The sequence below is a fragment of the Suncus etruscus genome, chromosome 1 (genome assembly GCF_024139225.1).
Source record: "Suncus etruscus isolate mSunEtr1 chromosome 1, mSunEtr1.pri.cur, whole genome shotgun sequence".
Taxonomy (NCBI): Eukaryota; Metazoa; Chordata; class Mammalia; order Eulipotyphla; family Soricidae; genus Suncus; species Suncus etruscus.
The window spans coordinates 104,839,660-105,128,017 of record NC_064848.1 but is presented as its reverse complement, the minus strand read 5'-3'; the positions used below and the strand labels follow the sequence as shown (position 1 = coordinate 105,128,017).

The window sequence follows — 288,358 nt, the reverse complement described above, 5'->3', positions numbered from 1 at the left end:
TCCTTTCTGCTGAGCTGAGATGTACCACAAAATTTTGCTTCCTTTGTCAAACCATTTATTTTCAGGACTGCATAAGTGTGATTACTAAGTTTTCTTTTCTTTCTGCATCCTAATATAACTGATCATTTTCAATGCATTATATTATTAAGGATGAATGTTAAATTATATAGCTTTTAATTTTATAATTTTCTTCATATTTTACTGAGCAAGATTTTAACCTAGTGTTTTAAAGATAGGAAGCACATTTATTATTTAAATTGTATTACTAAAAATTCTTAAGTAAAAATACATGCTTTTAAAGGTACTTTTAAAATAAAGTAAAACATTTTATTGAAATGACAATTGTGGGGTGTTTCTGTATTGTGGTCAAGAAAAATACATTTTTGATGGGAAGAACTTCCAAATGTAAAGTCTTCATGAGTTAATCCATATTATAGGGCCTACTTTTTTGTTTCCACAATAAATTTTAGAGTAATAAAAACAAATAGATACATGGATGTGAATAGACAGTTTAAATGAAAAGCACATATAGTATTTTTTTAAATCAAATCTTGCCTGTTTTACAACTGTTTCTTCTGTAAACTCTGAAACAAGCATGAACATAAAATGCAATATTTTCTACTGAAAAATTTACATAACAACAACCCTCAATTTGTTTCAATTTTTGGTCTTTTGTAAATATTTATATTACAAGTGCAAATCAAGAAGCTCTAATTCTCTTTTTTTAGATTAGTGTTAAATCTGAGAATACATGACAGCACAATTGTTAGAAAAGAGCATCGTGATAGCTGCAATTGCTTGACAAAGAACAGTCTTCAGGCTCCTCACTAAAATGTTTCCAGGAAGGATGCTTCTAGTTTAGAGTAATGAGAGCAGCTGACTTCTTTTCTTAGCCATCCTTGGGAGGAGAATTTTAACATAGTTGTATGGACAACCTTATATTTTTTCAAACCTTATATGTGATGATATTCATATGAAGATGTTAGAGATTGAGATTTTTTTCACTTTTAAGAACTTATTAATTGAAACAGTTATATATTGTCATAATAATATTATTGGTTATAAACACTTGAAGAAAATGAATGTGTTTTTAATTCTGCATAATCAATTTTATCAGATTTTAGTAAGGTTCATACTTTTTTCTTTGTTATTTAATAAGATTTTACTAAATACGTTCCTGAACGTCACTAAATAAGTGTTCTTGCCCCCAAATCCCCACAAGTAATTGGATTTGTTGTATTGCTATTTCTATTTTCCCAGTAGAAGTAATAACTTCTCTTCAAGAGTCTATGATTCATCAAAAATTTTATCTTTTTGTCAAACTGTATTATCTTTATGACTAATTAAGAGAAATATAAGTTAATATTACTAGAGGAAAAATTAAGTATAATGTAATATAATTAGAATTTACTGACTCAGTTTATTTACAAATAAAGAACAAACATTATATTTGGTGTTTTTACTGCCTCATCATAGAGCACATGCCAATCACAATATTTAGGGTGGTAAATTAGAATTTATTCTATTGATATGAATCATTGAAGTGTATCATTGAAGTATGTGTGGAATTTTCAGGATAATTTTTGATTGTTTCATTAGTTGTGTATTTCCAAAATGTCATGGCAAGTTTATTATTTATTTACAAAATTAGAAAAGCAAATTAAACATGCCCCTTAAGACATTTGATCTACCTTTGACACTCATCTTTCAATTATAATGTAAAATATTTTTCAAAGATGAGTTATGTAGCACACGTTGAGTAATAAGCTAAGTCCTAAACTCACAGCTTCACAATTTCATGTTCTTTTAATAAGAGCTTCTCAGAAATCTTATCTCAGGAGCAAGCCTAGAAAGATCTAGTTTGACTTTTTTTTTTTTTTTTTTTTTTTTAGTTTGGCTTTTTAATCCCAGAGACAAAGATGATGACGGAGTTTGGAAGTCAGATTTAGGCCTGGGGCTAGAGGAGTTAGTACAATGGGTAGGACAAATCCTCATATCCCATATGGTCTCCATAACACCTTCAGGAGAAATTTCTGAATGCATAATCAGGAGTAACCCATGAGCATTACTGAATGTGACCCCAAAACCAAAAAAAGCATTTAAGCCACATAAAAATAATTTACACACTACTTTATACTACATATTTTAGAAAAACAATAATTCTATTGATTATGAAATATATAGGGTAGTGTGTCCATTTTCCAAGTAGAATGTTGACAGTCATATTAGTTTGAAATATTTATGATATTAAAGTTTATCACAACAAATAGAGAATTTTCCCCTGGTTTTAAAACATTGTAATATACCAGCTTGATAGCTAATCAAGACTTAGTGCAGTTAGATCATGATAAGATATTGCCAGTCATTACTTGCCCTCAATAAAACTACATCATATTATAAGCATTTCAAAGATTTTTTCTTCTAAATCTTATTTCAATTTAAGATAGTCCTTGCTTGCTCTGTCTTCTATGAGACTTGTTCTTTTTTCCTTATTACTCCAAGTCATTATGCCTCAGTTCAAATCACCTTAGAGCCAGAACACAGCTAGACATCACTGGGGTGAAAATTAGTTCACAATATTATGCAATTTAGCTAATTTGTAGTGAATATGAGGAGACTTGCTAATTCTAAACTACTGCTTTAAATCAGTTTCTTTGGTTTCTTCTCAGATATAGTCACTATATGGCCCAACTTTCTGTACTTTTGCAGCCATAAATGATAAAAACGCTTTAGACTGTATAATAGTATGCTATGTTCTATTAAAATGTTTCCATCTTATAAACACATGAACCCCTAAAATCATGTGCCTCAATAAAAACATCTATTTTAAAATGATCATTTCTGACTTTAACCCAATACTTTTTCCTTGAACTTGAAATCAACAAATATATCTGCACAAAAAAATAATTTCCTTGGAGTAAAAAGAGAAAATCTAGTCCTTATTTATAAATTTATGATGTCCCTATGCTATCGATGATGCCAGTTTTCCTTCTTTGTCTTATATATGTACATGCTTAATATAACAAAAAATGTGAACTAATTGAGTTGATGATAAAGTACTAGATAAACACTTAATTTGTTTTAGGCTGATCTTTATAAAAATAATTTTTAGTATTTTAATCTTGTGAATAATTTATCAATATTATATAATATATATATACATTTAATATGTATTTATATTTAATATAACTTTATATTTAATATATAATTTTACTTATTTAAATATATATTATATGTATTAAAGTTGTCAAATGAAAAATTATAAGTTCAAAAAAATAAAACAAAATATAATTGAATCTATCAGCATAAGTGTTATCATTTCACATTAAACTAGTATTCAACTAGTATCCTTAAGAAATTTTCTCCAACATCTGCTAAAATTATTCTATAGGTTGTATCACATCCTAAAAATTGGCAGACACATAAGAGAGAACATATTTTCCTTACTCCCCTCACAACCCTTTGATTGGAAAGTTCCACTACTTATTTGGACATTTTCCATTCTACCTCTTATAGCATCCATATGCTAACTTTTTATGCCTATTAATGTTTTCTGTATATTGGGCATACTTCCAAAGACACACTTTGAAGTATAGAGCCCCTTATTTAGTTTATATAGTCAATATCTAAAAACCTCAACTAAGAAAATATTTCCGCCAGAAAGTCCTGTTAAGATCAATCAAGGCAGCTACTCCATGATTGTGGAAGAGTCTTTAATCAGAATAGGAAACCACCTTATAAAGACTGCCACAGAAGACAGGGACTACAAACCACTATAAGAGAAAACTGTAATCAAAGTCAACAGTAAAAGCAGGAGGAGAAACACACTTATTGATTAACTTCCTTGAGAGGCAGCATTTATGTCTCTACTTATTAGGTGCAGATAATTTTTATGCCAATATTAAATGCTATTGATTTAATACATGTAACACCACTTTAAATGTAGGGGAGAGAAAAGAAACTGGTGTTCTTTTTTCTAAGATACAGAAGATAACCTACAGACATTCAGATACTTTTGCTTAAGACTCATGAGGGACTGGAGAGATAGCACAGCGGTGTTTGCCTTGCTAGCAGCCAATCCAGGATCTAAGGTGGTTGGTTTGAACCCTGGCATCCCATATGGTCTCCCGTGCCTGTCAGAAGCTATTTCTGAGCAGATAGCTAGGAGTAATCCCTGAGCACCTCCCACTGTGGGCCAAAAATTAAAAACCAAATAAAGAAAGACTCATGACTAAGAGGAAGTAGTATTGTCTTTTGGGGGAAAAATGTATAAACAAAAAGAATTTGTTTGGGAATAGTAATAATGCTGCTTAGCCAGCCACATGTCTAATTTTCTTGCCAGAAATTTCAAAGATTCATTTAAAAAATTGTTTAAAAAACCAGTGCTTTGTAAAAGGAAAAGCAAATCACATAGAAACTTCATCATCTCTGAGTGAATCATAAGGAGCCAGATAATGCATTATTATTGAGAATATATGAGTTTAGGAAAAGTAGAGATCAAGGCTCTCTGGCCATTGGCAAAAGTCATGCTGGCTCACATAGGCAGAATATTTGATTTAGTTATGAATTTGCTTCTTTGTGATGATGACATTACATTGCCAGCATATTTCAAAGTAACTGGTTATGTCATTTGAAAATCAAACCTCATAGATTCTGGCAGGATGCCAGGAAGTTACTCCCAGATGCATAAGAAAGTGGTTGCAACCTATAATTAGGTTAATGCTGGACTAGACCCTGTTTTTGATAAGTTGGCAACTCCCAAGACTGCTTAAGTGGGTTGGTGGTTGGAAGAAAAATATACCTAAGGGACTTAACAGGAGACAAGCACTAGAAAGCTATTAAAAGACTAAGATTTCACAAACCTTTCAAATAATGAAATCAGAGAATAGAAAGTGTGATTGTTCGAGCTCCAGACACCATAGATTTTTAAGTCTGAACAATAAAATCAGGTCTACTTTTTCATTTAGCTTTCCTAAAAGAATGCCCCTAAGTTTTACTGGTGAAAGTTTTAGGCTATTATGTCAAAGGATTCTTTCTTAAAACAATCTTATTGTAGTTAAGTCTCAGTAAATATTTTTTCTTATATTTTCTTAATTACATATTTGGCTCTTTCATGTTAACTCTTCCATTGTCTAAATTATCTGAATGTTTTCCAAGGGTCAATTTTCATCTTCTGAAGTTTAATTTTTAGTGCCTTAAAGTAAATATGATTTTAATTCCAAATAATAACATCTAAATATTATTTTATTCATTTTTGGTCTGTAATTCACAATTGAAGACTAACTTAGCAACTAGCTTAATTCTTACATTAATTTTAATAGCCTGTGGGAACAATACTATTGTAATAGGAAAGGTCAAGTGGGAGCCAATGGAATAAACCCTATCTCACAAACAACTGATTTTGTAAAGGGATTTCAGGAAATTAATGTCCATCATTGGACATGACGGTTACAGAGGGGTTTAATCCTGTCACAGTCTTATGCAATTTACAAGCTTAAATCATGTAGAAAAAAGAGGGATCATTGAGACTGAGCTCGGATTATCATAATTGAAATTAGGTAGTGATTTTATTTCTAGTGTGATACCAAATATTTTTTTTCATTGCTTGAACACATTTAAGTATCTTCAGCTATCTGGTGTGCAGCTATTGGCCAAACTCATGTTATTTTTTTTTATTTTACCTATGAATATAGATCAGGCAGATCTATATTTAGTTCAGTTTGCTTGCAGCTAACCAGCCAGTCTATGTAGCTGCACTTTCCTAGTAAAGGCATATGCCACTCTGCAGCTCTATGTTATAATTTAATTAGTATTGTTAGCACAGTAGTGGATTTTCCTGTTCTGGTGGGTTTCTGAGAATTGTCTGAATTATTGCACACAAGACTCGGAAGGGTAAAGAAATTAGGGTTAACATACACTGCATCAAATCCTGTCCCTGGGCTTTTTCCTAGGTAGTACCCCAATGGTTTCCTGAAGTCTTTTCTTGGTTTTCCTTAAATATCCAGCCTGTTAGCCTCATGTTCAGTGGTCGAGATCCCTATGCTGTCTCTCTCTTAACTTTACTCCAGCAGTTCCTATTTTCCTAACACAGCTTTCCTTAGTGTTTGGACACACATGTAGGTGAGACTCCTGTATTTTAGGTTCTGTCCCCGTCCTGAATGAATATGTCATCTGTCCTGGTGAAGGGCCCTACCTGATCCTGAAGTCTGCCTAAGTCATCAGAAGAGAAAGACAGAAAAGGAGCATCCTTTGTTTGCTCCCATCTTCCAACCGTCAACTGCTTTCTATTTTGATTAGTCACCTATTCAGTGGGACGAGATTTAAAGTGTCCGACTACCCAGAGACAATAGAGCTGAGGGCTGAAAGGATGGTCTAATAATATGAAGCTCACCACAAACAGTGGTGAATGTAGTTAGAGAAAAACTACACTAACAACTACCATGATAATGGTAGTGAGTGAGAGAAATAGAGTGCCTGTCTTGAGAAACAGGCAGGGGTGTCGGGTAGGAGGGAGTTGGGGGAAATGGTGGTGGGAATGTTGCACTGGTGAAGGAGGGTTTTCTTTTATGTTTGGGGCCTAACTACAATCATGTTTGTAATCATGGTGCTTAAATATATTATTTTAAAAACTAAATAATTAAATTATAAAAAAAATAAAGTGACCAACTAAATTCATGTGGATCTTTACCTTTGCATTTCCACTTGCACAAGCATCATGAGTGTCTTTCTCTTCTATAATTTATCACATTAATCAAAAATATTTTGATATCCTGAGATATTTTGATATCCTGAGATATTTTGATATCCTGAGATATCAAGGAGAAATTGCTACCTAAGTTTAGGTAAAATAATCTGTGTCAGAGTGTAAAATTATTTATAAAAATGACCTTCAAGGTCAAGAAAGAACAATTACTTTCCTTGAACTTGGAGAGTAGAAACTCCTTAAACACTGCTTGGCCTGGTCTCAAACCATCTCCCTTTCAAATTCAGGGGTTTCAGTCAAAGATCAGACTTCAGTGGTCAGGAACACATTGAGAGTTACATTCTAAATTAAAGGCTATGTTGTCAAATTTAGTCATTCACACAACCTAAAAATAGGTACAACCCTTAGAGATTCACTTTGCATTTGGAAACAACTCACTTCCCTTAGAATACCTCTCTAGTTTAGATCATTTACATAGTAAAACAAAAGTTATCAGTTTTAGTGTATAATAAAAAAAATATGCTGATAGAGGGAAAAATGCATTGATGAAAGTAGGAGATCCAAACTTTCTTTTTGATGAGAGCATTGGCACCTTTCTCATAATAAATATTTTGAATATCATAAATGAATTATAAATGAAATGATAGGTTATACCAATTATTTATGCTAATGCTAAATCAATTTAATTTGGGCGGGGGAGGGCTAGAATAGAAAGAGATAAAACTAGCCAACATTTAGGCTGTTGGATTATTGTGAGAGCTATCCCATGTTTGAGTGGGACCCACTGTTCCTCCATCAGTCAGGAATCCTGTTGAAAATTTTTAACAGGCCGCCGATATGTAAATCATAACATAGAACATCAAGATTTGGGACCAGTGACCTACCATTATATTTTCCTCCTCGGAAACACTTTGTGGCATGTTAGTGAACCTGGCTAAGTTAATTAAAGTCTAATCATGAATTTGTATATTTTTTTAATTTTTGTCTTTAGTTGTTGCTTATGGGATCATACCTGACTGAGATCAGGGCTTACTCTGGCTCTGTATTTAGAAATTACACCTGAGGAAGCTCCGAGGAGAGTGTGTAACTCCAGAAACCAAACCTGTGTTGGTCAATGAGAAGGTATGCATAGAATAATTATTCAAATGGATTATTTTTCATAACTAAAGATACTACATTGTGTGATAGATATGAATCATTGTCAATTACTGCTCTTACTGCTACAACATAAAATCAAATACTTTTAAAAATATTCAAGACAATTAAACATGATTGTACTATATATCTGGGTAATAATCAATGTCTGTTTTATAATCAAATTCACTTTTAAGAGTTTCAACAATTATATAAAGTGTCACTTCATACATAGGAGTTTTTGCCATAAGTAGCTTTTAAAACTCATAACTTTGACGTTCTTATAAACCAAACTACTACCATGGTAGCAGAAATACTGTTTTAGTATTTCGCCACAATTGTGTTCTTTATTTTGGTCATAAATATTCTTGACAACTGAGTTTTACACTAAAGAGGGAGTCTGGTACTTATTATAAAATCTTAAGTGTGTTTTTAAATTTTTTAAAGTGAAAAATGAGTACAGTTGAAATGTAAAAATATATTTAAGAATTATAAAGCCCTTTTTGCTATTTTAATTGTAATTTAGACAGAAGATTTTAGTAATTGATCAAATGAGAACACTCTTAGAAATTATTGACTTGGGCATATTCAAAGTATACTTAATTTTATTACCTTAAAATTTATTTATTAAAAATATAAAAATATTCAGATAATATTGAAGTATAATACTAAAAATGAGGGGCAACCGGTGTCCCCTGCCACCAGAAAATCCAGCTGCCCTCACTCACACCTCCATCTAATCAGCAGAATAATGGCCCAGTTCTGCTTTGTTCCAAAAGAAAATGAGGGCTGCTTACTTCCCAGTTAGTCTGTTCGTGGTTGAAATCTCTGGGACCATTTAGGAATGGGGCCAGGCAGATTCCTATTTTTGCCTGAACAAACAGTAGCACGAAGTCAAAGCTAACACCCTCTGACAGTAGTGGTCCAGCTCCAAGACTAAACTCAAATAATATGAGTTGTAGAATTCTCAGTTGAGACCAGACTATGGGATAAAAAAATTTGAGCTACTCCTGAAATTGGGTGGGCCAAGTTTCCACAAACATCCTACCATAAGAAAATCCAGTAGCCCCACCCAAACTCATTATCTCCCCAGGAAAAAAATGGCTCATCTACTCATCATGTAGTAAGTGATGGTCATCAGATCATTCCAGGTAGTCTAGAGTAGGCTGAAAATTTAGGGCCTTCTCAGAATGGGGTGGGTATATTCTCCTTTCTACCTGAAAGAGAGCAGCTCATAGCCAAGCATGACACTCTCTGACCAAAAGAAAAGTATACCTTATCAAACTACCAAGCCACCAAATTTGCTTCAGATCCACCATGCATGGCACCTCAAAATTTCATAATAGGAGTCGCAGTGGTGGCGCAAGCAGTAAGATGTCTGCCTTGCATACACTAACTTAGTACAGACAGTGGTTCGATTCCCAGCATCCCATATGTCCCCCAAGCCAAGAGCGATTTCTGAGCATAGCCAGGAATAACCCCTGAGAGTCATTGGGTGTGGCCCTAAAACCAGTATTACAGCAATTCTAATGGCAAAATTGCATAGAAGTCCACCAAGTTCAATGAGCCCTACATAGTAACACAGAAGCCTAAACTAGAAACAACCATATACTAGTAAATCCTTAGACAATGACTGTAGTCATACCATTAAAACTATAATAATTACTACAAATTGACCCTTATTGATCTAAATTTTGATAATTTCATTTTCCTTTGTGTTGTTCAAACAATATGAAGTAAATTGATGCATGCAAGGATGGTGAGATGGAAACTTGGGATAGTGATAGAGGAAAGTTCACAATAGTGGTAGGATTGATGTTTGAACATTTAATGACTGAAGCAACTGCATTGTGAACAACTTGGTAAATCATAGTATTATAAATTAAAAAATTAAAAGAAAGCTATAAATTATAGGGTCTTAAATTAACATTAGTTAAAATCATTTCAGTAATGAAGTAAATTGCAACAAAACCTTTTAAATGTCAACAATGAACCTTTTGGAAGTGAAAGAGATAAAATCTAAGTTTAAGTATGTAAAAGCACTTTGATGATCTAATGATAAAGTTTTCTGAAAAGAATGATTCACATGAATACATACAATTATTCTGGTGGATTTTATTCTTCTCTAGGCAAATCATTAGACCTCCTATGCTCTCTGAGTTTATTTACAAAATTCCAGTCTACACAGTTTTGTATATGTAAAACAGCACACATTTTACTTTTCTAATGATCTAAAAAAGTAACTATTCTTAAATGTCTCACTATTCCTTCATAAATATTTATCTGCTGCATATAATTTACATATGCTAAATACAGGATAAGTATTTCCTGTGCTAGTTTACTATTGACATTGGTGCTAATTACCAATATCTTATAATTTAAATAACAAATATATATTATTTTCTGATTTTAATGTATTGCAATTTAGACACTATGTAGTCCAGTTGGTCTTTTTTTCTGGGATTTACAAGGGCAAGATTATAGTGCTGCCCACATTTCTTTATGGAGGGTAATAAGTCCAATAACAATCTCATTCAGGTTGGGCATATACGTTTTTAATCTCATTTCCAATTTATTTTATTTCTATAGAATTATCCTATTTGTATTTGAAAGAGATACACTAAAAGTTTCTGAAACAAATAGATCAAAAAGGTGAATAACACATTATATCATGCCTAATATAATTTTAAAATAAATAGAATTTTATTAATTTTAATTTTTTTTATCCCCTACTTCCCATCATTTTCTTTGGTATAATTTTTTTATTTAAGGATCACATACATGCATTCCTAAATGTAGTGTTTGTAGATATTAGTTGTGAAGGGGTTGCATCAAGATGCAGTTCTTGCACATTTGACCAGAGTTTTCACTTCATAAATTATGGGACTTACACAAAGTTTTCTGGTTGCACTCTTTAATTGAAGTGTTCTTGTGCATTCTGGTTGTAATACTTACCAAGGCATCTTGCACCATTTTGTTTTTCTATGAGCAGACACCTGGACTTTGTATGACTAGAAATTACTTGTAGTGACTGATACCATGGTGTGGCAATATACCACACTAAAGCCAATCAGATGGGCAACTTGAAGCTCTATTCATCTGTGGTAGGTCACAGAAAATGAAACAAGCACAGACAGAGACAAAGACACAAGGATTGTTCAAACATTGGGGTTGCCAGTGCAGTTATCAGTGGTTAATAGTCTCATCATTTAGTTGATGCACACTGGATCCCTGAAGTAAGCCAATGTAAGTTGACACAGGCAGGAAGGACAGTTAATCAGAATTCAATGAGCACATTAAGAGCAGAGACTGAGATATTCCATATACCAGATATTAGGCACTAGGGGCTGAATATACCACCTTATGATTACAAGACAGATATTCTTAGTCGCTCTTCTAATTATCCAAGCATAATATACTTTTGATTTTATGGATACCTGTGGGTTCCCAGAAAGCAATTTGAGAGCCACATGTTATTCTATGAAGCAACAGATAAAATGAGTAAAATATTATTTAAAAGAATAACAGGTAAAGAAAATAATCATGTAACATGTTTGCTTATAGCTAAGAACCAGATTATGTCATAGAGGGCATCTTTCTTAATTGTTAAATTGTCTTTCTCAATTCTGAACATAAGATGAAGGATTGTTAATAAAAGTAAGCTGGGTTTTAGACTATTTTAATAAAATTCCAATTCTTTAATGGATAATTGTGTGAAAAAGCACAATATTTTATTTTCTTATCTTACAGAAATTTATTCTTTAGGCTCTGACTTCTAGTTTGGGATATCTGGTGTTTTAATTTTCAGGGTATAAAATAATTTTTCCTCACTTAAATTCAAACCAGAAACTAGGTTATCCACTAGTAGTTGTTTGAAGCTAGTTTAACCTTCTGTTTTTAATAATTTTTCTTAACTTTCTTTGAGAAGATTTTTTTTCTCTACAAAAATAAAAAATATTGGACACCATATTATTGGGATAAGCACCTAAATTACTTTTCTCAATAATTTTGGACAAACTGTTTCTAGTCTCATTTCTAAATATTCCTATTAGAGTATTTATTTTCTGAAAATTTTCCCCTAAATCCTAAGGGAAAATTAATAAACTATCTAATATTTACATATATCTTTTCAATAGCTTTTTACTCACATTGCCAGAGTCTGTACTTCACAACTGATTTGTTCATTTTGCTACAATCAAATTTGCTATGGATTATTTGTTTACCTGACCTAACACTATATTCTATGGTTCATGTAATCCATTTTCAACTAACATCGTTTGTGAATCATTTTAAAAAATGTTTTTTTCTCATTTAGGGCAGATGGTAAAAGAGCAACACTTATTAGAAAATGTGGACAAATTCAGCACATGCTGTTGGATAAAATGTGTTCCGAATGGAAATAAAATTAATTATAGTAAAGTATTTTCACATTCATTTTCCTTTGCGCACCAGTTATTTACTTATTTACTTATAAACCCTTCATGCTGGGTCACATACTGTACTGAAAACTCATTAAATTGGTGAAAATAAAATGATTATGTCTTTCTAATAATCCCTTGTTGAGGGGCTTTCAAGCTAGTAGCCAGCACGCTTATATCCAGGGATATATTAAATAGTGTTTCATTTTTGAAAGTTTTAAAAAAAATTCATTTATTTGGAACAGTTATAGATTCACAAAAAGATTAATTAAAATTTTCTTTATTTCCCATATAGTCTCTACAATGAAGTATTTTGTTTGCTACCACTTTGCCATGATCACATTTTATAATGGACTAATGTATATTTGTAGCTATAACTATTACATTTTTTAGTGTACATTAAGGATTATCCTTGATATTACATGTTCTATGTATTAGGACAAATCTCTGCCATCTATTTATCATTATAAAAATAGAGATTAATTTTTATTGCCCTCAACATTTTCTTTGCTGTTCATTCACTTCTAAATTTGTTCCTAATACCAGGAAGTGGCTGATATTTTTACTGTTCTCAAAGGTTTTTGTCTTTTTCCATATGTCATGTAGTTGGAATTATACAGTCAATGACCTTTCAGATTAGATCTTCTCATTTGCCAAATTATATTTAAATCTCTTCCAAGACTTTTTTTGCAGCTCGCTAACTCATTTCTTTTTAACGGTAAATTATATCTCATTGTCTACATGTAAAATGTTTATCCATTCACTTACTAAAAGATAACTTAATTACTTCCAAGATTTTACAAACAAAATAAGTTAAATGTACATATGTGAAAGTAAGCATGCCCGCTTTCCTTTCCATTAAAATATGTCCTCTTCACTAGCAGCTTTTGCATTAGCTAGTAAAACGTTACCAGGACAGAATCTTAGATCTCAAACTAATGGATTGAATCAAATTTTTATAAAGTATTTTTCAAATGATTTTTATATTATAAATTTGTGGGGATGAGGAGAACATATGGAGATGACCAAGAATTATTCTTTGCACTGCACTCAGAAATAACTCCTGGTGGAATTTAGGATGCTCTGGATGGAAGTCAAACTGACCATATTCAAGGCAAGTGCCTTACCTGATGTGCTATCCCTCCAGCCCCTACATATTTCATTTAAGAAGCACTAAGGTAAAAATAACAGAAAAGAATCACTGAGGTAGTTTACTGTGAGCATATAACCTAAAAAATGTTATCACTGACCTATACCACATATATCTGACTAAACAAGGAAAATATTTTTAGTTGGTGAATCAGGCACATCATTGTAAAAATAGTCTGTGAATATATTCATTTTACTGAGGTAAGTATATATGCCAAAAACAATGTAAAGGGAAAGGTATACTTCTGTAAGCTTGCTGTCTATGGAGACATTAATTCTGTGTGTGTGTGTGTTTGTGTGTGTGTGTGTGTGTGTGTGTGCAAAGTTGAATAATATTTTAAAAGGGTAACATAAAATAGAAGTCAAAGTACTTCCTGGGCAAGAGTAGAGAAATATTACAGATAATGGAAGATTTGAAAGTATGCCAAATAATATAATAAAATTGAGAGAATATAGAATAGAATCATCAGAAATAAAAGTTAGAGGTATAGTTTAGGATCATACCAATATATTCCTGGCAATTGAGAAGGTTATAAGAAAAAAATGTGAACCTAATAATGACATTAGATTTGAACTTTCAGTAAAATAAATGGACATAACTTTAAGTCTGTGGATGACTTATATTACACATGAATAAATTAATATCTTGAGTAGTCTTCAAATTCTAATTAGTGGACAGACAAACAAAATCCCAAGCTTGGTTTGGTCTACAAGTATTAATTCACAGCTACAAGTCATTGACACCAAGCATTAAATATGAGCAAGAACCCAGTTCTATTCTTATTCATTTTTAGTATTAAAAAACAGATAATTATTCTACACTTCAATGTTTTAGAAAAGTTCCCACTTACTAAGTGCTGTTTAAAAATATTATCGCATTTGGCTAGATCTCACATAAAATAGAAACTCCAAATTCAGATGCAGTGTTAAGTAAGCTATGTAAAAATAATTTAATAAAGTGAGAATTTTAATAGAATATAGGGCTATACATTGATATAGTAGATTGTATTTACTTAGCATTAATTATTATTTCAATTGTTGAGTAATTTTTTAGGAAATTTCGATGGATCATGGAATTATCATTTGCTTAGAATATTCATCACTGAAATTCTTACAAACTTTTTTTTTACTAAACTTAACCTGTTATCATAATAAAATTCTATTAGATTCTTCTTCATATTTCAGTTTGAGACTCAAATATACTATATTTCTGTTTAATAATAAACCCAAATATATTCTATTTAGTATGATGCATTATAATGGCTGTTTATAATTCTAAAATAATAATATGAAATAACAGTTGAGCAGCAGGAGCAGTAAGATCAATGGATTAGGGCATTTGCCTTGCACACAGTCTACCTGGGGATGATCCGTGGCATCCCATATGGTCCACTGAGCCTGCCAGGAGTAATTTCTGAGCACAGAGTCTAGAATAACCTCTGACTGCCATGGGATGTGGCCCTCAAACAAACAAAAACACACAGTGGCTTATTGATTTTAGTTCTCTTCCATCTGGAAATAAAATAGAAGCACATTTCTTTTGTAGTAATGCATAGTATAATCAAATGGTATATTAACAGAATAATAACAGAGTTATATTAATAATTTTTACATGCAGAACATTTTTCTTTTTAGTTTTCATTAATATTTTTCACCAGGTCGCTCATTTTTTAATACCCATGCTGACTCAATAAAGTAAAATGAAAGTAATGCATCTTCACTGATCTGAGACACTATAGAACTTTTATGAAAATACAATCTCCACTCTCATAATCAGCAATATTTTTATAATAAACTTTGCATTAAAGAAACAACAAGTAATCATGCTTCCATAATATTATGTCAACAAAATAGCAGGAGTTACATTTTAGTGCAACCACAATATCCTGTCTTGAACTTCACATTTTACTGTACAAAAACACCTTATTAAAGAAAAATAATCACACCAATGTTTATTGCAGCATAATTTATAATAGATCAAGAATGGAGTAATACCTAAATTCCCATCAATTGAGGAATGTTATTGCAATACTCTTCAGCTATAAAAGTGAAACTCTGTATTTTGTACAATGTGATTGAGCCTAGAGACTATTATGCTGAGTGAAATACATGAGACAAAACATTGATTTCATTCCTATGTATTTTTTAAAAGAATAGATAGGACAAGGAGATTAGTAAAGTGGATTGGCCTTATATGCAACTGATTCATGTTTGAGTCATGGCACTACATGTGGTTCCCAATCTCCACCAAGAGTGGCATACAGAGCAAGGGTAATCACTGAGCTTGTACTACCACAAACCAAAATCAACATAACACATAGTTTAACTAAATAAAACAAAAGCTTAAAAAAATTGGGCCACACTCCTGGCTCTGCAATCAGGGATCACTCCAGGGAGGGGGGATGACGGGTAGTGTCTCCTCATTTGGGATGCATGCAAGCAATGCCCTGACTGCTGTACTGCTGTATCTCTCTAGCCCAAAACAAAAACTTTTTCAAATGTAAAACCAATTAGTGGTCAACAGAAATGGAGTAAATCAGGCCAGAGTGGAAAATTGAATGGTAAAAGATAGATTTGAACTTTCATTGTTGAACTTGATGTATTATATTCATGTGTAAATTTTCAATGGTTCATATCTGAAACATAATTTATAATACACTGTTACTTCAAGTTAAAACACACACACATAAAAAGTCAAAGAAGTGTTAGAGAGTTTTGCAATGTGAAGGAGCAATTTGTGAGCCACAAGTTGGTTTAATAAATATAGATAGTATGTTACATCTAATTCTGGAACAAAACTTACAGGCAAAATAATAAAATAAAATAAAATTAAAAAAACCTATCATGAATAAAGACAACGATTTTTATAAGACCTTAAAGATTTTCTTACTTTGACCAACACTCAGCTAGTTGCTAATATTGTAGGGATCCTTATGAGATTTAAAATCTAAATCAATGAGATTGAGAGTATCTGATTTTTGTCCTACTGTAAACATATTTACAAATCTCTTACTTACTCTTTATTATTTGGGGGGGCACACCTGTCCGGTGCTCAAAGGTTGCTCCTTTAAGAAACTCTGGTCTCTGTGTCCAGCTAGAGGGACCTACAATATGGGCTGCCGGGGGTTCCATCCTGGGTTGGCCACATGCAACTAATTGCTATGCTATTTCTCCAGCCCCAGATATTTCTTTTATAATCGAATACGTACCATCTATTACTAATATATCACTTATTTACTCTTCTTTAGTATTTTTAATAACGAAAAATTACTAAATAAAAATTTAAATGTCATGCTTATGAATCAGTATATTTCTTTATAATCGGTCTGCTAGCTTGGATTTGAAATTTTCCTTTCATAAACTCACATGTCCAAATTTTTAAAACAAAAAAAGGAAACAAAAATAACTATATTTAACCAATGAACTGTAAATCAGGAGGTTAAAACTTTCTGAAGCATTAAGTAAAATAATTCAGACATATTTTTTTTATCTAGAATCTTGTTTATTTCTTTTATTTTTTTACACTAAAAGTATATTTAGTTTATATTTAAAACTTTTGGGGCCGGCAAGGTGGCACTAGAGGTAAGGTGTCTGCCTTGCAATTGCTAGCCAAGGAAGGACCGCGGTTTGATCCCCCGGCGTCCCATATAGTCACCCAAACCAGGGGCAATTTCTGAGCCAGGACTAACCCCTGAGCATCAGGGTGTGGCCTGAAAAACCAAAATAAATAAAACTTTACACATTATTAGGAGCATATGAGATAAATATATTACTGAATATTTTTTATTAATAATTGCATCAGGTTGAATAGCACCTACATGAAAGACACTTAATAACAGTCGAAATTTTAAAAATAAAAGAAATAATTTATATTTGTACCTGCCACTAGAGGGCATTTTCCTTCCATCTTAAAATCCTAGCTCTTATTCTTAATTTGTTTAAAATTTATTTTCTTAAACGGAAGGTTTTGAATATATTCTATTAATTTGTAAAGATAAAACATTTTTGATTAAATATTTAAAGTAATTAAGCACATATCATCTTAACATTTTTGTTTTAAACATTCATACTCTATTTATACTAGCTAAAAAATAAAACAACGCAATGTCCAATAAACTACCAGTGGTCCTCAAACTAGGCCCCACGGGCCACATATTGTATTTGTATCTGTTTTGTTTCTTCATTGCAAAATAAGATATATGCAGTCTGCATAAGAATTTGTTCATAAGTTTTGTTTTTACTATAGTCAGACCCTCCAATTGTCTGAGGGACAGTGAACTGGCCCCCTGTTTAAAAAGTTTGAGGACCCCTGATTTAAGCTTTTTAGTTTTGATAAACTTATCAGTGTAGCAGCACATGCATACATGCATGCATACATAGAACTAAATAAACTGTCTCAATCGTACAAAATACACAAGTAGATGTATATACACATATTTTGTAGCATTTAAGTAACTAAACAAATACTGCACATTTTTTAAAATTTATAAAAATATCTTGTTCTATAAAAATGGACCCAATTAAGTGATTTACTACAATGAAACCACCCTTCAGCTTGAGTTACAGTTTTCCCCTGAAAAAGTTATTTTACAGAGGTTTATTAGGGAGTATCACTGGGATTAACACCTGTGCTAGGGAAGTTAAGAAAACAAGATTAGACAAAACACAATTGAAGCTATGAAGTTTGTATAAAGAATGAATCCTTACACGTACGTAGATTGCATGGAACCTAGTTTAAAGTACACTCAAATAGTTCAAACTTAAGTTAAAAGATTGTCTATCACTTATTCATTGTGGGTAGGCTACCAGGAAAATATGTAGTTGGAATAGGCAGTAGGCATAAATTGAGACATTACTATCAGAAGCTGAGAGCTGAAATATGGAACAAGTCTTTCTTTGAAGGGGGATCTGGGAAGTGTTTGGCTGTGTGTAAAATGGCTTAGTTTTATGGGAAATTTATGTCAGCTGCTAGCTAGTTAAGTAGGACTCTGCAGTTGGTAACTGTAGCCCAAGAATATGGTAAATTTAGCCAGGAACAAAGTAAATTTTGTAGACCAAATAGAAATCTTTCAATGTAATTATTTTTTAAAATAACAGAAATGTTTAAAAGAACATTGTTAAAATTTTAGGTCAAAATTTGAGAGAAAAGAGTAAAGTTACTCTGCGTGAGTGATCCTTTACATTGGACAAAGAAGTTATTGAAATAATTTAAAATTAATAATGGTATTAAGCTTTGCTATATGATGATATGTAAGCTATCAAAATATACTTACTCTAGCTATTTGGTATTAATTCGTGAGTAGAGATCATTGTGTTCTAAGCATCAAAAAATTTCAGATTATTTAATATGTAATTTACATTAAAAATTTTACAAAATATACCTGAAATAAAATCTTTTTTTTTTTTTAAACTGGAACAACTCGTCTCTTGTTAATTTTCTGTCAATGATATCCTTTTTCTCCTTTATACACTTTTTAGGCACTTAACAAAGTTTTAAATTTGTTTCTTATTTTTAGGTGATATATAGTGGGATAAACTTTTGAGGAAGAAATTCTATTTTCAATATACCCATAATCACTTTCAAAGAAATGATATTTTTGTCTAATATAACTTTTACTTATTATGTTGAAGGCTATTTGGTCCCATTGCGTTTACCAGAAGATGGCGCTCTAACTCCTCGGCAGCAAAAATCGAAATGTTTAAACTTGTTACTGTTCTTTAGATAACTCTTTAAATTAGACTAACAAAAAAAAAGGAGCATTCTCGGCCTGTTTATTTGAACTGATTGAGTTCTTTATGTGTAGGTGCAACTAATCCTTTCAAGATGTAATAAGTCTCGATAAATCCTCCTTTTGCAATGTCTTCACTAGTCTTTGAGGCTGAATTTTGCCTATTGTAAGAGAGAAAGTGCAGAATGACTTTCGCAAAATGTATGTTTAAGCAATAAGGAGACTGCCCCATAGTCTCAGTGTCAAACTGACTGGGATGCAATTTCCTTTTTCCTGTTCTCAAAATTAGCTGATGAGAGTAAGTTCCCCAGGTGAGTATAAATTCTCCTGGTTCTTTTCTCCCATAAAGTAAGTGACCAAAGAATCTTGCATTCTGAACCCTTTGTTAGAAATTCACTGGAGCATGATTTATTACCCTTCTATATCTCTAACACCATGATATATCTGATACTCATTTTTTTCTTAGATTATATGAAATCTAAGACTAAACTATATAACTTTTGAAATCATCATACATAGTATCATTAGCGTGCATGCACACTTAAATATGCATATGTGTTCAAATAAACATGTGTCTGTAAACACACAGATACATTTACAGCAGGTGAGATACGATATTGTAATAAAAAATACCTTACTCTTGTACAGGGAAGATAATTCAAAGGACTGGAATGTATGCTTTGCATTTAAGAAACTCCTAGCACTGCAAGATTTTCTGCACATCCACTACTGGAAACAAACTCAGAATAACAAACCAGGAGTCTCTGAGCATTGAGAGTTGTGGTCTCACTCTTCCCTCAAATAAAGGAATGAAAAGTAACAAAGGAGGGACACTATCACAACAATAAAAACAACAACAACAGGGTTCCTTTAAAAAAGTAACTCTTTAATTGAATCACTATCAGACTGTTACAAAGTTATTAATGATTAAATTTCAAAAAGGCATACAATGCTAAGCACCCTTCACCAGTGCACATTTTCTACAATCAACATCCCCAGTTTTTCCCTCCTGCACTCCTTCCACCTTCCTCTGCGGCAGACATTCTCTCTCTCTCTCTCCCTCTCTCTCTCCCTCTCTCTCTCTCTCTCTCTCTCTCTCTCTCTCTCTCTCTCTCTCTCTCTCTCTCTTTCTCTCTCCCCTCTCTGTCTCTCCTTTCTCCCCCCTCTCTCTCCCTCCTCTGTTTCTCCCCTCTCTCTCTCTTTCTCTCTCTCTTTCTCTCTCTCTCCCCTCTGTCTCTCCTCTCTCCTCTCTCTCTCTCTCCCCTCTGTCTCTCCTCTCTCTCCCCTCTGTCTCTCCTCTCTCTCTCTCGTTTGAAATATTGCTTGTTAAGGGGTATCAAACAGCACTCCCCTCCTTTATTGGAGCAAGCTTCATACCATGAACTGGTCCTCATGGCCCTTGTCTCTACTGCCTTTAGGTATTATTACCATACTATATTTTGTTTTTATATCTCACAAAAGAAAGTGATCATTCTATGTCTACATGTCTCCCTCTGATTTATTTTACTCTGCATAGTACTCTCCATATCCATCTATGTTAAAAAAAACTTTAATGACTTTATTTTTCCTAACAGCTTTGTACTATTCTTTTGTATAGAGGTACCACTGTTTATTTATTCACTCACCTGTTCTCAGGCACTCCCCCCCCCCCCAATTTGGGCTATTGTTAATAGTGGTGCAATGAACATAGACGCAGAGGGTTTTTCTAAATTGTATTTTGGGGCCTCTAGGGTATATTTCAAGAAAAAGTGTATGGAAGCTCAATTTCTAGTTTTTTGTTTTGTTTTGAGAAATATCCATGTTGTTTACCAGACTCTTTGGAAATCTACTGTATTTCCAAATCTCTCTGTAATGTCTATTTCCATTAGACATTTCCACCAGCAATGAATGAGTGTAAAATTTTCCCTGCATTTATGCCAGCATTGGTTGTTCTTGGACTGGATATATAGTTTCATTTTTAACTGGAGTTGTTGTTTTATGCTATTAGAAAACTTCATATTCCTATATTTAACTAATTAAATCTTTACTAGCACTATGTAGTTATATTTTCCTATAAGAAATAGTGTACTTAGCAAAGGAATGGAAACTTTTTAAAATTATTCTTAATATAAGTTACAATGGCAGTTAATAAGATTTGGTCTGAGCCCTCTTTTCTACAGTACTCAAGTAGCTGTTAATGTGTGAACAACAACAACAAAAAGCTTACTGGATGGTTTCTAATCATGTCAATTATTTATTTATTTTTTTTTTTTGGTTTTTCAGCCACACCCGGTGATGCTCAGGGGTTACTCCTAGATATGTACTCAGAAATCGCTCCTGGCTTGAGGTATCATATGGGACACTGGGGAATCAAACCTCTGTTCGCCCTAGGCTATCGCATGCAAGGCCTTACCTCTTTGTGCCACTGCTTTGAACCCTTATGTCAAATAAAGTATTGTTACTTTCCTTTAATGTTTAACTGATACAAAATATGCCTTAAAGTGGCTAAAATGAGAGATTTAGAAATGATGTGGTTTGAATTGATACTTTTTCAATGTATGCTCATAGTTTCCAGTATTTTCAAATTGACTTGAAAATAAAATCTATATAAATGCCACACATTTGGAATTGTTCTCTGGTCCTGTACTCATTCTAAACAGAAACAGCATGGCCTGATCTTGATTCCTGGAATGTACAATGTCTGCTATGTCTTCACTTTTCATCCTTTATTAAGCTTTCTTACTGATGTTCATTTATTCATAATAATTTTCACTGAAATTCCCAAATCAATGCCACTGAACTTATAAAGTTTGAAGGCTACATTAACTTTCTTGGGATAACCACATGATAAGAAAACATTTGATAATAACTGTAGGTATTGTGTTCCGAAGAAAGAAGACTTAAAACCAAAATATTAAGAGAGATGCTTTTGAACATTTTCAAAAAAAGTTTTTCTGATGTCTCCGCATATTCTTTCCACAATTCTTTTAGTAAAATTCTTTTAGTAAAAGGCTAATAAAGCCTCTTTTAAAAAATTTTATTGAGACCATTTTGAATTGCAAGTCTGTCACAGTTATATTTAAGGTACATAGTGACAGTGAATTAGGAAAAGTTCCACAACCAGTGTCAGCCTTCCTCCACCCCTGTTCCCAGCATGCTTCCCTTACCTCCACCCATTGCCCCTAGACTTCCAGCATAACAGGTCCCTTTTGTATATAGTTGTAGTTTGGGACCTTGATTCCATTGTTGTTGACTTAGGGCTGTGTATTTAGGTCTGATCTTTTTTTTTTTTTATTTCCACTCAATGTTCATGGGACTGTTTGCTCCTGGTACCTACCATTCACTTTTTTTCTTAATTTATGAGGCAGAACAAAATGATTCATGTTCTAGGTTCTGTTGAAGAAAAAGAAAAGTGGAAAGGAGCCTCTGTCATAAAGCCATAAATATAAATTTAAAAGACGAAGGAAAAAAAAACAGAATTAAAAGGAAGGGCGACTGGAATGGCAAACTTTTATTTTAAATTTGCATAGGTACTATAAGTATTGGGAAAAATTAAGAAGGAAATTCCTTTGACCTAAGAAATACAGTTTCTCCACCCTTAAACCATACTGTCATGGGATCATCCACAGGCTCCAGCCTTGTTCATTGTTGAATCCTGAGGTCTGTTTACTATTTATGTTTCCAGAGAATGTTCTGCTCAATTGTTATTGTCAAAGTCAGTCTTCTGTAATTAGAGATCTTGGTTTTTGTACAGGTCCTAGAATGAAGTTTAGGAGAGAGTCTTTCTTTATGTTCCAGAAGTTCTGCACAGTCACAGTTGTTGCAGTCAGGCTTCTGAATTTAGTGATTTTGGTTTTTGCACAGACAAAGGATGGAGTGTCTTCAAATTTCATCTCACCATTAGATGATGAGATAGGACAACTTGCCTTTAAATCAAGTTGTTGCTGTTTCCTCCTCGACAGGACATCATATGTACATACCCTGGCACAAGTTAGTGCCAGAACTATATTAGAGACTCCTCTTGGGAGAGTTTGATTCCTGGTGCTGTTTCGAGGAACTGTGTCAGTTTTAAAGTTGGGATCCAGGGTTCGGGAATGGATGATTGATGTCCAATTATGTGAGGTCTAAGCCAAGTTCCAAAGACAAAGCCACATCTTTCTTTACATGATCTTCTCTGTGTGCTTCTCTGTACATGTTTCTCATTTTATAAATACACTTAGTCATTTGATTTAGTATATATCTCAAACCAGTATGACATTGATGAATTTCTATTGTCAAATAAGGTCCCATTCATGTGCTATAATGATGATAAAATTATTGAATTTACCATAATATCTTGATACACTTGGCATAGCTGAACTAATGTGAATTAAAATATCATGGGATAGGTTTATTCCATATTTAGTTTTTTACCAAGTATTAATTATCTAGCTAAAGGCAAATATATAACTGGCTAAGTTATATATTTATATATATATATATAAATGAGTAAGAAACACAATATATTTCAAATAAAATACCTCATGTAAATTTAATATATTTAAAACATCATTTTTGATATCTGAAATAAAGTCTTTTACAAGTTAGTTTTATGCTTTTTAAAGTTTCTCTTGTTTTAAATATGAGGTGCTATAATGATACATAATTAAGATTAATAGTTTCATTTCCAAAGAAGAGGAATTAAAGTTCTTTTATAAATATACCTCTCATTTGAAACCACAGCAGTTTGGAGAACTTATAAAATATCAGTTTTCTCAATTAACAAAGAATTTGGAAAGAATCAATCCAAATGAGAAACATGATCATCTACTCTATTGGGATTTCAGTCTTAAGAGATAGTGACAAGAAAGTTATATTATTAAAAATGTTCCAAATAAGTAGTTTTAACCACACTTCTTTATGTGAATAACTCATTTTTCCTCTAAAATTTGTATTATTTTTCCCATGTTCTACCAGGCTTTGTTCTCTATAGCTTATGAAAAGAATTAGAGAGAAAGTATGCTTGATCATTGTATGATGTGGCTTAAGAAATTCTGGGGGCACAGATACTGGGTACAATAATTATTCAATATTGCAAAATATCAGTATTGTTTATTTTGACTCACCAGCAGAGGAGGATAATAATTTTGTGAGTTATGGCACCTACTACATTTTAATAAAAATAGGTGAACATAGTAAATAAACTAAATTTGAGTATGAAATCTACACATGTCAAACACTTTGACTCTATTCACATAATTACAACCTCACATAACATTAAGTCTTACCAACTGACACTGATTGAAACTATTATAGATTTACAATGTGTCATTTCCCCCTCCTCCCTTGAATGTTTTTAATTTGAAGAAGGACAGATGTTGAAATTCAAATTGTGTGGGCAATTTCTCCATTAAGTGGTTTTCATTTGATTCTCCACGTATGACATAATATATGTAAGCAAAAATTTTATATGGTCGGATGATGGGGATTAATCTAAATAAATCTGTAAGGCTCAGTTAAGTGATGAATTTACATATAATAAAATTAAGTTGTTTGTCTCATGTTAAATATTTCTGTTGATACTCTTATTTAAAGTATACAAACATTTTTTGCACAATATAGAGATTATAATAGAGTAATAAAATAAGGTATAGTTTGAAATAAAATAATCAGAACATATGGGAAGTATATATTAGTATTAGTAGAAATACAATTATATTGTTATCTATTTTAGCATTTGTAATGCATTTTATTTTTGTCCTTGATACTGTTCTGAATACTTTCACCATTTCAGTTTAAATATTAAAGCCATATGGAGAAGGCTAATTTTCAGCCACAGGTGTGGAACTGCCTGGTTAACCATAATAGCCTTCACACCAGTGCTGACCTATTTCATATTTTAAAAAGCAATCATCTCCTTGCTTGTGTGACTGATTAAAAATATAAATGAAATCTCTCATTCCTTGTATGTATTCTTTACAACTGGCAAGTGTGGTGCCATCCTTGAGAGTGAGGACAGTGTATAATATCTTTATATAATCATTTATGATGCATTCAGGCATTCAGGTCCAGTCAACATTGTTTAGTTGAATCCAACCACATACCAAATCATCAGTAGTTCTGTGCCATAAATTTCTATAATCTTACAATATACCTGTACTGCTCATAATATTGTTATAAACTGAAGCTTTCACCTACATTTTACATATAAGCTTTTGCAATCTATTAAATACATATATTTTAGTTTTTACAAAAGTCCTAAACATAGTGCCATTCTTTTTCAGCAAAGATGGATAGTTTTCAAGAGATTATAGATAGTTTTCTAGTATTTATCACAGTAAAACAACATTTTTAATTACATCAACTAACTATTGAGTGGTTGCTATCTATTAATCACATTACTTGGTGCTAAAAAAAGTAAAGCTCTAGATTTTGTTGATGGAGCAGTAAGAGCACAGGGATAGGGTACTTACCTTACACATGGATGACTTGTGTTCAATACCTTGCATTCTATATGATACCTAAAGCCTGCCAAGAGTGAGTCAAGAGCACAGAACCAGGAATAAACCCTGAGGACCACTGGGTATGACCTCCCAAGGAAATATTAAACATATAATCCCCATTATCTTAGATAGATTTAATTATCCGAAGCATTAATATTGTTACCAAACCCCAAACAATATATATAAAACATGCCATGATTATTTTTATATTTCAATACCTATGATAAAATTAAATTTACAACTTAGATATAATAAAGATCAGCAATAATAACTAATAACAAAACAACAATTAAAATGATGTTCTTTAGTAACATTTATGTGAATGTGATCTTTCTCCAGAAATGTTTGTACTTCTTTGTCACCAATGAAAAAAGATCATATGTAGGCAATTTACATAGATAAATGGTACACTATGATGATTATGTCTGAATAGGATGAATCAAGGGTATCATGCAATTTCACTGCAAAACACAGAATAGTTTTCAGTTGTAAATTTTTAAACTGCATGTACCTGATATTCTCCAGTTAATATTTGTAAGGCTTACTTGATCATTGAAAGCAAAAACTGTAGAAATCATCTTTTCTTCAATCAAAACCACATAACTAAAACTATCTAGCTCCACCTCTCAAATAGAGGGGGAAATAATGGAGGGTACCACGACCAAACAGCTGTATGATCACTAAGTAGACACAGAGGGTACCACTTATACTAGCAACCCGGGGGGTGAGGGTGGGGGATATGAGATGGACAACTTTGGTGATGGGAATTCCCCTGATTCAATGTTAATATGTACCTAAAATGTTACTGAAAGATATGCAAGCCACTTTGGTCAAAATAAAAATTATTTAAAAAAATAATTAAAATTAAACTTCAATCCTGAAAAGAACCCTGTAGAAATCAAAACATTAGATGGGGGTATATGTGTCATCTATTATCAACATTTTAAAATCTAATCTATATTTGTAATAAATATTTTTATTCTTCTGTGATGCTTAGCAATCTATAACTATTCTATTCTTTTGTTTGTTAAACCCTCCCAAATGGTGCTCACGGGACCTGGGGGTGGGTGGGTGGGGAACTCAGGGAACCTGGGAGTACTCCAAGTGATTCTTAGCCAATTGTTCAATATGATTCAATGTTAGGGCCTGAGGATGTGGTGCTACTTATACCTTTTTGTTCTAATCATACACTGGGATGTCCATGGCATACTTAAGGTCTATCATGGTCATATTCAATGGTGCTCAGTGGTCTCCAGTGTTAAACCTGATAATGCTTGTGGGAGCCTGTGTTGCAGGGGATTGAACCAGTGTCAGATGGTGAACCATGCACCATTTGATCTCTGTCTTTCTACCCTTGTTTATCTTATTATTATACTTTCATTCCTAGTTTTTTTATTTCCTTAAACACAGAGCTAGGAACACCAACAGGTATGTCTCCTTCAAAAAAAGAGTGATAATTTTCTTATCTGTTATTTCATGCTAGTTATGAGTTTATACTTTGTGTAGAAATAACATATTATGTAAAATCCCTTTAGTTTTTCTAAAATGTCTCTGGTGGAAGACAAGAGCAAACAATGAAATGTTTTCCCTATTCATAAATCAGGAGTCATTGAAGTATTATATGTAAACACTTTCTTTTCAGGGCCTGAGCAATAGCACATTCGGTAGGGTTTTTGTCTTACATGTGGCTGACCCAGGTTTGATTGATCCCCAGCATCCTAGGGTTTCTTAAGCCTGCCAGGAGAAATTTCTGAGCCAGCCAGGTGTAACCCCTGAGCTCTTCTGGGTGTGTCCCAAAAAACAACCAAAACAAAACAAACAATAAAAGCCCACTTTCTTTTCACATCGTGACAGAACAGTTGATCTCCAGAGAATACGTAAGGTGCAGGTTGACTAAAATTCTCATTTTTGTTAGTGTCTGAATTTAACTGCATACACGAATCATTACATTTAAGGTATTAAAACATTGAGATGTCTTTAAATTTAAAATCATATAAATATCAAAAATAAACTTTGCACAGAAATTCAGATTAAGATATTTTATGACCTAAAATAACATTTTATTCCTAGAGCCAACAATAATTACATTTTTAGCATAAATCTACATTAAAAATTGGTATTTAGGAGCCAGAGTGGTGGCACTAGAGGTAAATTGTTCCCCCAAGCCAGGAGCAATTTCTTTTTCTTTTTTTCTTTTTTTACATTTTTATTGTGGTAAAAGTGAATTACAAATCTTTCACAGTAATTTTAAGTCAATAGTGACAAATGAAGGCGGGACATTCCCACCACCAGTGTTGTCCTCCCTCCGTCCCTGTTCCCAGCATGCATCCCTCATCTCCCTCCTTTACCCTCCCCCCCTTAATGCTAGAGGAACTGTTTTCACTCGTACAGCTTGTTGTAGATTGGGTATCGTTTCTGTTGTCGTTGACTTTGGTTTTGGTATTCAAGTATGATCATTTTTAATTTCCACTTAATGAACATATGACTATCTTGTGCCAGGAACAATTTCTGAGCGCATAGCCAGGTGTAACCCCTGATCGTCAAATGGGTGTGGCCCCCCAAAATTGGTATTTAGTGTGAAAATTACTCTAAGTGAAGAGAAAAATCTATATCAAAGCTTTAAATTACTTGTTAATTTCTTCAGAAAACAGGAATAATAAGAGTATTAGATGTCCCTGAGCCCAATCATTCAAAGTCAAAGGCCCAAGGACCAAAGCTATTTGGGGGCCTGGGACCAAGGTCAGCTACATACTAGGCATGCATTTTAATCTCTGCACTAAATCTTTGGTCCCTAAGAAACTGTTAACACTATGTGATCTATGAATTACTATAGCAGGTAACCCCTTTTCTCTCTTAAGATATTCATCACTTTCTTATATATTTCAAAATGAACTCTTAACTCAGTCTGTAAGTTATACTCTCCTAGATGTCAGTTTTATAAGCTCTATATTAATTATTTTAAATTAGTAAATTAGATATATCAATTTCATTCAGCCTTTCTTAACCCCATGTCAATTATTTCATATGGTATTTTTCATTATGATTAATACATAGCCTAAACATGTGATAGTTGAATATCTGTCAAAAGCATTTATGTTAGTCTGAAAAAGTTTGTGGGACAGAGAAGATACTCTAAGGGTTGGGACACATGCAAGTGTTTAACCCAAGTTTGCTCCCTGGAATACATGGCCCCCATACACCACAAGGGTGGTCTAGGTTGTCCCTTACACTACAAGTCCTGAGCAGCCCCACATCTTCCAGCCATTGGACTGAATAACAGCAGACCTAGTAAGCCAAGAGTTTCCAGGAGTGATTTCCAGGTCTCCTAAACACCACTTGGGAGCACCATTGCCCATGCTCTGTCCTAATTAAAAATGCTAATTAAAAACATATATAATAAAAATATAATATATATGTCACCTGAAGAAACTTAAGAGCAAGTTTTGTTTTGGAGGGCCAAATCTAGGCTTATTCCGGGATCTGTGTTCAGGGCATGCCTGGGTCAGGGGGTCCATATGGTATGCTGGGGATTGAACCCAGATTAGCCTCATGCAAGGCAAGTGTATTAACCACTGTATTATTTTCTAGCTTCAATAGAATAATGTTTTTAAATTAGTTTGGATAACCTATCATTTTTGGAATACAGCAGGTAGAACATTTGCCTTGCATGTGGACTCCCTGGGTTCTATCCCATGCAACCCATATCTTTCGCCAAGACTGCCAGTAACCTCTGAGTACAGTCAGGTGTACACTCTGAGCACCACCATTGGTGACCGCTAAACTTAAGCAAACAAATTGTCTTCTCAGAGCAGAACCACACAACTCGAATCATCTTGTTCTGCCTAATAAATTGAGGGGGGGAAATAAAAATGAATGGTACCAGGATCAAACAGCCATATGAACATTGGTCAGACAAACACCAAATTCAAAGTCAACAACAACAGAATCAATACCCCATCTACAGCAAGCTATACACAGAGGGGAACAGTTACACTAGCACTCCAGAGTGCAAAGGAGGAAATATGGAACACATGCTGGGAAAAGGGGTGGAGAGAGGACAACCCTGGTGGTGGGAATGGCCCTGATCAATTGTCACTATGTACCTCAAATATTTCTTTGAAAGATTTGTTATTCACTTTTGGTCACAATAAAAATTATTTAAAAAACTGGCCAGAGAGATAGCATGGAGGTAAGGCAAAGTTTGCCTTTCATGCAGAAGGTCATTGGTTCGAATCCCAGCATCCCACATGCCTGCCAGGAGCAATTTCTGAGTATGAAGCCAGGACTAACCCCTGAGCACTGCCAGTGTGACTCAAAAACCACACACACACACACACACACACACACACACACACACACACACACACACACACACAGTACGTCATAATTTTGGGGCCGGCGAGGTGGCACTAGAGGTAAGGTGTCTGCCTTGCAAGCACTAGCCAAGGAAGGACCGCGGTTCTATCCCCCGGTGTCCCATATGGTCCCCCCAAGCCAGGGGCAATTTCTGAGCGGTTAGCCAGGAGTAACCCCTGAGCATCAATGGGTGTGGCCCAAAAAATTAAAAAAAATTATTTAAAAAACTGAATAGCCTTATGATAAATGTGGCATAGCCTGAAGGATTACTTTGGTTTATGTTCTTCCTTTTGGAATTTATGAAAGGAGTTTGAAAAAGAAACTTTTAGACCTATGTACAAGTATTTTTTAGCAGGGTAGGTATAATTTACATTATTCATGTTATATAAAAACATACTAAAGTTAGGTTCTCTAGACTTATTCTCCTTTTTAGGGGAAATTGTTGAGATCAGAAGATTTTCAATGTGTTGAATGAGTGGAAGAACAATTCCCCAGTACTTGAGGCTTCTTCTTCTTATGCTTTTATTGTGACAATGGGGATACTCAATTTGCAGGCCAGGAACACCGTCAGTTCCACTATCTTGCTCTTGCAGCCAAACTCACTAGTTTCCAGAAAATCAACTTGACCAAGTGCTTGAGAAAGTGAGGACAATATCAGTCCCAGAATGGTGGAGAAGTGAGTGTCAATATTAAGTTTCAGGAGACAACCTGGCTCACTGTGTAGACTTGAGGGTTTGCCTGGTAGATTTGTGCTTCTGTGTGTGTGTGTGTGTGTGTGTGTGTGAGAGAGAGAGAGAGAGAGAGAGAGAGAGAGAGAGAGAGAGAGAGAGAGAGAGAGAGAGGAGGGGGTGGGTGGGAGAGAAACACACCCAGTAGTGCTAAGTCTATGACTGCATCCACTTCTGCTTTCTTTTTGATATCTCTTCCTATTTCAGATTTGTACTATAGCCTCTGAACTCTCAAGAACAATGAAGCTTGTTTTCTCTAACTCTGGAAGACATTCTTTTCTGAAAGTAGTGATGACCTTAGATTCTTGTCTTCTATTTTTATTTTATTTCCATAGTCATCTCATCACCATACAATGGAAATGATAAAGTCTCTATGTATATATTCTGCTATGATGAAAATTTTTCTAACACTTCTGCCTAATTAAAGCTTGATACCTTTACATGCTATTTATAATTCACAAGGTTAGAGTCCTCTAAACCACAGCAGTCAGATCAGAGCTTGCCTGGTAAAGGAACATAAATCACTAGGTGAGTAAAACAGCTCTTGAAGCCTAATTTTTACTCCAAGAATCTGTAATAAAAATACTTCTTAATAACACACCTGACAATACATACCTAAGACCAAAGTGGATTATTTCTTATCAGTGGAGAGTAAAGCAAATTCTATTTTTCTTGTTGGTTAAAATTGAAACACCGTGATTACAAAGTTGATCATAACTGAGTTTCAGTCTTACAATGTATACCATCCTTCACCCATAAATATTTCCCACTACAAATGTCCCCAGTTTTCCTTTCCCCTTGCCACTGCCTGTCTCTGGAACAGGCATTTTGCTCTCTGTCTCTGTCTCTCTCTGTCTCTTTCTCTCCTTTATTCCTTTTAGACATTGTGGTTTACACTACTGTTAATGAAGAGATACTGTATATATCATTTTATATTCATTCAACATTCAATTAATGTTCTGAGTAAACAGTTTCAATTACCATTGTCATAGTGGTCCCATCTTTTCCCTATCTGCACTGCTTCATTATTTGCATCAAGCTTCTTGCTATGTACTGGTCCTCCTGGTCCAATTCTGTTGTCTCTGGATATTATTATCACAATATCTTTTATTTTTCTTATATCCCAAAAAGGAGTGAGATTATTATTATGAGAGTCCTTTCCTCTTCCTCTGACTTACTTCATCCAGCATTATACTCTCCATATCCATAACAAACTTTATGACTTCATTTTTCCTAGCAGCTGCATAGTATTCCATTATGTAGATGCATGATAGTTTCTTTAGCCACTATCTGTTCTCCGATACTTGGGTTGTTTCCAGATTCATGTTATTTTAAATAGTGCCACGATGAACTTAGGAATGCAAATGGCAATTTTGTATTTTGTTTTTGAGTTTCTAGGCTATATCCCTGATGCTTTGGTGTCTATTTGCCAATGGTATAACTCTTGATTTCATGTGGAATTTTATTCAAATGCTATCTTTTATGTTAAAAGTAATAAAGTAATGGGCCAGAGCGGTGGAGCAAGCGGTAGGGCATCTGCCATGCATGCACTAACCTAGGACGGACCGCAGTTCAATCCCCCGCCGTCCCATATGGTCTCCCAATTCGGGAGAGATTTCTAAACACACAGCCATAACCCCTGAGCATCACCGGGTGTGCCCCCCTCAAATAATAAAGTATGTAAAATAAATAAATAAAATAAGTAAAAAATATGACTTGTTTTGCTTTATATGAAAAAACTGATATTAGGTTGTACAAAATGAAATGCTTATGTTTCTTGATTTGGGTTAAGTAATATGGCACCTGTTTGTTACTGACTTGATTTTGTCTTTTGAACTGCTCAATTAGTGTATAGTATCTGCTTCGGAAACATTCCTTTACTTAAAAGTGCCCACAAACTCTCATTCCCTTTGCTTTCAATTTATCCCCTTTCTCCAACAAAAATTTAGGAGTCTGGAATCACATTAGCAAATCAGCAGTATTATAAAATGATTTACAAAGAGTTTGAGAAAAAAATGCACTTTTCAAACTCCATGGCTATAAACTCCTTTGAGCTTTAATTTAAAGTTGATGCTTCCTAAAATCTCATTGACATAAAACCCAGGTACAGTTATAATTTAATAAAGTGTTTTAATAGTAATCTATGCTGTTTTAATAGTAATCTATTTCATAAAAGCTGTAACATCTAGATTTTTTTATATTTTTGTCAATAAAAATTCCTATATCTTAATTGAGAGTCTAAAAGTGGTTCACTGGGCTGATTAAAGCAGACACTATCTAATGCTTTGATGTTCAATACTGAGTGTGGCATAAATAATTTTATTATTCTTTTTCAGTTGTGTTTGCATTTTTTAATTTTTTATTTTTAATTATGAGAACAAAAATGCAAAGAAAAAGGACAAGGTAAAGTTACAGTGGAAGGACAAGCACCCATAAACAGAATTCTCAGAAGTCCCCTTGCTGATATCTTAACTTTGAACTTTCAGCCAAAGAACATTAAGAAAAATAAAACAGAACCCATGTACAATCACTTTGTCTCTCAAGTCGCCAGATTGTAATACAGAATATTTCTTAGCAGCACATCAAGCAATCTAAAGCCATAAAACTTATGTAACTCCTTAAACATTGAGGGCATAGTATTTTTTTACATTTCCATGCACATGCATATTAGTTTAAGTTAACCTCAAAAGTGGGTTTTTCTTTTTAAGGATAAGAGTCAAAGAAGCACAGTAAAAATGGTATTAGAGTGGCAATAATTGTTTGCATAGGCTCACCAAAATATGGGGGACATGGAAAGGAAAAGTCTTGGCCTAAATATAAGGAGACCCTATCCCTGAAGTTTCCTGGCATAAGACCAACTCTAGGCTCCAGGCAAACTAGTTTGCCCAATCCAAGTCATTGTCTGTAGTGCCAACACACTTTTATTTTTCACACAGTCTCTGTTGTTGGTATCATGTTTCTGTATTAAAGATTCTGGAATCTGCATATCCTACATTGAAGTCAGGATGTGGAGCATCCTCTAGTTTCACCTCACAATTAAAGGGCAATGCAGAAAGCCCTGTCCAGTACGAGGGTCATTGATGTTCTTAAGTTGTCTCAGTGTTAAGGGAAGTCTCTTTTGAGTAGATAGATGTCAGAGCAGCAGTAGGGTCTTCCCTGGTAGAGGATTGCTTCCAGGTGTTGTTATAAAAATCCTTGGATGTTTCGTAGATAGCTTCTCTGATTCAGGGGTGAATGGAGAATTCCCATTCTTCTGAGGCCTGTGCCAAATCATTATGTCAATGTTCAGGGTGTAAGGTCCCATTGCACTACAAGATTTGTGTGTTCTAATCTCTATTAGATAAGAACTTATTTGTGTGTATAGTATTTTCCCATTTTAATGTGCCTATGCAAACAAGGAACAATGCCACATGACGTTATAGGCCCATATGGGAGCTGCAAGAACAAGTCCAAAACTCCCCATGACATGGTTAAACATAAGCATTAAACTGAGGGTCTCTTTCACCAAATATTTCTTATTGAACAGCTCACAGAGAGAAGAAAAGATAAAAAGTGGGGAAAATCTTCACTGAATAAGAAAATATTTAGTAAGAGTTAGCTGTCAAAGAAAATAGATATAAAATATTCAAAGCCATACGTGTCCATTTTATGTCTTTTGAAATAGTTGGGGGTTAAATCCAGTGCACCACGTTGGTGTGTGATTAGGACTGTGCAGTACTGAAGTTAAAAAGGGTAAATGGGGGGTTCTGATGGTTGGGGGTGATAGAGTTAAAAAGTGAAAATGAGCTTTACAGATGTGTGCGAAAGAGCAGAATACCATTTGGATATTCTACATACACAAACATAACTTAAGAATAGGATATATTATTAATATATACTGTGTGTGTTTTGAACATGTAGATTGATAAGAAATTGCCAGAGACTGCCTTAGTAAAAATGAGCAGCTCTCAGCACCCCAAATTTGGACCCACCATTTCTGGCCGCCTGGGCTGGGTCCCAGGGAAGGCCTGGAGGCGGGGGGCAGAAGAGGGGCCGGCTGGGGGCCTACCAAGGATCCCAGCACGCCCAAGCTAGGGAGAAAGCCTTCGACATTTGGGTCTCCCCAGACCCCATGCTGGCTAGAGCTAGCCTCCAGATCAAGAAAGGATTCGGTAGAGAACTGGAAGCCAGGATCTACCCGCCCTCCTCCGGGTGCCCTCCCCACCTCTTCACAGGGGAAGGGTGGGGAAAGTTTCGAATCCCCTCCAGGAGGACTACCCGACACCCACCTTTTCTGGCTGCCTGGGCTCGGGTCCCAGGGAAGGCCTGGAGGCCGGAGGGGGGGGGCAGGAGAGGGGATGACTGGGGGCCTACCAAGGCTCCCAGCATGCCCAAGCTAGGGAGAAAGCCTTCGACATTGGGGTCTCCCCAAACCCCATGCTGGCTACCGCTAGCCTCCAGATCAAGAAAGGTGTTTGCATTTTTAAGCAAAGATTATCACAGTGAAGTCAACATTACTAAAAAATTTGATTGTACAGTGGCTTTAGTCAGAAAATTTGCTGAAACCGTTAAAAATATCTTTTACTTAAATAATTCACACATGAATTTTATTTATAATGTTTTTCAATAACTTTGAATTTTCAAATTAATTGTTTTGGTGTAAAAAGCAGTTGTCGACCACCAAGGACAGTAACAAATCTTACAACTATATAGCATGTACATGTATGTACCTTGTTAATGTTAGTTGTGCTTTTAAATGTTGTTTCTACATACTATTTGTATTTAATGCACCAAAATAGTCTAAGGAAATAGTCTTTGACTATTGTTTTTGTTGAATTGCATATCAAATAAAAAGTTTCTGTATTGGTAATCTGAGTTATTCTATTTTTAGAACATATTTAACTTACTTGTTCATATAATTACTATGTTTAAGTCTTACTGAAAAATTATTGGGAAATTAAAACAGTCATTTTTATGCAGTTGTTTAATTTCAGTAAGGCTAATACTGGTATATTTCAATAAAATGTGTACTTTTATTATTTTAAGAAACATTAAAGAATTGAGACAACATATTATTCATTAAAATTATACTTTTACTATATTACATTCCATTTATTAATATTATTTAAAATTATATTATATTAATTCTATACTTGAGATTTTCAATATTATCTTTAATATGAATTATGAAATATTCAAATATAACATTTCTTTAAGACCACTAACTAATAGAAATAAATTTTAGTGAAATAAATTCTTCCCCATGTAGCTTGTATCATTGTTAGGTAAATATAATCCCCAACACAACTTTCTGCTAATTTTTATACAATAATTCTTGAAATATATACTACTTTTTCATCAGGGTTATAATATTTCAGTTCCCTGAAATATTTGAATCTAATCTTGTGTCCGATGGCCAAGCAACTTATGAGTCAGATAAGCCTGCTTATAGCTCAAAGGATAGAAAGTTTATAGGGTCCATCAACCAGTGAAATATAGAAAATTACTTATAAAATACAGTGAGAATGTCCTAAACCTATATCTTTAGAAAAGAATGAGATCTATAAAAACAGTCACTTACACTTAACATTAATATGTACATATAACTATTGGCTAAATGAGTTTTAAAAAGTCAGTTATGTTTTAGACATATTTCTCATAACCATCAGAGTAATACTGAGGATTTTACTCCATTTACACTCTGACCACATGTTTGGTTTTAGAAGTTTTGTTGACCAGTGCAGAAAAAATGAAGAGATATTAAAAATAGAATGCAATATTGAGATCTGTAGGTTAAAATTCAAAAGTAGGAACAAAATTATTCGAACATTTTAATGACAACGTAGCATTGCTATACATTATTGCACATATTTCAGAAATGCTCTTTTATTTCTCTTTAAAGGTGAGTTGTTAAAAAAAAGCACAAAACATTGTTTACTTTTTATATATTATTTTTTACCTTCATTTATTATTATTATTATTTTTACTTACCTAACTATTTTTGGTCGATTTCTCAGTTTAGGTGTGGTTATTGAAGCTGTTGTCCCCAGTTATACCTATTTTTTTCTCTTCTTTTCTTTTCTTTCTTTATGGGCTATGCCATGTTTCTTATCTCAAGACCATGGCGGTTTTTTTTTTTTTTTTTTTTTTTTTTGTGCCTGTGTGGTGCTTACCATTATTGTTGGAGTCCTCACTGGATATTGGACACTTTTTTTTTGTACTGATGGAATGTTTCATTTTCTTTTTTTCCTTCATCCCTCAAATCGATGATAAGAGCCTCTAGAAGGACTCCGCCCACTTTCGGAGTATTAGACTTTTACCCCAGTTTACTACTTTTCTCTTCCTCAAACAAAACCACGCAAATTGAACTAGCTAGGCCTGCCTCCCAGTTAGAGGGGGAAATTAGGGAGGCACCTAGACCAATCAGGTGCAAGACTACTCTGTAGTAGGATAGGTACATAGGGGACCACATATTCTAGCAGCCCTATGGGTGAGGGAAGAGGATACAGGAGATAGGACAAAAACGGAGGTGTAGGGAGGACAATTTGGTGATGGGAATCCACCATGATGTTATGTAAATATTTAACTAAAATATTATTGTCAACGACATGTAAATCACTATGATCAAAATAAAAATTATATTTAAAAACAAAAGTGAGTTGTTGGAGCCAGAGAGATAGAACAGTCAGAGGTAAGGCTTTTTGCCTTGCAAGCAGCTGACCAAAGACCGGTGTTGATCCGAAACCCAGCATCTGATATGGGCCCCTGTGCCTGCAAGGAGCAATTTCTGAGCCCTGAGCCAGTAGTAACCCCTGAGTGCCACCGGGTGTGGCCCAAAACCAAAAACAAAAGAAACAAGCAAACAAAAAAAAGTGAGTTTTTATGCAAACACCACCACAAATGAGCCAAAAACACTTCCACAACCACGTATTTCAATTCCTTCATTCTTTGTAGTCCATTTATTTTCCTTAACTTTACCCAAGGGTTGTTTCTGACTGTGTTCTCAGGGATCACTCCTGCTCATGCTGGAGAGACCATTGAAATGCTTAGGAACAATCCAGGATTGGCAGCCAGTAGGAAGTCACTTACTTCTTATACTTTCTCTAGCACTTACCTTTGTATTCTTTGGGCATGGTACTTTGCTTTTCTTTGTGTACCACATATGAGTGACGTCATATAGTATTTGTCTTTCTTTTTTTTTGATCTCACTCATAATTTCATTCTACAATTTTCTTCCATGTTTTCAAATAGCAAGATTTCTTACAGATGAGTGCATATTCTTTATCTATTAATCTTTTATAGGGCCAGATTTATTTCTATATTTTGGCCACTATAAAATGCTACTTCACTGAACACAGGAACTCATATGTCTATTTGATGTGTTTTTATATTATTAAAAAGTATAGCTGTTCTATAGTGTAATTGTTGGATAGAAGAAAGCATGTGTTTTGAGTATACTTAGAAATTTCAAGCCTGATTTCTAATGTGGTTGCACAAATTTACATTTTCAACAATAGTATTTGAGGAATCTTTTATCTTTTACTCTGAATTTGTTTCCAGTCTTTTGTGATATGTAACATTTTATAGAGGTTAGAGAATCAGAATTTACTATAGATTTGAATTGCAATATCCTGATTATTAGTGAAGGTTACAAATTTCCCCAATGTGTCTGTTAGCCATCTTTATGTTTTTTAGTGAAGTTGGATGTACAAATATCTTACCTCATTTTGTAGAGTATTTTTAATTTTATTAAATTTCTTTTACTGTGAAGAGGTTGCTTAGGTTTATGTAATCACAGATGGTTATTTATTTATTTATTTATCTATTTATTTTTATTGCTATTAGAGTCAAGTTCCTACATGTGTCATTGAAGTCAATCTCATGAGAGTTTTGCCTCTGTATTTGTTTCTTACATCAAAATCTTTATTTTTAAAGTAATACTTGATTGGTATGAGATGTTGTCTCTAATGTGATATGATATATTATTATTATTTTGATTTGCATTTTATTACGATTACTATTGACTGTATGTACATCTATTTTGGGGATGTATCTACTTATTTTTTTCTTTTATTTTTGGTTTTGGGGCCACACGTGGCAGCATTCAGTGGTTACTCTTGGTTCTGCACTCAGAAATCACTCCTAAAGGGTTTGGGGGACCATACGGGACGTCAGGGGGTAGAATCCGGGTTCATCACTGGTCGGCCACGTGCAATATGTGCTCTACTGCTGTGCTATAACTCTGGTCCTATTTCTTCATTTCTTATGGGAATAGTTATCTTCTTGTTTTTAAATTTTTTTTTGTAAATTTGGGGTATTAGCATTTTATCAGAAGTATGGATAGTGAATATTTCCTTCCAAACAGAGGGTGTCTTATTCTAGACAGTATTTGTTTAACAGTGCAAAAACATTTTAGTTAAACTTTGCTGTTTTTCACTTTTGAAACATATTTTTATTTCTTTTCTAAGTCAAAAGCATCAAAAGATTGAATAAACCCCTGAATTTAATACCAAGGAGAGTTTTGCTTATGAATTTTTATTTACCCTAAAGCACATAAAGGAAAACAGGCAAAAACACTCCATGATTTTGACACTAGAGGCAACCATCTTCAGGGAGTAAATGCTACTGACCAGAAAGTGGAAGCAAATATAAACAAATGGGACTACATTGAACTGAGATGCTTCTGCACTTCAAAAGAAACAATGACTAGGTTACAAAAATGACCTTGGAATAAACTATTTACTCAATACCCATCTGATAAGGGCTTAATATCTAATATATACAAGGTACTAATATAATTTAGCAAGAAAAAAACATATAACCCCATCCAAAAATGGAGAGAAGAAATGAACAGACATTTCCTCAAAGAATAAATACAGATGGCCAAAAGGCACATGAGAAAATGCTCCACATCATCAGAGATGCATCAAAGCAAAAATGAGATACCATCTCACAACACAGAGACTGGAACACAATCAACCAGTGCTGGTGTGGATGCAGGGAGAAAGGGACTCTTATTCACTATTGGTGGGAATATTATCTGCAATGTATCTTCGCTGTTAACTTTGCTGGGTATTTGTGAATCCAAGAACAGTCCCCAGAATGAGAAATTACTTCCCATCCCCTTGTCTCCTTACGGGGGAAGACCTTGGTAATATTTATCCACAGCAAATAATAATCCACACAGACAAGAAGGATAGGGTTTAAAAGATCGGGCAAGGAGAGCCAGAGAATCCTCCTGCAGCCAGCAGCTTTCACAGAAGGCCCTCTCTCCCCTGTCCATCAAGCTATTTTCATAGTTAATATTTTCAGTCAGAATTACAAAAGGGTCTTTATATTTCAGAAAAGGGGGAAATGTTGGTGTACCTATCTGAGACCCTGGATTTGGGTGTAGCTACCTAAGACCCACCCATTTCTGGGAGGGGTCTTGGGAACCAGATATTAGGTGTAACCTTACCTGCAAAACTCCGCCCATTCCTGGGAGGGGTCTTGGAATAGGTAGATAACCCTGGAGCCAGGGGATTAGGGTCTCTGCCCTGCTGCGCTCGCTGGCTTTAGGTTCTTTGCCTCTTTTGGTCTTGGACCAGGATGGAGGCCAAAGGGAAGATGGCTGAAAGGGTTAAGACGCAGGGTAGCCTAGAATGGCTGAATGCTTAAAAGGTTATGAGATAGGCCAAACACATGTGGTGAATAGGGCATGAGTAAAGCTGATGCTTCCTGAAGCCTGCCTGTGAGTGAGTGATTTCGCCTTTCACCTGGGCCTGGGACCCAACGGCTGGATGGGAGCCAGGAGCCACGTGGCCTGGGATGGCAAAGAGAAATCCATTGCCATCCATCGCCATCCAGTCCCATCCTTAATTATTTAATGCAACAATTATCTAGTACAGCCTTTTTGGAAAACAATAATATTAAAAACAACCCCCCCAAAAAAACACAAGAAATTTAGCTCCATATGATCCAGCAGTACCACTCTCAGAGATAAACTTTAGTAACTCAAAAACACAATACAAAAATGCCCTCTGCACTCCTATGTTCATCACAGAACTATTTACAATGGCCAGAATCTGAGAGCAACCCAGGTTCCCCAAAAACAAATGTGTGTTTAAAGAAACTGTGGTAGATCTACACAATGGAATACTATGTACCTGATAGAAAAATTAAGTCATGAAATTTGCTTATTCATTGATGCACATGGAGATTATTATGTTGAGTGAAATGAGTTAGAGGGAGAAGGATATACATAAAATAATCTCAATCATTTGTGGGATATAAAAAAAATAAAAACCAGTACCATAAAACTAGTCAGAGACAATAGTGATGGCATACAGGGTGACCAGTCCATGGTAGAAAGATTGTCACTAAAAGTGGTGCATGCAGTTAGAGTAGAGAAAGGACCACTATGACAATGATAGTTGGAACTTACCACTCTGGACAAAACTGGGTTCTGAATGGGGATAAGGTGACATGTGTGGTACTCTTTACTTAATGATAGTGCAAAATATAGTGTAAAAATAGAGAGAAAAGAAAAAAGAGAAAGGAGAGAGAGGAAAGAGAGAGAAGAAAGAGAAAGAAAGGGAGAACCAACATGTCTATCCCAGAGATAGGTGGGAGGTGGATATAAGGGAAACTGGGGATATTGGTGACAAAAAGTGCACTAGTGAAGGGTTCTGTACATTCATTGAATAAAACTGAAGAACAATTTTGTAACCATAGTGCTTAAATAAAGAATTTACTAATTGAAAAAAGAATAGGAAATTTTTTCTAATTAAAATTAACTAATTCAACCGTTACTTGTTTCAACTTTCTCTCTTTCCTACAACTCTGACTGCTAAATTTTTTAAGTGCAAGATATTAAGACACTTAAATGTAGAAGTACTGAAAAATATGGAGCCAAAAAGATATCTACATAAGAGTACTACACTTAAATCAACTAGATCATTGGGTGGGAATTGTAATAGTGTATGCACAGATGCCAAATATACCTATAACAAATCAAAACAGAAGAAAGCAAATAAAACAAGACAAAAAATCTTGATTTTTGAGAATGAAGTTATTTATTGTGAGAATGAAATGATAGTTACCAATGGAAAATAGACATCTGTTAAGAGTGAAATGGTGGTACATCAGATGTAACTTTATAATGCTATATACCTAAAACATATATGGGAGTATAAAGTATGTTACTTCAATGAATTTTGTTTGTTTATTGAGATATACTTGAAAGTTCTTCGGATATTTATTACTAGCTCTGTGCTCAGGGACCACTTCTGGTGGGGCTGGGAAAACTATATAAGGTGTGAAGGATCAAACCTAAGTGTGTGCAAGGCAAATACACCTGCCTGCACTATTATCTTTCTAGCCCCTACAATTTTAATTTTCAAGATTTAATTTATTGCCCTCATGCTTACATTTTGTAAGTCTAGAATTTTAAACATTGAAATTTTCAATGTGAATCATAAAAATACATGCAAGAGAGAAAGAGAGAGATAGAGCTTGCTTTCTTTCCAGAGAAACAACCCAAATGGCCTCTTAAAGTTCCTATGAATGGAATTATTCTACTTCAAAGCCTATGTTGTTATTTCATCTCTTTATGCTGCTTTTTATCAATTTCCAAGATAGTTAAAACTGAAAGATGACAATACTTCAAAAAAAAGCAATTATTTTAAAAGAATTACCAAATAATTGGAGCAGAGCAGTATTCACAGTTTAGTAACTTTTATCCTTTTGTACTAGACCTTGGAATCTGTCAGATTTGTTGAGACCTTCATATTAGTGAACATCTGGTTCATGTAATAGCTTGGTCTTATTTTTGTCTAACAGTTTCTTTGTGGATTTGCCTCCTACAACACATATGGTTTGTTTCGTATGTTTATCCTTAACTTGGCAGGGGTTTGAGGTGTCATGTCTCTTTTCATCTCTACTTTTTAAAAGGAGTCATTTTGCATAAATTATTATCTTTCTAGGTGTGAATTATGATAGTGCTCTTTTCCATGTGTTATTTAAGAACTATGAGTAAATGCCTGTCTTACATTTATCCTGTAAATTATATCTTATTTTAAAAGATATAATTTCTTTTGTAAGGTCCCACCCCCATTTGAGAATAAAATTTCTATGAAAGCTTTTGTTAACCACAGGCATAAAGCTAAGAAGCAATTACCATTAGTTTATACTAAAAACTTTTAAATGTTCCCAGGCCCTCCAAAAAAACCTACTAAATAACACATAAAAACTAAAATAATATCAGCATATAGTAAAAGCTAAAATGATGTGATAGTATACACTTCTTTAATGCAGTTCTGAGGGAAGGCTTTGGCAGTGTGTGTGTGTGTGTGTGTGTGTGTGTGTGTGTGTGTGTGTGTGTGTTCTGCTCACAGAAGACACTTTTCCTTTACAATACCTGCAGCAAAACCATCTCTGCTCCTCCTCCCCCACTTTTTCCTTTTATTCTTTGTTTTGTTTTAGGACCACAGCTGGATGTGTACAAGTCTTATTCATTGCTCTGTGCTCTGGGATCATATTTTGTGGACTCAGAGAATCTTATGGAGTGCTGGGGATCAAACCTGTGTTTGGCCACATGCAAGGCAAACAACCTACCCTGTGTACTATCATCTCAGCCCATGTTTTACACATTTTTTTAAATAAAATTCCTCTTTAGATTTCTTTACTTACAACAGGTTCTGTGTGGGACATTTCTGAAAATAAGGTGATATAATGCTGACATGTAAAAATACATGTCCTAAAATTTTTCAACTTTAATTCAAGTTTTTATTTTTTTTTTATCAAATCTGTAATTGAGTAGGATATGCCTCAAAAATTTTGCATGTATTACTAAACTAGTGTAATTTAATTCTTTGGAACCATATGTAATAATTTTTTTTCTGAATGATACCTTATGAAATAAAATTATAGAGAAATAGGGATCAGAGAGACAGTACAGTGGGCAGGGATCTTGCCTTCCCTGGCAGACTGGGTTCAAATCCTGACATCCCATATTACTCCAGCTCTCCAGGACTGGTCTCTGAGTAGAGTCAGTAATAAGACCAGAGCTCTGCAGGGTGTGACCCTCCCAAAAATAAAACAGGAAAATATATTTTATTTCTAGTTTAAAAAACCTTGAATTCTTTACATGAATTACCCAATCACTTAATTTCAAGCAATCCTATGTATTTTAATTATATGTGCATATTTGTATATGAAATATTCTAAATATATAGTATGTCTTTAGAATATGGATGTAAAAATAGCCCAACAATTTAGTTTAGCTGGAAATTAAATATATTGGTGTCTTTCTTTATTAGGAACTTCAAAGAAGATAAAAATATAATAAATAAATTTTATCTTACATTGAGCATGCATTATAATTTATTTTGAGGATTTTTCTAGGAAATGACAAATATAAAAATAGTCTTGATGGCAGTCAATACTTTCTGAGTAGTTTGATTTGGGCTGATACCTCTGTGGCATTCCCAGAAAGGGGATGTGGATTGTAACATAGATTCCCTTTCTGTACAAAGTACAGGAGCACAATGCCACATCTTACACCCTCCATCAGATATGGCACAACTCTATGACTGAAATTAGATAATATGAATAGCTAAAGGTTTTCAGAACAGATCAAACTACAGGGCTAAAAATTCTGAGAATTATTGGAAGTAGTATATTTAAAAGTGTATTTAGTTATGCAATTTTATTAAAATACAATCATTAAAATTTTTCCATATAGTTCATATTTGTTATATAAAATTATTCATAAAGTATTCATTTCAAATTATAACAAAAATGATTCAAATTTTTTTCACTTATAAGAGAAAACTTTGTGAAAACTAAATGGCTTTTATATGATGTATTTTCTCATTTGGGTCAAATATAACAGTGAAAAATATCTTATTTTATAAATATTAATACTTTTGGACTTAAATTGTTTAATAGAAAAATTATCAAGTTTGTTTTGTATTTTCCTTTGGAGATGGAAAGTATAAACATGGTTTATACATGGTTTGTGTGTTTTATAAATCAACTGTTATTGTCTTTGGTTTATCTTCTATATTATTTAATATTTTAAACATAGATTAATTATGTATCCTCAAATGATTTTTCAGTGATACTTTGCTAAGTAAAATTACTCAGTTTGACTATCTGCTGCAATGTTGTGCTATGCTAAAAATTACATTTTAATTGAGGAAAATAAGGATCATATTATAAAGATTGTAAAATCGGATATTAATTTTTAAAGTTATTCCCAAAACAAGCCAGTTTATTTTCTTTCCTTAAAAAGGAATATTATAAAGTTATAGATTTGTTAATTTCTAAATAGGATCAAGTAATGTTATGAAAACATTTTGAAACTTATAAAGCGATATCAAACATTCAATTACTACCACACAGACTAAAATTTATTAAGCGTTTAATTAATAATTAATTATTTTACCTAACTCTATAATATTAATTATATAATACAATTCAATAAATTATAAATTTTTATTTTAGATTTAATATGCAATGATACAATTTTATATGCATATATAATATACTTAATAAAGCTTAAAATACTACTTTTTAGAATGAATTTATAACTACCAAAGACAGTATAATTTTAATAACATCATCAAACAAAAAATTTGGCTTAGAAATTGGAGTAGACAAGTTGACCATGACAAGTTATTCACTTGTCTTGAGTGATTTTGTTTTTATTATTTGGGGGGATTTAAGGCCACACCTGGCAGTGGTCAGGGGTTACTCCTGGCTCTGTGCTCAGAAATCACTCCTGGCAGGCTCAGGGGAATATATGGGATACTGGTGATCTAACACAAGTCAGTCTCAGGTTGGCCTTGTGCAAGGCAAATGTATTACCTGCTGTGCTATTGCTCCAGCCCATCTTGAATATTTTAATGTTAATGACAAGACTAGTGTTTGTGTCAAAATAGAACAATACTAGGAAGAGAATTTCCTAATACTTTTTCCTAATACTTTTTCTAAATTAATGTATTTAGTGTGTAAGAATCCAACATTTTCTTTGATATTATACTTTGTTATATGAATAGCAAATTTATTTCTAATGCTGCCCAATAATACAAATTAATAACAACCTTTTTATGAGCTGAATGAAAAATAATCAGTTTCAACAAATATATTATTAAAGTAAAAATAACAAAGAGAAATAAAGAATAATGTATCCAGTATTAGTAGATAAGATACCAAAAATACTTTGAAACCTAAGTATGCCATTAACAGTTTATATTGAAATTCAAGAAGAAGTTATTAAATGGCACAGAGGTATCTATATTGATTTTTTATATTTTAGAAATTTGAAACATTGCATGAATAAACAAAGGCATATGAGGATAAATGAATTATTGAAAAATAGCAGTAGAACTTTTTAAACATTGAGGTAAATTGTGGCTTAAGAGATAGGACAGCAATCTCTGGGAATGTAAATGGTCCTTCATATCATACCAAATGTGAGTACAGAATGAGAAGTTTCTCAGGTGTAATCCAGTTGAAAAATAAATTGAACACTGATCCAAAAGAAAAAAAATTGAGTTAAACAAAACAAATCCTAAGCTATAAAATTTGTTATATTTCAGATATAAAATTTGCTTACAAAATTTAAGTCTCTTGACTTAAATTACTCGATGTAGTAATCAAAAGAGTAAGAACTAAGTTAAACATGTGTACTTAAAAGTTATCTAGTTGAAATTTAATAGTATAATAAAAAGAATTTTATTTTAAGTCTGAAGAATGAAATTTGTGATTTCACAATAAAATTGTGATTACTTGAACACATTTATGAAATCTTTACTTCGGTATTATGTTTATATAGTATATCTATAAATCTGTAGTTTGGATTAAGACTATTAAAATACTTTGTTATATGAGGAGACAGTTTTACACAATGCTACAAAATTGACAGATTCAATTGGTCGCTTTTTGTTTTGGGCCACATCCAGCTCTTCTCAGGGACTTCAATTGGCTGTCTTGTTCCTCCAGACCCAGATTTATTTTCCATAAAAAAAAGTAAAGCCAAAAAGTTAAAAGTTCTGCTTATGACAGAAACCCAACTACAATTATGCTTGTAATCATATTGCTTAAATAAATATTTTATATATTATAAAAAAGTTAAAAAATTACGAGTCTTTGTTCACTATGACAGCTGAAGCTGAGTATCTTAGCAGTGTGTGATTGTCTCAGCATATAAAATATGAGGAAATAAATTTGACCTGAAGTAACAATGATAGGATCAATCTGATGACGCTACTTGCTCCCAACCATTCATTTGTAGAGCTCCAGATACCACACAAAGCTTGGAAGAGTATGGAACTAGGACGAAAATTGTAAGGACAAGATCATTCTGATAATGGCTACACCAATTCTGTGACTCTAGCTGAATGAGTCAGACAAAGATCAAAATTAGGACACAAATAATGGAAAGAAAAAGGGGTGGGGGAGTCAGAGAGAATGAGATCATGTGCCAGTTATGAAAATGTAGAATTCAGAGTGAGGTCAACAGATGAAAATTCAAGAAAAATGAACAAATGCACCATTAAATTCATAGAAGTGGGACATGTTGCTGTTCTTTATTAACCATTTGGAACACTGTTCTCATAGTACAAAGGTTCGGGCATCTGTTTTACTCTCCTGAGCTAAATTTGATATTCCCAGTACCCCGTATGGTTGGTTCCCCCGCTGAGAATGATCATTGAGTTAAGGGCAAATGATAAGACCTGTTTGGGGGTCACTCCTGGTAGTGTGGCTCCCAAACAAAAAGCAAGAGACAGAAGCATTTCTTATATTTCTCCATTTATTTCCTTATTTCTTCTACCCAGGTTGTCCTTCTTTTGCCTCATCTTGGGGAAAATGTGGTTTATATTTCAGTTCACATCTTGCTTTCACTTATTTATAACTTTTTTATTTAAAAAATCTCTTTCCAAAACCTTAACTCCTCCATTTTATTGCTATCGAGTCTTACTGGAGACATTTCACTTGACACTTAATATCATATTTGAATATGATTCTTTGCAAAATAGCCTCTTTGTTGAGCTTTTTTATTCAGTAGAAAGCATCATGCTAGGCACTGAGGACAGAGATAAAAAGAGACGCAAACACTGACCTCAAGGAACACTCAATATAGGGGCAGGAGTGAGAGAAGAAAGGTTAAGGCGTTTGCTTGCATGCAGCCAAACTAAGTTAGATCCTTAGCACCCCCATATGGTCCCCCTAACCTGCCAGCAGTCACAGGAGTAACCAGCCTCTGAAAAACCCTTGGTGTGGCCATCCCCTCCCCAGCACCTCAAAAAAGAAGGGGAGAACACACAATATAGGAAGGCAGAGAGGTTGCAAAAGTAGGAATTATTCCTTTGTGAAAAGTGTGTCAATAAAACGAAAGTATATACAAGGCACAGATTTACCACAGAGAGGTTGGTTATCTCAATCTCTGGTTATGAGAATCAGGCCCAAGTCTGATTTAAGATGATGAGAAGTCATGTAAGTACCTGTTTTCCTTATCTTATTATGAACTCTGAGAAAAGAAGTACTGTTTCATTCAACTTTGTAGCCTCATTTCTTAACAGTACTCCACTAATAGTTCATTTAAAAAACTTAGAATGAGAATTTAGCCAAACAGGTAGAAATTTAGTTCTAAAAGGTTTTGTTTTCAAAATAATTTATTTATTTTAGTCTGACACTTCAGCCTTTGTGTGCCTTCATGTTTGAAATAAAAATGAATCTGTTTTGGTAGAATATATTGGTGTGAAAATTGCCATAATAAATGAGAAGGACCATTTCTGGGACTTCATTACTTAAGTTTGTAGGAGCTGAGAAAATATTATTTTACACAAAATATGTTTAATTAAAGTAGGAAAATTGTCTAAGTAAAATAAACTAAGATTTTGCAATTATTTAAAAATAGTATTTTTATGAAAACACCCTTTTTGCAGACAATTAACATTAAATTCATGTAATTATTACAGACAAATAAAAAGCATGGATGTCTTTGGCATTAGGTCAATTTATACCTAATACATTATTAAGAGAAAAGTGAATCCTATTTGCTAAATGTGTCTGAAGCTATAAAGCCTTATAGATTACATTAAAATGGATGTAGACTTTTTAGAAAGTGAGTTTCTAGAACAGATTTTGAGATGTTAAGTCATGTGTCCATATTAATCAAAAGTTTGCTTGTGATCAAAATATGCGATTTCAGTAACAATGGTTGAAAATTGTTATATATCCGGAATGAAGTCAAACTGCTTATGATAACAATATACTGTAAATTTTCACCCCCGTATTTACTTTTTTTAGGAATGGCATAGAGTATTTAATTAAAAGGCAAACATATTCTCAGTATCACCATAAATATAGAGCCCAGTTTGCAAATAACTACAATGAAGAAATCTGTGAGCTGATTATGCAATAACCTGCCTCTGGTTTTCAACATCTTCTAAAGATATGTTCCTTGATACCATATGCTACAGGGGACAGTAAAGACATCTGAATTCAAATATTTTGAAGACGTGTATTTAGCAGCTGAATACATGCTAAAATGAATAATTTACAGCAGCAGTTTTATTACATTTTACTCTCCAGTTTTTAGTTCCCATCTGAAATGCAACGATAAATACAGATATGGAACATATTTATTACCTGGCCAAAAAGAAACACCCATGCTTTTTAAATGGACACACACCTTCTGCCCTAAAATAGCACATAAGCCACCTTGTCACTTGTCAGGGATAAATCTTGCATTTTAGGTTTGATTTTGAGCACAGTAAGTGGAGTACCTATAAAAAGTTGCAATGTACAATGTTCTTCCACTTCTTTTCAAAATTATTTACATCTCTTTGAGTAATGTAAAGATAGCAAAAATATTAAACACATACCATCGAAAAATCACCAGATAATACAAAAAAGTAACAATAAATGTGCATTTACATGCATTTACATTTTACATTTGATTTCATTAGGCCAGAATTTCTTTGCTTTGAAATACCTTTTCTCCTACCTTAAGATTGCTGTCATAATTTGCTTATGGTTAGTCACCTAAGTCCTGTAACAAATTTTCAACTCTGATAATACATGCATATGCCAAAGTCTATTAGAACTAAATTAAATAAGATGATAATTACTTTTCGTGCAACTGTCCCCTTTCAATACATGTTGGCAGAAGTTTATGATTGTAATAATTTATTTACCTGCAAGTTATATCAATAACCTTTTGAAAATATAGACCCAATGATTTATAAAAACATGCTACTAGATTCATTTTTTCCTTTCTTCTAAAGTCAACTCTCTATTGGTTATTTCATAATAATAAAAAGCATATTAGAAGATATCCTTGAAGTTATACATTCTCTATGCCTTTAAATATTTTATTTTTGAGATTCAATAAGAAGAAATACAATAATTCCATTATCACAAATATATTTGTTTCAGTGGCAAGTTTAGAATGAAATGCAACACTGAATTTTAGCAATTAATATATTTTATGAAAATAAAAGAATGACCTATTTTTGGAGCACTCTGTTCTTTGATCTCTATGTCAATTTCTTTTTTCTTTACAGGAGTGTGCCATTCAAATAGTTTAACATTTCAACTATCCTTTAATAATGTGCTTCAAAACTAACATCATACAAATCAATGGAGACCCAATTTAAATGTAAAATACATTTATGCTTTCATTTGTAGCAATATGTATTCACAAATTGTTTATTCAAAATAATCATTAGAACTAAAACATGAGCTTCTGTTTGTGAATATTTTAGCTGACAAAGTATTTTTTTAAATTCAATGTAGTCTAAGGTGAGAAAATAATGCTTAATTCTGAGTTAATTAGAATCTCAAGATAGCTAGAGATAGAAATTCAGTACTGTTTTATTAATTAGCATTTAGTTGTTTTGAGTACTTTTGTGCATAATGAAGAATCTAGGAAGAGATTCTTAGAAAGGTAAATGCAGTGCAAAACAAATGATTGTGATGTTACAGATTTTATACATCTTTGAGTCAATGATTCTCAAAGAATAATTATAGGACAGCAAAGAGGGCAACACTCAATTAATAACCTTTAATTTTATTTTGTAAGTTGCTGCCCTCCAAAAAGGGTTTGCATGATTAACATGCAGGCTATTTTCTGGAAAATGAATACAAATCATTTCTCATAGCATGATGAGTCAGGTGTTTTGTATGCTTTGATAAGACAGATAATTGCCTTAAAGGAGGATCAAAGTAAAATGATACAGAGTTGATATTTTTTCAAATGTTTTGTATATTTCTAATTTGCCTTTATTTAAGTGAAGAAGATGTAATTCTAATCGAATCATAAGAGATTTCTTATGTCTCAACGATGCAGGAATTTAAGCAAGAATTGAAACATTTTCTATTAGCACTATTTTTATGACAATGCTTATGATATTCATTAAATATCCACTCCTTTCTCTACAGTGATCCATTAGTTACCAAAAATGCATTCAACAAATCATTTTTCCCTTTTATTCCAGTCAAATGTTATATATGTCTAAGGACATTATGCAGGTTAAAATAAATTTATAATACTTAAAAAGGGGGAAGTGTTATTTGTTTTAATTTCTCAGAGAAATAAGGAATAATTTGAATCCATGTTTTAGTAATCAGTTGTTATTGTTCTTAATATGTCTCTAAAATAATGATCTTTGTCCCTCTTGTAGAACTGAAAAACAAAATGTTGGGGCTAAAATAGAGCAGCGAACAACCGGAAACTTTAAAACATAAACTACATAGCACAATAATTGTAAGACAAAGAAAAAAAAACTACTCTAGCTTAGAAAAGAGCTAATATTTTACTGTGTATTTATCATGGTACATTTAAATTATAGCTTTAATAAAATACATATTTAGATCAAAGCTGAAAGAAGACATCAGTAGTAGATCAGTGTATTCCATTTTTCTTCTGGATGATGGATGGTTTATGTTTTTTTTTTTATTTCCACAGGCCATTTCATTTTCAGTCAGAATCATTTTACTCCTCCAGTACATAAAAACATGATTGCTGGTAGACAAAAAATATCCTTGAATCCAACCACCTTTTGGAATTTTCATCAGCATAGTAAATCCATGCAGTTTATTTTAATCTTTTAGTTCAATAAAATGGCCTTGGCTGATGCAGTTTTTATTCTTTTGATGGTAATATGTTAAGTGACATCTTTATTTCTCAAGCAAAAACAGAAGTGAAACCTGTACAATGAAATCTCATAGGAAAAATCAAGTCTGCTAAGCGAACATCTGTGTTCACATGGCCTCTGTTAGGTGTTGGGATTCGGAAGAAAAGCCTGTTAGATTAGTTGCTTATGGACTCAATTTGTAATTGGTGGAATTCAGTTGCTTACCCACCATTGTAAACATCCACATAATGCCATGAAAAAAGTTCATGTATATTGCATTTTTCCAGTTATTGTCTAGGCAAGTTCTTGCTTGTTTGAGGTTTCTAGAGGTATAGCAGCTCAGACACTTCTGGGTGCCCTCTCAAATTCGTGGGTCCTCCTGTTTCTACCTTTCTTATTTTCCTGTAAGTGCTTCCATTTGTTACTGTTCCCTTGGGCATGTCCTGGCCTTTGCCGACGTTGCTTTCGGTCCCTTTTCCAGACTTGTTCACAGAACTCATCCATGGTATTAAGGTTGGGGTGGTTGATAAGCTGCATGAAGTCTCTGTACCAGACTTTCTGGCTAGGTGTCATGCTGTTGGATAATTCTTTGGTCTTGGAGCCATCGCCATCATCATCTTTATGTAGAAGTTCTTCCAAGTGCTCTGTGTCAATGACTTCCAGAGTCACCTTTAGAAGAGTTTGCATGAATCCGTGTTCCACAGCATGACAGAGGTAATTGCCAGAATTCTTCTGCTGTAAACTACGTAGCAGAAGCCCTTGTTCTGTCCTGATAATATGATCATCCACTCTGATCTAGCAGAAAAAAGTATATATTAAAAACATGTATTTTAAAAAGAATTGAAAGTGCTGAAACTATTTTAACCAAAAACTATAGTAAGTATCGAGGCTTTTGTAAGTTAGTATTAAGTTTAGCATAAGAAAAACAGTAGCATTTTTTTTTTATCAGATGCAAGTTATAGGCTTTGTGAATTCTTTTAATAATACACAGTATTTGATCATCTCTATTTTTACTTGTTTTTGTTTGGGAGGTTTACCCATTAGTTTTCTGGACTTATTTCTGACTGTATAGTGCAAAGATCAATTCTCATGGGCTTTGGGAACCCTATTAATGTTGGGGATCAGGTTAGGTTTGCTGCATAAAGAAAAGCATCTCTCTGGCCCTTGGTGTTTTCATTTTTATTATACTTTTTTCTTTCATATTTAGAACTCTCAAGAAATAGAAACAAAGGACAAATAATCAATGAATGTGTATAAAGGCAATATTTAATGTGATATTGAAATTAGAAATGGTACTAGACAATAATGCAGCATTTAAAGAACTTGTAATAATATATGAAAAATAAAACAGCAGTTTAGGGAAGAAAAAAATGGATTTGGGGCCTGAGAGATCGCACAGAGGTAGTGCATTTGCCTTACATGCAGAAGGCCAGTTGTTGGAATCCCGGCATCCCATATGGTCCCCCAAGCCTGCCAGGAGCAATTTCTTTTTTTTTTCTTTGTGAGTGTGTGTTTGTGTGTTAAATGTTTTTTTTTTTATAATTGTCTTTATTTAAACACCGTTATTACAAATATGATTATAGTTCTACGAGTACAGTCATGTAAAGAACATTCCACTTAACCAGTGCAACATTCCCACAACCAATTTCCCAGATCTCCCTCCTCCCCACTCCCCCACACCTGTACTCAAGACAGGCTTTCTACTTTCCTCATTCATTCACATTGTTATGATAGTTTTCAGTGTAGTCATCTCTCCAACTGCACTCATCACTCTATGTGCTGAGCTTCATGTCATAAGCTGCACTTACCAGTCCTCATCTCTCTTGTCTCTGAGATACTGTTAAAAATGTCTTTCATTTTTCTCAAAACCCATAGATAAGTGAAACCATTCTGCATCTTTCTCTCTCCTCTGACTTACTTCACTCAGCATAATAGATTACATGTACATCCATGTTTAGGAAAATTTCATGACTTCATCTTTCCTGATGGCTGCATAGTATTCCATTGTGTATATGTACCACAGTTTCTTTAGCTACTCATCTGTTGAAGGGCATATTGGTTGTTTCCAGAGTCTGGCTATTGTAAATACAATACAAAAATCCCTCCCTTGTACCTATATTCATTGCAGTGCTATTTACAATAGCCAGGAGCAATTTCTGACCATAGAGCCAAGAATAACCCCTGTCGCTGCGGGGTGTGACCCAAAAACAAAAACAAAGACAAAAAAAAAAACCAAAAGAACATGGAATTGCCTATTCAATTATTATTCATTTTGCTCTCTCTTCTATGTGATATAAGATATGTTATAGACAATGAGGATCTATCCTGAATCGGCCATGGACAGAGCAAGTGCCCTAATTTCTATTTTATCACTCTGCCCTTTGTATAACATAAAAATAGTTCTAATCTGAGGTGACTTTACATGCCCAGAAAGGGGAAGCTGCTGAACTCTGCTGGAACTCAGATGCCAGCACCCCTATCTGCCTGTCCTCTATGCTGTGCTGCATTTTTGACCTAATTTCATCCTGTGTGTGGCTCATCTGTGGATGTCTAGCCTTCCCTGGAGGTGAGTTCACAGTCCCAGAAAGGGAGGAACCAGAGGAGCACAGCCGCGTAGAGAATCGGAGTGGCAGCACATATCATTTAGCCAATGAATACAACACAACACGTAGAAAAACCCACAATACAAGTGTGACAATGGGGAAACAACGCAGGCCAGTGCCAGACATAGAGAATGAAGATGGCATTTTAGATGACCAGAACATGGCCAACTGACTAGTCAGTCTCTCAGATAAGGAGTTTACAGTTGAAATATGGAAGATGTTCAAAGATACAAAGAAAGTATAGAAGAGAACACTAATAAGAACCAAGATAATATGAAGATAGAAATGAGAAAACTCCAAACTAAAATTTTAGGTCAAATAACAGGTCTGAAAATCTCAGTAGATAAATTGAAGAAAAACATGGATGAGCTTTCCCACGGGTTAACAGCAGCTGAGGATAGAATTAGTATACTGGAAAATGAGATGAATAACAACTCCATACAGCAGAAGAGACTGGAAAAAATCCTTAAAACAAATGATCAAACAATGGAAAAATTACTCAAAGAATGGGAACAGAGGAAAATAGAAGTCTATGATAACCTCAACAGAAACAACTTAAGAATCATTGGATTCCAAGAGACTGAGGAAAAAAATCTCCAGGAAGAATCAATGGTCAAGAACATCATTAAAGAGAAATTAACAGAGCTAAAGAATACAGGCCATCAAATCCTGCGTGCCTGAAGAGTACCAACTAAAAGAGACCCCAGAAAAAACACCCTAAGACACATCCTAGTCACAATGACGAACCCCATAGTTAGAGACAGAATTCTGAATGCAGCAAGATCAAAAAGAGAAATTACATTCAAGGGAACATCCTTGAGATTTACCGCAGGCCTGTAACAAGAAATACTCAAGGCCAGAAGGCAGTGGTAGGACATAGTGACAAAAACTCAATGAAATAAATGCTTCACCTAGAATACTGACCCAGCAAAACTCACTTTCAGGTTTGAAGGAATAATACATGGTTTCACAGACAAACAACAGCTCAGAAACTTTACAGACTCAAAACCAGTCTTAAAAGAAAACTGAAATACCTTCTTTAAGACAAGACTGACCAACAGAGACACCAAACTTCGATAGAAAAATGGCACTAAATCCCAGGACAATTCTTTCTCTCAATGTCAGTGGACTAAATCCACCAGTTAAGAGATACAGAGTGGCTAAGTGGATCAAAAAACTCAATCCAACCTTCTGCTGCCTATAAGAAATGCACCTGAATAGTCAGAACAAGCATAGACTCAAAATAAAAGGCTGGAGGAAAATCATCCAAGCAAACGAAACCCACAAAAAAGCTGGAGTGGCCATATTAATATCAGATGATGCAAACTTTATACTCAGGAAAGTTATAAGGGACAAAGATGAACATTTTGTATTAATCAAGGGATTTGTACAGCAGGAAGAAATCACTCTCCTAAACATATATGCACCGAATGTCGGGCCAGCAAAATGTTTAATACCATTGTTGACAAATTTGAAAAATAGTATCAATAACAAAACAATAATTGTGGGAGATCTCAACACATTGTCAACACTTGATAGGTCAACCAGACCGAAACCCTATAAGAATGTATTAGACCTGAAAAGAGAAATGGGAGAAAGAGGCCTAGTAGATATATATAGGACACTCCACCCCCAGAAACCTGGATACACATTCTTCTCTAATGTACATGTGACATTCTCCAGGATAGACTACATGCCAGCACATAAAGATACCTCCATAATATCAAGAGGATAGAAATTTTGCAGGCTACCTTCACTGACCACAAGGCCCTGAAATTATATGTGAACTACAAAGGGACACAGAAGAAAAAATTTTAATACCTGGAAGTTAAACAGCCTAATCTTAAATAACCAGTGGGTCCAAGATGAAATCAAAGACGAAATCAAAACCTTCCTAGAAACAAATGACAATAGAGACACAAACTATCAGAACTTATGGGACACAGCAAAAGTGGTACTGAGAGAAAAATTAATAGCTTTGCAAGCACACATGAAGAAAGAAGAAGAGGCAAACCTGAATAGCTTAATGACGCAACTTATAGAATTAGAAAGAGCTCAACAAAAGGAACCAAAAATAGGAAGAAAGAAATAACAAAGCTGAGAGCAGAAATAAATGAAGTGAAAACCCAAAAAAACAATCCAAAAGATCAAGGAAAGCAGAAGGTGGTTCTTTGAAAAAAATAAACAAGATTGATAGACTACTGGCAAAACTAACAAAGAAAGAGAGAGAAACTTGATAACTTGTATTAGGAATGAAAAAGGAGAGATCACTACTGATATGACAGAGATTCAAAGGGTAATCAGAAACTACTTTGAGAAACTCTATGTCACTAAAAATGAGAACCTGGAAGAAATTAATAAATTATTGGACTCTTATGATCTTCAATGGTTGAATGAAGAGGATGTAGCATATATAAACAACTCCATCACTACTGAGGAAATTAAGGCAGTAATCAAATGTCTGCCCAAAAACAAAAGCCCAGGCCCAGATGGATTCACTAATGAATTCTTTCAAACCTTTCAAGAGGAACTATTACCATTCCTGGCAAGACTCTTTCATGAAATCAAAGAAACAGGAACACTTCCAAATAGCTTTTATGAAGCCACCATCACCTTGATACCTAAACCAGACAGAGATGCTACCAAAACAGAAAATTACAGATGAATATTGCTGATGAGCACAGATGCAAAGATCCTCAATAAAATCCTGGCAAATAGGATTTAATACCTCATTAAGAAGATCATCCACTATGACCAAGTAGATTTCATCCCAGGAAAGCAAGGCTGGATTAACATCCATAAATCTATCAACATCATACACAAAATCAACAAAAATAAAAATAAAAATCACATGATCATATCAATAGATACAGAGAAAGCATATGATAACGTCCAACACCCATTCTTGATCAAAACTCTCAGCAAGATGGGAATGAAAGGAACCTTTCTGAATATAGTTCAGGCCAGCTACCACAAGCCAGTGGCAAATATTATCCTCAATGGAAAAAAAACTAAAAGCTTTCCCTCTAAATTCTGGCACAAGACAATGCTGTCCTCTCTCACTACTCCTATTCAACATAGCACTGGAAGTACTTGCTATAGCGATTAGGCAAGAAAAAGATATCAATGGAATCCAGATAGGAAAGGAAGAAATCAAGCTCTTGCTGTTTGCTGATGACATGATACTCTACTTAGAAAACCCTAAAGACTCTACCAAAAAGCTTCTAGAAACAATACTCATATAGCAAGGTAGCAGGTACATATTTAACACAAAATAATCAATGGCCTTTCTATACACCAATAGTAATAAGGAAGAAATGGACATTAAGAAAACAACCCCATTCACAATAGGGCCACACAAACTCAAATATCTTGGAATCAACTTGACTAAAAATGTGAAGGACCTATACAAAGAAAACTATAAAATTCTGCTCCAAGAAATACGAGAGGACAAGTGGAAATGGAAACACATACCCTGCTCATAGATTGGCAGAATTAACATCATTAAAATGGCAATACTTCCCAAAGCATTGTACAGATTTAATGTTATCCCTTTAAAGTTACTGGTGACCTTCTTCAAAGAAGTGAGCCACTTTTGAAATTCAAATGGAACAATAAACACCCAAGAATAGCTAAAGCAATTATTGGGAAAAAGAATATGGGAGAAATTACTTTCTCCAACTTTAAACTTTACTACAAAGTGATAGTTATCAAAACAGCATGGTATTTGGATAAAGTCAGGACCTCAGATCAGTGGAATAGGCTTGAATACTCTGAGAATGTTCCACAGACATACAATAAACTAATTTTTTGATAAAGGAGCAAGAAGTCCTAAATGGAGCAAAGAAAGCCTCTTCAACAAGTGGTGTTGGCATACTGGCTAGCCACTTGCAAAAAAATTGAACTTAGACCCCCAGTTAACCTCATGTATGAAGGTAAAACCGAAATGGATTAAAGACCTTGATATCAGACCCGAAACCATAGGATATATAGAACAACACATAGGCAAAACACTCCAGGACATTGAGATAACAGGCATCTTCAAGGAGGAAACTGCACTCTCCAAGCAAGTGAAAGCAGAGATTAACAGATGGGAATATATTAAGCTGAGAAGCTCTTGATCCTCAAAGGAAATAGCGTTCAGGATACAAGAGCCACCCACTGAGTGGGAGAAACTATTCACCAATTCCCATCAGATAAGGGGCTAATCTCCAAATTATACAAGGCACTGACAGAACTTTACAAGAAAAAAACATCTAATCCCATCAAAAAATGGAGAGAAGAAAGGGACAGACACTTTGACAAAAAAGAAATACAAATGGCCAAAAGACACATGAAAAAATGCTCCACATCACTGTTCATCAGGGAGATGCAAATCAAAACAAGTATGAGGTACCACCTCACACCACAGAGATTGGCGCACATCACAAAGAATGAGAACAAGCAGTATTGGCGGGGATGTGGAGAGAAAGGAACTCTTATCCACTGCTGGTGGGAATGTCATCTAGTTCAACCTTTATCGAAAGCTGTATGGTGATTCCTCCAAAAAATGGAAATTGAGCTCCCATACGATCCTGCTATACCACTCCTAGGCATTTACCCTAGGAACACAAAAATACAATACAAAAACCCCTTCCTTACACCTATATTCATTGCAGCACTATTTACCATAGCAAGACTCTGGAAACAACCAGATACCCTTCAACAGACAATGGCTAAAGAAACTGTGGTACATATACACAATGGAATATTACGCAGCTGTAATGATAGATGAAGTCATGAAATTTTCCTATACATGGATGTATATGGAATCTATTATGCTGAGTGAAATAAGTCAGAGAGAGAAAAAACGCAGAATGGCCTCACTCATCTATGGGTTTTAAGAAAAATGAAAGACACTCTTGCAATAATAATTGTTAGACACAATAGAAAAAAAGAGCTGGAAGTTACAACTCACCTCATGAAGCTCACCACAAACAGGGATGAATTTTTTTAGAGAAATAACTACATTTTGAACTATCCTAATAATGAGAATGTATGAAGGAAATAGAAAGCCTGTCTAGAGTACAGGTGGGGGTTGGGTGGGGAGCAGGGAAACTTGGGACATTGGTGATGGGAATGTTGCACTGGTGATGGGTGGTGTTCTTTACATGACTGAAACCCAAACAACACAGTCATGTATGTAATCAAGGTGTTTAAATAAAAAATATATTAAAATTAGTTCTAATCTAAGCTAAATTTATTATGATTAAAATAATGTTTTATTTGCATGCCTATTTATATTTATATAACCAGAATTATATAAAAACATATGGGACAAAAGGTGTCTTGCTCTAGACATGAATGGGCTTGTGGAATTGATTGGAAGAAATAGATTTTATAACTCATATTTAACCCACATATCTCATCAATTGTTCATTACATTGTTCTGAATTTTTGTTGATCAACTTTCTTTCAGTCATTTTTTCTCATAATAGTGTTATGAAAAAATATGTACTATATAAATAATGATTTTAGAAGCTGACATGTTTGTTGAAATACTATCAGGAATGTAAAATTAAGTAATTTAATTAAAATATATGTTATAGATAATATCTAGCTTCATTTTTATTTTAAATAGTTTACATTAAAATCTCTGAAATTTGAGGTCAAACATTCATGAAGTCAAAATGACAATTGTTTCAAATAATTTCATAATTAAAGATTTTAAAACTATGTGACCAGAGCAATACTACAGTGTGCAGGGCATTTGTTTTGCTTGTTACTATTCTGGGTTTGAACTCTGGCCCTCCTTATAGCTCCCAAATGCTTCCAAGAGTGATCACAGAGCAGAGAGTCACCCCTGAGCACATGTGGTGCCAAAAGCAAAAAAAAAAAAAAAAAAAAAAAAAAAGAAACATAAAAGATTTGTAAATTATAAAAAAAGACATTGGGAGTATTTTCACCATTACATTCAGAATGTGTTATGAAAAACTGTAGACAAAAAAAAATACAAATCACCTAACTATCGTTGTTATTCTTATTTAATGTATTTAAGGCATATGTACTCATTGAGGCTTTCTGTTTATGATTTTTTTAATTTTATGGAGAAACAAATATATTTTTGGCTTATTTTATTTATATTTGTTCAAATTAAAATTTCAGATATTTATACAAAATGTACTACTCTCCTTTTCAAAAACTTTCTCTTTATGTTAGAAGGCAGTTACTAGAATAAGGAAATTAGTAATTAATTGAACAAAGGTTAAATTAAAAGGATATTAGTTTTTACACAAATAAAGATAATATAATTGCTTTGTAGATATCCAAACAAGGACAAAGGATACTTAAATATAAATTCTTAAGTGACTTCTGTGACAAAACTTTACCACTTTAAAAAATGTTTCTATATCTCATGGCAAAAAGCCCATCATATCATCAACTTTTTTTTTGAGTACTTGTTTGATGAGTGAGCTCTTAATGAGTTCAGAAAAGGGAAAAGAATAATAGTACTTCCCAAAGCTCATAGGAATCAAATATCCTATCATTTAATGGTATACGTTACACAGAAATAATCTAGTTAATTTTATTCCTTATACCTCCTCTTTTCGCTCTTCATTTCGCCTCTGGAATTGCCAGTACACGAGGGCTCGTTGTGATTTTGGACTGCATTCCAAGAATGTGCTACTATTTTCTACTCCATAGATGATTCTTTCTTCAAGGCTGTGGCTGTGGTGATTATCTGGCCGGTGATGAAATAAATTGAGAAAATGTTAGAGAAGCAAACTCAAATTTCCCAAGTATCTATTTGAAATTCGGGAGATCCATTCCTTGCCAAGTTGGAAGTCTTTCCAAATTGATTGAGGATGGCAGAAATGTCAAGGATGTAAAATTTCAGAAACCAAATGCTTACCTAAATAGATGAATTCATTTGGTATGAATTATATAAAGCATATGCAGAAATTTGTCCACCAGAAAATAGCATTACATTAACAAAATCAGTCATGTGTGCAATATAACCCTATATCATTATATGCTATGATAACATTCTTTAATAAATTATTTTCACTGTAAAATTCCATGCTTTAGCTAATAGGGCCAGTTCTCATTGTATTCTAACAGAAAAGTTATTCAACTGGGCTTTGGAAATAAGAGCCTATTCATGGGAAATGATTTATCCTCTTTGTCTTTGTTTCCCAGTTATAAAATTAAAAACACTAACCAATAATATTTATCTAGTATTTTTAAGAATGTATATTTTAGAAAATTTATGGTTTCCACCAATATTTCTTAGATATTTCAAAATATTTTTCTGAAGGCCAACTGGTGCAAAATGTTTGGAATCACTCAAAAGAAAGATGTAAAATTTTTAATGCAATGTGGTTTCTATTGTCCTTATTTTAAAATGACATATTTTTTATTTTCAGGAATTAGGTTAAAAATAAGGCAAGAGTATATAATAAAATACAGTAATAAGAAATCCTGTTTCCTGATTAAATTTCTATTATCTTACCCTTTATGTAACCTCCTTCAATGTGGTAAATGAAACACAGTTAAGGATCAAAAGTATGAAACAGGGAGTCTAAGTAAAACTAATTTAGAGAAAAAATATCCTTGTTATCTTGTATAATCCTGTTTCCATTATCATATCCTGTAAATCTGGAATTCATTAAGTTAATTTAGAAAATAATATATATTTTTCACATGTACAAAGAAATGACAGTGCAGACAGAAGAAAAAATTTTCTCTTCTTCAAACTTAGCTTGACTTTTAATTTAAAAATGCACCCCCCTCACCTTTTGGCATTGCTGTGACAGTTTTACTCTTGTTATAATCAACAAAGTGGTTTGGTCTGTCAATAACAATAAGATTTGCTCTTATGACATTTAAACGTTCCCCAAATCCTTCTTCCATTACACAACCAACCTATCATCTTCATTCCTTGTTCTCACTCTTGCTGCAGTTGACCTTTTTCCTAAATCTGCTTTCCCCAAAAGATCTCAACCTTAATGATTTTTTTTTTCTTTATTGCTTAGGTGAGAAACAAAAATCTTCAAATAAGTGGAAGTATTTGTATCTTCCTATTTAAAAGATAAATCCCTGAAAGTTAGTTTAAAAATCAAACAAACAAGAGTTGAATGCAATCTGAATAAATAGATTCCAGGTATTATTTTTTCATAATAGAGATATGCATCTTTATGTGTTAACATATACATTGATTATAGAACTATTTCTAACTGAAATTATTAACACAGCTTAGAATTGGATATATGTGGTAGATATTGCTTAGCTAGTTTATAAGTCTTCTGCTATTACTGATAGAAATAAATTGAATCATTGTACAAAATAGAAGATAGAAAATTCTCTGCAATTCAATAACTAATGAGAATGATTAAACTTCCTGTCATAGAGGTCCAAATATTTACAAAGGTAAATATATATTATTATTTATATAATAATCATATATTCATATATCATATATTTATATTAAATATAAATCATATTTATGTTACATATTCATATTTATTTATCAAGATATATATACAAATTATTTTGAAATATGATGTATTTATATTATGTATTATTTATAAGTATATATAAATATTATATATTATTTGCCTTTAGCAAACATATTGTGCTTGTTTTATAATGACTAGGAGTATACTTTAGTCTTAAAAATAAGATTGGCAGTAGTATATAATAGGATACAAACTTAAATTAAAGGGAATCATTTTCCTAACTGAAATACATGCAGCTATAGAAGAATAAATATTATTTTGTTATGGGAAATAACGCAGTGCCTGAAATGTTTCTCTTTCATGTGGAACATCTTGTTTATATCCCAAGCACCATACATGGTCACCTGAGCACTACCAGCAGTGAATCCTGAGGATACAGTCAAGAGTATTTCTTAAGCACTGCTGGGTGTTGTCCAAAGCAAAACACAAAAGAAAAGCTACAAAAACATACATCAAAATTACATATCCAAGACCATGAGTTTGATTTTCAGCACTGGAAGACTTCCTGAACACCACCAGTTGTGGCCTTGATGCTTTCTGAAAATCTCCAAGTCAATAGAACTATCAAGTACACAAGCCTTAACACTTTTACCACTCTCTGCTCCATGATAATTTATTTTATTTGCTGTATGTGACTAGATCTCTCTCTACAATGTCAAGGGAGCCTTTAGCAGTACTTAGTAAATTTTTTTCACTTTGTGATTTGCTCAATGTGGCAACATTGTTTATAATGTTCATTAAGAATATTCACTGCACTGAAAATAAACTTATTTTTCTGTAGTAATGCTTAGATAATTTTACTTCCACTCTTAATTTTTAGGAATTACTGATCTTGTATTGAGAAGCTGATTTTTCTTTTAATGAATTGGTGACTAATCATACATTAGTCACTAATCACTAACAACTAATCAATTAATTATCACCTTTATATTATTTGAGAAAACATGAGATAAATTTTTGCCTTATATCTTCTTGGTAAATATTTTATTGCACACCTTATTTTGTGTCTCAGTCTGTTTCATTTGTGTAAAATTATTGTTTGTCTTTCCTTATATTTAATTTAACTGATACCATTTCAAATTTTCTTAAATATATCTATCAGTAATTATAAACAACCCATTATTTATAACATTTTACATATATCTTTTGTTGTTAAAATAATAATATAATTTCTGGGTATAGTGGTAATCATATATATAAAATGATACTTTTTACTGTTATTCTTTTGATTATTTAAACTGTAATTCAAAGTCAAGGTTCATTAATGAAGATTTATATTAGATGAATTAAAGACTTCTCAACATAATAGATTCATCTATCATTATCAATGAAATTATTTCTTTTCCACTTCTGAAAGCCCTTTGTAGATCTTTCTAAAGCATGTGTAGTTTTAGATGTTTTAAAAATTTGTTAATTTGTTATTTTTCTTTTTCTTTTCTTTTCTTTTTTTTTTTTTTTTTTTTTTGGTTTTTCGGGCCACACCTGTTTGATGCTCAGGGGTTACTCCTGGCTAAGCGCTCAGGAATTGCCCCTGGCTTGGGGGTACCATATGGATGCTGAGGAATCGAACCGTGGTCCTTCCTTGGCTAGTGCTTGCAAGGCAGACACCTTACCTCTAGCACCACCTTGCTGGCCCCAAATCTAGTCATTTTTCTTCATCTCATGTGTTCTCTAAACCTGACATAGCAGGTACAATCCTTGTTTAATACTTGCTGAACAGAACATAACATTGCATTTTAAACTGAAATATTAGGTAAATTGTGTTCCTTAAAACAAGTATCAATATAAATTACTTAAGTATTAGTCTATAATATGGATGAATGCTTATAAACTGTATTATGACAGAATAAATACAATATCTAAAGTTCTTTATTTGTTATAAGAGTATAGTAAGAAGATGATGATAGACACATTATTGCATTATAATAAGGGAGGGAGATTCGGGAAATACTATAGCTATATATACAGAATATATAGTATTATATCTTAAATATATAACACAGAAGCATATAAGAATATAATATAGGTATATACTATATCTATAAATGATGCTTGTACCAAAAAGGAATCTTACAATTTTCCTAAAATAAAGAAATTTAATTTTAACTCATTGCTAAAAGTCACCTCAGAAAACAACTGTTTTTAATACACATTTTCCTTCTGAAAACTATGAACTGACAAAAATAGTATAGTTGTTAAACTGGCAGAATGATTTTTCATGTGTGGAATACTCTGAATAGCTAAGATAAAAATAATTAAGAGCAAAAACATTAAAATTATTTTAATATCACTACAGTGTTTTAATAATAATGATGCAGCTGTTAATGACATGAAATGTTTTTAAGGAAGTAATCTTTAATTAATCATTTCCTATTTTAGTGGTGTAATTTATAGAAATGAAACAAGGCTAATAAACCAGAAAAAATGGGAGGAAAGAAATAAGTTAAATAAATTGCTTCCTTTTGTAACAACAAGAAGTCATGATATCCATCATTTGGCCAGAAATATCATGTTGCTAAAGAGCTTATTTAACATTTGATTCTGTTCCAATATAACAGAAACAGAAGGCATCAAATTTCAGCTTTCCATTTATTTAATGTTACATTTTAACCCCATAAATGTCTTACAAGATTGAAATATTAATGACATAAGTATTTTAGGAAATTTCATGTCACATAGAAAAGGAAGATATAGGTTCCGTGGTGAATGATAACTTATTGAACTATTTTATGTTACTTCCATTCAGGTTATTAAAAAGTTAAATTTAAAACAAAGACAATTTGAAAGAGAGACTTAATTCTTGAAAGTTATTTTTAATATTTAGCCAAGATAATATGTGGAGCTATGTAAGGATAAATATAAATTGAGTTGTTTCCATCACATTATAGTGTTTATATTTTACTACATTTAAATTATTATTAAAATTAAGTAAAGCAAAGGAAAAGATATTCTTATCAATTCTTGGTGATGTAGAAAAATTTAGATATACATTTCTTATGGAAAAATAAACTTTTGTTTCCTAATTATATTATTTTCTCCAGGAATTCAATAGTCTATCAATAAAACAGTAATTCAACTTCAATCAAATGAATTTATTTGTAATAGCAATTACTAAAAGAGATAAATCAGTAACTCTTGGGAAGATATAAAATTAGGTTAGTTAAATAATTAAGACTAAAAATATCATTTATCCTTAACATCATCATTCTTATTATGGTGTAACTAGAGTACAGGGGTTAGGGCACATGCTCTGAATACTTTCAAACATATTCCCAGCAACATATGGCCCCTAATCATAGCAGTACCACATCCTCAGTGTCCTCACCCCTGAAAAAACTAGAGATGACATGTATATATAGAAAAAAATATATAACCATAGTCATATATGCAGTATTGGACATAAATTCTCTGAACACATGGAATTATTACCTCTGAGAGGAGAGAATATGCTGATTCTACCAAAATTATAAATGACAACCTGATGCCTTTGCTTGTCCTAAAAAAGGAAGATGGATGACTTCCTACCAATAAATGGATACATTATACAATATGTGAAGAATTGTTTTTTAGAAAGTTAATAAATAATTTATTTTTCCATTAGATTTTTGTTTTGAAATTAGAAAAAATAAACTGTATACTACTAATAATAGAGATAGTGTGCATTTATCAAAAATGACTAATTTTAGAATACCACTAGAATAATATTTGACTATGTATTTAGAAATGTTTATGAACATATGAACGACCTTTTACTGAGAATAAAGAACAAAGTTAAAACCTTAGAGACTATTTAAACATAATTATTTCGCTAACTGCTAACATTTAAATTTTAATGAATTGCTGATAATATAAATTAGATATATCTTGGTGTTCGGACATAATTATATAAAATGTAGCATTTACAATTTTACAATTCCATTTATTGCCAATCTTCCCTAAATCTGCAAATTTCTATGAGTTTGTGTTTTAAAACAAATATATGGATAGTTTGTTCAGTCCAGGGTTTTATAGTTGTATTATTTTTACTAATTATCATAGATAATATAGAAATATTATTTCTATATATCAATGTTTTACTATAATATATAGCTTCTTATGATTGTATAATGATTATATTATAAACATAATATATAATTATTGTATTAATGTTCCATGATGAAAATGATAATACACTAAATTATATTTAAAAATGTTTTTAATATCTTGTGCATCAAGATTATCCATGCTTCTCAGTACAGGATAATTCCTTAAAAGGCAACACCAATAAGCAGATGCCTTCTCATACATTAGATACTCTATACTGATCATCTCATAAGTCTTATTTTTATGATCCTATGTAAAATGAGTTACATTGAGGAAAAATATATAAGCCATATGCTAGAGTGAGTATATTTTTTTTTTTTCTATTTGTTTGTTCTGAGGTGACACTCAGCAGTTTCAGGGCTTAATTTTAGCTCTGTGCTCAGGTATAACTTCTGGCAGTGTTCAGGGAACCTTAAGTGATGTTAGGATTAGAAATGGAGTTAACTGCATGCAAAGCAAAAACATGACCCCTATGTTAACTTTACAGTTCGAAATATAGGATTTTTACATTATAAATCAGAGAACATAGAATTTAATGTTTAGGTACTTTTTGATAAGAAACAGAAAAATCTCATATGCTGGGCTGGAGATAAAGAAAAGTGGACAGGTGTTTCCTTGTATGTTACCAATGCCAGTTTGATCCCTGAATCACATGTAATTTTCCAGACTTGCCAGGAATAATTCCTGAGTGTAGAGTCAGGAATAAATCCTGAGCACCACCAAGAGTAGTTCAACCCCCCCTAAAAAACTGTGGGGGTGAGAAAGTAAAGAATCTCATACTGAAAGATTACCCTTCCATAGACAAGATTTAGAGTATTATCTTAAATTTTACTCATTCTTTATGTTTTAGAATTTAAAAATATAGTTTATGTGGTACATATACAAAGTGGAATATTATGCAGCCATCAGGAGATGAAGTCCTGAAATTTTCCTATACATGGATGCGCATGAATCTATTTTTTTTTTCTTTTTTAAGCCTACAGCACCTGATATTCCCAGGCGGCCTCCCATCCAAGTACTAACCAGGCCCGACCCTGCTTAGCTTCTGAGATCAGACGAGATTGGGTGCATTCAGGGTGGTATGGCCGTAGACACATGAATCTATCATGCTTAGTGAAGTAAGTCAGAGGGAGAGAGATAGACACAGAATAGCATCTCTCATCTATGGGTTTTAAGAAAAAAATAAAAGACAGTTTTGTAATAATTCTCATCTCTATTGAGATGAGAGCTGGAAGGTCCAGCTCACGATATGAAGCTCACCACAAAGAGTGGTGAGTGCAGTTAGAGAAATGACTACACTGACAACTATCATAACGATGTGAATGAATGAGGGAAGTAGAAAGCCTGTCTCAAATAAAGGCGTGGGGTTAGGGAGGTGGAAGATTTGGGGCATTGGTAATGGGAATGTTGCATTGGTGAAGGGGGTGTTCTTTATATGATTTAAACTCAACCACAATCATGTTTGTAATCAAATTGTATAAATAAAGATATTAAATGAAAAATATACAACTTAATGTAAAAGATACAACTTACATCAGTTACACTCTATGTGTATAATAGGTGTTTCTGATGGGATATTTTAAAACTATAGGAGACTGGAGAGATAATACAGTAGGTAGGGCACTGCCTTAACACCAGGCTGATATAGGAGTGCTCCCTGAACCAGGAGTAAGCACAGCCAGGTTGGAACCAAAATCCACATTTCAAAAGACAAACAAACCAAAACAAAAACCCCACTACAACTGTAATAAAGATCCATGATAGCACAAAATATTTCAATTGTTTTTGTATTTAAACTGTGTGCCATGCATGCCTCTTGTATGTAATATGAATGATTCAATTGCTTGCTTCAGGTAATATCAGAGGACGACTGTGATGGCCATCTTCTGTGAAATGCTTTTCTTTTTCTTTTTTTCAAAGAAGATGCTATAATCATTTTGTTATTTATTGGGCACATACTTTTTTTTTTTGCATTTTAACAGCTTTATATTAGAATGTATCTAAATAGCACAAAGGTGTACCAAAACACAAAACAGATTAATCTAGTCTCAAACTGCTATTATAATACTTGCAAAGGCTATTATGATGATACTGCCCCAGATAATGCTTAAAATTTGACAATTACTTTAATATAGGTCCTGGCATTACTAAAGATCAGAGAATTGTAGTGATAATTAAAAAGACCAAAATCAGGGCTGGCATGGTAGCACAGTGATAGGGCGTTTGATTGCATGTGGCTGACCCAGGACAGACACAGGTTCGATCCCCAGAATCCCATATGATCCCCCTAGCCAGGAGTGATTTATGAGCTCTGAGCCTGCAGTAACTCATGAGGGCTGCCGGATGTGCCCTTGCATCCCAAAAGATAAAAGACTAAAATCCTTAAAAGCTTAACTGTGACATGTTAGAATTTAGCACATTTATGTAGAACAGTCATGAGAACTATTATTTTTTAATTGTATTTTTTTATTGAAAACTTTGTGATTTATCAATTCTTTCATAGTTGGATTTCAGACATACAATGAATCAGGGCCAATACCACCAATCTCTCCAGGGTCAACTTCCCTCAACTAAAGTTCCGTGAATATATCCCTTACTACCCACTCTGCCCCTGCCTGCCAATGTAACAGGCCCATTTTAAGTTTAGATTGTTAATGCTTGAGTCTCCTGATTCAATTGCTTTGACTTGGATATTTAATTCTATCATTTAATTTTTTATTTTTTATTTTATTTTTTTTGTATTTGGTTCACACTAGGTGATGCTCAGGGATTACTCCTGGCTATGCACTCAGAAATCGCTCCTGGCTTGGAGGACCATATGGGACGCTGGGGGATGGAACCGAGGGATAGAACCGTGGTCTGTTCTAGGCTAGTGCAGGTAAGGCAGGCGCCTTACTGCTGTGACACCCCTCCGGTTCATAGTTTTCTCATTTTAATACCACCAATACAACTGAGACCACTTGGACCCTGGCCCCCATCCTTTCATAATTGTTTTTATCCCCCTCCACTCAATTTCTTTCCTCCTTCTTGCTATACTCTAGGGCCAAGGGTGTTTGAGACTCCTCCCATTTAAACCATTACATTTCTTCATGAAACTGCATTCTAAATACCATATATAAGTTATATCATTCTACATTTATCCTTCTCCTGGCTTACTTCATTTTACATAATATTTTCCAGTTCATCCATGTTGCAGCAAATTGCATGGTTGCATCATTCTTTATAGCTATGCAGTATACCATTGTATATAGGTACCATATCTAGTATTAAGTAAAATTCAGCTAGAATTCAATGAATTAAATATAGAAAGGTTAAAAAATAAAGATAATATTAAATAGTTTCAAATATTATTTTTGTGGCTTTTTACCTATTCCTAATTATGCTCATCAGAATAGCTCATTTCTTATTAAAAAAAAAAAGAGAACAAAAGAAATTTAAAGAGAAATTGTCTCAGCCATTTATGTTCTTCTTAAATGTAGTAACACAGGCTTCAACTTTGTACACATTAGTTATTTGTGTGAAGGAGCACACATTGGAAACAACTGGAGGTTTCTCTTTAGCATATTATATATGAGGTGTGGGGGAAAAAAGACTTGCCAACACATCTGTATTTAGGGTTTCATACTAAAGGTTCCCTCAGATAAATGGCCATCTGTGAGGGAGGAAAACATGCTGGATCAATGTAAGTGGAACTGGAACTTTCAAATGTTTCACCTACACCCATTCCTTTAGTGCTGTCTCCACATGATAGGATATGAGTGCTAAGTGAGTGTTAAAGGTTTCATTGAGAGTAGAATCCTTTCCACTTTAATTTTGAGCTATTTCATATTTAGTCTCTCTAAATTAAAACCTCAGAATATGTAAAATATAGAGTGCTAGATACTATGTTTACCAGTACAGCTGGAACTTATCCTGAAGTGTACAATTTGGCATTGAGTTGTTTATCAGCTGTTTTTTTTGGGTGCAAATATCTCATATATTTTTGTTTCCATATGAGCATATATATTTTATTACATGTGAGAAGTGACATTAGAAAGACAACACATGTGACTTAACAGGTTTGATACCTGGAGTTTTGCCCATTTTACTTTCAAATATTGACATGACCTATTCATTTAGAAAATAATTCAGTGATTTCTAACGTTAGGCTCAGCCTAGGCATATGGAAATAACTGACTTTGTTTCCAAACATTTAAAATTTACCGTAACATATGATGGATATTTGTTATGCATGGTCAAAAACAAGAGACAAGGAATAGAGAAACTTAAAGAAAAAAATGTTTTACTAGCTGAACTTCTTGGATTATTTTACCATTTTCTCCCATATATCACTATCATCTTTGAGAAATTTATATAAACACAGACTTAGTAAAACAAGGCAGAATGGGTCCTTTTTATAGTATTAATGCAATTGAATAATTATTCATGGTTTATTCACTTTTAATTAGATATGAATACTATATTTCCATTTTGACCAACTTTTGCTACTCTAATTTCATAGAAAAACAAAACACATCTTTAAAATCTGAAGCATATTGCAAAGTTGGTATATTCAATATTTAATATGCATTTGGTTAGCTTTTTAAAAATATATACACACATATAATTCTAGGACTTAAATAATTTTTAAATATTAACTATGAGGAAATAAATTTCTATAAAAATGTTTCAGTTGTATTATATACACATAAATTATAAATATTCAAATCTAATAGTGCATCACACAACGTTTATGGAATATGGCATTACTATTTGATTTGTTGATAATGTTCCTTAAGACAATTTTATACCTGAATATGATGCTTATAAAAATGCTAGATTAAGATCACTTTTTATTTTGTTTTTTTGGCCACACCCGGTGACACTCAGGGGTTATTCCTAGTTATGTGCTCAGACATAACTCCTGGTTTGGGGGACCTTATGGAATCCTGGATGATCAAACCCCTTCCATCCGAGGGTAGTGTGTCCAAGTCAGACGCCTTACCACTTGTGCCACTACCTTTCCCTAAGATCACTTTCTTGATAAATAACATAGTATTATTTATATTTCTATTGAAAAATAAAGACAGTATTTATTTTATAGCTAGATTTTTTGTTTAAGCAGCACTGAGGGGTTACTCCTGAATCTGCACTCAGAAACCTCACTTGGCGGCTCAGGGGACGATATGGGACGCTCAGAATTGAACCTGGGTTTGTTTCAGGATGGCAGTGAGCAAGGCGACCATCTTACCTCTATGCTATCTTCCAGGCCCCTATTTTATAACTTAAAATATATAAATCATTGACTAAATATATTTTATATTTATATTGTATAAATTTTAAAATAAGAATTATCAGAACAACTGGTTTCATATTAATAGGGATTTTAAAGTCTCATTGAAAATAAGCTTTATTTTTTAGTTCATTATTCATTTTTATTCCAATTATTTTCATTATCTATTTATAAAGCAGCTATTTTCTTCAACACAATATTTTACGATATCACTTGCTTTAATGGTGCTGACCGTAAGTAAATATTTTTACATAAATTGCTTAGTGAAAGGCAACCGTGTTTTTGTTTACTTAAAGTATATAATTTAAATATTTAAAAAACAATGCTAACACAATACTACTTTGTACAAAAGAAACACAAATAATGTTTCCTTCTACTCAGTGGCACCATTTTTTTCTTTAAATAATGAAAATAATAGAAGGCAAAAAATGCACGAGAAAAATGGTTGCAAGGATAATCTATCCAAAACAGAAACTTTGTTTTGGCTTTGTAATCCCCCAGGATATCTTTATGATTTTTGCAAAGTAGAAATCAATAATTAGATCACCTAACAGAGGGGATCTAACTACTAGAGAGGTGGCTTCATTTTGTATTGAGCTGAGTTGTTATTTGTGTTTTGTACTTCTTTTTTTTAACATTTCTGAAACAATATCCTACACACATATTGGTAGATCAAATTAAATCATTAGATATTTTTGGATAACTATAAAAGACAGTACAAAATTAATAGGACAACTATCAACTATCTATGTCACATTATTACTAACTTGCCATTTTAAACTAAGCATATTGATAGTAGTGGTGTCATTGAAAGGAGTCCCCAGCAGAGGGAAGCATAGCATCATTATTATTTTTTGTGTTTGGTTAAAATGAAGTGCAGTATAATACAATTTCATTATTTAAAGTACCTTTTTATATTTCATATATTTTATATTATTTTTATTATATATACTTTATATATTTATAGAATTAGCGAATTAAAATTAAATAACACCAGCTTCTAGAAAGCATAAAACAAAAAGAATATCCTACTGTTAAATCACTTTGTGACTTCTGGATCATTTATTTCATTTGCATGTTCAATATGTTAGATTAATATTGACATGTTAGTGAATAATTTACAGGACTTAATTAGGACTACACTCTCATTTGACATAATATCTGTTTGCCCACTAGTCTCTGGTTGCTGCTAATATGAAATCATGAATCTAAACCTGGCTTCTTTTTATCCATCTAAGAAAATTTGCTTCAATTTTTAAGATTATAATTCTTGGTAGCCAGGAAGGTGGAGCTAGAGGTAGGGTGTTTGCCTTGCAAGTGCTAGCATAGGACGAACTGGGGTTCGAACCCTGGGCGTCCCATATGGTCCCCCAAAGCCAGGAGCGACTTCTGAGCGCATAGCCAGGAGTAACCCCTGAGCATTAAATGGGTGTGGCCCAAAAACCAAAAAAAAATACAATAATTGAATTTATAATTTATAAATAATATAAAACAATTTTTATTTGTGTTATGTATAACTTTCTTACATTTTTCCTTGCAATTCTTTGATTATTCTTAGAGAAATGTGTGTTCTATTTGCCAGTATGTTTATTGAAATTGCTTGATTTTATCCTGCTGTGGGATAGCTGCTGGAAAGACAAAAGTATTGCAACTTACCATGATGTTGTAAGTCTGAACAATGAGTCAGTGGGTCACCATTTCTTATATCTTGTCGTCTTGTACGTCTAAAAAGAGCAAATTTAAAACTATTATTATATCTCTAGGATATTTCTCATAATAATAAAGAAATAAAATTCAAAATCTCCATGAGCTTACAAGAGGAAATGCACTTTATATTGAATAAAAGATTTTCTGAAAGCTGATTACTATACCTATTGAGTAATATTTAAGGAAATAAAATGGGAGTATACAAATGTGCACAGTATTTCAAAAGTATTTTAAATATTTAATAATAAAAATTTATAGAATCTGTAGCTGAATATCAATCAAGAAGAATCTGATGATGGGAAGGGGGCTTGAGGGTAACTGGGAACATTGGTGCAAGGAAGTGGACACGGAAAGGGATGGGAGCTCAAATATTACTTGACTAAAACTCAACCATGAACAACTTTGTAACTTTGCATCACTCAGAGATTCAATTTAAAAAAACTGGGGAAAACACAGATTATAGAATATCATCAATTTATTTCTTATTAAATATTATTCCAATTTATAAAAAGTAATGTTGAATATTAAAAAGCATTTGAATTTTTCTTTCTATTAATAATTATAATTTTCAAAGATATTTATCAATTTTAAAAATATTACAATTAGGCATTATGGTTTAATTTAATTTTAGTTTTAAGTGTCTTATTTGGATGGCATAACAGCTTTCCCATAGATAAATCATTTCTTTTTATGATCACATAGCACATGACTACAAATCAATTCACCTATGAAATGAATATGGGGAGAAAAACAAATAAATATTTATATTGGGAGGATAGCATTTTTGTTGGAAATGGAAAAGAGGAAAAATAGTTATCAGTAACAGTCAAATTTGCTTAAAAATTCAAAATCAAGTTCTATACTCTATCATTCAGATCTTCATATTTGTAATATATAATTCTGCTCTCTCTATACTTTGCCAGTAACTGGCTGGAAAAGATAGGTTGGTTTTAACTATTGTAGTAAAAAGAAATGTGTCATTTCATAAAGAAGTTAAAAGTGGAATTTGCTTATGTGGGCAAACTGAAAATTGGAGAAACCTGTCCAAAGTAGTATGCATTGATTTTAATGGTTTAGCATTGACGCAAAATAAGTTATCCTTTTGGAAAAGAGATCTCACAAACTCTATTGAAAACTGAAAATATGGAATTTATTATTGTATTTATAAATTTAGAACTCCAAAGTATTTATAGATTTCTATTTGTAGAATTGATGAGACTACCAAACAGATGTTGCACATTTAATAATTGAGCCAACAAGAACATTTGTGAAATATGAACCACAAAGAATTTGGGAAGGGTTTTCTTCTTTCTTCCTTTCTTTGTTTCTTCCTTTTTTCTTCCTTCCTTCTTCAATTCTTCCCTCCCTTTTTTGTTCCTTCCTTCCTTCCTTCCTTCCTTCCTTCCTTCCTTCCTTCCTTCCTTCCTTCCTTCCTTCCTTCCTTCCTTCCTTCCTTCCTTCCTTCCTTCCTTCCTTCCATTATTTCTTTCATTCTTTCTCACTTAAATTTTTAAATATGCTATCATAAGAAATACATAAATTGTAAAGGCTCTAAACATTCTTTACAAAACCCATGAAATTGAATTGAGTAAAATCTATGGTAGTAAGTTAATGGTAATTTTTTCTGTCTTGGCTGTATGTATACAATAACACATTTTAAATAGAAATTCAGGTTTTTAAGTCATTACTGATATATGTTATATTAGACTACAAATTAAGAAAGTCTTAAACTTTCTAAATTGATTTTTTTCAAAATTAGTCAATACTCCCCTTTCACTAAAGGAAATTATACTCAATTTTATTTGAAACATAGTTCCACATTTTGGTGGAATTTGAAATATAATATAATATGTTCTATAAAATTTGGGCAGAATGATAGCACAGAGATAGGGCATTTGCCTTCATGTGGCTGACCCAAGATGAACCTAGTTCAATCCCTGGCATCCTGTATGGTCCCAGAAGCCAGGAGCAATTTTTGAGCGCATATCCAGTAGTAACCCAGCATCACCAGGTGTGGCCCCAAATCCAAAAACAAAAACAAAAAATAGAAAAGAAAAAATTAAATAATTTAATTTTATTCTGGAAAAGATGTCTAGAGACTTTAATATCCAAATACATATATTTATTTTTTTCTTCAGTTTTTGGGTCACACCTGGTGCACTCAGGGGATATTCCTGGCTTTACACTCAGAAATCACTCCTCGCAGACTCGGGGGACCATATGGGATTTTGGGATTCAAACTACTGTCCTTCTGCATGCAATGCAAACGCCTTACCTCCATGCTATCGCTCCGGCCTCCACAAATACATACCTTTTTTTTTTTTTTTTTTGAAAATTTAAAACCAAAAAAGTGCTTTTGGTTTTTTAATGAAAAAAAAAAAAAGGATATGGATAAAGAAGCCGAGTATTTTGGACAGAACATCTTTATCAAAGGCACAAATCTATTTGCTACTTTATTTGTGGTTTTGTTTATCATTTATTGTCTTATGTAAAAATGAAGTTAAAACTTTTCAAAATTCTTTGTATAACATTAAAGGAAATCAGTGTTGATTTTTATTTTTCTCATAATTTATTGAAATCATATGTTCGCTTGCCCAGTCTCCTATTAAATACTTTCTGTTTTGACTAATGTAAAATATGTAGACAACCACTATGCATTTTTTCATAAGAAAAATATGAGGTAGTAATTCAAAAAGAGTTGTCCCAAATATGAAACAAGAAAAACTAAAGGACAAACATTTGTATTTGCTTCTAAGATGTTTCCTACCTCTTTGCAGTAGGAAAGTAACGAGAGCATGAAGACCCGTCCCAGGCACAGTAAGGATCTCTGGCAAGGCAACATTCAGCGCAGGCTTTCCCATACACATCGCAGCGATGTAAAGGGAGCTGGGCCACTCCAGCAGTGGAACCGATATATAGTTGTTGCTGTGGAAAGAATTTACTGTTGTGACAAAAATGTATTGTTTCTCAATTGTTTGGGGAACTTATGTGGTATTACCAACAGAGCCATGTTGGCATAGTGTTAGGCAAGAATCTTACCTTCTGTATTATCGAATTGGACTCATAAGATTTATTCTTTTTACTTACAAATTGAGCTTGGGACTATAATTTAAATACTCATCTAAATAAAATATTTTATGATTCCTTTGTCCTCAATGAATTAGGAGTTACCAAATTTGGAAAAATATTAAAACTTTTTAGTATTCACATATTAAGGATTTCTTTTTTTTATATTAAGGATTTCTATATAAGAAATAAAACCTTTGACAAAGTTGAACTAATGTTACATAATATCTTCACATTTTGGTACACACAAAATGAAATACAAATAAAATTAACATTTAAATTATTCAGTTCATTATAATTGGTGTTATAGCTCTCTTGCTTTCAAAAAGGAATTACATAATTATAATTAATCAAAAATAAAAAGTAAAACTTTTAAAGCATGTAATAACATATTGATAGCTCTTAAAAGTATATTTTATTTTTTGATTATATAGTGAAACATTAAATCATATAAATCTAATCCCAGAATCACAATACACATTTAGTGTTATAAATAACTACCAGTCAAAAATACATAATAAAATATTTTTCCAAGAGACTTTCAAAAACAGATTACTCAGTAAATAGACAAGGTGAGTAAAAATTGATATACCATTAAAATTTAAAAAGCATTCAGTTTTTACAGAGCAATTTTATAGAAACAAATTTTGTACTTATGACTAGTAAATTTAATTATATCTCTGACAAAGAACTACATGTAGAAATAAAGTAAAATAATCATTTTAAAAGCAGCTTTACTGATAACTATAACAATTTTTTAATAAATTGAGAATATTTATTGAACATAATATTCTGATGGAGTATACTTATAAGTAAATATTATAATGTATCCAAGTTTTACTATGTTCACTTTTCTTACTAAATTGAAAGATTCTATAAAATTATAGCATATTAATAAACAATAAAATCTGTCAGAGAAAGCAGAAATTATGCTAAACATTTTATGAGAAAATTAATTTGTTAAACCTGTATGTAATAGCAATATAACATAATTTGGAATATTTAGCAAAATATAGACACAGGTTGAATGTTTTTAAAGTATTGCAAAATTTGTAGAAGACAAAAAATTAAAATTATAAAATATATAATATTAAAATTTTAATTAATTAAAATTGCACTGGTATAGCCAGAAGCATTGTTCAACATTGGTGAATAAGGACACAATCAACTATACACTATAAAACAATTTAAAAGCTACTGATCAAGTTGTCTATATCTTATTTTTAATAAGCAACTATATGGCCATTAATTTGTGAAAGCATGAGAAAAAATAGTATTTGTAAAATATAAGAATATGACATTTGAATAGAAAAGAGTTTTTATTATCTAAATAATAATACATAAAATATGCAATCTAGGGAGTAATTTTAGCAATATGCAGAAGAACAGAAAACTAAAAATTTATCAACTGAATTTATTGCATTCAAAACTTAAATTTTGATGAGATACTAAACTTAAAAACAAGACAAAAATTGAGTTGAATTTATAATCAGTCTGTAAAACTATTAATTATTTGCAAACTAATTATACCATCTACATGAAATATAAGGGAGACTCTGTAAGCACCATTGAGCATAATCCAGTCACTAGCAAGCAACCTGATGTGCTTTTTCTGCCCAATTTAACATCACTGCAGGCTTTCTCACTCTCCTCCTTAACAAGTTTCGGGTCATAAACAGGAGATGAGTCCATTTATCTAGAAAATTAGTCCCAACACTACTGTCTCTTTTTAAATGACTGCCTCACTTTTAAATTTCCCATGAACAGAAATGAAAGAGTCTTTCAAAATGAAGAATGAAGGCTAGGAACATTTTCTTCTGTCATGGAATTTTAAATTGAATAGTTTTGCTGGTCAGTGCAATGCATTGAATTTAATTTTGGAAGTAATTCTTAAGAAAAGTTTTTACTGTTATAAAAAAAGTATTTTACAAAATGAGATCTGGTGTAATTAAGATGGATAATAAAGCTTAGCACAGAATAAATACCTTGAAAATCATTACAGAAAAGAATATCTTAGTTTCATTTCTATTCTGGAAATCCCCGGATTTTCCTGCCAACATATGACAAATTTTAGATTACCGGAACAGGTGAATACATATTTTTGAGGTACAAGATAACATGATCATGCCAGTAATATCTGTGTTCTCAGTAACTGTAAATACTTTGGGGATTATCAATCTATTTTGACAGTTATGTGGAGAGGATATATACTAGTTCTACTGGCACTGTATTTTCATGCCTAATATAGGAGTAATTTATGGCCAGAAATAAAATACAACAGTTAGGAATAAATTATCAAATAATTTTCACATTTCGCTTTTTATTATAAGGAATAAGAGGCTTCTTCCTTTAATCTTGCTTTTTATTAGACCATTTAATAATTGATTTCAACTCAATATCCAAGCTGTTTTGTGTGTAGATATATTTTGCAAAGATTTTCAAACACTTTCTTAATGGGAAAGATAATTTGTTAGAAGTTAAAACAATATTTGAATACATATACCAGTTTAGAAGTATTTGTACTTAATTATTACCAAAAGCATGCAATTAATGTGAAGGGGAACTATTGATATGCTGTCCTTATGTAGTTTAATGACTGATTATTTGGCAAACAATTTTAGCTTTCCTTTTATATTAAGCCAAACTAAATATTTTCTCTAGGATAAAGTATTACTAAAAATGTAAATTTAGTGGTCAGTGTAATAGTACAGTGGGTAGGGAATTTGTGTTGTGTAAAGTTAACCTGGGTTGGATCCCTGGACATCTTATGGTTTACTAAGCCTATCAACAATTATCTCTGAGTACAGAACCAGCAGTAAGTCATGAGCACTGCTGGGTATTGTCCAAAACTTTAAAAAAGTGAATTTAGGGGCCAGAGCGTTGGCACAAGTGATAAGGCATCTGCCTTGTCTGCTCTAGCCTAGGACAGACAGCAGGGGTACGATGCCCTGGTGCCCCATATGGTCCTCAAGCCAGGAGCGATTTCTGAGCGCATAACCAGGAATTATGAGCATCACTGGGTGTGGCCCAAAATGAAAAGAAAAATAAAGTGAACTTAAATCAAGATTAGTAAACATATATAATATATGATTAATTTATAAAATATATTTGTATGGTCAAACATTAAATTAAAAATAATATTTAAATATCCACCAATGTTTAAAGGGAAAATGTAAGTGAATTTAATTATTTAGTGAATATTAGTAGTCTGTGAAAATTTACAATGACTGGAACTAAAATTTTATAAATATATATTTATATATTATTTATTTATATATGTGTATATATTTATACTTATTTAAATATATATTTATATTATATGGATATATAATATAAATATATTCTCTATATATGTACATAATATAGATTGTAGCAAAAAATTTACCTTTAGTTTTTGTTCTTCAATACATTAAAATAATGTTCTTTTCTTAATGGATCAAGATTATTATCATAATTATTTGAAACACAAAATTAATAATGATAGGATTTTATTCAAAGGCATACTTATAATACCTGCTTTGTGGAAAGTTCCATTGCTGAAATAGTAGTTGGTTCCTAAAAAAATAAATAAAGATATGAACTGTTTAGTAAGCAAAAAAGAAAGTCAAACATTGACTAATGTTGAACAAAACATGTTTTAAAATATAGTCATTAAATATATAAAAAGCAATATAATAGAGAAATAATAATTTGAAAGAAATTTCTGTGATTCTAGCACTTTTATCTGCTCTTAGAGAAGTCCTGACTTTGAAAGTGAAAGTGATATAGAACTGGTATTAAACATATAAGATGAAAAAGATGGGTAGAAGGAGCAAATCACATTCTGAATTACGCCCACATATACATACACCTTCCACTCTAACAAGTAGAGCTTCGACTATTAATCCACTGTTAAGTCCATTAAAGCACTAAAGTGGTTCCTGCCATTTATAATCCATTTGTAAGTTACTGATAAATGTGTATAAAGTGAATAATTGAATGTGTAGATGAATGGATAACTTTTTCAACCATTTTCTTGTTTTCTTCTTCTATCATCCAATTGTGTCCTAATTTTCCTTACATTTGTTTACAAGATGATAAAGGTAATCATAAGGCTTTAAAAAGTCTTTTGGTTCTTTTTCAAGTTTAAAGAAAAGTTATTCCCAGTTTTCTAAATATTGTATTCCTCTTTTTTTGATTCCTTCTGTCTCATCCATCAGTTTGTCCCAGGTATAAAATTACTTAACAAGGTAACTCAATATGCTCTTAAGCATAAGCTTCCAATGAGCTGTAATGACACATATTATTATTCCTGAACCTAATTTTTTAATGCCACTATTAACAACCTACTTATTCTTGACAGCCTCCTCTATTAGCTTTCATCATGCTGTGAAAATCTTTGCTGACTATTCTTATCCTTCTTTAACATGTTCTCATTCTTCAGCCTTTCCTTATATGATTATTTTCCTTACTGATTTCTTTCCTCTTGCCTTTAGATGATGCTACATTCTTTTCCAATTGAGCTCATCTATTCTTGTGGTTTTAATTACTACCTATGTGTTAGAGAAAAAAATGAATATTCTATTTCAACACTGAAAATTTGAGCAAAGGATTTACTTTACAAATTAGAACAACCTTCTTGAGGAACATAAAAGAACATGATTTATTAGAGTGTTCGTTAATTAAATGTTATGATTAAGAGTATGCCTATAGTTCACATTTTTATATCTCAGATCATGATATTTGATATATTTTATAAGAGCAATCATAAAGCCACAGTGAAAATAATTTTCTTCACTCAGATATCTATCCATATTTAAAATATAGTAACAGCAAGCCACAAAAAATGGGATATTCGTCAGAGAATTTTAGCTTCAAAAAACAAAGTTGACTATTGTACAATTTTGTAATCAGTGAACCCAAACAGAGAATTCAGAGTTAGAAAGCTTTTCCACAGTAACTTATTCCATTCCAACAGTCACAGAGGAGAAATAGTTATGTAACTATGTAAGCAACTAACTTCATGCAGAAATTTATGTAATAAATTTTACAGACAGTGTGCAAGGAAAATATTTCTTAGAGAATTACCTGTCACAATTTATAAGTTAACTATCATTAGGTTCTTAAAATTCCCAAGTGATGCTATAGAAAAGTGAAGCTAACCAATAGTCATATACTTCATCTTAACTGACAATAAAAAATGTTTTTATTGAACACAAATATTTAAATAAGGTGAACACAGTATACATCAAACTCCATTGCATCATTAGATGAGTATTCCAAAATTAATATCCTCAAATCTCTTAATTAAGTGAATATTATTTTTTCCAGGCAATTAATAATAGCTTGAAATAGAATGTGTTATATGCTGCCTGTGGTTGGATTTTAATAGAAAATATATTAAGATGACTTCCATTTAAATAAGCTATATTTTTTCCTGAGAAATATCTGGTGGTGAACATAACTTCCATTTAAAACAGATGTAGCTTCATAAGCATTTTTTGAAACTGGTTTCAATTGCATATTTAATTAGGGTTCAAATAAAACTGAAATAAAAACAGAATCTTTTCAAGATTTCTATGTCTCTAATTTACTATATGTTGTTTTAGATATTTTAATCTCATCCTTATTAAACTTTTGCACTTGCAGAGCTTTTTAACCTGCTGATCCCAGGAGAATCTAACACAGCTCCCTGGATGCTAGTCACGTGACCTTTCCTTTTGAATGAGTTAATAGACTCAGTTTTGGAAAGCATCAATTATGTTTTACATTTCAATGAAAATTAAAGTCTTACATTTGTTTGCTCAGCTGTTCATAGAATATTGCATAAATTGTGTAAATTGTGCTTAAAATGTAAGAGTTATCTATGTAACTGCCTTGTACTCCTTTGCAATAAATAGGACTATAAATAAAATACATTTTATTTAATGCACTGTAATTTGGTACAATACTTTACACTTCAAAAGTAAAACCAACTAACTATATCTCAACAAATATCATACATCAAAAAAATAAAATCAGCATATGTCTGGCTTTTTTATTTCTAAAATTACTTTTAACAAGATGTAGATGTGGTATCTTAAAAGCAAGTTCTTTACTACAACTAGTATGAGGCCATTTACAAGTAAGAATATTTTGTATGTGATATAATTTTATTATTACTGATAAAGTGGATGGTTTACTAGATTGCATATATTTTAAGAATATGATTTCCTTATTGAAAAACTTTAAAAAGTGTTAAGACTACAATCATTGTACTGAAATGGAAAAACCAAAACTCAAATTGCTGTAACCAAGTTGTTAAGCATCACATGTTAAAGATGACTGAATTTCAGACTTATTAGTAACACTTGAAATTTAAACAGCAATTTAACAACAATTCAAATATTTATTCACAATCTAAAGTCATATCTGGAATTAATGTCGGTGCCAAATTCATTGAGTTTGTGTTATTCATTAAAATTTTTACTTTTTGAGCAAGAGAAAACAATTTTGCTAGAAACAATTTTGCTAGAGCGCAAAACTGACATCCTGGTTGTGATCCTGGCACCAACATGGTTTCCTGAGATCCATTGGGAGCAATCCCTGATCACCAGGCCTAGATATATCCTATATGGTTTTTAATGATGACCACTTTTATTTTTATAATCTCATGCATGCTTTATTTTAACCAGAATAAATATATAATGGATATAAACTAAACCATGAATATTTAACATGACTAATAAAAAAGTGTTATTCTAAAACCATTCTTAGTATGGTAATTGGCATTATGCTAACTTTATTTCATGTTTATATATGATGTAAAGTTGCTCAATGCAGTGGAAGAATGAAGTAAATGTGGTTTCATAGAGATAACATTATGGTAAAATTAGCCAGTTTAGTGACATGAAATGTCTTTCATTTTATAACCTGAGATTATCATGTTGTCACGCCACCAAATCCATTTCTTGTCTATTTATTTTGCCATCCTACACTATGCTTTAAATTTTGATTTTATGTTAAATAGAATGACTTCCAAGATTCAACTAGAAGCATTGAAACTGTGACATTTCTCTGCTTGTTTCACTATGCATAGCAATTACTTTAATGTGTTGTGTGTTTTTTTTCTTTCACTGCAAAATTAAACAAAGTTTGACAGTGAAATATTCCAATTGCTGCACCACAATATATGTATGAACTTTGTCTGATAGAATAGAATGTTTAAAGTAAATATTTCTCTAAGCCCTGCCCAAATATGTTTTGTCTACTTAACTGCCAGAGAAGTAATAGTGACAATAATGCATAACAGAGAATATGGGAAAAACTGGAACATTTATCTATGCAAGGAAATGTGTTCCAGGTTGCAACCAAACTTTTTATATTCTAAAATTGTAATTGTAAATACAATCATTTCCATACAAGTCCATGCATTCTTATCTGCACTTAATTTTTAGAAATTAATAAGTAAAATTTCTCATGATATCTTAAAACATAATCATATGTGTAAGTTAACAAAATTATTAATCTGAAAAACCCTAATGATTTATGACAAATACTTAAATATTTTTGTTCACCAGATTGTTGATATCCATTTGCAGGTTGTTTCTTAAGTCATATAATAGGTCAGCTTAAATTAATATAGGTTTTATAATTTGGATAATTTATTTTTGAAATTTCAGGCTAAAATAATAAATTCTAAAAATAAATTAGAAATAGTGAATGATGAGAATCAGTCATCACTGTGACAAAATAAATAAAAGTAGTCCAAAACTAAATTCAAATAATCAGAATTATAATTTTAATACTCTAAAGACTTAAATGAGTACCTTTAGAAAAGTCTACTAAGAATATATTTTTTGCTAAAATAAACAATAGGAATATATTAATAATAAAGTTGATCATGTTACCTAGCATTTTCCTCTATACTTTATATATAATGTCTAATTCTTCTGATCCCCTAGTGAAGGAGCTATTTGAATTTACTGATAGGAAACCGTGGGGGTATCAAATTGTGTTTCAAGCAAAATTGTCATGTAGATATGACTGAAGAGACATACATATATAAAATTTCCACTAGAAAATTATTTAATTGTTCTTATTTAGTTATATGTCATGATTTACTATTGATCTTTTTTATTGGGGGGATGCCATAACCTGCTATTCTCAGAGTTTACTCCTGGCTCTGCTCTAAGGAATCAGACCTGGCAGGTTTGATCAAGGTATTGTATATTTTGTCTGCTATGCTATCAATCAGGCCCAACATTTGCCTATTTTAAGACTAATTATATTTTAATTGAATGAGTGTTAAATCTTGTCATATTATACTTCAAAATGTTTTCTTCAAATATTAAGGGAATAGTAAGAAGGAACTTAAATGAGAATATATACATCAGAAATATAAGGTAGGAGAAATCTTGCGGAGTCTTTTTTAAAAGTAATAATAGAAAATATACTTTAAGTAAAAAATTTAACCAAGGTTTTATTTTACAGATAAAATATCTGAGACACCAGAGACTAAAGATTATAATTTTTGAGACTAGATTAGGTTAGGAAATTTGCAATGAATGTTTACTGGAAGTTTGCTGGTAGTTTGCAATGAATGTTTACACTATTTACACTATTTTAGTCATCTTATCTAAAATTAACTGTTAAAATTTATATAAAAAAAGATATTTTTACTTTTTAGTCACAAATGTCTTCTAACTCCAGATTATTTTGCAAGTAATGTCTCTTTTGCATTTCATAATATTAAACAAATTGAAATTATTTCCTTTAAAGTTTTTTACTTTTCTGACAGATTTCATAAATTATTAAGATCACAGATTATTTCAATTCAAACACTTCCTTTAGTTAATCTTCCAAAAGGAACCATTGACATTTTGAAGTATATATTACTTTAATTTCCATCTTCTCTGCTATGCATATCCTGTTGCCTCTATCCCTACACTATATAAATTTTCTAGGAGTCTATGTTTCAGGGCAAATTACAAGTATCTGCAAATTTCCTAATCATTTATAATAAAAATCCATAACAATTTCCATTAATAATATAAAACCCACGAACTTCTCTTTTTCTTTCTAACAAATGGCCTGTTTAAGAAAATATGCTAAACCAGACAAAAAGAGATATCAGAAAAAATAGTTAATGATGAAATCCTTTGAACTTTGATAGCAGAACTGAGTTTACAAAGCAGTGTAGGATGAAAAGGAGAATAGGACTAGAGGAGAAATGAGGTCTATAGTGGAGGGTTTTAGGAATTTTTGTTTGATTGTTTGATTGTTTTGGGTTGTTTTATTGTACCACATCCAGCTATACTCAGGACTTACTCCTGTGCTCAAGGATACAAATGCTCTGAGTACAATTATGCTGATTGAGGTGAGGGATTATTTGGGATGTTGGTAATCAAACTCAAATTGGCAGCAATGCAAAACAAGGGGCTTATTTATTGTACACATAATCTATTAGGCAGTTTTGTAGTGTGATGAAGGTGCAGTAACTATACACCAAGACCATAAAAGTTAACAACACTTTAGCTGTGTTACCTAAACAACTATACACACACACACACACACACACACACACACACACACACACACACACATTTGGTTTTTGGGTCACACCTGGCGGTACTCAGGCGTTACTCCTGGCTCTGAGCTCAGACATCGCCCCTGGTAGGCTCAGGGGAACCATATAAAATGTCAGGAATCAAACCACTGTCCATCCTGGGTTGGCCACATTCAAGGCAAACGACCTACCACTGTGCTATCACTCCGGCCTCAGCAACGATAATTTTTTAAAAAATAAATGTGATAAAAACTATTCATGAACAACTTGACAATAGGTTTCAATTCTTTATTCAATATATTTCCTTTAATATCACCATAAAGGTTATTTTCAACTTAGTTACAACATAAAGTGTGAAAGAAGACATGGAGAATGGGGACATTATAGGGTTTACTCATGAAAACAAATTATAGAAGTAAAGTAAAATGTAAATCATACTTTTATAATTAAGAAAACAAAATATGAGCCAAGAATATATTTCTTAATATTTTTATGTTTAACTAGCATTGAAAGTTCCGGGCTTTATTTTGACTAGTGTCTGGATTTCTAATTGACAGGCTAATTAGAAGGGTATGCTAGACTACTTGTCCATACCAAGTTCAGTGTACAGCTGTCCTGGGGGAAGACACAAAAGTGAACTTGTTGACACTTGAAATTAAGCAGCACTCACCCGAAAAACTGTCATTTCTTCTAGCAGAACTTCTTCCAAATCATGCCATGTCTCCTTTGGAATTGAAACTACTTTAAGAACAGTTCCAATATCTTTGAAAGAAAATGTAGAAAGAGATCACAATTTAGATTGGTCTAAGCTAGTTAGGGTTAATAATTGAAATCAACATTTGATCATAAAGAATTTTGATCTTTGCTTACCTGTTTCAGTTATTATATCATATAATTGGTAAACTACATGCATTAGGAAGTAAACAATGAATTTTGCCACAAAATTAAAAAAAATTAGAAATGCAAAAAACTTTATATTCATTGTATCCTGAGGCAACATAATTAAGATTTTATAATTTCTTAAAATTAATTATATTATTTTTTAGATCTCAACTTTCAGTAGTCTCAGTTAAAAAATACAAAATGTGAAGTAGTATCTGTTTGACATGACAGGTTTTTCTACTTTTATTATGAAATCAGGGACAACTCTGAAGACTAAACATCAAACCAAAATGCAAGGAATGTTGTCAAGCAAAGAATTTTGAACATCAGAGCCTAGTAGCTCATCATTCTGTCATTGGAAAGCCTTTAGTACTTGGAAGGGCTTAAAGACAGATCAATGACGATTAAGTGATGAATGATAATAACCTGACTTCTCAAAATAATGAACTTGAAATACTTACTGCAGAGACTTTTTTTCTTAATTTTGGATGAATTGTGTAATTAAAATATTAAACAAATATAAAAATAGAATAAGTTAATTTAGGTGCATTATGTCACTAAAAACTGTTAAATTGAATACTCTGTATAAAGATTCAAGCCCTGTTTACCTCATTTTTATTGTTTTAATAATAACAGCTACCACAAATACATCCTGTTGGTTTATAAGATATTAACTTAAATGATTAATTTAAGTGATATTAATCACTTACAGGGATCACATATTCCTTGTTGAATGAAGCAGGTCTGATTATATGTTTAAAAATTCACTCTTTTACATTCCTGTTCTAATATGTTGATCAATTATTTTAAGTTCCTTCTGGTTGGTTTTAATTGAGTTTAGCAAACAAGTCATTTGAGAAAAAAGTGTTGCTAATAAAGTATAAATTACATCTGAAAAAACCTCAACTTCTTCCACTAATAGTTACCATTTCTAGGGATTCAATATGATGTGCTATGTGAGATAAACAAATGGCTGCTTCTTTTTTAAAAGAAAACTTTTAAGTGATCGTTTCATGTCTATGGAACTTAGACTACTCAAAGTATAAAGGATTAAAGGTAAATTATGATCAATCTACTCGTAGTCTCTGATCTGGTTCCAATCTCTAAACATAACTTTATCTATGTTCCAGATCAAGTTTTACAGAGTAGTATTTCAAACAATTTCACACAAATTGAATCAGATTACTCAACTAGGATCAATATGCATTGATGTGCAACTTAGTTAAAAAGGTAAAATTACTGTAATCAATTTATATGGCTGACAGTTGACCTGTAGTTTGTGCTGACCGATAGTCATCCACACTGTCAGACTTTCAAAATACACATGAACTTGTCTCCTTTAAAAACTGTTCTGTATAATTGGGTTTCTGTGGCCAAATAGCTAGAAGTAAGTTTCTGTTATCTTGACAATGACTGAGGGGATTCTCAACATGCTTATGCCAGAGGAGAAAAGAAAGGTAAGTGTCATTATTGAACAAGCTTAGTTACTCAGAAAGACCTACTTTTGATCAGACAGAAAATAATGAAGTTTTTTATTGCCATGAAATCTATCATTTTATACTTTCAAAATATTATTTTATAACTAAGTTTATGCTTGTTATGTTGACAGTTAAAGATCCTTACTGGAGTATTTTTGGAAGAAATATTCTTACTCATATAAGTAAACTGGAACATATTACTTAGAATCTCACCCTTTTAAAAATATCTGATAACATATGTATTTCACAATTTTGTTATGAAATATTCCTTCTAGCACTTACTGCAAAGTTACCATATGCCTGTACCTAATGTAATGATTCCCTCTATTTTTCAACTAGGGATAATAGATGTTGTAATGAAGTTTCAGTAGAACCTTGACACTGTTCCCCATTGATTATTTCAGTTAACTATGTTAATGAGATTGGAATTAATAAACTTGGATATGACCCCCAAAAAGCAAGTGCTAGATTTGCACTTTCTTTTTTTTTTTTTTTTTTTTTTTTTTGGTTTTTTGGGCCACACCCGTTTGACGCTCAGGGGTTTCTCCTGGCTATGTGCTCAGAAATCGCCCCTGGCTTGGGGGGACCATATGGGACGCCGGGGGATCGAACCACGGTCCTTCCTTGGCTAGCGCTTGCAAGGCAGACACCTTACCTCCAGCGCCACCTACCCGGCCCCTAGATTTGCACTTTCAAAATAATAATGTAATTAAAGAAAGTAGGAATAAAATGAGAAATATGATGGAATTCATCCTAAAATGATACAAGTAGAGTTTTTTTAAAATATAATAATGGCTATAATTAAAAAAAAAACTTATAGGTATGCACAGAATTTAATCTAAACTAAAACTGATAACTTTTTAGGTAAATTTTCTTGTTTTATAATGGCTATTTTTCTCCAGTTATGGCAAAAACACTGAACACATTTGTTGTCAGAAATATATATTGCAAATTTGTACCTTACAGTAGTATTAAAAATACAATAATTTAATTTTACATTAATTTACTATGGATCATTAATTAAGGTTTTAGATATGCATTGAACAATTCATCTTTAGAAGCCACTGATCAGGTATTATAATTTAAAAATGTACTTTGATTATTTACCTAGTTATTAATTTTCCTGCTTACTTCTATGAACTTTATTAAAAGAAAATATATTTTAAACTAATATGAAAAGTTTTTTAAATGCATTTATTTGTGAAGATTAAATTTTTATGTTTTTTATGTTATTTACTAGAGTATATACCTTGTGATTGAGTATAAAACTGCTTTGAGTCTTAGTATCTTAATTAAGCATATTACTCTGAAATAAAATTTAGACTTAAAGTTAAAATATTTACCTGTTCCAATAAACATGACATCATATTGGCCATCTTCTGCATCCACTCGATCTACAACAATTTGTGTAAACTGATAATTTACATCTGTTTTGATCATTATTGGACGGTTATTAATAGGATATACTGGATTGTACATGGCAGGGTGACTTCTTGCAAATGTTATAACATCATCAGGAAGATCCTTTGTAGAATCAAATCCACCAAATGTTTTACTAGGACACTGTTAGGGTAAAGAAAATATCTTTTGATTAAAATTTAACTTATTTGATTATAAATTATATAACTACTCAATGGTCTGAAAACACTAAATATTTTCAGTAAAGTAACTGATACAAAGGAATGTCAATAGGGGCCAGAGCGGTGCCGCTAGAGGTAAGGTGTCTTCCTTGAAAGCGCTAGCCTAGGAACAACCGTGATTTGAACCCAGGGTGTTCTATATGGTCCCCCCAAGCCAGGAGTGCTTTCTGAGCACATAGCCAGGAGTAACGCCTGAGCGTCAAGGGTTTGGCCCAAAAACAAAAACAAAAAAGAAATGTTAATAATACCTCAAATGATTAAATGTATATGTAGCAAAATATTCTGAAAAAAAATCAGTGTCATACTTAGATTTAATTATGCCACTTCCTCTAATCAGAAAATATAAATGCATCTGTGAATTCAGTGTCCAGAAGGAGTCTGAAGGACTTACTTTATTAAAGGTAATGTCACATATTTTGTTTACATATGCGATAAATTTAAAACTAATAGGACTTGTTACAATTGAAGGCAAAGTTCTGAAAATTTATCTTTTCACAAAAAATGACAAATCATATAAACCAGATTAAATGTTGAGCAGAAAAATTCAGAATGTACTGTAGTTCAGTGATATAGTATTATATATGGATGGATGCAAAGAGGCCAGACAAAGCAACAAAATGAAAATAAATTAATTTAGATTTTACATTTCTCATTTCATTATACTTAATGATATGATCAAGCATGCAAAATAGGACAAATACATATATATATATATATATATATATATATATATATATATATATATAGTCTTTGGCTTTTTGTGTTGTATGTCACGAATTTCTTTTATTTATATAAGACCTTAGAACCTAAAATGTAATGGTTCATTACATGTAAAAAGAATGGTTCATAGAAGAGGCTTAGAAGAAAAATCAATTGTCATTGTCATTATTTGATATAGATCATTAATAATTCTTAATGAATAATATAAAATGACATATGTATGGGTGAGAAACATGTATTGGATGTATAATAGATATGTACATATATTCATATAATACACTACTATTATAGTTTTATAATTTAAAAATTAAATTAAATATATTAATTTAATAATTTAAGAATTCATTTAAGGCAAATTGTAAAATTACTTCAATTTGATAAATATCACATTATACAGAATTATAAAAGAAACAACAAGACCTATTTTATGGCATTAAATTAAACTTTTTGCATTACTAGTTATATTACAGTTAAAGTTCAAAAACATATAAATGTACAATTAAATATTTAAGCAAGGGATAGTAATTTTAATGTTTTATCTCAAATTTATATATCTATTTTGACATACTGTCCTTTAAAATTTCAACAAACAAAGAAAATGACATTCTTCTACATTGGAAATTATTTCACATGTTTTTCCACTAGTGTTGATTGGATGATACTATCACTTGTTGCTGTCTTTGCAACTAAACTCACACAAGTGAATGTTTCCATAAACTTTAGTATATATCTGCCTGATAAACCTTATCTAATTCTTAAGATAATACTTTCTGTTATTTGGTTCTAACTTGATATATATTAATGAATTAATGTAATGTGTTACTACTCTCTATAATTAATAATTGAGAATGTCATTTACCGAACCAAACTGTCTGGACTAAATTTCACTTTTTGTCTCAAAGTACTCACCTGTGACATGGAAATAATCATTGGGTTATTGCATGTTATATATATATTGTTATAATATGCATATAAATTTTAGAAAGATATATGCTAAATAATGACATCTCCATATAATTTATATTTAAAAATATATTCAAAATGTAAATTCTTTGTTATAATCCCCAAAGTGGTACTATATAAAATATTGAAGGAACTCTACCAAATTTGTTTAAATCCTCACAAATTGGTTTAAGAAAATAGTGAATGGGGCCAGAGAGAGATAAAAGGGGAAAGTCTCTTTTCTTGCATGCAGCTGATCTTGGTTTGTCCATGGTACCACATATTGTCCCTTGAGCACCACAACAGTGATGCATGAGCATAAAATCAATAGGATACACAGAATTCTGGCCTTCTAAAGTTAAAGTTAAATAAAGACAAGATGGTCAAACAATAGTACTTGTTAAAATATCTAGATCCTAAATTCTCTGTTTTTTTGTTTTTTTTTGCATATGCTCTACTGACTTGAAGTGTATATCTCATATTTAGGGAAGGTAATATATATTTTAATGCTGTTCCTTAAAAACATGTTTTAAAAATGTATTTCTATGATATTTCTAAGTATATCGAAGGTAATATATATTTTAATGCTGTTCCTTAAAAACATGTTTTACAAATGTATTTCTATGATATTTCTAAGTATATCACAATGCTTTAATTGATAATCATAATTTTTTAAATGAAAGATGTATTGCATACTTGTTTGTGGTTGCTTTAATTATACTTTCAGCAGAAATTAATTAATTTCAAATTTTAAATATCGAAGCCACTTACAGTTCCAGGACGTGGATAGGGAACTCTTCCTTGATAGGGTACCCATTGATAATTGGGACCATCTCTGTGAGCATATGGACCAAGAAACACCCTTCTCACATCACTCATGCTATACATACACACAGCTGAACCCTTAAAGATGTTACTAGAAAAGAAAAATAGAATAAAAGTAGGCTTTCACCTTTATATAATTAAAGACAATTGTTTATACTGAGTTTCTAAATTTTAGGTGCCAGTTATCAAAACTTGATCATAAATTCTTAGCAATCCAAAATAATATTTAGTATTTTCTATTTATATGAGTATTATTGTGTGCTTGTTAATTATATGAGTATCAAAATGTGGCTTTTCGTTTGTTTTATTTAGTATAGCAGTTTCCAGTAATGGGAAACATTGTCCTGAATGTTAAGGAAAATAACTGCTGTATCATTGACAGAAAGAGCCATGGTGTGATGGAAAAATGGGGTAAGGTGCAGAATGCAAGAAGAACAGAAAGAAGGTGAAAGGAGAAAGGGAGTGTAGGGAACAAACAAGAGGACAAGGGAGGAAGGCAGATAAAGAAAAAGAAAAAGTTCAGGGAAGGGTCAAATATACTTTAGTCCTTTAATTTATATTGGTAAAATTCTAATTAAGCCATACTTCTGTTTTTATAATGTATTTCATTTCATTCCAATGTTTAAGTCAAAACTATACATAAAACAGTATTCAAAGTCTTTTACTATGTCTATAGAAATCATACTTTTTCCCCTAAAGTTTCTTTTAAAATGTTCTACTCATATCATAATTTATTTCAGTCAATAAATATAAAAACAATCTTAAACGTATGTCAAAATACAAGCTCAAAGATTAAATCCAGAGCATCATTTGACAATACATTGTTACAAATGATGCATATTTGGAATACATTTAAAGAGATGATTTTCAAATGATATTAAAATTTTTACCTGGAAGTTGTAAACACTCCATAAACAACAGGATTTTTAGGATCTTTAGAATTCATTAGAAAAACATCTTCTGTTGGAAACAAAATTGAAAAAAAATTTTATTTTTGTTGGTTCTAGTAAATTCTGAAAAATATTCTCATGTTAGCACCATTAGCTACTTACGCAACTCATCAAAATGAGTGTCAATGCCATTTGGTCCTGGTACTGAGCAAATCAGACGAGCTTTGAGGAAAGTTGTCCATTTATTCACCAAACTTCTATGTCCCCCAAAGTCATTCTGAAAAGTGAGAACATTGATCTTAAAAACACATGCAAATGATAATTTCAAATTGTTCTCCCCTTTTTGTTTCATTTTGAACACACTTGGCAACCATATGTGTCTAAAGTTATAAAGGTATTTTCATAAATTTAGATGGATAAAAATGGATTTTTTTATTTTCTACGAACATTTTACGTGATTAGTTTGAAGTAACTACAACTACTTAATATATTATTGCTCAAGTAAAAAACTCATTTTAATCAAAGATTTATAAAAATATTTCTTAACGTTTAAATATCATTTAACTTTCTTCATTCTGGCCACAATGCAATATAGCTCTCATATTAGTTTTACTTTATGGCTGTCTACAGGAATTCATAGTCAGTGCTTTGTACATAGCAGAAAATCAATAAACACCTATTGAAAACAAACACATTCATTATAATTTGTAAAAAAATTCTCAAATTAAAAACATACTAGCATATATATACTTTGTATATTCAAATTTTAAACCATTTTTCCAAATAGCATATTGAATATATATTTGCATAAATATAAAGTTTTACAAAAGAAAATTTTGAAAAACTATCTTTTACTGAAAATAAAACTAAATTTTACAAATCTAGAAATAAATTATATTATTATGGTTTGTATTTACTGGTTACATACAATTTTTAAAAATAAATAGAAACATTTTTTATGGAACAAAATATTTCTCTAAAACACACAACATTGATTTATCCTTTATATAATTTTAATACTATAAAATTTTCTTAATATTGTTAGTAGCAATTTTAAATATTGTCGTTATTTTGTGGAGAAACATACTTATATATTCATTTATTATTTATTTATAAGTGTGCTAAATTTTTCAATTATTCTGTATTAAATGAACTAGAAATTAAACAATGTTAATCTGATTTAACAATAAGTTCAGTTTAGAGTAGTAAAGTAATATAAAAAGAAATTATAAGCAAAGCAAAAAGAATTCAGTGATATTTGAAAAATTTACACTACTTTGTTAAAAAAAATTATTTTCTAGACATTGGAAATTGTTGTTTGTCTTTATTAATGTAATATAATTTGATTTAACATTATTTATGCTGAATTATACAACATATATAAAATGATATTATATAATTATAAATTCATACAAATAACTTAATCTGTATTTATTAAAAATTGAAGTTTTATAATATAATACCATATTAGATCTAATTTAGGCAGTAAATATAACATCAAAAATATATCTAAGTGGTTCAAAATTAAGCTTTTTGATGTTTCCAAAATTCATATACATTTAGGCTTTTATTAGACATTTATGAAAACAGGTCTTAATGCTTTATTTATATTAATATTTCCATAATTTTAGGTATAAATATGTCAAGTTTATAGCCTGTAGGAACTATGTTACATTTAAAAATACAAAGAACAGGGTTGTGTACTTATTGTTTTAAAAAAAAAGAATACAAAGAACATAATACTCAAAGTAAATTCACTTATTTATTAGAAATTTAGATTATGAACCTATAATCTAAATTTTAATTTATATCTAACAACCTGTACTTGTAATTTATACAGCAAAGCTAGTCATAACCTGAAATAACTACTCAACTAATTCGACTAATTTTTACTATTTAAATATTTGTTGTGATCAATTGTTTAGGCTTTTATATTTTTACTGAATTTATATATTTGAACAAGAAAAAATAAATATATAATTGTAACTCAGTAACTATATTTTCCTAAACACATTTTACATTACCTCACCTTGCATATCTGTCCTATTCGAGCATGCGTGGCTTTTCCATTGTGTTCTCCATCTATAGCATTTTCACGGAAGAAGAAATATACTTTGTCATCTTCAGGATTGTCACTCTCTGGGATAAGGTGTGCACTTATAAACCTTGGATCTGAGAATCAAATTACAGTATATATATGGATTGCAAGTTGAATAAATAATTCCATTCCTACAGTAATGTTTCACATTCTCTTAATCATAATTAATTTATATAAAACATATACTTCCTTGTTAACTGTTTTGTACATATAAAATTTTATATCTTAAATATCAAGCTCACAAAATACTTAAATATTTCTTTTATAATAAGGATAATTATAAAAATATAGTCTGACTACATATTGACTACATACATTTTACATATTGTAAAATGTAATACATACTACATTTTGTGTGAATTTACTGATGTGTACTACATGCAAGATATATTACACTTGTGCTATTGTATATTCAATATCTTGCAAAATATGATAATATCAGATATTACTTATATTAGCATATTACAATTTTTTACTTCCAGTATAAGAGTGTAAATCAAACTAACATCTTTTTCTACTCTACCTACTAGAATATGTGCAGAGAGATGGATTCTATGTAAAAGCTTAGAGACACTCCTCTGTTGTTTCTGTCTTAAGAAACAAAGATGAAATTTTTCTAGATTTCCAAGTTAAAATCATAGAAACTTGAACTGTAAATATGTTTTTATTTATAGGAGTTATTAAAAATACCTGTTAAATAGGTTTTTGTTTGTTTGTTTGTTTTTTGGGTCACACCCGGCGGTGCTCAGGGGTTACTCCTGGCTGTCTGCTCAGAAATAACTCCTGGCAGGCATGGGGGACCATATGGGACACCGGGATTCGAACCAACCACCTTTGGTCCTGGATCGGCTGCTTGCAAGGCAAATGCCACTGTGCTATCTCTCTGGGCCCAAATATAGGTATTTTTATGTGACAATTTATACTTGATCTTAAATGCTTTTTTTCCAAAGTCCTATTTTAAAACTGAGTATGCTTTTTGCATGTTCAAATGTTGCATTTTATAAATAACAAAATTGTGTGTCTTTTATGTTGGTGACTCCCCACATTTTACCAGAATATTAATTTTCTTCAATGCTGAGGTATAATGATAGATAGTAACACTAATAATGATATTTTAGTCATGCATTACTCTATCAAACCTACCATTTTCATGTCAATATTCATTACTACTGTCCTTGGGTCTCTGTCATCATCACCACCCCCCAGTTATCTGTACACTCCTTGTCACTTAGCTGATTTAATTCTGTAGGTAAAATATTAGGGTAGATTACATTGGTCACTATCTATTCATTCAGAATGTTTTCATTCATTATTATAAGCAATAAGTAGATTTAGAGTCCAATTTGTAATAAGGTGGTGCTTACTATCTGCACAGGAATATTGAATTAAATGTATAAATTATTAAGTTGTGTAAAAAAGCACAAATGAGAGTTGGCAAAGAATAGAGTGAGATAGCATCTGCCAATAAAACTGAATTTACTTATAGGGAATGGATTGGTGATGGGGTATTTAGATGGGTATAAAAGATAAATATTTTATCAAGGTACCTTGAGACTGTGATGAAAAGATCTTGGAAATTTGGTATAGACATGTCAAGTAGCAATATAAACTTAAATATAAATTTTAGTACTATTACCATGTAACTGCATTAAAAATAAAATATAAGTTGAACTAACTGATTTCTCCCTGTGTGACAGAAACAAAACAGACATCTTGGGTCTTTTCTGCTTTCCTGTGGCCTGAGAATTTGATCCTCTTCTGCAATCTTCCCTGAGGGCTTGCCTTCTTCAGAGGATAGTCATCCCACCCACAAAGGGTGGAGCCAGAGAAGACGCATGCGTCATCTAGTCAATGAATACCACCATAACATATAGAAAAATCCACAATACAAGCATGACAATGGGGGAAACAATGCAGGCCAATACCAGGCATAGAGAATTAAGATGGCAACTCTGATGGCCCCAAAATGGCCAACCACATAGTTCGACTCTCAGTTATGGAGTTTAGAGAAGAAATATAGAGAATGTTCATACAACTCAAAGAAACATAGATTGAGTTGAACAGAACACTAGTAAGGATCAAGAGAATATGAAAATAAAAATCAGAAAACTCCAAACTGAAATAACATGTCTGAAAAACTCAGTAGATGAATTGTAAACCTCAATAGAAAGCCTCTCCAACAGGGTAACAGTAGCTGAGGATAGAATCAATGAGCTGGAAGATGAGATGCATAGCAAATCCTGACAATAGAAGAGATTGTAAAAAAGCCTTAAAGCAAATGATCAGACAATGGAAAAATTACTCATAGAATGTGAACAGATTAAAATAGAATTCTTTGATAAGATCAACATAAACAATATGAGAATCAATTAAGTCCCCAAAACACAGAAGAATCAACAGTCCAGGACATCATGACAGAGAAATTACCAGAGCTAAAGACTACATACAACCAAATTCTGCATGCCCAAAAAGTACCAGCTAAAAGAGACCCAAGAAAAAGCACCCCAAGACACATCTTAGTCAAAAAGACAAATCACACAGATATAGAATACTGAAAACAGCTAGATCAAATAGGGAAAATACATTCAAAGTAGCATCCAGTAGCATCCTTAAGATTTAGAACAGACCTGTCACAAGTAATTCTCATGACCAGAAGGCAGTGGTGGGATTAGTGAAAAACTCAATGAAATAAATGCTTTGCCTAACGCACTGATGGCTAAAATGGCTAACCGTTTTGAGCCCAAGTGCCCAAACTGCCACACAAAACTAAAGAATTTCCTCAAAAGTGCGAGCATGTCAATTAAACCTTAATAACAAGATTTTAGTTTCTAAAAACTATGCAGCATGATCCGCATATCTTAATTGTGGTCCTAATCGCATGCCAACTGCCAGACCTTCGTGTGCCAATGCTGGCAAGCATGCCTTAGGTTCACCATCGCGGTTCTAGAGTACTGCACCCAACAAGACTCACTTTCAGATTTGAAGGAGTATTCATAGCTTCACAGATAAACAATAATTCAAAACTTTTGCAGACTCAAAGCCAGCCTTAAAAGAAAAATGGAAAGGTTTACTTTAAGACAAGACTGGCCAACACTCCAAACTTCTATACAAAGATGGCACTAAATCCCATGACGATTATCTCTCTCAATGTCAATAGACTAAATGCATCAGTTAAGAGACACAGAGTGGCTAAATGGATCAAAAAACTGAATCCATCCTTCTGCTATCTACAAGAAACACACCAGAATAACCAGAACAAACATACTCTAAATCAAAGGCTGGAGGAAAACAAACAACAACAAAACAAAGAAACAACAGCTTTAAAAAAGTTGGAGTGGCCATACTAATATCAGGTGACACAAACTTTAGACTCAGAAAAGTTGTAAGGGACAAAGATGGACATTTTGTACTAATCAAGGGATATGTGCAACAGGAAGAAATCACACTCCTAAACAGATACACACCCAATGAGGAACCAGCAAAATACTTAATATAATTGTTGACAAATCTGAAAGAAGATATCAATAGCGACACAATAATTGTGGGAGACCTCAGCACTGCCCTGTCACCCCTGATAGGTCAACCAAACCAAAACCAACAAAAATTTACTAGCTCTAAAAAGGTAAATGGAAGAAAGTGAACTAGTATATATATATATATATATAGCACTCCATCCCCAGAAAACTGGATACACACTCTTCACCAATGTACATGGACATCCATATGCTGGCCCATAAAACATATCTCCATATAATCAAGAAGATAGAAATCATCGTACCAACTACCTTTGCTGAAGGTACTAAAATTAGATGTGAACTACAAAGGGACACAGAAGAAAAACTTTAAAACCTGAAAATTAAACAGCCTGTTACTGAACAACCAGTGGGTCCAAGATGAAATCAAAGGGAAATCAAAATCTTCTTGGAAACAAATGACAATAAAGACACAAATTATCAGAGTTTATAGGCCACAGAAAAAGCTGTAATGAAAGGAAAATTTTAGCTTTGCAAGCACACACCAGGAAGGAAGAAGGGGTCTACATGAATAGCTTAATGACACAGCTTATATAATTAGAAAAATATCAACATATGGAACCAAAAATAGGTAGGCAGAAGGAAATAACAAAGCTTAGAGCAGAAATCAATAAATTGGAAATCCAAAACAAAACAATCTGAAAGAACAACAAAAGCAAAATAAACAAGATAAAATAAACAAGATTTATAGACCATTGGCAAAACTCACAAAGAAAGAAACTTGATAAACCGGATGAGAACTGAAAAGGGGTGTTCATTACAGATATTGCAGAAATTCAAAGGGCAATCAGAAACTACTTTGAGAAATTCTATGCTGCGAAACATGAGACCTAGAAGAAATGGATAAAATCTTGGACTCTTAAACCTTCTATGGTTGAATAAGGATAAGGTAGCATATCTAAGCAGCTCTATCACTTTAATTGATTTAAATTTTAATTGAGAAAATTAAAATGATGATCAAAAATATTCCCCAAAACAAAAGCCCAGATGGGTTCACTAATAAATTCTTTCAAAACTTTCTAAAGAAATTTCTACCAATCCTTTTTATAAAATTGAAGAAACAGGAATACTTCCAAATAGTTTCTATGAAGCCAACATCACCTTGATACCAAAATCAGACAGAGATGCTGCCAAAAAATAAAATTACAGACCTATATCCCTGATGAATACAAATGTAAAGATACTCAACAAAATCCTGGCAAATAGAATTCACTGCAGCATCAAGTAGGTCATTCACCACGACCAAATAGGTTTCATCCCAGGAATGCAAGGATGATTTAACATCTGTAAATCACTCAACATAATATACCACATCAACAAAAAGGAAAGCAAAAATCATATGATAATATCAATACATGCAGAGAAAGCATTCTATAAGGTCCAACACCCCTTCTTGATAAAAACCCTCATCAAGATGGGAATGAAAGGAACTTTTCTCAATATAATCAAAGCCATCTACCACAGCCAATGGCAAATATTATTACCAGTGGACAGAAACTAAAATCCTTTCCCCTAAAATTTGGTAGAAGAAAAGGACGCCCTTTCTCACCAGTCCTATTCAACATAAAACTATAAGTATTTGCCACAGTGTTAGGCAAAAAAAGATATCAAAGGCATCAAGATAGGTAAGGAAGAAGTCAAGCTTTCACTCTTTGCAGATGATATGATACTATACTTAGAAAACCCTAAGGATTCTGCCAAAAAGCTTCTAGAAACAATAGATTCATATAGCAGAGTGCCAGGCTACAAAATTAACATGCAAAAGTCAATGACCTTATTATACACCAATAATGATAGAGAAGAAATGGACATTAAAAATCCCATTTACACTAGTGACTAGTTCCCCACAGACTCAGATTTCTTGGGGTCAGCTTAACTAAGAGGTGAAACACTCCTGAAATTCATTTGAAACAATAAACATTCGAAACAATAAACATGAATAGCTAAAGAAATCCTTGGAAAAATGAATATGGGAGCCATGTCTTTCCCATATTTAAACTGTATTATAAAGCAATAGTTATCAAAAAAGCTTGGTACTGGAGTAAAGACAGACCCTCTCATTAATAAAGTGGACTTGAGTATACAGAGAATGTTCCCCAGACATACAATCAATTAATCTCTGATAAGTGGGTAAGAAATTCAAAATGGAGCAAGGATAACCTCTTCAACAAGTGGTGATGGCACAACTGGTTAGCCACTTGCATAAAAATGAAATCAAATCCCCATCTAACACAGTGCACAAAGATCAATCCAAATGGATTAAAGACCTTGCTATCAAGCTGGAAACCATAAGATATATAGAACAACATGTGGGTAAAACACTTTATGACATTGAGTCTAAAGTCATCTTCAAGGAGAAAACAGCACTCTCCAAACAAGTGGAAGCAGAGATAAACAGATGGGAATACATTAAGCTGAAAAGCTTTTGCACCTCAAAGGAAATAGTGCCTAAGACACAATAGTCACCCGCAGAATGGGAGAAACTATTTACCCAGTACCCATCAGACAAGGGGCTAATATTGAAATATACAAGGTACTGATAGAACTTAATAGGAAAACAACATATAGCCCCATCAAAAATGAGGAGAAGAAATGAACAGATACTTCCTCAAAGAAGAAATACAAATGTCCTAAAGACACATGAAAAAATGATCTACATCACTAATCATCAGGGAGATCAAATTAAAACTACAATGAGGTACTATCTCATACCACAGAAACTGGCACACATCACAAAGAACAAGAACAAGCAGTGCTGGCGGGAATATAGAGAGAAAGGAACTCTTATCCACTGCCGTCTACTACAACCTTTATGGAAACGATATGGAGATTCCTCCTAAACCTAAAAATTGAGCTCCCATACAATCCAGCTATACCACTCCGAAGGATAAACCCTAGGAACACAAAAAATACAATACAAAACCCCCTTTCTCGCACCTATATTTATTGCAGCACTATTTCCAATAGTCAGACTCTGTAAACAACCAAGTTACCCTTCAACAGATGAATAGCTAAAGAAACTGGTATATTTACACAATGAAATATTATGCAGCCGTCAGGAGAGTTGAAGTCATGAAATTTTCCTATACATGGATGTACATGGAATCTATTATGCTAAGTGAAATAAGTCAGAAGGAGAGAGCTAGACATAGAATAGTATAACTCATCCATGGGTTTTAAGAAAAATAAAAGAACATTTTTTAATAATTTTCAGACAATAGAGATGAGGGCTGGAAAGTCCAGCTCACGATGTGAAGCTCACCACAAAAGAGTGGTGAGTGCAGTTAGAGACACTGACAACTATCATAACAATGTGAATGAATGAGGGAAGTAGAAAGCCTATCTCAAATACAGGTAGAGGAGTGGAGAGGAGGGATATTTGGGGCATTGGTTATGAAAATGTTTAACTGGTGATGGTACAACGTTTATATGATTGAAACTCAACTGCAATCATGTTTGTAATCAACATGTTTAAATAAATATTTTAGAATATAATATATGTATTAGAATCATTAATCTTGCCTTTGTTTAAAGAAACAAAATGTTTTTTTTCAGGGAGAAATAGTAAAATATTTTTTTTCAGAAATGAGTACACTATTAAGTCCTAAATAATAAGATGGCATGCCCAAAATAGAAAAATCATAGAAATAACAGAATATGCTGTATACAGGGGCAGCCAAAATAGAAGCTTTTAATATAAGACAGAAATGAAATGACTTTTGTTCAAAAGTTTATATATTAATGATTATTAAGTATACCAATAAAATATTTTAACATTATAAATGAATACCAATATTCAATTTATATTTTAGATGATCAGCTGGAGTGATATAAAGAAAAAATAATATAGTCAGGTAAGAATGGAGACAGAAGGAACAGTATAGATGGAAGCTGCCTAAGAAATACAAGGGGGAAATAATTTTGTCCTGGAACTCTATGATACAGAAGATATTCAGAAATCATTCAAAATTTAAATGTGTTAACTATATACATTCATAAAATGTTGAATATAAAGAATATTGGAAAAGTTAAACTACATTTGAGATTAGGAGTATTTGATGAAGGATAGATATTGGCAATTGGAAGTAAAAAATTCAGGTTAGTGTATCTTTAGAGTTAATAATTGTGAACTATAATGGCAAATGAATGCTAAAACTCGAAAATAAAATTTGGATTGAAATATATAAATCATTTGAAAGTGAAGGCTAGGGGTTAACTACATAGAGAATAGAGATAAGGAAATTTAAAACTATGGAGCTAAAAGAAAACAAAACAAAACAATGAAAAACAGGAAGAAATCTACCATGTGGGTAAAAAATAGTCTTGAATTTTAATCTTTCTCATTATACTTGTGTATATCACTATGAATTTTTGCATCAATTAAAATCATAGAAATAAAGGGGCCAGAGCAGTGGCACAGTGATAGGGCTTTTGCTTTCCATGCAGTTATCCCAGGACAGACCGTGGTTGGATTCCCCAGCATCCCATAAGGTTGGCCAAGCAGAGAGATTTCTGAGCCCATAACCCTGAGCATCACTGTGTGGCCCAAAAACGAAAAAAAAAAATCAAACTTAAAGGAATAGCCTTATCTCCTACCCCACATACTGCTATCTTTTCAATTATTTAGTATTTAGCTTTTGGCAACAATGGTCAGTTATACTATTCTACTTATAATCAAAAAGAATCATTAAAATAATGATATTTACCTTATTTGGTTGTTATTAGCCAATGCACAATAAAATATTTATATTCTTCTAGAAACTTTTATGCTTTATCTGGCATGTGACTTTTGAAACTCTGAATCTGAGTTGGAAATTATTTAATTTGTATTATCTGTTTTTGACTTCCTCTTTTATAGCTTTCTTTTCTTTTACCTAAATTCCTAAAAATTAAAATTCCTAAATTACTTTTTGAGTATATTTATGCCTTTGCCATAACCATTAATTCATTAATTACCAAAAATATCTTTAATATAAAAATATTCTTAGGTGTATATCAAAACATATTATCAAATTTATTACTACTACCACTACTTTTAGATCCTCTTCCTGCTTTATTGTAAGCAAAATAACTTATCTTTTAGATTTTAATCATATGTTTTGTTCTATTTAACTTACTATTTACATTTTTCTTTCTAAGCCATGCATACATGCTACAAAAAAGAAGTAGGAAGGTATTTATATCACATATTTTCCAGAACAGATTTTTGATGTCATATGATATGCCAAAATTGTGCCAATTAAGATGAAACAAGTGGAAAGAACAATGAGTCTGTTGTGACTTCAATCCAATAATGAAACAAAAACTTAAAAGTTATAATACATTTGTCATTACATTTACTTAAGATGAACCCTATTTTAGCTCAATGTTTTCTAACAAAAGGAAAAAAATGGGTGCATCATATTTTACATTGATTGGTGTTTTTAAATAAAATGATAAACAGGATAATCAGTGTCATGAATCAACTGATCATGAGTTAATTTTCCAGCAGAACTTAGTATAGTTTCTTGTCTTTAATCCCATAGTTGAACTTCTCCCTCAAGAAAACTTAATATTTAATCTCTTCAAGGAAAGATTTCACAGAACATACAATTTCTTTCTATCTCCTTTAATAACATTTGATTCTTTTAAAATTATTTTATTTTCACATTTTCAGGCATTTGTTTTCTATTTTTTGTTTTCTATTTCATTCTTAAAGAAGTTACCTCAAGCTTTTATAAATAGCAAAATATTCTCTTGCCCCTATTTTGAGTATGTCCCATAGCAAGCATTTAAATGTAGAATGTAGACCCTTATATCCTTTATCTTGCCTTTATCATTTAAGTAATTTATCCCTGGCTCTGATCATACCTTAAGCATCATCTTTCAATACACAAATGATTTCTTAACAATTGGTGCATATGTCTCACTTCAAATTTACAAAAAATATATTTTAGTGACTATTTTATTCCTTTCCTTGTGAAACTACCTCTACTTATTTCAATCTATTCCCAGATAAGCATAATTTATGAAACATAGATTCAAACATTCAAAGTTTCTGAAATATAGCTTGAAAATGTGAATTAGTAAATGAATTAAATTGAAATAAAATGCTCACTTACTTTTAAAATTTAATAAAAATATATACTTGCTTTTGACATAGCTTATTTATTAGACCTTTAAAGATGAGCTGAACACGTCAATGCTTTTTGGGGAGTTGTAGATTCCTTCTATATGCTTCTTTACATTTTTAACTATTTCAAAGAGTTATTGTATAAGAGAAAATTTTAATATGTTTTAGAATTTTATAAATGTTCTCTTAATGGATAGAAAGGTCTTTTTTTATTTGCAAACTTTCATGTTAGATACTTAGGATTGATTATATATTTGAAACTTTTAAAAACAAGATTCCTTCTATAAATTTAGGAAACAGAAAACCTAGTATTAGCATTTTATAAAAATTGAAACAATGCATATGTGGCAAGTCAAATATTTTATGTTGCCCTGAGAAAATACAAGCAATTCAATAACTTTCCTTGTCATCAAAAATTCCCTATAGAAAACTTTTACCAAATTTATTCAGATTGACTTATGTTATTAACTCTCTTTAGAAACTGACAAGGTCATGTCATTCACAAAGGAAGATATTTTACTTATAATTGCTCCCATCAAATGGTAAACTGAAATAAAAAAGCCAAACCAAATAGTCTTTAAGAAAAAAAAAATCTATGTTCTGCAATCCATTAAAGTAGAAATGCCTGTTGTCAGACTTCACAAATGAATTCCTGATTTCAGTGCGGTCAAGAATATTGAAACTAATAAACAAAAATATACATATTTTAATAATGTAAGTAGTTGTAAATGCCCCTGGCTATTGTTTCACATTACAGTGTTCTCCAGCCTATAAAACTCACAATATTCCAAGAGAAAGTGATTTAACAATAGCTTTGAACTTTTACAATTTGAAAATATTTATTGTGATGTGAAGTGGGAAGTCAATGTGGCTCTGTATTTAGAAGTGAAACATCAAAAGAAAATTGCAAAAATCTATTTAAACATGATCAAAGTGCATTTAATCTCACTAGCATAAAACTACAATGTAAACACTTTGAAAGGTAAATAGAATGAGAAAGGTTCTCTCATCTGAATAGCTTAAATTGTTTGCCTTTGGGGAAGCAACCCTGTCTTTACAGGTACCCTGGTACTTTTGCAATGCCTTGAGCCACACAATGGAAGCTGAACAATAATCATATTTAATAAACTTGAGCAAATGCTATCATGTGAAGCATGGAATTTTTAGTCATGATAATAGCAATAAACACTGAGTAAATATACCTCTCTTTTATTTTCCCCTTTATCTCTTTTAACACCCCCTTGACATTCTTCCACACCTCATCCCACAGATGGCATTTCTTGCAAAATTCACGTTCAGGCACCACCTGCCACTTGTAACAGTACCACTCTGTCGAAATATTTTTAGCAGCTGCAAATTAAACTGTCCTTCAGGTGCAATCTCACACTTAATGAAAATGACACCTTGGCACAGGACATGCGGCTGCTTTTATGATTCATTTGGCACCTCAAACTTATTTAAATAATGAACATATTTTGCTGTTCTCAGCATCACAATCAGTCTAAAGCTCTAATATAGTAATATTTGAGTATACTTTGGCTAGACTTACCCCTTCTACCAATTTTCACCCCCAGCAAGAGTATTCAACTAATATTAAAATTTGTTTTTCTAACAAATGAATTAAATTTATGATATGATTTTATTTCTCTACTTATAAAACTAAAAAATTTGGTATGTGCTAGTTTCCTAAAACCTAATTTAGAGTTACCTTGAGAGGATAAAAATCATACTTATTATTATCCCTTGTTTTCAATTTCTAACAGATCTGTTATTTTCATACCACGAAATATTGTGTCAATCTTCTTATGGCATATGAAGAGGTTACAGTGAAATATAAAAGGTTAAATTCTACAGAAAAACAAGCCCATTTATCAAAATCTCTAAATATATAACAATGCCATCTTTGAAAAGAAAACCAAGATATGAAAATGCATATATTTTGATAAAATTGTGAGATGGATACATGAAAACAAGCTCTTTAATGAATTATTAGCTCAATAGTTTATAGCCTTATATATGTATATACATACACATTATATACGTATAATCTGGGTGAGTGGAGTATAGAATCGGAAAAGGAATAAGTCAATGAAGTCATCAAGGTTGTCTTATGCAATAGCAGTCATTACTACTATCCATAGAACAGATGCAACTAGAGAGGAGAAAGACAGTAGAAAAACATTTCAAGAAATTGGTGACCTTCAGTCCAGGGTGAAAAACATCATTGCTCCCAGAAACAGATTGTTGGGACAAGGAAATAACTGAGTCCTGATGTCTTAAATAAAAGGCAGACTGGTGAATCCTTCCTGCACTTTTTGAGGAAATAAGGAAAAAAATATATAGCCTAGAGATTAAGAAATGCTATGAAGACTTTGGGAGTGAATAGAGTTCATGAGTGGCTGTGGGAATTGAGCCTCAGTTTATATGTCTTTCTATGAGCTGTTCTTGCATATCTTTTAGCAGCAATAGTATGATCAAGATGGCTTTCAATTTTCTCAAAGACATTGTTTTTATTTCCCTATCACAGCCAAAGAAACAAAGAGTATTTTCAACATCAAAGTTACAGCACTACATATCATATATATATTTATATGCAATTTAAAAACATCTATAACTGAGATATACAAGTGGAAGAAATACCAGACAATATTTATGAGAATTAGATGTGATTTCTCAACAATAATCTAGAGTGATGTCTCTAGAGAGTAAACTTAAAAACACAGACTTGAAGGAGTTTCTACACAAATAATTAAGAACACAAATAACAAAATATAATAAAATTTTTTTTAAAAATCTCAATTAAACATAGAAAGTCAGGTCCAAAGACATTGAAATGAACAAAGACATAAACATGAATTTTCCAACAGTGACCAAAGATATTTAACATTTTCAATTCGTGACACTGGATATGAAGAGCATATTGGATAAAATTAATTTAGCTTTTATAACAAGAAAGCTCAATCTTTAAGAAAAAATAATATCAGTGGCTTATAGCACAACCAGTAGGATGTTTGCATTGCACACAGCCAACTCAGGTTTGATTACTGGCATTTCCTATGTACCTGCCAGGAGTGATTTCTGAGCACAGAGACAGGAGTAAACCATGAGTGACACTGGGTTTGAAAATTTAAAAAAAATTAAGAAAAATGTTAAGAACATTTAACATTTTTTTTGAAATTAAAAAAAATCAAAGTTCCATGTCGTATGATCCAGCATTGTCACTCCAGGCATAAAAATAAAGGAAATACAAGCACATATTTGGAAGAATATTTTCAGGTGTTTTCATGGCAGAATAATTTCAGAATAATTTTCAATGATCAGAGCTAGGAGCAAACCTAAAGCAGCACTACTGCGACCTTAAAAAACAAAAAATGATAATGTTTAATAATAACTTTTATTGCAATTATGAAATATAGAGTGTATTTACGTTAGTAGTAAAATAAATTGGGATAATTTTTGTTTTTGTTAATAAGCCAAAAATGGTGATGCCCAGGGATTACTTCCTGGTTCTGTGAGCAGGAATCATTTGGGCAGGCTCTGGGAGCCATATAGGATGTCGGGGATTGAATCCATGTCAGCCACATGCAAGACAACAGCCCTATTTGCTGTGCTATTATTGCTCCTACCCCTAAACTTGAATATTTAATGAAAAGAGGATAAATTGGATGTCAGCATTAGGTAAATCATGTAAGTCTTCCGGAGAAGTGAGATGAACATAGAAAGTTATGAATAATTTAGATTTAAAAATTCCCAATTGTGTTACATTTCCAATTTAAAAGACTTCTTCCAAAATACAAGTTCATTGGCAGGGAAATTGGTTATGGAGAAAAATCATCACCAGATGACTGCCAGTATTCTGGGATGGCAGCCACGATTACTGGTTTCTTGCCCTTTTAGTTTTGCCACAACTTATGGGGAGAAAAGCCCAAAAAATCAAAGAACCGTGAATGACAAGTTCCAGAACTTTGAGAATGTAGGGAATGCAGTATAAGGTCATCTCACATTCTTAACTAACAGCCTAAGCAGAATGGATATATCATCATTGGCTCTGGGATAGACAGACCTCAGACTGACAAGAAACAGGCCTAGAAAAACTTTTGATACTTAGCTGAGAAATTATAAGCAGCCTTTGGGATAGTTTAACCTAAAGAAAGGTTTAAGATGAATCAAACAAGAAAGGAGAAAGGACTGATTAGAATGGAATATTGGGCAACTGGTAAGTGAAAACTATAAGTACAACTTTGAACTTTTTATACATTATTTCAATCCAAAGTAGTACTCAAAAACAATACACACACACACACACACACACACACACACACACACACACACACACACCACACACCAATCCCCAAAACCCTAAAATTAAGATTTAGCAAACTAACAAAGTTACAACTATTAACTAGCAAAGCTAAGTCTTGGCAAAGCACTAGGTTCTTGAAACTTTGTCATGCAAATTCAAGTATTTATAATTATATATTTCACAATATGTGTATACTTAAATACTAATTGCTTTTTTCTTAATATCTTAATAAATATATTTTAACATCAATTAGAATTATAGTATAAAACTATAATATTAAAATATTGTATAAAGTATACTTCATCCTTTGAACACTATTGTACATATAGAAAACAGTTTAAAAGTGTTGTCATAGTAATTGTGGCAATAACATGTAGTTTGCAACATACTGCTTAGCTGAATCATTTACTATGTTAGTAAGTGTAATGTTTGTAATGTTAATTATATACATATTATTTAAGGTTTCTGTATTCAAGCTCTCCTTTTAATGTGAAAACAGAGTGATGTTATAAAGATAAAATGACCTAAGAGTGACAACACTTATGGCTTAGAACTACATGTTAATAAAATATGAACTATCTTTCTTATTCCACTTTTGGTACTTTAGCTTCATTGCCCAACCATATGTTTTTTTTTATCAAAAATAACTTTAGAAGAAAAAATTGAAGACAACAAAAAACTAACACCTGAAAAAATAGTGTTGGCAACAACAATAATGAAAAGAAACAAAACAAGCCAAAGATCCTTTTATTCAGATCAGGAAGGTATAATGGAGCCAAAGATAAAAATGAAGTAGAAAATAGAAAATAGGAAGATTAGAAGCAACAATAACCTTTCTTTGACTTTCACCTGAATTTTAAAGATTCATAGGGGGTTTTATGATCAATGTTGGGATTTGAATACCTATTTTTTTAGTCAATTTTAATTAACTGTATTGCGAAGTTTATTTCAAAATGTTTCTTTACACTATACTCTGGGTATTTTTGCATCTTTTCACTATTTAAATTAATAGTTACTAATTATATTAAGTATACTATTATATAAGAATGCATTTCTCATAATATATTAAAGTACCCTTTTTGATATTTTATTAAGGTAATACAAAGTATAGAGGGGATATACCTAAAATACCTCTTAGTTACAGTTCTGTCATAAAAAATTTTCTTTATAAAATCTTTTTCCTGAGACCAGAGTGATAGCACAGTGAAAGTGCTTTTGCCTTGCATGAGGCTAACCTGGGACAGACCTGGGTTCGATTCCCAGTGCATCACATATGGTCCCCTGAGCCTGCTAGGAGCTATTTCTGAGCACAGAGCCAGGAGTAACCCAAGTGCATTGGTGTGGCCCAAAACACACACGAAAATATTTTTCCTCATAAGATTTTCTGATTATCCTAATCAATAAAATATCTGATTTTCCATCAGCAATTTTTGTGTATTACTTTGCCAATCTTTGCATTGCAAGTTTAGTATTTTAAAAGTCACATCTTATTTATTGTTTCAACTTAACCTTTCTTTCCGTGTCCCCATATGTATTCCTCAAATTAATTTTGGTATTTATTTACTTATTTATTTTTGGTTTTTGGGCCACACCCGGAGACACTCATGAGTTACTCCTGGCTATGTGCTCAGAAATCTCCCCTGGCTTGGGGGACCATATGGGATGCCTGGGGATCGAACCAAAGTCTGTCCTAGGCTAGCTCAGGCAAGGCAAGACGCCTTACTGCTTGCACCACTGCTCCGGCCCCATTGGTGTTTATTTTCTTATCATAGATTTTAGTCAATCAAGTTTTATTACAATTTATAACTGAAATGCCTTTAATATTTACCTTTATAGATCATGAATTAATTTATTTCATTTAATATTTCCACTTTTTCAAGTGCTTAATTTTTAACCTTGCAACAATTTTATTCTATTTAATCAAATCAGAATTGTTTATGTCAATCCTTTTGCTAACATCCTTCTTTATATAGTTTTTGGCAGGAAGGTAAAATCATCTGGTATTCTTTTATAAAATATAATTAATAGTCATTATATGATATTATTATTCAAATGTCTGTCCACAATAACTTTGATAATGTATTTTATAGTATTATTATTATGGATAATAGAAAACCCAATGGTGCTCTAGGTTTATTCCTGACTCTCTGATTAGGAGTAACCCCTGATGGTACTTGAGAAATTATCGTGCTTGAGCAGTGCTGGGGACTGAACTAAGATTGGCTGTATGCATGTCAAGCCAAGCACTTTTACCCCTGTACTACACTCTAGCCTCCATAAGTAACATAAATAATATCAGTTATTTATTAATAGGTGTATGAATAATACACCAATATGGTTAATTTTGAAATTAAATGCTACTCATAAATTTAAAAATAAATAATAAATAATATAATAACATGGAACAATATACAAACTACCAAAGAGAAATATATATATAGTATAATATAATTATATCATATTGTATGAGTTCTAGAACAACCAAGAATATTCTGCTATTGGAAGTTGAAAACAAAATTATTTGGGAGCAAAGGTGTGAAAACTGATTGATAAATTGCATGAAAACTTTTGTTGAGTTTTATAACTTTGAATTACAGAAGTATTTTATTTTTGAAACTCATTTCACTTAGATGACAATGTTTAGTATTTACAAATTTTATATAAACAGAATGCATAAATGTTAAATTGCTAGTCATAACCATATAAATATGCAATATGATAGCAGTTTTATTTTGAAGTAAAATAATTATGATAAGATGAAAATACAGGCAAGGGGCTGGAGAGATAGCATGGAGGTAAGGCATTTGCCTTTCATGCAGGAGGTCATCGGTTCGAATCCCAGCGCCCCATATGGTCCCCTGTGCCTGCCAGGAGCAATTTCTGAGCCTGGAGCCAGAAATAACCCCTGAGCACTGCCGGGTGTGACCCAAAAAACCACAAAAAAAAAAAATACAGGCAATATACTCATTGTCACTGATATAAGGGACATCGTTGGGAATTCATCTTCAAGGTCATGCAAATGAAAACAATATTATATTAAACTAAAACTGTTATCTACAATGAAAAAACTTGCCAAAAAAGTTACAAAAGCAGGTGCTGGAACACCTGCTATGCTGGAACATAGCAGGTATAGACATGCCTTGCATGTGGCTGAATGATGTCTGATCTCTGGCATCTCATAATGTCCTCTGAGCCTGCCACAAATATTTCTGTGTAAAGTGAATAGTATCCTCTGAGTGCTACCAGATGTGCCTCTCGCCCAAAAAATATCTTTAAAGCAATCTTTCATTTGCAGAGAATATCTGCAACTCACAAATCCAACAAGGGTTGAATACCCAAAATATATAATGAACTCAAAACTCAACTACACAAAACCTGATTTAAAAAATATGAGCAGAGAACCTGACTAGACACTTTTCCAAAGAAGATACAAATAGCCAACAGGCATATGAATAACAATGTTCATAATTGGGGAAATGTGAATTCAAACCACTATGGATTATCACCTCAGACCTGTGAAAAGGTCTATCTTAAAAAGAAAAGAAACAAGCTCTGGCAAGGTATAGAGATAAGAAAGCCTCCAATATGATCATGTGAATGCAAATTTGTAGTCACTATGGAGTACAATATGGCATTTCTCAAAAAATGTCAAAACAAACTACTAAAGATATAGTGATTCTACTTCTAGGTATATACCACTTTGAAAAGTTATGCTCATCCTTATGATCATTGCAGCATAGTCCCTGAAATCATGATGTAAAATTATCTTGTGTTCCTGATGGATACATGGATAAAGAAAATATAGTTTACAGAGTAAGAACCTTAGCTAGTGTACTATTTCTAAATTCTAAATTACCATAATTTTATTATTGCTTACATTGTTTGATGGGTACTCCAAAGCTTTGGTCAGGAAGTGCAAGGCCTCTTTTGGTGATTCTTGGCCAAACAAGCTCGTGGCTTGTTTGTAAGTTCCTTGACCCATGTGCTATCTGTTGCCCCCAGGATTTACATTTTTAACAATAATGTTTATCTTTGTGCTTCATTCTTTCCTTCTAACTGCAGCCAAATAAGACATTCAAATAATGAAATGAACTCAAACCATGACTTAGGTCTTCATTGAAATACAAATCTAGTATGATAAAATCTTCAGCATGTAGTTAGCATTCTGTATCAGAAAAGCATGATTCTTTCTTTTTATTGAAATATTGTATGAAATATCTGTCTTCACTTGTACTTAAGAACATTTTATAATATAATTGCTAGATATGTAGAATATAGTTAGAGATGGAAATATTTTCCTTTAAAATAAAGTATAAAAAATAAAATAAAAATAAGGTGTATCTTGACCTTTTTTATGTTGTTGACTGATTCATTTTTATCTTTTCTTTTATATTAATTTCCTATTTTTGAAAATACAACAAGTTTCAGACACAGTGCTGAACACAAAAGTAGGTTTTAATTCAAAACACTGGAATATATCATTTTATATAAACAAATTTTATATATAATTTATAATATATAATTAAATATTCATGTAAGTGGATACTTATAAGGTATTATGACTGTTGTTTTTACTTTCAATTTGGAATTATCAATATGTAATGTTCCTACTCTATGATTTTAAGTGCTCTAAATTTTAATGTGGTAACAATATAATTATAACTTCAACTGTTAATATACTGAGGGATTTCTGCTATTCCAGATTTGAGGAATTGCAGAAATATCCTGATCTTTACAAAAATTCTCTGCGTGATGATTTAGAAGTTTATGTTTTAATATGTAAACATGATTCAGAAATAACTTTTATAAACTTATACTTAATTCAATCATTACATTAAAATGCTTTAAGCAGTTATTTAATTTTAGATTATTTAGTCTTTAATGGCTACAGCATTCATATATACATATTTGCATTAATTTTTAATAAAAATGCTATAAATGTACTCATGTACAATTAAAAAGTATCTTTTCATTATTTATAGTATTATATTTTTGAATTAAATAAAAACTTCTATATAACTTGATGACTTGATTAGCTATTTGAGAAAATTAGATTCAGTTTCACGAGGAAAATGATCTCCAGAATTTTTTAATTTTATAAAGGCTAAGTATATGTATATCCATATGTAATTGGTAATAATTAGATTATAGACTACTGAATACTGATTTGAATTATATTTAATTTCATTAAGGAATTAATATACATTTTTCCAATGAATTTCTATAAAATTGAAAATGTTTGGGAAAATGGCAATCATTGTTCCATATTTTAATAACAACACAGAAAAATAAATGGAATAAGCAAAATTCAAACTGTGCTTAACAAAAATAAATTATGCTATCAATAAAATATGTACATATAACTTAAAGTATTTTTCATATGTGCAAGTTAAAATAATTTTAACATGAACGAAGAAAACCAAGCAGCAAACTTACTTTATTACAATCAAAATAAAATAGATCATTCTAACTTAAAAATCTTTTCACCTCAATAGCAAGTGATTATTACAGTTTTATTTAGTTGGTGAGGTAACACTGAGTTCCCCTTAAAGAGAAAATTGGTTGATATTCAAGAAAATGCTATTTTATAACTTACTTCATTTTAAATTAAAGTGTTTTTCTTGTCAATGCCATACATTTCATAATTTTTTATTAGACAGCATACTTACTCTGCTTTATTGAATGACATAAATTAACTGCATTTAACTAAATGTAATTTATTTTATTTTATTATTTAAGTTTGAGGTCTTTAGTAAGAAACTAAATTTGTCAATATAGAGAAGAGATAGGGTACAACATAATTTAAACTCTTGAAAAGAAAAACATACAAGTTCTCATTTCAAAATATTCTTTAACCATAGCCATTTTTCACTCATCAGTATCTTTCAAGTTAACTTTCTTTTAATTTTTCTTTATGGGCTATATCATTTTATAATGCACTTCACAGAAAATATTTTATTTGAAAAATTATATAGGGAGAAAGAAAACAATAAAATATATTTTCAAGAGACACATTTGTTAAAGAATGAAGTATCATGCAAACTATAATGGATATACAAAAATTTAATAACACATAATATAAAAGAAAGGCTAGAGAACAAAACAATTTCACTGAAGACATGCAGATGTACACAAATACATGAATAGATACTCAACATGGGGACTGGAGCTACATTACAGTTTTAGAATATTTGTTTTAATGAAGACAACTTGGGTTCAATCCTGGTACCATATATAGTCTCCTGATTTCTGAACCAGGTATAAACCCTGAGTACAACTGGGTGAGGCCCTCCAAAATAAACAAAAATAAAAATTCTATTCCCATATCATATATTACTAGACAAATAAACTACTTTGTATTTAATACTGAGTATATGCTATTATACATTTATCCAAACTAAAAATATCGGTTGAGACTTAATGTAAATTAAATGCTTAGAGTGTTGAAAATGTGTGATTCAGCTATGATATATATATATATATATATATATATATATATACATATATACATATATATACACTATTCTGGTGAGATCATGTTGATAAGTGGGATACACTGGAAGAGAGATAAGGTTATATGAAACATCTCTGTGCATTAGCTCAATTTCATGTGAACCATATTAAATAATATAGTTCACAACAAAAATATAGTCTTTTATTTCAATTACTTATATTTAAAACATTATGTCTTTTGACAGATGTTCAACTCTTTTAATCATGTTTAAAAAGAATTTTATTCTGCTTGCATATTTAAAAACATTTAAAAAAACAGTCTAATTTCATGGTTTTGTTTTGATTTTGTTTTAGATTTTTATTCACATCTGGCAGTGCTCAGGAGTTACTCTTGGCTCTGTGCTCAGAAATTACTACTGGCTCAGAGGACCATATGGGATGCCGGGAATCAATCAGGCTTCATCTGGTGTTAGCCACATGGATGGAAAATGCCCTACCACTGTGCTTGTCCGACCCCTCTGCTTGCATGTTTTAATTAACAAGAAATATTTGAATTTATTATTTTTACATTAAATTAGAGTATATATGATGATCCTGGTAAGTTCTCTTAAAAACGTTTGTCAAATATTTGCTGATTTTTTCTTATAAATAAATAGCTCAGAATCAGGGATAATATTTAAGAGAAGCATAACTGGATTTAGCCTCCATAATAAGGCAATGTATAATAATAACTATGTAGCTTAAATTCTACAGTTATAAAACAGGTATTTGTAAATTCTCTTAACATTTCACTCAAAATAAAACTACTTTCATATGATAGAAATATTTACATTTCCCTGACTATTGAAATTCATAAGTATTTTACTGTTCCTACATCAAGATAATTGAAGCTCTCATTCAAAGGGTGGACTGGCTATAGAATTTGCCTCCAACTTTTTCTATTAGACTTGAATTCATAGGAAAGGGGCTATTTTATAAGACTATGGCATGATTCGTAAAAATAATGATTTATGGACTTGGAAATTTAGAGAAACTTTCATTTGATCTTGGAATCTTGGAAATTTTTTAAATGAGTATTATGCACGGTATTTAATGATCTCAATTGCAACACTAGTGAACTTTTTGCATTTCTCTCATTCTTTGGCTGGAAAATTTTCTTAAAAATACTGGAAATTGGCCAGTGATATTATGCAAAGAGCTCAAGTGCTTATTTTGTATTAAAGACCTTGGAATTTATCTCTGGTATCTCACAGTTTCAAAAACAAAACTGTTTATTCTAAATTTGAAAGGTTTGGATATTGATGTGTGGCCTGTAGAAAGTATTGACAAATAAATATATAACACATTTGTACTATATCAAAATGAATAAAATTACCAAAACAATAATGAAGTTAGTAGCTGTATTACAAATCACTATGATATAGAAATCTTCATTGGTGATGAGATATCTTTACTAAATATTATCTGCATTGCAAAGCATCAAACCTCATAATATGATTAGATACTAATACTAATAACATAAATAAAACCCAAACACATATATAAAACATATTAAAATATGTAATATAAATATAAATATTCATATAAAATATATAAGTTTATATGTAAACATATATATAGAAGTTACTATAAACTACTACTTTAAAAAAGTTTAAATATCTAAACTGTAATACAGCAAAGTAAATTATTTTCTTAGTGTCATTCATGCTGTCAATCATTTTTTGGGGGACAACACCCAGTGATGCTCAAGGGTTACTCAGAAATCACTCATGGCTTGGAGGAGCATATGGGACTCCAGGGATTGAACCTCTATCCATATTGGGTCAGCTGCATGCAAGGCAAATGCCCTACCTTTGCACCATAGCTCCATAGCTCTGGCCCCAATCCTGCCAATCATTTGTAAGCATTTTATCATAAATACTTCAATAAAGAATAAAACTAATTATTTCTGTAGTTAAATGATAATTATGTTACTTAATAAAGTAGGTTAAAACTTTATTAAACATTTATTCAAATTTAACCTTGGGTCAAAAGTTTCTTGTCTGTTAATTTAATTAAGTTAAATTTAACTCAATTATTATTTACTACTTACTATAAAACCTAAACATTTTATATATTTTTAATGTACTAAGTATCTCTGATAACAAAGGTAGTTACAAAATAATATAAATTATTATTAAACCTATTTTATAATATAATGTTGAAGACAACAATAAGTAAATTACACCCTACAGTTACATAGGCAGTTGATAGAAAACTTGTACTGATTCACACATTTAGCCTTCATCATAAAAATCAGATTTACTGAAGAATTTATTTTTTGATATCTTTCAGTATAAGGCAAAGTGATAAACCTATAGCAAATACAAATATGTGTCACAGTGCTCTTGAGATCCAAAGGAGTAAAATTTTGATGTTCATTGGGATTTTGACACATTAAAAAAAGACAAGGTTGACAGTATATATTATACTATATATAAATATATTATATTATATGTCTAATTTTTTAAATATTGGTGTAGTCATTTATGATTAGATGTTAGAGAAAATGACAGGCTGCAAAACCCGGACTTAGTTTACATGTAAATTGAAAGACAAGTGACATTTGAATGGGAAACTATTTGGACAGTTATCAAAATTGTATTTAAGGAGAGACAATAGTCAGTGCTAGCTAAAAAGAAAAAGAAAACTTTTTTTGATCTTGTGTAAACAATAATTTACTGATTAAATAGAATTTCAATCACCAAAAGCTGCATCTATAAATTTTGTATTATACTTAACAGCCATTTCTTGGCAAGAATACCTAATTTAATATATATAAAAACAAATAACAGGATTTATTATCACTCTTGATTTTTTATTTGATAAAGCATTTATTTCATCAGACATCAAAGTGAAGTAAATATATGAAAAATATTTTGTCAATATAAAGGCAAATTATAAGTATTGTAATATTTAGGGGTTATCATATTGTTTTTGAAGCATAATTACAAACTTTCAGTGTGAAGACTCCTAAAATCAGCTCTGTAAATATTTTATTCGAGCCAACATTGACTAATATTGTAAACATATTCCTTTCACAAATAGTGATTTTAAAATAACAAGTGGATTAACAATATTTTTGTTGTTAAAACTATAGATGCAATTAAAATTTAATGGCATCAATTTTGATCATTCAACTTTATCTGGCTTAAACCCTTAAATTCCCCAGCTCCTGCTGTTGGGGAACACTAGTCTCATCACACTTAACCTTTGCCTAGGCTTCTCAGAAAAGAATTTGTTTCAGTCCATTCATGGCTTCAATAGTTGAGCAAGCCACACGCAACTGCACACTGGTCTTTTACCCTGAGCACACTAATCTGATTGTTTTTCCACTCTACAAACTCTGGGTCAACAATCAAGCTGCCGCCAGAAACTAATTAATTTGCAAACAGACTTCTGTTTTCACAGAGGGAAAGCTTTTGAGAGCCATGTCAGAGAGGCCAGTCACACCATGGTTACACGCATTGTCATGGCATCCACTTCTTTGGGTAAATCTCTTGCTTGTAGTCACTGCACACATGAACCCAGATTACCCAGTCAGTAGTAAATCCCTATTGAGGCTCACTGCTCTCTGAATGTAGTGACTCTTGAAGAGGAAATTGGTATGGACAGGCTCTGTATTCATTAAATTGACAGTGAGGCAAGAGAAAGAAAAATGTGTGACTTTTCTAAGGAAGAAACTAATGTGTACATTTATTTAAGGACTGTTCTATGATATCATCTTATTTTCACACATTTTAATCAATTTTAAACAAAAATAAAAACTATCTTAAATAAATACTATAATACTCTCAAATATTTTATACTTTTATTATCCAACTAAATTCCCAATACGGTAAATTGTTCAAAAATTGTGACTAATATGCCATATTAGAAAATTGTAAATTTAGTCGTCCATTAAAAATTTAGGACAATAGCTTAATAATTACCTGAATATACTTTCTCAGAGATTTGTAAAATGTCAACTTTCAATTATATTACTTTTGATGAGTTACTTTTTTCCCCAAAGTTATATTTACTTTTGCTCTGTATTTAAATATTATTTCAAACAAAACCAGATAGACATGATTGTGTTTCTTAGACAAAATTGTAGCACCAAAACAAACAAACAAAAAACAAAGCAACCAGTATCTTCAGCAAAGAAAATCAAGCAAGAGTATATTTGGTAAATTTTAGCTCTTTATTAAATTATGTTATCATTAATGTAATAAAAATGAATGCATAATCAATGAAAGTATTACAATTTAGAGATTAAATAATTCTCAAGCACTTATATTATTTAAAGCTATGGTTTTTTATGCTTTTTTTTTTTTTTTTGGTTTTTGGGTCACACTCGGCAATGTTCAGGGGTTACTCCTGGCACTATGCTCAGAAATCGCTCCTGGCAGGCTCAGGGGACCATATAGGATGCTGGGATTCGAATCACTGTCCTTCTGCATGCAAGGCAAACACCTTACCTCCATGCTATCTCTCCGGCCCCAAGCTATGCATTCTAAAGTAGAATAATTTTTTTAGGTAACAGGCTCATAACAAGAATAGCTGATTATGATTACTCAGTTGTATTCAGGTATAGTTATTAACATATTCAAATGATTAGATATCAATGATTTAATATAATTTTAGAAAAACCACAAAAATATATTCAATTTGATTTGTGTAACTATATACATTGACTCCTTAGAATTTACAGTGGGGTGGAAGGTCATATTGATAGTACAAGAAGTAGGGGACTTGCCTTGCATGAGCCCCATCCAGTTAGATACCTGGCACCCTAACTGGTCCCCAGAGCCTACCAGGAGTGATTGTTAAATCCAGAGTGAGGCATAAGCCCTGAGCACTGCTTATGTGACACCTCTACCCTCAAATAAAAAAATAAAAAAGTAAAAAATAGATACATAATTTATAGAAGAGTTTATTAAAAGGTTTAAAAAATTGAATCTTTTTATAAGCATATATATCAAATAAAATTCTAATAATTTTTCCTCTTAGGTCAGGGAATTTTTTAAAATGTAATCCATGAAAGTTTTGATTAGAAAACTAGATTATTTATTGAAAATAATCTAACTGGATACTTTTGATTTAAGGAATGGCTACAAAGAAAAAAATTACTGTGTAGAGACTAATAAGAATTTAGAAGTCTTATGTAAGTGATTTGATATTAGATATCTAGTACCATGTAATATAAATTTGTGCTTTTGTAATTTGTGGTCATCTCTTTTGGTTCTATTTCCACAAAAATCTCTTGTGGAGAAATCTGAATCTTTAGAGAGCATAAAATATATGAGGAGTGCATGACCAACCACAGTGGAAGCCATGCTGATTCCAATAAGGGGAGGCCATCCTAGAATGAGTGTTACAAGGAAGAGGAAGTGGAATGATGACTTGCATACCATTTCAATTACAGGAAAAAAGTAAGTGGGCTGTTCTATCCACAAGCATGATCCTTTTAGGAAATTCCACTAAAAGAAAACAGGTCTTCCTGAAATGAGAGGGAAGGCCTCACACTCTGGGCACTGTAATTAGGTCTGTTTGTGTTCACTGGGCCTTGGCTCTCAAGGATCCATGTGGTTTAATATATTAAACCTGACTCTGACTGCCCTTTCACCCTGACTCAAATATAATCACTTACAGAATGAGCCTGAAAACGTTTCCTCAGCAGGCTTCATTCAATGCAAGTTGGATAAAGAATAAAGAGACATGCACATTCATTAAGTTCTTAACACGTTATCATGTAGTCAGTTAAAAAATAAATCTACAAGAACTAATCTGTATTATAAAATTACTAAAAGAGCCCACGTCAGGTAGACTTTGTCTCACTCCAAAGTTTTTCACCCAATTTATAGATAACATTCCTATATCAGGGCAAGAATTAATAGTATTGACAACAGTGTATAATATATGCACGTATATATATAGGACTAGTCATCCATCTGCTCTACTCAATGGCTAGTCAATGTACAAACTTGATAGTAGTACTTATGTTTTAAGTACAAAGAAATCCTTAAAACAGAAGGTACATTTGTGTTCTTATAGTACTATATAGAGAAAAAATCTACTTGGTTATTAGTATACCAAAATTAGAGTTATTTATAATAAGATAATATAGAAATAAGTTATGAAATACAAGGAGAAAGTGAATTTGGGCACAAAGGAAACTTAGTTTTGATAGAGAGCGACCTTAAATAAGCAGTTCTTATTGATGTTAATTAAAATATTTAGAAAATAAATTATAGCACCTTATCTAAAATACATAAAAACAAAAATAAAATCTTATTTAGACATCATGACTTAATAGTTGTTTAAAATGAATTTTTAGTCAAATAGTTTTTCTCATCTCCAATTTTTTCCTCATGTTCTCTTTTCTCATTGTTTACACAATTTTCCTTCCTGTACTCCTTTTCAGTTACATTTTTAAGTTTAATTGTTTAAGTTTGGGCTCCATGATTACAGTAGTGTTGAATCTAATTACTTTAGCTAGATGATAGGTGCTAGACAGATACGTAGATAGATGATAGAGATAGATAGATAATTTTATGTCTACAGAACAGAGGGACCCAAGCCTCCTGATTCTTGCCCCTATATTATATTTTTTGAGCCTCAACTTCGAGTGATACTAGCTTTAAAAGGTTGGCAATCCAGTGATAAGGCCAAGACTAAAGTGGTTGGCAATTCAGTGATAGGGACAAGACTAAAGTGGTGCTCAAACCCAGGGGCCACCATAGCCTTCCCAACAGTGTGTAGGACTTCCAGGACTGTAGATAATCACATAAGCACACAGCCTGTTTAAACACAGCAAAATCTCTGCTTTCCCTAATCCCCTATAACCTATTTTCCCTAAACACAGAAGAACACACCCTGCTTTAATCCTCTCTCACACTCTACTTGATTGGCTGGCACAGAGTCCACACCCTACTTTTACCTGATATAAATATCCCTTTCCAACAATAATAAATTGCTTTATTCTCTGGAAGTGACTCATGGATGCTTCTTTGTGAGTGCCCTGCTTGCCGGGATCTGATCTCACTAGCGAATTCTACATCTCTGGATCTGACCTCACCAATGACTATTACACAGGACCGACCATACGTAGGGAAACAAAGTAGGCCATGTGGTGACAGGGATCATGCACCCTTAATCCTGTACTATCTACTGACCTCTGTACATGATTTTATTTATGTATTTATTTATGTTTTTTCTTTGAATGTGTGGGGAGTGGGCACAACTAGTGATGCTCATGGGTTATTTCTGGTTCTGTGCTTATGAATGACTTTAGGTGGAGATAGGGAACACTATATGATGCTAGAATCAAATCTGGGTAGATGATATGCAAGGGAAGCACTCTACTCACTATACTATTGCTTTAGCTTCTCTAGAAGATATTTTTGAAATATAATAATAAAAAATCATTTACATTTCTTCATCCAAAATATTATTTATTCCTAACATTTCTTGCGAAAAATAAAACTAACTTTAAGACATTTTTGACACTATTATATATATGTAAATTTGGCAATTATGTAAACCAGTGAAATTCATTCAAATATTTTGTTCCAATTTTAGGAAACTATTTTTTGTTTTTAATTTCCTTACTAGGAAAAAGTCTAAAATTTATCTAAAATAGGTCAACTGCTTCATGTAAAATAATTGAATTGGTTTGAATTTATCTGAGAAACAGAAAGCCCTCCTGTGCCAAATTAATTTTAGCAAATCTTAGAATGTCTCAAAAGAACCATGCAAGATAATTTATTACTTTAGGCAACAAAAATAATTGTGTAGTCTATTTCAATGCTTCAAAACACTTTCATTTTATCCATGGATGTGTAAACATTTTGTTCTCAAGTTTTTTTTTTTTTGAAGAGTATCTAATTGCATGAGGCATGTGATCAATACAGTCCCTTGATTCAGTTTCAAATGTGATGGTATTCTCCATCTTGAAATGGTTCTGGCTTCTGCACTCTGCCAAATGGAATTTTGGTGCTAATTTGTTAAAGTCCATGCTCAGGTTTAATACTAAGAGAGGCAAGTGAACTTTCATATGCAGTATACTTTTACAGAGATGAAGTATAGAGCTGTAGTCAGTGACAATTTTCCCACATACTAAGCTGTCAACATGTGATGGTATATTAGGAAAGCAGCTTCATTTGATGAGATTTTCCACTCAATGTTAATAAAAATGAAACAACTATTCTACTATCCCCTATGCTAGTTCATTTGCTAATTATATTTAATTCCTCATGAATAGTGGAAACCTTTATGCCTTTTAGAGTTCTTAGAGAAATCTAACTTTCTTGCTGATTAAAGCACAAGTTTTTTTCTCTCCTACATTAACATTTCAGTTTGAAAATTAACAAGACAGTAGCACTGTTAGAAATTTTTTCTCCTACCAAATGGCTCAGGTTTTATAACTGATAGTGGGGACTACAATATTGTCATCTGAAATTTTGCAGTTTGGGAGTATTTCCTCTTTTATAGATAGCTTTCCCATCAAGTGAAAGCAGTGCTTCTCTGTTGGAGAGTATCACATTTTGATTATAATAATGATATTGCACAACCATTAATCATTGTGAACATTATTGAATTTTAAGGAGCAACAATATGGAAGTAATGTCAAAATTATTGGAAGCTTGGGAATAAAGAAAATAAAATAGAAATGTTACAAAAAGTTTCCCAATCTCCAAAGAGAAAAGACTTATTAATGGTAAGAAATAATGAAATAAGGATGTCTAAATAAAGATTATAAAAATCTTATGGATAACTCTCCATAAAAAACTTTGGAGAAATACTATTACTGGATCAAATTTAGGTTAACAGTGGCTAAAAGGCAAAAATGTGGAGAAAAGTTCATAATCAAGTAATGCACTTGACAATATAGGATTCTCGTGGAAAATTATCATTACACAAATATTTTACATACTATAGATGAGAAAGTTTTCCATTTTGAGGAAGAAATTAATGGAAAAAAAAAGAGAATAGAGACCAAAATAAATGTCAGTTCATCAGATTTATGAAAGAAAATCAAAGAAATTAAGAAAAAAATAGAGGGGCCGGCGAGGTGGCACTAGAGGTAGGGTATCTGCCTTGCTAGCACTAGCCAAGGAAGGACTACCGTTCTATTTCCCTGGCATCCCATATGGTCCTGCCAAGCCAGGGGCAATTTCTGAGCGCTTAGCCAGGAGTAAGCCCTGAGCATCAAACGAGTGTGGCCCGAAAAACCAAAAAAAAAAAAAAAAAAAAAGAAAAGAAAAAATAGAAATATCAAGCTTAGAAAGCACACCATTCTAATTCATAGAAAAATAGAAGAATTAAATGTTGTTGCCAGAATGAAGATATTGCTTATAAAGAAACATGCATTGCATTTTCAATTTCATAGTATTGTTTATATCAAAACACATGTAATTTTAATACATCATAACTTAATCTGACAAAATCTCAATCAGACCCAGAATTATGATTTTTATGTAGCAAACTAATACTGGATAAAAGTGATATAATGAACTTTGGATTATTCTAGAAGAGTAGTTAAAACAAGTGGCAGACATATAAAGACTAAATAAACCAAGAATCTTCCAGAAACAATGACTAAAAATCATTAGCTTCATCCTTATTAATGAGACATGTGAATCAATCCAAGTAAAAGGCTATGGATAAGATATTAGTGTTAATTAATAGAATTATGACAGATATTAAAGTGAGTATTGTATTAAAAACTATTATGACAAAATGGTAGAACTATTTTAAAAATCTTTAATACATCAATAATGTAATAAAAATATCAAATTCTACATAGAATACAATATGTTTCAAAATACAATTTGTTTCAAAATTTGAGTAAAAGTAAAATTATTTACTTTGGGCATATACATTTTCTAGGTTTTGTTCCAGGATACATTTCTTTACATATTGAAAAAGTAAGAGAGAAAAGAAACAGCTAGTTGAATATGTAGAGAAGTCAGTGTCTAAAGCTCAGGAAGCTGGCTTCCTGTTCCAATCTCCTATTGAATAATATTTTATTGTAGATAAGTTATTGACCTGAATTTCCTCAGATATAAAATGGGAGAGATGATTTTACAAATATCAAAAGAATATTAGTTTAAGTGATATAAAAATCCCTTTAAAATTTGAAATATTTTCAATGTGCTGCTATACCATATTTTGTTTTAAGCAGTTCAATTGTATTATGCTCTCAAGGCAATATAAGAAGCGTGAAGGAAAAATACCACTATGTTCTGAGATTTGCCATGAGGTTTCTGTAAGACAAGACTGGTAAATCAGCTTATCTTTTTCCATTGCCTCCCTTCCTTAGCTTCAGTGTGGATCTATTTCTTTCCGTAATTAATGACCAAGAAGCTTTAATTTTGGCACAAAACAAATACTTTCCAGAATTTTTAATCTCCCCTTTTTGTCCAACTTTCTCACACAGTCACGAGGTCATCCTTACGGACTAAACTGCATGCTAAATCTCAACTCATTCTGATCGTATTACACCATTCAATTCTCACTGACTTCGTACAATTATATCTCTACTTTTCCCCTCATATCACCTACCATTGAGCCACCTGGAATCATGTTGTTCTGTTCTGATAGGGTGGTGGTGCCCAAGAGTTCGGAAGATGGCAAAGTCTCGCCCCATAAAATCAGCTGCTGTTCCAGAATATAGTTCTCCATCTGTTATGAAAAAATATGACCACATGCACATACTTTAATTACACTTACAAACAAAAATAACCCACAAATACTCAAGAAACCCAAGTAATAGAGACTGTAGAAGTATCCGAGTCTACACTATTGAAGAAATCCACTAATACTTTTTGATAACTTGGCTAAAGGAATTACTTTAATAAAGATCATTCGCTAAATAAATACCTGATGGTCCAGTGATAAATAGTAGAATATCAAACCACATTCTTCTAAACTATGACCAGAGACAATATGACCAGAGACTATTATACATTTTAATGATTCTGAACAAAATTATTTTTTCACAACACAAATGACAAACATTTTATTTTCCATTTTTTTCTTTATTAAAATTAAGTAGAAGAGATTTTTTAAATTTAGTTTTAATTGCCACACATGTAAAAATGTATTCACCATGTATCTTCATATATAATACAAAGTTCATGGAGAAGAGAAAATTTTGATGGTTATAATTCTATAGTTCAAAATTCTATTGTGTTTTAGTTTCTTCCTACTAAATTTCATCAATTTTTTTTTAGTAATAAAGATTCCCAATCAGAAAACAAAGAATTAGAAGTAAGAGGAGAGGAATGTTAATATTTACTGAATACAATTTTTGAACTTGTTGGGAAATGGAGCTCCAATTTGGCTACTTAAAATGATCTCATTTATGTTATGCCAATTTCAATTTTTTTACTTTGGAATAGCTGTCATAGGATGTCTTATAGTACCCTTCACCTTTGAATATAAGTTAGCAGTAATTATTCTTTAAACCATATCACCTCCTAAATCACATATTAGGAGATGAAATTCTAGAAGGGTTTAAATAAAACAAAAATGTCAAAAGTGCAAAATACCTTAATTAAAGTGTAGTCAGACAGATTATGCCAAGAAGGGTATAATTAGAAATGAAACAAGAAAGTGCTTTTAATAATTTTTTAAAAACCTTCTTTAAATGTGAATACAATTCATAGGCAATGTTGCTATAACATGCAAACATTTTCAGAAGAGTGGAATAATAAAAAATATTTTTGTTAGATATAAGTAATCATGTATTTTGCATTTTCATTTAGTTAATTGTTTCAGACTATACTTGTTTTTGTTATCCACACTCAAAGAAGAAAGAGCAATATAAAGACAAAGGCAGTAAGACTTTGTTTCTTTTTTGAGAATAATAGGTTATTTGGAGAAATTAGAAATGCTGCTCAGTATTAACTCAGTATTTTTGACTAAGAAAATTAACTCAGTATTTCTGACTAAGAAATAAAAATGTAGCTAAAATTAAAAAAATGGTTTATATATCAAGGGAGTTTTGAGGATTAGGCATATAATGATTCACATATAGGAAATATGTCTTCTAACCAAAGTATTATATTTGGTAAAAGTAAGAATGGTTTTGAGAATAAAAGCACCAATTAACTGATCATGAAATGTTCTTTTTTTATTGTTTATAGTCAAAATCATGAAATAGTTATTATTCTCAGGCTTTCTTTTTTAGATTTTATATTCAACTATCCATATCATTTATATTAGAGGTGATTATTTCAGAAAATATACGATAATATGATATTTTATATCCAATGAATATTGGATAAATTGCCCTCTTTCATTCTATGAGAATATTCATATCAAATGATAGCATATTTCATTGACATACATGTACATTTCTACTAAGTATTAAAATATTGGTTATTGATTATCTAAAATGAGTTAAGTAGTGCGAAGTATTAAAGTATTCTATACCTCAAATTATTTTTGAGAACATTAAATTTATTTAGAAAGTATATTTAATGTCTAATCTATTTAGGATATTATCCAACTGCATAGTTATTATTGGCACAGTTTTAATTTATCAGTTGTTTACTTAATTATCAGTCTTGTTGAAAAATTAAAGCATATTAGAAAATGGTTTTCTACAGTGATTGAAATGACATTATAATTAAGATAAATGTCTTTATATATATATATATGGGTACTGTTGAAATAAAACCAATATTAGTCCAATATTGACATGAGTAATAGACTTAAAAGTTTATATGTTCATGTGTATATATTACATTAAAAGTAATGAATATCCTATTCAACAATATTTGAAATATCTACAAAAGTATATACATAGATAACTTAATGCCTCTGGACTAAGTGAAATGAACATAAATTCTTCTATTGATCAACATTATTATTATTTTATTATTATTTTTATGGGACACACCTAGTGATGCTCAGGGATAACTTTTAACAGTTCTTGGAGACCATCTGCAATGCAAGGAATCAGACTGAATTTAGCTACAAAGGAGGCAAGCAACCTACCTCCTATATTATGAGTTCAGCCCTATTTTCATTTTTTTATCTATAAACTACCATGTTTCTAAGGAGAGAATTCTTTGCTAAGATGAGTAAAAGTAAGTGCAATGCTTTTCCATCAAGGCTGAATTACCTGAGAAGCAAGTGTTAAAAAGAAAAGCTCATATGTACTCTGGACTTTCTTTTCAGAGCCATAATGAAGTAAAAGTGTAACTTAGATCAGGTAATGTATTAGATTACAATTCCTAAGAAGGGTGTGGTGAAGAGAAACTAAGTTAAAAAAACATTTCCTGGTGAAATCACAGCATTACTAATACAGGTGTAAACTGTGACATGCATATGAGCAGAATTTAAACAAACCCAAAGACCAAGTCATTATGTTGTTAACACTTTAAGAATTCAAAGAGGGTAGCAAAGAAATTAGAAACAGAATAAAAAAATTCTCCTTCTCTTTTTTCTATTTCTCATGTATTAAGCATGAATGAATTATTTCCATCCCCAAGAGTAGTGTGTTTGAATATATTTACATTCTTATTTTGAGCATCTCTACCCATAAGGAGAATAAAATAATAAGTATATTTAAGTTGTGCTTTAAAACTGTCTCGAGCAGTTAATATGTACATGTGGCACAAAATCAAAATACTAATATTTAAAAGTATAACATTTTTTTCTAATCTCCTTTAGTTTTGCCAATATTATTTCCTTCCTCCTTTTCTCATATATTCCAGAAATATGTAAGCATACAACTAGTAGTATGCTGTTATATTATTTTATTAAATTCTTACAGCAAACTAATGGAATTAGCATAATCATGTCATTTTACATAGAAATATATTGAGTCTTTTAATCATATAATTTTCTCAGTCTAGTCTACTATTCTAGACAGTGCCTTATTTGTTTTAATACAAAATGAGAGCATTTTCTTATGGTACATTATGTTCTTTTCTGAGGCAAGACAGACTTTCAGTATGAAGGGAAAATAATTAAATTTGAAAGCCCAGTACCTTTTAAAGGTAGATTAGTTATATCTGCTAGTGATGACTATTTCTAAGTGATTAACATTGCAATTTCTGTGAAAAAAATTAAAGTAGAAAGTTTCAAATTAATTATTTCTTTTATATCATAAAGACATGCAAAGATAGTCTAGTTATAGTATATATTATTCATATAATATCTATTTCTCTATTGCAGTAGATCTCTCATACAATGCTTCTTACTAAATTTTTTGTCTTTCAGGCTAGAGATTTGGCTAGAGAGTAAGGTTATGGGTGCTCTATACTCAGATTTGGTGTGCCACAGTTTACTTTGACACACAGTGGTTCTAAAGTGTTTCCAGAGTCAAACCCTTTGGTGCTTGGAGGGTTCAAAACTTCAATATATAAATGTCTTGGGCTCATGATGTGCTTGGGATGGAATATGGTGGTCACATAAAAGGTTTAAGTCTAGGTAACCATGACAACAAACACAGCCACCAAGTTCACATTGGGCCAGCTCTATAGACTCACTTAGCTTGAATGAGATGTGAATCCAGCTGTGAAAATCCATTGGTACCACCATCTTGGTAGAAGAGAATGGGCCAAACCACAACCCTGCTGAAGCCACTTCTGCTGCATTTATCACCCAGAATTTTATTTTGTTGGTGGCCCTGGCTCTGCCTCATTGCCGCTTTACAATTCTCTTTGAGGACACAAACCTGATTAAATTTGAGGTATACTGGTATTTGGGCTGATATCAACAAGATTTTTTTTAGCAAGTGCAGGCAACATCCTCCTGCATACTCTTTAGGAATGCCTGGCAGCTGAGAACACATCCCTAAAAGCTGCAGTATCAGTAATAGTGCTTTGAATTTCTAGACAATTACATTTGTTTGATGTTTTCTTCCCAATAGGAACATGCCAATCTAACAAAACTGATAGTTAAAAAACAAGAGCTTATTAAATCTTGTGTTAATGATTCATTATTTTAATGATTTATTGGAGATACAATATTATTCATAAATGTGCTTGTTGCTATACTTTTTCTTTCTTTTATAAAAATCTTTCTTCCTTTTTCTATTCTTTTTTTTTAAAATAACTTTGATCTCACTTATCAGAGAACAAATGTATTATGTTTAAATCTGTCAACTGTGTGATACATTTTCTTTATATAAAGGGAAAATAAAAGGGGGTCAGAGTGATACCACAGTGGTAGGGCATCTGCCTTGAATGCTGCTGACCCAGGATGAACCTGAATATGATCCCCATCATCCTATATCATCCCAGAGCCTGCAAGGAGCAAAGGAGCCTGCTGAGCAAAGAGCCAAGAGTAACCCCTGAGCTGCTGGGTGTGGCCCCCAAACAAAAATAAACAAACAAACAAAGAACTGTATTATGGTCAACTATGTCAATTATTCAATTATTTGGTGCATTTTCTTTAAGAAAATGTGAAAATAAAAAAACTATGTAAAGTCTTTTGAAAGATAGGTTAATAAATACTACAATCTGTATATATTTCAGATATAAATATTTCTACCCAGAGAAGTGCTGAAGAAAATATTTATTATTTAACTCCACTAATGCAGTGAACTTGCTTTTTAAAGTTGAAAAAAAAAAAACCTTCCATGAAAGGAATATTTAAGATGAACACTTTATTTATTTATTTATTTATTTATTTATTTATTTAGTTAGTTAGTTAGTTAGTTAGTTAGTTAGTTAGTTAGTTAGTTTTTGGGCCACACCCGGCATTGCTCAGGGGTTACTCCTGGCTGTCTGCTCAGAAATAGCTCCTGGCAGGCACGGAGGACCATATGGGACACCGGGATTCGAACCAACCACCCTTGGTCTTGGATCGGCTGCTTGCAAGGCAAACACCGCTGTGCTATCTCTCCGGGTCCAGATGAACACTTTATTGCATGATTACTAAAAAGCAAATAATCAAAATAGGAGAACTCATATCTCTTGAATTAAAACAGAATTAGAAATATTTTGAAGGACTTGTCAAATCTATAAGAAATAATCTGTTCTTTAATTTGTCATGTCATAAATTTAATTCAGAAATAAATGTATGTTACCATTAATAATCTTTCTTGCCACTAAGTAGTAAATACTACTAAAAGTTATTTAAGTATTTTAACATGTTTTATAGGATAGTTCTGAATTTCCATTTTGAAGCTTCTTACATAAAATATATCACATTCATTTTAGTTACCCAGTCTTTCCTTCACTGAAGATATTCCCTTGTTCACTTTTTTCTTTCACAATCTATGCTGTTTTGTCAAAGAAAAATTTTGACTGTAAAACCAAAACTGTGGAGTACTATATTCTTTGTGGACTTAGTGCGGTTGCATACCATATGAACTATGTAATTCTTGCTTGTCATCATCCTTTCTCAGTAGGATATTAAAATAAATAATCAAGCAAATCCCCACTGAGGAACATACCACAAATTAAGGCTGCTTTAGGCACAATTCGAGTACTGTTTTTTGAATACTAGCCATCCCTTTTTTCAGTGTGCAATTTAAATAAGTATAGGCTGCAAGTTTGAACGAGGTAGACTCCTCCCCTTTGTTTAAGACAACTGTAAAATTCTGTGTTTGTACTTAAAGGAGATATCCACATGTAATCACTTGGGCATCTATGAATAGGAAAATTATAAGTGTGCTAAATTTGTTGCATTCCTTCAGGTCTTACACTTTTATTAAAATGTGCCATAAATGAATCAGATAGACAGAAATTGTCTATATTTGAAAAGCAATAGTAATGATTTTCTTCTTACTAGAAGGGATGTTAAAAGAGTGTTTAACATTAGAAAACACTTGCAGATATATTTTTAACATTATTGCTACAGTCAATAAAAGTAAAATTCTTTTATGCTAAGTAAAAATATTTTTAAAGAAACTCATAAAAATTAAAAAAAATAGAATCCATTAACTAGTACACATTTACTTTTTAAAATCTAGTCATTAATTAAAACTAGACTAAATATTTTATATTTGAAAACTTTCTTATTTTTCAAGTGTTCCCCCAAATAATTTCTATATTCATAAAAAAAGAAAATGAGGGCCTGGAGCAATAATACAGCTGGTTAAGCCCTTTTCCTAGCATGTAACTGACATATGGTTGGCTGAGCCCATCCATGAGTGGTCCTTGAGTGCAGAGCCTGAAGTGAGTCTTAAGGACCTGGGTGTTCCCCACAAGAGAAAATGAAATCATGTATTATTTCATGTGATCAATACCCATAATCTTGTATTTTATGATTTTTAATCAAAATATTGCCCAGAGAGATAGCATGGAGGTAGGGCATTTGCCTTTCATGCAGAAGATCGGTGGTTCGAATCCCAGTATCCCATGTGGTCCCCCAAGCCTGCCAGGAGAGATTTCTGAGTGTAGAGCCAGGAGTAACCCCTGAGCGCTCCTGCGTGTCACCCAAACAACAACAACAACAACACAAAAATAAAAATAAAATAAAAATTTGTTTAATTAAAAAAAAATTAAACTCAAGGCAGAGCTTAAACTCAATGAGATTGTTATCCTATTTGCTATTTTGCTACTTGCTATTTTGAAAGGGCTGAGAAAAAAGTAAAAGAAAAGAAAAATGAGAAGTACTTAAAATATTTTTTTAAATTAAAACAAAGATAGACCTAAATATCACAAGTGATGATTAAAAGCTTCTGATCATTCAGGTTAATACAAGGTGTTCTCTGCCAATTGTACCACTATGAGGAATGATTGCCTTGATTAAATTTTCTAAATGCTGACAACATGAAAAATATTGGAGCTAATGTTAAAATAGCCCTCACTTTTTCTGACATACTGAACTTCTTCATATAAATATTCTCTTAAAATAAAAATTAAAAGTATTTGACAAAATTAAATTTAATTATAAGTGGATGAGTATGGAGCAGGTAACTACAAAGACACTAATAAACATTTTCATTCAAAAGAATCACCAACTACATAGGAGAATAATTAGAAGTAATGTTTAGTGTTTCTTCATCCTTTTCAAATTTTGTCAACTGACATTTCTCCTAAAATAGTTTGTGATGCATAGTTAAAAATTGGATTGTAAGAAAGGAACAATTAATCTCATTATTATCTATAGAAACTCTACAAGTGTTTAATTGATAGTAAGCTACGCACCTATTAAAAGAGATGCTGTCAGCAGTTTAGGATCATATGGACTCTTCCCACGGCCATTTTCAAAATGTGAGTCTTCCAGCCTAAAAACATTGTCCTGAAAATAAGGAAAAAATATTTAATTTTGTTTTTCTTTCTGATCCACGCCCTTCTGTGCTCATAGATCATTCAGTTTGTGCTCAGAGATTGCTGAAGTTCAAACCTGTGGTGAATATAAGTGAACTTTGTATTATCTCTACAGTCCATAATAATTTACAATATGAGGATTTCTGTTAAATGTCAATCATAGAGAGGATGGCCTAGTCATGCCCACCGTCTAGAAGCATTATTATTGTGCAAACTTTAGAGATGAGGAAATAACTTATGTGGATTAAAACCTAGCTATTGGAAGAAAATACCTGCTTTAGTAATTTTTAGCAGGATTTAACATATTTCAAGTAATATATATATGCAGTATATATATGCAGTAATATGGATATATACATATATATGTATATATGTATATATATTACTGCATCCCATATGGTCCCCCAAGCTTCCCAGGAGTAATCTCTGAGTGTTTACAGAATAAACCCCTGACCAATCCTGGGTGTGGCCCAATATAAAAAAAAAAAATAGGGGCCGGAGAGATAGCATGGAGGTAAGGCGTTTGCCTTCCATGCAGGAGGTCATCGGTTCAAATCCCGGCGCCCCACATGGTCCCCTGTGCCTGCCAGGAGCAATTTCTGAGCCTGGAGCCAGAAATAACCCCTGAGCACTGCCGGGTGTGACCCAAAAAACCACAAAAAAACAAAAACAAAAACAAAAACAAATAATAATATATAAACAAATAAAAATGCCATAGTAAGAAGAAGAAATTTATCACATAGATATGACCAAATTTTTCAAATAGCTCTTGAAGAAAATCATTAAATTCAAAATGTAAATAATTGTTTTGACTTAATGAAGGAGATAAAAACAGTCATGCAGATAATTTTCTCATTCTTAAAACTGTAACTTTGCATTTTTTGTGTTTCTAATTAAGCATTTTAAATTACATTGCAAGTTGGAGATACCTGAAGTCATCCTTATCATTTTTTTGCAAAGTGGGAAATAGCAAATTGTATCTGAGCAGAGGTATGCTAGGAAGTAGTCATTAAACTGCAAACACAAAGATGATTAAGGTACTGGGAAGTTTGCACAGATGAGGATCAATGAGCTGGAAACTGGAGTGGATATTTCACTATTTCAGATACATATAGAAGTCCTGAAGTAGAAAGTATGTCCCAAAAGAACTAAAACACAAATCTTACTCAGAAGGTAGCCATATACTTCATATCCAGAATGTGTCTAGATAATGAAATTTCTATGATTCTAAATTCAGGACCAGCAGTATTTTTGAAAATTACTTTCACAATATGCTATCTTAGGTTTAAGTTGGTCAGAAAACATATGCTTTTTCCAGACTGAGAGTAACTTGCCCACAGACTATAAAATAGCTCTCTCTCTTTCTCTTTCTCTGAATCTCTCTCTGTCTCTCTTTGTCTCTGTCTCTCTCTGTCTCTCTGTCTCTCTCTCATGGCAATATTTCTACTATTACCATGTAAAATACATTTCTATCTTTTTTGAGATAAGTGATGTTCATTTTATGACCAGCAAGGAACACTTTATTTAGGATTTAATATTTCTGATGGAGTTAATGGCATGGTTTCAAATTATGACTCTGAAAATACATTTCCTTTAAAGAAAAAAAAGGAAGCAAAGTTAAATGTTCTCTTTATTACTGTGAATGACAATTACCAATTTTATTCTTTTTGAACATTGACACTGTGTTTAACCTAGCTTCTGAGATGCAATGCCAGTTCTTTAACTGAGTTCTAAAATTGACACAGTGCAATAATTGATGGACTTTCTCAGAAAATGCTAAATTGTAGTGGGAAGGACCATTAAATCAGGAGACAGGTTAGGATGGAAAAAGGATTAAGTCTGGGTCTTTGTTCACTATTAAATAATATCTCTGAGGATTTTATCCCTGTTAGTCAATTTTGAGAGTGATATTTCACTTCACTAATTTATTAAGCTGTTTCAGTAATTTACGTATTTTGTTTAAAATGCTTTAAAATCATTATACTACAAATTTGTTTCTATATTATTGTCAGTTAATTATTAAAATAGCGATGGGAAACATTGGCATGCTTACATAAGAATCATAACTAACATTGATACATTTTGGTAAAAACAGGAAGTAATCCAAAAAGAATATGCTTCTCATAAGATATATACTTTACTTCTGAAATCATATAGGATGCTACTAAAATTTTTTCATAAAATTATTTCTAAGACGCTGATAAAGCAATAAAACATTGGGATGGTATTGATGAAAATATTGGTATAGAAATTAGATAGACAATGCAGTGTGCACTTGCCTTACACATAGCCAACCCAATAAGATATAGTGCCCTGAGCCTTGCCAGGAATGATCTTTTATTGTGGAGATAGATTAAGCCCTAAACACATCAGAGCATGACTCCTCAAAAAATAGGAAAGGAGAATAAAAAATATTGTTATAAATATTTCTCTAAATACTTCATCTTCATGAGATATTTTAAATTATAACAAAAGTTAGTTGTCAACCCATAAAGTATGATAAAATTTGATTTTGAAATCATGAATTGAATACATTAATAAGAATACCAAGAGAAATAAGAAGCATCTCAAGCTTGTGATGAATGTTTGATTTACATGGACAGAGGATTAGACTTCAGATAAATAGAGGTTAAATATTTCTGCTCTGGTTCAAGACATGATGAAAAACTATCCTTTTACATCGTATTCAGTGTTGTGCTCAAAGCTGGCCATTCTCTTTTTTTCTCTTTCTTCCTTTTTTCTTTAAATGTCACTCTTACCAAAGTTGTGTATATCTACCATGTAATACTTCTATATCCTTATATCCTTTACCAAAGGTCAACTTTGAATTTTCTTTTCAATCTAGTGTGAGGCACTGGTATAATTTAATTTGTGGATTGGAAAGTAAAATATTTTCTTTTACATACAAATGTTTGTAATGTAAATTTATGCCTATTAAACATACTAATAGAGTCCAATGAACTTGAATAATACAGGCATATCTAACTCTGCTTCTTATTAATGCTAGGCCTCAGGCAGTCCTGACATCTTTCTGAAGCTTGTAGCCATCATGTCTAAAAGAAGATCAAAACATTTCATAGGGTTGACATACATATTTATTATAGTGATACACATTAAATAATATGTATCAAAAGTGTATATTAGGACAGGTGTTTAAAATATGTGTCCATTATTTGGCCTCTCAAAATTAAAAGAGGCATTTTTTTCTAAGTGTAGGATGTAATTGTATTACAAATATTTTCTAAGGGCCAAGTCAGAGAATTTGCTTATTTAAGTAAAGACTTGCTTTGCATGTGGCTTACCTTAGTTTGATCCTCAGCCCTCTATATGATCCCCTAAGCCACCAGGAGTGATTCCTGAGCGCAGGGCCAGAAGTAAGACCTGAGCACCACCAGGTGTGGCCCAAGAACATTACAAAAACTAACTTTTTATCAAAATATATTTTAAAATAGAACATATATAAATTATTTAAATAAAAATAATACCAACTAAAATATATCAATACTTTATCTTGTGATTGAGATCTATTAAAAGTATAAACATATTAACATAGTTTGAAACAATTCTTTGATAATATAATTGCACAGTGACATTCTATAGTGCCATGTATAACATCACATTGATGACTATTAATATACCTAGAAAACTTTTTGAAATTTCATGACTATCCAATGCTTTTCTGTTCAATTTTAGTTTATTATTAATCTTTGTTTTGGGGCCAACCTGGCAGTGCTCAGAGGTTATTGCGGGCTCTAAATTCAGAAATCGCTCCTGGCAGGCCCAGGGACCATATGGGATTTTGAGGATTGAACTCGAGAGTGTTTGTCACAGGTCAGTAAGTCAACCGATTCCTGTTGGTCCGGGGTTGTGCAAGGCAAACTCTTTACTCAATGTGCTATCTATTTTCTGGCCCTGCTTTTCTGTTTTAAAGTGCTAAATAGATTACATATGCAAGCAATAAGACCAAAAATCTAAAGGCCAATGTAAACAGTTAAATTTCATATCTTTTATGTCTGAGTTGGGCTGAAACAGGTTTTATTTTTAGTCTTACTTGAATAAAAATCTAGCTTCTTGGACTCTAATAGCTTTAGCAGATACTATGAACATATCATATAAGTTATTGTGCTATATTTTATTACATGATTGCATCAGTTTTCAGCAACTATTTTTAGCTTTCAAGACTAGTTTTTTTTCTTTGTCTTCTGGATTTCCTGAATGTTATTAGTCTGCGGTGAGGTAAGACATTAGAGGAAATAATAACTGTGCTAATGTCTAATCCAAAGTCTTATAAATTATAAACCATTGGTGACATCATTGTAATAAATTTCTTCAATCTCAATCTTATCCAAGTAATAAATCCAGTTAACAAAGCTGCAGGTTTAGTGCTTTATTTAATGATTAAAAAAGGGAAGAAAGACCAATTTTATATGCATTTAAATTACATATATACACACAAATGACCATTTGAAGTGAGAAATAATTGTATAGTATGCCCTATTATATTTTTCCAAAGTGTACTTTTCTCCTATAGCTCTTTTCAAAATTGATCTTATATGACAATTATTCTTAATTATCAATAATTCCCTGATCATACCATGGATTTCCTCATTTCTGTCTTAAACTGCAACCTCTTATACTCTCATTCTCACCCTTTAACCCCAAGGTGAACTTTTCTTTCCTTTAAGGATTAATTCAAAATTCAATTCCTAAGAGAAGTCTTCAGATTCCTGGATACAATTTATTAGCTTACTTTATATATATCCTAATTAGCAGTAGTGCATCGGCATGGCTATACAGGGTAGAACTATTGACTTCAGCAAAGGGGTGTAATAGGATCTCACAGAAAATATTGTGGTGTACTCTACTTTACCCAACAGAGATTATTTTTAGATCAAATTCATCTGGAATTGACTGTCCCTAAAAAGGTGACTCTAAATCTAAGTAATGTAATATTTCAGTCATGAACAACATGTGGTTAATTGAAATTAAAATGTTCATTTCTACATTTTAAGTAGCTGATAGTTAAATGAGATTTGTGAAAAAATTTTTTGAAAATCAAACTTCCAGATCCTATATCCTAAATCTTTAGAAACAAGGGAAGAATCAATAATAATAAGGCTTCCAGTAGGGAAATCTTACCAGAACACACTACTAGAAAAGATCCCATAAATCTATAAGGAAACTATTAAAAGTACTGCTGGACATTATAATTTATTTTTATTAACTGCAAGTCTGTTAAATACTATTTAATGGGAATATATTTTCTTATATATCGTTTTAGTCACATTTCTCTAATCAATGATGATACAAACTTTGACCATTATTTAATATTTTTGTCATGATATTCAGTACATTAAATATTTATTGATTTTTCTCTAGCACAAAAATGTTTTTCTCTCTATGCACATACATAGAGTTTATTTTTTTTACCTTTAAACCCCAAAATCAGTGATATATAGAGTATCTTCTTCTTTTCCTATGAAATTGCTTTGAGACTATAAGAATCATATTTTTATGTATTTCTCAATTATAAAGAGATTGGTATTCAGATAAAGCTCAATAAAGAAAGAATGGGTGATTTAATAAACAAATGATTATAGGCTAAAGGAAAGACGAAGATTTATATAATAAATATATATTCAAGGAAACTCAAGTTTGTACTCTGGTTCTAAGAGATAATAATTTAAAGATATGATACAAATATAAGTACTATTGTGGGCTAGAGGCCAAGCTAACTATATTCAAATATTAAACCAAGTTTTAAGTGGGTCTAGAAAATATAAATTTTTGTTAAGCACAAACTATTAAATTATTTTAATACTTGTTATAACCATAAATTATAAGTTTTCGCTTGAGGTAAATGAGAAAAATAAGATCTATTGACAAGGTATATGATTTAAAGTATCATAGTTTTTGTATTACTGTGCTTTTTAAAAACATTTTCTTTTGGTGTTTTCTTGCCGAGTCACACCCAATTATGCTCAGGGCTTTACTCCTGGTTCTACTTTCAGGAGCCACCCCTGGAGGTTCTGGGTGATGATATAGGTAGTAGGTCCAGTGCTTGCAGGATAGTTGCCTTACCTGCTATACATTATGTCCAACCCTACACTTGAAATTTTCTTGGACTTTTAACGGCATGTAGATTGCTTGCCTTTCATGCACCTAAACTGGGTCCAATATCCAGCATCTCATATGGTTACTGGAACTGCACCAGGATTGATTTCTGAGTGCAGAGCTGGGAGTAAGCCTTGAGTAACCTCCGGGTGTGGGCCCAAAGCCAAAATAAATAAGTAAAATATAAACATAAATTTTACCAGGCATTTGAATTTTCATTTATAGCCAATATTTAGTTTAATCTAATATTCCTTATGTTAACCAAGGTTTTAAATTTAATTTCCTTAGAAAAAATTTTATTAAAATATTTATTTAAAACAGCATGGTATTGGAATAAAGACAGGCCCTTAGATCAGTGGAATAGGCTTGAATACTCAGAAAATGTTCCCCAAATATACAATCACCTAATGTTTGATAAGGAGCAAGAAATCCTAAATGGAGTAAAGAAAGCCTCTTCAACAAGTGGTGTTGGCACAACTGGCTAGTCACTTGCAAAAAATAGAACTTAGACCCCCAGCTAACATCATGTACGAAGGTAAAATCCAAATGAATTAAAGACCTTGATATCAGACCCAAAACTATAAAATATATAGAACAACACATAGGCAAAACACTCCAGGACATTGAGACTACAGGCATCTTCAAGGAGGAAACTGCACTCTCCAAGCAAGTGGAAGCAGAGATTAACAGATGCGAATATATTAAGCTGAGAAGCTTCTGCACCTCAAAGGAAATAGTGCCCAGGATACAAGAGCCCCCCACCGAGTGGGAGAAACTATTCACCCAATACCCATCAGATAAGGGGCTAATCTCCAAAATATACAAGGCACTGACAGAACTTTACAAGAAAAAAACATCTAATCCCATCAAAAAATGGGGAGAAGAAATGGACAGACACTTTGACAAAGAAGAAATACAAATGGCCAAAAGATGCATGAAAAAATGCTCCACATCACTAATCATCAGGGACATGCAAATCAAAACAACTATGAGGTACCACCTCATACCCCAGAGATTGGCACACATCACAAAGAATGAGAATAAACAGTGTTTCGGGGATGTGGAGAGAAAGGAACTCTTATCCACGCTGGTGGGAATGCCGTCTAGTTCAACCTTTATGGAAAGCGATGTGGAGATTCCTCCAAAAACTGGAAATCAAGCTCCCATACGATTCAGCTATACAACTCCTAGGAATATACCCTAGGAACACAAAAGTACAATACAAAAACCCCTTCCTTACACCTATATTTATTGCAGCACTATTTTCCATAGCAAGACTCTGGAAACAACCAAGATGCCCTTCAACAGACGAATGGCTAAAGAAACTGTGGTACATATACACAATGGAATATTATGCAGCTGTCAGGAGAGATGAAGTCATGAAATTTACCTATACATGGATGTACACGGAATCTATTATGCTGAGTGAAATAAGTCAGAGAGAGAGAAAAATGCAGAATAGTCTCACTCATCTATGAGTTTTAAGAAAAATGAAAGACATTCTTGCAATTATAATTTTCAGACACAAAAGAGAAAAGAGCTGGAAGTTACAGCTCATCTCAGGAAGCTCACCACATGAGTTTAGTTAGAGAAATAACTATATTTTGAACTGTCCTAATAATGAGAATGTGTGAGGGAAATGGAAAGCCTGTCTAGAGTAAAGGCGGTGGTTAGGTGGGGAGGAGGGAGATTTGGGACATTGGTGATGGGAAAGTTGCACTGGTGATGGGTGGTGTTCTTTACATGACTGAAACCCAAACACAATCATGTATGTAATCAAGGTGTTTAAATAAAATATAAAAAAAAAAGAAATTTAAAAATCTTTCTAATAAATATCTCTTTTGCTAATTGACCATTTTTCTTTTTTTTTTTTTTTTTTTTTTTTTTTTTTTTTTTGTTTTTGTTTTTGTTTTTGTTTTTGTTTTTGGGCCACACCCGGTAATGCTCAGGGGTTACTCCTGGCTATGCGCTCAGAAGTCGCTCCTGGCTTGGGGGACCATATGGGACGCCGGGGGAATCGAACCGCGGTCCGTCCGAGGCTAGCGCAGGCAAGGCAGGCACCTTACCTTTAGCGCCACCGCCCGGCCCCCCTAATTGACCATTTTTCACTAAATTGGAATTACTTCAAATATCTTTGAGTAACAGACAGGTAAAACACTAACTAGAGAAGCTGCTTAAATTTATTAAATGAATTCTTCTACACATAACAAGTTATAATTCATCATTTTCATCATTTTTGTTATAGAAACTTCATAGTGTATAGAATTCTTCTGAAATTCAAATATATATTTTGATGATTGATCTATAACTCTGTACGGATGAGCTATGACTGTAAGAATGAATTTTGTATATGAAATATAATGTCTAATAGCAGTCATGGAATATACAATCAATTAGAACCGAAATTATAAAACATTATATTGCATTTACATGATGGTACAATATTCATAAAATATTACTTGCTATTTCACTTAATATTGGATATATACTGAGAGCTAATAATCATTTACAAACTTTATGCAAATTCTTCATTATTAAACCAGTTTTAGAGGGGATTCAAGACATTTTACATATAACAGTAACATTCTTAAACTATTATTTTGGAAACTTAATTTAATAATACATTGTGCCAATTAAGATTTTATTTTATTTGTTACGTTTTGTTTTTGATTTGGACCAAATTTGATGATCTGTGCTCAGAGATCATTTTGGTGGTACCAGAAGCAAAGTTGGATCCATAGCATGAAATTCAGTGCTCTATCCACTGTATTAGATTACCAATACATAAGATTTTTAACATTTATATAAAAATGGTTTTGCTCTAAATATTATGAAGTATGTACCCAATAAAATGTAATTTTAGCATAGAGAGATTTTATTTAATTAATTAACAGTTAATTTTTTTTTTTTTTTTTTTTTTTTTTTTTTTATCTGAGTTTGTACTGGGTTGACTCTACACTCCAGGACCTTCCTCATGGAACTTTTGGGGACCATAATGCATGCTGGAGATGGAAACCTGGACTGTTTTGTGCAATACTACTCTATTATCTCTTCAGCTACTTTGAGAGATAATTTTACATTACAGTTTATGAAGAAAGTCCTTGAACATTTAATCATTGGACTATGTTTTTAATATAGAGATGTATTTGTGAATACATGTTGTGTATACACTGGGTGTGGTTACAGAGTATCAGAGCAGCTTATAGATAAAAGGCAGAAGAAAACAGGGAGGCAGCATAATTTTTGTCTAGAGGAAACATGATGAACAAACTGTTGAAATAGATATAGATCATATTGAAAATGACATTGAGCTTAGATGAATAATATGTACATATACGAAGAGATCATGATGAAAAGTACAAAATTAACAGCTGAAAGTTTTCAGCACAAGCAATTCGGGAGGTGTCAGTAATATTGTGATCATTTTCATTGGCAAACAATAGCATCAAAAAATGTGATATTTTAATGAATCTGACAGTGATGTGTAGGATAATTTACAGACACATAAGCTTGGTCACAGGAAGGGAAGTAGTGCCATTCTTGAGGGAATTGAGAATTAGATCTTCTTACAGATTACAACACTTTGAAGGAATTTTGTTCATTGTATGTTGTGACTTGGTCCAGTCATTTAGCCCCTTTGTAGCTCACATTTCTTCTGTTACATCAGAATCCCCTTTGATATTTTAGCATAACTATGTGCTATATCCTGAAGAAAACTGAAGCTCAACGTAATTCTTTTTATAAGCTGTTTCTAGGATTAATTGAATTCATGCACTCATGGAAAGAAATTCCAAATTGTTTAAAGTTTTCCCATTTCTAACATGGTGTGATTCTAGTTTATCATTCTGGACTCTGACATTTAGTTACTTTCTTTGTCTTTCTCTTTAAACATAAACAGGGGTTATCCAGTTTTTTAAGACTAATTTTCCTATTTATTTTCTCACTACTATATCTTGGAATTAATTTATTTATATGAAATCAGTTACTGAACTATTGCTTGATTTCTTATACTATTCCATAATTAATTAATTAATTATTAATTTTATGGAAGTACATTCGAAATCTCCTTATTTTTTATAATTATTTTAAAAATAATTCCTAGTGAAAATACTTCATTCTCAATAACAAAAGCAATGTTCAGGGTAGAAGTGAGAATATTACTATTTACAGATTATTAAATCTAGATTCTGGGCGCAGTGTGCCAATTATTGATAATTCTACAATATTTTCTTTAATTTTCGGTAAAGTTAATATTATTTTATATAAAATAGAAATACTTAATGAATTATGTAACAAGATCCTATTAACATAGGGGAACCCTTTTATAAAAATTCAGTTCATTGTAATCATAATTACATACTTCTCTGAAAACATGTTGGTAACTCACATTGCTGCTAATTATAGCTAATATCTGTGAATCAACTATTAGGCAAACATACTCTCCTAAATACTTTTTAAGTATATGTATTTACCATTTTATTCTCACTAGAGTATAATTCTACTAATTCTGTAGATAGAATAACAAACAGAAGGAAAAATGTCTAAATTACAACCTATCCTAGAGAGTCAGTAATAAGAAATTGTTGACTAAAAAGCTATTTTTATACTTGATTTGTTCCACCTTGTTAGTTTATGAATATAGTCCATACATAAATTGTTACATATATTGTCATTAATTCAGCTTATCACAAAATTGTAGTTCTTGCATTTATTAGTACATGGATTCATCTTCATTGATGATGCAGCTAGCACAATATTTAATCAAGTTCTAATATAATTTTTAATGTAATAAGACATTTAGAATAAAAAATCTGAAATTATGAAATACATTAATTCACATTGATTCTAGTTTACAATAAGTTAGGATCACTTTATTGATTGTTCTCTTAGTAACAATATGTACAACAATATATATAACTCCTACAGCTGGGTTGAATAGAATTTGCCCTTTAAATTAAAGGACCTGAATTTATCTATTTCCCCAAACAAAGATCAGTGACATAATTCATCTGCTTTTTGTCATCATTAAAATTAATGGTACAAACCAAGGAAAACAGAAAGCATATGTGTGCATACTTCATGCATATTATGTTTTTAATAGGAGCTTAATTTGAGTTTATGCAGATATCACATACCTGTCATGGTATAATTATTTAGCTATGAATGTTTTTAATTCCCAAGGTATGTAACAATGAAAGAGAAAAATCTATCTTAGCAAGAATGAGAATTTCCAGAACATGAACAATTTACAATTTTTGATCCAGTGAGACCTGGAAAAACAAAATCGGAGTAAGTATGGTCCACCAAAAGTGAAATAATAGAATAATTTACATGACCTTTACTTGTGCAATGAAAGTCCTTTATGTTCAAAGTATGATTTCCTTTTTTATGTCATATTATAAAACATTTTATCCTAAATGTAAAAGTTCAGCTACTATTTTCTCTTCTGTTTCATTATATCCAGATTAAATACTTTTGTGTATTTTATTAATGCCTACATAAATAAATTGATAGACGTTATTACTTACAAGATGACTGAAAAAATATATATGAATATTTTTATATGTACTACCTTTGAAGTGACAAGGCAAAATATATTTTACTCACAACAAGCTTGGTTATTGCATATTCTTATTACTTGAATATTATTAACAATCACGTGATATCAATGTCTGATTTTTTTTTAGAAAAAAGCAAAAATTTAAAAATGATTATTGACTTATTTTTGTGCCACACCCAACAATTCATAGGCTTTACTACTGGGTCTGTGCTTAGGATCTTTATTGTTTTCATGCAAGGGAAGCACTTTTCCAAATGCTATATTTCTCTGGTTCACAAAAAATTTGCATTCATTTGCAAGAGTATATAGAAAGAGATAATTCTATCATTTACCTAAAATTAAAGTTGTAGATCATGATTTTGAAATTAGAAATATTCTTTTAATGACTGTATCTTTTGAATTCATTGCTTTATTTTTAAATATATTTAAGAAGATTTTATTTAAAGCACCTTGATTTACAAAGTCATTCTTAGTTGAGTTTAGACATAAAATAATTCAACACCAATCTATCCCATTACCAGTGTCAATCTCCCTCTAGCAATATTCCCAGAATTCATCTTATACCTCCATCTCCCAGCTAGCCATCTTAACAAGCACCTTTTTAAGTCTTGTTGCCTAAGTTTGAATTTTATAATTTTAATGTTGTTGAATCTGTGGTTTGGATATATACTTTTGCTCTTCCTTAAAACACCAATGCACCTGAATGTTCTTGATCCCTCACCTATTATTTTACATATGTCTTTCTTCACTTGCACTGTATTACTTTCTTTCTTCTTACTGTAGACTGGGAAATAGTGTTCTAGGCAACCCCACCTAAAATATTGCATTTCCTCATGCAGTTATTCTAAATGCCACATATAAATGATCATTCTGTATTTCTTCTTCTTCCTCTGCCTTCATATTGCTTACATTGGAAAATATTTACAAATGCAAAAATTAAAGCAAGAACACAAGAAAAATGTCATAACAGTAAGAGGGAAATATTAAATTATGCCATAGGTACATAGTTGATTATTATTCCCATATTAAAATAGATGTCCATATTTTAAACTTCATATTACCTATAATTATTACCTTTACTAAATACCTGTATCGGCAGCATGTAGAAATATAATTGCCATGTAAAAAACATGGAAATATAATTGCCAGGTAAACTACATGGAAATATATGTCTGTCTAGAAATTCAGGTATTTTTCTTTTTTGAGTATTTTATAAAATTACTATGTTGCTATAAAGTAAAATATCATATTTTTATTTATATTATAGAGAAATAGACTTACATCAACTAATAATATCCTCATAGGGACTGTGGTCATATTCACGATAAAAGTTCTATACAATTTAGTAAAGATGCTAGCAAAATTTAGAAGTACATGGAATTTCAAAGTAATTTGAATTCTGTTTTTATTTTTGTAGAATAATAAATGTCCATAGCATTTCTATAAAATATACATAATCTATATATTTACTGGTGATTAATAACAAGGCATGACACTGTATTTTGAGAAATAGAAACTGTTTGAAATATTTATAGAATCTTGAAGTGTTGACTTTAAGGATATATAATTAATCACTAAAAACAAGTTTGAAAAGTCTTTAGAAAAAGACCTATAATTTGGTGACTTTTGCTATCAAATTTATAACCATACAGAAACAATGCATTTACAATATTGCATGTTATGTCATGTTTTATGTAATATACAAGTTAAATTACTCTACTATAGAAGCCAGTTTTTACTGTTTAATGAAGTTTTATTTGTGCTCAATTATATTAAAATATTCTGAAATAAATTAAACATGTAATATTGTTTATTAGAATATTTGATGCTGAAACCTTACTCTACCTAATATTAGTATTTACATGAATTGGGAATTTTTATCATTTTTGTTCTCATTTGAACTGATTTATAATTGGTTAACAATCCTATAGGATTTCAAAAGTATAGCTTGCACAGAGTTATGTGTATATGACTTACAAACATAGTAAATCTTTGTTACAAATTATTCTGAGTAGTTGAAAGTTCAATTTATATTTTACTTAGCTTATTCATTGCTATTTACAATTTTTAAGAAACATATTTAAATCCCTGCTTCTAAGAAGTTTAACATAGATATATCTAAAGCTTTATATGATTAGAAAGTATTAGTATATATAAACACATGGAATAGTAAAATTAATTACTGTTAATTATAACATCCATCTCTGTATTCTTTCTGTTATACAAATTAAAGTAGAGATGGAAACTATGGTTTAAGTAGTTTGAACATGAACATAACTGGAACATATAAAAGAATGCTCCAGTCTGAAGTAAACTAACAATGTGGAAATAAAATATAGAAAACTAGATATCTTAGACTGATATACATTAATTTTAAATGTAATCTATAAAATAGAAAGAAATCAATTTAGTCCAGAGACATTAAGTGATAATTTAATATTTTAATTTTGAAAACTTTTCTATAAAATTACTGGTCCCTTTTTTGATAACTATAGTGGATTTCTGCTACAATATTTATTCTAAGTTCAAAGTTAATTCTGTAAACTGCATTATTTTATATAAAATAAAAGTTATATCTAATTCCAATGACTAATTGTGCTATGTTTATTTTTGTTGAGATTATTTAAGTACTGATTTCTGTTTCACTGAGCTCGAGTGATCCCACCTGTAGTAGCTAGCAGGCTTAGATGTACCAAACTTTTCAATAAAATGTCAGCTGGTTTTAAGTTTTATAACTTTTGATTTTTATTTAAGTTTGATTCAATTTCCAGCTGATTCAAATGTTATTTCTTATTACATCACTCTATCTCTTTTAAATCTTTAAGTGTAGTTACATTTATTATCATATTATTATTTTAATGATGATAGTAATTAGTAAAGCAACATTATATAGTGTAGGTTGAGGAAAAGAGACAAAACAGTACTCTACTCTGAAAAGTTTCATTATAGTATGTTGAATAGTTTAGAAATATGTAGAAAAGAAATCTAAAACAAAGCAAAATAATTGACAATAACAAACATGGATTCACTGGCCACTAGTACTGTAATCTTTAAAATTATTTTGAATATGTAAAAAAATTCAGAACATATTTTCTACTTAAAGTAATGTCAAATTATTATAGGTGTTGATAACAAGTAAACAGTTTTTCCAACTAAAGAACTATAATTTTATGCATATCTTTTATAAGCTTTCATGTAGAACATTTGATATTTTTGTTTGTTGTTGTTTTGGCCACACCCAAAGGTGCTCAAGGGTTATTCCTGGCTCTGTACTCAGAAGTCATTCCTGGCTTGGAGGACTATATAGGATGCTGAATATCAAACCCAAGTCAGACCTATGTCAGCCTTGTGTAAGGCAAACGCCTTCTAACTATTCAAAAACTCCAATCCCTATGTAGAAACATTTGAAACCTAAATTCTAATCAGCTTCTTAGATAATGAAAATGAAAGAGACAATTGAAAAAAAATGTACAAAAATTTCAGTAAAATTGCTTTTGACATGAATAAATTTTTTAATTGTCCATAGCTCAAGAAGTAATCTAAAATGTTTGGTTTAAAATGGTTCCAATAATATTTTGTTGAAAGGGACCATACCAAAGATTTTTTAAGATTTAACACCATACTCTGACTCTGGAATCACTTTTGGCAGGTATTAAAAGTTTACATTTGGTTCTGGGGATCAAATTTAGGTCCAGAACATTCAAGAAAAGCATCCTACATGCTGTATGATTGTATAGGTGTCAGAACATTTCAAACTCTAGATACTAAGTACTGGGTACAAGCTAAACTTGTACAAGCTAAACTTGTACCCAGTGCTTAGTATCTAGAGTTTGAAATATTCTGATTGATGTAACATTAGAATTAGGCATTATTCAAATATCCAAAATGCTTTCTTTAGAAAACTACTTTATGGCTTTAAAAATAAAATTGAGTAGCTGGAGAGATAGCATGGAGGTAAGGCATTTGCCTTGCATGCAGAAGGTTGGTGGTTTGAATCCCGGCATCCCATATGGTTCCCAGAGCCTGCCAGGAGAGATTTCTGAGCATAGAACCAGGAGTAACCCCTGAGTGCTGCCGGGTGTAACCCCAAAAAAATCCAAAAATTTTTTAAAAATAAAAAATATAAAAAAATTGAGATGAGTGGAGCAAAGGACCCTTCCACTCCTGTCCATTGCCATGTGCTCTGCCTAGTCAAGGACTGCCAGCAGGGGACAAAGTGATGTTTTCTATGAGACATGCATCATATTAGAGAATGAAGATGGTAGCGTTGATTACCTACCACCTATTTAGCTCTCATATAAGGACTTTAGAGAAGAAATATGGAGAATACTCATAGAATTCAAAGAAAGCATGGAACAAACTGAATGTGCCACAGACAAAAATCAAGAGAATCTTAGAGTAGAAATAAGAAAACTTCATACTGAAATAACAGGGATGAAATACTTGATAGAAAAATGGAAATTCCATTGGAAAGCCTGTCCAAAAGAGTAATAGCAGCTGAAGACAGAATCAGTGAGCTGGAAGATGAGAAGCATAAAACTCCATACAACAGAAGTGGTTGGAAAAGAGCCTCCAAACAAATAGAAAATGGGAAAAATACTCAAAGAATGTGAACAGATGAAAATAGATGTCTTTAATAAACTCAACAGAAACAACATAAGAATCACTGAAGTCCCATACACACAGAAAAAAATCCCCAATGAAGTATCAACTATAAAGGACAACATTGCAGAGAAACTCCCAGAGCTGAAGAGTATAAGCAACCATATCCAACATATAGAGTACCAGCCAAAATTAATACAAAAAAAGCACACCAAGACATATCCTAATCACAATGATGAACCTCATAGATAGAGATGGAAAACTGCAAGCACCAAGATCAAAAAGAAAAATTAAATTCAAAGGAGCATCTGTGCGATTTGTCACAGATTTGTTATAAGAAATGCTCAAAGTCTGAAGGCAGTGGTAGAAGACAGTAACAAAATTCAATGAAACTAATCTATCACTAAAAGTATTTCACTCAGCCAGACTTACATTCAGGTCTGAAGGAAGAAAACAGCTTCAAGGATAAATAATAGCTTAAAAACTTTACAGACTCAAAACCAGGCTTAAAGGATGAAATGAAATATCACTTTAAGATAATACAGACCACATGACACACCAAACTCCTATGAAAAGATGACAGTGAATCCTATGACAATCATTTCTCTCTATATCAATGGACTAAATGCTCCAGTTAAGAGACACAGAGTGGTGAAATGGATCGAAATGCTGAATCTAACGTTTTGCTGCCTATAAGAAGCACATCTCAGGGTCGGGCGGTGGCGCTAAAGGTAAGGTGCCTGCCTTGCCTGTGCTAGCCTTGGACGGACCGCCGTTCAATCCCCCGGTGTCCCCATATGGTCCCCCAAGCCAGGAGCAACTTCTGAGCACATAGCCAGGAGTAACCCCTGAGCGTTACCGGGTGTGGCCCAAAAACCAAAAAAAAAAAAAAAAAAAAAAAAAAAGAAGCACATCTGCATTGTCAGAACAAACACAGACTCAAACTCAAAAATTGGATTACAATCATTTAAGCAAAAATAATTCTCTTAAAAAGGCCAGCATAGCCCTAGTAATTTCAGAAGACACAGACTTTAGATTTTAAAAAGTTATAAGCTACAGAGTTACACATTTCTTAATAATTAAGGGAAATGTAAAACAGGAGGAAATCATACATATATATGTATATCTATATATACATATATATGAAAATCATATATATATGATATCATACATATATAGGAAATCATACGTATATATGTATAAATTGCATATATATGTATATATATGCAATCAATGAGGGACCAACAAAATATTTAAAACAACTGCTGACAAACTTGAAGGAAGATATCAACAAAAACAAAATACTGGATACACAGTTACTCTCCAAAGCACAAGGGTCATTCTCCAAAATAGACCAAATGCTAACCCTAAAAACTACATACATAAGGAGCCAGAGAGATAGCACTGCAGTAGGACATTTGTTTGCATGCAGCCAATCCAGGACAGAAGGTGGTTCAAATTCTGACATCCCATGCCTACCAGAAATGATTTCTGAGTGTAGAGCCAGAAGTAACCCCTGAGCACAACAGGGTATAACTCTCAAACAAAACAAAACAAAACAAAACAAAACAAAACAAAAAAACTCACAGAAATACATACATAAAATAAATAGGGAAGACATTTTACATACAACCTTCTCACATCACAATGCACTGAAATTAGAAGTGATTAACAATCAGAAACAGAAGAAAAAATTAATACCTGGAAATTAAATAGCTCACCACTTAACAACAAATGGGTCAGAGTCAAAATCAAACAGGAAATTAAAGAATTCCTGAAATAAAGATAGACTGTCAGATCAATTAAATAGATTTGAGTATTCAGAGAATGATCCCCAGATATAATATCAATTAATCTTTGAAAAGAAGGCAAAAGAGTAAAATAGAGCAGGGAAAGCCTCTTCAACAAGTTTTGTTGACACAACTGATCAGCCACATGCAAAAAAAAAAAAAAGAAATTACACACACACACACAACAACAACAACAACAACAACAACACCTCACACCTTTATCTAACACCAAGCACAGAAGTCAAATCGAATGTATTAAAGACGTTGATATCATACCTGAAATTATAAGGTGGAGAGAAAAAAATATAGGCATAACACTCCTTGACATTGAGACCAAAGAAGTGGTAGCAGAGATAAACAAATGGGATTACATTATAACTGGGAAGCTTTTGCATTTCAAAGGAATGGTGACTAAGGTACAAAGTTCACCCACAGAATGGTAGAAACTATTCACCCAATACCCATCAAATAAGGAGCTAATATCTAAGATATACAATGTACTAACAGAACTCAACAACAAGAACAACAACAAAAATCTAACCCAGTCAAAAAATGGGAGAATAAATGAACAGACATTTCCTCAAAGAAGAAATACAATTGACCAAAAGGAACATGAATAAATTCTCCAAGTCACTAATAATTAGTCAGATGTGAATCAAAAAAAGAATGAGATATCTCATACCACAGAGACTGGCACGCATCACAAAAAAAACAAAAACAACCACAACTGACATGGATGTGGAGGGAAAGAGTTGTACACTTTATAACTTAAACCCAATTAAAAACATGTTTGTAAACACGGTGCTTAAATATAGAAATTATTTTTAAAATAAATAAGAATGATGTTCTTCAGCAATAGCAAAGCAGTTAGGAACCTTGCCTTGCATGAAGCCAAATCTGGATCCCATTCCTGGCATCCCATACGGTTCCTTGTCTGTACCACCAGAAATGATACCTGAACACAGAGCTAGGAACTACCCCTAATCATCAGTAAGGATGGCCCAAAATGAAACACACAAAAAAATAAGTATTGATGGAATTTGAGTTAAATTTTATGCCCAGATGTGGCATATATTAGAAATCTTGCTCTTTTTTTATTTAAGGTAATCAAATCTTTCCAATGTACAGGTTGCTCATGTAAAGAAAAAAAAATCCGATCAATTTTGTTGACAAATAAAAAACAAATAACAAACAAACAAATCTGGGTTGGAGCAATAGCACAGGTAGAGTGTTTGCCTTGGACACTAACTCAGGTTCATTCCATGGCATTCCATCTAGTTACCTGAGGCCAACATGAGTAATTTCTGAATGCATAGCCAAAAATAACCTCTGAGCATTACTGAAGTTGCCCCCACCACCAAAATTAAAAGGGGAAAAAAACAGAAAAAAAAATCTAACAAACAAAATACTTGTTTCTGAAATCCTAACTATTAAGTAAAAAATATAAATTCATTTAAAAATAAGGCAGGATTATTTTCCAGTAATTTTTTTTTTTTGATGACACCCAGTGATGCTCAGGAGTTACTCCTGGCTATGCTCTCAGAAATGGCTCCTGGCTTGGGAAATCATATTGGACACAGGGTATCAAACCATGATCCCTCCTCGGTTAGCACTTGCAAGGCAAAAGCCCTACCACTTGCACCACTGCTCTGGCCTCAGCCAGAAAAATATTTTTATGTAATAGTAGTCTGCATTTTTAAAATCTACTTTTAAGCTGCTATTTACTATCTTATATTATTAACATCATGTGGGTATGTGGAGGGAATTAAAGTATATTGAACAGTAAAAATATTCCAATGTAATGCAATGCCCAGCAACTCATATTATTAAGGAAGAATGTTGCAGATGCTACATTTGGAATGTGGCTTTAAAAAAAATTATTAACTACACCATTTGACTGTGTTGAAGTTTAGGCAGTGCAAAGAGAAGAATGAGGGGGGTGTCTTAGGAAATGACAACATAGATGTGGGAGGATATTATATTACAAAGAGCTTTGAAACTGGCTATAAAATTTTAGACACTATTCTAGGGAAAGAAAGTAACTGGTGGGCTCGGTGCCAGCAAAGAACACAGATGGAAATGAAAAACTGCCATAAGATCAAGAAAAGAGAAAATGATGATAGTTACTATGTTGAGAAATATCCTGAATCATGTGTGGAAGTCAAGCATTTTACAGCAAGACTGAAAATTTTGAAATTTTTCCTGCAGATCAAAGTTCAACACAATTTAACAGAGAATAAACAGTTAGAAAATAACAAAAGCATACATTAAAATGAGTTTTCACGATGATCTATTTATAGTATTCTAAGTATTTTAATCTCTACTACTCCTTTAAAAATAATTGAGGTTTCTATTCTTAACTAATAGTTTATATTACTCTTGTCCTTCTAAAAATAAAATAAAAATTCAGATTTGAATGAAATATGAGTAGACACTGCTGGTTGTTAAAAACTACTGCATTCAGTATTTGGAGAAACTCAATTGAACAGAAATATATGGTTGGAGCTGGAGAGATAGATGGTTCAATAGACTAATAGTACCAAAAACCTCTGGGAGAAACATCCAAGCATATTATTGTGAGTAGAGCCCCGATTATCTATGAATGACCTCCCAAAGTCCCTACAAAAATAGACATTCCAGATGCTTGATTTCCGAATTATTTTTTATTTTGTTGTTTGCCATTGTTTGCCACACTAAAATTGCTTCAAGTTCCAAAGAGAAAAACCATTTCTTCTGGTTTTTTTTTTTTTTACCCAGTTTATAATAGTTAATGTTTTAAACAGTTGCTATTATAAACTTTCTAAATAAAAAAAGCTAGCTAGGTAAACACTTAGTTCTACAGAACTAGAGCATGTACAAATAAAAGTATAAAAGTTTTTGCACTGCCCTGACTTCTGCATACACTACTACAACTGCCCTTCAGTCAGCCCTCCCTCTAGTACCAGCCCATGTTGAGAACATGTTGTATCCTTAATAAATTCTGTAATTAGATTTACTGAATTCAAGTTCAAAACCTATGACACTTTAAGGATGCTTTCTCCTATGTAATTATTTTTTATATTATAGTAACAAAAAGCTGAAAATTTTAATTACTATATACCTAGCCTATGTAGTATAAAGAAGATAATATAATAGAAGATAATAGATTTAGCCTTCAGGTTGTTGCTATAAAAACATGATTTATTTTTAATTCAGAGAAAAACAATGTGACTCGCTAACTCACAAAATATTCTAGGAATAGTATCTATTATTATGCTGCAGGCATCTTGAGTCTCAACAACTCTAGTGGGGGAAATATTCTTCACGAGAGGTAAGTGGGTGATCACAAGTGGTCTGGCGAAACATGAAATATTAGATAATGAAACCACACACAAGCATGTGGGGTCAACACATCTTCTGGCAGGAGTGCAACAACTTTAATTTTTAAGCAGGGAGTTTCATAAGGGGTAAAGCCAGTCATAGGTATTGAGAAGAATGTTTACAATCACAAAGCAAAGTTTAACAGTAGACAATACATTAAGCTATGGGTGTGAGCCCTAAGAATTTTGAGTTACAAAGAAGAAGATCACAACTCAAGGCAGTTCTTAGCAAACTAACTTCAGATGCAAAATAAGGATTAAGAAGTAGAAAAAAAAAGTAGGAACTAATCTTCGCTGGGATGGGCTCTATTATTTTAGAGGTCAAGTGAAAGAAAGAGCTAAATCCACTATGGTGTAGTTTCCATTTTCTGGAAACAGTCAATAGCCCAGGATCTGCATTCTGGCTATGCCCTTCATTACAAGAAACTGAGACTGCAAGGACATATTTGAAAAAGAGAAAAAATTTTGTCTTTGATTTTGGTGCTAAATATTATCCAGCAAAGGGGTTCTCTTAGTAAATTTTGGTGCTGGGATTTCTGAAAAGAATTGATTGAGTCATATTTTTGCCTGAGATTTTACAAGCCAAACATGACAGAAAATGTAATGTTGATAACGTATCATGAATTTCAAAAATATCTCTTCAGAAATTCCTCAACTGTCCACATAGGGGAAGAAGGGTCCACAGCGGGCCTTTTGAGGAACCCCATGGGATTTATTTCAATTCTCTACACCAGGGAAATCCGGGCATACATCTAGTGGGCCTCCTAAATTCCCCTTCAGTGGAGATGTCTACGCATGGCCTGGCATTACTATTAATCTTGTGCTGTTGCAAATTTCTTAAAGTTTTCTTCATATGCTAATACAGTGATATGCATTACAGATTATAGACCAGAGCAGTTTAGATTCTCTTTTTTTTCTAAATATTTTCCTCTTTTTTTTTTTTTTTTTTGGTTTTTGGGCCACACCCGGTGACGCTCAGGGGTTACTCCTGGCTATGCGCTCAGAAGTCGCTCCTGGCTTGGGGGACCATATGGGACGCCAGGGGATCGAACCGCGGTCCGTCCAAGGCTAGCGCAGGTAAGGCAGGCACCTTACCTCCAGCGCCACCGCCCGGCCCCCTTTTTCTAAATATTAATTAGAAAATATATTTTAGGCTCATAGAGATATATTTAGCCAATTGTGCAATTTATTTGTTATTGCTGACTTATATGCCCTTGATTTTATTTGCCAGATTTCACACTAAATTTTTCATATAGTTCATTAAACTAGTCCTATCTATTAAATATCCTTTCCACATCAACACCTTATTTTGCATTTTATTCTAACTCTTCTACTTAAAAGGCTATAATAGAGCACCTGTGACTCCCTTATTTTAACATTCTTGATTTTTAAATTGCTACTTGGTAATTTATTTGAAAAAGAAAGGCTTAACCAATTATTTCTTTCAAGATCTAATTTTTTATTTTTATTTTCAAGATATGATATTCTCTTTATATATTATTCTATCTTTAATTCTTTTTCATTATTCTTCCCCTTTTCATTTAAAAAACCACTCAAAATTTTTGACATTCCATTTGATTTTTCTTTATCACCTAGAATTTCAAAGTCTTAACTCCCTAATTTACACCTCAACCCTATATTCATTCCTTCAGCTCATTACTTGCCTAAAGAACACTGCTTAGTTGTTCTATTCCAATCATAACCTCAACAGAGTGAAAACTAGGCAATGAACCGAGCACTTGTAACACTAAGGTCTGATAATCAAGCTGGTTGTCTGAAGGACACTCTAAATTACATTAATAAAATCATTACTACTTGTCACACATTTTAATATCTCAAGATATTACATTTGTCAGATCAGTTCAATTCATCCTTTCTTATTTAGAGATTATGAAACCTTTTTTGTTCCTTCTACAAAAAAATCTCATAGTTTTTCTTTTATGAACTCCATTTAGGTATGCTTAGTTTCTAAAAAAAAGATGTGATATCCTACCTATTATATATTAATTATGTTTTCATAAACTCACTAAACATTCAAAATTGAATATAATCTTTTTACCTTAATCATTTCCTGATACTAATCTTGAGTTATTTTACATTTCTCTCCATTTACCTATCTTAGTTTAAGAATTCTACTTTTCTCTATATAATTTGCTTTATTCTGAACACATACAACTATACAACAAAAATTTTATAATTGATATTTATTTCAAGTATTTATTTTTCTTTTTTAATGAAAATATTTACCTAAAGCTATCTTCTTATAGGCTTTTAACATAGCTTATTTTCAGATAACAGTAGTCATAAACTTGAATTTATACTATTTAGATTTTCTCTACATATATGATTTGATATTAGTTAACTTAATTTCTCTAATTCTCATTTTTCTCATTAACATAATACATAAAGGTCCCACCTGCTTATAGAGATTGTTGTAGCAATTAAATAAAACATTTACTTAACATAGTGTTTAGACATATAGCTCTCAATTTCTACAGCACTTTTAATGAGCTCCCTAACATCTCATGTTAGGGAAGAATATGACAGTACCTTTCACCTGTCATTCTAGTTTGTATTAGAAGACAAATGAAAGACAAATACTTATAACATTCTTGTAATTTTAATGTGTATATCTAAAGGAAAATATCATGAGATATGGTTATTTAACTTAAATGTGAGCTGGAAATGAGAGCCAGAAGAGCCAGAAAGCCCTCCCTGAGATAGAAGCTAAGTGAGAATGTCAAGGACAAAATGAATTTATACAATACAATGCTCTGGGGAAATTAAAAAAAAAGTTTATCGTTGGCTTATGATTTATGAAAACTTTTCTTGAACATTTTTCTTATTGAATACTATTATAATATATAATAGTATTCAACCACTGTTATTTATTTTGTATTACTCTTGTTTATCTGAGCCTGTCAATATTCTCCTCATTTTCTGAATCAATTCTGCATTGTATTATTTTCTTTGGAATTATCTTTAATTAGGCCAAACTATATGGAGATTCTTTATGTATGTATATTAACTATGAAAGCTGACTGCTTTATATTGCATATAATCTTCCTCAACTACTCTTAATTACATGTGGTTGTTTCCTAGGAAGTTCTGAGGACAAAAATTATTAAACATTTATTTGTCCACATAATTCATAAAGTTGACTTATCTTAAAATGAGTCCAAAATGTGCTTGTTAAATAATGTTTCTTGACTATGACTGTTTCATGTCACTAAGTGAATCTAAGTAACCTAAGGACAAGATTTGTATTTTATACAATTTAATTTGATTTAGTACCAACATATGAACATAAAAGTAATAAACTATGTATATTATATGACTATAAACATATTTAAGAGCATTTTATACGATTTGACTATAACAATTTATGTACATAGAAATAAAGCAAGATATCCACAATTTTATTTATTTTTCAATTTCTTTTTGACAGGTAAAAAAACTTAAGATGACTATTAATTTGTTATTTCAAAAATAAATAATATCCTCGTTCCAAGTGAGAATTTGTCAATATACTGACTATTCTTTCATGTTGATATATTTTAGGATTTGAAACATACATATGAAGTGTATTTCTTCAGAAAAGCAAAACTCTGCTTAACTTTTGAGCTTATACTAAGAGTAAAAAAATAACATACAGACATCAAAGTAATTATCCTACTCAGAGCCAATGATGAGTCAATTTAAAGCTGTTAGGAAAAAGAACACCATTTGGTTAAAAAAAAAGTATATATATATATATATATATATATATATATATATATATATATATATACACACATATTATATAATTATATTAAGCACTACTTGACAACCCATTTTCAGAGCAGTATTAAACATCTTTTTGTTTAAAGGAGTTAAAATAACAAATACAAGTTCAGCCTTAAGTGGGTGCCTTAGTTTTAAAAGAATATATATTAAAAATTTTGGGAAGAGTAAAACTGGTGCAAATTTTTCCAAACTTAAAGTAAAAATTACCTAATTAAAAATGATTCAACAAAAGCATTTAACTTTGTGGATTCAATCCATGAAACTTATCTAATATTGCTTTGACAAATACTGTTTGTCAAATAGTATTTATATGAATACTGTTAATAAATAAATACTGTTAAAAGTATTGGTTTGAGGGCCCGGAGAGATAGCACAGTGGCGTTTGCCTTGCAAGCAGCCAATCCAGGACCAAAGGTGGTTGGTTCAAATCCCGGTGTCCCATATGGTCCCCCGTGCCTGCCAGGAGCTATTTCTGAGCAGACAGCCAGGAGTAACCCCTGAGCACCGCCGGGTGTGACCCAAAAAACAAAAAAAAAAAAAAAAAAAAAAGTATTGGTTTGAAGTGCAGTTAGTAGGTGACCACGTAACTGTCTGTACTTGACTAAATTATATATAATTAAATTAAGTAGAGCTACTTTATTTAATTTTTATTCTTATATTACCTAGACATCTAATAAAAATATAATCCTTCTATTAATTATATTTTTCATTGTAAATTTACTATATGCTTATTTTGAAATTTGAATGTGTCCCTAATAGCTATGTATCTATAAAGGGATATAAAAATATAACTTTTTAAAAATAAAAGTGGTGTATATTAGATACATTATAAAAACAAATTATTTTGTATAAAATATATATAAATGTAAAGTATATACAAAGAACTGCCAATTTAAGTACATTTAATATTTAAATATATTTAATATTTGATTTTATTAGAAATGAAGCCTTTTGTACTATCAAACTAGCCTTAATAGAGTTGTGATAATAGTATAATAGGTAACGTGCTTGCCTTGCATGCATCTACCCAGATTCCATCCCTGGCACCCCATATTGTTCCCAAGTCTGCTAGGTGAGATCCCTGAGCACAGATCCATGAACATAGCTGAATGTGACCCCCTCAAATGTTAAGTAATAAACAAATGACTAAAATGAGTATTTAAATTTGAAATGTTTAAGAGTTTAATAGAAACTAAAGACTAAGATAATCAAAAACATTTTTAGAATACTATATTAAAAATATCATTATGGTTATATAACAAAAACTTGAGGTTAACTCTGTTCTATTGTAGAATATAAAGTAGGTATATATAAAATATTTGAAATATTTTGAAATTTGATTTTATTTACACTTGAATAAGAAAACAATACAGGTGCCGGAGAGACAGCATGGAAGTGGGGTGTTTGCCATGCATGCAGAAGGACGGTGGTTCGAATCCGACATCCCATATAGTCTCCCAAGCCAGGAGCAAATTCTGAGTGCATAGCCTAGAGTGACCCCTGAGTGTTACCATGTGTGACCCACAAAGACAAAAACACAACAAAAAATGGAATATTATGTTTTTCCTACATAGTAAAACTATTCAAAGTCAGAGAAAATAAAAAGTAGACAGTTGAAAATTAATATTAAAAATCAATATTGTAGCCTATACTCCAAACCAAAGAACAACGTGGAATCAAATGCATTTTGTTATTAAAATATTTTTTACATTAAAAATATTTGAAATGGGCCGGAGAGATAGCACAGCAGTAGAGTGTTTGCCTTGCATGCAGCCGATCAAGGATGACGAATGATTCAAATCCTGGCATCCCATATGGTTTTCTGTGCTTGCCAGGAGAGATTTCTGAGCGCAGAGCGCCAGAGCCACTGGGTGTGACCCCCTAATATATATATATATAACTTTATGTAAATATATATAAATATATTTATATAAATATATGTGTATATATACATATTATATATAATATATTTATGTATTTGAAATTGAGTACTGTAAATTAAGATAATCATGTTCATCAGGGGTTGGTTATTTCTCATTTATTTAAATAAACATGTTTGCATGCTTGAGCACAAAAAAGTTGGGCACTAACCTTGTACTTGACTGGACTGGCTCTGATATAGTTCCCTGAGTTCATCAGGAGTGATCCCTGAGACCAGATCCAGGACTCAGTCCTGAGCATAATATGTGTGGCTCAAAATCAATGATAAAATTAACATTTTTCAAGCATCAAAAGGTCTCAGAATGTTGAAAATTAAAAATTTATAAGCCAAAGTTCAATAAAATGGAAGGTACATGGAAATGGAAAAACATTCTGTGTTCTTATATTTAAAAGAATCTATTTTTTTAATGACCATAATATCTAAAAAAAACTTCTTGTTCCTTAATTGCAGTAGAAAAGATAAATAATGAGAAACAATTTTATGGGAATTGCTGATAACTGGCACTTAAAATTGGAGGAAGAAGTAGTTTATACCGGTTGTCTTCAACTGCCTGTTCATAGATATCACTGATTTCCAGATGTAGAAATGTTAACAACTTCTAGTTTTTGTCTTGGTTATCTCTGTTGGTAGTCTTATTTTTGCCTTAAGACATGACATATAATATGGCTTATATATATATATATACATGCACACATACATATATATTACATCTTAAGTCTGCCTAAAGCAATGAAGATATTAAATTAGGCATAGATTTTGTAGAACTGTAATATTTGATTTGAAAATTTTACTGATCTATAAAAGAAATATGGGAGACATGTGAATAGCTTATGTAACTATTATATATTATACCTCTTTTGATCTCCAGCACTGCATGTTTCCCCATGGCTGGGAGTTGTCCAGATAGCTCAGTACCTCATTGATAAGAGCAGTACCACATTGTCATTTGTAAGGACTCGACTCTTCTACCCACATAGCCTGGCTATTATCAACAAGAATGTTCCCCTGAGATTCTACCTATGTGGTCCTTCCTACAAAACCTTGGTGAAAAATAAACAGGCACTTCAAGGAACACTTGCAACACCATGAGCTTAGCTTAAACTATGCTACAATAAAAGACTAGAAATAAGTGCTGATGTGATTTCTCAATTTCCTATATTTCCTATACTGTATTTGTAACTCTAGTTGAGGAATGAATTTATTAAATTAAGGAAGTACAAATAGGTACTCCAAAAAAGTGAGGCTTTTTTCCCTTAATATAATGGTAGTTGAACAAAAAATTTGGGACCTCTTTTAGATTCTAACCATGGGATTGAAGCTATTAAATTATGTTTAGAGGAAAGTCAGCTAAAGTTGCCCATAAACTGTGGTGAAAGGATACTGGTACTCTGTTAATAGGAGTTGTGTGTCAACAGTGTACCTTTAAAATATACAAATATTTACAATCTTCTAAAACAATGTCACTTCCATAAAATAAATTTAAAAATAATAATACATACCAGAAAGTAGTCTCAGAAAGGTGTGCAGATTGAAAAAAAGGGTATAACACTTATGCAATATAGTTTATAATTCACATGTAACCTAAAAATATACTCTGAGCGTAACAGGCATGCTTATTCTCTGGTGTGCTGGGATTGGGTAATAGAAATCAGAATGAGAAGTATTTGTTATAATTCAGAATGTATTCAGCTGAGCGTGAGATCTCTGATAATTAAACTTTAATTTAGTTCACACTAATAAAAATGCTTTCTAAAATTTTAATCTGCTTTAGGGGAATCTGCATTACATTTACCTAATATTTTAAGCAATATTCTTCATTTTTCTGTTGACAAATATTCAAAAATTTCAAAACTTACTTGTAACTCAAAATAATTTACTAACTTTAGTTATTTTAAATTTGTGAAGGACAGACCATTCTTTAGCTTAAAATGCTCTTTTTCTAATCTGCCAAACATTGTTAAATTTCCAGACATTTAATCTAAAAATCATCATCTATAAATTATTAAAAAAACAAATGTTATAAAATGCCATTTTGATTTCCTCCAATAGTGACCATACATACGTTTCTCTGTATACTCTGCTAAACTGCAATTTGAATTCAGTAGCACAAGAATTTACTCTCTGAGTTTATTAATGAATTAATGTTTTACACATGTTAAATACATGCTGTTCACACAAAGTGAAAAGGCATTTAAGGAGAGTCAGGGAAATTTGCTTCCTTTCAAATTGATCAACCTCTGAAATAACTGATTGTTAAAAATGTTGTGTCATCTCTTGCCAATTAAATCCCGATGGGAGAAGATGAAAGGCAATTCTTTTACCAAAATAAAATTTGCCTTTATCCTCAGAGAGCTTTAATTCAAAACTCAAACAATAGGGCATAGTTCTCTTGTAATGCTACCTTTGGCTATTATCTTTTGAATACTCATGTGTACATATTTCTGCCTCCTACTTGTCTCCTTTGCCCTCTTACCTTAAAAATCCCACTTCTCTACACTGTCAGGAAAAATGCTGTTACTGAACATCACATCACTTATTATATTTATTGCTTCCTCTCAGTCTTCAAAGAGATGTAGACTTTCACATAAACACATGAGTAAAATCACCAAAGGAATCTGTAAGTTTCATATCTAATTCAGAGTATTGAAAGGAATACAAGAAAATTCTGTTTTAATTTTAATAAAGGTTTAAAATAAAAATGAATATACATTATTGTTCTCTTAGCAAACTGAGCTGTTTTATCAAATGAATACTAAGATATTTTCTTCATTCCCTTCATAACTCTTCTTTCATATGTTTTTTTCTGCCTTTGATTGGTTATGTATCTCCTCAGACTACATTTTTTTTTCTGACTAGCTAGTTAAGTACTCTAGCACCTGAACAATTTTCAATGGCAGATCGTACAGATGTTATTGTGAACATTTCACTTAATCTGTTCATTATCCTGAATAATAATCATATAAAAGATAAAACAATCATACCAACAACAAAAAAGTCGGTCTAGGGAGATAGTACATGACTGAGACTGCATGCTTTGCATTGAGGAAGCTCTGGTCAAAGTAACCCAAAGAATAATCTCCCGACAGTAAACTGAAATCAAACCCTGAACACCAACAAATATTCCCTTGAATCACAGGGAAAAAACATAGCTCAAATCACATCATTCTTGTATAATAATAATTATGGATTACTTTTAACATGAAAAATGATAGTCAAATACATGAAATAAAATGAAAAACACCAGTTTCATAAGAAATAACTAGCTACTATTAACTTAAGGATTCAACATAATGCCATTTTTATTTTTTATTCATTTTTCTAATTTGAACCCTTTGACTTTTTGTATAGAAAAAAACTGCACAAAGACATTAATCCTTGGGAGATGATTAACCCTAACAGTAAAGTTATAACATGATCCTTACTTGTAAATATTTTAATTCTTAAATCCTTCTCACTGTGTGCATAGATATACAATTCCTCATATATGTCATAGAATATATGTCATAGTAATTATAATATATGAAATGTTAGAACAACTTTTTAGAAAGAAATGATGCTTGATTTGATCATAAAGATGCATTCATTAGAGAGCATATTTGATTAAATTTATGTCAAGAAAATGAAAACAGTAAACACACAGATCTAAAAGAAGTGAAAACTAGAAAGACAAGGAACTTAAAGAAAAAAGGAACCCCAGAGTGTCAAGATAGGATAAAGAGTGATCAAAACAGGAAGGCAAAAGGTAGGAGGGACAAAGGCAAAAAAACAAACATACAAAAAAAAATAAAAACCCACACAGATTTTCTAATTATAAAGATTAAAAGGAGGCAAGAGAATGTCTTTAAACAGAGAAAATAAGCTGCCATTTGTTTTCTCAGAAATTGCTCTGGCTTCCACATGGTAACTGATTGAATAAGGCCAGAGGTGGTGGTGATGAGAGGAGACAAAGCAGGATATGAATTTAGAGTATTATTTCACCAATTGGAACCATGTGCCTCACTGACCTTTCACCTCTGGTCAAGGGTTCAACAGAAGAGCCCATTTGTTCTGTTAGATATTGCATGGTCTGAGAGGCAAGCTTCTTTTCATATACCATCAGTGCCTTGTAACTATATCGAAGTCAATGGTTTCTTGCCCACAGCTCTTTTTCTAGCTACAAATTTAATTTTATAAATTTAAGAGATATACATTTCAATATTTCAGTATTTTATATTTTAGGAAATCGTGGCAGATTCAAAATTTTAAATGTGATGTCATTTTTCGGATAGAAGCACTAATATCATTATAGCTTTCAATTGTATCTCATAATATAATTACACACAAAATGATGAGCACACCTATACATATCATTGATTAGACACAATCAAAACTAGAAAAAATGATTGCACAATTGTGAATCATACTTGTGATCATAAAATAGAACACAAACCCTAAAAATTAACATTATATACAGAGACTCACAAACCTAATGTCCCCTTACATAGAAATATTCACAAGAAAATATCATTCTTGGATGTTTATAATTGTTAAGTGATGGGTGGTGACCAGGTAAATTCTGTCCAGTCACAACTGACTTATTAATAAACACTCTGACATTTTACATTCAGTTTCTATGGTTAAATAGAAATTGAACTAACATCTATAATATACTTAGAAGTAATCTAGATAATATTACATATATTATTCTTGAAAAATTTGTTTAAATTGTTCTATATACTATTAATTAGTTACATATAAGTATTATACAATGTAAAATGTATTTAGTTACATATAAGTTGTATGCATGAATAATATCTATACACACATCCATACATATTTATTTTATGCTTTTCTTGAGAATTCACTATTAGAATTATAAATATTTTGTATAAAAATTAAGCATATTTGTTTTAAATATACTGTTCTGTTTAGCCACACATAGTGGTATTCAGGATTTATTTCTGGCTTTGAACTCATTGATCACTCCTTTAAGGCCTAGGAGAATAATTCAGGGTACCAGGGACCAAATCTGGGTCAGCACCATTCATACCTAGTGCACAACTCAATGAAATCTCTCTGGTCTGTCTTTGTTATACTTGTCAGTAAATCAGAGTTTATCATCTTGGACTTATTATGATCTTCCAACTATAAACAACTTATCTCTGTATTTTATCTTTTTATTTTCTGATACACTATGCCAACATTCAAGTAGTCTACACCTGATTAATTAAGACATTAATTTTCTGGGGCCGGCGAGGTGGCGCTAGAAGTAAGGTGTCTGCCTTGCAAGCACTAGCCAAGGAAAGATCGCGACCTTGGTTCGATCCTCTGGCGTCCCATATGGTCCCCCCAAGCCAATGGCGATTTCTGAGCCCTTAGCCAGGAGTAACCCCTGAGAATCAAACGGGTGTGGCCAGAAAAAATAAAACCAAAACCAAACAAAACAAAAAGACATTAATTTTCTAACAAATATTGATTTTCCTATTGTTTTTTATGTTATTCAGGAAGGTTAAAAGTTATTCTTGTTCAATATATGTAAAGTGTATGGGTAACATTTTGCATCATTCTTGTTCTCAGTTTACTTTACAGTTATGTTCGCATAACTTTGATAATATTTGTTATATTTAATAAATCACAATAAAGATAACAAAACTACTTTTAAAAGAGAAAAGTAAATAAATTATAAAAATAAAACAAATACTATGTTTTAAAGAGGTCTGTCAGTGACAATGAACTCATGTTTATAGGCAATGAACTCATGTTTATTTTTTAAATAAATCATGGTATTTTCTCTGAAATTACATGTCAGAGTTTATAATCATTCAATAAATAAAGGAAAAAATGTAAGACATAACTAAACTGTAAAATAGTAATTTATTTTTATATTTTTATTTTATTTTTTATTTAAATAAATAAATTTGCTTTAGATAGATGGAAATTTCCAGATTTCTTGTCTTTTTAAATAGTAGTGAAAGTAAAGAATATTGAGTTTATTAAAAAGGTGAGCTGACAAACTGTTTCAATTTGTCTCTTACTCCTAAAATTAATACAGTTTAAGAAAACCATTTAACTTAATTTTATTTAAGTTGAATACTACTTAGTTTTTTGTAAAATTAAGGGTAGAAGTTAGAGGAGGGATATAGTAATAAAGTTACAGTATTTTATAAACATAAATTTTGATGTAAGAGTTTTATGGAAATTGTGAGCAATTGAATTCTGGAGGTAGAACTTTTCTTAAGTAATATATCCAACATTCCTAGATTGGGCTAGACTAGTTATGACTATATCAAACTTTTCTCTTTTGTATTTTGGACTAAAATGTTTGATATTAAAATATTTTCATAGCAGAGAAGTTGAAAACTTTTATTTATTTTATATTTTATATTAAAAATTTTAAACTTTGATAAACATGAACTAGAATATTAAATAGAATTTAACTTTTTGCCATTTATTTGTACATGTATATTATTGTCTCATATCACAAAGTAAAATTTGAACAGCATTTTAATTGATATTTTTAATTTAAATTAAATTTGAGCAAAAATTTAATCAAAATATTGACATTAATTGTATTGTCTATATTTATTTATGAACAAAGTATGTCAGTTCACTTTTAAGTTTTGGATATTGCATGATTATAAGGTAACACTCTATTACCATTAATAAAATGTCCCAGTTCTCTGTAAGGAACTTTATTCTATAAAAAATAGATTTTATCATTTTCTAAAATACCATAAATTCAGCATGGATTTTTAAAAATTCATATTGCTGTTGATAAAAATTGTTGAAATATCAAGGTAGTAAAAGATTTCTCTATAGTACAACATATTCAAATAAAAGATATTACTTCCTGTAAATTTTAATTTGGCCTTAAGATAAACGCAAACTAAGGGTAAGTAAATGTGGAACACAAAGACATGCATCTTTTTCATGTTAAGTAATTTACATATGAGGTAAGACAGCTACTTAATGCCAACAAAATATAAATCAAATGAGGAAAAGTTTGTCAGGATAAAAGCACTTAAAAAGGAGCTTGAACCCTGGCATAGATACAAAACTACATTTGCAACATTAGAAAGAACCACACTTTTACCCTTTGCATAAAGCTATATGATAATCTCAAGTGAGGTGACTTGCTGAAATAAGAGCTAGTCTTGTATGTCTCAATCAGTAACCTATTTTTTAAGAACATATGCATAGTGTATATTAAGTTGTTTTTAAAATCTCAAGAGAAATCTTGAGGTATAAAAATGTTGAGGACCAGTTTAATATTATTTTAGTGGCAGCGTATGTCACATAATGAGTCAGTGACAGACCTGTGAATTGATTCTAGATTCCATTAGTCTCCATTTTTCTAACCAGTCAGCAATTCTTGAGATTGCTTTCAGTGACCAAAGATGCACAATCAAATTAAAATGCCAGACTGGAAAATAAAAATGAAATAAAAATGGAAAGCAGTTACTCTATGTAGTTTTATTTGGACATTTTAAAACAATATATCTTCTGCATTTAAAAGTAAAGATCTTTAAGTTGCACTTATTCACTGTTATCAAGTTTACTGTTACATATATAAGCATGTGTTGGAATTAGTAAAATATAGTAGGAGAATAAGAAACCATGAAAAAAATATGTGCTAAGTGATAATTAAAGACCCATGTCCCTCAAGAATTATAGCAGTATGTCTCTTCATATAAATATATATTTCTCCAAATATACTTGTCCAAGCTGGAATTTCTAATGATTAATAAAATTATTGAACAAAAATTATCTTTCAAATATACTATAATAAAATTTTATTGAAGAGAAAATTTGATAAATTTATTGACTTAGGAAAAAGGACTTGATAGTCCTACAATTTGAATGCCTTATGAATCTATCTTTAATAGAGAATTGTATAATTAAGTTTCAAGAGATTGCTATGGTCTTGAAATATATGATAATCTAAATGCGAAGAATATTTAGAGGACAAAGGCCAAATTGATAGTACAGAGACTGGTATGGCATTTACTTTCACATGGCCAAACCAGATTTAATCCTGGCATCTCACATAATTCCCTGGAATAACACCAGATACTATTCCTGAGTGCAGAGTTAGTAGTAATCCTGTAGTATCACAAGGTCTTACCCCAAAACAAACAAATCACAAAAAATTAAAAACTAAGAGGACATGATCACTGTTAAATTTACAAATAATGAGTTTGGAAAACTTATTTTTTAATATTTATATTTAATAATTTTCTTTCAAATATATGCTTACATTTTGGCTTTTCTTTTACAGTGAAAAATAACTATAACACTATGATTGTATGCCATATTAACACTGTCGTGAGTGTTCTAATGGAAGCACAAAAATCATCATTGTTGTGTTTGTTTATTATTAAAACTTAGATTAAACATATAAAAGAAAAATGTTTTCTGTGATATATTCTAGTAGTATATTTAATAAAGCATGACTTCTGATTATATTACTCTCAAATTCTTGTAAAGTACTTTATGAATTGACAATGCCATAAATTTTACTTTATTAACAGACATTGTCATATTTGTAAAATATAGAATATATATATACATATATAATATCATGATTTTCTCAAACAATGTTAAATCAAATTGCAACTCATTTTATATTTTGGTCGAATGCCTTGAGCATATTTAGGTCTTAGTATTAATAAACAAATAATATATAATTGATAGAGTTTTCTTCCTTTATAAAATTTAATAATATTATATTACCAATGAATATTACTTTTGATCTTTTCATCCATTATAGGGCATTTAAGTATTTTCAACATCTTTTTGTTTGTTTGTTTGTTTTTTGATTTTTGGGCCACACCCTGCAGCGCTCAGGGGTTACTCCTGGCTATCTGCTCAGAAATAGCTCCTGGCAGGCACGGGGGACCATATGGGACACCGGGGTTTGAACCAACCACACTAGGTCCTGGGTCTGCTGCTTGCAAGGCAAACACCGCTGTGCTATCTCTCCAGCCTGTTTTTTCAACATCTTAACCATAAATATGGAATGACAGATTTAAAATATATTATTTAAAGACAGGCCCTTTGCCTGGTCTGTATTGTGAATTGGGGAACCAAAAAAAAAAGAATATTATGTTATATAAAACAAACACAGAACAATTCATGATACCATTTACATAAGGACTCAAAAACAGTCAAACACAGAAACAGAAAAAGGTGATTGCAGAATATAGTGGTTATGTAGGTAATGAATAATTATAGGGAATGGGTAGTCAGTCAGCATAGTTTTAGTGATGTAATATTAATGCATTATTTAGGTTAGCTGCTTAATGTTGATGTTGTAACTATTATTAGCAATATAGAATTATGCATTTAAAAAGTAAATAATATACATTGGGCAACGGTATTTTTACTGTAATAATAGTTTATTACTATATAATTAAACAAGGCCCAATAGCATGTCAGTGAGGTATAACTGTGTTATCAGTGAGATATTATTGGCATGTCATTTATATAGCTTGATAGGCCCTACATATGGATGATATGAGAGCAGAGTTATTTGTATAATAATAAATTTTAATGCATTTTTGTGCTCTATTTTTTAAATTTAAATTTGAAAAATTCTTATGTCAGAATTGTGAAAATCAAAATAGAAAAATCATCGATATGGCAATATTGGTAGTCAGAATAATAATACAAATAATGTAAATAATAATGGATATTAGTGATGTCAGAAGAAAAAATGAGTAAATTAGTAAGTTATAAACAAGAAATGGTCTGAATAATAATTTTACGCTCAGTATAACTAATGTAAAATGATATTAAAAGTAAAACTTGACTCTAATTTTATATAAAATAATGTTTATACTATGTATCGAGCCTATTTATAGATATTTGATTATCATCTATTACTTATGTAGTGTAATCTAAATGACAAATTTTTTTTTTGGTTTTCGGGCCACACCCGTTTCATGCTCAGGGGTTACTCCTGGCTAAGCGCTCAGAAATTGCCCCTGGTTTGGGTGGACCATATGGGACGCCGGGGGATCGAACTGCGGTCCTTCCTTGGTTAGCGCTTGCAAGGCAGACACCTTACCTCTAGCACCACTTCGCTGACCCCCTAAATGACATTTTTATATACATTGAGTAAAATAACATTTTGTGTATTTACAAGTATAAAGAAACTATGCTTTTGTAATATGCTAAAAATGATAAATTTATGTAAATTTACATATGATGATCTAATGTAAAATATAATTTCACTGTACTTGTATAAAAATACAAACTATAGTATGCTGTAAAGCTAATTTTCTTATTTGTGACACAATAACTTAAAAAATTATCAGTAGGAAGTTTTAATAATGTCTCATCTTAGTTATAAATTTAACTACATGGTGTAAAATATCAATATTACCACAGTGATAGTCAGAGATTAATCTAGCTCTTCATTCAGAAATAACTGCTAGAGTGCCTTGGGGATCGAACCTGGGTCAACTGCATGCAAGGCAAGCACCTTAGCCACTATCCTTTCACTCTTGCCCCAATACAGTTTTTAAATAATGTCCCTAACCTCAATTTCATTTTTATTTTAAAACATCTTTTTAGTAAAGTCATAGTATTCTTATACATATGGGGGATATTTTCATTGCTTAGTGATATTTTTATTTATTTATTATTTAATATTCACTATTTCCACATTCTTGACTCTGCCAGATCTGTCAGTAGATCATCAATTGTCAGGCATGTCTATAAGTAAAAGTAACACATAATGAAAATCTGGTACTATTCATGGCTTCAAGCATCCAGAGAGGGGTGTTGAAAATCATTCATTGAAGGTAAGTGGTGGAAACCTTAGTATAAAATTAAATCCCTGATTCATTTTCCCAAATAAAAATTAATGATTTTGTGCATCAGTCATATTACATACTATTCTCTCTTTGGTTTAAAGGAGAAGTTTCTGAGGCTCAGAGACATAGTGCAATGGCTTGAGGCCTCTCAAGCAAACGGTCAGGAGTTTAATTCCTTGAAAAGCCATATATAACAGGTACAGTCCTGGCAGTTTTATTGTTTGAGTTTTTCAGTAAAAATGTTTCCATAGCTTGGTACCTAATCAATGTCTGGCTGTACCACATGTATAAACACTAGAACTAAAGAGGTGCAAACCACAGCATTGTGGCCAAAAGGGTAAGCACCATCATTTAATGTATAATCCTTGGATTTCACCAAAGCTAATGTGTGAGCATTGCAGCTAGATGCTTGTGCAATTGTTGATATAGAAACAGTAATGATGAAGGGGAAGAAGAAAAGAAAGGTTGACATTAATTTTTAAGTAAGTAAATGATAAATTATCTATAAATAATTTTATCTACATAATAAGATTATACTTAAAAAACGAAGAAGCATATTCTGAACTTTGACTTTAACAACAAATGTTATGTTTGACTCAGGAGTATAACATAATGGGGCTCGAGAGTTAGAACAGAGAGAAGGGCGCTTGTATTTCACATGGCTTACTGAAGTTCAATCCCCACGATCGCATATGGTTCCCCATGCACCAACAAGAGTGATTCTTGAACATGGAGCCAAAGTATTAATTGCTGAACATCAAGAGCGTGATACAAACAGTAAACAAAGAAATAAAGAAGTGTATCACAAAAATATACGTGGAAACCCTAATTTTCTTATCACTTAAAAGGGAAACTAATGACACTTTGTCAATTTGTTAAGTTTAAAGTGGGCAATATATAAAGTAAAAATGTACTTAAAATTATTGAGTCTTTAGGAATATGTTGTATTACTTATTAATGTTACTGCTGTTAAATATTCATATATGAAATCTCTATAGAAATATATGTGTGTTTTATTTTCTGGGGGTGGCAGTGCTTAGAATTTAATGCCCTCAGAAAGCTGCCCTCAGGAATCATTCCTGGAAGTGGTAGTGGTACCACAGTGGGTGGTGAAGATTGAATTCAGGTCAGCCACATACAAGACAAATACCCTACCTGCTCTACTACTGACCCAGATCTTACTATGGTTTATATTCCTACCATTACTATTAGAAGTGGCTTAAGAAGAATAATTTTATTAATCAATTCTATGTCTGTTGAATCATAGGCCTCAAAAACAATGTTTTCCAAGAACACTTGAGTAGATAATCCATCATCTGATGGCAATTCATTTCACTAGTTTTTGCTATTTCCCAACTCTAATCCTATCTGAATATACTTATTATGAATTGCTCTGATTCAGTTTCACCTTCTATCTCTGACTGAACCCTCTGATCTGTCTCCCTTTTCCTTTATGATTTCTATTGTATTTACTATTAGGTCAGGAAAATGAACCATAGATATTGATACAATATTTATTCATGTCTCTCTATAATGTAAAATATAGTTTTTCACAGCTATATTACTAGGTTCAATAGAATAGGTCCTCAAATACAAGGTTTTGTAATTCTAATGACATCAGTATTACTCTAAACAACAGGTCCTAACATTTTATTGAGGGGTCTACATCTGGCAGTTCTTTGGGCTTATTTCTGACTCTGTGCTCAAGAATTGCACCTGGTGGGTTTGGGGGAACTACATGAAGGGATGGTAATCAAATCTAGGGTTACTGTACGAGGCAAATGCCCTATTCACTGTATTAATATTTCATTTTCAGGTTATACATTGTTTTTTATTTTTTGTTTTGGGCCACACCTGGCACACTCAGGTGTTACTCCTGGCTCAGAAAACAGTTTTTCTCAGACTTAGGGACCATATGGGTCATTGGGGATCAAACCCAGTCATCACATGAAAGATGATTGTATATATATATATATATATATATATATAGTATAGTAATGTAATATATATGTATGTATGTATATATCTATATATACCTACCCTCTGTGCCATTGTTCCAGACCAGGTTCTACATTTTTATACATAGCTCTGCAATCACATTCAGCTTCTTGTATTTTCTTGGAAATGGGGACTTCCATTATATTTAATACAACTGGTGAATGCTAATAGTGTAGAATATTAAAAATTTTCTAATAAAATTTATGAAAATTTATAATTGCATAAAAATTCTAAGTAGTTATAAACCAATGCCTTATTTTTCTTACCATATTCAAGTTAGAGTATGAATTATGTAGGAATCACAGAACTGTTTTTCAATGAATTTTAATGTCACCATATCACTAAAGCTTTTGTGAAAATGATGCTTCAACAGGAAAACTGAAGAATTCAAAATTTTAAATTATTATAATATTATAATTTCATTATATTATTATAATATTTGTATTTAAAATATTTTATGTGTTTCACAAGTGCTAATATATTATGAAAGTCTTCTTCAACATTCTATCATTGCTACCAACTATAATAGGCCATTTCTTATAATAGCCACTGTTAACAAAATGTTATTGAGCATCTGAAATATGGTCAAGTACCTGAGTTAAGTTGTCAGTGTAAAATCTACTTCTAAATTTTAATAGAGTTTACAAATAATTCAATTTGTAATTTTGAATTACACATTGATTGGCTAATATCTTTGATATTATTTAATAAAATTTATTCATGTACTTTTACTTTTCTAAAGTAACTACCAGAATAATTAAAATTCCTTCTAAACTTTAAGTTAATACTCTATTGATCAGAACAGATCTAGAATTTATAATGTGCAATATAATGCAAACAGAAGTAAAAACATTTAAGCAAGTATGATTTGAAGTTAGTGAAGTTAAAATATTACTAATTAAAAAAATAAAAAGAAAAAATATTACTAATTAAGAGATTAAAATATAGGAAAAATGGCCTCTGTGTGATTACTAAGACAGAACACTATTTACCTAGTATAATTTCTTACATTTAGCAATACCTTAATTTTATACTATGAAATATGTATTCTATTATTTTTCCCCAAATTCTGGACTAGTTGGTTCTAGCATTAGAAAACAATGGTTAATATATCCCAGGTGAAGAATCATTAGCAGGTAGACAATGCACAACAGTAAAACCATATACTTATACATTTACTAATCTGGAAATGCTTAGAGTTGAAATAGATGAAGACAAGAGCATGAGCAGCATGGCCAGTGCTCTTGAGTATGAACACTGAGAAAACAAATCATCATTTGCTATGTTATTAGGACTATCTTACATCACTTATTTTCTATTAGTAGCTAAATTTGGAGAATTACAAAATAATCTTACGTTCTTCATGTCTCAAACTAAATACCAACAAAATTAAATCATAATTAAAATGAACAATTTTATCTAATAAATCATCGTGAAATTGATACTGTTGAACACCTAAATTATTGAATTATCTTCTTTTAATCTGGACAAAATTCTAATGACCAAGATTTAGTTGACTGGGATTGGAAATTTTACTTTCTCTCTACTCTTGGGTGATGTAGTTCTCTAAACACTTTTCTTTATTTGAAACAGTGAAATCTTCCTTCATAATGACCTTCTTTTGGCCTTTACTTGGCAAGGAGATAAAATTTACATATTGAGTGAAACTTTCCCTTTTCCTCATTAGCCCCCAAATTAAAGTATTCTTCTTGGCACACAGATGATCATAAGAATCAAGCAAAATATGATAGTAAAATTTTAAGATTGAATAGTTATAATGTATTGATCCATGTAATTTGGAATGGATTGGTACAACTTTTTAAAATTATCATTGAAGTGAATCATCAGGGTTTACAAATATTCTGTAAAATAACAAACTTATATTCATAGGATGAGGCAAATATATTCTGTTATGTAAAAACTTGTTCTAAGTGTTTTATGTTATTTTCCTTGTTTCAGTTAAGTGAAACCAACACTTTTGCTCACTTCCATATGTAGGTTATATTTCTATCATCTTCAAGGAGCAATTTAGGTGAGGAGATTAATTTATAAAGAAATGAGAAATAAAGGGCCATAGTTCAGGGAAAAATTTGGGATTATAATGTAGGGAGTCATAAAAAGAAGAAAAACAACGAAGAACAAACAGGTACACAGGCAAAATGTTTAGTACTTCCCTGCATGTGTGTTTCTTATAAAATGTAAAACTGATAGTAAATAAAGAACAACCAAAAGGATATTATGGATGGAAATATAGTTTACAGTCACACTATAGCAGTAATATTAAAAAAAAAAGTAGAATTTTAACAAAATACAACTCTAGAGTCAAGATCACTACATTAGATTTAAATAGACCATTAATTATATATGCATACATTCTAATATATTTAATTGATACAATTCTAATGCATATTTAATTAACATATAGTTATTATATATTTGATTATATCAATATGTTCTAATTATCTATTTAATTATTAATTAAAATTGAATTTTGTTTAAACACTTTTTCTGGTGAATCATATACAGTAAATTATGTAAACAAATAATTTATAAATTAAAATCTGAAAGCCAACATGTTTACTTTTATCTGTCATTGTCTTTAGGAATAATACATATTAAAATATGCTGAGAAAATATATTCTTACAACTAAGCCAATTATGCAGTAAGAACAAAAGGATGCTCATATAAATGTGGGTTTATATAACAAACAATGAAGGACAAGGAAGTGGAAAAATAAAATGAGAAACTAAAGTATTTTAATAAAAGTAATAAAATGCTTTGTTTGGTATAGAGAACTCCAAACAAATTTCAAAGGATACAAGGTGCCTTCTGATGATTGTTGGCCAACAAAATTAGAAAGTCAATTAGAAAGTCTGAGAATGCAGCACTCTTTGGAGGACTAGGGCTGCTAGAATTGAGTTATTCTTGGTTGCATGAAATATTCTCTGTACTATCTTTTTGTTATCTACTAAAAATAGAGCTTAGAGTTTAGTCACAAGATAATTCATGGATAAAAATTTGTGAGTAAATTTGCTGACAGTTTATTAAGCATGATTTCTCTCTAATAGGAACAGTGGAATATTTAAAATTTTAAATTAAAATCTGAATTGCAGTATTGTTCATTAAGTTCTGTATTTTGTACAGGCTCAGCTTCTATTGAAGTATCAATGATTCAAAAGAAAAGTCTAGGAAACTTGATGGCCTTGTTCTAATCACATTTCTCTGAGGTCAGAGTTCTAATACAGATACACTATGTCTGTAGGAATTAATAAACGCTCTATTACTGCACCAAGATTTTCTGACACTCCCAATTCACCTTAGTTTAGAATGAAATAAATATAATATTTAATGTATGAGCTGAGAAAGATTGTCAACTACTCAAAAGCAATTCTTCATTGCATTTTATCACTTAGCATAAACTAAATTTCTATGATTTATTATCTTCACTTAGAAATAAATGTGTGCACTATTGACTAAATAAAGTAATTATTTTAGAGAGATAATTAAAAGAGGTTATATTAGATATATAAATTAGTCAACAAATTACTAGCTACAACTTTAATAGAATTTTGTCCTTGGGGACTGCTACTATGATAGTTGATTTAAATTTTTACATAAATGCAAACTCTTATTCTTGGTGAAAGCAAAGCACCAGACAAAACATTTTATTTCCTACCTAGATATATTGGTTGTCATTTTAGAAATGGCCTTAGAGATAGTCATTAAGCTTCATTGCATTTTCTTAATGTTCCTTTAGTCCTATCATAAATTGAGATCATGTCACTATGAGAGTATTTATAGAGTTAATATTTTTCAGCCCTCATATGGTCCATTTTTCTCTGTATTTCCTGCCCAGTTCATAAAAAAGACCCATTTGGAATATGAGAAAACATACAGATATACACATTTGGAGGAGAAAAATAAAACTGATGCAAAATCTATGTTTTTTACTTTACTAACATATAAATTTAAAAAAGTACCATACACCATAAGCCTTTGGGGAATATTTTTCTCTCTTAAGGATGACTTACACATTTCATTTGAGTGGCAAGGATGCTGAGAGCTTAAATTGAAAATTCATCTGTACTCTCACTCTGACTTCTTTCTTCAGTGAACTCTTTTGTGTATAAAGTATGTGCCCTCATTGGTAGTTATCTGCAGTGTCAAGTACTACTGGCAGATGTCCAAAAATTGATAGACATGCATCTTACCAAATTGGAGTTAATTAATATGTCCATAAATCCATAAATGTACTACAGGAAAATGAAAATATATCTAAGTCAGCAATTGATAGCATACTGTGTGTGGTCAGAAATCTTCCACTATACAGCAAGAAAAGAATTTGAAACACATTCAGTTATGTAAATAAATATTGCTAAAAATGTTAGTGGAACAAAATAATTGCTGTTTTCTTAACAGGGGGACAAAATAATGAATCATTTGAAAACTATAATTATTTATAATTTTTCTAATAAGAACTAAAGCTATGCAACGATAAAAACTTTAATTTGCTTTGAAAAATCTTGATAATTCAAGACAAATTATTTAAAGGAAAGGAAATTGCACATTTTAAAACAGAAACATGTTCCACATCTCTTAACCTTAAGAGAATATAAATCAAAACAACAATGGGATACCACCTCATAATATGAGACTGGCACAAGTCACAACAAAAATAATCACTCTAGAATGGGTATGGAAATAAGTGACACTCATCTACTATTTGTGAGACTATTGAGTGGTTCAACATTTTTGAAAAACCATATGAAATCTTTTCAAAAAACTAAGAACTAAGCTTATCTATGACTCATCAATTCTATTCATTGACACCCAAGAGCTTAAAAACTCTGTCTATAAAAGACAAAAATTCAGGGGCCTGAGTGATAGCACAGCTCTAAGGCATTTGCCTTGTACATGGCCGACCTTGGTTTGATCCTGGACCCATATGATCCCCTTAGCCAGGAGCGATTTCTGAGCGCATAGTCAGGAGTAACCCCTGAGTGTCACAGGGTGTGGCACAAAACAAACAAACAAAAAACAACAACAACAAAAGACATTTGCACTCCTATGTTCATTGTAGTATTATTCACAATAGCTAAAAATCTGAAAACAACCCAGTGTCTATGATTCAATAAAGTAACCATGCTATATAAACACAATGAAATACTACTTGGCAATAAGAAAATATAAAATCCTGTAATTAATCACTATGTTGATGGAACTAGAGGGAATCATACTGAGTAAAGTCAGACAAAAGGAGAGGGGCAGATATAGAATTATTTCTCACATGTGGGATATAAAGAAAAGGCAACAAAGCATGAAAATTGTCTACAGAATTATGTTTATCATGGCAGAGAGACAGTTTGGGAGGGAGAGGGATTTGGTGGGAAGACCGTAGGACAACAGTGAAGGGAAGCTGAAACTCTGATGGAGAGGATAATAATGGGACAGTGTATGCTACAATTCGAAATTTAACAGTATTTTAAATCATGGTGATTTAAAAAAAACTTTAAAATAAAGTGAGTGCTAAAATGCCTATAAATGGAATGTTACAAGCAAAAGAAGCAGCATATCATTTGGGCATGATGATTTTATTTGTAAAGTGTATAGTTTACTGAAGTTTAAAAATAAAATGACTACATTATTTTCTAAAGTATGGACCAGTAACAGGAAAATATATAAGCTCCTTCTATATTAGAGTCTAGAAAAATGGTACATCAAATTCAATGTGAAAAGTCATATTTGTAACATGAAGAGTCAATAAACTCTAATAAAATAATCCTAACTTCACTCTTTTTTTTTTTTTTTTGGTTTTTGGGCCACACCCGTTTGACGCTCAGGGGTTACTCCTGGCTATGCGCTCAGAAATCGTCCCTGGCTTGGGGGGACCATATGGGACGCCGGGGGATCGAACTGCTGTCCGTCCTATGTTAGCGCTTGCAAGGCAGACACCTTACCTCTAGCGCCACCTTCCCGGCCCCACTAACTTCACTCTTGATTTTGATATTTTTTATATTCTTCCAATATGTCCATTATTCTCATTTTTTTATTGACTACATGAAGAACATACTGCCACTTGTTTCACATTCACAAGCAGAATGGCTGTTAAAATCAAGAGTAACACTTTCTAAACCCAACTACAAACATGTTTGTAATCATGTTCTTAAATAAAGATATTATAAAAATAACAAATAAATAAATAAATAAAATAGTATTTTCAGTACCAGTATAGATCAACTTAAAGATTTATTTCTCTATAGACAACTTAAGCTTTGAAAATCACTTTATTTCAAAGACACAAGCTTTCTTGATAATATCTTTTGCAGAATTTCCTAGGTTCACTGTCTAGACTGTTTCAATTTCCCCAGGTAATTGCATAATCATCTTTCCTCTGACCTCCTAAACAGTTTGGAACATTTTTTCTCAATAGGAAGCCGTCATGTAAATCAAGATTACTGAGCTTCTGAAGGAAGATCTTTCTCAAGGGCTCTTGGTTTCAGTCTCATGTGCATGCTAATATCCCACCTCAGAAGACAGCAAAAAGGAAGCTTTATTTATTGATTCCAGTTGAGAAAATGACCTTGTCTATTTTCTTTGTCTATTTCACCTGACTTCAGAACCTTGACCTTTGTACCACTTATAAAGGAGAAAAGAGTAGTTAATGAAATAAGATTTGATTTGATAAGAGATTTATTTGATCAGAGAAATTCCCAACAGAAAAATACATATACATTTGTACTTGGAAATAATAATGATAGAATCTCATGTATGGTATTTAATTTATATGATCATCAATCTTATTTAATCATCAAATTTATAAACAGGGGAAGACTAAAGAAATATACAAGGCTTGATACACTAGCATTGCATACAGCTTACTCAGGTTTGGTCCCTGGCACCATGATGAGTGATCCTGAGCACAAAACCAGAAGTAAAATCTAAACAACACCCCCAAACTAAACAGTAGAGAAAACAAATAATTAAATTTAAAACGAGATAAACATGGTATATGCAGAATCATCTGAAAATAAGTGGCCAATGTAATAATTCACAGTCTCTGGCAAAGTAAGTCAAGATAAGGGCCAGCACAATAGTCAGTTGTCAAGGTTGCTTGCTGTGCCTGTGTGACTAGTTGCTGGCCAACACGTGGTCATTCCAGTACTGAAAGGAGGGACCAAAAAAATGGTCCTAATACCCTCAGTACAATTCACAAGCAGCACCAAATGACAGTTTGAGCATTGAAACATCTAGCCTGAATGACTCAGTATATCTACAAATGGCTGCAGGCTTCTTGAGCCTAGTTTTGGAATAGTACCCACCCATCTCTCCCTCACTCCACCAAAAGAAAAAAAAATGACACTTATTTACCAACAAAAAAACATCAAAAACTTTCAGCAGAAGACATAACGTATACTTTAGAATAATGAGTCTTTTTTTCTGCACCCACTACTTATTTCACAATGTTAAAATCTCAAAATTTTATGAGGTAGAGACCATTTTTAGTACCTCTACATTAGAAGCAGATACATGGAAAAATTAAGTAGCTTTACTCAAGGTCAAGCATCTAGTACCAATTGAAATCAAACAAAAGTATGTATACTGAGATGAGAGAAAATGATTTCAACAATGATAGGATTAGTCTCTAAAACCTCCCTCCCCAAGTCAATGGGTCATGGCTTCCTCTAAGGATTAGGAGGCAATTGGAGGCAATATGTCAATCTCCCACAAAGCATATGAGAACTAAGGATCAAAGAGATTTAGTTTAGTTTTTTTTTTTTTTAAGTGGGGGACAGGGGACACAAAAGCCTCCTAACAATGTTCAGGAGACCATGATATGCTAAAGATCAAACCTAGGTCTATTGCTTGCAAATCATGCATTCCAGCATATTGAATTATCTTACCATCCCTGATGTTATTGGATTTTTTTTATATTTTATACAGTAGAGTCTTAATAAGTTTAAGTCATTTTCTCAGTGTTCCATAGCTAGGAAGTTTTAAAGTAAAATCAGAGGTCAGATGGGACACCAAGAATCACATATTTTTCATTAACTTAAATCAGCTTAGTTCTGACTATGTCTAGCATAGCATGATACCGCAAACCACTAAAAAATAAAATCCTACAAATGACTTTTTTACTCTCCTGTTTAAAAGAGAAGTAATCGTTCTTTAGGGCATCTGTCTAGTAAATAGGTGAGTAGGTAAGTAGAAAGTAAAGATTATTCATCTTAATGATACAAAAATTAAAAGTAGAAAATTTCAGTGCTTTAAGTACAAAATTAACCCTAACTACTGTAAATATAAAACAAGATACATAAGCAAAATTGATTTTACTTAAAGACATTTTTGTATAAACCTGGATATATTAACACATACAATTGATGAACATATGTCGCTTTAGAAGAAGTGGAGAGAAATCAGAGAAACAGCCTGATGAGGAGAAATTTCCTTAAATGTGAGATCCTGAGAAAACGTTTTAGTTCTCTTAGAGTCATCAGGAGTTTAATAATAGGTATGTTTATCTAAAAAAATGTATTTTGGGAGCAGGGAAGGATTAAAAGCCAAGGTATATGCCTGGTTAGATTCCTCTACAAATTGGTCCCAGTGCAGGCCTGCTGGATGTGGCCCTAGAAGCCTCAATCATCTCTACCATAGTGACCACAGTCCACAGATCACGAGAGCAACACTGCATCCTAAACTCAGCAGTTCAGCCTGATTGGTCAGAATCCCCAGATGTACCTAACAGACCCATTAATTGGAAGACTCCACTCATATAAATAACAAAATAAGAAAAAATATAGCATATTATCTAAGATGTGTATGTAAACAGAGTAGGTACAACACTAATGTCTGATTTCTAAATCTTTAGATTGAAAGAACACATTTCTATCATTTTAAAATACCTTAAACTTGTATTTTACAGAGCATAGAGCTTAAATGACAAAAAAGGTGGCTAACATGCAAATTATATATTTAGGAAACCAGAAATATGCCAGAAACAAATCTCTTTGTTGCTGTTGCCTAGTATTTTAGAATTCCACTTTGGGGAAAAAAAAAACCTGTCAAGTGATTTTCTCACCACATGAACACTTTTGTTCTTCTTAGGATTTTGAGCCAAATTATAAAAAAATGTCATACAATTTAAGGATATTGGTAAACCCATTCCACACAAGAGTGTTCAACATAAAAGTTTTTCTTTAATTATTTTCATTTTAGTATTTATTTAAATTAACCAATCTTTAATTTTCTCATTATACCAACTTTTAGCAGCAATAGATTAATTAATGTATTTTTCTGTTTTTACAATCTGTCATAATAATAAGAAGGAAAAATATATATAAGGTCAAAACTTAGCTGATCAAGAATACAAATGCAAGTAATTTAGGTCAAATGTGAGATCAACTAATTGTGCACATGGACACCATCTTTTCTTAATCTCCAGGCAGAAGAAAACAACTGGGGTGGCAGACACTTCTGGCTGAGAATGAGAAGGAAGGGAAAGCTGGCAGTACACAAATGAAGAACACAGTACACATTCAGCCTGCTGACATCTGCTGCACAAGCAAAATGGATGGGACTTTGTAATCCATGGTGAAAGCAAATGCTTTCTTCCACCTTTCCTCCTGCTCCATAGTTGTTTAGTGATGGGACTCTTTCTTTCAGATTAAAATGAATAACAGCACCTGAATTTGCAGCAAATCCTACTGAATAGCAAACCAGAAGCTAAATGAGCTGAAGAAATTAGTATGAAGTATTTGAATAGAAAGGGGTCATGGGCACACATTATTTTTTTTAAAGCCAGCTTTACCTCAGGATGATGTCCAATTTCAATGTAGGTGCAAATTGGATGAAAAGCCCCTGTTCCACAGGCGTACAAGTGGGTCTGATTATAAGCCTTAAGCACCTTGATGAAATTAGCACATTCTTTCTGTAAGACAAAAGAAAACCAGTAAGTTATAGCAGTCAGCAAAGACTGAGGTATTCTCTGGAGTGCTAGGCATGCTTGAACAGATTTGTGTGTGTGTGTGTATGTTTTATTTTCACAATATTCTGATAGCTTATTATCCTATTGTTTGTTCATATATTTATGTAAATTCAAATATAATCTATTTATTTATATTTAATTAAAATATAAAAATTACTATAGTAGTTTATGAAAACTCTATATAATGTATTTGCATAAAAATAAATTAAAGTTGCTCTTTAAAATTAATGCCATATTGGTTTTTCAGTGTATAAGTATAAAGTATGTGCCTTTGTAGTTCTGTGCCAGTGTATAACAATAGTGATTATCATTAAATAATATACAAAAATAGAGTAGATTGTTGTTATAACCAATGATTACCAATATAACCCACAGAATTCTGTGTAATAAATTCTCTAAATTTAGTGGTAACATTTTCTTCGTAAAAATTAACTTTGACTTAAAAATTAAAAATTAACTTAAGTCTAGAAACTAATATAAAACATAAAAAAGTGAAATTTAATAACTTTAGAAACATAATAATGACCAATGGACTTTGAAAACTGCATGAAGGCCTTTAGATCCAAAGAGGTAGATGGGCTTTATACAACATGTCTACTGATACTAGAGGTAATGTCTATATTAAAGATGAGCTGAAGTTTAAAATATCTTTAGGCTAAAAGATATGTCATAGACTTACTCTAGTTAGTTTTTAAAATTATTTTGAGGATGATGGGGAGGGGAAAAACTATTTTGAGGAGGTTAATTACATCTTAAAACAATACACTTGATTTCTCCAAAGAGCCATTGATCCTTTAGTTTAAAAGTATGTTTAAAAGAAAATTCTGTCTTTCTCTTATTATTTATAGATGTTTAGACATCCAGGTCATTTTCTTTTCTTTCTTTTTTGGGGGCAAACCCATCAGCTCTCATGTGTTGCTCCTGGCTTTGCAGGATGTTGGGGATCAAACCCTGCTAGGTTGTATGTTGGCTACTTATAAGGCAAACATCCTACCCCCTGTACTATTGCTTCAGCTCTGATTTTATTTTCTAAATAAAATAAAAGTTTCCAAATAGATAGAGAGATTTATTTCTATTTTCCACATATTCTATCATAGATCCTGTAAAATAATTTTTTTCATGAATCATAGATTTCATTCCCGATGAAGAACAATTAAAAATTACTTATTCAAAATACAAAACATAATTCTGGCCAAAATATCTAACTCATGAAAGATTCAATTTTTACAGCATATTTTACAAATAATCTATATCTATACTATAAATATTTTAATGTAAAGAGAAATAAATCTAACTTTCAATATAATTTCAAAAAATTTCAAAGCTAAAAAGTCATTTCTGTGAAAATGCTTTCTAGTATCCCTTCCTTTGAAACATGTAAGTGGCCACCAACTCTGCTTTCAAAGAAAGACAGCCATTCCTATTTGTAGGCTCAATATTATAGCATTCAAAATGATAAATAACCAGTTCTAGCACCATACGTTAAAAACCAAGAAACCAAGAAATTGGCTGAGTATATATTGGTAAACAAATCAATATTCTAATAAATCATAGCAGCAGTGCAGATGGATGTTTTATTCATTTAGAAAATAACAGGACTTCCATTTGTTTGCCATTCAATTTTGAATACAACCTTAAATAATTTAATTATATTAGGAATATCTTAATCTAGTCTAGAAATGTGATAATAAATAGTAGGTATTCAGGAAATAATATTATGAGTATGATACTCATGAATATAAATGTAAGTTAATGTCACATGTTGCATCTGTTAGAAATGTGTTAATAACAATGATTAAAAAAATCCCCCAAAACTATGAAATTGGACCACACTGACTATCATAATTTTAATTTGTTTTCTAATAACTGTTAGAAAAAAATAATGTGGGGCCGGGCGGTGGCGCTGGAGGTAAGGTGCCTGCCTTGCCTGCGCTAGCCTAGGACGGACCGCGGTTCGATCCCCCGGCGGCGTCCCATATGGTCCCCCAAGAAGCCAGGAGCAACTTCTGAGCGCATAGCCAGGAGTAACCCCTGAGCGTCACAGGGTGTGACCCAAAAAAGAAAAAAATAATGTGACTACTATTCCTTTACAGAACTGTTTGGGGGTTGGGAGGAAGATCACTCACAGGACTGTAGCTGTGAAACTTGGCAAATGGTTCTACTAAAAATGCTGATAAGAGAGTCTATCTGGGCTACAAAGCAACTAGACCCACCCTATTGGCTTCAGGCCTGGAATGATCCCATTCATTTCCCCACTGAAGCCTCCCAGTTGGCAGTAGGTTGTATTGTTGCCATGCCCAGAGGCTTACTCAATATTATTGTTAAGAGAAGTCTTTGCAAACAAAATGGAGAAAAATTTCTGGGTTTTAGAGTGTGTTAAGACACTTGAAAGAAAGAAATTAAAGAAAATACTTTCAATAATTGTTTTTAAAAGCTGTGTGAAAACTCATCAACAATAATCTAGGACATTATAATGAATTACAAGAACTGGACAGAGAGAAGCAAAATACTTGAAAGAAAGAAATCTTGTTAGGAAGGATTGGTTCACTAAATAGAAAAACTACATAAAAGAGTATCAATCCTGTCATTCATTTGCGTTCATTCTCTATCTTGCTGCTGCCAAGGTTTTAGAGAGCTCCAAAACAGGATATCCATTTTATTTGGAAGCAGTCTGGACATTCCTCTAAAAAAGAAGGAAGTGTGGCAGAAAAAGGAAACGTACTTCACACATTTCTGCTCTAGGGAGAGAGAAGAGTGTTTCTGACCTTTTCTTGAACCATGACGATTCTTAAAACTCAGAATGTAATGTGCTTTTTGGCATTAAACTTCTGCACCGCTTTGCTCAGCACTGGTGGATTTACAACATAATAAAGAGACTGTAATCAGTTCAAAATAAATACATTTTTCAAACCTTGATCCTTTTTGGAATTTAAGTTGATATACACAGACAACTTTAGCAACAAGTTCGTTTCCCAAGAGCCAGGTACTATGCTATGACTTCTTATTATACTGAAATGTACTCCAACCACTTTATAAATTGTTAAATTGGTCTAGAAGTAAAAGTTAAGGTCGTTGTAAACCAATATAAGCCAAGCCACACCTGAGCAGAATCAATACATCATGCTCAGGACAATCCATTTACACTGGGTTTTTAAGTTTGTTTAGTTCTTTCAGATCAGTTGAATAGAGGAATTACACATACAGGCATTAACCTCGAAAAATTAATTTCAAAGAAACTATCTAGCCTTATAAAAAGATATAGGAGACAAATGCACAGAGATTCAAAACAAACATTACAAATATGTAGCACTGATTAGACTTTGTTATACAGACTTTTCCCGGACGGTTACAAAAATAAAGTCCATCCATCTGTCAAAACAACTGCTCCATGCATGAAAATTAAAACAGAATTGAGGTGTTTTTAACTAACTTCCGATAATTATGCTTACCACAAAAGAATATAATTTACCTCCAATTCTAATTACCTCCTTGCATGTTTTTATATATGCCCCGAGCAGTGAAATTTTATTCCAAATAAAAGAGAGAATATAAGAGAAGATTATAAAAAAAATAAAAAGGAAAAAGAAAAAAACTATTCAAATGTATTCAGTTCAGGATTAAGTCAAGCAACTCACTTTGGTTCAAAAATATAAATCAGCCTAAAATGAGTGGGTATAGAATAGCATGGACTCAGGTTACTGAACTTAAAAGAGAAAAAAGTCATCAGTAGTTTATGTAGAAATATTATATTGTACAATAAAGAGCCAGAAAAGCAAAGAAAGATTTCCCTATCATGACGGATGGATGAATGGATAATTTTTTTTGCATGAAAATCCACTAATAAGCTTAATTACTGAAGTTAATCTATTAACTTTCTGTTTTCTCTGGTCAATTTATTTGGCAAGCTTGCTGAATACTAGTATACTTGTGCCAAAGTCATAATCCATGATATTGTTCACGTCACTCACTAATTACTTTCTCTATTTAAATTGCTCCATACTTAGCAATAATATTTTTGGTTTTTGTTTTATTTTCTTTAATGCTATGAATTTACAGTTGTGATCAGATTATCCAGAATATTTCTAATATCTCAGAATTCATTTAGGGTATTAGAAATATTTTCTTAAAAGTAAAACTAAGAGTTAATGTTGAATATGTACTGAAATCCATTTTTTGGGGGGGGGTCACACCAGATGGTGATGCTCAGGGGTTACTCCTGGCTATGCGCTCAGATATCGCTCCTGGCTTGAGGGACCATATGGGACATGGGGGATCGAACTGCAGTTGGTCCTGGGCTAGCAGGGGCAAGGCAAACGCCTTAAAGCTTGCAAATCACTATGGCCCCTCTTAAATCATTTAATTATATATATATACATATATATATGTATGTATATACATATATATAATAAAATACTGAAATGGCTATTTACCAATTTGGTGAGACAATTTAACTTTCACTATTAAGAAGAATGACAAATAATACACTAATAAACTAACCTTTCCATATTAAAGCTTTGTTTTATTTTAAGAAGATGCTTCTAAGGTAATTATATTATTAAGATACTAAAGTTGACATTATTTAGAAACTTGCATTATGTTGCTATAAAAACCTAGTATATTAATTGAAATTTGTTATCTTTAAAAAAGTTAATAATCATACTGTTTTAAGTAGCAGAAGTGTTTGATAGAATAAACAAAGAGTCCTTTATTAAACTTCAAAATTATTTTTTTTTCAGTAATGTGTGGTGGTGGGTCTTTGGTTTTAGATGATTATGAAATGAAGTAACTCTATATTAAAGCTACCAATAATACTATACTAGTGAAATCATGTTACCTAAACTATAATAATAAAATATTTGCCTACTAAAATAAAATTTAAAATCATTAGACTGATTTTGACCTTAGATAGAGCCTATAGTAGAATTTTTGGAACACTGCTTAAGTTTTAAAAAATATTTTTCTTTCAAATTACTTGGAACATTCCAATTTGGTCAAAGTGATTACACAGATAGACACTTAATATAACAACAGGTCAACCATTGTCCAGTTTGAGCCTCTTTGTATTGTTTAACGGAACTCTGTCAAGTTTTTGATAAGATCTTACATGGCAAAAAATAAAAATAAAAACAAAAATAAATGAGGCTACATAAAAAAGTTTCTGAAATGCCAATAAATAAAAAAAGATACCATATTGGTTGGGAGAAAATCTTTGCAAAACATATATTAAACAAAGATCTAATAGCCAAGATTGATAAACCTCTCCTACAGCTCAATAATAGCAAAATAACCCTAATAGAACAAAAGGATAAAAGGCAAATAGGTAATTCTTAAAAGATAGAAATATTACTAACAATGTGCATAAAAAAGTTTACATCATCACCAGTTGCGAAGAAAATGCAAATGCAAATGACAAGGAGGTATTATTATATGATAGTCAGAATAGTCTATAGTAGAAGTTCTTATTATAAACAATAGTTTCTGAAAAGGATCTGATACACAGAAAATCACTTTTAGTGCCGAAAAACATTTTATATAATTTAACCTTTCTGAGAAATGATTTAGGCATCTTTTAAAAATAAAAAGATAATTACATTCGGTACAGTACTGCTTTGCATATGGCTGACCCAGGTTCAATTCCTAGCATCCCATATGGTCCCCTGAGTTTGTCAGGAATTATTTTCAGTTCAGAGGTATGAGAAACACCTATACTCTACTGGGTGTGGCCAAAAACAAAACAAAAAAATTGAAGCTCCCAAACACAATATTTTTAAAGTACAAGTACTTATATATGCACATCTATTTTTTATTCCATCATCACCATTATTATTATTATTATTTGGTTTTGGGGTCATACCCCGCAGGACTCAGGGGTTACTCCTGGCTCTACACTCAGAAATCACTCCAAGCAGGCTCAGGGGACCATGTGGGATGCTGGGATTTGGACCACCATCCTTCTGCATGCAAGGTAAATCCCCACTCCAGGCTATCTCTTTGGCCCTAATAGCCAAGATTTTTATGATAGCTAATTGGGTAAAAAAGTTATGGCATATATAGACAATTTATTTAGCTATGAGAAAGAATAAAATCTACAAGCTGCATAGAATTAGAGAATGTGGAATTAAGAGAAGTGGATCAAAAAAAAATGGACAGTCTTGCTCAAATGAAAATAAAATTAAAAAGAAATGAGACAATTTCCAATGCAACAAATCCTAAAACATGTTTAATTCAAGAGGCAACCAAAGGAAGTTTGAAGGATTGCTGTATATTTGTTTGGGGAAAGATAAAGTTATCTTGTCATGTTGGTAGCATGATGAAGCAGAGCTGCAAGTAGGACACCATAAAGACCAATATTTACTGTAACTGCTATATCTCAATAAAATATTTTTTGTAATTTGAAAAGTTTAACAATAAAGGAGCTTTGAGTATTTTTAAATAAATACCTAGTTTTGGGACCACTAATAATAACTGTTTTGCCTATATTTTATTTGTTTTATTATCACATTTATACATTCATTGTCATTTGATTTTGTCTAGATGATTAAATATATACCTACATAGTCACTTCTCTCCATGTGCTCACATGAATGCATATAATTATAAAATATTATGTAAATCCAAATTATTTTCTTGTAAAACCAGGGAAGCTATTAAATAATAAGAAAAATCCTGATTTTAATAATGACATTTTGTGGTTTTTCAATGTCATGCAAGATGTAATGTATATACTCCTTATATTTTAAAGAAAATAAATCAATGGTTTACAACAAATTATTCAGAATTACACTTTAGAGAAGTTTATTGTGAAAATAATTATTTGGGATATTAACACTAACATATAAAATTTATTATAACAGGTTTTAATACTCGAAGGAGAGGACCATATAAGATATAGCCATGGGGCAAAGATTTAATCCAGAACTCAGAGAGGAATACTTTATTTTATTTTATATTTCACAATTTTACCCAATTTTCAGCTATTATTAAAAAAAAAAAGAAAAGGTAATGGAGGCAGAGCGAGAGTATAATAGATAGTTGTTTGCCTTGCATGCACTCAACACAGGGGTAATCCCAGTCCGCTGAAAATCACCTGAGTTAAGAGTCAGCCATAAGCACAGAGCCAGGAGTAAGCCCTGAATGGCTAGGTGAGGTACAACAGAAACGAGAGAGAGAGGGAGGGAGAGAGAGAGAGAGAGAGAGAGAGAGAGAGAGAGAGAGAGAGAGAGAGAGAGAGAGAGAGAGAGAGAGAGAGAGAGAGAGAGAGAGAGAGAGAGAGAGAGAGAGAGAGAGAGAGAGAGAGAGAGAGAGAGAGAGAGAGAGAGAGAGAGAGAGAGAGAGAGAGAGAGAGAGAGAGAGAGAGAGAGAACAGGGAAAGAGAACAGGGAAAGAGAACAGGGAAAGAGAACAGAGAAAGAGAACAGGGAAAGAGAACAGGGAAAGAGAACAGGGAAAGAGAACAGGGAAAGAGAACAGAGAAAGAGAACAGAGGTTAGGACAATTGCCTTGCATGTGAGAGAGAGAGAGAGAGAGAGAGAGAGAGAGAGAGAGAGAGAGAGAGAGAGAGAGAGAGAGAGAGAGAGAGACAGAGACAGAGAGACAGAGACAGAGAGAACAGAGGTTAGGGCACTTGTCTTGCATGTGAGAAATCGAGTTTGATCCCAAGCACCACAAATGGTTCTCTGAATACCCAAATTATTCCTGAATAATTTCTGAATACTCAGAAGTAATCTGCCAAAAATGGCAGATATGGGGGAGGGTGATTAAGACACAGAAAAAAATAATATCAAAACTCTTTATGTCCAAAGTACTGAAAGTATAATTATGTATTTATAATTAATGAAGATGCTCTCTTAATGTCATAAAAATGAAGACTCTTTAGCCATATACAGTGTACACAGTTAACGTAACTACTATGTAACATATATAAATGCATGTGGATTATATTTATATACATGTATATGGCATGTACAAATAAATATAATTTTGTTATATTGTATGGATATATCAATAACTAAACAATTTATAGCCACATATAATTAATAATTAAAATAAAAAATTTTAATTATTTATATTTGAAAGGTAGTCTGGAAAAAATTTACTGAAAACACATCAGGCAATAATAATTAAACTTAATTATAAAAATAGAAGAATGGATATAATTACTTGTGTAAATTGACCTTCTACCCACATGAGGATTTGTAGTTAATGAAAGGGGTTGGAGTACATGTTTTGCATGCAGAAGCCTGCGGTTCCATTTCTAGCATTAAATGGTACTGAAGCATGATTAGAAACAGCTTCTGAGCACTAAGTGAGTAGTAGACCTTAGTACGATGGGTATGACTGAAAATGCACAAAAATTAGACAATGTTGAGAATTAATCAAAGTGTGGCCTTCCCTTTACTGTGTAAATATTAGAAAATTACTTAGATTTTTAAATCTCAGTCTCCTCAATTAAAAAGCTTTAGTATAGAAAGAACTGGATAAGAAAACATAAACCAGACATATCATCATATCATCTGCAAAAAGGATTAGTTTGAATTCCTCTTTCCTAATTTGGATTCCTTTGATTCCTTTCTCTTGTCGGATTGCTATTGCTAGGACTTCAAAGATTATATTGAATAAGATATATATATATATATATATATTGAATATATACATATATAAAACCCTAGAGAGTCCACAGTAAAACTCCTAGAAACAATTAACCAATACAGCAAAGTGGCTGGCTACAAAGTCAATACACAAAAGACAGTAGCATTTATCTATACAAATAATGAAGCAGAGGAGAGAGAGATTAAGAATTCAACTCCATTTAAAATAGTAAAAAAAATATTAAGTACCTAGGAATCAACCTTAAAAGGGAAGTGAAGGACTTATATTAGGGACAATTTAAAACACTTCAGAAAGAAATTGAAGAAGATCTAAGGAAATGGAAGAATGTCCCATGCTCATGAGTAGGTAGAATCAACATAGTCAAAATGAATATTCTACCAAAACTCCTATATAGATTTAATGCAATCCCCATCCAAATTCAGACATCATTCTTTAAAGACTTAGAACAATCAATCATAAAATTTATCTGGAACCCACAAAAGACCCAGGATAGCCAAAAACATACTAAAAAACAAGAAGCTGGGTGGCATCTTGCTACCTAACCTGAAGCTATACTATAAAGCCATAGTGATCAAAACAGCATGGTACTGGTACAAGGACAGAGCCTCTGACCAGTGGGTTAGAACAGAATTTCCAGATTAAGCTCCCAGATATATAGTCAACTTATATTTGACCAAAGAGCCAAGAACTTGAAATGGGACAAAGAAAGTCTTTTCAACAAATGTTGTTGGTACAACTGGAAAACCATCTGTAAGAAATTGAAAATTGACCCATACCTCACCCCATATACAAAAGTCAACTCAAAATGGATTAAAGACCTTGAAATCAGACCCATTTCTATAAAGTTTATTGAGAAAAAAAATAGGCAGAACACTCAAAGCCTACATATCAAAAAAGTCTTTGATGATAGATTGCCAATGGCAAGAACTTTAGCATCAAACATAAACAAATGGGACTACACCAAACTCAAAAGCTTCTGCATGGCAAAAGAAACCATGCTTAACACAAGAAGACAGTTAACTAAATGGGAAAAAAAATCTTTGCACTCAACATGTCAGATAAAGGGCTGATATCCAGAATATACAAAACACTCGGAAAGATGAGCTCCACAAAACCAAATAAAGCCATACAAAAATGGGGAGATGAAATGAATAGACACTTCTCTGAAGAAGATTGAAAGATGACCAACAAACACATGAAAACATGTTCACCTTCACTCATCATTAGGAAAATCCAAATCAAGACAAAAATGAGGTACCACCTTACACCAGTGAGGATGGCTCACATCAAAAATAATGGGAACAATCTATGTTGGCGGGGATGCAGTATGAAAGGCACTCTCATCCACTGCTGGTGGGAATGCCCCCTAGTACAACACCTATGGAAAACAGTCTGGAGAGTCCTCAAGGAACTCAGAATCGAGCTGCCATTTGACCCTGCAATTGCTCTCCTAGGTATCTACCTCCAAGTCGGAAGGACATTCATCCCAAAATATGTGTGCACCCCACTATTTATCGCAGCACTCAGTATAATAGCCAAGTCTTGGAACCAACCTCGATGTCCAACAACAGATGAGTGGATCATTAAGATGTGGTATCTGTACACAATGGTATACTATATGGCAGTCAAAAATGATACAATCACAGACTTTGCAGCAACATGGATGGACCTAGAACATATTATGTTAAACAAAGTAAGCCAGAAAATGAAAGATAAACCCAGAATGATAGCACTATTCTGAAGTACCTAGAAACTACACCATATATACAACTAATATTCAAAGATAAAATAACAGGATTTAACAGGGTAGAAACTCCAAACACTATAACATCACACATACTGGGGAGTAGGGCCCAATACACATGAAAGAGGAACAACATAAACTCTCGACCACACATTATACCAAGAAATCAGCAACAGCAAAAACAGCAGCATAGAGAGAACAGGTATGTAATCAGCCTGTTACTACAAAGGCCCATAATAATCTCTTAGGGATCTTATACAAGATTACAGGTAAAGAATACCATGGGAAATCACTGACTCAAACGGAAGCATTTCAAAATAATATGTGTTAATGCCGTAAGCTTACTATATTTAAAGTAACCTCTCAACTGTCCTATTTCTCTAGCCCAAAATTTCAACTTTATTAAATTTGGTCAATATCAAAATAAGTACCTCTGGTCTCTTTTGAAGTACAACCATTTTATTTCAGAGATGAATGAAAGACAGTCATTTACTAATGACTCTGACAATGGAGATATCAGTTTTGATGAAATAAATCATTTTTATTTAAAATGGCTCTATTTATTTAAAACTGGCTCTAGTTTTGAGCTGATCCAACTTAAAAGTGAAAATATAGCCTCCTTTTTCTCCTAAAGTAACCTCTCAGCTTTTATGTCCACAGGCGTTCTTGGATACAAAGGGTGGACAACCTAAGATGGCACCTCGGAGCTAAGCCACACGAGATACTATACCCAGGTTGTGTTACGAAAATTGTCTCGATAAAACCCTTTAACATACCCTTTATCTCTAGGTTGTACCTTCTTTCAGAATTTGAATCATGTGACCAGCAAGACCACTGAAGCAGCAAGTATGAGCTACAGACTTATACTGCGGGGCCTACTCATCTAACATATTCAAGCAAAACAAAATGCCCGTGCTCTTCTCTCCTCTCTTCTCACTACTTCTCTCTTTTTTCTTTTCTCTTTATATTTAATCTTATTTTCTCTTTTCTTCTTTTCTACCCCTTCCATATACTTTTCCCTTTCCCCCTTTTAGGAATCCGACTATCCTTTCACCCCTCAATCCCATCCAGATTTTCCACTTTATTAAAACTCTTCACCCTCAGTTCTTAATCTATTAGGCATCAAGACTGACCTCCTACCCGAACGAACCAGTACCCAGCACCCAATCAAAGGGACACCCACTAAAACGCACACCTCGTCCCCGGCAGGAAAAGACAACCAACACCCTGCTGACCCACGCTGTATAGCCCTCCCTACCAACTCCTCCTAATGTGGACTGTTGCTGGATACCGGTCTTAGCCCTAAAAGGACTCCCAATGCAAGAACTTTACCCAAGACCCCCTGCCACAAATCCTTTACCAATCTCAAGAAGGGCAGGGTGTATGATGAAAAGGCGCCTGGGAACCACACCTCACAAGAAAATCTCAAAAGCCAACGGAGAAACCTATAATTCCAGCATAAGTTTAAGACCTGTATAACACTACCTCTTTATTTATTTTTTAATTCATTTTTTAGAATCATTTTTCTTTATACATATGTGAGCAAATATATTTTTATTTCTAGTTTCATCTTTTTTGGGGTGAGTGACTTGTTTTTCTGCTCTTCTCTTTCCACCCCCAAATACACAGGCAATATAATGAAGCACCATTTCTTCCTGCAAAGGCAAACTAAAAAGGGGGAAAGCTCACGTATAAAAACAAACTCTTATCTACTAGGGATAAGAACTCATACTTATTTTCAATACAGGGGAATCTCCCACCTTGAAAATATGTCATGTGGACCCATCTTAGACTCCAGGAGATTAGACACCGACCATCAAGCCTTGAACCCTGAAACCCAGACATAGAAACGACACAGTTCTTCACAACAGCTACAGGAACCAAATCCCATCTGTGATATCCTGAGAACTACTCGAAAACTAACATATATCAGCTCTAATATGATATCCTGACAACGAGGAAATTGGGAACAAATGAACATAAGAACAGATTATCCTACCTCACCAACTAATGATAAGACAAAATCAGAAGACTTGTCACACTTTGGGCTGTGCAAAAGCCAAGAACGTGATCAACAGATCACTGACTGATAGAACTATGACCGAACAGTATGTATTCTGGGACCAACAAGAAAACCCTAGTCCAGGGTTTATTCTACGACCTGCACATCAACCATGATATCTAATTCCAGAGACCTGACTGAGGCAATTGCAACTAAATGGCTCTTCTGGAAACATAACAAAAGATGATATTCCAGACTCCATCCAAGGTTTAGCACAAGGGCCAAGACCACCAATCACAGAAGACAGATTAAAGTGACACTGAAGAAACAGAACTCCTAAAATCATGAAGAAAGACTTTATCATATGTTCCACTCCTTGACCTGTGCAGAGATTGAGATCTCTAGATATAGAGGTCTGATTTGTCATCCAGATCGGAGCAAAAGTCTCCCATACACCACAAAAGCACCAAGGGGGGAGTAAATGAACTTGAAAGGAGTCTATAGATAATCCCATGACAATATATTCCAACAGTGGAGAAACCCTGTATCTCTTACGCCAAGGGGATTCCCTTTTTGAATGACCCCAATATTTTCTGTGCCTATGCAGGAGGAAAAAGAAAAAAGAAAGAGACAAAAAAAAGCAAAAAAATAATCTATCTTTCTTATTTTTTTTCTTTTATCTAGTTTTTGTTGATTTCTTTGTTTTGGGGTAGAAATTGAAGTAGATGTCCACTTTTTAATTTATATATTTACTTGTTCTTTTTTTCTCTTCTTCCTTTTTGCACTCTCATGTTTTTTATCTCAAGACCATGGCAAATATGTGGTGCATATCTTTATTGCTGCAGTGCTCACTGGATATCTTATTTGATACTTCTTTTTGAACGGTTGTGGTGTTTCACCTTCTTTAAACCAAGAATGAGAGCCTCTAGAAGGACTCTGCCCATTGTCGGTGTAGTTGATTTTTACCCCATTTTATTACTTATATCTTCCTCAAATAAAACCACATAACATGAACTATCTAGTCCCGCCTCCCAATTAGTGGGGGAAGTAATGGAGGTACCAAGACCAAACAGTTATAAGATCGCTAAGTAATAAACTAGACACAGAGGGGACCACTCATTAAAGCACTCCCTGGGGTGAGGGTGTAGGTCGGATATGGAAGGCAGGGTGGGAACGGAGGTGGAGGGAGGACAATTCAGTGATGGGAATTCCCCTGATTCAATGTTAATATGTACCTGGAATATTACTGTGAATGATATGTTAGCCACTATGATTAAAATAAAAATTATATTTAAAAAATAAATAAAAAGCTTTAGTATAGAAAATATTTCATAAGTTGCAATTACTTCTGTATATTTGCCCCTAACTTCATAACTATGATAACTTTCAAGAATACACAGTTAGGTTACATAAAACTAAATTAAATTTAAGGTTCTCACTATCCTATAATAGTGATACAGATACCATAGTTTTACATCCTCTTTTCTTTACCAACCTTAACAGGCACTAAATAGAAATACATAAATTTTATGTTTAAATAGAAATTTAATGATTTTTTGTAATGTATGTAAACACAAAATTGGATTTTAATGCTAAATTTCTGAATGATATTAGATAAAAAATAGTTAAAATTAACTACTCCATTTTGCCTCCAGATAGATTATATGTAAAATAGTATTGACAGAGTTGAATATTAAATTGGTAATAGTTACTTCCCCTCAAAAATAGTATAAATCCATAAATTAAAATTAATAGAACAGAATGAAAATAGGACTGTTAAAAATTATTCAGTTTGAATAAAAGTAGCCAACTAACTATATGCCCATAAGACACAAAACGAAGTTCTTTTCTCAGATAAATTTCTCATCTCATTCTAATGACTGTGACAATACATAAAATACTTACTGTATACTAAAATTACATGAAGCAATGTCTGCAAAATATTTTATGCAAGAAAATGTAAATGATTAGTCAATGTGATCAAGTATTTTGATTTAATTTGAACATTTAAAATACAATTGAGTTATCAAGTGAAAGAGAACATAGCTCACAATACCTTCAGCATTTTAAAAATAATGTCTCTAGAGGGTTGGAAGTTACAGCTCACTTCATGAAGCTCACCACAAAGAGTGATAAGCTTATTTAGAGAAATAACTACATTGAGAACTATCCTAACAATGAGAATGTATGAAGGAAATAGAAAGCCTGTCTAGAGTACAGGCGGAGGTGGGTTGGGAGGAAGGAGATTTGGGACAGTGGGGATGGGAATGTTGTACTGGTGATGGAGGGTGTTCTTTACATGACTGAAACCCAATCACAATCATGTTAGTAATCAAGGTGTTTAAATAAAATATTATTTTAAGAAATGTCTTTAAGCAATGGATTTACTTTACAAATATATTTATAATGCTTTTGATTTTTTTGCAGTACCAAAGAATAAGCCTAGGTCTTACAAATGAAATGTAAATGATATAAAGCTGAGCTACATTCCTGATTTGTTCATTTTTTTAGCAGGCCACTAGGTTCATGGTCAGGATTCAAAAACATGTCCAGTAGTGCTAGAGGTCTCTAAGGTTGCTTCAGTTGATATTCAAGCTACAATGATAGTGCAGTCAACCAAGATCAACCAATATGGCAGAGCATACACCTAACCCCATGTAAATTTTAATTTTAAATTTAATTTTGGATCTATGTAAATTTTAATTTTAATATACCTCCAAAACTCCTGTCTATATATGTATACATATATTCAGATGCATAGATGTATATATATATAGAACATATGTATACATATAAAACACTTGGCTCATAACTATTTAGACACCTAATACCATCCAATTTCAACATTTAAAAAATTAATTAATGTAATTTCTAGTATACCCAAAAACAGATAATTATAATATGATCATATAATAATAACAAAAACATTGAACAAGATTCATCAACTTTTGATGATAAAAATTAAACAAATTAAGATTAGAAAAAATTAATATAATACAGGCTACATATAATAAATCTGCTAAAGTCAAAATCAGTAGTAAAAACTAAAAGCTTTTTTTTATTATTAGACAGAAGACTCACATCTATTATATATTATAATATCCATTACCATCTATTATTACTTAACAAGTATTTGAAGTCCTAGCCACAGCAATTAACCAGGAATATGAAAAAAAACTACATTATGAAAAAGTAACACTATTATTATTTTCAGGCAAGACAATATAAGAGGATATCCCTAAAGACTACTAAAAATCATTCTGGCAAGCTCAGATGTTGGTGTTGGGGATAAAATTTGTTGCTCCAACCCCACACATTCATTTCTTATATGGACTAGTGTCCCCATATTTAATTATTATTTTAACAATTATGTGTTTTTACTTATTTATAACAAGTTATTCTGCAACAGTGCCATGTCTTCTGGCAGAAGATATACAACTCTTGGGTCAGAAATAAAGGACTCTATTCATAGATGTAGCAGGATCAGAGAATCAAGAATTGTCCTATTTTCCCCCAAAGTCCAGTTTCCAGGGTGTGCTAAGAAAACAGACAAGTGACCTATATTGGCAGTGAGTTGCAACATCAGATAGCACCCAGACTTAAAGGAATCATTTACTGCAATAAGCAAGCTGGCCGCTACATCTTGAAGAAGCTGTTTCATGTTTCTGTACTGTGTAGTAAGCAAATCTACCTGCGTTTCATGTTTCATGTACTGTGTAGTAAGCAAATCTACCTGCGTTTGATTCAGGGAGAGGTACCAACCTCTTCTTTGATAGGGGATATCTCTCAACTATTGTCACTATATAAATAATATAAAATTAATCTAAAAAGATGCAGTTAGAATGTGTGTGTGTGTGTGTGTGTGTGTGTGTGTGTGTGTGTGTGTGTGTGTTTGTGTAGATTTTGGGCCATACCTGATGACCCTAGGGTTATTCCTGGCTATGTGCTCAGATATCGCTCCTGGCTTGGGGAAAATATGGGATGCTGGGAATTGAACCATAGTCAGTCCTGGGTCATCCATCGCATGCAAGGCAAACACCCTACCACTGTGTGCATTGATCTGGCCACTATAGTTAGAACTTCTATTAATCATTATGTAAAGTGGGAATACAAGAAAAATTTTCTTGCAACAATCACACATAAGAGTTTTGAGTTTCAAGTATTTTATTTATGTTTTTAAATCTTTATTTAAGCACCATGATTACAAGCATGATTGTAGTTGTGTTTCAATCATAAACAGAATACCCACCTTCACCAGTGCAACATTCCCACCACCAATACCCTCTCTTCTCCCCTACTCCTGCCTGTATTCAAGGCAGGCATTCTACTTCTCTCATTCTTTAACATTGCCATGCTAGTTGTTAGTGTAGTTATTTCCCTAACAGCGTTCACCACTCTTTGTGGGGAACTTCAAATTGTGAGCTGGTCCTTCCGGCCCTTCGAGCCCTTAACTCTATTGTCTCTGGGCCTTATTACGGTAATGTCTTTAATTTTTCTTAAAACCCTTTAATTTTTCTTAAAATAGATGAGACTATTCTGTGTCTAACTCTCTTCTTCTGACTTATTTCACTCAGCATAATAGATTCCATGTACATCCATATATAGGAAAATTTCATGACTTCATCTTTCCTGATGGCTGCAAAATTTTTCTTTTTCTTTTTTTAAATTTTTTTATTTTTAATTATGAGAACAAGGATGCAAAGAAAGAGGACAAGGTAAAGTTACAGTGGAAGGACAATCACCCATAACATAAGTCTCAGAAGTCCCCTTGCTGATATCTTAACTTTGAAATTTCAGCCAAAGAATTTTAAAGAATTAGGAGGTACTTCTAATTAACTATTGAACCAAAAATCTGTACTTTAAAGTTCCTAAAATAAAATGAAAACAAAACTGTATTAACTTTGACCCTAAAGAAAGTTAAGAAAATGCATTTTGAACTGGGCTTTATATAAAACAGTATAAATTTTTCAATTTTGCTTGCTTGACAAGAAAAGAAGTGTTACGGTTCAATGTGAGTCATAAAATGTAATAGACATACTATAATATTAATGACATTAAAATAAATATTTGATCAATATAAAAATTAATGCCTCAAGAACTTTTAAATTTTGCATTTGAGATTAAGCATACAACTCAGTTACATGAGATTGTATCTTGAAATGTACCCAAGAATGGGAATGTTATGAGAATCTTTTTTTGTTCATCTCAGATGGTTGAAATTTTTATTTCCAACAATGTTCAAAATATTTCTGACAATCATACTGTTGCCATTTGGTCTTATTGAAACGTTAGCGCAAAAAGAAATGGTTTAGTAGGATAAACAAAAAAAGATTCAAAGAGCTATTGACTCAAAGCTAATTCTTTTACTAACTTAGCATGTACTCAATTTTCATTTCCAAAACAGTTTCAAGAACATTTATCTTCCAGTAGAAATGTCGTTTTTGGTGAATCAGAATGTAGATTTTGAGGAGTAGGAAAAAGGAAAAAAAAATAACAAAAGGTAGCTAATAAGAGTCAGGATTAATACCTTGATTAATTTTAGGTATTATTATTAATTTATGTTTAAATAATTACATAATATTTTCTCTAAGATTATAACTCTCAAGTAATAGAGATGTAAAACTTTATGCACTTTTTACTTCTATTGAAATGCTATAAGGTGATGATTGGGGAGGGATATGGGGAACACTGGTGGTATATATAGGTACAGATTTTAGAAATATGTGAAATTTTCCTCTAAAACATATAAAGTTATAAAATATTACCATTATAAAAATATAATACAATAAAAGTAGATATGCCCTAATAGGACTGTAGAGACAGTACATCAAATAGGCACTTGCTTTAGCACAGCAAACCAGCAAACTAACTGGCATCTAATATGGTCACCAAGCACCTCTAGGTGCAATTCCTGAGTTTAATTCCAAGGAACCCCTAAGCACCACCAGCGGGGGTGGTCTCAAAACAGAAAAAAAAAAAGAAACAATGAAAAAGAAATTTTGTAACAATTAAAAATCAAAAAACAATTTAGAATCTATACTATAAACAAAATAAGACTAAGTAATATATATCCTTTATAGTTATTTTAACAAGACTAAGTGTGTTAAGCATTATATAAGTTATAGTCTTATTATAATGTTATCTGCAGTATATTCATAACATATATAATCTTACACTAAATGTATCTTAGACTGCATTTTTCTTTTCGAGCTTTGTTTAGTAGCTGCTCAGAGTTCAGCTTTTGCTTAAACATATGCGTTTGAGGTATAATTAAGTGGTAAGAAACTATTTCTTTTCAGCTGACTATAGAAACTAGGGAACAAGACTAAATTTTCAGATTGATGCTTGCTCAATGACACAATTGGTATGTCAATTCAACCCAGGTGGCTATGCCTCCTTTGTCATCTTAACTAGAACCAAGAATGGCCTTCTTCAAGATGCTTAAAACTAAACAGTGTCGGGCCGGGCGGTGGCGCTAAAGGTAAGGTGCCTGCGCTAACCTTGGACGGACCGCGGTTCGATCCCCCGGTGTCCCATATGGTCCCCCAAGCCAGGAGCAACTTCTGAGCACATAGCCAGGAGTAACCCCTGAGCGTTACTGGGTGTGGCCCAAAAACCAAAAAAAAAAAAAAAACAAAAAACTAAACAGTGTCTTTTCATCACTTTTTCTGTTATATTTTTCTATTGAATCTTACATTTGATTCAACAATGGAAAGAATGTACATCAGTGTTACCCAGATTCTAGAAAACCATAAAGAGCACGAAAGAGAGATTTTAGCTAATCTATGTGTTCAGATCAATTCCTATTTTGCTTACAACTTTATTTTATTTTCTATTTATTTTATTTTATATGAATAAAAAAATAAAAATAAAACACTCAAGCTTCATTCTTGTGGTTTTTAGCACCATAAGAATTCTTTTGGGGGCTGGGCGGTGGCGCTAGAGGTAAGGTGCCTGCCTTGCCTGCGCTAGCCTAGGATGGACCGTGGTTCGATCCCCCGGTGTCCCATATGGTCCCCCTCGCCAGGAGCGACTTCTGAGCGCATAGCCAGAAGTAACCCCTGAGCATCACCGGGTGTGGCCCAAAAACCAAAAAAAAAAAAAAAAAAAAAGAATTCTTTTGGTCTAGAAGTCACAACTGATACTTATTATGCAGAATTTCCACCAAATTCTCCATGTTGCTTTATAAATCAAGTTCTGAAAAAACTATCTCTATTTACTCTCTATCATTCAAAGAGATTCTTAAGAATTTTTTGGTAAAAATAATAATGTTACTTCTTGGGACCAGAGTGGTGGCCCAAGAGATAAGGTGTCTGCCTTGCCTGCACTAGCCTAGAACAATCCATGGTTCGATCCCTCTGCATTCCATGTGATCCCCAAGCCAGGAGTGATTACTGAGCACATAGTAAGGAGTAACTCCTAGAGTCACTGTATGTGGCTCCAAAACCAATAACAATAATAATAATAATAATAATAATAATAATAATAATGATTCTTAATATGTATCAAGAAAGAAATGTTATAAGCCCCAGGATGCCAATTAATTGGAATTTTCATAGCTTTTTATTAAAATAAATAAAAACAGGGGCTGGAGAGATAGCACAATGGTAGTGTGTTTGCCTTGCATGCAGCCAACCCAGGACATATCCAGGTTTGATTTCTGGCATCCCATATGGTTGGTCCCCTGACCTGCCAGGAGTGATTTCTGAGTGCATAGCTAGAAGTAAAGCCCAAGTCTTCCAAAATAAAATAAATAAAACATTAGACTTGTAATTGAAGCTCAAAACCAATAACTTCTATATATACTAATTAAACATCCAAATATGTAAAGTGAGGTACATCAGTGATAATAAAAAAGTAAAATTAATTTTAATAAAGTAAATTTTTAATGCAGAAAATATTTTGACTAACAGTTTAGAGAAAAATAAAATAGAATAAAATATGATAGCAAAAAATTAATAAGAAATATTTTTCTTTAAAATATACTGTCATTGATATTTAATGTTTAGAACTAGAGACATTACATATATATCCTAATATCACTATCTGTAAATATTATTAGAATTTCCTTTATTAGGGGCCGGAGAGATAGCCTGGAATTAGAGCATTTGCCTTGCATGCAAAAGGAAGGTGGTTCATATCCCAGCATCACATATGGTCCCCCAAGCCTTCCAGGAGCAATTTCTGAGTGTAGAGCCAAAAGTAACCCCTAAGCATTGCCCAGTGTGACCCAAAAAGTAAAAAAAAATTCCTTTATTAAATAAATAAATAATAATAAGATGATATAATTAAGGAATATAAAATTAAGAATAACTTTTTCATGTTATATATTTGACTATTAAAAGAAGCATTTCTAATACAGTTACATTATTATTAAACTTGTAAAAGTTTATGTAACTAACTACATAAATACCTCTACCATAATGCGTATGTTATATAAATTATCTGGATCTTTATAATATGTGGCACGGAATGTTTTGGTACTATTAATAGTACCTTGTGTCAGATAGCAGTCTGTCTAAGTTTTTTTTTTTAATTCAGTTCCTTTATACCATAAATAAATCTGAAAAATGCAATAAAGGTACTTTTCTTAGGAATTCTCTGCAATCATGATTAGGACTTGCATAAGAAACTAGGAATTAGGACTTTCTTGGATTTGCTGAAATAATTGCATGTGCTAGAAAAACAGACTCCTTCTGTGTTTGGTATTTATAGCCAAAAGGGGAACTGAGGGAGATTATTAGCAATGGAGAGCCATAAAGAACTTGGAAAGTAAACTAAGTAAAAATTTAAAACCACCATCATGAGAACTATTGGCTAAATTAGCAACTGCTTGTTGAAATTAAACATTAAAACAAACACTACTCAATCAGTATTAAAAAAAAAGATAGAATTCTGCCTTGCAGAATAATTACTACAGTACCACACAGTCTTCAGGATATTCAAATAATTGGATCAAATGTATGTGGAATATGGAGAAGCAAAAGAATAAACAAAGCTAATTAAAATGAATGAAGAAAAAAACAAAAAACGAGAAAAAATAACAAATAAGCACAGCTAGATGAAAATAAAAATTGTAGATAATGATACAAGGCTGAATTTACCAGAAAGAGGGGGGAGGAAGATTCAAAGTAGAAAGGCAACTACTGTGAGGCAATATTGATAGTTTGTTTATATATCAGTATTTTATATATATATATATTTATTTATTATATTTATTTATATATATTTTATATATCAGATGTATATATTTATACTGGTATAAGTATGCATACCATAAATATGTAAATATGTATACGAGATATCTACTGGTAGATGCTACATATATTTAGAATAGGAGTGAATTTTATCCGATAACATATGTAATACTGTAAACCAATGTTACCTCAATAAAATTTTTAAATTAAAAACAGAATGTATAATATAGTACTGGAAGCTGATTATGGAGAATAACAATTATAAGATTATTAAAATAGTATAACTGATTGATACTTACAAGGATATCTTTTCCAGCCCACTTGCATTCATCCCTTCTGGTATAAGATACTGGCCATACAATCTAAAAGCAGGAAAGAAACATATTTTAATGCAAATTAAATTCTTTAAAAGTTACAGCTTCAGTCTTCTAGACCAAGCTGGGGCAACTGAGATAAAGGATTGTGTGGCAGGCAGCTTTTAGTTTACATTCGGCACTAGCCTGGTCAATTGTCATGAACATAAATCACTCACTATTTATGGATTAGACTTAACTGTATAAATAAAGTGAGCAAACAGAAATCTATGAAGTTAATAGATTGAAAGTTGTATGTGACAAAAAGAATAGTAATGCAGATTGGGAGAGGGTGACATCTGTCCAGGCTCAGAATTTAGAGAAAGAAATAAACAAGGAATTTGGCTTAAGATTTTCTATTTTTATCATGAAACAATAATGTTTAAAATGGGTGAATTTCCCTAAGCAAAACTTCAGCATAACGTACTAGAATAAGCAACTGGAAAACTTTTGGTTAGAAAACTACATTTTAGTAAATACCATTTGCTTTATTATTATTATTATTAATGTGAATGATCAGATTCCTGACACCATTTGATGAAGCCTTCCTTGCTCTACTGCACTCAGAACCATTGTCAAAGATTAAGTGTCTGATATCTGAGGGGTTTGTATCTGAGCTTTAAGTTTACTCCACATCTCTAAGTGTCTTTGCTATAGTACCTCTCAGTTTAATTATTATAATTTTAGTGATTAAGTTTATACAAATAAATGCACAGCTTTTTCTTGCCGTGATTTTTAAAATAATCAAGATCTGGAAACAATACTAATACCCCCCAACAGCTAAGTGGGTAAGAAACTAGTCTATACACACAATAGAATACTGTACAGTTACAAGAAAAACACTGAAATTCTGTATTTGCTACTATTTGAGTGGAATTGGACACTATGCCAATCGAATCAGTCAGAGGGAGAATAAATATCTATCAAATGTTAGCCTGCAGAACCAAGTTTGCCATCATGCTGGAATTGGGAAATAGGAGAAAACTTAGGGATATTAGTAGAAAGATACTCTGGTGGTGGATGTGATGTGGAACATTGTACAGTTTAAAACACTGAATGCCTAAAACATTACTATTAAGAGGAAATCATAAAGATTGGATTTAAAAATGATGAGCAGAGGCTGGAGCGTTGGCACAAGCGGTAGGGCATTTGCCTTGACGCGGCTAACCTAGGACCACAGCCTGCGGTTCGATCCCCCGGCATTCTATATTGTTTCCCAAGCTAGGAGCAATTTCTGAGCACATAGCCAGGAGTAAATCCTGAGTGTCACCGGGTATGGCCCCAAAATCCAACCAACCAACCAAAAAATAGTGGGCAGGGGAATAATATCAAATTTCTTGAAGAAACAGAGACTATAAAAAGCAAATAAATAGTTTATAAAATAAACATTTCTTCTTTTCTTTTTTTTTTTTTTTTTTTTTTTTTTTTGGTTTTTGGGCCACACCCGGTGACGCTCAGGGGTTACTCCTGGCTATGCGCTCAGAAGTCGCTCCTGGCTTGGGGGACCATATGGGACGCCGGGGGATCGAACCGTGGTCCGTCTCCTAGGCTAGCGCAGGTAAGGCAGGCACCTTACCTCGAGCGCCACCGCCCGGCCCCATTTCTTCTTTTCTTTTCTTTTCTTTTCTTTTCTTTTCTTTTCTTTTCTTTTTTTCTTCTTTTTTGGTTTTTGGGCCACACCCGGCGGTGCTCAGGGGTTACTCCTGGCTGTCTGCTCAGAAATAGCTCCTGGCAGGCACGGGGGACAATATGGGACACCAGGATTTGAACCAACCACCTTTGGTCCTGGATCGACTGCTTGCAAGGCAAACGCCACTGTGCTATCTCTCCGGGCCCTAAAATAAACATTTCTACAATATAGGTATCCAGTCTAAATCAGTGGAGAAATAATTGTGTGCTTAATCCATATTATTTGAACTTCATCCTTTAAAAAATTTTATATTGTATAAGGAGAGTGAAGTTGAATCAGCAAAGGTAATATTTACCTTCAAATTAAAGCAAACACCTACATTTTAATTAATATAACATTTGTCAGTTTTTCTAAACTAATTCAACTCATCATGACAATGATAGAGTAGTAAGAGAGAGAAATAGAGGATTGGGGAGGAGGGAAATAAGGAACACTAGTGGCAGAAAAAGCTATACTGGTGAAGAGTGATGTACATTTGATGACTGAAACCCCAAAACGAATTTTTTTTGTTCACCACAATGATTAAATAAATGATTACAAATAAATAAATTAAATTAAAAATTTGAATAAAGTAAATTAAATAATTCAAAAAACTCTGGGAGATAAACAATTCTATACTTATATATATATATATATATTTTTAAGATTATCTCAATTCAGTGAGGTACTGGAGGGTGGAAGACCAATGTAAAAGATATATAATAGTTAATCATTCATCACTAACAGAAAGCTTAGTCTCCAAGTGACTGATAATGTTTTCTTTCGGAAATTCTAGATAATTCACAGTAAATGTCTTTAAGTAAAGCCTGTGATGTTCAATCTAGTGAAATGCAAAACACGTTTATAAATTCAAGTTTAGTATATATTGAAACAATCTATGGTGATATGACAAATGCATTCCAAGTTCATGTGGCAATTACAATAGTCCTAAAAGTTCTTGGATTTGTATTCATTTTACCATTTTAATCTCAATTTATGCACTAAATATTTTCTTTCCATTTCTTACTCTCCAGGTCTACGGAAGTAACTTAAAGCTATAATTTGTCTTCTTTCACTTGTTCCCTAAAATTTTATACAGTGTGAACATATAATAAAAAGCATCCATGGTTGGGAAATAGTTATAATTAAAGTGAAAATAATACAGATTATGGAATTACCGCAGTGATTATACAGCATATTTTAGATCCTGTGTTCACATTGAGTGAGAAAAGTTTACCATGTAGAAGAATCAAATAATAATTTTTCTCAGATTATAGAAATCTAAGATTTATTGATCTTCATATTAAGCTTTTCAGCTGGATTATGCCATAGTTAGATTATTAAAATACAGTTTTCAGTTTAAAATATATATTTATAGAGTTTTCTTGATTGCTGGTGTATTTTGTCAGATAATAAAAACAATCTTGAAAGTTTGGAATTTATGTATTTATGTGTAAAGACCCCAGTTAAATAAGTAGAACTTTATGAATCAAACTGAGTAAGTGTCCTCAACCCATGTGTTATATTCCTGGAATGTCTCTGGAAGCCCTTGAATGTTACCAGGTATACCATGGTCATGACTGCTAACAACACCACTGGGCTTGCACACAGTATGGGAGAGATGATACAGTAGGTATCCTATCCTGCTTCAAGGGCAGATAGCTTTATAACTAATAAATTCTGTCATTATAGAACAGAGGTAAGAATGTGTAAGTAAATAAAAGTATCTGTCTTTCACCAAACTTTATTTACAAAGGTGACAAACCAACATCAGGCATGTATAAAATAAATAATTAACTTTGAATGAACTTGAAAAATAGTTATACCTGATCCAAATATATTTCATATATTGCATGAAATCAATATAATGCATTTTTATAAAGACACATGTCCCTTTGTAAATACAAAGTTATGTAACTTTGGAATAATACATTAAAGTTAATATTCCATATAATCATTATTGAAAAATCTGGCTTCTTTATTTAAAAACAAACATTGATATGTGACAGTCAAATTAGTGTATTACCTTTTTGATTCTGTGAATATAAAATACTAATTAATTTTTTCAGTCATTATACAACTTATTGTGTTTCAAAAGCACTACAGTTTATGTAATACAATCAGATACCTTTTGAAAGTCCTTGATGTTAACCAGGTTGAATGAAAATATGTGATCCTTGGCTCCAACATACAGTCTACTTCGTTCCTCATCCAAAAGAAAGGTATGATAACTGGAACTGTTAGCCAAGCCACTGAAAGTAATCACATTGTTGGATTCCAACATTTCTGAAAGATAACAAAGTAAAGTATTGGGTATTATCAAGTTTTACATGAACACAGAGTATTCATACATGACAATCTGCTAAAGCTATCAATTAGTATTGTTTTTGGTAGTAATAAAATATGCAAGAAACAAATCTTTTATAGTTCTTGGAAATAGAAATACTATACATAAATGTGTAGATTTTATGCTTAAGATTATACACTTAAAGAAGAAAAGGAAAAATATCAGATACATAAAAGTGGTCAAATAAAATCTCTTTGTGCATGGACTAGGACAGTTACAGTCAAAAGTGTTAAAGATGTCTTTAATTTTTAAAGACTTATGTGACTTAATTTGCTTAATTCATTAACTAGAATATAATCATAGGAGTAAACAGAATAGAGAAAGCACAGTACAAGCACTGTTTCAACCATTAATTTCTATGAGGCCTTTTTTATATTGAGGATTTTAATATGTCTTTATGACTATTGAGTCATTAAGTTTACCATCTAAATCCTTTTGCATCATTTTGAAAATAAAATATTTAGAAAAGCTGAGTTAGATTTTTATTAAAACAAATTAATTTTACCTTGCATTAATTTTTAATATTGTCCTTACTCTCCAAATTGAATTGATTCTATGAATAACCAAAGATTTAATTTTCATAACCATTCATTAAAAGGAACATTTCATGTACTGGAGAGTTAATAATACAGTGATTAAGGATGCCATATGCTGCTTGAGCACTACCTGGAGTAATTTGTGATTGCATAGCTAGCACTTGAGCACTAACAGGTATGGCCCCAAAACAACAACAGAAGAGAAATATTTTAGATAAAGATAACTTTAATGCAAGTCTACTTTTGCAGTATATAACTATTTTATCCACTTTTTCCTGACATTATATAATTCAAAGGATAGCTTAAAACTTCTATGTTTATGAGTCACCATAACCACCATCTAACTTCAAGTAATGTCCTATCATCAACACCCTGCTTGTCACAACCTACCTGTTCCATCAGTCACTATCAGTTTTTAATGAAGTTTCAGTGGTTTTGTGCTTTTTTCACTTGATTTTCTTTATTTTATATTTCAGATATAAATGAAAAATTATATTTCATATTCTTACCTATTTTACTTATCATAGTCTACTTAAGTTCCATTCATTTTTCCCAAATGACCTGATTTAGATTTTTTAATGGCATAATAGTATTTGGGGAAGGGCATATGTAATATTACAGCTTTTTCTTCCAGTTACATAAGTGGACAATTTAGGTTATTCTATAATCTGACTGTTGTGAATCATGTTGCTAAGAACATGGGGGTGAAAAATTATTTTTTAAAATTAGTGTTTTCCTATCCTTCAGATAAATGTACAGAAATGGTGTTGCTACATCTATATTTCCAATTCTTAATGAAATATTCATAGCCTTTTATTGATGCTATGTTCATTTTCATTTTCATTATCAATCTATATATGTATAATAATATCCCTCTAATAAGTGATACAAATGTTGAAAATTGTCCAAAACTCTGTGCTCTGAATCAATGATGTAGACTTGAAATTGCACATATTTTACAAAATAAATTTTTGTGTAGATTTAGCAGTAATGCATATCTTCTTGTCAGCCATGACCCAAGGTCATTAGCCACTGGACAAATTTTATTACTTTATTAATCCTACTGACATTTTCATCTTGTTATCAAGAATATATCAAGACAAACAATATTCAAATCCCATATGTGATCATTAAAGACCATTCTGGGGACATCATTAAAGACCATAATGGGGACAGAAGAGAGCTCAACTCATTCTGGAGCCTGTGAGGAGTGATCCATGAGGTCAAGGGCAGGAGTAACTTCTCAGCACTACTGGGTGTGGTACCGAAACAAAATAAACAAAAAAAAATTGATTCTGTAGGCAAGCCTATATTGTTTTTGTCTTCCTTTACAGACATTAATTCTGATTCTTTCTTTGGGGCGGGGAGGTTTGGGTTTTTGGGCCACAGCCAGTGACTCTCAGGGATTACTCCTGGCTATGCGCTCAGAAGTCACCACTGGCTTGGGGGACCATATGGGACACCGGGGAATTGAACTGCGGTATGTCCAAGGCTAGCGCAGGCAAGGCAGGCACCTTACTTCTAGCGCCACTGCCCGGCCCCAATTCTGATTCTTTAAGTTAAAGCCTCTTTGACAAAAGTACAAAACAAACAAAATCTCTCATAACTACTTGAAACAAAAATTCTAAAGTCACTGTGATATTTAAGTTTCTTACTGAAAATTGGCACCACTTGCCAATTATAATCATTCATGCAAATTATTTACCAGAATTAATATTCCACTTCAAATAGAATATAATCAGAGCTCATCATTCACAGCAATGTTGCTTCCTTTCCACATAAACAGGTAATTTTGTAATTGAATGTCTAAGTCTTTGTAGTTGGGTTTTTTTGTTTGTTTTTTGGACCATACCTGATGACGCTCAGGGGTTACTTCTAGCTCTGTGCTCAGAAATCACTCCTGGCTCAGGGGACCATATGGGATGTCAGGGATAGAACCTGTGCCTGTTCTGGGTCAGCCATGTGCAAAGCAAATGCCCTACCACTGTGCTACCACTCCGGCCCCGAAAGTCTTAGTCTTGATCAATTTATCTATCATATATCTGCCATGTTCACAAAATTATACTCTATGAGAAACAATACAATACTGTCCTGATAAAAAAATAAAAAAAGAAAGAAGAAAAATTAAAGAAAAACTGAAAGAGAAAAGTGAGAAAAGAAAGGCATAGCAGGATGAGTAAAAGTAAAAATGGGTCATTAAATATGTAATAGCTAAAATACATGAGAGTTATTAGTCTCCAACGAAAAAGGGAGAATTTACTGCAGAATGTCTGCACTTGAATGTTACTTCTACCATCACCCAAGGTTTTTAAAAGATCTATGTTTGAGAAATAACACAGTGGTAAGGCATTTGCCTTGAATGCAACCAACCCGGGACAGACCCTAATTCCTGGTATCCCATATGGTCCTCCGAACTTGCCAGGAAAGATTTCTGAGCACAGAGCCAAGAGTAACACCTGAACATTGCTGGGTGTGGCCCCCAAATCATACATAAATAAAAAAAATAAACTGCTTTAAAAATAGATGTTGGGCCTGGAGAGAGAGCACAGTGGCGTTTGCCTTGCAAGCAGCCAATCCAGTACCAAAGGTAGTTGCTTCGAATCCCGGTGTCCCATATGGACCCCTGTGCCCCCCAGGAGTTTTTCTGAGCAGCCAGCCAGGAGTAACCCCTGAGCAAAGCCGGGTGTGGCCCAAAAACCAAAAAAAAAAAAAAAAAAAAAAAAGATGTTGATGGGGTTGGAGAGATAGCGGTGGGGCGTTTGCCTTGCATGCGGCCGACCCGGGAGGGACCCAGTTCGATTCTCAGCATCCCTGATGGCCCCCAGCCTGCCAGGGGGTATTTTTGATTGCAGAAACCAAGAGTGACCTCTGAGTGCCACTGGGCATCGCCCAAAAACCAACCAATCAATCAATCAATAAAATTTTAAAAATAAAAAAGTAAATAAATGTTTAAGAGATTTGTGATATGAAAATTTCAGGATCTTTGGATGAGAGGATGGAAAAATCAGAAAATTCTCACTATATGTGCTTATGTAATTACGGAATGGCTATTTAAAATTTGGTTTTCAGATAGAGTATATACCTTTCCTTCCATTTCTAGACTGTATCAAGTAAGCCTTCAATATTTATTCGGATATTGCTTCTTGGAAATACATATTCGGATATTGCTTCTTGGAAAGCCCTCAGATAACACAACCAGCCTCAGATGTTTGGGTCCCTTTTATAAAATCCTAAAATGTAGTGGGGCCGGAGCGGTGGCACAGAGCGATAAGGCATCTGCCTTTCTGGTGCTAGCCTAGGACGGACTGAGGATTCAATCCCTTGCCGTTCCATATGGTCCCCCAAGCCAGGAGCAATTTCTAAGCGCATAACCAGGAGTAACCCTGAGCGTCAACGGGTGTGGCCCCCAAAAAACACTAAAAAATTCTAAAATATAGTACATATATGTAGTATATATCTAATGTGTGTATATAAAACCCATATATTTTATAATTAATTTTGATTACTTACTATATCTAATTGCTACACTTTAGACTTTAAGGAAAAAATGACAAGTAACAAAATCTGTCCATCTTTATTACAAACATTACCAACATTGATTGTCCTATGTAGTACATATTTTCAGGAAATAATTGGTAATAAAATAACATTTTATTAATTTTATTAATATTAACACCTTAATTTTAAAACACCAAATATACAGGTATGTAAGCATCTTTTTATAAAATCTAAAAAGACAGTCACACCAAAATACTAATATGTGGCAGGATCACTTATGAGACTCAGAAATGGATTTTAACTTTAAATACATAAAAATTTTAAAACTCTTTAAAAATTAAATGTAGTTATAAAAAGATACTATCAAAATGATTAAACTTTGAGATACCATTGCTTATAAAACTTATCATCAGCACAGTACTTATTTATTGGTACACATATAAACAAGGGTACCTTATTATTATTATTATTTATTATCATTATTTTGAATTACCATAAATTACAAAGTTTCTAAGATTTTCATGATTTAATTTCAGGTGTACAATGTTTCAAAACCAGTCCTTTTACTAATCACTCTACCAATCCCCAGTTACCCCCCTATTCCCATTCCCCACAGTCTGCCTCTACAATAGGCACATTATACTTCCTTTCAGTACTATATTCTCCAGTGACCATTTCCTTCCACTAAAGTTGTATTTATGCATCGCTGAATGTTACTTTTGGGCATTTTTTTCCACCTACTGTTTCTTTATATTATGCATATGAGAGAGATCATTCTGAGTGTCCCTCTCATTCTAACTTCACTCAACATAATACTTTCCAGATTTCATCTTGACTTATGGCTGAGTTAGTATTCCATCATGTAAATGTTCTTTTTTATTTGTTTGTTTTTTGTTTCTTTGGGCCACACCTATCTGTGCTCAGGGATTACTTGTAGCTATCTGCTTAGAAATTGCTCCTGGCAGGCACAGGGGACCATATGGAATTCTGGGATTTGAACCACCTTTGGTCCTGGGTCTGCTGCTTGCAAAGCAAACGCTCTACAGCTGTGCTATCTTGACGGCCCCATGTATTTGTTATTTAGGTTTTTTTTTTATTTGTTTATTTGTTTTAAATCTTGGACAATGGGTTATGTTCGATTTTTGTTTACTGTGAATAGTGCTATATTAAATATAAAAGTGCAGGTATCTTTTCCGTATTATTCCAAGGAATAAAATTGTTGGGTCATAAGGTATCTCGATTCCTAGTTTTGTGAGGAATGTAGGACACATTATTTTTGTTTGGTTTGTTTTTGTTTTTGGGGGGCCACAACTGGTGGTGCTGAAGGTTTACTACTGGCTCAGCACTGAAAAATCACTCTTGGTGGTATTCAAGGGACTGCTTGGATGTAGCGAATCACACCTGGGTTACAAACATATAAAGAAATTACCGACTGTACTATATGCCTTATGTATGTATATGTACTATTGTATATACCTTACCTGCTGTAATATAAATCCGATCCCTTCAGGACACATTCTTTAAGTTACCACACTGGGCATCAATTTTCAAAAGGATGAGTTAATAATGTATCTTAAAAATTAGGGACTGGAGGGGCCAGAGCGTTAGCTAGAAGTAAGGTGTCTGCCTTGCAAGCATCTGTCTAGTACTGACGGACTGTGGTTCGATCCCCCGGTGTCCCATTGATCCCCCCAAGCCAGGAGCAATTTCTGAGCACATAGTCAGGAGTAATCCCTGAGCGTAAACGGATGTGCCCTCCTCCAAAAAGAATTAGGGGCTGGAGTAGTGGAGCAAGTGGTAAGGCGTCTGCCTTGCACAGGCTAGCCTAGGATGGACCAAGGTTTCTCTCCTGGCGTCCCATATGCTCCCATATATATATAAAATCATTAGACAATTTTGGTAGTTTGTATAGATAATCTAAAACAATAATATTCATAGTAAGCACTCAAGATTGCCTACTTGCATAGGTAGAGGTGAAACATTGATACATTCAATCTTTTTGACCCAATGTAGGAAATCTGAATATAGTTGTAATGAGATAAATATTTTTTTTAGTTTTTGGGTCACACCCAGCAGTGCTCGGAATTACTCCTGGATCTATGCTCAGAAATCGCCCCTGGCAGGCTCTGGGGGCCATATGGGATGCCGGGATTCGAATCACCGTCCTTCTGGATGTACGGCAAATGTCCTACCTCCACGCTATCTCTCCAGCCCGTGAAAATTTATTTTTAACAGTCTATTTTACCGAATGTGCTTAATTGCTAATAGCTGTTTTGTATGATGACTCTTGTGGAATTTTATATATGAAATTTTATTTAGTCCTTAGGAACTATTTCTTTATTTAAATCTACAATTTTGTTTCTACTAGATTAAAAAAAACATACAGTAACATTTCATAGTAAATAACTCCAAGTTTGACTAATCCTTCAGAATTTAATGCTTCTTTTCTGTTTCTGTTACTAAAATCTTATTATGGCATAAACTCATACTTGAACTAAAATAACTATTCAGTAATGTGAGTGAGATGGTTAGTTTTCTTTTACTTTCTTACATCTTGCCTATGTTCCTAGTTAGTCAAATACCAGCAAATGTTATTTTGAAGAGCAATCTAACTTTCTATAGAATTAATTTTTCTATGGTGACACTGAACTAACCAAAACACATAGGGCACTTATTCATTTTCAATTATAAATTCAATTTTTCACTGGTTGACACATTGTGTCAACATCTATATAGTTATAAAATTAATTTTACTGGTGAATCTGACTTGACCAAAGCACATAAAGGCATTTATTTCTATATGAGTGAAATTTAGTTTTGCTCTGGTTTATATACTACTTCAAATTCAATATGCTCTGTCAGCCTTGAATAAAAGTGTTATTTTAAAACAAGCACTTTTTAAAGAACTATGTATCCTTTTTTATAGAACTATGTATTTTTAAAGTTGAAAGTTGATTAAACAGTCCTTCTGTTGTTTAATGTCATCAACTCATTATTTTGTTTTTATTATTTGCTTATAAAAAGATAAAATATTTTATCACAAAGACAAAAAATGGTCTTTACTCAATAAAATGCTATCTTTATCATCATTGCAATAACATAATTATGAAAGCTAGGAAAGATAACAAATAGGTGTATTATAGATGTCCAAAGAAGAAATAACTCAAGCAACAAGGTTATCAATTATCAATTTATTACACACTCTGTATGCAATTAAAATAATTATCTTATAAAATTCAGAACTCAGATGTAATGTACATGCTATTTGAAAAATTATAAGCTAGTTACATGCACCACTAAAATAAGTTATTGATCTATACTTTAACCAAAAATTCTACAAAATAGTTATAAGGATTATTTCTTCCAATTAATTCTAATTTTAATTATTTATTGATAACTTTCTGGATTAACCTTTAATCCAAGATTTATTATCTCTTATGTGGCTCTATTTAACAAAAAAGTAAATAAAGAGAAATGGCATTGGTATAAATCATTATGAGCACATTATTTAAAATACTGAAATCTATTATATATAGCACATCTTAATTCTTCTGTGTTTCATTATATAAAAAACCATGTGAAATTAACATCAAAGTTATAAATAAATATTTTCCTTAGCTAATAAAGTTTCATGGTTCCTATGCTGATCTGATTATTTTAGACTAAACATAGATTTATAAAGAGAATTACATTCAATGACCTTGTCGATTCTCAAAAAGGCAATGACATGAATCTTCAGGAGCAAGACCTCCCAAAGAGTCTTTTTAATAGAAGGTTACAAAAGTTGATTTTCAAATCCAAGCAATAGTGACCCTATACTTTATATCTTTGAATTCAACTAAATTCTCCCCCGCCACCCCCCACACACACAATCCTGCCTCAAAAAACTTGATAATATTTTTACTCAAAAGAATCACCTTTATTCAGTTATGGCTTTAAACTTATGTGCTTCTTTTATGACCTGAATTTGTCCTTTACATATACCTGTTAAAAATTGATATTCAAGTAAATCAACATGGATCAATATGATAAATATTTTTCAGTAAATACTCAAAATATTTTGAGTAAATGATGCCCACATTCAGATATTTGTAAATGCTGGAGAAGTCATGAATATCCAGAAGTATCAGCTTCCACATTTTAGTATTTCTTATATTTAAACAAAATGAGATTTGATTAATATAAAATTCTATTAGTTTCAGGTGTACAGCATTATATTTGCATATGTGTGAAATAACCACCATGATCACTACTCTATTTAACTGATGGTATTGGTGACAGATTGTTTAAGCCATACCTAATAGTGTTCAAGATTTCTGGCTCCATGCTCTGAGATTACTACTGGCGCTGCTTTGGAGACAGTTCTGGGAATGAAATCAGGAATGACTATGTAGAAGGCTTTAATCCGTGTGTTAACTCTCTGGCTCTATTATAGGATTTGAAAAATTTGTATGTCTTCACAACATACAAATATATGACTTATTTGTTATGGCTAATAATTAGCAACCGAATAAACAAATACATGATAATTAAATATAAAATAGAATGTTTTACATATATTTAAATATACAATTAAACTAATTAGCTATAGCCTTCTTGTTTAATTTAGTACACACCTAGCTAATCTCAGGGCTTGCTCCTGGCTCTGCATGCAGGAATTATTCCTAGTAGGGCTTGAAATGTTATATGAGATGCAAGGATAGACCCTCAGTAGTCCATTTGTGAGGCAAGTGTCCTCTCTGCTGTACTATGACTCTAGTGCCATGATATATATAATATTTTAATGCATTTATTATCGCTGAGACTTAATAATCTTGTAAGAAAATGTCTTGACTTCTTATCTATTTGGCAACCTAATCGAAATACCACTTCTATAGTCACTAATCATCCTTAATATCTTGCATATGACTTCCTCAGTGCAGCTGTTTTAGATTTCATATCTAAGTAATGTCATATTCATATCTTCTGACTTTTGTACTTCACAAAATGACTTTAAGATTCAATTCTGCTGTATCTCATTCACATTTTTGTGTCTGAATATTTTATTGTGTGATACACACAGATAAATGATTTGCATATCAATTCATTCATCAGTGAAGTGAATAATTTTTATCCATTGATGCTTTCAGTCAATGAAAGCAACATTTCTCGGTTGGTTATTGTTAAGAATAAATATGAGCATGGATCATGAATGCTAAAATGAACATGTGAATGAACATATTCAAGTGTTTTATTTTTATGAGATAGTATCTAGAAGTAGAATTGCTGAATTAATTAATATAAGTAATAAAGGAGCTGGAGAGGTGGTGCTAAAGGTAGGGTGTCTGCCTTGCAAGCACTAGCCAAGGAAGGACCGCAGTTCAATCCCCTGGCATCCCATATGGTCCCTCCAAGCCAGGGGCAATTTCTGAGCACTTAGCCAGGAGTAACCCTTGAGCATCAAATGGGTGTGGCCCAAAAAACCAAAAAAAATATATAAGTAATAAGTATTATATATTTATATCTATATTTCACTATCATTGCAATGGATCAATTAATCAGCATTTCTTCCTTTAATAAACATAACAATTCTCTAATTTTTCCCAAGTCTATACCAATAAACCAAGTTATTTACTATTTTTAAAATAACCTTTCTCCCAAAAAAATATGTAAAGTTGAGGGTAAAGGAATTTTTACTATAGCCTATTTCCTTTAATCTAATACTGGGAAAGAAAACAAATAACAAAAAATTAAGTAGGTATTTATATAAAAAAAGAAACAGCATCAATGTGATCAAACCAAAATTTAAGAGGTTTTATTTAATATAGTGACTTATACCAACACCAAACCCAAGATCCCAGACGTAGAACTGATATAGTTCCCTGCAACAACACCAGGAACCATATTCCCCTGAGAAGTTTCTAAAACCGCTCTGGCACGAACTTATGCCAGTTCTGATATGACATCCCGACAAAGAGGAAACAACAATAACTTGATCTAAGAGAAGGTTGTCCTATCACACCACCTAACAGTAAGATTAATTAAGAACACATGTCACCCTTTGATCTTTGCAAAAACCAAGAGCACTAACTGTAGAACACTGACTTCGACAACCATGACTGGACAGAACTTATCCGGGAATAATAAGAAAAACCCTACTCTAGGCTTTAGCCTAGGACTTGTAGAAAAATCAAGATCTCTAATTACCTAGGTCTGACTTTTACAACGGAAACTGAGCAGAACTTCTGAAACCATAATGAAAAATCTTTCTTAGGCTTTGGCCTGGGATCTGAGCAAAAATCAAGACCACTAATTAAAGAAGACTGATTACAACAACAATGATGGAACAGAGCTTTTAGAATTATAAAGACTCTATCCTAGACTTTGTTATATGACCTGTGCAAATACCAAGATCTCTAGCTATAGAAGCCTGAGTTTCTCATCCATAACTGAGTGGAAATTTTCCTGGCACCATAAAAAAGGCCTTGGGGTGTGGTAATGAGTATGTACAAAGCCAGTAGTTGTTTCCATGACAGTATGCTTCAAGGGTGGAGAAACCCTGAATCTCTTAGGCCAAGGGAATTCCCTTTCTTTCTTCCCCAATACTTGCTGTGCCTAGGCAAAAAAAAAAAGGGGGGGGGAGGCACACAAAACGTTGTCACACCAGCACTCCTTTTTGGGGCAGGTTGTTGATGTTTTTTAACTTTTTCTCTTTTTTTTCTTCTTTTCTTTTCTTTCTTTATCACTCTTGTGGTTATTGTTTGGTGATTTTTTTGCTGCAGGGTGCTTTCTATTTTTGGTAGTTACTGTCTTTATTTTTTTAATTGTTCAGGGTGTTTTGTTTATTTGTTTGTTTGTTTTATCTATTTCTGTCTTCTTCCAGCAGAACCTTCTTTCAGCAGAACCACACAACTTGAATTATCTCGTTCTGCCTCATGAATTGAGGGGGAAAATAAAAATGAACAGTACCAGGATCAAACAATCATATGAACATTGTGTGGAATTAAAAAATGATCAGACTTAAATACCAAACCCAAAGTCAACAACAACAGAATCGATACCCTATCTACAGCAACCTATACGCAGAGCGGAACAGTTACACTAGCACTCTGAGGGCCAAAGGAGGGAGATATGGCACACATGTTGGGAAAAGAGGTGGAGGGAGGACAACTCTGGGAGGTGGGAATAGCCCTGATTTATTTTCACTATGTACCTTAAATATTACTGTGAAAGATTTGTTATTCACATTTTGGTCACAACAAAAATTATTTAAAAAAAAATCAGAGCTGTAGATTACTCTGTCAACAGTCAGAAATTTAAAGTACCAAGCCAGTCTTTCAGCCTAGGTATAGCTGTCTTTAAGGCTTTCACTCCTTTTTTCTACACTAATGCTGTTAGCTCATGATATAGAAAAAAAAAATTTTTTTTTTGTTTTTTTGAGCCACACCCGGTGATTCTAAGGGGTTATTCCTGGCTATGTGCTCAGAAATCCCTCCTGGCTTGGGGGACCATATGGGATGCTGGGAGATGGAATCAAGGTCCATTCTAGGTTAGCACAAGCAAAGTAAATGCCCTTTGGCTAGTGCCACTGCTCAGGCCCTAGAAAAGAAAAATTTTTCCTAATTACTCTAGTCTAGGTGTTAAAATCTAAGGGAGTATTGTGTGGCTTTATGTGTTTAGTAAAACACATACACTAATTAACAATGCATACATTTTGAAATAAAATTTTTATCTTCACAAAAATATAGTGACTTATACCGTTTCACAAAAAATGCTGAAGTTTGGTACATAACTTCAGTTTGCATATAATTAGTCAATGAACTGACATGTAAAGAAATTACATTCATAGATGTTCTTTGTAAAATAAAAAGTTCATAGAGTCTTTATGACTATGCAATTACTGAAAAAAGCTAATAAAAGTTTAAAGTTCAGTAAAAGTACAAAAGTATAATCATAGTACATAATAATGATTATAATTTATGAAAAGAAAAAAATTCGAGTGAAGAATAAAAATAATGAGCACTAGATTCCACATAGTGTTTGTGACACTATTCTGCATTATGTATTTTGTATTGTTCATTGAATTCTTGTGAGATTTGTCAGAAGCAAATGCATTACAATACAAAAAAAAACAATTATGTTAAATATTGTTGATTTTCTTTTCTTTTTTTTTTTTTTGGTTTTTGGGCCACACCCGATGACGCTCAGGGATTACTCCTGGCTATGCGCTCAGAAGTCGCTCCTGGCTTGGGGGACCATATGGGACACCGGGGGATCGAACCGTGGTCCGTCCTAGGCTAGCGCAGGCAAGGCAGGCACCTTACCTCCAGCGCCACCGCCCGGCCCCTTGATTTTCTTTTCAAGTCAAAAGAACTATGAACTCTTTAGGCTATCAGAAGATAAAAAGTTTACCCAAATTTATATAAATACCATATAAAAAAGTGAATTTACAGAACTGGTTTAATTCTCATTGCCAAATTTTCAAAGTAGTAATAAGATTACTTATTTCTTTTGAAGAGATGAAATTGTTTAATTATACTTTAACAGGATAAAATATATATTAGAAAATAAAACTAAAAATATGACAATGCTAAAAACTGAAAAGTATCTAACTTCCTGGAAAATCTAATTTTACCAAAGGATGCATTATTAAGCTTACAAAATACAGGATATATTTGGAATGTATGCAGAATAACTAAATACTATAGTAGGAAAAAAATCAAATGTGCTTCACATTTTCTTAGATAAAACTTATTTGGCAGATAAAAAAGGAATGTGTGCAAATACTCAAGTAAAAAACATACGTGACTAAATCATACTCAGAAAAGTATCTTTGAGAGAGGAAACATAAGACATTCTAAAACGCACAAAGTTTTTTTTTTTGTTTTGTTTTTTTGTCCACACCTGGCGGTGCTCAGGTGTTGCTCCTGGCTGTCTGCTCAGAAATAACTCCTGGCAGGCATGGGGGACCATATGGGACACCGGGATTTGAACCAACCACCTTAGGTCCTGGATCGGCTGCTTGCAAGGCAAATGCCGCTGTGCTATCTCTCCGGGCCCTAAAACACACAAGGTTTAAATACAGAAGTCACCATCTCAAGAAACTATAGCAATAACAATTCCTTCAATATGAAATTCATTCAAAACATAGATTAAAATAAAAAACACAGATATTATTTAATTTTCCTCTTTAAGAGTTACTAAAATTTATTATGGGGACATTCTACAAAAATATAAACTTAAGGAATTTGTTCCAATATAGTAAGAACAATGTACATGCAACAAATCCACAATAACATAATTAATGAAGAGCAATGAAAATATTTTCCTCTAAAAATAAGAATGAGACAAAGATATACAATGTTTCACTATCATTTCTTTAGTATTATTATAATATTTAATACAGTATGAAAAGACTAACCACTGCAATTAGAAGAGGAAGAAAAGAAAATTGGTCAACAATAAATTAAATTATCTTTTATTTTTAAGTGCCATGATACTGTACATATAAAACACCCATAGACTTCATAAAATTATGAAAATTATAACTGTGCTACAAAGTAATAAGCCACAACATCAGTACACAGAAATGTATTACAGTTTTGTATGTATATACTGACACAGAAAGAAAAAATTAAAATATTACATTTAGTACAAACTACAATTCACTAACAAAAGAAATAAAAGAAGACATAAAGAAATTAAAATTTACCCTTTGCCTCATGTTTTGAAAGCCTCAATATCATTAAAATGTCATTTTAAAACTTTAAATGACTTCTAAAGAATTCACATGCAATTATACTCATGTGAATCTGTCACGAGACCATAAAAATAGTTTAAATAGCTATACGTTTACCAATTTTTACTGCAGCACTTTTTACAGTAAACATGATATGGAAAAAACCTGTGTCCAATAATAGGTGAGTGAGCATACAAAGATATTGTGATTTACATTTATAATACAAAATGCAAAGCTAGCTGTGAAAGAAAATTCTGCAGTCTGCAACTTAGATGGAACTGTAGAGTCTCACAGTAAATAAAGTTAGTGAGAAAGAAACAGCAAATTTAAGGCAAGCTTGCTCATACACAAGGTATAAAGAAGTTAATAGAGATAGACAATTCCCACTTCAATAAATTCTGAGATTTGGTCATTAGTATTGGAACTGAAAGAAATAACCAAAGGGTGGATTGTGGAATGATGGTGGAGAATATAGTAGCCATGTTATTTTATTATAAAATAACTTCAATCTATTGTAAATTATACTTCAATTAAAATTTAGAAAACTATAAAAGGGGCTTCAGCAATAGCACAGCGGGTAGGACATTTTCCTTGCATGGGACCAAACTGGGTGCGATCCCTGGCATTCCATGGTCCCCTGAACCTGCGAGAAGTAATTTCTTTGTTTTTCTTTTTGTTGTTGTTGTATGTTTTTGTGTTTGGGGTCACACCCAGAGGTGCTCAGAGGCTATTCCTGATTCTGTGCTCAGAAATTACTCCTAACAGGCTTTGATGACAATATATGGAATGCTGGGGAGGGAACCCAGGTTGACTGCGTGAGAGGCAAATGCCCTCTTCACTGTGCTAATGCTTCAGCCCCAGGAGTAATTTTTTTTTTTTTTTTTGTAATTTTGGGTCACACCTGGTGGCCTTCAGGAGTTACTCCTGGCTCTACGCTCAGAAAACGCTTCTGGCAGGCACGGGGACCATATGGGATGTAAAGATTCCAACCACATCTGTCCTGAATCAGCTCCATGCAAGGCAAATGCCCTACCTCTGTGCTATCTCTCTGGGCTCCCAGGAGTAATTTTTGAGAGCAGAGCCAGGAGTAACACCTGAGTACTGCCAGGTGTGGCTACAAAGCAAAACAAACAAACTAAAAATAATTATAAAAAAGTTTCTAGAAAGTCCCAATAGCTAATTGACCTAGCCATTTAAATGCTCCACATTTAGTCTTGTGCTTATTTGCCAATAGAAACTCCGTGTACCTGAGTGCACAATACTGTATAATTACATGTTTATACACTTATCCTTATAGCCTATTAATTTTCCATTATACAATGGCAATCAACTAATGGCATTCTGTGTATGATCATTAAAACTTAAAAGATCCTAGTCAGTCATTCTGGTGTATATGTATACATATATACATATAAACACAATATATACATGTATACATATAGATACCTATATACATATATACATATATACACATATATGCATTTATATATGCATTTATATACATATACCTAGATATCCATCTAATATATATACATATATACATATATACATATATATGTATATATACATATATATCTGTGTTCTTACATCAGATATAAGTGTTTCAATAAATATTTCAAACTCCTTTTATTTTTAATGGAATAACCAAAATGCATAAAATATAAATTTATTATATTGGGAAAATTAAATGTTGGCATGTTTTGAAGAAAAAATTAACTTCTCAAGTTATATGTTTTATCCAACTAACCATCTAACAATAAATTATTTGTAAACTATATAAAATCATTTTAATGGCTATTTTTGAATTTTCTGTGAAAATTATATTGCATGTTTTACATATAACAATCACATGAATAGGGTTTTTTAAAATTAATAACGTTTAATACTATACTTTTTATAAATCATAATTTATTATTCAAGGCATCATATGACCAGAGCAGTTTAAAGGTGCACTTAACATTCATAATAGTTTACTTAGATTAGTCTTATTAGACTTATTAAGAGTTATAGTCCTTGGGGCCGGTGAGGTGGTGCTAGAGGTTAGGTGTCTGCCTTACAAGCATTAGCCAAGGAAGGATTGCGATCCGATCCCCCAGCATCCCACATGGTCCCCCCAAGCCAGGGGCAATTTCTGAGCGCTTAGCCAGGAGTAACCCCTGAGCATCAAATGGGTGTGGCCCAAAAAGAACTAAAAAAAAAAAGAGTTATAGTCCAAAATCTTCTTTCTTACTTGTCTTTATTTCTTTATATATAAATTTTCAAACAATTGTATTATAATTTTTAAGATATTCCTATGTAAATCTAGGTTGTTTTTCTCCTGCTTCTAGTTAATTTTTCTTATTACTTTGCTTCAAAATAAAATTAGAAGTTCTAAAAAATAATTTTCTCATGAAGCCTTGAAATTAACAAGCATTACATTTTTTTCTGATGATGCACAATTCAACCATGACCCAATAATCCATTAATTATATGTTGTTATCTTGCCTGGGCATTAGGTACATGCTCTACTTGTTTGAGGCATAAAAGTTAGCACAGTAGAAAATACATCTAACTATATGTAGAATAAATAATTAACTAGATAATGAACTTCTGAGTTGGAGATTTAAATAAACTTTAGACTATAAAGGATTTTATATCTACTTACAAAAAATTAAGTGATTTTTACTATTAAAAGTTTTAGAAATCAAATTTATATATAGAAATATATGTATATTATATAAATATATACAAATATGTTAAACATATACATATGTCTTCTAGCTTTTAGTTCAACTATTTATCTAACTAAGTTTATAGAAAATGATGACCTAACATTTTTATCTTTATCTTTTTCTACTGGATCTTATAGAAAAACTCTGATAAAATGTGTTAAGAATAGGGGCCATAGTGATAGTACAGTGGTAGGGCATTTGCCTTGTATGTGGCTCACCCAGGACAGACCTAGGTTTGATCCCCATCATCCCATATGGTAACCCCAAGCCGGAGCGATTTCTGAGCCTAGAAGGCCAGAAGTAACCCCTGAGCATCACTGGATGTGGCCCAAATAACAAAACAAAACAAAAAAGTGTTAAGAATAAAGTAGCACCAACACCATGCACAAAGGTCTAATCTAAATGGATTAAAGACCTGGATAACAGACCCCAAACCATATGGTATATTGAACAACACATAAGTAAAACACTCCATGACGTTAAGGTATCTTTAAGGTGGAAACAGCACTCTTCATACAAGTGGGAACATAGATAAACATACGGGACTATATTAAGCTGAGAAGCTTCTGCACCTCAAAGGAAATAGTGCTTAGGATACAAAAGCCACCCACAGAATGGGAGAATCTAATCACCCAATATCATCAGACAAGGGGCTATTGTCAAAAATATACAAATTACTGACAGAACTCAAAAAGAAAAATACATCTAACCCCATTAAAAAATGGGGAGAAGAAATGAACAATTTCTCAAAGAAAAATACAAATGGCCAAAAAGCACATGAAAAAATGTTCCACATCACTAATTATCAGGGAGATGCAAATCAAAACAACAATGAGGTACCACAGAGACTGGCACACATGACAAAGATCAAGAACAATAAGTGCTGGCTGGATGTGGGAAGAAAGGAACTCATTCACTGCTGGTGGGAATGTTGTCTAGTCTAGCCCTTATCGAAAAAAATATGGAGATTGCTCAAAAAATGTTGGAAATTGAATTCCCATATGATCCTGCTATACCACTCCTACGGATGTAACCTAGAAACACAAAAATGGAATACAAAAATCCCTTCCTCACACCTATATTCATTGCAACACTATTTACAATACACTATTTACAATGCCAGACTCTGGAAACAACCCAGATGCCCTTCAACCAATGAATGGCTAAAGAAACTGTGGTACTTATACACAATGGAATATTATGCAGCCATCAGGAGAGATGAAGTCAGGAAATAATCCTATATATGGATGAACATGTAAACTATTAGGCTGAGTGAAAATAAAGTCAGAGGGGTAGAGAGAGACACACACAGAATAGTCTCACTTAACTATGTTTTTTTTTAAAGACATTATTGTAATAATGCCCAGAGACGAGGGATAGAACTGACTCCCGATATAAAATTCACCACAAAGAGTGGTGAGTGCAGTTAGAGAAATAACTACACTAACAACTACCATGAAAATGTTAATGAGTGCGAGTAGTAGGATGTCTCGAATACAGGCAGGGTGGGTGGTTGGTGGGAGATGGAGTGCATTGGTGATGGGAATGTTGCACTGGTGATGGGGGGTTGTTCTTTTTGGTGACTAAAACCCAACTACAGTCATGTTTGTAATAGTGTTAAAATAAAATGAAAAAACATAAAGATAAAAAGTAAGTTGTAATAAGTTTACAAAATAAATAGAACATATTAAATATTTTATTTCTCTTTTGAAAAATAAAAATTTGAGTTTAAAAGTCATTTTTTATATAAGGCATATTGTTAGGGAAAATTTATAAAATAGATATTATAATAATTTAGATATGTAGTAGATGCCTGTTAAGCCTTTTTCTGCCCCACCTTCTTGATTTCCCTTGATCTGGTATTTCACTTTGAGGCATCAACAGCCTTCTGACATCAGCCAACACCCCTCTTAAGAGGAACTTGACATATTTGGCAAAGGAATGGATTCCTGCTTGTTCCTCCCAAGGTTCTCACCTTTTCTTTTGAAAAAGATAAGTTCACCCTCTGATTGGACATTGTGTTTAAACCTGGAATAGGGATGGGCCAAAGGTTCCTTGAATCTATGAAAGACACCTCCCTAAATTACCCGGGATTTCAGGTTTTAGTCCACTTTGCTGTTCCTGGAGACACAGAGCTTTGGAATAAACCCACTTTGCTTTTGCATTCTCTGAGGTATGTTTTGTGGTCTTTATTGAGGTAATGGGTTTTTTCCCCGGACCCTGGGCTTCCCCATTGGTGCTGTCCCAAATCTTGGGCCTCCCCAGGCCCTAGGCTTCGAGGTCCCCCTTTTTTTTTTTTAACAATATAAGTCATTGAATGTGAGAATGTGAGCAAAAATAATGCAAAGAATCATTGCAGCTGGTCGTTCCATTTTGTATGCAATTTCTATAAAATTTAGAGTTAAAGTTTATTTTATTTCTAATTTACATTGTCTTAATTTAGTACATTGAGTAAATTTGTGAACATTCAATGTCTATAACTATTTAGTTATTTAGAAGAAACCTATTTATGCAGGTTTCTATTATCAGTCAATTTATGAGTGAAGGTTGTTAAATACTTCAATTTGGTGGGGATCAAATTTGGTGGTTGTTTTCAAATCTGAAGTTTGTTTGGTTGTAAATGAGGGTAAAGAAAGTTTATTGCTCAAGACAGGGTGAGGGTTCACTTGGAGTGGAGAGAGCTCAGTAAACATTCCAAGTAGATTGGCTCTAAAGTAAGAAGATTCACATTTTAGGCAGAGATGTGGGCACCATCCCCCAGATTGTGCAAGAGTGTCTTAACTCTCCCAAATTAGTTTATCAACAGTCTTCCCAAACTGTCCCTCAAAATTTGTTACTAGGATGGTTGCCAAGGGGGAGAGCTTGGGACTATTGAAGGTCTGCTTTTGTCTTTCTGAGCAAGGTCTTTGTGGAATTCCGGTATTGAGGTCTTCCTTCCCAGGGGTGCCCAGCCTCTAGAGGGCCTGGAATTCTGCATCTCAAAGGCTGTAGACTCTTCATTTAGGTTTTTCTTATTAGGTCTTTAAATAGGTAAAAGGTCTTCAGATTAGTTGTTGGGATGTGTGTCTCAAAGACCTTCTAGATTTGGAACTAGTTTAGGTTCCAGACAGTGTTTTTTTGTTGTTTTTTTTTCCCCTAACACATTTTCAGCTTCACCTATCAGATTTCCTCTTGCCCTATTCTCTCTGACTTTTAATAATTCTAACTTGGTGAGCTATATCAGAGATAAGGCAGAAAAGAAAAAAAAAACTGCTTTATCAAGACAGGCAGACCTGCTTCAAGTCTGAATATCTGAAGAGTTTTTTCATTGGTTCCATTCAAATACATAATCCAACTCAGAGTAATATGTGCTTCCTCTCCATTCATTATCTTTTTTTTAAACTATTGATTAGTTTATCATTTATAATACTATTAATAGTAGTTTTTCTTTAACATAATTATGACACTCATAAATTTTCTATACCCCTCCCTATCCCAAGAAACTCCCTGACCCACTAATACATACTGATAAAATCTGTGTGTGAATCAGTCTCCCATAGTATTGCTTTTGGTTCTTTATTGTTACCTTGTTGTAAGTCTTGGGGAAGATTATTTTAAAATCATAGACATTAAATTAATTTCTCAAAAAATAAATACAAGGAAGGACCACGGTTCGATCCCCTGGCGTCCCATATGGTCCCCCCAAGCCAGGGGCGATTTATGAGCACTTAGCCAGAAGTAACCCCTGACCATCAAATGGGTGTGGCTTCAAAAACCAAAAAAAAGTTTCAAAATAAATGGCTTTAATAATATCTATATTTGGGGCTGGAGTGGTAGCACAGCAGTAAGGCATTTGCCTTGCACACAGCCAACATAAGATGGACCCAAGTTAGAATTCTGGCAGCGACTTCTGAGTACAGAGCCAGAAGTAAATCCTGCGGGCTGTTGGGTGTGACCCAAAAGCCAATATATATATTTGTTCACTTCACCAACTCTTATAAAATTATAGATATAACAATCACAAATAATAATCAATTTTAATAGAATTATATGCATGTGTTTATAAATATGACCTGATTTAAATTTATATGTACATAAATTAAAATATTAAACACATTTATATACAGACATCCTTATTCTAATACATTAGATGCTTTGATGACTTAGCACAATCTCTAACATGCTAGCAGAGCCAGTGACCTTAGCCAATATTGCAGATAGGGGGTGACAAATCCTTGGCAAAAAGGTTGTGGAAGGAGTGGCTGGTAATGTATGTTGGGAAAAACTGTCTGAAACCAGAACCAGTCCAAAGGAGTAGTGGTCGTTGACAAAAAAAAAAATACCATCTCAGTAGCCTGAAAAATAGTAGAGATGCAGAATTCCAAACATAAGCAGAGAGAGATCCCTGAGAGGGAAGGAGTCATGAATGAGAGTCAAGAAGAGTCAAGACTCTCTCTTTCCCTCCCTTGTTTCCACAGTAAACTTGTTTATTTCACTACTCATTTCCTCCTACAATTCCTTTCTGAAAAGGATCAAAGAAGCTAAGTAAGGTTAAGGACTGATTTTTTTTTTGTCCCTGAAAGAGCAAATTTTCTTTTTTAAGAAACAGCAATTTTCCCTGAAAGAACAACTTTTCTTTTTGAGAAAGAGCCATTTTCGATCTCGAGGCTGAGTTCCTGGCTACCAGAAAAACAAGGTGGCAGGGATCATCTCCAACACCTTGCAGAAACCACTGGACTTCAGACACTTAATACTGCCTCAAGGGTCTGGCAGAACATAAGCATCCTTTTCTTGCAGAGGTTAGCTGCAAAATTCTCACAAGTTCTAAATTTTCCATAAATGTTCCCAGGAGACCAAAGTGAGTTGAGTGGGAAGAGAACGATTTCCTCGGAGGTTATCACTCTCTTCTTCCCACTTCATATAAGCACCCTGGGGAACACTACACTTTTGTGGGTGAGGGTGAGATTCTACTAGCAACTGTTTAGTCATGTCTCTTTTCTACATATATAGCAGACAGGCTAATTGATCTTTACTTCAAGACTCCTTATCTTGGACTCCTTACAGATGTTCTCTTCTAAAGGATGAGGACCTCTCTGCCAATGTGGTGGAAAAATGATTCTTTTAAGCAATACATCTTGCTTGTCAGCCAGCACCTCAAAGCTGATAAGCTAGTGTCCATGTTTAAAATTTGACCAGTGACCCAGTCAGGATTTAAACCTACACCTGGTATGTTCCTTCTTCTGTTTCCTTTAGACCTAGAAAATTCTAGAACCTCAGTCATGATTATGACAGGGTATTGTTAATTTCACTGAAATGCTGCTTCAGCATTGCCCCAAGGGGCATTAAGGATTTGTTGTACAAAGCTCCTAGGCACGGCCTGCTCAGGGACCGCTTCCAAATTCCAGCCAGTTTGGAGCACCTGCTGTATGTCAGATTTGGTATCTTTACAGCTGAGCCTCAGGGCAATTTGCCTGTTTCTTTTCAGCTCTCTGCAGCAACTTTGCAGCTCTTAGGACTTGGATAACCTAGTCACTTCCCAGAGCAGAGGCTACAGGGAAACTGAATAGACCCCAAGGACCCAGGCAAATGGAATGAATTATTCTCTACAAAAAATTATCTGGGCCTTTGGTGAGTGTTCTTAGCTCTAGGATACAATCATTTGATATTGAGGTCAGAAGGATCTAAAAATGGTAAGAGGAGAGAGGTTTTGTTTTATTTTCATTGCTAAAAATATCCTTATGGAACATTAAAACATAAGATATACTGGTATATTTATTTCCAAAAGCAATAGTGAAGTGTGCTAAATATTACAGGTGGCTCATATATTAACTTCATTATATGTGAGAAATGCTCCCTGAATTTCTACTATATCTACATGAGGAAGTCAATTTTTGTGAGACTTAGAGGAGTTTTTTTTTTTTTTTTTTTTTTTTTTTTTGTGGTTTTTGGGTCACACCCGGCAGTGCTCAGGGGCCACTCCTGGCTCCATGCTCAGAAATCGCTCCCGGCAGGCACGGGGGACCATATGGGACGCCGGGATTCGAACCGATGACCTTCTGCATGAAAGGCAAACGCCTTACCTCCATGCTATCTCTCCGGCCCCGACTTAGAGGAGTTTTACAGAAGCAATAAGGGACATAAAGTTGTATAATTTTAAATGGTTATAACAATAGGAAATACATATTTACCTAATAAAATATTATAAGGCAAACACTGATAAACAACACTGAGAAATATGTAAATATATTTCTATTTAGATAATTAGCAGAAAAACTGTGTTTTCACCAGTAAAGATTTGGAAAGAAGACATTTTCAACCAGAGATTTGTAAAATTCTTTGAAAATTGATAATAAAATATAAATTAATTTCAAGTAAACATGAAATATAAGATTGTCTATAATCTAAGGCAAAAGAATGTCTCAATAAGTGTAAATAATTCAAGCCATAATGTATGGGTTTTGACTGCAATGGAATTTTTTTCCATTATTGATTTATTTCTAGGAAAATTATATTTTCATGCTGAAGCAGCATATCTAAATTGCATGAATCCAAATATCCACCTCTCTGAGTTGTGGAATTCTTAAAATGACAGTAGCTACTTTAATTCCATTTGTGTCAAGACAGTACATTTCACAAAAGCAGCTGTTTTTCATGGACTATGTCCAGGTTTTTTCCTCAGGATATAAACCAGTGACCTCATACTTCCAACTCAAGACCTATCTATCAACACTGTTTCTCATGCTAGATTTTTATTTTGCAGGGTCAATATATCAAGAACTGCATAAAATAATGTATTCTTTAATGATACTCAAGTGTATTCAACTCCTATTAGAAGTTCACAGCTTTTTTTTTTTGAAAGTTACTTTAACATTTAAAAAATTGAATATATAATCATTGCCTCTATATCTTAGGAAAGTTGTAGGAAATTGATGTTTTTTAGTCAAGTAGGCCTTCTTCCTAAACAACTAAATAAAACACTTGACCATCAATAGGCATTTTTTTACACAGACAATTTACCTCTGATATAATATTAAAAATAATATCAACTTGCATAGATATTTCTGTAAGGCTTTTCCAAATGCAATTTTCATGATTCTAATACTTCTTTTAATTAATTAACATATTCTACATATATTCAAAGGATTAAAATAGACAAAATATGCTAAAATAGATATAATTTATAAAATTCATATCTTGATCATTTGATTAAAAAATTAAAAATAATTCAAACAATAAAATATTTAAAGCATAGTTTCTATTTGCTGAGATCTAATAATGTTTTTATCTAAACATGGTTCCTACATGCAAGAAGTATAATATAAACATTTTAAAATATATCAAGTGTAATAGTAAACTTAAAGACATTTCAGAAAGCTAAAAGCCTAAAATTAACTTTATATAAAATTTGTGAGAGAAACTTGTTGTCATTATTTGTCAATGCTTGATCACATGTACAATACCTGAAACTAAGTATTATCAGAAAAATCTCAAGATAAATGAATTTAAATATCAGTAAATATTAATTTATTTTTGTATTTTTAAGCTAATATTACACATTTTGTAAGTTTCTAATTAATCTTTTCAATAGGGGTTCTGAAAATGTGACAAGATCTTTTTCTTGTAATTTAAATTTGTATCTTTTCTCCTAGAATTTAGTTAACTGTGTTTATATGATATATAATGATATAAAATGATAAGTTTTATGTCTCCTGTAATTTGTTGTGACCAGAATATACTTTTTTTATTCATGCTGATAATTACTATTTATGTAGATTTAATTCAATTTTACATTTTTTATCTGTGAATTTTACATCAGAACCTTTGTAAACTTTTCCCAGAACAGGTAAACTAAAAGATCAACACTCAATAAAATGACAGCATTCTTATATTATTTTATAACATGATTATATCAACAAATTAATCCATTAAAATAATTAGATTAATGCTGAATAATCAAAGCAGACACATAAATGAAAGTTCTATCACTTAACATATTGCCTACATTGTCTTTTAATGAATTATATGTAAAATATACATTCCAATGCTACAAATGTGTCATGTTCCTGTGGGAAAGTTTGTATGTATGTAAGTGTATATACAGTGAAGATACACATGTCAAGAAGACATGAAATGTATGTGCGAATATTATGTTTTGCACCAGATGGTACTTCAGTCATTAAGATTTTTTCCTATATATTTATTTAAAGAGAAGTTATCATATTCCAACCTGCCCATGAATTCTTTTTTTCTTTATATTGGTTTTTTGGCCACACCAGGCTGCCTGGCTGAGTTAACTCTTGGCAGGCCTTAAGATCTCTAAGAGGTGCTGGGGATCAAATCTAGGTCAGCCATATGCAAATTCAAGTGCCCTAATGCATTGTATTTTTGCTCCAGCTCCTGCCTGGGAATTGTCTCATAAATGTCTCATTTCTAAGTAGGAGTAATTTCTGTATAAGATTATCAATTACAAATCTGTATTTGCAACTAACCTTTCAATAGGTAGACTTAAAATGTCTATTTTTTATGCTTTAAAATACATGCAGGGGATTCTTCGCTTTTTCTTTTATTTCCTAAAAAAATGTTGAAATTAGCATTGTGATTTTTAAACTTGATATATTTTGAAAAAATGTTTTAATGTTCATTGCAATTTCACTATCATTTAACATATATGCATAAGCAAAAAATATTATTCTGAATTAATTTGAAGAGAAACTAATAATTTTATCTGAGCACAAGTTTTCTATTTCCCTTCAGATATATGCACCTTTACTTCTTCAAAAGCTTTATAACATATATATTTATATATATATATACAAGTGTATATATACATATATATGACTTTATAAACTTTATATATGACATAACATATATGACTTTATAAACACAGTAGAGCAATTTACTATTTTTCCATAATGTAAATATGTAAATATATTACATATGTATATATACTATATGTGTAAATATATAAATAATGTAAATATATACAAATATGTATTGTTAATGTTAAAAATGTTTAAAATATATGTTAAATACATATATATGTTAAAAATACCACACTTGTTGGTTGAAAAATAAATAATACCTGCAAGGTATTCAGAGACTGCTAATTTTGAAATTTCCAAGGACTTTTTGATAATTAATTGACTAATATCAATCTTTGTTAAAGGACTTAGAGAGTAAATTCACCAGGAAAATTAAAATATTTTACAATCTTACTTATTTTAAAGCTATGTGTATACATATGAGAATAATATTAGCAGTCTTTTCTGAAAGACAAATGTGTACTAATTGAAATAATTTTAATGCTCTAAGATATCTTTGAGATTCATTATTAGAAAAGAATGATAGAAAATTGCAACTGTTGAAGTTAAAAAATTAACAATCGCTAATTAATTCTTCCTTAAAACAAATCTCAAACCCACAAAATCTTTCTATTGTTACCATTTCTATAGTTACCATTCAAGCCACTGTTCTCTCTTAACTATGGCTTAATGCTGTAGACTTTTAAATTGACTTTACTCCATTCAATCCCTGTGCATAGGACAATCAGGGATATCTTCTTAAATATGAATCATTATTATAAGAATCCTCTGCTCCTGTTCCTGCCCTGATATGGTCAGTAGTGCATTAATTGTTTCATCCAGGATGCCTCTGTCACTAATTCAGTACTAGAGTTCTTTATTTCCTGTCTTCAATCTTACACATTCTCTAACTTTAGTAGATTTTCTTCCTTACTACAGACTTGCTTCTTTCCCTCCACATCCAATCCATTTTGCTAACTTGGTACTTAAAGGCAACTTAAATATAGATTTCTCTTCTTTGATGTGAGAATCTGTGATAAATCTTATAGTTAAAACGTTTCCAGATATCCAACTTGCTTCATTAAAGAAGTAGTCATGAATGGAGTCTACTGTAAATGAGGCAAGAGATACCACAGTGTTTAAACTGTTTACTGTCCTGTCAGCAAGGGTTCAAAGACCTTTGAAATTGGCCAAATAAGAGTTATCTCATAAACCAGTCTTAGAAAACTAAGCATAAGCTCAGATATCCTAATTACTAGGACAGATGATTATGGACATTAATGCTAGGGGAAACAATCAGCAACTGATTATGCATAGCAAACAGTTTAAGCTCGCAAACAATTATTTTCTTTAACCTCTTACTCATTATTCGTCTTTTCTACCCTTAACCCTCTCCACAAATTTTATCCCTCCTTGGCATATTTTCTTTTTTAAAAATACTTTATACCTTAATGGATTTCTAGAATCAAGCTTCATTGCTTTTATCATAGAGTAGAAATATGTATTTTATTTTTTCCACAGTTTTATTAATCATCTTTTTCCAACAAGACGTTATTTTGTTAGTAACATGAATTTGTGTCTCATGTACTTATTTGCTCAATATAACTACCTAATACCTACTAAATTAAGAAAAAACTTTGCATAAATTAATAATAAAGGGGCTGGAAAATAGTAGAGCATGTAGGGGTAGGACATTTGCCTTGCACTACAGGACAAGGACTACATAACCAGAATTCCATATAGTTCCCCAATCACCACCAGATGTAATTCCTAAGGCAGAGCAAGGAGTAACCCATGTGTGGCCACAAAACAAAACAAAACTGAAAAGTCTGTTACCAATTTTCCTTCGTTGATCATTGATTTTAACTACTAGTTTTCTAAAAATGAGTTTTACTGTAGCCAATTTAGGTGTAACACAAGTTAATGTTTTACCTTTAGTGGGCAGAAATAAAACTCAAAAAGAATGATTTTTATATTGTATAGAAATTTGAAAGAAATTGTTTTTTGTGTGTGTGTGTGTGTTAAAGTACATGGTACAAACCAAGATTTCCCTATGAAATATAACACACAGAGATGGTTATATAATAACCTTTAACATAAAACACCTACAAAAGCCTCATCAGTCTATCCTTGCTATATTTCCAATGGAGTTGACATTGTAATTGTGGAGGAAATAAAATTAGAATACTGTCTTTTCTACCATTTAGGGAAAGACTTGGAATGCCTTTATTCCAGCAGTAAGGCAATTTGCAGTTTGAGGAGTATGTTACTTAGTGATACTATAATTCAATCACAGAATAAACTGTCAAAAATACAGTTAGCCTCTTTAATACAATTTAAACATTAATGCTTAGAGCAATTTGATGTCTGAAAAATACCTTTTACAATTAGCTCTATATAATGATTTGTATGCATGCTGGTTGTGGGAGATTCTAATCTAAAGGTTTAATGTTATGTTTTATAATCTGTATATTTTTCTGTTAGAAGGAAAGAAAAGAAAAATTGAAATTGAGAACACAGAAGCCCCACAATGGAAAGTATTATACTAAGAAGAATTAAAGATAGGCAATAATATTGTAAACTGATTATATAGTATTATTGATTCATGATCTATCATTTTTGTAAAGTATTTTTTAATTTTTAGCAATTTGATAATTTAATTAAAAATTTAGAAAAATATTCTTAAGAAGAGCTTTAACATCTCATTATCCATATTAAACTTGCACAAATATTTATGCTAAAATATTTTAATTTCACTTTTAATTAAAAAATACTGCAATTGGTGCCTGAATTATGTGGCACAGTGGTAGGGCATTGCCTTGAACATTGATGACCCAAACGAACAGTGGTTCAATGCCTGGCATCCTATATGGTCCCCCAAGCCAGGAATTATTTCTGAGCACATAGCCAGGAGTAAACCCTGAGCATCACTGGGTGTGCCCCCCCCAAATACTGCAATTATTTTTACTCAACATAAAGTGCCATTTTACACATTTTATCCACTATGGTTATAATAATAGTACAGTAGATTGGGTATTTGCCTTGTTTGTGACAACCTGAATTTGTTCTCAACTTCATATGTGGTCTGCTGTGCCCTATTACTCAGGAGTAATTCCTGAGTACAGAGCCAGAACTAGCATAAGCTTGAGCAGACTGGGTGTGGCTCCCAAAACAAAATTAACAAAAAAATACCCACCTCTATGTACATTATCCTTCCAATAATTTTATTAGGTAGGTGGTGTTAGAGCAATTTTACAGTTGGGGAACATGGTTTCCACAGCAATAACTAAACATGAATTTAACCTCAGAGTTACCAAGATGAGGAGTCATATAAGGAGTCAGAGCAGTAGTTTATTATATAGGATATTGGCCTTGCACCAGGCAATGCTGAGTTCATTTACAGTATTCCCATATGGATCTGTGAGCACTGACAAGAGTAGTTCATGAGTACAGAGCTATTAGAAAAACAGGTCTTCCCTCTATTCAGAATACTTTTTTGTTGGTGCGTGTCACTCATTAATCATTAGATGAAAGTGCTTTTGAATTGAAACATCTTTTGGATTGGTACCTTATTCTTCACACCTAGGCTCCCAATAAAGACCTTGTATCTCAGGAAGAAACAACGTGTGGGTTTTTTTCCCCACTACTGAGTTATCTGCTTGCTGTTATTAGTACTAGTAGAAGACTTGTATGGAAGTTCCTGACCGTGTTTTATCTTCATAATTGTGTGTGGATTATTGTCTGTGTCAGCATTTGCTGCTAGACTCTTGTCTCTTCAATATCCTGGGATTGGGCCATGAAGTTTCCACTTTACCATTGCACCTAGTGATTAACCCAAAAAAAACACATTCCCTCATCCTCCTTTTTCTTTAAACTGATCCTTTTATCTGTAAAAGCTCACTTAGATCACTCTTCCTTGCCCCTCTCTGGTGGATTTGGTTATGGAAGCATAAAAAATACCAGTATTTCTAAACATGCTTGGAACCACCATGAGGAAAAAAATAGATTGACTCCATGACTCTTTCTTGATTGGCTGTTTTTATTAAACCTTTGCCACTACTCTGCTTTATCAGACTCACTCGTCTACCTGAGGGTAGCAAATGGCTTGTGAGATGATCTCTCAAACCATGGAAATTTATTTTACAACTAGCACTCAAACATTGACTCAAGAAGACCTCAAGTATGATGAGTGCCTTGACACTTTGGTGGATTATCACCATGATAGCCTTCTAGAGGTGGACTGAGTGTGCAGTGTCCTTCACCAGAAAATCAGTGCAAATGGCCCCTGTTATGAGCATAGCAGAAGCCCTCTCAGGTGGTACAAAAACAGGAAATGAGTGAAATACTCTGAGCAACATCCCAGAGGCTGAGATCCATGACATTTCTTCTACTATAGGTGGAAGGTACAAGGACCTTGGCTCCCCAGTCTGGAGCAGATTATCAAGGTTACTGAAGGGGTGACCTCAAAGAGAAAGTCCAATTTGATGGGAAACAACAGCAGGGAGATTAGCAGGTACCCTCCATTCAGATTCTGGCTCAGGAACTATAAGCCTTTCCATTCCAGATAACCTCCGCATCCTACTACAGAGGGTGAAGACGGAAAATCAATCCCAACTGAAGCCCAACTGAGTAGAAGCTGCTTTCAAAACTTTCTGCAACATCCAAGAATAAGCTGTCAACCCTCTTTATAGCATTCATTATATTGATAGTTAAATTGTGTGCTCTAACTGTATAGAATCTAATAGCCACTCTTTTTGTTCCAAATCTCACTGCAAGCAGAAAATATTGTATCCAACTTTAGTGGTTTAACATTAATTTAATTAAAACTATTATGATTTGTTTTCAGAGTTCTTCAGAAATGCATAATTTTATTAGATTTTTAATGGTTTTCAACTATCCAATTGGAAATGTTTTCCAATTACTGTGATGCTTAATTGTATATATTATTTAGCAATTTATTCTCAAAATTATATCTGCTAAAATGTTCTAATATCTTTATTCACAGAAGTCAAAGAATAAAGAACTTGTATATTAAAGGGTTCTTTATAAGAATGTATTAGAAAATTTATTTTTCAACTGTATATATATGTTTATATATTTGCATAAATATTCTTGTGATCTTTTTTAAGGAGGTTTATGGATAACAATCAGGATGTTCTAGACTTGTAAAGTACTAGATGTAAAAAATTTTAAGAAAATTCAAAATAAGTCTATCTGCAGAAATGTTCTAATGTTTATGTTCAGAGAATTCTATGAAAAAATTGTGATATGTTTAAGACAAAGATTGGAAGAAGCTGATTGTTTTGAGAATATGTATGCACAATCTGACCTTTGACACTTTTACAGCCAACTTTTACTATGCTTATAAAAATAATCATATTATAAGTTCGAATATGGGGTTTCTGATTCTGGTAGAGAAAAGTAGAACAAAATTTTGTAGCCTTTATAATTTTTTATTCTGTTTTAATTTGAACATAAAGGGTGAAATTATAAGAGGACATATATTAACCCAAAACAAAGGCATTCCCCATCTTCCTCTTTCCTTTAAACCTCTCTTCTGATATGTAAAATCCCACCTGGAACACTGTGCCCTGCCTCACTTTCGTGTGTTTGGTTCTGGAAGAATAAAAAGTGTTAGTTTGGCTTGGTGTGCTTGGACACACCAAAAGGGAAAAGAAGACTGACTCCATGACTCTCTCCTGACTAGCTTGTATTATTAATCCTTCACTCTCTCTTGCTTTATCAAATCCATCAGTTTAGGGTTAGAAATACAGTATATGGAGTGATTCACAAAATAAGGTGATTTGTTTTACACAGAGTAAGGTGTATTCCCTGAGCATTGTCAAGTGTGGTCAAACAATAAACAAACAAACAAAAAAAGACCTCAAGTTAACAAATATCAAAGCTCTTTTAAAGTGCTCACTTTACTTTTTAACACAACTGTACTATTGGCTAAATAGAATTATTCACCACAATTGGAATGAGAAAATTATTTAGTAAAGTAAAGCAGAATGTGACTTATACAAGTAAATTGAAATTAAATTTAGAAATTAAAATATGAACACAAAACTTTTACAATAAAAATGATCTGCATCATAAATAACAGTAGATACTTATAAGAAACAAGGAGTCTTAGTTCTTCCACATTAATAAAGTTGATGTTAGAATGTTTTTATTCTACTCACTTATAAAATAGTTGGTAAATTCATGAAATTGAAGTGTTCTTTGAAACACTTCACTGCATAATATTTTTCCCCTCAGTTATTTGAGAAATACCTTTATTTTTCAGAGGACAGCTAGAACTCAATGGCCCAACTTTGGAACTGGGACAGAACAAATGCAGGAAAACCATCCTCTTTCTTACACAAACACACACATTTATCTTTAGATTAAAATAAAAATACTGGGGCTGGAGATGTGCCACAAGTAGTAAGGCAACTGTTTTGCCCATGCTAGCCTAGGAAGAACTGCAGTTCAATCCCCCAGCATCCCATATGGCCCCCAAGCCAGGAGTGATTTCTGAGCACATAGCCAGGAGTAACCCTTGAGTATCACCGGATATGGCCCAAAAACAAAACAAAACAAAAAATCAAAATACTTAAAATGTTAATAAACTCAAAAGAGAGAATATAAATATATTCTATTTTCTAAATACCCTAGATGATTAAATAATATTAAATTCATTTAGTTCCATTATTTCATTTTTTAGCATATTGATACATATTAGCATTAAAACAACATATCCAAGATTTGCTTAGCTTAATACTAACCTAAATCCTGACCTTAATCCTACTAATCCTATCCTGAGAAGTTAATCCATTAGTACACAGTATTCAAAAGTATTATATTTTGTTTACCTGAGATTAAATAATAGTTAGGATTTCATGTTACTGAAAGAGCAATTATAAGCAATATAATACTGGATACCATAAACATTTTAGTAATTTATAAATATATCAGTGTGTAGAAGTACCTACATGTAGAGAATTCACTTTAAGTATTACTGACTAAATGCTTTTTTCTCTAATTAAAGAAATGCTATAAAATAATTTACAGTATCTGTGATAAGCAGAGTTGAATACCACCACATGTACAAAATAATAAGATCTTACAAATGTAAATTACAGAAATTTCAAAAATTTTGGAAAGTGAAGCAGAAGACAACTCATTTCTTATGGGTTTAAGATGGAGAAATAATCAGCTAATCAGACCTAGACCATTCACCCCTGAACTGTGAACATCATCTGCGAAAACAAACATGGTTTCCTACACCTTCACCAGGAATAAGAACTCTTAACAAGGCTCCACTACCATCATGGTATTGACTTATTCCAAAATGGTACTTATGACACCATTACAACCTAGGAACAACAGCAGTTTGCTTTTAGGGTAGGATTCTCTGCAATGCTACCTAATGGTGAGACGAAACCAGAAGACTGCCATACACCACCTAGCCTTGAACATAGGACCTGTACAGAAACCAGGATCTATAACTACAGGAACTAGACACCAACAACTGTTTCTGGGACCACAGCGAATATTGAAGGGGTCAGGCAATCTACTGGTCGGGCAATCCTACTGGCCTGGAGCCTGGAGTTGGTTTTACTCCAAAACACTTCAGAAGTGAGGTTTCCCTGTTTTTAAGGTCAAAGGTTTCCCTTTCCAATTTCTTCCATATTTTGCTGTGCCTATGCAAACTACAACAACTACCACACACATATATATTTCATTTCTTCTAGTCCATCTACTACCTGAAAAAAAAAGAGGAGCATACTAAAGCTTCTGCTATTATATTAACAACTTTATTGGTGATATAATAATTGTCACGAATATATCTGCTAATGAACTTTCCTTTTCTTTATTTAATTCTTTTTTTTATATTAGATCTCCTATTTTCTTTATATTTTTGATAACTTTGCTTCCTGTCATCCTGAAACAAATGTATTATGATCAGTTATGTCAACTTTTGATGTCAACTTTATTTTATTTTAATAATTTTTTTTAAAAATGTTTAAGAAACAAGTGTATGATCTTATATCAAATCTCAGGGAAAAAATGGGATGAGGGTCTGGAAATATTGTATAGTTGTAGTGTGTATGGTGCTTGGACTGACTCAGCATTTCATATGGTCTAAACACTGCCCTGAGTGAACCCTGAACAGAAAGCTAGAACTAGTCTTGTGTGAACCCCAGACAATAAAAGGTTGGGATAATTTAATAATTGTATACTGGATTTAACTATTAATTATATAATTAAGAATATTAAATTTGTCTTTAGGACTATGGTGATTGTTGATTCTAGCACTATGCCTATAATGACAGCTGCCATGAGAACTTTTGTTTGGACCTAGAAGAAAGAATTTCTTGGGTTAAGCAAAAAGTCTGCCTGAAGCTTACAATTGAAATGTATGACCAAATGTTTCTTGGGAATGGCCACCTTGCCTCTAAACTTAATGCTTTTTTTTATTTTTATTCCCCCAGCTTTTACCATGCCTCTGCAAAATAACAGACAAATAACTTTTATAGCTCCTATTTGAGGGTTCTTACCCAAACCCCTTGTGTTCTAAAATTCTAGAACTTCGGAACAGGATCTACTCTGGTTTATCTCATATTTTATGCTTTTCAGTAAACAAATAAAGGGGGAATTATTGGTCAACAACTTACAGCTTGGTTTCACCCAAAACAAAGATCATCCCTGTTTTCTTTGTATTTATTTTTCAACTTGGTTTTACCCAATACAGAGAGAGATTTTCCTGACTTAGCATGTATCAAGCAAACCTGGGCTGGACTGACTCAAGATAGGCCTTCCCTGCTCTAGGGTGGTCTCTGTATTCAGTAAAAACCAGCCTGGCAAGCAGCTCTCTGTCTCTCTGTCTCTCTCTCTCTATGTCGCTCTTTCTCCCTCCTTGCTCTCTCCTCTCCTCACCCCCCTCTCTGTTATGGATTATTTCCTGTCCCAACCCTTGCTCTAGATCCGATTTCCATGGTTGGAATTATGGCGTTTGGGGCCTTAAGTTCTTATAGTTGATACTTTTGCTTCACTTTATAGAAGAATGGTCTAAGAAAATATTTGGCAGATGTTTCAGTTATAACATTTTTCACAATATAGCCTTTACTAATTTTCAATAGGGAGAAACAATTAACTTCCAATTTACAAATAATCTGAGTTTTTGCATTTTAAGATGTCAGAGGGAGACTCCCTGTTGAGGAGTCTTTCCCAAAAAGACTTGGTATCTGATGGTTTAGCAAATCTGTATCTATGTCTCTACAGTACTGCAGAACTGAGAGAAAAAAAAATGAAAAGGGCAAAGTAATGTTATCTGGCTAGTTGTTTGTACAAGCTGGATTCGATTTGGTATTGAAAATGCCTGAAACTTCCTCTGGGAATTCCCATCCCAATATTTAGAAAATGCGTTATTATGTCAAAGCAGGGGTCTTGTACTAATAGTTCTATGTTTATGTCTGGGAAATAACATAACTGCTAATAATTTCTTTGAATCAAAAAATTCTGAACAATGTAAATAAAGTACTATTCGACCATATGATTGTATTAATGGTAGATAAATAAGTATATTAATAAAAAGTAACTTGTCAAAGATGCATAGTTGCAGCTGCATTTTATCTTCACTTACTTGATACTTATTATATTTTAGTTAACTGCTACAATTGTTAAAATTATGGTTTTGATATGCACAGTTCTGTACTTACTGTCACCAAAGTGCCCAATACCTTTAACAACTGTTCCTGTGTTACTTCTCTCTCATCCCCTCTTCCTACTCTGTTTGCTAATCAATTTTGTAATCCATGGCCAAGTGTTCTTATTGTTTGATTCTGTTGGTTCCCTTGTTTTGTCTATCCATATTCCACAGATGAGTGAGAACATATGGTATATGTCTACTCTCTGATTTATTTCACTTATTATGGTATTCTCCAGTTCCAACCAAGATGCAGAAAACTGTAAGACTTCATATTTTCTTATTATAGATGTATTTTAATCCAAAATAATTGATTCTAAAAATAAATCAAGGGGATCCAGAGTGATAGCACAGCAAGTAGGCCATTTGTCTTGCCCATGGCTGACCCAGGTTCAATCTCCAGCATCTTATACGATCCCATGAGTCTGCCAAGAGCGATTTCTGACTGCAGAGCCAAGAGTATTCACTGAGTGCCACCTGGTGTGGCCCCAAATCCAAAAAATAAAATAAAAGTAGAACAAGGCATATCCATATGTCTAATATAACATTATTTTAGATCTTTAAAGTATACATAAAAGTAATAAACAAAAAATGTTATCTTAGATGGGGCTGGAATGAAAGCACAGTGGGTAGGGCATTTCCCTTACATGTGGTTAATCCAGGATTGAACCTTGATATCCCATATAGTCACCTGTCAGGAGTGATATCTGAGAAAAGAGCCATGAGAAACACTGAGTGTCACTGGGTGTGGCCCAAAACTCAAATAAATAAATAATTAAAATTAAAATAATAAAATGTATACTTAGAGAAATAAAGTTATAAGTTAAAGTTATATAAGTGTGTACATACAAATGTAGTATAGACATTAGATATATAATTATTATATATGTTAGATAAGAATCCATTCAAAGCACAATTTAATCAATACAGTCAATGGATAGTAGAACAAATATGTATCCCCTAAAATACACTGTCTTTTTATTATGAGTATTAATACAATAGTTTTACTTAGAGCTTTTATTGGAGTAGTCAATGATTTTCATGGTAGGATAATTAAAATGGCAAACTATAATACTTCACAATTTAAATTAATGTTTATAGTTGCATGCTAGCAAAGCATAGAAATATTTGAATAGAATATTTTCATAGAGATTGAAAATAGGATTATCCCTCAATAGACTATTTTATACATAAATATAGAAAAAGCTTATAGAACATAAGGTTTACTTATCTAATATTAGCTTTATTCATGAATAAGATAACAACACTATCATAAATAGTGCACAGATAATAATAATAATAATAATAAGGGAGAGACTTTGAACAAACCTAAATGGCAAAAAATATCTATATATCCTATATATATTTATATAGAGAGATATGCATGTATATATGTACATAGTCAAATACAGCTTCTCAGTCAATAAAGAAATAATGGCTATTTATAAAGCCAATGCTTAATTTTATTTCATAACTATTTAGTAAGTATGTCAGATGCTCAGGACTAACTCTTGGCTCTGCATTCAGGAATTATTCCTTACTGTGCTCTAGGGATCAATATTTAAATATTAATAAAGAAATTTTTTCAATTTTTCTCTTTATATAATAAATCAAAATACCATTCTTTTATAGTTAGGCCACAGAAAACAGTGCATAATAATAAAAATAATGACACTTTTTCTGGAAGTGACATAAAATAACTAATCACAAAACATAGTGTTGTTATTGATGCCCATAATGCAAGTTAATCCAATATTTACATGCTATTTTATTCATTAAAATAACTGGTAATCATTATGTTTGTAATGCAACTGTTTCAAATTTTTATTAGAGAAGTTGTCACTCCTCTCATTGAATGGCTTCGTGATTTGTAGTTATTGGTCCTAAAACTTGTTCTGGGATCAGAAAGATAGTACAATGGGTAAGGCACTTGTCTTGCATCTAACCATCTCAGGCAGCCCATATGGTCCTTCAAACATGCCATGAGTACCCCATCTAACACCACACACGAAGATCAAATCCAAATGGATTAAATACCTTGATATTAGGCCTGAAAGTAAGATATGTAGAACAACACATGGGTAAAACACTTTATGACATTGAGACTAAAGGCATCTTCAAGGAGGAAACAGCACTCTCCAAACAAGTGGAAACAAAAATAAACATATGAGACTATATTAAGTTGAGAAGCTTCTGCACCTCAAAGGAAATAGTGCCTAAGATACAAAAGCCACCTACAGAATGGGAGAAACTATTCACTCAATAACCATCAGACAAGGGGCTAATATTGAAAATATACAAGGTACTGACAGAACTTAATAAGAAAAAAACATATAGCCCCATCAAAAAATGGGTAGCAAATAATGAACAGACACTTCCTCAAAGAAGAAATGCAAATAGCCAAAAGACATGTGAAAAAGTTCTCCACATCACCAATCATCAGGGAGATGCAAATCAAAAGTATAATGAGATGCCATCTCACACCACAGAGACTGGCACACATCACAAAGAACAAAAACAATCAGTGCTGGTGAGGATGTGGAGAGTAAGGAACTCTTATTCACTGCTGTGGGAATACCATCTAGTCTAGTTTTTATGGAAAACAATATGGAGATTCCTCAAAAAAATGGAAATCGAGCTCCCATATGATCCAGCTGTACCATTCCTAGGGATATCCCCTAGGAACACAAAAATAATACAAAATTTCCTTCCTCACACATATATTCATTTTAGCACTATTTACAATAGCCAGACTCTGGAAACAACCAAGATGCCCTTCAACAGAAATTGGCTAAAGAAACTGATATATGTATATGTATATATATACATATACATATATAATGGAATGTTATATAGCCATTAGGAAAGATGAAATTTTCCTATACATGGATGTATATAGAATCTAATATGCTGAATGAAATAAGTCAGAGGGAGAGAAATAGACACAGAATAGCATCACTCATCTATGAGTTTTAAGAAAAATAAAAAACATTTTTGTAATAATTCTCAGAGACAATAGAGATGAGGGCTGGAAGGTCCAGATCATGATAAGAAACTCATCACAAAGAGTGGTAAGTGCAGTTAGAGAAATAACTACACTGACAACTATCATAGCAATGTGAATGAATGAAGGAAGTAAAAAGTCTGATTCAAATACAGGCTGGGGGTGGGGAGGAGGGAGATTTGAGGCATTGGTGATAGGAATGTTGCACTATTGAATGTGAATGTTCTTTAGATGACTGAAACGCAACTACAATCATGTTTGTAATCAAGGTGTTTAAATAAAGATATATATATATATATTTATAATGCCAAGAGTAATTTGAGTGCAGAGCAAGCAGTTGCTATTTAGCATCACCAAGTATGCCCCTTCAAATATATATGCATACATATACTGTATATATAACTGTGTTCCGTCTAATTTGCCTTTACTTAAACTAAAATAGCTATATGAATTTCAGCAGGAAAAGAAAATAATTTTTAAAATTAAAGCAAAAAAGAAGAAAATAAATATGTGTCACTGAGCAAATTGAAATTTAACTTTTTCAGGTTGTAATAATGAGCAGGAGTTGAGGTAAAATAGCTTTGTTAGCATTGCCCTAACATAAATAATGGAAAGTGAATGCATCTCGATGCTCTCAATTATATAACTCATTACATGTAATGACAGAACTTTTTTGTATGCTTCTTAGCAATTTTTAAGTTATAAAAGATCACATTTTTCTTAGAAGATAAAAGTAATTTTCTTATATATAAAGCATAGAAAATTACATAGTCTCTATGTAGTATAATTGCTAGTTTCTCAAGGTGCTTAGCATAGCAGTGAATTTAATGTGTCTTTAGCTTTGTTTTATGCTAATAAGGCTGAACAGTAGCAAATGCTGTGACAATTTTTGAATTATGAAAAATTCTATCACACATGTTTTTTGTTATATTCTGTATTTATATCTGTGGTACTCATATGTAATACATTTGATAAGTATGCAAAAATTATATAAAGTTTTGAAACAGTACAGAAAAATCAATTTATTCTACGATTTAGTGACTATTATGATAGACTTTTGAATATATGTATATATGTATATGATGATATTACTTTCAAATTTACTAGCATTGATATTGAATCTCCTTAAAAGTATACAATTGATCCTTATGAAAAGCTCTTGTTGCATAAAGAGATCTCCAAACTGGAAACAGACAGTGTGACTTTATGTTTGCCAAGTGTTGCCATCTTAAAATCTTCACTGTTGAAACAATAACACGCTGGTTGCTGTTATAACACTCATTTAATGTTTACAGTTTAGTAAATGTGCATTTTTATAAACAGAGGGATTATCTAATTAAGCTGGACCAGTCTAAGAAATAGGTCAATGTATTGTGAACAAAACAATCCCAATATGCTTGGGTTACAGAACAGCTCAATTTTGCTTATTCAGTTTCATTGATTTTTGGCAAATAGAAAAGAAAGAAAGAACAGATGGTGGAAGAATGAAATTGAGCTGCTGGGTGATGGAATACACTATCACACTGAATTATAAAGAATGGTACTCCAATCTACTGAATAGTTATTTCAGTAGAGTACAAATCAGCACTGCTAATTTCTAATGGAGGAACATGTTTTTCAACAAAAAAGTATCTATAGTATAGCTCCAAGTTGTGACACGAGTTATGACTGTATTAAAATAGGGCTGCATGGGCAAATTACATTCTTAAAATGTCTTAATGGAATAGATATGTTTATTTCTCTAAGAGTATGATAATAGGTTTACATGTATGTGAAAATTTGAACATCACTTTTTAGGAATTTATACTTGAAATAGACGGAGTTTATTTTCCTGTGTATTTCTCTACCAGTATGATAAGAGATTTACATTTACTTAAACATTTGAGCATCAACTTTTAGGGATTTATACCCGGAAAGAGATAGAGTTGCAAATACTTTGAAATAAATGGAGTTTCTTAAAAATGTAAGTTTTATGTGAAACTGTAATGTTCTGAAAAACTGAGAAAGTATTAAACACTTTAATACAAAATAACTACAGAAGTTTCATCCTCTCAATGAACAATTTAAAGTATATTAATGTGGTATGCAATGGCATAATAATTTTATATTCATATTGATATTTTGTTATTCTGTTTTATTATATAAATAAACTCTATCTTGAAAACTTAAATGAACCATTCATTTAAGCAAATTATTAAGAGGTAATCATTTAGTTATAAGATACCATAAATATCATATCACATGTCCTATTTTATTATTTTTAAGTGGAGCTATAATGTTTTCACTATTTCCACTTTCTATAACATAAGGATAGCAAAATAAATCCTATCAGGTGCTTCAAAGAGAGAAAGGACAACTATTCAATTAAATGATCAGTGCTAGAGAAAAGAAGCTAAATAGTCAAAACCAAGATGTCACTAGCTATTCTTTTTCAATTCTCAGGCCTACACTTTTAACTTTGAATAAAACTTTGTTCATAAATTATGAGTTGCTGTTGAAGAGATTGTATGGTCAGTGCTTAATTTCTGTAATATTTATTTAGCTCCCAAACCTATTATAGGCATTTTAAAAATAAACACTTGGAAAAAATTGGAGAAATAGTTATCAATTTGAAAACTGACTGCAAATTCCTCCATTTTCCCTTTACAAAAGAAAGGATACATCCTACCTCTACCTTTGTGGTTATTTTTCAGGAACAAGGAATAGTGAGATGAGACTATTCTTTGAAATAATAATATATCTCAGTATTTTATATTTTATTATCTGTACTCCAAGATTCTCTGTTTAGTATATTTGGTGTATTTTATATCATCTTTTAAATTATTATTACCAATAATAAAACATGAGTTTACTTTAACGATCTAAATATCTTTTTAAACCTCATAAATGCTTATTTATTATAACTTTATAATTGAATATATTTATATTTATTGTAAGAGAGAAGCCCAGCATGATACAAATTTTTGACAGCTATATGGATGGTAGTGTCATATGCAGTGAGGTAGAGGACAAGAAGAGACTGAGAGTGAAAAGAACTAAAACACCTCAATTTGACATGAATTCTAATTATGCATGCATGAATACATGTTTGCATGAGCCAGGAACAAATAGATACATATACCTAAAATGCACAAGCAGATATATAAACACTAAAGAAGGCTAAGATTACAATAAATAATGCATAATTGGTTCTTTACTGAGGCTTTGTAAATGTTCAGATTCTTCATAGTTTAGTGCTTTAATGCTAATAGCATAGGAATTCAATTGCTGCATTCAACACCAAACATTTTAAAGTGACAAGCTGAATAAAAATCAATAATAGAATCAGTATTGCTCATATTTGCCAAATGTTTATCTTTGTACTTCTTACTTTTTAGAACTATCACATTATCTAATTTTTTTCTTATACTTAAAGATGAACCTAGTAAAGTGATATATATATGCATATATATATATGATACTCCACATAACAATATTGGAGACCACTGTGTCTAAAGGATTAAAAAAAGGAAGAATGAGATATAAAGAAGTCTGCTATAGGCAGTTAGAAGGGAAGCAATATGAAATGTGGGGTTATTGGTGGCTGGAAATGTGCACAGATGAAGGGATAGGTGTTGGACATTGTATGACTGAAGCTCAACCATGCACAACTCTGTAACTGTATCTCATGGTGACTTAATTAAAAATATATTTTAAAAAAGAATATAAAGCAAACTACAGGAAACAAAAAAATCTTAGTCCTTTTAAAATCTTTGATTTTCATTGTAAATCACTAAATACAAATCTTAGAAATGTTAAATACATTTCATTTATTAAAAATACTATGAGCCTGTCAACATTTTATAAAGATAGTCCATTTCATAATTCAGGGATGGAATGCCTTTAATAAGACATCTATCATCACTAGGAAGTGACAATTGGCTTCAGAATCTAATTTCACTCAGTTGACAAAATGTAATAACCTTTATATGAACCAAGTCCAATTTGCCAGCAATGCTAGGTTAATATATGAACATATGAAGCTATTAGTTTAGAGACTAAAATTAGTTTAGAGGTTATACATTATTTCAGACTCATTTAAACATATAGTAAAATTGCACTTGAGTTTTGTATAAAGTGTTCGTCAAGTAAGTCTATACAAATTTAAGAATTGTTTTAACATTTTAAATGAGATTTAAAATATTTAAATTAAAAATTAAAAACAATGGCTCAGTTTCTGGAAAATTTGGTTTATAATATATTTAGTTAATATAATTGCATAATGATGTATGATTATGTATGCATTACTATAAAATTAGATATTTTATTCAAAAACAATGAAAGATGCATGCTAGGGAATGAGCTCAAGTGACCAAAGCTCATGCTTTGCATATAAAAATGCCCCACACTGGATATTTACAACACCTCAAACACCCCATGGCACTGTTCGGTGTGCTCACAATTTCCTCAGCACTGGTCCTAATACTACTACATTGGCAGACCAACCATTGAATCGTCAAATTAACTCACAGAGCCGCTGTCCCAAATATCATCAGTGCCCCCACATTACTTGAGCATTGCTTAAGAGGCTCCCTCCACAAAATAAAGACTTTATAAAATCTGTGTAACTTTCTAAAATTTTAAAACACAGATATAGAAGAGCTAGAGAAATAGTACAGTGGGAATGGAACTTGCCTTGCATGAGCCTGATCTGGGTTCTCTCCTCTGCAATCCGCATATGGCCAACCGTACATTGTCAGGAGTAAGAGTGCAGAGCCAAGACAACCCCCTGAGCATTGCCAGGTGTGACCCCAAACAAAACAATACAAAGCACGCACAAAGAATAAAGACAAAAGTGCCAGAGAGATAGTACAACGAATTAGGGTGAAGTCATCAACACAACTGACTCAGGTTCACCCCCCACATCTCTGAGCCTGCCAGGATTGATTTCTGAGTGAAGAGCCAGTAGTAACTTCTGAGCACTGCCAAATATGTTCTCCAACCTAACAAAAAATTCAATATAATGATTTGGACTTCCATAAAAACGTTTCATTCCCTCCAAAGAGTTTAGAGTTTAGGGGTCAGAGAAGTAGCCCAAGAGTTAAGAAGTCTGCCTTGCGTGTGCTAGCCTAGGATAGACAACGGTTAGATCCCCCGGTGTCCCATCTTGTTTCCCCAAGTCAGGAGCGATTTCTGGGCACGTACCCAGGATTAAAACCCTGAGTCTCACCGGATGTGGCCCAAAAACCAAAACCAAATAAAAAGTGTTTAGTGAGATTGTAAGTTAAAAATTATGTTTAAAATTATTTTGATTAATTTTTAAAAATCAAATAATTCTGCAATATTCAGAATATTTTACATATTAATTTATTTCAATATTTTTAGAACCTCAATTATATAATAAAATTTTAAAGTCATTTGTGATATTGAATATTCATATGCAATTCCACAGTTGGAGCAATCAAACACTAATTTCTTCATCATTTGAGTAAAATCCTTTCCAAAGAAACTTGACATTTTTAAAAAAATAAGTTCCTTATCTGAGGCATCAGCAATCAGCATTCTGCATTATTTAGGATCCAAGCTTGAAAAATGGAATTTCCTGGAGAATTATTTTGTTCCTTTCTTTCAGACTGAGCTGGATGACTGACAGGCATAAAACAGATACCTATCTAAAAGAAAGTTCAGAATTTTTTTAAAATTAGAAACCTGTAACAATCTTTGCCTTCCCCCCTCTATAGTTATATTCATTGTTTTTAATGAAAGACTGATAATAATTCCACCAGGTAGATAGAAATCCTATTACAAGCTTGATATGTGAATCCTAAATGTCTGGAAATAAGAAGAGGAGTAGACTCTGTGAACCTTGCCTGGCCCTCAAAAGAATGCTCTGAAGTTTTATAGCAGTTTATATTTATGATCACAGTGATTCACCAATACTAACAAGCATTAAATTTTTGCAGCACTCCCATCACTTTGTTTTGGCATGGGAAATGGTAAATCTGCAACAGCCTAGGTATGCACTTTTAAATAAATAAAAATTCTCAATATTTTCCCCTAAGAACAATTCTTTTTACTTACTACTTCATTTTTAAATACATACACTATCTTGTTTCCTTGAATTTAAAAAGTTTTTAGAATGTAGTTCTTATATTTCAGGAATACAAATCTTGGTGCAAAATGCACATTAAGTTATACTGTGGTATGTTGTAAATTGTTGGGACTTAAATACAAGGTTCAATTAGTATGAATAAGAAGAACTTTGAAAAACTGAGCTGTAAAGTAAAAAAAATTATTATCCAGACTTGAATAGAGATCAGAAGGGTGTAAATATGTTTTCTATTGAGAATTCACCACAAATGGTTCTTCCTGTCTTTAATAGAAAACATACCATAAGTTAAAGTTTCTACCAACCCAAAATAAATACATATAGAAGTATTATTAATTTCTAAGTAAGTATGACCTATTTATTTATGAAAGATAGCATATCAGTTAGGTTGCCAAAAATGTCCATAAGAATCTGTAACAGTAGTTTAAAAAAAAACGAATAGTTTGCTTCAAAAATAATAGTAAAAAAGCATCATTTGTAGATGAAGTGAAGAGTTTGTGCTTCCTATGCTTAACAAACAACTAATATTTAGAACTCACTTTTCCTAGACATTTTGAATGTCACTTTGTGGACAGGAAAATAGCTATATTTACTTTAGTAAATAATTCAAATAATACAGTCTGGAGTCATATTTTCTAGTAGCATGCATTAAGTTGAGTAAATGGGATGTTCAATTTCTATTGTAAAGAGAACTGACACTAAAAATAAAAAAATAAAATGGCACAAATCTAAGTTCTTTCTCTTTTTCTCTCTCTTGACTATAATAATGAATATTCCTGACCATTAAAATCAAGTCAGTATATTAATGCTAAAATTTTTTTGGAAACCATTTCAAAACAACATTTTGTTACAAGGCTCACCCAAGGAAAAATAAAGAAAATCATAGTCAAAAGCTGAAAAGGGCTTTGCTCTTAAAGTCCTGTTTCTTCTACCTTGAACATGTATCTTGACTTGCCTTTTTTATATTCTGGAAAATCCTATGTTCTCAGTTCAACAGGTACTTCTCTTTCTCATTACTCACATCGTTCTAAGTAAATTTCCTTTAAAAACTTGAAAAATATATTAGGAGATGTGTATACTATAATAAAGCTCATTAATGAACAAATCATTCATGTGAGTGTAGAGTTCAGAATTATATCAGAAGATATAAAACTAGTTAGAAAATTGGAGGACATATGAAAATATAGTGATTTTTTGTTGTTGTTGTTGTTGTTGCTTGTTTTCTAGATTATGTCTAGTGTCTTAGTGCTACTAAGCTTGCGATTCACCTTTAGTGGTCCTCAGGTATGATTCCAGGCTTTGAAAATGTGTTGCCGTAAGCTAAGTGCTCTGTCCACTGTACTATCTCTTCAGCCTAGAGGGCACAGTTTTAATGAATAGCGTGTGCGTGCGTGTGTGTGTGTGTGTGTGTGTGTATGTGTGTGTGTTTGTGTGTGTGTGTATGTGACCTCATTTTTGTTCACTTGGATAAGCAATACATTTTACTTTACTAAATGTTTATGATACATCACTTTTGTCATTTGGTAATAGTCTACCCATTTTTGTTATGTGAGTTAAAACTTTCATTTAACTTTTTATTTTATGAGAGGAACGTTTTCTGAAATGAAGTCTTTTTTTTAGGTTCAACTTAATAAAATTGTAATATAATGAGACTTTGGTAACATGTCATTTGATATTAACTTAATCTTATATATACCTCGTGTGTATATTACATTCTTTTCAAAAAGTACTTTTAAAATGACTTTTCCTTTGTGTATAATAATACCATCATATCTATGAATCTTTAACTAGTTTTATAAAACAAAGCTGTTTTCTCTCTCATATAAACAAATTGTAAAAAATGTGTTTTATTTATTTTTAAGTGAAACTTTATTTTCTCTATTAGGCTTCATATTGTCTATTTCCTCTTCTAGATTAAATTAAATTCTCATGATTTTTTTTACTTGTACCCCTTCGGTTAGTAAATTTTATAAAATAAGTCTATATTGATACCTGTTACTATTATACTATCTTTTACAACTTTCTATTTTACACAGCTTGACCTAAACTTTATCAGCTTTTATTGAAAACAGGGAGAATAAGAAAAATTTAAACACAATAATTGACATTCTATCACCAACTACAGTCACATCAGCTGGAATGAGTCCTATGGTTCCATGATTAATACAGTGAAGTGGAAAGGCAGACACGCACATTATCTCTGACCCTCCCAATATACATGCTGTATTTACCTAATGGTCGCATCATTATCTGCACTCTTGACTTATCTTATTTGTAAGTTTCCTTCAACTCTTATCTCATTCTTGTGTGAAAGCCCACTATTTTGCTTTCCCATTAAGCTTATTATCTAGCAAATAACCTGACCTTACATTGTTAACCATTCTGTATTGTATATTAATGTTTAATACTTACTATGATTCTCGTCATTCAAATTCCCAACCACCTTACTATAGTATTGCATGTGTATTATTTGGAGTACACTTTTTCTTTTTAATTTTTACTTTGACCAAAGTGGAGTTACAATCTTTCGCAGTAATTTTCAGGTACATAGTGACACTGAATCAGGGGCATTCCCACCACCAATGTTGTCCTCCCTCCACCACTGTTCCCAGCATGCATCCCATATCCCTCACCATGCTAGTATAAGTGGTCCCCTTTGTGTCTAGCATGTTGTAGATTGGGTGTCCATTCTGTTGTCATTGTCTTTGGATTTGGTGTTTAAGTCTGATCATTTTTATTTCTCCTTAATGCTCATATGACTGGTCTAGAGTACATTTTAAGAGGTTTTGTCCAAATATCACGTAATCTACACCAGAACTTATTTTATTTTATTTTTTAGGGGGTCATACTGATGTCACTTAGGGTTCTCCACTCAGAAATTACTTCTGGCAGGCTTGGAGGATCATATGGGATGCCTAGGTTGGTTGTGTGCAAGGCAAATGCTCTATCACTGCTATCGCTCCGGACTCAACACACTAGGACTTCTTAAACTTTTGCACTCTTAATCATTTTTATCTGAGAAATGCAAAATGGGTGTGTTCTACTAGAAACACCTTGGAATCATTATGCAATGGATTATATTGACTTTCGGTAGGTTGAATCTTCCGAAACCACTTATTAGGGGCCGGAAAGATAGCACAGCAGTAGGTTTGCCTTGCACGTATTCAGACCCAAGACGAAAGGTGGTTCAAATCTAGGCATCCCATATGGTCCCTTGTGCCTTCCAGAAGCTATTTCTGAATTCAGAGCCAGGAATGTCCCCTAAACACCACAGAGTGTGACCTAAAAAGCATAATAATAAATAAATTTTAAAAATCTCACTTATTATTGCCAGTGTTTTCATGACCTATACATTCAGTTATGAAAACCTGTATAGGAGTTCATCACGGTTTAAGAAGCTAAGATCTATAAAATGAAGAGGAATAATAAAAAAGAAAGACAAAGAAAATGAAGATGAAAGTAGATCTCCTATTAGTTGGAAAGTTACCCCAAGAAGAGTGTAAGGGTCCCACTAACTATTTCTGCTAATACTTAGCCATCTTTCCATCACTACCCATGAGTTATTCAGAGTCCATAGAGTGGAAAGATTTCTTTATTTTAGGAATTAGTGATACCAGCCTATTTTATTTCCAAGGAAAGATCATTCTGTACCCTCATTTTATCAGGGAACACTGAAATCTACTAATATATTTTGCCCTAGATACAAGCAATAAATTGAAGATTAGAACCCCAATCTGTGTGATCACTAATTTAATCTACACAAGTAATTAGAATAGGCTTAGTATCATGCATCTAGAATGGATTCAGATGTAAATGAAAATGAATAATGATGGACTTTTTCTTATTTATTTGAGAGTTTTAATCGAAAACTGAAAGAGAAAAAAGGCAATAGATATTAATAATAACTATTTTGAGGCATGTCTTGTGCTAATGATTATTTAGTTAGTACCCAAACTTATATTTTAAGATTTTCTTAAACATTTTTAGACAAACGAAAATACTGAACATATCATTTCATGTCCTTGGTACAATGTCTCTTTTTATATTTTCTCCACTATAAACTGGGATGATCTTATTCTTTGTTCTCTAGTCTTTATCAATTTTTATCAGTCCTTACCCACTGATAATTCTTCCTAATAACTTACCTTCCTATAATAAATTCAAAATTTCATTCATTGATTTTTACATATTATTTATTAAATAAGTGCCTCATTTGAGGCACATAATTATTATTAGGCAAGTATTATCCTAATAAATATGAACTTGTAAAGATAAAAATAAATGTATATTTATCTGTACATATCTCACAAATTGCAGGGTACCTACTTAAATACCAGGTACATGCATAGAAGAGGAATAATCAAAGATTTTAAAACCATTGCTTGCTGGCATATGTAACTTTTTAGAGTTGGTTCTCATTGTTTACCTGAATCTCTTTTTTAATGACACATGTTTGCTTGTACTAGAAAAAAAATATCTACCTTTTCTTATAAACTCATCTTTATCTTTATGGGTTAAATTACTTCCTATGATGTGCATTTCCTTATGCTCATTAGCATACTCTAGAAGAATAAAGAAACTTTATATACCTTATACAAAGTTATATACCATATATACCTTATAGCTTTATGGTGTTGTTGGTTTTTGTTTTAGTTTTGTTTTGGGGCCAAACACGGTGGTAACCAGGGGTTTCTCCTGATTCTGTGCTCAGAAATCACTCCTGGCAGGCTTGCGGGACCATTTGGGATTCATGGAAATGAACTCAGGTCTGTTACAGGTTGACTGCATGCAAGGCAAATGTCCTAGTGCTGTGCTATTGCACTGACCCTGTTGTTGATTTTTATATTTAAATGATGAACCAGTAACTGTAGTAGTCTGCAATAACAATCATTTTTAAATCTAATTAAAATGAATTAAAATTTTTTTGTGTGTGGTTTTTGGGTCACACCCGGCAGTGCTCAGGGGTTATTCCTGGCTCAAGGCTCAGAAATTGCTCTTGGCAGGCACGGTGGACAATATGGGTTGCCGGGATTCAAACGATGACCTCCTGCATGAAAGGCAAATGCCTTACCTCCATGCTATCTCTCCGGCCCCATTTTATTTTATTTTTGGTCTGGTGGCCCCATGATTCTGGGGACTTACTCCTGACTCTGCACTCAGGAATTACTATCAGAATGAGAATATAATCTGATTTGACTGCAAAATGGACCTGTTACACTAGAAGTCCAGGGGGCTAAGGGTAGAGGTATGGGATTAATGCTGGGAATTATGGAGGAGGGAGGTCAACACTGGTGGTGGAAAAGGCTCTAATTCACTGCCACTATGTACCTGGAATACAACTGTGAAAGACCTGTAATTCACATTGGTTTCAAAAAAAAAATTTAAAAGATGGATAATGTTTTAAAGAAACAAGAATACAGTGATATATAAATATGATTCTAGACTAATCAGAATTACACTAGTGCCATTAGTTGAACATAACACATACTCAAATACACACCTGTGCATCCAAGCGAAATGGCCTTTTTTCTCCTAGGACGTTTTATGTCTAGCATGCTAAGTGAGTATTTTTCTGCTTAGCTCTTTCCTTTCAGTCTTACTCACATTTCTCTTATTTATGTCTGAAATAACCTCAACTGGCAACTGACATTGTGTAGTAAACAGTGGAACTAATTCAATTTTAGGAAACTTCTGTTTAAAAAAATAACCCAATGCTATTCTAAACCTTAATAAGTCTGCATTGATCATTGAGGGTAAGACTGTCTATACGTAGAAGCTGTGTCTTTGATCTCAGTTCTAGTTTCTCATGCTTTTCTGATCCAAAATGTACTTATTGAATAAAGTATGACATGTGGGAGCAAACTTTGGGGGTTACTTATTTCTTTTATATATTGGTAATTTTAATTGAATGATTCTTTTATTGTCTCTCTCAAATAGATAATCAGAAAAGTAAGGTATCTACATAAAAATGCATGCTGTAGTGATAGAACAGTATTAGGGTATTATCCTTGCAAGCAGGCAACTAGTATATAATCCTCGACATTCCATATAGTTTTTGTGCACCACCATGAGTTATTCTGGAGCATATGAGCAATGTCAAGTGTGACCTCAAAAAGAAAAACTAACACACAAGACAAAAAATTATTTTATAATATATGCTTTTTTCTAGTAACTAGATTATAAAGTAATATTAAAAATTGGGGGCTGGAGTGATAACACAGTGGACAATTGCCTTGCATGCTGCTGATCAGGATAGATCTGGATTCAATCCCTGGTATCCTCTATGATTCCCAGAGCCTGCAAGAAGTGATTTCTGAGTGCAGATCCAGGAGTAACCCCTGAGCGCTGCTGGGTGTGGCCCCCAAAACAAAAAGAATCATAAAATAAAAAATTTACATTTTATGTCTGGCATTACTATTTTGAAGTCACATTATTTTAATTTCTGTTTTTATATATAACATATGTTAAAATATTTTAAAAGAGCTAGAACAATGTAATATTGAGGTTAAGTTTTATTATTTTAAATTCAAAGAAAGGGAAACATTTATTTTTATAATCTCTATTTCCTTTTTAAAAAGAGTTGATTCAGTCTTACATATTCAAAATTTATGAAATGTCATAAAGCACATTTATACATAGACACACATATATGTAGAGGATCTATTATAGGCAAAAACAAATTGAGACCATGTTATTAAGAAAAATGAAAGTTGTTCATTTCAATAAAAGATAACTGAGGTCACTCTAAAATGCAACCCTTGGCAAAATTTCCAGAGAAAGACTGATGTAATATATCTAAATATTGCTACTTAAACTTTAACAATTACTTAAAGTAAAAATATTTGCCTTTGAATACTATGTCCTAAAATAAAGTAATGACTTATATAGTAGGACTATATTTTACATTTATTGTACTTAACTAAGAAAACACTAGCAGTTTTAAGAATTCATTGGTGATTATTTTTATATTTAAGTTACTATAAAAAGAAAACTTGCTTTTTGTGATGTGGTTATAATTTACAACCATAGACAGTCTGAGTTTTTAAGCTAAAAGTATACCTCACCTTCACATATCATTTACATATACTGATTGTTTCCACATGTCTGGCATAACATAAAATAGTTTATGAGAACTGTAATATGGCTAAAGCCCACAATGAACTAAAATTCTTCTTAGTATAGAATCCTTCAGAAATGTATTCATGCTGGTACATAAACTGTTTTCCAAAGGAATTCTGCCTTTCAGAAAAATCCTTTAAAAGCCAACTGTGGTTAGTGTCACCTCCCTTTCTAATGATGTCTAGATTTCCCTGTCTGGCTTCCAAGTGTCTTCTGTTAGACAAAAGCCCCTTTAAGTTACTCTCAACATGTTCCTCCTTCTATTTACTAGCTTCAGATTGCAAGTTTATTTTCTTGAGTGACTGAATATCCTCTTTCCTGCAAATGGGTTATTTGTAATCACAGGTGGTTCACAGAATCATCAGAAAGACTCAGACTTATATCTGTAGTCTTTCCTTCAAACTCAGAGACATACTAAATAGGAATCTTGTGTTAATTCCACTGTGGATTCAATACTCTTTAAGTTGTCATGAAGAATGTAGTGTCTTCATGGACCAAGTCATAACAAAATAATTTTCAAAGTAACAATTACACCATTTGAGGGGATAGGCTATAAATATGGGAGCAAATAAAACTAGTCATTTCCTGACTATTTTACTGAATATTAAGTGACTGACTTTAGTTCATGCTGAAAACACAAATTGGAACTTGCAGTCTGTATAATGCCAGCAATTTTTTTCTTTAAAAATAAAAAAAACAGGTGCTTCCTTGCTGAGTCTGCCCAGTAAGCATTCAGAACCAGAAGTCCTAAATATTAGGTCTGCTTTTATCCCAATCATTGACTTTATGCATTTACTAATATAATATACAAATATTCCATTGAAATTACACTGAAACTGTGTCAAACCATATCAAGATATTAAGCTTCACCAAGTGGGATGCCAGGCCTAAGATTAGAACCATCTATTTTAATCATTATCTGTTACAATTTTTCAAGTTGTCTTCATGTATTCATTGACAAATTGATGTTGACAAACTTCATGTTTTTGAACATGTTCGTGATTATGCTACATGCCTGAGAGAATTATACTACAAATATAAAATTTGTGTTTTCCTGGAATAAATAATTTCTTATTATTAATCAATATAATAAATAATGGGCGTATTCATGCATAAGTATTCATTCATAAGTAATTCATGCATGCATACCAACTCAGAATAAGCAAAATATTGTCAATTCAATGAATAATTTCTCTCAAGGAATTAACAATTAATATATATGTTCTATACCGCAAGAACCCAGACCTTAAGTGACAATTCATATAAGTACTGGCATCACCCACCAAATTCATAGTTATCATGAAATTGGAGATGAGCAACCTGATGTTAGAAAAGTGAATAATATGTTTAAACTCTAATACCCTTTGTTTGGGAGCATTTATTCTTTTGCCCAGAGACCAGTTTGAAAAGGCCATTGATTTGGGGCCTGAAGGATAGAACAGTGGGTAGAGCATTTGCATTGCTCATGACTGACCTAGTCCAATCCCTGATGTCCCATATGATTCCCCCCGAGCAGAGCCAGGAGTACCTGAGCATTGCCCAGAGTGGCTTAATAAACAAACAAGGCCACTGATTTTCAATTATCAGGCATTTGAATTCTGTAAACACAATGTGATTTACCATTCAATAACACTAAATAAAAACCATTATTACAGGGATCAGAGTGATATCATAGCAGTAAAGTGTTTGCCATGACACAGCTGACCTGGAACAGACCCAGGTTCAATCCTCCACATCCCATATTGTCCCTCGAGCCTGCCAGGAGTGACTTCTGAGTACAGAACCAGGAGTAACCCCTAAGCGCCACAGGATGCATCTCAAAAACCAACCAACTAACCAACCAACCAATCAAACAAACAAACATTGTCAAATGTATTAATGTTGTGCAACCAAGTATAATTTTATTTGAATATATGTTGGTTTGGACATTGCCATAGTGTGAAATTGTATCCTTTTAATAAAGGAAAATATAATAAACCTGGTAATGTAAATGGAACACTTTAGAGACATTTATATGTTATTTAAGTCTGTAAAGAACACTAATTCTATAGTATAGTATTTGTGTATTCAATTAAGAATGAAAGTAGCCATTTGAAGAAGCATGATCCATAGTATATGATTAGTTTAATTATAGATTAATATTTATACTAAAGAAACAAATTACTTTAACATCACTAATTTCACTTCCTATATGGAATTTATTTAAAATAAACTAGACAGATACTTTCAAAATTAATGTACTGATGTTTACTTAGATTTGGACAAAATTGCTCTTATTGAGTAGTTTTTTCACTTTAACAACTATAAGAGGTAAGCCAATCAGATAAGTATTAATCTCATTTCTCATAAAACAAAATTGAACAAAGCAGACATGGGTTCTCTCTTGCTAAGTGATTTCATGTGTGCTGTAAAGAAACTTTTTTCTTTAGACACTTGGTCTCATTTTCTTGTTAGGCTTGCGATCTTTCTTAGGAAACTGAACTGGGTGATTAAATAATAGAAAGGGGAAGCCTGATCCTATTCAAAACAGAACCTTGTGAAGCAAAAGATGGTTAAGACTCTATTAAACATAAAAATCTACAGGGAAAATAAGAAACTCCATGGCTCAAAATCAGAGTACAGAGCACAATAACAAAGTAATAATATAACAAAACAAACATAATAACACAAGTAAAATGTTAGGAATTGTTGTACTGTTTGAGTGCAGCTCCCAGTTTCATCTAGTTATAGTTATGTGTAGAGAAGTGAATACATATACATCAGCAAAATGTTGAAAAATAATATACCATCAAAAATTATGTGCTCATAGGCCAAGTGATAGTGCAATGGTAGGCCAGTTGCCTTGCACATGGCTGACCTAGGACAGACCTCAGTTCGATACCCAGCTTCCATAGCCAGGAGTGATTTCTTTTTTTTTTTGTTTGTTTTTTTTTTGTTTTTGGGCCACACCCGTTTGATGCTCAGGGGTTACTCCTGGCTATGTGCTCAGAAATCGCCCCTGGTTTGGGGGGACCATATGGGACGCCAGGGGATCGAACCGCGGTCCTTCCTTGGCTAGCGCTTGCAAGGCAGACACCTTACCTCCAGCGCCACCTACCCGGCCCCGAAACCAGGAGTGATTTCTGAGCCCACAGTCAGGAGTATCCCCTGAGCGTCACCAGGTGTAGCCCCAAAACAAAACAAAACAAAACAAAAAAAGTATGAAATTCCGGTGAATAGTCAGCTGAAAAGAAGTTACATCTGATATCTAGTTTTGTCAAAATAGTAACATTATTACAAAATAAATTATGTATACAACTTCTCTTTAGAGCTTTAAATATATATTCTGCCATAAACCTCAGAAAATTTGATGGAATTAGTATGTACTATAGTATTTATTAATTGAAGCACAGTTGCTCAAAAGTTCTTTAATAGAAAGTTTTATAAAAAATAAAAAATAAAGTTTTATAAAAGTAAAAATTTTCTTATTTCCTTAAGTATTATTTACATTTTTCTGGATACAAATAATATATTGTTAAATATAGATGAAAAATAAAGTACATAAATATATATGATGTTATAATAATCAAGGATATTAATGATATTATGTAAGGCCCTAGCTGAACTTCCACCACTTATTTTAGATATTTATTAGATATTTTATTTAAACATTAACTATTTTATTTAAATATTAGATATTTATTTTAGCTTAGCAGGTTCACAATAACTCAGTATTGAAGAATAACATATGGGTTTATGAATTACCAATGCATTGCTTTATACATACTACTCATTTATATAATTTTTTAAAAGTTCCTTCAGCTATTTCTCAAATCTAGTATTTGAATCCTATTACTGTTACAAAATTCTCTATTGTTTTCTATTGGTGCAGCCATCGATTTTTTTAATCAAATACTTTGCAACTTTATTTTCAAATGCCTTGATTTCATATCTATTGTCAATATGGCCCCACTGCTCCTCAATTCTTCCTACCAGAATGGTTAATATCTGCCACCTTATCAATTCTTACTTCTACATTTTAATTCAAAATTTTATTTTAATTATTTGTTTAGTTTGAGGAATACCTCTAGCTGTGCTCAGGTCTTATTCCTGGCTTTTTGTCAGGGATCACTACTAGAGAGTTCTGGTGACCATTTGCGATTTTTCCACTGCCCTATTTCTCTGTACCCCTAAAGAACTATTTAAGGATCCCTTTTCAGATAGAAGATTATGTACATGAGTGAGAATATGAAATAAAGCATTGTTATATGTGATGCTGAAGTTGACAAACTATGTCTTCTCTATTTCCAAAGCCAAGTTTCCCATTACAAGTGCCCTATTATTCTTAGACATCTTTGACTTGAAATCCCTTGCCAAAGGAGAAAGAGATTCAGTAAACATTTATTTCAAGATTAGCATTTGTAAAAAAACTGAATGGGAAGGATGTGTGTACCCAGCAATTAAGGGTTAAAGGTATGAATGTAAAGGTTCACTTTCCAGTTACTATTAATACTTACATTCTTTATTACAGAAAAATTTAAGACTAATTCTTCTTAAATTCCAGATCTTTCCTAGACATTTGCTAAATGATTTGACTATATGCTGAGTGCATCTTGTTTACTTTTCTCCCTTTTTTATTTTCATAATTTTAATTGCTTCCTATCTAAACAAGTGAAAGAACTTCAAATACTTTTCTGTATATGGTAGATTCCTTTAGATTAATTGTTCTGATAGGAAGTCAGAGTTTGTGCTTTAATCAGTAGGAATTTAAATAAGGGGAAGGCATGATTAGATTTAAATTTCTCAAATAGTTGTTGTCAGAAATGATAGAAGAGATGAAAAATATTGGTGGCTCTTGCCATAACATGGCAAAGCAATGAAGATCTGGCTTAAACTGACATAGACAATAAAAGATTTGAGACAGATACATGAGGTTGAATTTACAGAACACTGGATGTAAAAGTAGAGAAGGAAGAGGCAAAAAAGATATTGATTTGATACAACAGAAAGAAAATAATGGCATTATTTACTGCATCTTGAAATAAGGAATAAATTCAAGTTTGATCATTTGGGTGTTTTTATGAATAAAGCATGCTTTAGTGACTATTTAAATAGATAAGATTATACAGTGATTTTGTGTGCTTTCTAATCTGCTAAATATAAGTGATAACTAACCTCTTCCCAAGAGAGATATAAAAGGGCTTTTAATGTTTAAATCCTAGAAACTTTTCCATAGCCCTAGGGAAGAATTAATGTGATTTTGTTTGCAAACGGATAGACTTAAATGAGATTTATTAGGACAGGCCAGAGATAGGGAATGAAGACTTAGCACTTTAGAGAGAATGGGTGGTAGAATGCCAGAATCAATTGAAAAGACAACAAAACAAATAAGTGATTACATATTTCAAATTTAAAAGACAAAAGAGTATTGTATTGGGAGATTGTATCCAGCTCAGATCCTGTACTTCAAAGTTAAAAATTGGAAGCTCTATGTTGTATGTCTAAGGGGTAAAGCACTAAAGCAATAGACTTTGAAACAAAGTCTGAGAAGAGTCAGTGAAATCCCCCTGAAAGGCGCAACCAGCTAGAATAACAGCGATGCCTAGAATCAGAAAATTTAGTAAGACAAAAACATTGTCTAGTAGAGAGCTCTGTGAAGATTGGCCATAAAAGCAAATCAAAGCTAAGGTGATCATAACCAATCCTGAACCATTTACCCATGAAGAGACATCAGCCTTCCCTACTGTGCTCTACTTATAGGTATTTAATTTTCCACAATTCCTAATGAAAGGTAATGGTTTTGAAAATATATTTGCTACAAATATGCTTATATGTTTATCTGTACCACATTTTAACACGTTGATGCATGGTTAGTTTTTTGTTTGTTTGTTTCTTCAGCCACACTCAGAAGCATTCAGGGATTACTCCTGGTTCTGCACTCAGAAATTACTCCTGGGAGGCTCGAGGGACCATATGGAATGCTGGAGATTGAACTGGGTCAGTCCTAAGTCTGCTGCATGCAAAGCAAATGCCCTACCACAGTGCTATCTCTGCAGCCTGATACGTAATTCTTTATCTACAGATACCTCTGCAAAAACACAAAGAAAAACATCATTATGACCCAAATTACAAAATAACATGGACCTACAATGCTGTCTAACTTGTTATTAAAAGTTCCAGCCTATTTGGAACTTCTAAAGTCAGTTTTTGTTAAGTTATCTTGAGAAATATATCAAATGGCAGTAAATGACAATATTTACTTAAGTAAACATACTGTATAACTTTACATTTTGAAGATACATTGTATAAAATATGCATACACAGCTAAGAGACACTTCCAATACCTGTTCCTCACCATATAAATAACATATATTCATGTCTGAAAAATAAAGTTTATAAATTAGTAGAGTCCTCTGACAACTTGGTGAATTGACTGAGTAGATAATGAGTAAATTAAAAAATTCTAAAAACTAGAAAACAAGAAGAAATTAGCATTAAATGGAACTAATCTGTACTCTCCAGGAACTACACTCACAGTACTTTCTACACTGGATATTTAAACTCTCTTACCACTGTTTTATGGCTCTGGCCTCAACTTTCTCTATTTACATGGAAAGATGGTTGGGTAATATTTCTTATACATAAATCAGAAAGAGGACAAAAATAATACAAATGATCATTTAAGATTTTAGGTAGATTCGGTCCTGTCTTATACAAAAATCCTACTAAAATCTCTTTGATTATCTAAGAATCTACTGATGTACAAAAAAAATACACTCAATTTGTGTCTAATTATTTACTTCTTATTATCTGTGTCTTACACATAGAACACAACTAAGAAAGATTTATTGAGACCTTAGGGATAATATAAGGAGTAAGATGCTTGCATTGCATGAACCAGCCTTGGTTCAACTCTGGTGCCACATGGGTCTCCTCAGTGAGACCAGGAATGACTACTGGGTACAGGGCTTGCTGTACTCAGTCATTAGGACTAATAGATATGTCCCAAAACTAGATTAAAAACTAAAACATTAAAAAGAAACCTGGACAGATAGTATAGCAGATATGGCCCTTCACAAGGTTAACCTGGATTCATTCCCCAGTACATATATTGTCCTATGAACCCCACCAAGAGTGATACAAGAGTGCATAATTCATAGTAATACCTGAGTATTATTGAACGAAGCCCCCTAAAACCAAAAAAGTAGAATTTTTAAAAATAAAATCAACAAAAACTCTATCATAAATAATGTCAGTAAAGAAAAGTTAATGAAACTTAGGCTCATTAAAACTAATTCTTAAAAGATGATGTCCATAGAGAAAAAGATATTCCCTAGTATTTGATGTTTGAATTAAAACAAAGTATTTAATACAGATTGTGAAATTCAAAAGTACTTTTATAGTGTAGATTTGATTTCAAGTATGAACAACTTATTTTTTACTTTTCTTCAGATTTAGCACCTAATATTTTCATTTAAAAAATTCTAGTTTTTAATAAGAGCTAGGTTATGATTGAAACATAATGCTGATCTAGGTAGTTAATTGCTAAATCTATATTCTAGTTGTATGACTTTGCTGCAACTTTATCATACTTTACAAAAATTGAACTTAGAGAACTGCAAATTAAATTCTATTCAATAAATCAATTATAGAATTATATGTGGACTAAGAAAATTAGCCCATTATTTTCCCTATACAATTATGAAAATGGATCTTAAATAACAATATATATTTTCACATTAACACTTCAACAAAAGTCACTGTCCTACTTCTTATCACATCCAATTTCCTGGATAAGTGGGTGTTGAAGCGCAATAACTGAGAATGGAAGTAGGTGGCTCCTAAGCCAAAGGATAGCAGATGACAGAAAGAGATAGATTTGGAAAAAGAACATGACCAACTAGTGTTCCTGCTAAGTAGAATCAATGGAGAAAATAGTGAAGAAAAGCTCTAAAACACTGAATCTCAGTCATTTATGTGAAACCATTGTCATGAATCTCTCTAAAGTATGCATAGGCATACTTATAACATATAATAACATATATACAATTTAAAATGTTAAATGACTTATTTCCAACATTCATAGGGTTGATATATAAAACACAATGTATCAAATATGAAACTGATAATGAGACATCATGTTATGAGCTTGATGTCCAACATATTTGCTTTTATAATAATCTCACGTTTTTGGTTGTGAGCTGAGACACAGGATATTTATTCAAAGTAGCCAAGTAATCCCACAACCTGGTTCCTAGAAGCTTCCAAGATATATGTGTTATTATTACTTACCTCTTAGTAGCAGGCAAAACACATAATAAATTATACATTTGCATTATATTTGTACTCATAAATAGACATTTATTAGATTATTTTTTAAAATGTTTACCAAAAGTACAAGGTAACCCAACAAAAAGGTAGTTTGAGTCATCTATGAATATAATGATGAAAAATATATATCTGGGGCCAGAGATATAGCATGGAGGTAAGACATTTGCCTTTCATGCCGAAGGTCCGTGGTTTGAATCCTGGCATCCCATATGGTCCCCTGTGCCTGCCAGAGGCGATTTCTGAGCATAGAGCCAGGAGTAACCCCTGAGCGCTGCCGAGTGTGACCCCCCCCCCCCCCAAAAAAAAAAAGAAAGAAAAATATATATCTGACTTTGAGAAATTCACAGTCCTTTATGACAAAGATAATGCACTCATGTAGTTTTATAGACTATAAAGTCATTTAATATATTTAGTATAACTAAGTTTCATTTAGTTTTCCAGGGAAGACTCAAATAAGCAATGTTTAATAGTTATATAAATACATGTTCATGATGACTACAACAAATTAAGTCACTACAAGGTTTGGTGAACACTGTTTCTCATGTCAAATATCTCAAAACCAAAGAAACTTTTAAAAAGCATTCTTAATTGCTCATTCAAGAATTGAAAAGACTCCCCAAATTTTGTGGTTACCCTACACTTGTAAGCAAAACTAAAAAAAAAAAAATCACTGTTTATATTATTTTTCAATTGAGTTTTATTTTTAATTATCTCCTTTTCATTATTCAAGTAAAAATTGTATATTTTCTTATCTTAAATTTGACAGAGTCCAGCTTTCTTACAGTTTGGAAATAGTGTGTAAATTCTTTATTTATGCTATGGTTTACATCTTGGCATAAGGAGGAGATAGTAACAAGATACATATATTTATGTTTGTTTTATTAATTGTTCCATATATTTAATTATGATCATTTAAAATATCCTACAAAGTAAAAATTTAATTTTTTAAAATATTACAAATTAATTTACTAAACATTTTCAATTAACATACCTTTGTAATTAACTACTTTTCAGTAGAAAATGATAAAAAAATGCTATAGAAAGACAACCATGGGGCCGGAGAGATAGCATGGAGGTAAGGCATTTACCTTTCATGCAGAAGGTCATTGGTTCGAATCCCGGTGTCCCATATGGTCCCCCGTGCTTGCCAGGAGCAATTTCTGAGCACGGAGCCAGGAAAAACCCCTGAGCACTGCTGGGTGTGACCCAAAAACCACAAAAAAAAAAAAAAAAAAAAGAAAGACAACCATGCTCTTTTGTACTCTATGACACAACCATGACACAAATACTATGGATATATACATATTTGTATTATGTATATATATAGCTATATATATATATATATATATATATATAGCTAAACATATATATGGAACTCTCTATCAACAATAGCTTTGGACTACTGCACCATTCATTATTCATTTTTACATTATACAGATCAAGTTTTTATGTAAGATCTTATATAAGTTAAAACATATTGATCTACTTATTACACAGAACCATATAGTTTTTGCATCAACTGAAAGAAGTATATACAAAGAGCATGTTAAAATCTTTGATACAATCTACTTTAACTAATGTTTACTTTTTGTGCTTGTTACATTTTCTGACACTTTACTGATTTTTTTCTAAGCCTGGCCTCCACACATTAGTCTGTATTAATCCTAGCAGCCAGCCCACTTCTAAACTAATGAAACGGCTGTCACAAATTGCTAGTGCCACCTATTAGTGGAAGCATAGAACTGCAAATCATGGTAATTCCTTTAAATAAATCTTAGGAGTTATGGGGGGGGGGGGCAAAACCATCCCAAGGTTCATATATATAATTTATGTTTGCATCCACTTGTTTTTTTAAATAAGTTTTGATTACATTTATATCTAAGCTAAGATATTGACATAGTATTGGTCATTCTACCCTTAAAATTTTATTAACATCATTTTATCATAGACTTTCAAGGGTTTTTTAAAGGTTGTAATAAAAGGCACCTGAATTTGAAACTGAATTTGGAATGGAATCTTGTCATGCACATTATGATAAACTGTTTTTATGCTAATGTAGGACACTGAGATTTTAGAAAATTTTAAAAGTATAATTCATATAAGATGATTCTGAATCTTAGATGTTAAGAATGTTCTAAATCCTCTGAGATATGACATCTTGAGCTCTTTAATTGTGATGCATATCATATACAAATTATTTTTATATTATATATACTACATAATATAAAAGGAAAAAAATGGAAAAAGAAAAAAAATCCCCTTACTATTAACACAGTTTACAACAACTTGAAAAAATAAAGTTTACATCAAACTTGAGGGGAAATTTAATCCATTTTACAATCATATATTCACACTAAGCATTCTCTGCAATGAATACATTTGGTTTTGATTACTCAGAACAAATGAATCACATTAATGATTTTAATAGTGTTCTTGAAACAGTCCACTGCCTTACTTCTTAAATATAAAGTTTAGTTCACAATGTATCTATAATTATAGTTGGTCTGTAAGAGTTAAAAAGACAAAAGTGGCATTGGATTTCAAAAATTTATACATCTGTAGGGTTTCTAAATATCTAGATAGCTCATATTACAACTGATGGTAGTGGACTCTTACAGTTTATTCACATGAAGGGAATGCATATAAAAATGTGAATTGGAAAGTTGCATCTTCAGACATTCAAGTTAACTTAAGCTAGTAATTGAGTGTCATTATAAAAATTTGGTGGGCTAGAAGCTTATATAGGATGGTTTTGTGGTCTCAGTTATTTTCCTAACTTGCTAAACTCTATGCTGTAAAATATTATTTCAAAGGCCAGTCTCACTGGCAGCTTATAAAGAGAGAAGCCACAAATTGGACACTGTCACTAGTATTTATTTGATGATAAGCATTATATTACAAGATATGTGACTGAACACTGCATTACTTTTTATTATTTTAATAGAAGAGATGCTAAACAAATGAATTAAAAGATTTTATTTTAGTGTGCTTATGTAGACTACTTAAAAATACAATATAATACTTTAAAGATAACAGTATTTGAGATAAAGAAGACCATATGTTAATATTAGTAAGTCATGCATTTATTGCTCAATGTGGGTGCAGTTGGAGAAAATGAATTGTGAAAAAGTTACATCACCTTGAATTGTATCTGTAAGTATATATGTAATATATACTTATATATCAATATAATTTCATAGATATATTCCACTGTAATTTTGTTTTGGTATGGTACAAATTTCTTTCTATATTATGTGATGAATTGCAAAAACTTTTTTTGAGATTCAAATAATTGTTTCTATTGTACTATGCACATAAGTATCCATATATATTGTAGGCATACATATATATCTATATGTATATACATGTATCAGTGATTTTAATTCATTAACAATTCTATCCATATAAATTTTAATAATATTATCCTGTCATTTATTCAATAAAATTATATTTAAAACCCTATAATATGTTGTCATTTTATATATTCATACATACATAAATTCACAGATACAAACTGCTACAGTAAAAGCAAAATAAATCTATGAATAGAAGTTAAAATATTTGTAACCATTTATATATATAAAAGTCTTAAATAATTATAATTGAGCCATAAGAAAAATTTTAAGCATAACTGGAAAGCTTATATCAGATTTTTTAATAAAATATCATTTTCTTAGAGAGATGTGCTTGAGAATTCTAGCTTAACTAATTTCTATAATAACTAATGCTTATAACCTTATTCTTAAAATAATAGTTTGTTCTGGGAAAAAATCTTTTAGAGTATAAAAAGAAAGCCTTGAAAATGTCTACCATTTGTTTACATGCTATTTGCTACTTCCTACCACTGTAGGTAAAGGTGAAGACATTGGTTTAACCTTTGAATTCATATGCTTACTACCACATTCAGTCTTGCATGTGTCTTTAATTTTTTCTAAAACCAAAGCACACAATGTCCTGGAAAAGCTCATCACATTGAATGATGGAACATTTGTCATTTGTTTAAAACCCCAAACCTAATTTATTTCCTTGTGATTTCCATAGGTTTTCTGAAATCTTCTTTGCACCACATATTCCAAACGAAGATTACATGATATCTAGTATTTCATGAGAACAGCAAAATTTGAAGGGGGAATAAACAGAAATGAACCAAATTGAAAAGAAAATTTTAGCTAGATAACTTATATTTAAGAAAGAAAAATGTATTTCTGAGTGTTTCTTAAGGATAATTTGTATGTGAATGCTGAGATTTACAGATTTCTCACATTTGGTTCCCCCACAGGATGCTAAATCAGAAAAGCCAGCATACCCCATTTTTCTAATATTATCACTTCTCCAGATGGTCCTGAAAACAACTATTAAATTCCCCTTTCCTAGAAAGTAAAGAAGTACCTTCTTAGATATGTAGGTACATCCAATACAAAGGCTGCCTTCTATTTTGCTTCTTTTTCTTTCTCATTTAAATATCAATTCTCTTTTATCTTCTACCAAACAAGAAGACAAGTAGAAAATAAGCACAGTGGTCCCCTAAAACTTTGTCTTGGCAACCTGAGCAATGAGAGAGTTAATGCTAGATCTTTGGAAACAAGTGACCATGGGAAATTAGGGTTGGCAGGGATTTAACTCTTCATGAATCATGCTGGAATATATTTAAGGGCAATGCAGTAGAGGTTTTAACCATGTTTGACATCCAATTAAGGAAGAAAAAAAGAAGTAGCAGGAAAAAAAATTCCCCATTATTATTTAGAAACAAAGCACTGACAATTGGCTACCAGTCAATTGCTTTGACCAAACAAGTGTAAAGGTAGATACAAAAAGGTACAAACAAGCCAATACAATAATAAAAAAATTGCTTAGGTCATTTCTTTTTAATCTTCTTTCTGTTGTTGATGTCACAGTTTATTTTACCCAATTGCCAAGCTCTATGTTTATCAATAGAATTGTTATGTAGCTGTAGGAATGTTTTGAATTAAAGTTAAGCAATTCTAATGGATGTCCTGCTAGGTGAAGTTTCTAAAGGCAACAGAAAATACACACATCTTGACACTATATACATCTTACAACATCAGACAAGTTTAAAGCATTTGTATATAACAAAGTGCAGTTTTGATTGTGTTATCTTTTACATTTTAAAGATAGCATTGTATAATATCTGTGATTTTTACGTTTTAATTTAGTAGATTGTAAAATGTACATTGTGAGTTCAAACTTACCATTTAAAGATTAGAGCTATACAGCCAATCATACTTCAACAAATGAAGTTGCAAATGAAACTTACACAAAAATATAAACTTATGCATAAAAATATAAACTTGGATAAAGTAAACCATCAACATAAAAATAGTTGCTAGTATCCTTTCAAAGAATGAAAATGGAATATAAAAATTGATGAAAACACATGCCATAATATAAACTATGGAAATTACTTAAAGACAGTTACTAAAGAGAAAACACAATTTAAATGTAATTAAATATTTAATAAATTTCATATGATTATTATTAAATTATTACATAGAAATACAAAGCATCTGGTCACTAGTATTTAAAGCCCATCACCAACTTGGTAACCAAAAATATTATACCAAATATTAAATTATTTTAATTCAATATATTTTAACTAATAAGTATTAAGTCAAACAAAGACGTTTAATAGGTGTTTAATTTTTTAATCCAAAGTGTGAAAACTATATCTCTTTCTTATTTATGGTCCTCATTCACACTATGCTTTCAGACAGAGATGCTTCCCCATCATGTGAAAATTAAAGAATATGTTTTCTGGCATCAGAGAATTATATAGTGGACAGACATCCCTTCAAGTAGATATAATTATTTTTCTTCACTAAAAAGGTAAATAATTTAAGCTTCTCTCTGCCCCACTCCCAAATGCAGAAATCTGAGAATCATAAGAAAGCAACACCTTAGGGACTAAAACTACTTGAATTAAATCAGTTTAATCTTCAACTGTACAATACCTCCCATATATAAATATTCTTTCATTAAAAGTTGTCTATAGGCATAAATTGGAATTTCTATCAGCATTAGTTTACATATTTCTCTAAAATATCTAAACAATTATAGAAGAAATACAATTTTAAATGAACATTTAAAAGCAAGCATACACATCAAAGTATAACCAAATAAGGCAGGAGCAGCCATGTGGTAAAGCATTTTCTTCTTCAAATTTATACTTTTTCTCTGAGAAGTTCACACAACTATCTGTTCATCTAGAAAGTCATTTCAATTTTCACTGAAGTACATATGGAATTAAATAACATTATATTTCAAAGGTTTAAGCTTTACACCAATTAGTCAAATACACAGTCTTTTATACAATCATAACACACTGTGGAAAAACTAGTCTGTTCTCTCCAGTTTATATTCTCTTGGCAAACCATGATCTACTGCTTATGTTAAGCATCTGATTGTCAGATTTGAACAAACTGAATATTCATGATGAAGATTAACCATTTGGTGTCTAAAACTAAGGAAATGCAATTTATCATAACAGTTATTGTAGGTGAGGAATGCATATTCACAAAGAGACCTTTTTTTAATCGGGAGTGATTAAATATTTTTATAGAAGTAGAGTGAGGAAAATTAATAGAACATATGATCACATATACAGATCAGCATTTACCAGGCACTCAGCTCTTCTCTGCAAATGTGATTAAATGTTCTTTGTTTGCACTTAAATTTTCACATACCCAAAGAAGGCAAGCTTTTATAAAGAAGTGTTTAAATCAGCAGAGAAATACACATACAGTCACATAGGTTTCCCAGGTTAAACTAAAGGTTTTATGGTTTGGGCTGGGAGGGAGTTCAAGGAATAAAAAGGCGGGGGGGGGGTGCGTTGTGGAGAGAGGGCAAAGCAAAGCTAGCAAAATAAAAGGAAAATAAAGATTTACCTTTGTAGGATAATTTCAACCTTGGCACATTGTTCTTCCCATGCTGATAGTTTGCTCCTGCTGCAAGTAATACTCCCCAGAAAAGACAGACAATCCTAGAGAACCAGCCCATGCTGCAGACGGTGTAGGTCCCTAGGCTGCTTCAGTCTTCCCTCCTGTATTATGCGGCCAGAGAAGTTCAAACAATCTGGAAACTGGAGGTAACAGGTGATTTAGGTCAGTTTCATTCATAAATGCAGACAATCAAGACCTCACGGCAACACTAACACCTCTTCTTCTGTAACAGTCACTGAAGCACAGAAACTTCAAACCCTCAAAAAAAAAAAAAAAAAATCGAGCCAGGCACCGGATAATGAGGCACAACTGTTGTGTGCAAAGGAAAAAAAAAATTAACAAGGGCTGCTGCAGTGGTTCTTAAGAAGCAGTTCCTTTTATCTAGCCTCTTCTGATAGCTGGTGGCAGACTCTAATCCTGCTCCCTGCTTCATTCGGCTCCGGGGAAGCAGAATGAAAGGGAAACAGAGAAAGAGAGGGAGCGAGAGAGGAGAGAGAGGAACCGAGAGCAGCGCGGACTTTTCCTGTACACATGTAGCGAGAGATGACACAAGATCCCACAGACAGGTTTTCCCACCACTCACTAGACGGGCTGACAATGGGAGAACAGGCGAGCTCAACCCACTCCCCTTTCCTCCTGTCATACAACACATGCAAAAAACATCTCAGAGAGATTAGAGCCGGGAGCAGAACCCTCCAGCGTGCCTGCGAAAGGCATGTAGCTATAAATTTACTTTCCAAGGCAAGCGTTGTTTTATAGCCATTTTAGGTGCAATTCTGATTTAAAAAAAAAAATCTGAATTCGGCTACCTACATAATTTACAACTCAAGCTCATTATATAATTCTGCTGAACTTATGCATTATATCTGTATGCATGTGTATGTGTGTATATGATATGTATGTATACATATATGTATGCATGTGTGTCTGCATATCCTTTTCATTAATATCACTTTAACCACTGAAGGTTTTAAAACCTTGTTAGAGCTCGTTCCCTCCTCCCAACAAACCCCTTTAGCTCAGCCATCCCCTTCCCCCGCCCCACTGCAATTCAGGGAAGAAATTCCTAGTAAAGCCCATTTCAACAATCAGTTCAAGACAAATATAGGTCCACTGAGAATTATAAATTACAACAAGGGATTCTCCAAAGGATACTCAGCATTTAAAAACATCCATGGTTTTCTAGCTTCTGGAATGTTCTGGCTAACATTTTTAATGCATCACATCTCATTAATTAATGTCACTTCCCTAGTGTTGTGTCTAAAGGGCAGAAAAAGATGACAAAGTTCCTAAAGTCTCTTCTGAACTTGAAAGACCAAAATAAAGACACTGTATCTGACTTCATGGCCTTTTTAAAATTTCTAGATTGAATGTTTTTGAGCAGTCATACAGACATTCTCTCATCGCTAACAGGTATGGAAAAAAATTCTTTCATTTTTTCAAAGCCACTCTATTCAGAATTTGGGTAGAGAGGCAGGAAACTAGAAGACAGAACTTTCCCTTATTTACCCCTCCACTCCCTCCACTCTATGTTCATTTACTTTTATATCCTAACATTTCACCCTTTGCACATACACATTTGAAATAAAGAAGTAAGAGCAGTACTTCCATGGCATGAACATTTCTCAGCTGGAGAGGGTGAATCTGGCAATTTAAAATACAAACATTTATTGAAAGTGGCTTAGCATGCTTATGAAAAAAAAAGTGATCTAAGCACTGTTACTACAACTTTCATTCCTTAAAGTCTACAGATTTCTTTCTTCTCCACCCTTCTCCCTTTCACCATGGGTGTTCCTGTGTGTAGGTGGAGAAGGGATAAAGAAAAGGACAAGAGGAAGAGGATTTAAAGAGAAGAAATGGGGGAAGGGTAAAAGTGATTCTTGCTCTACTTCACTAGATTGACTCATCAAATGGACCTTATTGCATTTGTCAGTTTCTGCAAGCCTATTGATCAGGCTGTATTGTTAGCGGAAATAAAATCCAAAATGATGTTGATTTTACTGATTCCCACACTTGTTATCCTGAGCACTTTTCATGCTCTAGGCAATGGATTAAGGCTACAAATAACAAGAGACTTGTCTGTCTTCCCTGGATTACTCTCTATAGACATTCATTCTGCAATGGCATTCATGTCACTTTGGGATTATTTAGAGGAAACTAATGAATTATCCAATTGAAATATCACATATAATTAGTTTAAATACTTAAATAGTTGTGCTACCTTATTTATATATCTTAAATATTTCTCTTTTTTTTTGTAGCTCTTGCTATCTAGAGTAACAAAACAAGTTAATATTGGTCAGAACTAAACAGGATAAGCAAATTTAGGAATGTATTCATTTCACTTGCTTGATGTCTAGTCCTGAAAATTTTGGCTAGTTTTCCAAAAAATATAAAAAATAAGTGAAATTCAAATAAAAGAACATTAGAATTGACTCCCTGGAGAAGGACATTCAATATGAACTCTGAATTATAAAATGAGTATAAAGTTATTTCATCTTGTAGATTTAATAATTATAAATAACGTTGAAGTTTGAAATTAGGCTTTAAACAAACATCTATACTTATATGTATATAACTAAGAAAAAATAACATATTTAATATTTTACCCTTCATTTTTTGTAATCTTATTTTGATATTTGAAAATTTACCAATTCACATTACTTATGCCTATTTATAAGAATTTTAATTTTAAAATGTGCAAATCACAAATAATTTTAAGATATTTATGATTGTTTTATAGTAAATTATAAAATAGTAACAAAATAAGGCTACATGTGTATATAAAGTGCACTACACTATTTAATTTACTAGTATATAACTTTAATTTATAGCATTTAATGTATAACTTTAATTTATGTGTATAACTCAATATTTTTTAAAGAACAAAAATGACACTATATGTTTCAACAATATTTAAGAAAAATTTTGGAATCATATGTCTTCACATTTTCTCTAAGTTTAATCATGATTAATAAGGTATATTTAAGTTTTTTTATTTTTCCTTTTTGACTCTCAAAACCCATTAGACATACATCTATTTATCAACTGAGGCAAAAGGAAGATCAGGGTGGATAAAGGTGGTAATTATCTATACTTATTAACCTGTGACTGCCTGTGTAAATGTAAATTTTATGTCACCAATGAGAAACCATACTCACAACTCTGAGAATAAGTGGTCTAAAATGTAACAAGACCATTCTTATTTTCTGAGCCTTGATTTTATACTTTCAATAAAACTATCTACTGAAAAGTTCAATATAATGTTTTCAAATTTTAGAAATAGGTAAGTGATGCAATAAAATCAGTGATTAAAGGAAAGTTATAAAGTCATCTCTTACTTTGTTTCATTTACAAAGTACTTTTTCAATAACTTTCTAAACCCCAGTGTACATTTTTTAATTTAATTAAATCTACTTTCAAATGTGTTTCTGGTAACTTCTTAAATTTCAAGTTTTCAGATGTGATTAACTCCTACTACAGAGTTAAATTTGAGCAGGTGCTTAATATTATGAGCATGCTGTTGTATACATTCCTGTCAAATAAATCAGTAGTTTTTAACCTCACCCTTCTCCATATTGAGATGGATTACAAAGACTTCCAAGTACAATATAAGACTGGCAGTTTTCTGGGTGGTGTGCTTGATTTTCTAGAGAAACAACACTTTCAACTTCACAATAGGTTGGTTAACATGTTAAAGGGTTTCTTCATTGGAAATGCGTTTTTAGCCTTTTACATAATGCTGGTGGGTATACTTTTAAAATGTTTAGTCTTTACATTGCTATTTATCATGAAACACATGGGATGACTATAAACATTACGTTTTAAGAGCAGACATTGTTCTAATTTGTGAGATAACTTGTCAAGTATATCCCCAGGCCACAGAAGCTCTAAATCTGTAGATATGTAAAACACTTGTTATATCTATAAATAAAAGAGCTTAAAAGAGAAGTTTTATATACATTTAAGAAAGTTCACTAAATTAAATAGTGTGGTGCACTTTATTAAATAGGCTTAGATCTTTGCAGTTTTCTTTGTCCTGCCCATTTTATAGTGATCAGAAAAACACCCCAGAATGCAAAGCACAAACATAACTTTATTGATAATCTATTTAAAAATATTGAAAAACAACTTTCAAGATGAGTTAAGTAAGTTGCTTAATGAAAAGCAGTTTAAAAAGGGGGTGTGTGAAGCTCAGTAGTTTTTACACTGAGTATTCAACTGGTATGTTTTTAAGCAACCTATAGAAATTTCTACTCAACACCTTTTTTTTACCTTAGGATCTCAGCATTGATGTATGAGAAACTTCTGTGATCAACAGCATCATAGCAAAATGTGATAGTCGAGCATTTGCCCTTACTTTGACATCTTATGTTAAAAATTCATTTTAATGAGATTTTCTGGTACAGAGAATTCAATTTTTTTTTTCTAAAAGAGAATTGTGTGGGTGAAAATATTCTTTAGAAGATCAGAAGACATCTTAGTAACTGGAAAAACCAAATAGCTGATGTATTTTCTGTTGTAGCCAAAAAATGATGTTTAGGTATTTGAGAACTACTGTAGTAGTTGTTGATAACTGGGATGGGGGTGGGATGAAAGGTTACAGTAGTGTTTCAGCAATGAAGTTAAACTTTTTATAATCTCACCCATGTGAGTACCTTTTGTATAAACAATATATAAAAGCATAAATTGAGAGGAACTAGAAAAAGCAAAAGGAATTAAATGTCTAGGGAAACATTAACTCCTACCATATCTTCTTAGCTCCATAAGAGTAAAGATTAAAGTTAAGTACTCTCTTTTATAATGCATTTGTTAGTTTGGGGGAAAGCTAAACAATTGGCTATTTTTTAGGTTTTTTTCTTATAATATCATTATTCAAGATAGTTTAAAGTATACCACTCAAAGTGTTAAGTTCATTTTTTTTAAATGAATTTAAGTAGTAAACATTTTAAGGAAATGTTGTTAAGGGAAGCTAGAAACTGACCAATAGTGATATTGCTCATGGTTATAAATTTTAATTAGACTTAAAACATTAAGGCAATCAGATATATATATATTATTTTTTGTGGTAAGGAAAGTAGCTTCCTTATCTAAGAATTTGATTTGTGAGGCTGGCAGGTGATTTTTATTAGGTTTTAGTAGAGAGTTTGAGAGTAACATCCCCCAATACATAAACATTTGTCAATATTCTAGCTGCCAAATATGGCAAAAATCTATGTATAGGAGCATTACTGATCACTCTTTTCTTGCAACTTAAATCCACCATAATTTTTAATATTTCACCATTAAATCAAAACTTTTATCTATATAATTATCTTTATATCAGAATAATTTCTTTATTACATTATCTAAGATGTGAGTCTAGTGTCCCTGAATATTAATATATATATGCATAAAACAAAATAGTAATGTAATTATTGTCATTTTAAGTGAAGATATTTCCACTTCAACTCAAACAAGACAGTTTTTAAGAGACAAAATTACTCTTAATACCAGATCTGTACAGGCTAGACGATAAGGAGGGACAAATGAAGCATCTGTAGAATACAAATGAAACGAGTAGGTTGAATATTGAGAATTTCAGGATAGGAAGGTATTAACTCTGTGATTTCAGTAAAGGCTGATCACAGCTTTTCTGACAAAGTAAACCAATAAGCAGGTCTATGTTAATTAGAAAGTGAAGGAATAAGACAATATTGTTAAAAACAGTACTTTACATCTGACTGGCCAAAGCAGATGCACCTCCTTCTCCTTTGTTATCCACTGAAAAGAATGTGGCATTTCAGATGCAGGTTTGCTAAAACCTTTATTTTAAGTGCATTTTGTACTATTAATTTTAATGTCTCAAAAAGTATGAAACTTATAAAAATAGGGAACAAAATGCTGAAACCAAAAATTAAAGCCCCTTAAAAGAATTTCTTAGAATGGCTAAACCAATTGTGACTCAAAGCATTCTTCTGTTTTGCCAGGGCACGATTTTTCAAATCACAGTAGTTTAGAAAGGAGAAACTTCAGTTAGTTGCTTTCTCATTCTGTGTTGTGTCAAGATCTGTTGGTCAAGTCTATGCACCCACCACATTTTTTTCTTATGCAGTTGAGGTGGAAGGGCAGCGGGGGGCAGGGAGGGAGTGATTAGAATTTATGCCAGGTTTCACATCAATGCTTTGAGTGCAGGAGCAACTGTCACCTTCATTAATTGTAGTTAATTTTTATTAAAAATAATTCATGAAAATATCCAGTCTCATGTTATTCCTCAGGGCATAACACAATCTTTTTGAAAATCAATCAACATAACTTCATTTCTCATGCTTGTTATATTGATGAGAGGAGAATGCAGCTTATATGTCTTGCCTTGTATCTTCTTAAATTACAGGTGCAAGTTGGAAATGGTTTTGATTTCAGGAATTAAATGACAATCTAATTTTTCCCTTGTCTTTAAAAAGTTGACAAGTGAAGATGGCAGCTTAAAACACTTTGATGATACTAATATATATGAACTTTTTACAAAACTATAAAAATAATATTCACTATTTCATACTGTTCTTGCTTAACTCTTTTTTTTTCTTTTTTTTGGGCCACACACAGTGATGCTCAGGGCCCACTCCTAGCTATGCACTCAGAAATTGCTCCTGGCGTGGGTAACCATATAGAACACCAGGGGCTTGAACTGCGTCTGTCTAGGCTAGTGCGGGCAAGGCAGACACCTTACCACTTGTGCCACTGCTCCAGCTCCTTTTCTTAACTCAATAATTTTTTTGTTGTTGTTTTGTTTTGGTTTTTGGGCCACACCAGTGACGCTCAGGGGTTGCTCCTGGCTATGCACTCAGAAATTGCTCCTGGCTTGTAGGACCATATGGGATGCCAGGTGATCGAACCTCAATCCGTTCTAGATTACACATACAAAGCAAATGCCTATCGCTTGTGCCACCGCTCTGGCCCCTCTTAATAATTTTTTTTTATTTTTATTGTGACCAAAGTGAATTACAAATCTTTTACAGTAATATTTAAGGTACATAGTGACAATGAATGAGGGGCATTCCCACTATCAGTGTTGTCCTCCCTCTACCCCTGTTCCCAGCATGCATTCCATATATCCCTCTATTACCTCCCAGAATGCTAGTGTAACTAGTCCTCACTTTTACAGCTTGTTGTAGATTGGGTATCAATTCTGTTGTCGTTGACTTTGGTTTTAGTGTTCAAGAATAAGGAAATACCATGTTGAACTATAATCATCAATAATTTGTTGATCTCATTTTAACACATTAATCATTTAAGACTTAATGATATTGTTAAACCTACTTAAGTACTGTTAAATTAGAAAAATTACAGAAATATGAAAACTAAATATAAAAGAAACTAAATTTAAATCTAAAGTGGGCTTGGGTCAGAGCAGTGGCACAGTCATAAGGTGTCTGCCTTGCATGAACTAGCCTAGGACAGACCGCAGTTTGATCCCCCAGTGTCCAATATGGTCCCCCAAGCCAGGGGCGATTTCTGAGCATATAGCCAGGAGTAACCCCTGAGCCTCACAGGGTGTGGCTCCCCCAAAAAAAAAAAAAAATCAAACAAATAAATCTAAAGTGGGCTGTCTATTGCTTGAGCTGGCAAAGTGAGTTTGTAGATGGTTACCACAGTATGTGATCTATCCTCCTAAAATAGTTTTAGAGATGACATTTTAAAAATATGTTTTATTTATTCTTAAACTTATTTATCTCCGAGGCACTTTTTTTCTGTTTCTTGCAACATGCTTTTTATATTTATTTATTTGTTTAGCAATATTTTTGATACTTGCTTAAGTGTCAATCATTGTAATTTGTAAGACAAATTAAAAGTTTTTTGACTGGTAGCCATATCAGTTTCTGGCAATCAATGCCAACTTATCCTCAATTTTTTCAACCATGAATAATAAGTACTATCCAGAAATATTTTAGTATCCACTTTGACCTACAGTGTATTTTGGCAATGGGGGACCTGCTCACTAGTCAGGATGCAAGTCACTCATGGCAGTGTGGTCTTATAATTTTTGGTTCTTGGCTTGGCATGCTTAGCCAGTTAAGGGAGGGGCAGGCATACAGTGCTTGGGTTTGAAATCTAGGCCTGTACCTGCAAAGGATGAAGCCTCTCCAACATCTCCCTACCTTCTTCTATGATTTGTTTGTAAATACATTTATATGGATATTTTTCTTTGCATCATAATCTGTTTATGCATTCTTCCCTTCTAGTAATTATTATTATGGAAGACCCCAGCTGATGACAAAGATAGTTTGCTGGATTATTTAAAGCTCTTTCAACTAAAATTATCTAGTTATATTACTATTTTGAATTACACTTACGATATAATTTTATATTACTACTTGTTTGTTTGGAGTCCACACTCAGCTGTGTTCAGCTTTACTCCATGTGAAGCTCCAAAGCAAATATGTGATATAGGAGATAGAACCTGGGTAAAATGCATCAAGGCAAGTGTCATAATTGCCCTTATAGTCTCTCCAGCCCATAATATTTTATAAAAAAGAGCTTTTCATAACTTTTCACAATGCTTTTATAGCTACTCTGGTAATACTTTCCCTATGAGTCAATGATACTATTGCATATATCTATTATAATTCTCTTTGCTTTATATTATAAAAATCTTCAGTAGATTCTAACCTCTAACAGAGGTCTTTCTTCTCACTATTTTATTGTTAAAATTTACAGTACAAATTTTGATATGGGGTAAGCTTTAGTCTGTTAATTAATAGATTGATTAATTAATTAAACAGCCCGGGGAAATACATGTCAGTTAAATCTTTTGTTTGTTTGATTGTTTGTTTGTTTTGGCCACACTCAGTGACACTCAGGAATTACTCCTGGCTATGTGCTCAGAACTCACTCCAGGCTTGGGGGACCATATGGGACACCAGAAGATCGAACCATGGTTCATCCTAGGCTTGCACAAACAAGGCAGATGCCTTACTGTTTCCACCACTCCGGCCCCAACGTCCAATAATTTTATAATTTTAATATTTTGACAAAAATGATTTAATAGTGATATAAATATATTTATTTTTTATGTTTTTTGGGGGTATATAGTAGACTAGGATCTAATGTATTCATTAAATATAATATTAAAGTAATAATGTTATAGTCCATAAACTAAAATATAATTGACACTTTATTCAGAGCATAAAATTTTCATAGTTTTTATTATTATTGTTTCATTTCAAATCTACATATTTTCTTCAGATTAAAGATTATGTTGCTAAGAGTTTAATCAAAATAAATATTCTATAGTTTCCAAATTGTGTTTCTTTTTTTTTTTTTTTTTTTTTGATTTTTGGGCCACACCCGTTTGATGCTCAGGGGTTACTCCTGGCTATGCGCTTAGAAATCGCTCCTGGCTTGGGGGGACCATATGGGACACCGGGGGATCGAACCGCGGTCCGTCCTACGCTAGCGCTTGCAAGGCAGACACCTTAACTCTAGCGCCACCTTCCCGGCCCCCCAAATTGTGTTTCTAAAGAATAATGCATATACTTTAAAATTTTAAATAGCAATTCTTAAAATATCACAAAGCACTTAAGTTGTGCAAATAAATATGAAACAGGACACATAGATCAAAATAACTTTATTGAACTTAATAGAACTTAACAGAACATACAATTTGACACATTAGTTTCTATATGTGAAATAAAGTTGATCACTATTTACCACTTCCCAGTAGCTATTAGGATCAAATCAAAGGTCATATTTTACACTGCCCAATACAAATATTCTCAGAGCATGTGTGCATGGACCAGATTTTCCTGTTTGTGCACCACATACACACATAGTCACAGTATTGAACTAAACCTTTGGTCATCAGAATTGACAGTGAGTGGCATATGTGTGAAGTGGGTGGTGGTGGTGGGGAAAAAGATATGTTGTATCTACATATTGTCAAGAGAAATTTTTATTCTAAGACTCCCATTTGTGGAAAGTAAAGGCAACCTTATTAAAAATTAGCTCAATAAGCATTACAAATGATGGAAGAAGAGTCGGGGTATCTAATCTGCTATTTTTGACATTACAAAATGAAAAAAAAAAAAGTTAATCTTAAATGTTGATTTGTAAGTTCACCAAAGTGCAGCAGGCTTGACCATGAAGAATAAGTTATCTAAAGTAAACAAAAGAAGAGTAAGCAGAGAAACCATGACTTAGGATAACAAGAACGAGATTGCCTTTGCTAAACAGCCCTGTGACTCTGCAACAGTAGGCAGCTGCAAATTAGGAGAGCAGCTCTTCACCTTTGGACAAAATGCTGGTGACTCACTTTACCAGATGTAAATTTGAGATTCTCCATCTTCACAGTTGGTACATTGTAGAAATAATTGTGTCTTTGATAGTAAATCAAGCCTTAAATTAGGAGAGGACCTATTACTAGCATGAAATCCTCAACATGCAAGTGGTTTTTAAGACCTATTTTGCAGGGTTCATGAGTTGGTATTTATAGTTTGGAGCAAATTATTTTCCCAGGTAGGTCTCAAACTTAACTCCAGAAAGCAGAGGTTTAGGTCAATAGATGAAACACCTGGGGGCCATTATGGGAATATCTCTTGATACTTTTATATTTTGTCATTACATTTCAAAGGTCCCTTCATTATTTTAATGAAGCACCCTTCATTATTTTAATGGTTTAACAAGCATTTCTTCATGCTGCTTTTGTAATTCAAAGGAATCTTTTATTGTTTATTAAATAATTTAATATTCCATCAGATGATATTTTACTATAATAATCTCAAGAGAAGTATCACCCCTTTACCTTAATTAATACTATTAAAACATCAAATAATGTTAAAATTATTAATAATACATACTTTATTAAACAGTTTTTCCCAATCCACAAGCAATTACAAATGGCAATGTAATTCAGTTCCACAAAATTAATGTGGGTATTAATGCCATTTTCAGGTTAATTATTCTATATTACTAGAAATCAAGCAGTGAAATGAATATACAATTGTTATAATTTGAATAAACGTAAAATTCTATTACTGAAAACATTAGTGGATTGCAGAACTTTAGATGTGTTAGGCATAAGAAATGGGGCATGCTTTATTTTAAAGAATTATATTTTATTGACATTTATAGAATTTTAAGTTCATTTGCTATACTCCTTCAAAAACACTGTTTTGCAAATGTATTTAAGAACATTTTTAAATATGAATCCAATAAATGTTGAAAGTCTCTTAGTCTCCCACTAAATTGAATTTATCAGAAAGTGGTTCAAATGTCACTAATTATTTTATAGGAATAATCATTCTGTTGCTTTAAACAAACTTAAGCTTTAGTCTACTTTAAGACTGGAGTGCCAGGATGAAAATAAAGACCCTTTGGCTGAAACAGAAACTATTGAGTTACATTTAACAAGACTCAGGATGTGGCACTTCAG

General features: G+C 32.3%; 1 protein-coding gene and 1 non-coding gene across 2 annotated transcripts; both read right to left on the bottom strand.

The window, feature by feature from the left end:
* Nucleotides 1–49,650: 49,650 nt before the first annotated feature.
* SEMA3A (semaphorin 3A) lies at nt 49,651–277,515 on the bottom strand. Its single transcript, XM_049772800.1, has 17 exons — nt 276,895–277,515; nt 210,316–210,473; nt 206,465–206,527; nt 184,436–184,555; nt 134,557–134,650; nt 127,004–127,123; nt 95,947–96,089; nt 94,080–94,194; nt 93,918–93,987; nt 92,974–93,118; nt 90,244–90,463; nt 87,211–87,302; nt 80,528–80,569; nt 76,716–76,873; nt 73,898–73,965; nt 60,967–61,109; nt 49,651–52,580 (listed from the first exon to the last, which is right to left on the bottom strand). Exons 1-17 carry the CDS (start codon nt 277,004–277,006, stop codon nt 52,125–52,127), a joined length of 2,319 nt encoding a protein of 772 aa, XP_049628757.1. The 5' UTR covers nt 277,007–277,515; the 3' UTR covers nt 49,651–52,124.
* Nucleotides 67,944–68,062, bottom strand: LOC126027271 (5S ribosomal RNA). The gene has a single exon (XR_007502237.1). It is a non-coding gene; the product is annotated as a 5S ribosomal RNA (ribosomal RNA).
* Nucleotides 277,516–288,358: the final 10,843 nt, after the last annotated feature.

What these genes read in the sequence shown, in the direction of transcription:
- SEMA3A (XM_049772800.1), bottom strand. Translation starts at nt 277,006, where the DNA reads ATGGGCTGGTTCTCTAGGATTGTCTGTCTTTTCTGGGGAGTATTACTT. An exon ending in GACAGCATCTCTTTTAATAG is followed by an intron (nt 127,124 to 134,556) that starts GTGCGTAGCTTA and finishes TTTTCATAACAG; the next exon opens with ATGGAGAACTATATTCTGGA. An exon ending in GAATAGGACAGATATGCAAG is followed by an intron (nt 94,195 to 95,946) that starts GTGAGGTAATGT and finishes CTCACTTTTCAG; the next exon opens with AATGACTTTGGGGGACATAG.